Source organism: Onychomys torridus, chromosome X (assembly GCF_903995425.1).
Source record: "Onychomys torridus chromosome X, mOncTor1.1, whole genome shotgun sequence".
NCBI classification, from domain to species: Eukaryota; Metazoa; Chordata; class Mammalia; order Rodentia; family Cricetidae; genus Onychomys; species Onychomys torridus.
The window spans coordinates 63425083-63668875 of NC_050466.1; the positions used below are offsets into that span (position 1 = coordinate 63425083).

Genomic DNA, 243793 nt, shown 5'->3' on the forward strand with positions numbered 1-243793 from the left:
TTCCTCAATTGAATAAATAGAAACTCAATTCTTCTCATTTTCCAGCTCTGAATCTTGGTGTCCTAGTTGACGTTAATTGTTATGGTAAGCACAATGACCACAACCAACTTGGGGAGGAAAGGGCTTATTTCAGCTTCTAGTTATAAACCATCATGAGAGGAAGTTAGGGGGGGAACTCAAGGCAGAAAAGGGGGCAGAGACCATGGAGGATAGGAGGAGTGCTGTCTCCTGCTTGCTCCTCCTGCCTTGCTCATTTTGCTTTCTTATGCCCCCTAGAATATCATGCTGACAAATGACATGGCCCATACAGGCTGGGCCCTTCCACATCAATCAAGAAAATGTCCCACAGGCTTGCCTACAGGCCAGTCTAAAGGAGACATCTTCTCAGTTGAGGTTCCCTGTGTTCAGATTACTCTTGCCTATGTCAAGATGACACAAACTGACCAACACACTTGAGTATCATCCTTGATTCTTCAGTTCTCTTATATCTCACATCCATTGGATCAGTGTCTTTTGTTAGAATTAGTTTCAAAATATAACTGAAGTCTTGTGGGAGCCCACAGAGGTTTCCTACTGAGATTGGCCCAGCAGGACTGCATAAGAGGATGATTGGATCATGAGCCTGAGTAGCAGGTATTTGGAAGGGTCTACACTTGGTTGTATCTAGTAAGGGGAGGTCTTTTGCCCCTCCCCTTGGCATTGTTATAAAAAGCCCTTGTGAATAAAGTTCTGGGCCATTGGGTCCTCCCAAAGCTATCCTGTGTTTCTGTCTTTCTTCTCCTATCATTCTACCTAATATTTCTTATTCCTCTCTCCTTCTCATGGGAACCCTGTAAAAGATGGGAGCTGGTTCCCCACAAAGTATCATCACTATTAATGGGCCATCACAGTACCATCACTTCCCAATTATAACACCACAGTAGCTTTGGAAATAGGTTTTTCAGTTCTACCCTAGGTCAGCTTAACACAGAAGCCAGAAGAATCTAGTTTAAACAGAAGCTGATCATGTCCCTTCCCTGACTCATAGTGTTGCATTGACTCATTTTGCATTACTTTTTCTAGAGAGATGTAAAAAAGCATTTATTCACCCCAAATAGGATACAAATGATCTACCAAAGAAATTACCCCATTGAAGTCCATTTTGGTGAACCAATACATTTATTTGGTTTTCTTACAGAAGCATGGTTGACTCAAAACAGATGCATTGTGGAAAAAATATCTCATCCTAGTATAGGTGACAACCTCCTGAAAGTTGAATATGTACTCTAGGATAACTATGAATGAAATCTAACACAAAATCACAAACTTAACCTAAAACATTGACTTTTTTTTAATAACTCAACTTTGAATTTCTGAAGTGTATACCTTATAGATGACAATGTCATTTTGGAATGCCAAAAAGCTAGACATGCCTGTTAGCACTTCCTGAGTCTATATGCAGCTGGACAGGATCATATGTAACTGGGTGTTGGGGGAACAAAGGTCCTTGCACCCACAGATCACTAGGGAAACTGAGGATGTTAACCACACAGGGGTGTCTCCTCAAAGGAGGAAATACCTGTTTTCCACCCAGAAGGCTAGGAGTAGATATTGTTAATGACCTGGTGACCTTTTGCTATCTGTAAAGACAGACCTCACCCAAATCCTCCAGAATGTTTATCCCAGACTCTCCTTCCCTAGACCTTTATCTTTAGCTCCCACTCAATAGAACCCATCCTTAGTACATGTCACATGTACTTTATAGCCTGCTGACCTCTATGCTATCTCAGTCAGAGACCACACCAGATCCTAGGCCCTTAAGCTATAAAACCTATCTTCATGGTCACATGTACTTTGCAGGAATTTCTATGTAGTCATGCCTTAAGTTTTATTGTGCAACAGGAACTGGAATGATTATTGCCTGGAAATCTTTTTCCCAATTCTACTGTGTTTAAATATGCTGGCAATAAACTGCCTGACATCAGAAGTTTGATCCAAACTGCTAATCCAGGCTGAACCAAGTTTTCATTCTCATATCTTTGTGGTTCATTTCCCTACCTGCCATGATGCTTGCAGGGACCTCTGAAACTAGAGAGGGATAATTAATGGCTTGAGTGGCTATAATATTAGTTGAGGGTGTGATGATCTGCCCTATCTTCTCTAAGGGAATGTTAATAAGCTCAACTTTGTGAAGGTCCCCCCCTGTAGGTAATCTCAGCTGTTCATCCAAGATGATTAGGGCCATGTCAGGGCCAGAAGATGGAGTTCCATAACAGTCCCATTGTGGCTTGAATGTGAAATGTCTTCCATAGGCTCATGTGTTTGAACACTTGGTTCCTATTTGGTGGTGCTTTGGGAAAGGCTGTAGAACCTGGAGGGCATGGAGCTTCACTGGAGAAAGTGGGTCACTGAGGGTTGTAACAGGAATCTTAAAAGGTACTTGTTAATGAAACTCAAACCCGAAACCAGTTATTGGGGTGAATGCTGGAAGATCAGAGAAGCAGAACAAGCCACAGCTATCTCACCTTGCTAGTTCCTCAGGTGATCCTGTTTCCTCAGGCTGGAAGCTTCTGAGTCCTCCTCCACATGAATCTCAGCTGAACTGTGTTGCTCCAAAGCTTAACTAACTACATGCTTTTTCTCCTTAGTTCCTGGTCCTCACGCCTTATATACCTTTTTCTTTCTGCCCCCCACTCCCTGGAATTAAAGGCATGGGTCACTATGCTTAGCTGTTTCTAAAGTGGCCTTGAACTCAGAGATCCACCTGGATCTGCCTCCCAAGTGCTGGGATTAAAGGTGTGTACCACCACCGCCCAACTTCTGTTAGGGCTTACTCTTCCCATTTTCTAGCCACCATTTCTGGCTCTGTTCTAGTGGCTGTCTGTTCCCTGACCCCAGATATATTTATTTCGGGGAACACACAAAATTTCAGGGAACACAATACCCACCACAGAGGGTGGTCCTTGAGGCTTTATAGCCTGACCCCATTTCCTGTTCACTCTCTGCTTCCTGAGTATGAATACAATGTGACTATCCAGTCTCCTACTTCTGCCACTATGCCTACCCTGCTTGTTGCCATGTTTTCCCCACTGAATGGACTGAATGTCCCCTGGGTATTGAAAGCTAAAATAAGCCCTTTCTCCCTTAAGTTGCTTTTGTCAGGGTATTTTATCATAGCAACAGAAAAAGTAACTGTATCAGTCCCCTTCTCGCTTAAATGAAAAGCCAGTGTCCTCACAGAAATGCAACTCAGTGGCCAAATGCCTTCTGGGCCTTTACAACACCTTGAGTTCCACCCTAGCACCACTACTACCATAACAAAAGAAGACACTATCCTCACAATGTCACACAAAAGGCTATATACCATCTATTTCCTTGCCCTTGCCTTTTTCCCTGTACCACCTCTATGGCTCTGTCTCTTTCAAGTTTTCTCATCCTGTCCCAGGACGGTAGCTTCTTTGCTGGTACTTAAGTATGTCAGGCATCTGCCTACCTCAGAGCCCAGGCAGTTGCCATTCCTTCTGCTGTGAACATTCTGCCCCAAGCTTCTGCACTGGATTCCTATAGCTCCTTCACATCTTTTTTCAAACATTATCTTAGGAGAGCTCTTTTTTTACTTGCACATATACAACCCTCAATCTTAGTACTATTACTTTTCTTGGCTATAGAAAGGTCAAAGTCTCCCATCTAAAATAGATTTGGAATATTTATGGTATTAGGATACTAGCATATGACCATTAAAAGCCTATAATAAATGTGGCTTGAAGAATCTGGAGATGAGCAGTCAGGCCAGTGAGGTTCCTCTGCTTCATCATTCACAACTGGATTCCCATCTGCATATTGAAGCTGGGTCACCATCAGGCCTTTCTCAGAAAAGATAAAGAGGACACAGGAGAAATACAAGCAACATGTGAAATCCCAAACTAGGAGAAACATAATTCACTTACACTCACATTTCATTTATGAGGACTTAGTCATATTAGCAAACCTAAGCAAGGTTAGGGATGCTCTTGTAAACAAATCCAGCGCTGTAATACAGAAGCCCGAAGAGCTCCATACATTGCCTCTGGGAAGAGGATCACTTTTCCAGGAAGAGAGTGAATAGGGTGTAGCAGGAAGTCTTAAGGTTACATCCTACAGTGATTCAAAATGGCAGAAGTCAGTAGTTTTTTTCAACAATATAGGGATGTTGGTTGAAATCTTTATCTGCTTCTTGTCAATGGTCTTGTGTTACAGTCACAGCTCATTTTCATTAACTATGGGGGATTTTTGCTTTGCTAATGGTCAGTGGTCCCAGGAAGTCTCTGATGGTCTGAGACAATAAGTATCTATGTCTCACATTCCCTCCATATTCCTCTGGCAAACAGAAGCCTTCCTCCATTTCCTCCTTTCCCAAATAGAGCTTAATCACTGAACAGATTTCCTCCAAATGGTCAAAATGAGGTAAAGGTGCTTGCGCCAAAACCTAGCAACCTGAGTTCAATCCCTGGAACCATGTGTAGTGGTTTGAATGAGCAATGTTCCCTGTAGGCTCAGGCATTTGAACACTCAGTCCCCAGTTGGTGACATTATCTGGGGAGGTTATGGGGAGGCATAGCCTTCCTGGAGTAAATATGTTACTGGGAGAGAGTTTTTTCTTTAAAGAAATATTTATTTATTTATTTATTTATTTATTTATTTATTTATTTATTACATCACAGCATATATGACTACAGGCCAGAAGCAGGCATCAGATCTCATTACAGATGGTTGTGAGCCACCATGTGGTTGCTGGGAATTGAACTCAGGACCTCTGGAAGAGCAGTCAGTGCTCTTAACCTCTGAGCCATCTCTCCAGGCCCCTGGGAGAGAGTTTTGAGAGTTTATAGAATAACATACCTTCTAGTCCTCCCCACTCCACTTGGGGGAACTCTGCTTCCTGTCTGTGGTTGGAGATATGATCTCTCAGTTTCCTGCTTTTGCTGGCTGCTATATCTGCCCCTTGCTGCTATGCCTCACTGCCATGATGGACCTGTATCCCACTGAAACTATAAGCCAAAACAAACTCTCCTGGAAGTTGTTTTTGGTCATGGTGTTTTATCATACCAACATAGAAGTAGCCAATATACCGTGTAAAAGGTGTAAAAAAGAGAACTGACTCCACAAAAATTGTCCCCTTCCCTCCAAATGTGTTCTGTGACACATGCACCCTCCCCTCAATAGCCCCACAAATAATAATCAATAAAATTAAAAGAAAAATGGAAACATACAACAAGATTGTTTCCATCTACATCTAAAAGGTTATATTGTTCTTACATTATTGTATTTAGTTACCTGATACCTCTTATGTTTCATCTATTTTTCAGATTTTTGAAGAGACATATTTTGGTGTGAGGACTTTGTTTCATTTTTCCTCTTGATGTGTTAGAATTTCTGGAGACCCAGAGTGATAATCCCCAGTCTGGGAGAGCTAAAAGCAGAACCTATGAGAAAGTATTTTCTATTGGTTTCTTGTTTAACCATAAATTCATTAATATTATTCTTAACTGGAATATTAGCAACTTATATTGAACCCACATTATATTTTTTTTCCTTTTCATATTTAAGAAACACATTACTATTTTGAGTTTCCTTTTGCAAACTCTGGTTTAGATATTATGTGGCAAAAGCTGAATCTTATTTATCAATGGAATGTCAAAGTTCCCAACTTCCAAAAACACCTGAAGGTTGAGTCATGGAAAGGTGGGAGCAATAATCATAAAATTCCAGAATGGGTAAATCTATAGTATAGAGAGGCACAAAATACTCTTAACCCATAGCACTCTAAACACACCTAATTTTGCCTGATCTAAAAAGTCATGAGGGTTAGGCCTGGCCAGTATTTAAATAGGAAACACAAAGTCTTTGCTTAAAGCCTGGGCTGAGTGGAAATAGGATAACACTAAGAGTTTGTGCTAACTTTTGAAAGGATAAAAATGTCTTAAAATTGCAGAGATGATTATGCAACTGTGAATATACTAAAAACATTAGATTGTATATTTTAAGTGAGTAAATTATATATCAAAAACATTTTTAAAGCATGAACAATGGCTGGCTTAAAGCAAAGCTTGAAGTGTGTCACAGTTGCTTCAACCCCACTACTACTATAACACACATGCATATAAGCATATGTCTTTACTGTTTTCCTACTTACCAATTCATTCTCCAGTAGCCTCAAAGAGTCAAGACATCTGTAAATACATAAGGAAAACAGGAATGACACATGTTGCTTCCCTATGTAAGAAAAATCATTGATTTCCAGAGTCCCTGAACACATAGTTTAAAATACTTGAACAAGAATCTTAAAGCATATGTCCTGGTCCTCTGGCTCTTTCAGTCTTTCCACCCTTTCTTCTAAGATGTTCCCAGAATCTTCAATGTAGGGATTGTATTATAGATGTATCATTTGGGGTTGGACACCCCATAGCCAGATGTTCTCTTCATTTTGACCAGTTGTACATCTTTGCAATGGTCTCCATCTGTTGCAAAAAGAAGCTTCTTTGATAAGGGGTAAGAATTACACTTATCTGTGGGCATAGGATATATATTTAGAAATGAGTTATAAATTATACTGGTTTAGGAACCTGATAATAGTCTGTTCTCCTCTAGGGTCCATGGCCCACCAGCCATGGATATAGTTGGCTAGGTTTACAATACCAGACACGAATTCCCTCCCATTGAGTGGGCCTTAGGGCTTATCGACTGCTGTTGGTTACCTCCAAGATATAAGTGCCATAAGATGAAAAGCTACAGGCAGTTAATGGCTGCTAGAAGAGGGACAATTGGTCCTTCCCAGGGATGAGCCCCTAATTAGTTATCCAATACCAAGTGGTCAGAAATCATGTACCTATGGTAATACTAAATGGACTGAGGAGATGGTATTTATATATTTACTCATTTATATGTGTGTATGACAATAATTTTTTTGTTTTGTTTTGAGACAGGTTTTCTATGTAACCATAGAAACCATTCTGTTTGTCCTGAAACTCACTTTGTAGACCAGGATAACCTGGACCTCACAGAGATCTGCCTGCCTGTCTCCTTAGTGCTAAGATTAAGGATATGCACCACCATGCCTAGCTGACAATAATTTTTAAAAGGTCATAAATTTGAGAAGTATTTTGGAGGCATGGGAGAGGTTGGGGGGAGGAGATAAAGGGGAAAATATGTAGATACAGTAACATATGAAAATAAAAAATTAAATTCCAGGAGGTGCAACCTCCCAGCAGACTTCCTATTCCTATGGCTCTTGTAAACACTGCCCCAACTATGTTCCCCAAGCCTTAGGTGTGAATTCTGTTGTGGATATTATCAGTTAGGGCTGGGCATCACACTATCACTTCTTCTCTGCATCTTAACTTGTTTCAGCAATTGTGGTTTTCTGAACTAGTCTCTGTCTATTGCAAAGAAATGTTATACAGTGAAAAAGAGACCATAAATTTGAGAGCGAGCATGGGCGCTACAAGGGAGTCATTGGAGGGAAGGAAAGAAGGAAGAGATGATGTTATTATACTTCAACTTCAAAAAATGGAAAAAAAAAGAAAATTGCAAACCTAAAAGTAAATAAATTTAATCAAGTTATTTTTTTTAAATCACTGAAAATAAAAATCTGTTAATTCTAGTGGTAGAAACACCAGTGGTAGAAAATGCCTCACTTCATACACTCCATGTTTATGCCTCCACCTAAGGAAGTAATACTGTGTCATTTATCTTCAAGGGTAGCTTTTCAGCAACATGCTGGGAATATGTGGTTTTTGTGCGTTAAAAGAGAATTATATGAATGGGGAGTGAGTCTACAAAGACTCCCTGTACAAAATGAGGCAAGTCCAGGAACAAAGGGAATCCTTGCTATCTGCTCTAAATAAACTTAAAAGAAGGTCCCGTTGACATCTTAGGATCCCAATCCTATGGTGACCAAGGTTAGCTGGTATTTTCTAATGTGCTAGCATTTGCTAGGGTTGGGGTGGGGAATCATTGAGAGAAGACTGATATTGAAGATGGTACCTGTCTAGACTTGAGATTTTTTTTTTCTCTGTAGTTTGCCTCAGGGAGAGACTGAAAATCACAAACTACTAAAATATTCAAGGGTAACATAACTCTCAAAATGCCATTTCTGTGAACACTGAGTATTTTTGAATGAATTAGTTTAAAACAAATGATACTGGTATTACAGCTGTGTTATTTTTGAGAAGGGACTCTGGAATTACACCTTTTTTGAGATAGAGTCTTACTGTGTAGTCTTGGCTATCCTGGGACTCACTATATAGGTCAGGCTAGCCTCAAACTCACAGATATACACCTGCCTCTGCCTCTCAAGTGCTTAGATTAAAGGCATGAGCCACCATGCTGAGTGAGTTATATATTTTTCAGCACTATTTATTTATTTTGCCATTGGAGATTGAACCCCAAGCCTTGAACATGCTAATCACACATTCTACCACAGAACTCCACTCTTAGCCTATATATATTTGTTTAACATTTTAAATTTTTATTACATTTATTTATTGTGTGTGTATCTGAGAAAGGGTATTACACGGACATGGTATGGCACATATGTGGACATCAGAGAACAATTTCTGGGAATTGGTTTTCTCCCTCCAGCATGTAGGTCCTTGAGATCAAACTCAGATTGTCAGACTTGGTGGCAAGCACATTTACCCACTGAGCCATCACCAGCCCACTAGCCTATATATTTTGAAAAGATAAATAAGGCTATCTATTTGAGTTACAGTGAAATAATTACAGATGAAACAATATTATGGTTAGAATTTGCTTCAAAAAATTTAGACAAGGGGCTGGAGCAACATCTCAGTGGTTAAGAGTACTCACTGCTCTTGCAGAGGACCTAGGTTTGGTTCCCAGCACACACATGGAAGCTTACAGCCATCTGTAACTCCAGGTCCAGGGGACCTGAGACCTTCTTCTGGCATCCATGGGCACTGCATGCACACAGTGCATAGAAATACATGCAGGAAAAATACCCAAATATATAAAAGAATAAAATTTGTTTAAAAAAAATAGAGAAGGGGGAAGTAGGTAACTTTGGAGTATGAAACAAGATTGACCATGACTGGTTCCTTGTTGAATTAAGTGAAGGATCAAAGTGGCTTCATTAAACTCTTCTGTCTACTTCTGTAAGTGTTTTATATTTTCTACAAGAAAAAGCATAAACATTTTGAGAATGTATTTTTTTTAAACATTCAAAATGAAATTTGGGTCCCATGACCAAAGATACTAAACAGAGGATTAGCAAAAATACTTTGCCAAAAGATTATTCTGTAATACTAGTTTCCATTATAAAGAAGCTATGGCCAGCATGATTGGAAATGCCACTCTCTGACCAAGTTCAAGTACATGGAAGACACTCTTCCAGAGGTACCTATCTCTATCACCCACCTCAGAAGGGAAGGGGGAGAGAAAGAATGTGACCTAAATGTATCTTGTGGAAAAATAATTAAATAAAAAAGAGGAAAATTTTCAAAAATAAAAACGAAGGGAGGTGATCCAAGTAAGAAAGTGGCCCAGCTGTAGCTAATTGGGAGTAGCTGGCTGGCAGACAAGGCCGGAGCAGTGTGCTGGCAGACAAGGCCGGAGCAGTGTGCTGGCCCTCCTTCCTCCTGGACTAGACACACTGCCAATCCCAGGAGCTCCCCAGCTCAGACAAGAGGGGGTGCTTATGAAAAGAACAGAAAAACAGCTTTCTTAAATAAAAGCTGGAAATTATTCTGGGATTTTTAAAAGGGGGGATTAGAAGTAAAATTAAAGTCTTATGTACTTCAAGAACATAAAAGCCCTGTATTATAAAGCTTTTTATTCTTTAACTTGACAGTCAGGCAACTTGCTCCTTCTAGCCTGTGGTACTGATGTGCATGAAATGGACCAGAGACGTCTAGGTACTAGTTTTCTATACTTCCTACTCAGAGAAAGTTTAAGCTCATAAAATTGAAGGAAAATGAATATTTTCTCAAAAAAATCTGTGTAGTTTCAATTTTAATTTGCTTCCATAGTCACAGTGTCATATTTATAATTATAGTCCATGTGAGGAGCCAGCAAACTTTCCATTAAGGGCTGGTGAGTTTTTTAGGCTTAACAAGCTCAGCGTTTTCAGCTGCACCTGCCATTGTAGCTGTCAAACAATATATGAACAAATGGGCTTGCCTGTGTTCCAATAAAATTTTATTTATACAAACAGGCAACAGTCTAGACTTGCAGGCCATTGTTACTGACCTGTAATAATAAACTTTATCAATAAAGGAACTGTATTAGTTTCCTATCACTTTTGTAACAAACTGTCATACACATAGTGACTTAAAACAACACAAATAGGAAGTAATACACCATGACCACATTCTGATTAGACTTTGATTCCTCTAGGCAATTGGCGCTTGTCATTAGCAAGGACAAGAGTTCACCCTCAGCAAGAAAACACCACTCAAGTTTTTGTTTTTATTTATTATTTTTTTAAAGATCTCTCCCTTGGAGTGTTGCCATTCAAGATGTATGGTGCTAGGAATCAAACTCAAGAGCCTTGTGTGCCAAGTGACTTAGAGCCCTACCTCCACTCCCAGTTTTAAAAGCAGATGGGGAGTTCTCAGCGATTCAGTGAGTCTCGATATAAATCATGGTGGTACTGCATGGAAGGGACACAGATACACACGCTCTGGAGTCCAACAATCCCAATTCCTGTCCCAACACTCAGTGGGCTTGCAATTTGTTACTTTCTTTGCAGTATCACTTTCCTATATGAAACAGGTGTGATCACAGCTATGTGGTGTGTATTAAATGAGATAACAGTTATGCATAGGGTATGTAATAAGTGAGATAAAAATTGGGAAACAGAAAAGCCAACGTCGAGCCCACCCTCAATCTTGCTTCTGCAGAGCCATGGGATTCTACTAAAAAGTTAATCTCCCCCTTTGAGCACAACAGCCACAGAGTGAAAACATGTTACAGCCTAATTTCCCTGCACGACAAATTTTGGTTCTATCCTTGCCATAACTTCATAATTGGGTCCTAGCTGTGAAGTCAGAAGCAGTATTCAGATGGCCTTCAAATGGTATTATGTATAAGGACCTAGTTCATGAAAACCTTCTGGGAATGATAACACCTCAAAATATCTACTCTTAAATTACTCTGGCAGACCGTTCACTGGGGACACTGCTGAGGGCTGGCCAAGAACAGTACTTGTCATATGTTAAAAATAGATGTCAGAGAGCAAGTCAATAAATGCAGTGGCTTTTATAGTTTTAAGAGATGATATTAAATTGCTCTTGCCAGAGTATGGAGCAAATCTTGCTCAAATATAAAAGAAGAATTCTTTTTCCCATTTTTAAGAGTTAATCATCAGATGTTTTCAATAAACAAATTTTTAATTATCTACTACATCATACATGTCCCTCAGCCAGGATTCTTAAATATCTACTTGACCTCTCTTAATTATGTGTGTTTTATCATTTTTACAGAACTGTGAAGAAAAAGGCCACCAAAGAAAGCCTATTAGAAACTAGAGAGAGAAAGCTGAAATCTCGTTTTGCAACTCAACCAGACACACTCATTTGTAGCATTAAATAAAAACAAATAGTTCCTTCATAGAGAACTTCTAGAATCTCAAGAGAAATAATGACATATCACATCTGAGTCATTCTTCTCTGGTCTGCTTGAATATCCAATTCTGAACCTCTCCAAGCCGATGCAGATGCACACCTACTTTGTATTTATCCAAAAGAGCACCTAGGGTGAAAAGAACATTCTCGAATGCATACTCATTTCCACCTTCACATCTTTGTTTTCATGGCATTTCATATGGAAATGAATTATTTACTTCAAAGAAAATTATTCTGATGACTATTAACTTTCTCCTCCCTCATCCCTAGGGCTTCCCATGCTTTTCTTTTTTAATTCTCCACTTCAGAGAAAACCCTTAAACTGGAGTTGACTTATGAGCCACATGATCAACAGTAATTTCTTTCCCTTTATTCCTTCAGGTCCTTTCCACAATTGTGAATATTTCCTGTGCCCACCAGCCAAGATTCCTCAGCCAGTCTAACCAAAGGCAAGATGACCACGTTTCCTTTTCAGTAAGTGAAAGGTCTTTGAAGGCTGCTGCCAGAACTCCACTGAATGTAGAGATAGGCTGCTGGCTGGCTATATTTTGAGCAAGCTAATTCTGAAAGTGATAAAATTAGGAAAGTCACAGACTAGGTGTTGAGTATTTCTCTAGCTTATTTTGGTCTGCACAGTGGGTTTGATGATTTCCTTATCAAAACTGATTTTTAAAATATAGTCTCAAATGTATGCCCAAGAAGTGTATTTAATCTAAACAGAAATCCCACAGAAGGCCTGGGTAAATGGGAAAAAGGGGCATAAAAGAATTTCAATGCTGTGAATATTGAAGAACTTGGACCTTTTTCATATTTATCACAAGTGTTTTATGACAATGCCTGATTTGGCTTTCTTTCAGATTGTTTAGAAATATGGAACTTCAAAAATACCTCATGCTTTTAAATGATCATACCCATTGGAAGCAAGATACAAAATGAACCCTAGACACTTCTGGGTGGAAATGTGATAGCCTTTCTACTATCTGACAATAAGACCTTTGAAGATAAGCATCACATTTAATCCAGAAATCCTATTTCTTGGCCCATCAGCAACATATATGAAATGTATACTTTTGTACAAAGAGGGTCATCACAGCATTGTTTACAATATTTTTTAGAAGTTGAACAACCCTTCTAAAATAGAGCATTGGTGACATTATAATGCATCTGTATTATGGGATATATCTAGGCATTACAGTTTTTAAGGAAATTCATTAAACAGTATTTAACTAAAAAATAAATTGCATAAGCATGAGGTATCATTTCAGTACCTACATATCTTTATATGTAATGAGTATACAAAGGAGAAAATGATGCAGAGATGTATTCCCCAATATAACACATACAGTAATTGTGATTTTCTCTGGGAGGTCCCATACTTACTATCATCGCTACAATCAAGATGTACTGCTTTTGGATATCATAATACATGTTGGTGTTTTCATTTCAGAAATGGAATTCTGGAAAAAAATCTCTATACTCCTGGATGCGTGCAATTGGTAAACTGCAAAACGGGGCAATTTACCATGTGGATGCTGTGGCTATTGCTTCAGAGAAGCTCATCAAAGGTCTGTCTTGAACAATGGTGCTTCCTTCTTTTAGACAAACTTGAGTACCTGATGGAAAACAGGATATGTTTGCTCAGTTCCCTGAACATAGATTTAGATATCCTTTGTGTCCAAACCTGTCAAGAGGGCCATAGCTCAGTGGTAGAGTGAGTTCATTCCCAGTGTCACCAAAAAAGAAAAAAAAGAAGAAATAAATAAGTAAAACCTGCTAGGAACCCACTAACATTGATAAAATAAAAATAACTGGCAATGCAAAGTATTGAAAGACTGGCACACAACTGGAACTCTCACAGCTGCTGGTGGGTGCATGGGAAGCTGTTTGTGCATTTTAGGTAAAGTTCTACACACATCTGTGGCTAAGCATTTACTCAATTCAGTCAAGTTAAGTCTGGAAATATTAATAGTAAAGTCGATAAACAATTCACAAGTTTTAAATTGTAATTCTGAGCAGCATGACAAAAATTTCATGCCATTCCAATGGTTCTTAACCTGTGGCTCATGACCCCTTTGGGGGTCAAATGACCCTTTCACAGGGGTCACCTAAGACCATTGGAAAACACAGATATTTACATTACAATTCATAACAGTAGCAAAATTATAGTTATAAAGTAACAGTAAAATAGTTTTATGGTTCAGGGTCACCACAACCTGAGGAACTGTATTAAAGGGTCACAGCATTAGGAAGGTTGAGAACCACTGCATCACACACTGTCCTATCTATAATGTGAGTCATTCCTGTTTCCAGCATATAGATATATGCTAATGTATACTGTCTGACCCAGGCAGTGAGGAAACAAAAAGAAAAAGCACATTCATAGAACTTTTATTACTATTTGGTGTTGCATTCTATTTATTATTTTTTATTGTTAATCTTAAACATCTCTTATAGAAATTAGACTTTATCATAGGATCTTGGGATGTATTCCCAATGGCTAAGAAAGGACTACTAGATTGTTCTTAATTTTTTACCCTGTTGATTCAGAGCTATCATTCACTGCTATGGCTTCATGGTAGGGAGAGCAGACCTCCCTAACACCTTGACTTTGATATATATATAGGAAAGACAGCACATACCAATGCTATATTTAAATCATCCATGATTGCAAGCATCACTGGGAGTTTTAGAACAGTATCCTCTGCAGATAAGGGGACAGGGTGCTACTATATATCTCACTTAATTTTTAATTTTTAAATTATATTTATTAATCTATATGAAGTAGAGAGCATATGTACATGCCAAGGCATATGTGTGGAGGTCAGAGGACAACTTTGTGGAATGAGTTCTCTCTTTCCACTTTCACGTGCGTTCTGGGGATCAAACTCAGGTCATCAGGGTTGTGTTGCATACTGTTTTAGCCACTGAACCACCTCATCAGCCCCTATATCCCACTTCATAATGAGAAGTGAAGAACTACCCAAGAACATAGTTGAACCTTGAAAATGTGCTTTTTGCATCCATCAAGGGAAAGGTGGGAACTTAGGGCTGTATCCTGGTGTGTATCAGGCTCCTTAATATAAAAATTAGATTGCCACATGAAATATTAGCCTAACCTAGGAATCAAATGCAACTCTGCAAAATTCCTTATCAGACCCTTTCAAATGCAAGCATTTCTGGCATTTCAATGGCAGATGGAACCTCTAAGGAATTTCCATTTCTAGGTGGACTAAGAATTTTCCCAATAATTCACTTCTAAAATGATGGCAATGCCCACCTAGTTTAGTACCATAGTCAAGAAAGCATCTATTTTGCTTTTTGTAATGCTTGATGAATTTGGTGTTAACAAGATTATTCTTGCCAGTTGAAAGGCTTAAATTGGGATTGAAATCCTAAATTTATCTTTGACCATGATAAGCATTCCACCAACTTAAAAGAAAACAATAAATTATCCTTTGAGCCACAAAAAAAATCTTTTAATAGAATTTTATTTCAACAATATAAGCCCAGGAAAATTCCAGATGTTCATTTTATAGAGCCAAAATGAAGAATAGAACAAGAATAATCTATAAAACAGAAGCTGCTATTTGGAGGAGAAAAATGAAGTGTTCAGGAAAGGAAAAAATGGACTTAGGTTTTCTTAAGAGAGTGTAAAAGATAAAAGGCCTTTGGGGAGTAGAATCTATTATCTCTGTACTTGCTGATTAAGTGTGGCCCTTGGCACTTTATATAAAGAGATATCCAAAATTTCAAAGATTTACTTTCTACCATTATCCCATCATTTATACAATATATTTTGGAAAGAAAATTTAAAAATATTTTACTCTCAGTTGCCAGCACCTCTCCCTTACCCATGAAAGGAATGTGTAAACTTGAGGCCTATAATTTGAAGATTTTGTAATAATCTGACCCAAAGTTACCCAACCAAATCTTTTAGTCATCTATACTCAGCCTTTGATCCAACCAACCCTGTCTTAGTTGATAACTCCAAAGTAGCTTAATGATTCTCACTTCCCTATTTTTGTCCATATGTATGTGAATATGTATGTATATGTATAATGCTGTATGTACTCATGTGTTTGTGGAATCCAGAGGAGGGCATTGAGTGTCCTTCTCTATGGTTTTCCACTTTACTCCTTTTTGATACAGGGTCTCTCTATAACCCTGGGGCTTACATTTCTTGCCTAGGCTGGCAACCAGGAAGGCCCAGCAATCTCCCTGTCTCCACCCATCTCAGTGCTGGGGTTACAGGTATAGGGAGGACCATGCCCAGCTTATTACATTGATGCCACGATCTAAACTCCATTCCTCCTTCTTACATGGCAAGAACTCTTAACCACTGATCTCTCAGGCCCTGCCCCCTTCAAATGATGCTTATGCTGGTAGGGTACTAGCAGAGAAAGTATATGAATTAGATTAACTCTCATTCTCCTGTGGGTCATTTATTGGCCATGCAATCTGATCCCTAGCCACATGAGTTCAAGCAAGTCTCTCAGTCATCCTTAACATCAGTTTTCCTGTCTGTAAAGTGAGAATACTAGTACTTTCCTTTAGTTCAATGTATTAGTGCTCTATTTTGACTATGAAGTGAGATTGCCAGGTACATCAAATGTGATATGTGTCTATCATTTTACCCCTACTTCTTTCTGCTTTGAATCTCCCTAAGCCCTAGCCTTCATTTAGAGTTGCTCTCAAGTCCTACATCTTGAAACCATATCAACACCCATCTCCACCACTCAGTTGACCTTTGATATGACATTGTCCCATGATGCTATTTAACTTTTTACTAGAATCTTGTCTTCTCAGTGGCCTTGTAAGTTCCAGAAAGGGAGGAAGTACTTTTGAATGTGTTATGCATCAAATGCATTGCAGGATTATATTAGATTTTCATGCTGTATTTATTCATTAGGGAGACCCCAAATAGAACTCTGTGGCAAAACCAGCTGCATGTTTATATAGTTGCATAGGTCTCCATAAGAGTTCCAAGTTTGTCTTAATGCTTAGCTGTCACTGTCTTAGAATTCTTAGTAATTTGTGAACGATATTTATTTGCATTTTATTTTGTTCTGGACCCTGCAATCATGGAAGCAGTTCTGTCTGGAAGGCCTCTCTGATTCAAGGAGAGAATTTAAGGGTTTGGAGTATAGGATAACTGGGGTGGAGAGAAAAGAGGACTATAAAAAAAAACTACATAGAAAGAAGGCTCCAAATGTTTGCAGGATTTCCTTCCAATATTCACCTGTCTACTTTTAAGAACACACATATACACGATCTACCCAAGGCTAGAGAAAGAAACACTGAAAGAGAGACAGCAGAGTCATTACTAGAGTTGCTATATTAATATCAATGTTGACTTCAAAGTAAAGTCTAAGAGTAGAAATAAAGAGAGCCATGATAAAGAAATAATTCATCCAGTTGTCACAAAAGCCTAAACATTTATAGTTCTGATGACAGAGCTTTAAATGCATAAATTAAAAATGCATAAATCTGAGAGAAAACTAGCTAAGTTCACAATTTTGGTCTAGAACTTCAACATACTTTCCTCAATAGTTGAAAAGACTAATCAAAATAGCACCAGTAAAATATAAAATTGTCTAACATTGACAACTGACTTGACCTACTTGACATTTATGAAAGATTTCAACCTAACAACTACAGAATATGCATTATTTTAGAGTCACATGGAACATTTAGAAAGGCATTTCCTAGTCTGTCCTGTTTTAAAATAGTTTTATTATAATTCAGGTACAGCAAGGCCAAAGTATTAGGAGAATATTCCATTGAAAAGGTAGTTGGTTACTTCTATATTCTCAGGCGACATGGCATGCCACAGGGCAACACAGAGGAGTACCAGGCCTGATCAGGAAGCAGAAGGAGATGGAAAATGTAGATAAGAAGCCTTATTGAGTTTTTCTCTAGTGGAAAGGAATGGGCAAGGCAGGAAACTGCAGGCTGAGGACTAGCTAGCTAATTTGAATAATTTTCTTCAGACCTGGGACTTAGGAGCTGTCCCTAGTTGTTAGGCACCCAGTTCTGCATGATTATGACAGGTGGATGAAGTCACTGGAACAAAGGAGTTCAATAAAGGCGATAATTGGTGGTTTACATATGAAAGGCAATGGTTCCTGATAAGCTCTTTGTTGTCTCTAGGAACTAGCCAGTCCTGGGAGAAGCCATCCCTGTAAAATCTGAAAGATCCAAGATTTCAAAGCATCAACAATACAGAATTAAAATGCATAATTAATAAACTGCCACAGAATAAGTTTCAATAAAATTAGAGGGATTTCTTTCATCCAAAGTATATTTACTCAGCCAGGCCTGGTAATGTAATTCTGTAATCCTAGCACTTTGAAGATGGGGGAGGGTAGGAAGATCAAGAGTCAAGTTCATCTCAGCTACAATCAAACCTGAGGTCACCATGGGTTACATGAGCTCTTGTCTCAAATAAATAAAATATATTCTCTAATCAAAAGGAATTAAATTAGAAGTCAATAAAATATCTAGATAATCCCCAGCTTTGTAGAAGTTAAAAGACATGCTTCTATATAACTAATGACTAGGAAAGTAATTTTTAAAAGCATCAGAATGTATTTTAAATTGATGGAAAATGAAAACAAAGAACTTCAAACATGAAAGTTTGTGACATGTAGTTGAAGTGGTCCCTGGTGAGAAATGCATAGCATTGGCTACACACAGAAGAGAAGGGTCTGGGGATGTGGGCTCCTGGTACAGTGCTCTCCTAGCATGTGCAAGGCCCTGAATTCGATCCCCATGCACACACACATAGACAATGGTGTAGATCAGAGAACAACTTGTAAGAATCATTTTCTCCTTCCACTACATGGATCCCAGAAATTCAACTGAAATCATCAGGTTTTATGGCCAGCACCCTTATCATCTGAGCTGTTTTGGTATCCTTCATGTTATTGTTTTGAGAAGGGTGTTGCTGTGTAGCCCAGGCTGGCCTACAATTCAGTCTTCCCCAGAGCTGAGATTACAGGCATGTAACAGCATACTTAGCCCCATGTCTATTAAAGATATTAGCATTATAGTTAAAATCATTACCACATCAAAAACTTCAGATCCAGATGGCATAAATGGAGAATTAAACACAAATATTACAAACAGTAAAGATGAGAAAAGCATTTTCTAATTTATTTTGTGAGGCTAGCATTTCCTTGATGTCCAAATCACATAAAACAGGAAATACTAGATCAGTAGCTCTTATGAATATAGATAAAACCCTAAAACTGGCACAAATTGAACCCAATAACATATAAAAAGGATATAAAATATAAGTTAGTAGAATTTATTCTAGAAAAGCAATATTGGTCTAGAGGTTGAAAAGATCAAGACATTGTAATTATTCTTTATTAGGCTTCTCTAGAGAAATAGAACTGATAGAATGAATGGATAAAATGATAGAGTAAAAAAAATACGTATATATGAACGGGATTTATTACAGAGGATTACTGCCTGTGATTTGGCTAATCCAACAATGGCTGTCTCCTGACACAAAGTTCAAAAATCTAATCAGTTCCATAGCTCTATGTCTCAGCTGGTGTTCAGTATATATTAGAATCCCAAAGAAGTAGGTCTAATCCCAGTGAAGGAAGGAACTTGTCAGTGAGAGGGGGTAAAAGCAGACAAAAAGAAAAAAGAAAAAGAAAAGACTTCCATCATTCATGTCCAGAAGAATATTTATCTGAGACCTTCGGTTCATTTTCCAGAATCCCATGGTAGGGGCGTGACCAGGGGTGGTGGTTGAGAGATGGCTCAACAGTTAAGAGTACTTGCTGCTATTGCTAAGCACCCAGGTTTGATTCCCAGCACCACATGGTGGCTCACAAGCATCTGTAGCTCCAGTTCTAGGGGATCTGATTCCCTCCTTTTGCCTCCAAGGGCACCAGGCACACACATGGTACACAGACACACATGCAGGCAAAATGCTCAAACACACAAAATTAACTAAGTAAATATAAAATATTTAAGAAAGAAAAATATTTTGGACAAAATTCTGCATGTGTTAATGATAAAAAGTCTTAGCAACCTAGGAATGGAATGCAACCCACTAACCCTGTAAAGGGTAGCTATAAAAACCTATACTCTGATGAAATTCTCTACAGCTGAACACACTCTTTATAAGATTATGAACAAGGCTGGTGAGACGGCCCCACTAGTAAAGACACGTGCTGCCAAGCCTGAGAACTTGCATTCAATCCTCCAAATCTCCATGATGAAGGCAGAGAACAAACTCCCAGAAGTTGTCCTCTGAGCTCCACCTGCATCCCTTGGCACATAAGCCCGCCAAGCATGTGCATGTATACACAGACACACACAGACACACACAGACACACACAGACACACACAGACACACAGACACACACAGACACACACAGACACACACACACACACACACACACACACACACACACAAAATGTTTTAAGGGTTATAAATAAGGTAAAATGCTCCCCATTACCATTCATGTTCAACAATATACAAGATGTACTGACCAGCACATCAAAGCAAGGAAAAGGAAATCAAAAGTCTACATATTAGAAAATAAAACATCAGGTTTTCTTTGTTAACAGTAGTCTGTGTAAGTGATCCTGGGGGACCTACAGAAAATGTATGCTAGAAGTGAAAATTAAGTCACCATCTTATTTCTTTTTTTTTTTTTCAAGGTTTTTCCATGTAGTTTTGGTGCCTGTCCTGGAACTCACTCTGTAGACCAGGCTGGTCTCAAACTCAGAGATCCACCTGGCCCTGCTTCCCCAGTGCTGTGATTAAAGGCATGTGCCACTGCCTTCCGGTTCACCATCTTATTTCTGTATACTAGTAGCAAGCCAGCAAGAAGTTACAAGAGTCCATTTACAATACAACATAGCTAAGAGAAACGTACTGATAAATTTGACAAGAAATGGCAAGCTTTATAGAGTAAAAATTACAAACCAGTTCCAAGAAGAATAAAAGACTTGAGTAAAAAAACAAGATACATTGCAATTGTAGAACTGAAGACCAAAGGCTTGATATTGTTCTGAAGTCTCTTATTTCCAAATTCATGTTGAGACTTATGATAATCTAAATTTCAATCAAAAGCTTAGCCTAAGAAAGAACTGACCAACTGATTCAAAATTTACATGGAAATATGCCAGGCAGTGATGGCACATGTTTTTGATCCCAGCACTTAGGCACTCAGGAAGCAGAGGCAGGCAGATCTCTATGATTTTGAGTTCAGTCTGGTCTACAGAGTGAGATCCAGGGCTGTTAAACAGAGAAACCCTGTCTTGGAAAAAACAAAACAAAACAAAATGCTAGGCAATGGTGATGCATGCCTTTAATCCCAGCACTTGGGAGGCAGAAGCAGGTGAATCTCTGTGAGTTTGAGGCTAGCCTGGTCTACAGATCTCCTGAGTTTCAGGACAGCCAGGATATACGCACAGAAACCTCTACAGAGCAAGATCCAGGACAGGAACCAAAAATACAAAGAGAAACCCTGTCTCAAAAAAATAGATAGATAGATAGATAGATAGATAGATAGGTGATAGATTGATGAGAGAGAGAGATGACAAAGGACCATGAGGATGTGTTTCAGCTGTGCTAATAATTTTGTGAATATATATATACACACAAACACATGTGTATGTTGTAATAAATCAATAAATCTACTTTTGCAATATGTGCAAATGTATATCATTATATTCCAATTAAGCTAAAAGTTAGAGAGTAATTACATTAATTCATTACAAAAATAGATCAGATTATTGTTATTTAAATTGTTTGGAACTATAAATTTTTATATAAATTAATTTTTTTCATTGGTACTGAAATTTGATAAATATTGTGCACATATAATACTGATTTTTGAGATAATCATTCTAAATAAAATACTTAACAAATGTGCTTGACAGAATATTAAATAAATTAATACCACTCAACTAAGTATAATTCATTAGGGATTAAGGACCATTCAATATTAGTACACTTTGAATACTAATTGTATTAATAGATCTGGGGAAAGATGAAATAGTCCTTTCTGCACACACTGAAAAATTATTTGGCAGAAACTAACAGTTTTTCAGACTTAAAAAAGATTGTGTGGGGGGTAGGTATAGAAACAAGCATGTGCAAGTGTGCGTGCCTATGTGTGTATGCAGAGTCACGAGACTTTGAGTCTTCCTCTAAGGTCCTCCATACTAGCTTTTGAGACAGGATCTCTCACTGTACCTGAAGCTTGCTATTTCAGCTAGGCTGACTGGCCAGCCAGCTCCAGGATCTGCCTGTCTCTGCCTCCTAATGCTGTGATCAGTACATTCATAACTATCCCTGACTTTTATATGGGTGATGAGGATTTAAATGCAGGTCTTATTTATACAGAAAGTCTTTTACCCATAGAGTCGTCCCCTGAACCACCACTTTTGTAGAATAATATATACATAACAGGAAAATATAGATTATTTAAAGATAGATAGATAGATAGATAGATAGATCGATCAGAGGTATCTCTTAGGAAAATTAGTATGTTATTAAGTGGGAAAGCAATAGTACTCATCCCACCAAAGTCAAGATCATGACAAAGACAATCACTATTATTTCTCAGTGAGCACATCTGAGAAAGAGCAAGAAAATGAAAGTATAAAAACTGGGGAAAAAAGTAGGGTGTGGTAATGTACATCTGCAATCCTTGCATTCACGAGGCTGAGGCAGGAGCATCACATGCTCTGGGCCACCCAGATCTATATAGTGAGATCCTGTCTTTTAAAAAGTGAAAAGAAACAAGTAAACCATCAAATAATTAACTGAAAAATTACCTCAAATATTAACAGAATAGATAAAATCAAAAAGACAAAAATTTAATAAACAGTATTCCAAAGAGACAGAAATGAGGCGATAGAAATGGGCACAATTATAAGAACAATAAAAGTGCTCCACTAGGCAGGAATGAAATTATTAAGAAATAAACACAATACCTATGGAAAAAATTCTGAAGAGCAAATAAGGACATATAACATGTTCTTAGGAATAAATGGCACCAGAAATGTGCAAATTCTGCCTAAGTAAGTATATAGCTTTAACATAATCCCATTGAAATTAAATTTTCTGGGCTTTGTTAATTACCATTGTTTGTTCCCTACCTTTACATGCTGACATAGACTGTCCACGTTTTTTAATCAATTACTAACAGAGGAGTTTCCTTCACATTTTTTTTTCTCAAAAAGACAAGGGCAAACCTTCAAAAATGGGCAAAAGACATGAATAGGCTGTTCACGAGAGGAGGTATATCAAATAAAGATATGAAATAATGATCAGGTTCATTTGCTATTAGAGAAATGCAAATGAAAACCAATATGAAATACTACTATATACCCATAAAATTTGCAAAAACTACATCTGATTATATTATTTTCACAAAATCAGAGGATAAGGTAAACTCCTTTGATAAAGTTTATAAAGATATCATTTTCTCATAAAGTCAAAGTTGTATATTTCTCCAAGATTATAAACTTTTAAGAAACTTTACTATTCATATACCAGGACACACATAGAAGAGTCACAGCATTGTTCTTTTTAATTTATTTATTTATTTTACATCCTCACTGCAGTTTCCCCTTCCTCCTCCCCTTCAAGCCCCCCATCCCCCTTCTCTCTGCCCCCCCCCAGGCAATCCCGGTGTGAAGCATAGGTTCCCAAGAGTCAGCCAAAGCATTAGGGACAGCCCCTGCTCCCGTTATTAGGAGTCTCACAAATAGAGCAAGCTACACAACTGTCACATATGTGTAGAGGGCTTAGGTCAGTCCCATGCTGTTTCCCCGGTTGTTGATTCAGACTCTGTGAGTTCCAATGAGCCAAATTAGTTGTTTCTGTGTGTTTTCTTGTGATGCCCTTGACTCCTCTGGCTCCTACAATCCTTCCACCCCCTCTTCCACAGAATTTCCCAAGCTGTCTTGGCTGTAGGTCTCTGCATCTGTTTCTATCAGTTACTGGATGAAGGCTCTCTGTGATGGTTTGAAAGGAAATGTCCCCCAAAGGGAGTGGCACTATTAGGAGGTGTATTCTTGTTGGAGGAAGTGTGTCACTGTGAGGGCAGGCTTTGGGGTCTCTTTTCTTAAGCTTCACTCAGTGTGACAGTCAGTTGACTTCCTATTGCCTGTAAGATGTAGCGCTCTCAACTCCAGCACCACATCTGCCTGCATGCTGTTATGGTAACAACATTGATCTTGATAGACCCAAATTGAAAACAATCCAAATCTCTATCAACAATAAAATAATTTATCAAGGTCAAATAGTTTTACACTGAAATACTATATACCAATGGAAATGAATGAATTGGAGCTACACAGGACACAATGAACTGCACAAAATAAAGTTTGGATTTGCTACAAAATACCTTTGTTTGAAAGTGTCTAGTAAGTCTAGACATAGATAAAGCTCGCGCTCTCTCTCTCTCTCTCTCTCTCTCTCTCTCTCTCTGTGTGTGTGTGTGTGTGTGTGTGTGTGTGTGTGTGTGTGTGTTGCCAACATGCATGTCTATGCAGGACATGTATGCCTGATGCCCACAAAGGCCAGGAAAGGTGTCAGATATTCTGCTATCAGAGTTAGAGACAGTTGTGAGCCATTGTGTAGTTACTGGAAATCAAACACGGATCCTCTGAAAAAGCAGTCGTGATCTTAACTGCTGAGCCATCTCTTCAGCTCCCATGTACAAAACAAGGAAAACTAAATTGCCACATATACCATAAACTAGATAAAAGTGATAAAGTGTTTACAATTAAAATTATTACAGCTGGAGCTGGAGAGATGGCTCAGCAATCAAAGCTGATTATTGCTCTTACAAAGGACCCAGGTTTGATTTCCAGTGTCTACATGAGGCAGCTTACAACCGTCTGTCACTCCAGCTCCAAGAGATCCAACACCCTCTTCTGCACAAATGTGATGCACAAAAATTCATGCAGGCATACACATATACACATCAATAAAATAAACTAATCTTTTAAAAATGAAAACCTGGTTTTTTTTAGGGGAAAAGAAAGAGATATATAACAAGGGAACTTATATGCTGTGTTGTAGCTGAGGTGTTCCTGTGTCCCATCCTGCCAGCAGTCAGGACAAATATCTCCCACTCATGTCCCCCAAGTAAACACACAGAGACTTATATAGCTTATAAACTGTATGGCTGTGGCAGGCTTCTTGCTATCTGTTCTTATATCTTAAATCAACCCATTTCTATAAATCTATACCTTGCCACGTGGCTTGTGGCTTACTGGTATCTTACATCATGCTTCTCCTTGTGGTGGCTGGCAGTGTTTCCCTGTCTCAGCCTTCCTCCTCCCAGAATTCTCCTCCTTGTCCCGCCTACACTATTCTTCCTGCCTGGCTACTGGCCAATCAGTGTTTTATTTATCAATCAATCATAGCAACATATATTTACAGCATACAGGACATCCCACAGCACTGTGTTTTCCTTCTAAACTTAATGATGTCTCAGTAGGTGTTCACATAATACTTCCTGATTATATTTTCTGTAGGTTTTATATAAGTCATTCCACAGTTTTGAGGAAAAGGAAAAGCACTACTGCAATAGTAAGATGTACTCATCACATAAGAGAGACTCAGGGGAAAGGAAAAGGAAATGGCTCTTTAATATACAGCAGGATGGGCTGTCAAGATAGCTCAGTGGGTAAACACTCTTGTTGTACCAGTCAGATGCCCTGAGATTGAGCCTCAGAACCCATGTAAGACAGCTGGATGTGGTGGCCTGTATCTGTACTCCCAGAATTCCTCTGGCAAGATGAGAGACAGAACAGGAAAATTACCCACAAGCTTGTGGGCCAGGTGGCCTTAAGTACATAGCATGGCAGAAACAAGAAAGACCCTGCCTCAAAAAAAGAAAGTTGAAAAACAACTCCTAAAAATTGTTCTCTGATCTCTATAGGAGTACCTTGTTATATGTGCACCTGCACCCACCCACATGCACATATGCACACTGTAGCAAAACAGCATGGCAGAGAGATGACATGGGTAATGTGTCTAGCATAAGAAATAAGAACCATTCCTCTAGTACCTAGTCCAGAGGAATGGTAGATTGATCCTACCCATGTTCACAGGCTTCAGGGTCAGGTGATATAATAGGAAGTTAAAGAAAATGGATGTTGGCTAGCTGGTAACTATGACTCTGTGAGTTTCAGAACTGTTTATAACTGAGAAATATCAAAAGAACGTACAAGGAAATATAACTGACAACATGCTCAGGCCTTGGGGATCTCCTTCTCAGTGAAAACTGAGTCAAAACATGTAGTGGTCTCTGTGACCACCATGGCCAGCAGAGTAGTTTAGTTCACCATGACTCAGTAGCCAATGTTAGTTCAAACTTCAGGAGTCTGACCTCCAACTAATTTATTTTGGGCATATGTAAGCATAGCACAATTTAATGAAAAGTTTCCTGGTGATAAATAACTTAATTCCACATGTGCAACATGACTATATCAAAAGTCTTTGTAAAGTACGTGTAACATCTTCCATAAAGATGGGTTCTATAGATTTACTGAGAAAAACACAATCATGGTAAGGGTCTGTTGGAGATCCAGTGTGACCTCAGCCTCATGGTCACACTCAAAGGTCACCAGGCTGCTCCCATCCTTCTGGGTGGAAAACAGGTTATCCATCTCCCCCCTTGAAAAAGACATTCCTGTGTGTTTAACATTCTTGCTTCCTCTATCTGTGAGCACATGAACCTCCATGACTCCTACACAAACAAAAATTAAGAAAGAAATAAAGTACTTTATAATTGGATTAACATGAAAACACCACATACTATAATCTATGAAACACATGAAGGCAGGTCTAAGAGGGAAATTAACAGTACTAAGTAAGTGCCTTTATATAAAAAAAAAAAAAAAAACTGGAGAAATCTCAAATTAGTAATTTAGCAGCACACCTGAAAAGTCCAGAACAATGAGAAGAAATAATACCCAAAAAGAGTAGACAGAAAGAAATAATCAAACTTTGGGCTGAAATCAATGAAATAGAAACAAATAAAAATACAATAAAAGAATCAATGAAAGGAGTTGGTTCTTTAAGAAAAATCAACAGAATTGACAAATACTTAGTCAAATTAACTAAAAGACACAGAGAAAATCCAAATTAATAAAATTAGACATGAAAGGGGACATTAAAACAGACACTGAAGAAATACAGAGAATCATAAGGATATACTTTAAAACTCTGTAATCCACCAAACAGGGAAATCTAAAAGAAATACATAGATTTCTTCATAGATATAACCTATCAAAGTCAACCCAAGATCCAATAAGCAACCTAAATAGACCCATATAACCCCTAGTGAAATAAAGGAGTCAATAAAAAGTCTTCCAAACAAAAAAGTTCAGGATCAGATGGATTCAGCACAGAATTCTACCAGACCTTCAAAGAAGAGTTAACATTGATACTTCTCAAATTATTCTGCTAAATAGAAACTGAAGAAATATGTCCTAATTCTTTTTATGAAGGAACCTTAGCACCAAATCTATACAAAGACGCAACAATTAAAGAAAATTATAGATTATCCCTTATAAACATAGATGTAAGAATTCTCAATAAAAATACTTGCAAAGCAAATTCAAGAATACATTAAAAAGATGATCTACCATGATCAAGTTAGCTTCCTTCCAGAGAAGCAGAGATGGTTCAATATACATAAATCAATAAATGTAAACTACCACATAAACAAACTGAAAGACAAAAACCGCATGCTCATTTCATTAGTTGTAGAAAAGAATTTGGACACAATCTAACATCTTGTCATGATAAAAGTCCTGGAGAAACTGAAGACTCAAGAGACAAACCTCAATATAATAAAGGTGATTTGCAGCAAGCCAACAAAGAAACCAAAAATATATACTGGAGAAAAGACAGTGTCTTCAACAAGTGGTGCTGGTCAAACTGGATGGCTACATGTAGAAAAATGAAAATAGACCCATATTGATTAGCTTGCAAAAAACTCAACTCTAAATGGATCAAGAACCTCAATATAAAACTGGATACATTTAACCTGACACAAGAGAAAGTGGGGAATAGGCTTTAACTCATTGGCAGGAAAGGACTTTCTGAACAGAACACCTATAGCATAGCCACTAAGAACAATTAAAAATTGGACCTCATGAAACTGAGAAGTTTCTGCATGACAAAGGACACTGTCATTCAGGCAAAGTGGCAGCCAAGAACCTGAGACTAGCTAGATCATGGCCTTATGGGAAAACCTACTACTATTATTCTGTTAAAAAGAACATATCAATAAATCCTAATGACATACTGTTATGCCCATAGATCGGTGCCTCTCCCAGTTCTTATCAGAGAAGCTTCTTCTTACAGTAGATGTAAATAACACAGAGACCCACAATTGAACAATGTGTAAAGAGTGAGATACTTTAGAGCACTCAGACCTAAATGAGAAGACTTTATCAAATCTCTCCCCTCAAGACTCAGTGGTCTATATGGAAAAGAAGCAGAATGGTTTTAAGAGCCAGAGGTGATAGATGACTCTAAGAAAACAGTTTCATCCAGACACAACAGGAGTGGTGTACATATAAACTCACAGAGACTATGGCTGAAAATGCAAGACTTGTACAGTTTTGAACCAGACAGGGTCCTATCACTAAGAAAGGAAAGTGGACACACACCTCCATCCCTAACCCAGAAGCTATCTCCAGTTGATACTCACCAACAAAATGAAAATCCATTTTATTCAATGGAGTCTCACTGGGTATATCAACCACACATCAAGGCAGGTCCCATGCTCAGGAAGAGTTGGCTAACACACAACAAACTCAATGACATTTTGTGGACTTTTTTCATTTTATTTTTTATTTTGGCTTTTTTGACTTATTGGTCTTTCATTTATTTGTTTTGATTTTCATTTTTGTGGTTTTGGAGGAAGTTGTGTTTCTTTTTTCTTGGGGGTGTTAAGAGAGAGAAAGAAAATAATGTTGGGTGGGAAGGGAGGTGGGGAGGATCTGGAAAAAATTAGGGGAAGAGAAAAAAAGATCAATATATGATTTTTTTTCAAAAAATGTGTATACTATGGTAGTCTGAATGAAAATGGCCCACATAGACTCATAGGGAGTGGCATTATTGGAAGTGTGGCCTTGATGGAGGAAATGTGTCACTGGGCTTTGAGGTTTCAGAAGCTCAAGCCAGACTCAGTGTCATTCTCTCTTCCTGCTGTCTACTAATTCAGATGTAGAACTCTCCACTCCTTCTCTAGCACTATCTGCCTGCATGCCACCATGCTTCCTACCATGACTAAACTTCTGAAACTGTAAGCAAGCCTCAATAAAATATTTTCCTTATTAAGAGTTGCCATTGTCATGTCTCTTCACAGTAAAAGAAACCCTAAATAAGACATATACCTTGATATAACCTGACTATAATGATTTAACCAATAAGGATTTCTATTTCTCACATTAGGGGAATGGAGACGTTGGCAGCCAGCCCAACCTGCAAGCAGCATTTCGTGCTCCTTTTCCTTTCATCCCCAGCATTCTGTGAGCATGTTTCCACAGCCTGTGTTTGGTACCCAATGGACATACAATAGTTTCTTCACCAGAAGTCCATGTCAGAAAGTCAAGCACATTCCCAGAAATCCCTTGCTGACATCTGTTCGTATCTTCTGATCTTAGTTATAGGGGAATCTGTTCTGATATTTTTTAGCTAGGCATGTTATCTTCTAGAACAAAAATCTATGTTGCCAGGCATGGTGGTGCACACCTTTAATACCAGCACTTCAGAGGCAGAGGCAGTTGGATCTCTGTGAGTTCAAGGCCAGCCTAGTCTACAGAACAAGTTCCAAGACAACTAGGTCTATTACATGTAGAAACTCTGTCTTTAAAAAAAAATCTATTTCAATTTCATATATTATAGAACAATCTTTAGGCAGGCGTCTAACAGTGCTTGGCCTGTCACTCAGAGGTAGAGATAAGCCATGATCTATTTCCTATTGTGAGCTGAATGCATCAAGACTTTCCAGGTATGGGAAGCTAAAGAGGAAAATGAAGACAAGTAGAATATATTCATGTAGTAATTATTTTATCCAAAGTGCTAGCTGGTTTTAGACATAAAATTAGCTCCTGTATTCTTAGCATGCAGAATACATCCATGATCCTGGACTACATGTTATTCAGGATCCCAGGGAACTATATCACTCTACCTGGGTACTATTATTATTAATCACATTATCTCTCATACCAACCACTAATGTGGATAGCAAGACAGATGGATCGGCTGGTTCACTCCCCTGCAAGAATATTCCCATAATGATATAAAGTAAAGCTAATTGTCTCTGGAAAAAAACACAATTATCTCTGGAAAAAGAATCTTAGCAAGTGATAACCTTCATGGAGTCTGCCTTTGTCAGAGTGTCAAGGACCATAGGATGGATCTTTTGGTCCTACATATAAAGGCCACAGACTTTACCATGGTGAGATTAGATCAACGCAGTTCAGTGTTCTGGTTTTCTGAATGTTACCATACAAAAAAATGACTTTATATCTGACTTACAAACATTAGACCAAGATGGCAGACTGACTCTAAGTGCCAGTGTTTCCCTTCCAGACTCAAAGCTTTTGAAATAACAGGAAAGGTGTATACACACAGTTTCAAAACATGTTAGTGCTAGAAAGTAGTTAAGCAGTTCCTGTTAGGGAAAAGTGGAGACTGGATAAAATATGAAAGAACAGAGATTTTTAAAATGAATTTTTAAAGTTATAATGTGTATTATAGTGTATACATGGGTGTGCATATGTGTGTGAAGGTAAACCCAAGTATGGAGGCCAGAAGTCAATGTCAAGTGTCTTTTTCTATTGACCTCCACCTTATTTTTGAAGACAGGGTTTCTTGCTGAACCTGGAGCTAACCAGTTCAAATAATCAAGCTGACCAGTGAGCCTTAAGCATCCACCTGTTTCTACCACCCAGCACTGGGATTATAGATGTGCACTGCCACATCTTGCCATTATGTAGGTGCATGGGGATCTGAACTCAAGTATGCATACTTGTATAGCAAGTGCTTTACCCACTGAGCCATCTTCCCAGCCCTAGAAATGAATATTTTGATTGTTTACCTTTTTTGCCTAATGACTCCTAACTACTTGAAAGAAATTTTGGTAGAAGAAAAAACCTATCTTAATAATCCCTATGTTCTAAGCACAAAGCACTTTCCAACTTCATAGTTTTTTTCTTTTTAATCACAGAAAAGACTAGAAAGGGTTCAGTGGTTAGGAGCACTTGATACTCTTTCAGAGGACCCACGTTCAGTTCCTAGCATCCACATGAGGTGTTTCATAACCATCTATAACTTCAGTTCCAGGGGATCCAACACCCTCTTATGGCCTCCATGGGTACCTACACACATATGACATACACAGACATATGCACATAAATAAAAACAAAATAAAATTCAATAAACAAATACATAAATAAATCACAGAAAACAGTGCTTTAAAGAGGAAGATACATCATTTTGCACTTGGAAAAGGGCCTTGAGTAATTTGGAAAGGCCAAGGCAAATCTGAGCAATTTACAAGCCCAGAGGAAAGACAATGCTGCCTATGGAGTGCCAGCAAGTCACTCTCCTTCCTAGCAGTGAAGAAATGCCATCAGACTCCATAGGTCCAAACAAGGCTTAAGTTGTGACAAATGCCAAGACTCTACTAGAAGTTTTGACAGAACCACCTGACTCTCTTCATATAGTTTCCAACCCTTAGGCTTTCCAAGTCTCAGCTGGTAATACTAGAAACAGAATTTCTCTCATAGTTTCGAAGTTTATCTGCTAAAATCACCTCGTGACTTTTGTGCTAAATGAAAGGTTTGAATTTGACCCTATGAAGTGAATTAGTGTGTAATAAAATTATTTTAAATAATCTAGTATATTCATTACCTGCCCATAATATTTGGCACAATTACAATAAAACTCCATTAACGTGTAGGATTCTTTAGAGAAATCTGAAATGGTCAGGATTTAGAATTATCTGATTTCTTAATGAAGAACAAGTGAGCATTTAGTGGTTGAGAAACAATAGTTCCTTTGAATTACATATTCACTTAGTATTACTATATGGTAATTTTAGTGTATCTAATATTTTTATTTCCTTTCTGTTTTGTTTTTGAGATAGTCTTATATATCCCAGGCCAACCTTGAACTTGCTGTGTACTCAAGGACGATCACCCTGCCTCCTCCTCCCAAGTGCTAAGATTACAGGTGCACACAATCATGCCCAGTGTATGTGGTCCTGGAATGGAACCCAGAGCTTCAGACATGCTAGACAAGCCCTCTACCAACTGAGATAGATCCCTATCACTCATACCTAATATTTTATCACAATGGGAAACTTGCTAATCTTAAAACAGGAAATTTTAATTTTAATTCCAGTTCCACTTACAAACATAGTGACTTTAAATAAGCCACGGACTCCTTTGAACTTCAGTGTTGGGGAAGATTATTTTAAGGTGTGTTACTTTTGTTTATGATGCATTTGTTTAACTCTGTGAACCTGTGTTACTGTGCCTGTCTAAAACACCTGATGGGCTAATAAAGAGCTGAACACTTGGGAGGAAGAGACAAGTGGATCTCTGTGAGTCCAAGGCCAGCCTGGGCTACAGAGTGAGATCCAGGACGGGCACCAAAACTACACAGAGTCTCAAAAAATAAATAAAAAAAAATAAAATAAAGAACTTAAAAGCCAATAGCAAGGCAGGAAAAAGGATAGGTGGGGCTTGCAGGCAGAGAGTATATGTAGAAGGAGAAATCTGGGAGGAGGAAGAAGTAGCCAAAGAAAGAGGAGGACTTCAGGGGTTAGCCACCTAGCTATACAGCAAGCCAAGGAGTAAGAATAAGATTTACAGAAGTAAGATAACAGAAAAAAGCCCAGATGCTAAAGGTAGACAGGCTAATTTAAGGAAAGCTGGGAAGAAACAAGCCAAGCTAAGGCCAGGTGTAGATGTATCCTGCTTGTTAAATAAGAAACACAGAGCCAGTTGCAGAGTTAAAAACCACGAGGTCAGAGCAAGAGCGGAAAACCTTACCCTTCACTGCTTCTGCTGTTCCTCCTCTCCGCAAGAGAGCTACTTCTCTGCGTCCTGTCTATTTAAAGACTTTCTGTTCTCCTCCCTCATTGGTTGTAACCCAGCCACATGACCTCCTCGTCACTGCCTGTTTGTACAGACCTCCAGGTCTTCTATGGTTGGTATTGAGATTAAAGGCGTGTGTCTGCTATGCTGGCTATGTCCTTGAACACACAGAGATCCGCCTAGCTCTGCCTCCCAAGTGCTGGGATTAAGGGCGTGCCCCACTACTGCTCGGCTTCTGCTCTGGCTTGCTCTGACCTCAAGGCAACTTTATTGACATACAAATAAAATCACATTTCAATACAAGTAAAATATCACTATAGCCAGGCATTCATAATTAAGCAAAGCCTTGGTGTATTTATTTGGAAGCTGGATGGTGGGTGCCCCAAAGAGAATAAACAAGAACAACACTTCAGTTTCTTTGTGAATATTACATAAAGATTAGACTGAAATAGTCATGATGGTTTTCTTTTTGCTTCCTCCAAAATATTGTGGCTTCACTTTTGACCAGGGTTCTTTTTTTTCTTTAATTCAAGTGTGTGTGTGTGTGTGTGTGTGTGTGTGTGTGTGTGTGTGTGTGTCCTGCATTTTTGTCTATACATCATTTGTATAACTGGTGCCATAGAGGCCAGAAGGAGGGCATCAGATACTCAACTGAAGTTACAGACTGTAGTGAGTCACTATATGGGTGCTAGGGATTGAACCTGGGTCCTCTGGAAAAACAGCCAGTGTTCTTAACCTGTGAGCTAGCTGTCTAGCTCCACTCCAGTTTTTTTTAATCCCCATATCTCCTCCATCAATTTACTTCTCCTACTGTCCAGTGTTACCCCCAGAGGCATCTGCCCATGAAAGCAGGCACCAGTGTCTGTCCCAGGAACATAAATGGAAACCCACTGTCTTGTTTCCTCAGAACCAGTCTGCTTATGGAAGGCCCTGGTCTAAAGTGGAAAAATGATGCTAAGTTTGAGCTACTGTGGCCAGACCAGGACAGGGGACAGATCAAATTCTGCTCTTTCTTTTTCCTTGAATTATTTTATTTAAAACTATTTCCATGCAATAGATTATGCTATTTGTTCTCTTTTCCCAATTCCTCCCAGGTATACCATCCCAAAAATCATAGCTGAAAAAACTCTGTTTCTTATATGCTACCAGAGCCCTCTCCGCATGGTACCATACACATCTATCCTACACTCACCTAGGCACAATGCCACAAAGCCCACGTATACTACTCACAAGCTGTTTTGAAGCCAAAATCTCTCCACAGACAAAGTTACTCGGAGCATTTCTCCTGGCTAGAGCAGCTCAGCTGTAACTATTTAAACCCCCCAAATCCAGTATGCATTCATGCAAGTGTGTGTTTATGCTACAGGTGAAATGCTCTGGTTTCTTTGAGCATGTTTAACATGTTTTAACATGTTTCTTTTAACATTTAAGTGTGAAATGTCTCCAGCATATAGTCTAAACCTGTGTGTTTCATCTCCATCAAAACATTATCTCTTAGCTGTCAATATCTTGGCCCATGTATTGTCAATACCATAGCAGAAATCTTAAGTGTGAGAAAAATTGGGCAAGGAAATTCTGTATCATCTCCTTTGGTGTTCCACCTCCCCACCCCCCACCCTTGTGTCTAGACATTTCGGCAGGCTTCACAGTTACCACCCTTTTTTTCCACATTTCATTAATAATCGTACAAGTCAAACAATAGCTAATCTGGCAATTATGCGCAAGTTAAAACACTGGAACATGTTACTCTCATTGCCTGCCAAATCACACTGAAATTTGGATCAATGGAGGCAATGCAAGATTTAAAAAAAAAAAAAAAATTCACTTGTCCTCCCTTCCTTCCTGCATTTGGGGGGGGGGGATTTTAAAAGTGACCAGATTTGTTTCAAAAGCAAATTAACAACAGCATGAATCCTGCCTCCTTGTGTCACTGTTTTTCACAGTTAACTGAAATCCAGAGTTTCGGGGTGGGGGAGAAAAGTGGGGAGTGAGGCAGAGTGTACCCACACCCTAAGTTCATTGCATCAGGCTGGAAAAATGAGTACCACACCCCAGGCAGTTAGATTTCTGGGGTCACTTAATCATATGCTGTACACCTGTGCTCTTAGTACAGCACAGCTGCAAAGAAACCACAGCTCTTGCTCACCCCCTCCCCAGGAGGAGCCACTTCCAAATGTCCCAGATTAACCAAACAACCTGTTTGAAAAGTGAAGTAAAGCCAGAGCAAGAATGGATCCACAGTCTGCCACTCCAGACTCAGCTCCACAAACACAGCTCTTCTGTGCTTCTTCAACCTAGGCTCCAGCTACCCATGGCCCACAGAACCTCAGTTTCCCATGACTACAGGGTTTTATCCATGCCCTGAGCTATATCTACACGGGTTCCTTGCTATCTCCAAGAGTGCCTTCAGAATTCAGGGAATACCTAAAAATAGTCCTGGTTACCCAGACTATCTCATCCTGGGTTTCTTTGTTTCTTGTATTCTCAGGAGATGTTACTAAGAGGTGAGAGCATGAATACTCACAGGAAGCAGAACATCAGTCATCCCTGAATCACAGATTCCCGGGAAATCCGGAGAAGCTGCAGGTAGGAATTTGATGGAAGGACTATCCAAGACATATCCAATCGTGGAAAGTTCTGTAAGGGATCTGTGCTGGGTGAACATAAAGGCTAATTTAGTCCTGAAATACTTCAATTCCTTGTCAGCATACTTGATTGAGATTTGGATCTGGATTTGGAACAAGAATCTAACATCAAGCTAGTCTCCAATTATAGTAATCTATCTTCCTTGCATCAAAGAATATTATGGTTCATTGTAGGTTCCTTGAGAGAGTTGGTCTACGTCACATCTAGAAACAAGACTCAGCATCTGTAAAGAAATCCTGGGATGGTTTAGCATTGCCATTTTATGAGCCTAAATCTACCTTGAAAGTTTCCAAAATGATCTGCCTATCCATCCTCTATACAACATGTGCATAGAGAATGGTGTGGGGTCGGCCTTGAGTCTCTGAAGCAATTACCAACAGAGAAATCTACCTTAGTGCCTGTTTACACTCACTGAGAGCTGGCATAGACAATAAACTAGGTTTGTCTTGATTATCCACCACCCACATCTTGTTCTTTCTCTTTCTTTCTTCCAGCTGATGAGTGCACTTACAGATCACCTGGGTGGCCTGGCTAGGTGAAAGCTGGTGCTTCCCCACCACTATCACCTCTCAGGTGGGTTCTCCACTTCTGGTCTTAAACCTTCTATAATCCATTTTCTACTTTAAAGTACAAATCAGGCCATAGTCTTGCTTACAACCCTCCACTGGCTTTCCATTAACATTGGGTTGGAGCTGGGTGTGGTGGCACACTCCTTTAATCCCAGCACATGCAAGGCTGAGGCAGGTGTATCTCTCTGAGTTCCAGGACAGCCTGGTCTCCAGGAGACTCAGGGCTGTTACACAGAGAAATTCTGTCTCAAAAACAAACAGCACAGAAACACTGGGCTAGACTTTGTTTCTTTCTGTGCTATGCACATCACTTTAGATCCAGCCTATGCTTAATCTCTCTAGCTCCATTTCTTATTACTTCTCCGTTTACCTGCTGACACCATCTACAGAACTCTCTTCAGTGCTTGGACTGAATCATGCTAGCTTTCATACCTGCTACTCCTGTTCCTGGACGGTTCTTTCCCTCCTTTGCCCAAGCTACCTTTGCCATAGGACCACCCTATCCCTAATCCCTGGAGGGCAGGTTATATTCTTTTACAGCATCCCCAGTCCCACTTCTTGTTGCTGCTTGGTTGTCTACCATCCCCACTGGACAGAAAGCCCCACAGATATAGGAAATGTATCTGTTTCAACACTCCAGAAACCCGAACACCCTGCCTGGCATGTTTAGGGATTTTAGCTTAAAACATCTCATCTCTGTAGCCTGAAGTATCTTAAAAGATAACAATAATACCTAATATTTCCACTTTAGGGCCTACAAAAATTTCCAAGTTGAGACATTTCCTTGAGAGGTAATAATAAATCTTAGCATAGCCCTCAGTTTGTTCTCTCTGTGGCCATTACTGTCTACAATAGAGGAGGCCTCATGTCAGCAGCTAAGGATACATGATAAACCTTTGAGCTTGAAGGTGTCAGAGTCTAGACAGAAGCAACATCTCCGAAGTCTGTAGTAGAAATCTAAGCAGAAACAGAGAAGTAAGGTTATTGCAACAGTTATCAACCTATGGGTTGAATATCAGATATTTACATTATGGTTCATAACAGTAGCAAAATTATAGAGTTGAAGTAGCAAGGAAAATAATGTTACACCTGGGAGTCACTACAACATGAGGAACTGTATTAAAGAGCCGCAGCCTCAGGAAGATTGAGAACCACTGGGCTTTTGATGGTGCAGTGGGATGGCTCAGCAGGTAACAGCCTTTGCAGAGCAAGTCAGACAGCCTGAGTTCAGTAGCCAGAACTAGTAGTAGAAGGAAAGAACTAACTCCCCAAAGTTGTCCTGGACCTACACACACACACACACACACACACACACACACACACACACACACACACACACACAGTGACGTGTGTGCACCTAGACATGTGCACAATACTAAAATTTAAAAATTAAATGTCAGTGTGTATATTCATTATATGTGGTGTTGTTATATAATGACACAAGGATATTTTCATACAAACAAATAATATATGTTGAACATAGTCTTCCCCATGCCCCACTACCCTTCTTTTGCTCACTCCTCTCCTGTTAGTACCCCTTGTTCCCCATGTTTTTACTTCATTCTCATGTCATATGCATGCACTATTTTGTGCATCTATATAAAATCCAAGAAAAAAAATGAGAGAAAAGCGTGTAATTGTGTTTCTGAGACTGGCTTGCTTCACCTAATAGAACTATCTCCACTTACATTCATTTTCTCGCAAATGATAGAATTTCATTCTTTTTTTCTTTTTTTTTAATTATTATTATATTTGTGTTTCAATTTCAAACATCAGCCTTGGGTTCCCCTGTCCTCTCCCCCCCCCCCCCCCCCATCCTCTCATCCCCTTCCTTCCACTCCCACCTCCTCCAGGGCCAAGACTCCCCTGGAGATTCATCTAAACCTGGTGGATTCAGCAAAGGCAGGTCCAGTCCCCTCCTTTCAGGCTGAGCAAAGTGTCCCTGTGTAAGCCCAAGGTTCTTTATAGCTGAAAAATATATTCCATTTTGTATACATTTGGTATAAATAGTGGCTACCTTATTTTCAAATTCATAAGGAATCCTAGGAATAACCAAGAAGGATTTGCAAGGAATGTATTATCCATTATGGTAGCTATTAGTGTATATGTGTATCTTTAAATTAATGAAAATTAACTAATGCTGCTTCTGACTCTTTGACTATAAGAAGAAGAGAAAGTTCAAGGACTGACAGCACAAGAAGCAGAGTAAAGTGTTCAGTTTTGGCATAAGTTAGAAATGCTCAGAAAGGCACGTGGCTGGTGTTTTCTGCACAAAACAGTGTAGACACCCATTTTCAACATCTCAGAGAGGTCTGTCTAATAACACTAGGTTAGAAGTTCCACCTCAGCAAGAGGGACACAAGGTAGTATAATACATATACTTACTGTGTTCTCCTTGACCTTTACCTATACCCACATAGAAATGATACCAGGGGAATCTTAAGAAATGATATATTATTTCCCAATACCTATTCCCAGCCTATACAACTAGATTCTTGAAGATGGACGCTGCTTCTGACTCTTTGACTATAAGAAGAAGAGAAAGTTCAAGGACTGACAGCACATGAAGCAGAGTAAAGAGTTCAGTTTTGGCCTAAGTTAGAAGATTGCAAAAGAAACCCCAGGACAGATGTCTTTAAGCTATTTTTCCTTCACTCCAGTTGTATGTTAAGAATCACATATGGAGTTCTAACCATATGCAGATATTTGGATCTCCCCAAGGATGGTGCCTTAGCACTTACTGCATATTTTAAAATTCTATATGTGATTATGAAATTTGATCAAAGTTGATTTTATTGCCAGGCAGTGTTGGCACACACCTTTAGTCCCAGCATTCAGGATGCAGAGACAGTCAGATCTCTGAGTTTGAGGCCAGCCAGGACATCCAAGGATACACAGAGAAACCCTGTCTAGAAAACAAAAAGGTTGGTTTTATTGTTAGCTCTAAGTGTGTGTGTGTGTGTGTGTGTGTGTGTGTGTGTGTGTGTGTGTGTGTGAAAGAAAGAGAGACAGAGAGACAGAGAGAGACAGACTGACAGACAGAGACACAGAGTATATGCTTGAGAAAAAGGCAAAGATGGAATCTAGATCTAGAATTCCATTCAACATGTAAACTTTAGTTGAAGCAGAATGAATAAGTTCATTCACAGTGACTGAAGACTAACAAAAGATAACCAAGGACAAAATCTAAAATTGGAAAAAAGCAAACCAATAAAGGGTCCTGAGAAGCAAGGCTCAGAGAACTAAGGTGAAGTGTGCCTTTTCAATTCAAGCAATAGTAACTTAGCTCACACAAGCTTAAGCAATCAGGAAACTGTGTCACATAATGGGGAGTTTGGTAGCACAGGTTTCAGGCATGGTACATCAAGAGTCCAACTTCACTTTGCTGAAGCTTGTCTAGAATATTACTGGCTTTTTCCTTGGTCTAGAGCAGTGTTTCTCAACCTAAAGTTGTGACCCTTTAATGCAGTTCCTCATGCTGTGGTGACCCCCAACCATAAAATTATTTCATTGCTACTTCATAACTACAATTTTCTTACTGTTATGAGTTGTAATTTAAATATCTGATATGCAGGATATCTGATATGTGACCCCTGTTGGGGATGTGACTCACAGATTGAGAACCACTGATCTAGAGGAAAACTGGCCTTAGAGAATCTTACAGCGATCATTCATTGTCAAGAGGAATAGCACCATTGCTACTGATTTGGACTAATTATTCTTACCTTTGAGCGTTCAAGTGTTGATCATAATAACAATGACCAAAAAGTGAAGCAGAAGCCAGGGATGCTAGAGAAACTGAAAAAGAAGTGAACATGTATCCTTTGCACATAGTATAGCTGAACTATTTTTAATTAAACATGTTTGATGATTGCTCAATGATTGATTAGCCTTATCCAGTGAGCCATGGTATATACAGCTCAAAATTCTATCTGGCCATTCAATGGAAATAAATAAAGAAACAAGCTCATAGTAAAAAGGGAAGAGGAAAATAATATAGAAAGATGAACAGTGAGGAGAAACAAAACCAACATTTTTTAGGATGGTATTAACAGCACACCAAACATGTCACTACCCTACCCAGCAAAGAAAACAGTAAAACATTAATACAGATTATCCAGAGAACACACATGCCAAAGATCCAAAGTTAGGAGAAACTGTAACCTGTGACTTAATGGTAAATCTAAAGAACTCTGGTGTCTAGTGTTACTTGGTGTTACCAAGGTAGCCCCATAGCTTTGAAATTTTTGGCAAAGCAATCCTTGGCCAACAGAGAAGCCATCTCTCAGAGGCCTCACTTGACCATCACCCACAATGTTGATCAGTTCCTTGATGTTATTCTCAGAACCAATTTTCCAACAGATGCTAAGTTAATGAAAACACACTGAGGATTGTAAGAGAATTTCTTTTCCATCTGCTTACACCTGTACTTAATTGAGAATACCAGATCATAGCCTAAGCAATATATGACAGAGGCCAAGGGCTACTCCACCCATATTTTATAAAGTGCTCATGGTGCCAATTTTAACATTACAGCTGTAAATAACAAGACTCCAGAGTCCTAAAGAGTGATCTCACTCACCAACATACATATGAAGCTTAAAGAAGACCAATGTCTTATAATGAATGTGTCTGAGCTCACCAGCACTCAGATGGTCCAGCTGCATTTTCTTAGGGTTCCTCTGTACATTCTCCCCCTCCCTTCTCCATCTGGGAATTTCATAAACTGTTTCCCAGGGATTCAAATGTAAGTGCTAGATACTGGGAAGTTTGGTAAGAAGTAGGACAGTCACATCATCACTATAAATGTAGTCAGTTACTTCCCTCTTTGGGTTGGTGAGTGAAAAGTTTCCTAATGAAGTGCTATAGTTTAGATCGTAAGTATTCCCCAAAGGCCCCTATGTTGAAGACTGTCCACGAGCCTGTAGCACCGTGAGAGGTGGTAGAAGTTTTAGGAGATGTAGCCTAGGGGAAGAATTGAGGGTGCTGAGGATATACCACTGAAAGACACACTGGGACACTGACCCTTTCTTGGCTTTGTTGTTGTTGTTGTTTTGCTTCCTGGCTGCCATGAGGGGACCAGTTTTCCCTATAGTATAGTCCTTTCCTTCAAAGACAAAAGGTCTAAGTGGCAATGGACTGAAATCTTCAAAAATGTAAACCCAGATAAATAATTTATCCTGTGTAGCTTTGGAACCTGTCCTGGATCTTGTTCTGTAGATGAAGCTGGCCTTGAATTTACAGAGATCTGGCTGGCTCTGCCTCCTGAGTGCTGGGATTAAAGGCGTGCGCCACCACCACCCGGCAAAACTTGTTATTAAGATGTAATACACATACCACACAACTGGCCCATTTTAAGCATACATTTTTAGTTTTTTTAGTGTATTCACAGTTATTCATTCACCACTACAATTGATTTTAGAATATGTCCATCACCCCCAAAGAAATTCCATGTCTATTAACAGTCATTCCTCAATATTCCTATCTTAAGCAGCCATCTGTACTGTCCAGTATTATGTCAACTTGACACAAAGCTAGAGTCATCAGAGAGGAGGAAACCTCAATTGAGAAAATATCTCCATAACCAGGCTGTAGGAAAGCCTGTAGGACATTTTCTTAATTAGTGATTAATGGGACAGGGCCAAGCCCATTGTGGGTGGTGCCATCCCTAGGCTGTGGTCCTGGGTTCTATGAGAAAACAGGCTGAGCAAGCCATGGGGAGCAAGCCAATAAGCAGCACCCCTCTATGGCCTCTGCATCCAGGTTCCTGCCCTGTTTGAGTTCTCCAACTTGCTTCTGGTCATGGTGTTTCATCGCAACAATAGAAACCCAGATTGTTTCAGTTATTCGGAGTCCCTTGAATTTCCATGTGAACTTAAGGTTATCTATTTCTACAAACAAGCTGGCTGCTCTTTTGGTAGAGATTATAGAATCTGCAGCAATTTGAGAATCATTCCCATCTTAAAAATATTAATTCTTCTTGCCCATGAACATGGCATGGCTTTCTGTTTATTTAGGCCTTTTGAAATTTCTTTCAATACTATTTGGTAATTTTCAGGCCATATATGTTTTATACTTCTTATATTAAATTCATCCCTTATAAATATGTTATTATTTTCAATGTTATTATAAATGAAATTATTTATTTAACTTCATTATTTATTTTTCATTCCAGTGTAAAGGAATAAAATTGGCTTTTGTGCATTGATCTTGTACCATATAAACATGCTGTTCAAACATCTTAAAGTTATCACAACTTGGAACCTGAAGTGTTGGTTGTATTTCATCCAATTAATCATTCAGTGTTCCTCTTCGTATATGACCTAACTTTATTTGTTCATCTACTACTTATTTTAACAGTGTTATCAATGGAACATGTGACCTCAACCCAGCTAGGTAAGTGCTATACTACTAAACTACCTAACTAGCCAAATGAACTGGTGTATTTTAAGACTGTTTAGACTGCATATAAAATACAAGACCATCCTTTAGTTTAGTTAGAATATGGAAACATTGCTCTCTTTTCTTTGGGCTAGATATGGCTGTAGAGATGATTTAAAGCAGTCATTTGACCGTTTCCCCCACTTATGGTTGTTTTGTATTTTTCTGTCAAGATTCTTGATGGAAGCTCAACTTCTTACTAGTTTTGTACTTTTTCCAAGATTGGAGGAGTGTCCCTTAGATCCACAGCACTTATAAATCTCAGAAAATGTAAGGTTAACTATACTTTAAATCTTGTGTGCACATTGCAATTTTGCCAGTTGACCCAATAACGTTCTTTAAAGCATTTCCCTGTAACACATGATCTTCTAGATGCTCATGTTTGGCATTAAGTTGTCATGTTCTTTAATCCCTTTTAATATAGACCATTTCCTCCATATTTGTCCCATATGACATTGATATTTTAAAAGAATGCTTCCTGTTTCTTTTGAATCGAATGTTCCTTAGCTTCCACTTATATATTCCCAACCAGAATACTATATGTGTGTCCTTCTCTGGGTTCCATAAACATCTGACTCTCATTTAAGGTGATTCTGATCTCCTAGTTGAGACATTACCCAATTGCATTTAGTTTTTTTGGGTTTTTTGGTTGTTTTTTGTTTGTTTGTTTGTTTGTTTGTTTGAGCTGAGGATCGAGCCCAGGGCCTTGCGCTTGCTAGGCAAGCACTCTACCACTGAGCTAAATCCCCAACCCAAAATAAATTCTTTTGTTTTGTTTTGTTTTTTTTTTTCAGTTTTTTGAGACAGGGTTTCTCTGTGTAGCTTTGTGCCTTTCCTGGAACTCGCTTTGTAGACCAGGCTGGCCTTGAACTCACAGACATCCACCTGCCTCTGCCTCCTGAGTGCTGGGATTAAAGGCGTATGCCACCACTGCCCACATTTAGTTATTAATATTCTAAAATGTTTCATATTTATCTTTTTCTTTTGTTTTAACCACAGAACCTCAAGCTTTTGTTCTGTCATCATTAATTTGGTATGCACTTTTGGTCCTTTCCATTTCAATGACTTTATCCAACCAGTGTTATGCTGGCTCTCAGTTTGTTTTCTTGACTCTGATATGTCACCTTTTAGGCACATGTATTATTTCAGCAATCTTTTTTCTTGTCTTTTATTTAGTTTTTATTTTTAAAAATTTTCATATACATTTTAATCATCTTCCTTTCCCCCCAACTCTTCCCAGAATCCCCCCTCCCTACCCATTGAACTGCATATTCTTTCTCTCTTAAAAAAGAAAAAAAGCACACATTAAAAACTAAAAAAATAAAAGAAAACAAGCAGGGAGTCCATTTCATGTTGGACACTGTCCCTGTACATAAGGCCTGCTCTGGGGTGTGGTTGATATACCCAGTGACACTCCATTGAAGAAAACTGATATTCCCTCTCCCAGCAATTAGCTTCCTCTGCTATTTTAACTATATAATGTCAAGCTTTTTCTGCCATTTGATATCACCCTTCTTATTTTGTTGTTGTTGTTGTTGTTTATTTTGTACATTTTGTGGATAGATTCTTGATCCTCTTCTAAGGTACCAGCTTTCTCTTAGAGCTGTGATTTGTGGTGTGAATCAGGTGTTCTATTTACTTTCCTTTACCCTGATGATGTATTATGTCATAGGAGTAGAACTAGACTTGGAGTTGTGTGCCCCCTTTTTAGGGGCATGGACTCTCTTTACAAGTCTAGTATGTTTCACAGTAGGGAGTCTAGTTCTTGTACTTAAGGACATATTCTGCTGCAAAGGTATTAGAATCTAGACCACCAGTTTTGTATGAATCCATAAGTGACACATACTCAGAATTTTACTTATTTTATATCTGTAATGAAGTACTTGGAGGCATTTCAGTGGTGCTTCCTAAGGTGTTTTAATTTCTCATCAGTTCACTTCTCTCTCAATTTGGAGTTACTGACAAGAATTTTCCCTTTGTTGTCTAACTTTTTCTCACCCAATATGACTTCAGGTGATCATGAATGAAAGACAGGGGTGAAGAGTAAGATGTGAGCAGTAATGTGGTAGAAAATGGATACAACTGGCTCCCAAAATTATAAGTCCCTGCGGCTCAGATGGTGGTTGAGAATGTGTGTAGTTCTTGCAGGCGACACAGGTTCAATTCCCAGCACCCACATGGTGGCTCACAACTGTCCATAACTCCAGTTCTAGGGGATCCAGTGCCCTCTTCTGACCTCCACAGACACTACGGACCCATGTAGTGCACAGACACATGTAAATGAAACAGAATTATACACATAAAATAAAATAAATAAATCATTACATATTTGACATGTGTATATGTCACTAATGTATAAAGTATGCTACAAGTACTCCCACTACATTCAAGTTGCAGCTGCCAATGTGATGTGCTACTAAATGTGGAATTGGCACATCTCTCATCATGTAGTGTCATTATGTGCCATTTCCAAATGCTTATAGTGGGTGTAAAGAACTTCAAGAGTACAGATAACATCAAAATGATGTTAAAAATTCAAAAATAGTGTTTGAGAATTCACTACGTTTGTTTTAGATGTAACTTATTTCTAATAATTGCTCTGTCCATTAACTGGTCTGGAAAATCACTGACAATTGGACTATTGATTTCTTTTGTTTTGCTACTTTTTAAAGACAGACTTTCACCATATGAACTAGGCTGGCCTTGAATTAGCAGTAATTCTCTTGCCTCTGCCTTCTGAGTTCTGAAAATACAAGAGTGCATCAGCATGCCCTGCTTGAACTACTACTGTTCATACAAGCCAATGTAAGCCTGTTCCAGCACACCACTGAGCCTAGACTAAGAACCCAAATCATTCATTTCTTCCTGCAGCCACTACAATTTTTTTATTTTTTATTACACTTACTATTTGTGTGGAGTAGGGTATGTACAAACCTCAGTGCACATGTAGAGTTCAGAGTATGACTTAAAATAGTTCTATCCTTCTACCTAGTGGGTTCCAAGGGTCAAACTCAGGTCATCAGACTTAGGAACAAATGTATTTATCCACTGAGCCATCTCATCAATCCTCATTTTGTATTTTTTAGCAAAGGGTCATATGTCTTCTTTTCTATGATTTTCTATTGAAAATATTTAGTCATTCTTTTAAAATTCCCTTTTGTTTCTATTAATAGAAAATAAACTCTATATTTAACCTCACTTTTCCATTTTTTAACTAAATTATTTTAAGAATTTCACATATGAGTACACATTTTCATCCTTCCTTCCCTTACCTCCTCCCATGTCTCCCCAATTTCCTCCCAAATTATTGGCCTCTTTTTTAAAAATGTTATTGTTTTATACACACACACACACACACACACACACACACACACACACACACACACACAATCTGCTGAGCCCATTCAGCAGTGTTCATATGTACATGTGTTTAGGGCTGGCCCCTTAGGAGTGGATAACACATCAGGGGCTTCATCCCTGAAAAAGACTGCCTTTCTCTCCTCAAGCCATATATCCCTTCATCTAGAGCTGGAGCCTCGTGACATTTACCCCATCTGCACTGGCATGTCAACTGTTGTCATTATGCAAGCTTTGTTTATACTGCTACCATATTTTTGAGATTTTTGTGGGTACACCTCCCATGTCAGACAGAGAAGCCAATGTCACAGCAAACTTCTTGATCCTCTGGCTCTCACAGTCTTTTGGGTCGTCTTCCTCAAAGTTCCCTGAGCCTTAGGTGTAGGGGTTGTGCTGTAGATGTATCACTTGAGGCTGGGCACGACATGGTCAGTTGTTGACTGCTATTTGACCAGTTGTGGCTTTTGAGAATGATCTCTGTCTGCTTCTTTGGATAGGAGTGAGAGCTACGCTTATTTGTAGCTCTAGGGATAAGGATTAAGAACATGGTGAGAAATTCCACTGGTTTGGGAAAGTAGTAGTGTAATAGTAAGTTCTCCTCTCATTTCCCTGATCTAGCCAGCCATGAGTAATTAACTGGGCTTGCAGTACTAGGCATAAGTTCCCTCCTAAATGAGTGGGCCTAAGTCCAATTAGACATAGGTCAAATTTGTTGTCCCGAGGATAGAAAGCATGAAAGTGAAAAGGCACCATATGGGGTGAAGGATCTCTAGGGAAGACAGTAAGATAGACATCATTGCTATGAAGGGAGAATTGGAAGAACAAGGTGGGAGATTTTAACTGCAGAAGGGAGAGGGTAATACAGAGGGAGAAGAAGGGAAGAGATATTAAAATACAAAAGATAATTGGAAAAGCCATAGGAAAACTCATCATTTTATATTTACTTGAAATACAGATATAGGACCTAGAGAGAGAGCTCAGTGCTGAAGAGCACTTGCTGCTATTCCAGAGGATCTGGGTTTGGTTCCCAGCACCAACACGGCAGCTTACAACCATGTGTAACTCCATCCAGTTCCAGGGGATCTGACATGTTATTATGGCCTCCACTATCATGAGACACACATGTAGTGCACAGATATACATGCAAGCAAAATACCCATACACTTAAAATAAAATAATAAAGTTTTAAAAAAATATTTAAATTAAAAGCCATTTAATATATAAATCTCTGTATGTCTGTCTGTCTGTCTGTGTATATGCATGTGCAGTTTAAAAGAAATGACACTAGTCAGGGAGTGGTGGCACACGCACACACCTTTAATCCCAGCACTAGAGAAGCAGAGGTGAGGCAGGTGGATCTTTGAGTTTGAGGCCAGCCTGATCTACATGAGTTCTAGGATAGCCAGTACTATGTAGGGAGACCCTGTCTCAAAAAGGAGAGAGAGAAATGACATCACTTGGGGTCATAATGCTTCCTTTAAGATCCATAGCCGATCTAATAAAAGCCCATGATTAGCCTCCCTTTGAGTTGTTGGGCAGGGGAGTTCAAAAGACTCCCAAAACAATATAGCCTATTGCTGTTGACCTAGTTCCCTCCCAGAACTTGAAGGCTAAGTCTCTGTTGTTGAAGGTACCACACACTTACAATACATTCTTTCATTTCTGTCTCAAGATCTCACTCTTTTTCTCATAAAAGTTACTTTGGGTCTTAGAGTGTATGTGCATCTATCCAGGACAATAACACTGCGTTCCTCTAAGGACAACACTAACCCAAGTTGGAAAAATCAGAAGCTAAGCACTCTAGCTGAGGAAAGGGAGCACAGAACCAGCTGCAGATTTACATAAAGACTTCTGATGGGGGTAGTCAAGAGTAGTGATGGAGCTAAATCACCGTGAAGAAAAAAGGGATGTTCCACCACATGCCACAGAGCCAGCTTCTTGCAGATTATATTGAAAGAAGTTTAGGGAGGGCTTAGGAATAGAGTGCTTGCCTAAGATCAGGCCCTCAGTTTGATCTCCCGCACCAGTAAATAAATGCTTGAGGGCTAGAAAGAAGGCTCAGTTGGTAAAGTACTTGTCACACAAGCATAAGTAACTAAGTTCAGATTCCCAGCACCTACATAAAAGCCAGGCAGGTCAGCATGTGTCTGTATTTCCAGTGCTGAAGAGACAGAGGACAGATAGATCCATAGAGCTCCTTAGCCAGCCAGGCTGGTGGAATTAGAAAGTTCCAATTTCAGTGCAAGACTATTTCAAGAAATGTAATCAAGTGCAATTGAGAAAAATACCTAATGTGACCTCTCAACTCCATATACGTGTGCACACATAAACAAACAGGCCTATATGCGCGCACACACACACACACACACACACACACACACACATACACGCATACATGCAAAGAGCACAGAGATACACACATGCACGTGCACACACATGCACCACGCATGCATGAACGAATTAATTAATTAATTAATTAATTAATTAATGAAAACTTGGAAAGGTGAAGTTTGATGAAATTTACCTCAGCGTGCCCAACAGCTTGTGAGCTGCTCAGATTGCAGCATTTATTTAATACATATTGTAGCTGGAGATCTTCTCTCCAGGTGCCACCAAGCCCCCACGGTCCCACAATCCACGTATAAAATAATCACTCAGACGCTTATATTACTTATAAACTGTATGGCAGTGGCAGGCTTCTTGTTATCTACTTCTTCTATCTTAAATTAACCGATTTCTATTAATCTATAACTTGCCACGTGGCTTGCGTTTTACCTGTACCTTACAACATATCTATATGTATGGTTTTATGGGAAACATTCTATTTGGAAAGTTGTTTTTAAAAGATTACTTACTTACTAAATGATTCATGGCTGAACCAAATCATACATTCTAGTCAATATTTCCAATAATGTAATTGTTCAAAGCCCTGTCTGGACTTTAAAAGTCACCTGGGGAGCTTTTAAAACCTCCAATGCCAGGACCCCACTCCAAAAACTTCTGATGGAATCACCCGGGGTGGGGTTGGACCATTAGGAACTTTGAAAGACTCCCAGGTGATTCTAATTGGCAGCCAAGGTTGTGAATCCCTGTAATAATATAATAGTTGGACATTTGATGGATACTTTGGAGAACTGGCTAAAGTAATATATTAGCCCCTAAGATAGAGGGAATAGGAAAAGTCTGCAGAGTTCCGGAAGATGTTTGAAGAAAAACAAGATCATAATCATCACGTCACTAAGAAGGTCTTTTTGCTTGCTGAACCTCTGAATGTTTTTCAATTAACAAAAAAAAAAAAAACCTGTGTAATGACTTATGGAGCAGCAGAAGGTTATTAAATGTAATCATAGCTTGAAGCTGAGTACCGAAGCAGGGTATGTGGATGCCAGCACGTCCAGATACTCATGAGGAAGAGTAAGCCTTCTGTGATAGAATCCCTCGGGTGTGCTTCAGTTAACATCGCAGTTCAGATAGATTCTTTCTGAGCTGTTTCTCAGGAGAACAAATGAAAACATAAGTAGGATTGTGAGGAGGAGGTCTCAAAATATTTAAACAAATAAACTTTCCTCAAAGGCTCCATCACAGAAGAGCTCACAGACTCCTTAGAGGCTCTGATCAGCTAATCATTCAAGCAGAAGATCCCTTCTACTTTTTTTAATTAGATTTAATTATTAACCATTTAAAATAAGATAATCATATTAATCAAGACCCCTTGATTTGTAAACAAGTCCAATTAAAGTTAAGGGGAAAAGGAATTTATTTAGTCAAATTAATTGAAAAGTTTAGGGACACACACAGGGCAAGGCTGAATCTAGGAGACTTGGTTGGAGATGTAGGTTAGTGGAAGTGCTCTCATCTAGGAAGTGCTAAGGCCCTGAGTTCAGTACCCAGTATTATATACAAAAAGGGCCTTGTATTTTCCACCTGACTGTTTTCCCTGTAAGTAAACTCCATTTTTAGACCAATTATCTCCCCTGTGCTAGCAAGATGACTGAAAGGAGTATTAGCTTTTCACACAACTGTTCAGTTACCTTAGTCAATATATGCCATCTCCAGATCTCCAATAAAACTCATAGACTTGAGTTTTTTTGACCGAGATTGGCAGGGCCTTGGACAAGTGTTTATCCCCAAGCCACTGGAATGCAATACTCTTTATGGTCACACTTGTGTCACATGCCCAACCCTGGAAAAAGATTGATGTGAACTGTACCTCCATAACTGAGGCCAGTCAAGATGTCAGGCACCCCCCAAAAGAGGCAACCATCACAATATATGTGAGCAGATGGCAAGCAAAGAAAAACAGAGTTTCACTACAATTTAGAAAGAAATATTTCAAACTTCCCTGCGGTTCTTCTAACTGTAAGATGGCAATTCATAATATTTTAGGAAGTATTCTTCCAAACACCCTATTTCCCATTAGTATTGTGAATAACCATCTTCTGATGTTCAAACAGTAAATGCTGAAGGATATGTCCATTAGTAAAACTGGCACATTATGTTTTTTATTTGCCTAAACTAGAGCTATAATGTAGTTTGTATGAGAAATGGAAGTTTTTAAGAATAGAATAAGGATATAGCTTGTTGACAGAGCCCCCACTTAGCATGCATGAGGCCCTGGGTTCAAATTCCAGTGCTATGGAAAAAGAAAGGAAAGGAAGACAAAAGAGCTAATCAAAGAATAGAATAGGGGCTGGAGAGATTGCTCAGTGATTAAGAACACTGACTGCTCTTCCAGAGGGTGGAATTCCCAGCACCCACATGGTAGCTCTGAGGCCATCTGTAACTCCAGTGCCAGGGGATCTTACACCCTCTCCTGGTCTATGTGGGCACCAGGCAGGCATGCAGGCAAAATACCCACACCTGTAAAATAACAATTTTTAAAAATTGAATAGGGTTGGGGATTTAGCTCAGTGGTAGAGCACTCGCCTAGCAAGCGCAAGGCCCTGGGTTCGATCCTCAGCTCAAAAAAAGAAAAAAAATTGAATAGAAAAATATGACCAAATACACTGCTTTCTAAATACTCTTTAGCAGAAGTCAAGTTTTTCTTGACTATAATGCTGATGTCTTGAGAAGATTTTCAAACTTCCAACAGTGAATAAAGATAAAAATATATATAATCTCAGAAACACCATCAGCTTCCATAGTTCCGAGGTGAGCAGTTAGAAGCAAATTAGTGACCGATGTTGAAAGAGTTCATGGTTTGTATTTTGTTAGTCTCAGTTGTCATGACAACCCACAGGCTCTGCATAAAATGCCTGAAGCCAGCAGACATGTAATGGAATACATTCCTCTGAGTGAGTCAAAGCCTTGTTGAAAAGGAAGCAATCACACTGTTGTGGAAATAAATTATAAACTCCTATAAACGGCTCTGGATTGAAATAAGCAACTTTTTTGGAATCCACTTTCTCCCTCCTCCCACATATTTTTGGTGATAAGTAACTTGGCAATGCTTTGTTTCTAATGGGACTACCCACCACATCTCTAAGAAGAGCCGTGGTCATGCATGCCCTGCCTGCCCACCTCACAACGTTTGAGTGTGGATCCAATTGGAACGTGTGGGAAAGAACTGTGAAAAAGACAATGGGTTGCGCTAACATGACTAATGCTGTTCATTAAGTTTCCTTAACAAGCAGAAATGGAAGTTCCAGATCAAAGTTTTAACTTATTCCTGAGCCGTTAGAGATGACTTCCTATGACACACATGCTAATATTTTTGCTTCATCTAAACCCCACCACCACTGATGAAAGCGCAGCTGCTCCCCAGGAGTATCCTGGGTCCAAACCAGAAAGTTTATGCTAACAGAATATTGTGTGAGACAGACACCTGTTCAAATCTTAGCTCTACTGCTTCGGAGGTATGGGAACCTGATCATATTACTTGAGTCTGCATTTCAGCCCCTCATATATAAGGCTGGTAAAGGAAGTAATGTGTAGCTGAAGGTTTTCCTATGTCCTGCTCTGTGTGCAGCCTCTCAGACCCAAGTAAACACACACAGGCTTATATTAATTAAAATTGCTCAGTCATTAGCTCAAGCTTACTACTGATTAGCTCTTACACTTAAACTCAGCCCATTTCTGTTAATGTATATGTTACCACATGTTCCGTGGCTTTACCTGTTGCCTTTACATTCTGCTTCCTGGATAGTGGGCTGGTATCTCCTCCTCTGCCTTTCTCTTCCCAGAATCCTCTTTTATTTATGTCTGTTTAACCCACCTATACTTCCTGCCTGGCTGCTAGCCAATTGGCTTTTTATCAACCAATCAGAGCAACACATTCACAGCATACAGAACATAGCACAGCAGTAATGGTACCTACCTACCCCATAGAACTGTAAGGAGAATCTATGCAGAGAAGTACCTTGCAGCTTCTTGCTTATAGTTAAGATTTAAGTAACTTAATTACCATATTCTTTGGGGAGAACTAATGTTGGAATTATTTCTACCACAATTCATTCTTTTTCTCCTTTTGATTTCCTCTCTGGCTTTCAAATACCAATTTAATACTTCTGCTGTCTTGAGCCCCACCTTTTGTCACCATCACACTGGTTAGGATAAATCATTTATTGCATGATCCTCAGATAACATGATCCACAACAAAGGCTAATGAATTTTTAGTTCCATATTATCTAGCATTATTATTAGCATAGCTGGAAAATGATGAGGCCAGCTTACCTCCATATTCTTCTGGAGCCTCACTCACTTGGCAATGAGGAGGATCTTTAAGTGTCCATGGGAGAGCCCCTTTTGGAAAGCCAGATGGCTGCAGTCAGCCATGGTGACCATCCACTGCCCAGTACCTTCACCTGGCAGACAGCTAAACTTGGATCATCCACAAAAACCAAATTGCACAACTTTGGCAGCAAATTTTGTTCACTATTTATCCATCACTTGGACAACCTAGGTAGATTCCTGCAACTCGAGCCTATCTGGACTCTTCATTTTAGCACTGTCAGCCCAAGCAGACCAACTCAGGCTTCTGGGAATGTTCCTTTGGAGAGCAGCAGAAATGTCATCAGATTCTCTATTGCTCTTTCCAGCTCCTAGATTGGTGTGGCCCATGAACCAGTTCTCCTAATAGACTCAGAAAACCAGTATTTGAAGCTGCAAATTTACATAGGATCAGTTTTTCCAAGCAATGCAGTCTCCCCTTGGGATACTTAATTTGGAAATGTTGGCATTTCTTTCTACCTGGCCACATGTGTTTTCTCCATCTTCTCAGACATTGACCTTAAGTAGTTTTTCTATATCTGTCTTTCCAGAGATTCCATGTACTCTTTTCCAGCATCTTCATTAGTTTTAATACCAGGCTGATTTTGCTTTTCCATAAAGGGATTTCAGAGTCTAGCATTGTTCTGTGATTCCTCCTGAACCTACCTCTCCCACATAGAGTAAACTTAACAAAGGGGAGTTTTACAATCACATCTCGTGCCTTATGACGGACATGATAAGTAATACAATCTCTTGGCCTCCTCTTTCACCAGTAAACCTTAATGGTTGGGGGTAGGGTATAGTAGTCAATTCCCAGAACAAATTTTTTCCTTCTTACTCAAAGACACCTTGGGAACCTCATGTTCAAGCCAGAACTATTTTGGGTGGAAAAGAGACAGGACATTTGATACCTTTGTGTCTGGTAAAATTCTTCCCAAATAGCACCAGATCTCAAGGTTTCTTTGCAGTTGCTAATGGTTCAGATGCTAATTCCAACTACTCTTCTCTCACTCAAACTCTGAACTGAAGGCCACTTCCTTTTAGGCTGGCCATCCCTTTAGTTGAAGCCCTAGTCTGAAGATAAAATGCTTTTGATTAGAGAGGTATTAAAAAAAACAGAAGCCATGTGTCCAAAATTATTTTATTCCATCCGACCAAGTGGCCTGGTTTCTATTTTGGAAAACATCAATTATGCACTGCAATAAACTTGCCATTTTCAAAATGCAACAACCTCCAAGACAGTGATGTGTACTGAGTGATTTCCAGTGGTATCAAGGAACCAGAGATACCTAACATAATTGGAGTGTGGTTTTCAAATTGCAAAGTTATGGATGGTATTTCACACCAATTTCCTCACTAATGGAGTCATAATTGCATGCAGAGAAGGGTTCCTCAATTTCAGCACTACTTGCATTTGAGCCAGATAATTCTTTGTTTAGGGCTGAAAGAGGAGCTCTCCTATATATTATCTTAGCACCACCCCAATCCCTACACACTAAATGCCAATAGAAATTTCATTCCACTAGTAACAGCCAAGAATGTCTCTAGACATTGTCAAATGTCCCCAGAGGGACACAACCAACCCTAGTTGAGACTCACTTGTGTCTTTCCCTTGTTTGCTTTTCTAAACTATAAAAATCTTCGAGTCCAATGAAAACTAAGCACATTGAACCATGGACTGTACTATTTGGACATTAGTATCATAAAACCCTTCATTTTTCTTACTTGAGATTTTTAGAAAGACAATTAGGTTTCCAAATATAGTTGCAGTATATAAACACTGATACCTAGCAGCTCCTAGCTCTCTGTTCTCTGCCAAACTTTACAGAAGGTTTCCCAAAAGTTTATAGGGCCCCTCTTTGGCGTAGTTCATTGAGGGCCAGAATAAAACTACTCATTAGCAATATGACTAATCCACCAGCCTATTAGCTGAAATAGTCTGGGAGGGGAAAGGGAGTGTCGTGTTTCCTGTTCACTGCTTTTCCTCCTAAAGCATAATCTGCAGTAGTCTGGCTACATCCAGGTTGGTTTCACAAACTGGCAAACTTGGTCTTTGCTAGCTAGTACCTCAATGAAGTTCCTGTTTGTTTACTCAGATTTTCTATTTCCAACATTCCTTCTGCTTGTGTCTTCTTCATTTTCCTATTTCCCTCTTCAGGTCTTGGATTGTTTCCCTTGCTTTTTCATGATTTTCTTTCAGGGACTTATTGTTTTCTTCTGCTTTAATTGTCCTTTCCTCTAGTTTTTTATAGCGTTCTTCCCATTTTTTGTTTTTCTGTTCCCCAACTTTATTTTTGATTTCTTCTATATAAGGCTCTAGCCTCTTCATGTTGTTACTTATAAGGTTGTTTTCTTCTGCTTCTTCCATTCTGTGATGTTCAGGTCTAGCTGTTGGAGGAGGGCTAGGTTCTGGTGATGTATTGCTCTTTATTTTGTTGTATGTACTTCTGCTTTGACATCTGCCCATCTCCTAGTGGATTCGCTCTTGGTCTTATCAGTGCACTTGGTCCAGACCAAGCTGACAGATTTAGGGAGCCTCTCTGTGGTCCAGATGGAAGCTCTGGGCCGGATGTTAGCTCTGGTCCAGATGAGAGTGCTGGTCAGATGGGAGCTGGGGGCTGGTTTCTAAGTCTCCAGAAGTGACTGGGGTCTCTGGTCCAGATGGGAGTTCTGGGGCAGAGGGGTGCTGGGGGCTGGTCTCTGAGTCTCAGGAAGTGGCTGGAGTCTCTGGCAGATGGGTGTGGGGGCAGGGTGTGGAGATTGCAGGGTCTGCCTGCAGTCTTGGAAAAGGGGAGCCTTCCTGCCGGGCTCGCTGAATGGCCAAATGGCCGGACACTAGGGCCAAGCTGGGCAGGTCTTCCCGAGATGGCTGGTGCCCAGGGGTGGGACCTAGAGGCAGTTGCCTCTCTGACTATAACCCCAGGCACTCACCTCTGGTCCAGATGGGAGTTTCGGGGCAGGATGGAAGCTTTACTGTGTTATTTAATGTGGCTTTTAATATTTTATTGAGGACTTTTATATTTGTGTCTATCAGGAATATTGGCCTTTAATTTTCTATTCTCACAGCAGAGTACTTGTCTAGCATTGGTATTGATGTAACATTGGCCTCATAAAATAAGTTTGGAAGAGTTCCTTCCTCATCACTTTTTGAGAAGCCTGAACAGATTTGCATTAATTCTCCTTTAAATATTTGGTAGAATTTGCTAGTGAGGCCATCTGTTCTTGGGCTTTTCTTCTTTGGGGACTTCTTGACCATTATTAATTCAGTGTCCAATACTTGTTATTAGGCTATTCAGATTTTCCATTCCTTCATGATTCAGTCTAGATATGTTCCATGTTTCTAGGAATTTATCCATTCCTTTCAGGCCATCTCATGTGTTGGTACATAATCATATCAGTTGTGGTGTCTCTCTTTTACTTGGAATTTTAGCATCTTTTCTTTTTCCTTTTTTCTCTTAGTTAGTGAAGTTTAAAGTTTGTCATTTTATCTTTTCAAAAAAAAAAAAAAAACATTCCTAGGGCTGGAGGGATGTCTCAGTAGTTAAGAATATTAGCTGCTCTTGCAGAACCATAGACCAGTTCCAAGAACCCACACTAGGAAGCTCACAACCATCTGGAACTTCAATTCCAGGGAATCTGATGGCTTCTTCTGGCCTCTGTGGTTACTGCACTGATGTGTATAAACACACACACACACACACACACACACACACACACACACACACACACACAATTTTTAAAAAATTAAATCTTTTAAAAACACTCTTTATGGCCAGGCGGTGGTGGTACACGTCTTTAATCCCAGCACTCGGGAGGCAGAGCCAGGCAGATCTCTGTGAGTTCAAAGCCAGCCTGGCCTAAAGAGAGAGTTCCAGGACAGCCAGAGCTAAAGAGAAAGAGTCTATCTCAAAAACAAACAAAGATTTGTTTTGTGGTTCATGGCTCAGTATACCTTATCCATTCTAGAGAAGTTCCATGTGCTCATGAGAAAAATATGCATTCTGCTTCTATTGGGTGGTGTATTCTGTATGTCTATTAAGTCCTTGGTCTGTAGTGTTAATAAAGTCTACTTTTTCCTCCTTGATTTCTTGTTGGAGTGATTTATCCATTATTGAAAGTGAAGTACTGAAGTCACATACTATTATTGTATGACTATCAATTTTAATCTTTGTTTCTGTTAATATTTGTTTTTTAAAAGATTTATTTATTTATTAGGTATACAGCATGTATGACCAGAAGAGGGCACCAGACCTTATTAAGATGGTTGTGAGCCACCATGTGGTTGCTGGAATTGAACTCAGGACCTCTGGAAGAGCAGTCAGTGCTCTTAACCTCTGAGCCATCTCTCCAGCCCCATATATTTGTTTTTCGAGACAGGGTTTCTCTGTGTCGCTTTGCACCTTTCCTGGATCTCGCTCTGTAGCCCAGGCTGGCCTCAAACTCACAGAGATCCACCTGGCTCTGCCTCCCGATGCTTTGTATATTTTGATGATCCAAGGTTGGCTACATGTATATTTGTAAGTGTTATATCCTTTTTTGCACATTTACCCTTTTATCATTGTATAATAATCTTGATCTCTCGTGACATATCCACTTGAAATTTCCTTTTCCACTGGCACTGTCACCATTCCTGCTCTCCTTTGGCTGCATTTGCATTGGAAATTTCTCTGTCCCTTCTCTGTTAGCTTATGTGTGTCTTTAAAGTTAAAGAGTCTTTTATAGGCAGGCCATTATTGGGCCTTGCTTGGGGGTGTGGGTTTCAGGGTTTTTTGGATTTTTTTTTTCATTTGTTTATTTGAGGTGGTGTTTTTTGTTTGTTTTCATTATACCTCGAAGTCTTATGATGCTGTCCTTTTTTGGGGGGGTGGGGAGGTTTTGAGACAGGGTTTCTCTGTGTAGTTTTGGTGCCTGTCCTGGATCTCACTCTGTAGACCAGTCTGGCCTCAAACTCACAGAGATCCTCCTGCCTCTGCCTCCCGAGTGCTGGGATTAAAGGCATGTGTCACCACTGCCCAGCTAATATTTGAAGAGGCGATCATGCAGGGATGCTGGGATTCTGTCAGAGCTCTCCTGTATATGTGCCTGCTTTACTCTTTGGAGGTAAAAGGGCTATATGTCTCTGCTTTATTTCCTCTGAGACAGTACCCTGAAGTATTCAAGTTTAAGACTCCCACAGAATCAAGATCACTCTGTGTGTGTGTGTGTGTGTGTGTGTGTGTGTGTGTGTGTGTGTGTGTTTAGACAACCTTTGAGTATCATTTCTCATCTTCCCACCTTATTTGATATAGTCTCTTCAGTGATACATAAGCCAGACTAGTTAGCCCATTACCTTCTAGAGATTTTCCATCTCTGCCTCCCATCTCCCCATAGGGGCATGCTTGGATTCCTGCCTTTTACATGGGCTCTGGAGCTCTGACATCAGGTCATCAGGCTTGAGCAGCAAGTGCTTTTACCTAGTGAGCCATTTCCCCAGCCTTCATTGTGGTGTTTTCATACACATGTACCATCACACTTTGTTCTCATCCATTCTTCTCCTCCACTGCCTTCCCCCATACCTATTGACACCTTCTGGCTCTTCCCCTTCCTCCTCTAGATAGACACCACTCTGCTTTCATGTCATATTCGAAAACCCTCTTTTCCTCCTCCCATAAAACCTCTTCATTCCCTACCTACCTACTGACACACACACACGCACACACATGCACAGACACATGTATCATGTTAAAAGCTAGATTCTGCACATTGGAAAACCGTGGGTCCCTTAATAGCGTTTTGGAATCTTGGTTGCAAAAATCTGTAACTAGCCAGATGGTGGTGGTGCACGCCTTTAATCCCAGCACTCGTCAGGCAGAGCCAGGCGGATCTCTGTGAGTTTGAGGCCAGCCTGGTCTACAGTGTTAGTTCCAGGACAGCCAGGACTGTTTCACAGAGAAACCCTGTCTTGAAAAAGTTTGTAACTATATATTCTTGTAATTTTCATCTTAATAAAACCAGCACCATCTGAATAATCAAAAACAAAAACAAAAACCTGTGGGTCCCAGGGTGAAGTTCATGTCATCAAGCTTGGCAACAACTACCTTTACCCACTGAGCCAGCTTTCTAGCCCATCATTAGCATCTTCTTTAAATTAAATGACAGGTCCCAGTCCCACAGCCTGGGTGCCTCCCAAACAGTTCAAGCTATTCAGTTGTCTCACTTATCCAGAGGGCCTGATCCAGCTGGGGGCTCCACAGCCTTTGGTTCATAATTCATGTGCTTCCATTCGTTTGGCTATTTGTCCCTGTGCTTTTCCAATCTTGGTCTCAACAATTCATGCTCCTGTACTGAATCCACCAGGTTTAAATGAATTCCCAGGGGAGTCTTGGCCCTGGAGGAGGTGGGAATGGCGGGGTGGGGCTGGGGGAAGGGTGGGGGCAGGGACAGGAGGGGGGAGGACAGGGGAACCCATGGCTGATGTGTACAATTAAAACACAATATATAATAAATAACAAAAAAAAATTTTTAAAGACAAAAAAAATTAAATGAAAGTTCTCCATCTTGCACATGTTTCATGTTCCCTCATGACTAGATTGGGATCATGCATTCTCAGTGAATGCAGTACATGAGAGATGCATCCTTAGGGCATCATGTTTGGAGGTCCATAAATCTGTTTACTTCTCACTATAAACATTTGGTTTGATATCCCAGGCAAGGTGCTGTGCTGCTAGTTTTATGTCCACTTGATATAAGGTAGAGACAGTTTGGAAAAGGGCCCTCAATTGAGGAAATTCTCCCACTTGATTGGCTTGTGGACGAGCCTGTGGTGCATATTCTTGACTGATGTTTGACATCTGGGGGCCCACCTCGCTGGGGGCAATGCCACTCCTGGGCTAGTGGTCCTGGGTGCTGTAGGAAAGAAGGCTGACATATTTGAAACATACATACAAGTAACATTATATGTACTGAACAGATTATATTTAGGAATATATATGTATATGCATATATGTATATGTGTGTGTGCATGCAATAACAATGGAAGAAAAGGAGGCTATGGATTTGAAGGAGAATGGGGAGGGGAGGAGTGTATGGTAGGGTTTGGAGAGAGGAAAGGGAAGGGATAAATAGGGCAGTCATATTATAATCCCCAAAACAAATTTTTTTTTTAAAAAAGAGGAAACTTAATTGTGAATTGAAATAAATGAATCTGAAAAGGAGAGATGGGGGGAGAGAAAAAGAAGGAGGAGGAGGAGGAGGAGAAGGAGGAGGAGGAAGGAAGGAAGGAAGGAAGGAAGGAAGGAAAAGAAAGAGCAAAAGCTGAGCAAGCCATGGGAAGCAAGCCAGTAAGCAGCACCCCTCCATGTCCTCTGCCTTGTCTTGATTTCCCTCGATAAACTGTGAACCATGATATGTAAGCCAAATAATCCCTTTCCCTCACAAGGTGTTTTTGCTCATGGTGTTTTGTCACAGCAATAGGAACCCAAACTAAGGCAGGTATTATCATGTTTCTCCACTTTTAACAAATTAGCAGATTTTATGAAGACCATATACATATCTTGCTCCTGAAATGGTTCCAGATTAAAAAAGACCAAGAATCATAACAACTGAATGCAGTTCCTGACCTTACATCAAAATTTTGTACTAGAAGCAAAATATATTGCAAAGGACACAATTAGATCACCTGATCAAAATGGAACACAAGTGGTAGTTAGATAAAAATATATCAACATTAAATTTCCAGACATTGAAAACATGACTATTAAGTTGAAGTCTATCTTTTTTCTTAGGAAATGAACTTATCTGTTAGTACAATATATGTTTGATAAAGAATTCATTTTTACAAAAACAAAAAAGCTCTCAAAACCTGCTCTAGGACAGACCTAACAGATCTCACAGAGGACAATGGGGGCCCAGGTGCGTGGAACTCAGCCATTGTTTGCTGTGAAGAAGGGAGTGCTTCTTCCATCCTCTAGTACCTGCTCCCATTATTCCTGACCCTAACCCAAGCATCATCCACATGCTTGGTGGGAAGCAGCTGCTGCAGTCAATGTGAAAAAACATAGGATTCCAATGCAAAAAAGTCAATATCTATACAGCAAATTCTCCAAACATAAGAAGGCTATTCAGAAGATACCAGAGAGAGAGAGAGAGAGAGAGAGAGAGAGAGAGAGAGAGAGAGAGAGACTGTAACAATGCTTTTTATGGGATCACTCTAGCCTGTATCTCAGGAGTCTCTTGTTCTCTCCCACTTCTTCAGAAAAGCAGCTAGCAGAGGCTGGCAGTGGACCAGCAGGCATGACCTATTCATCGATCACTGCAACCTTCTGCAAAAATGTCAGTAGAACTCAGTGTGGTGTCATTACACACCAAGTACTGGTAATCTGAGGAAAGCTAGGGCTCACTTATGGGTGGAAGTCCAAATGGTGTGAGCACTGTGGAAAGGCTGTGTTTAGACATAGTCTATGATGAAGCAATTCCATTCCAGACTAATGGCAATGACTTTTTATGTATATCGGAATATATACATATATATGGAAGTATTAGTGGTATTATTGTTATTATTATTATTATTATTCATAATAACCCAAAGCTAGAAATGACACAATGTTTATCAATAGTAAAAATAATAAACACTGTGATATGTGCAAATAAAATACTATACAGCAATTAAGAAAATCATTGAACTAACCCTGTATACAAACAAGGATGATTCTAACCAACAATACTGAAAAAAAGAAGTTAGATACAAAATAAAAAATTTTAAAAAACATAGTGTATGATGCAATTGATGAGAACTTAAGGAACAGGGAGACAATACCATAACACCATACACCATAATGACAACTCCATAACAGTTGTCTTACAGTGAGTATGGAAGTTACTGACAAGAGCCATGACAGAGGCTTCTTAGGATGATGAGAACAGACGTTTGGGGTGATCTATTTGTACCCTAGTAAAATGTACCTGAAGATCAGAGAAACAAAGGAACAAGCCACTGAAATATCTCACCTCACCAACTCCATGAATTCTCTGACTGAATTCCTCTGAGTCCTCACCCAAAAGGCTCCAGCTGAAAAAGCCTCAGCTGAAAAGGCTTCTTGTTCCTGTCTCCTCATGCCTTATATACCTTTCTCCACCCAGCCATTAAAGGTGTGTGTGCTTCCCAAGTATCTGGCTCTGTTTCTCTCCTAGACTGAGTCAATCTCATGTAAAAAGGGGAAATGTGGTGATATGTTTTTGTACCCTAATAAAATTTACCTGAGGATCAGAGGACAGAACAAGCTACTAGATTAAACATAAAGGCTAGGCAGTGATGGCACACACCTTTAATCCTAGCACTTGGGACACAGAGATCTCTCTGGCTCTCTGTGACTTCAAAGCCACCCTGGACTACATGAGATTGATTCAGTCTAGGAGAGAAACAAAGCCAAGCAGTAGTGGCACACACTTTTAATCCCAACACTTGAGATCTTACCTTTCCTTGGGAAGCACACACACATCTAATCCCAGAAAGTGATGGCTGGGCAAAGAAAGGTATATAAGGTGTGAGGAGACAGGAACTAGACGGTTTTTCAGGCTGAGGAGCCCTAGAGGTAAGAGGTGGCTTGTTCCTTTGTCTCTATGATCTTTCAGCATTTACCTTACCAATAGCAGGTACTGAGGTTTTTTTTTTTTATATTAAAAGACCTTTTAACATTCATGTTATAGTCATTAAGATCTGAGCATTTTGCTCTAAGGAAATTATACCTCAACCAGGGGTCAGGCAATCACAGCTCCACAACATTTAAGAGATCTTTTCTGCTGGGAGGTTGTGGTGCATGCCTTCAATCCTAGCACTCAGGAGACAGAGGCAGGCAGATGTTTGTGAGTTCAAGGCCAGTCTGGTTTACAGAACAAGTTCCAGCACAGCCAGGGAGGGATACATAGAGAAACCTAGTGTCAAAAAAACAGGGAGTGGGGGGGGGGGGAATTTTTCAATTAAACAAAAATGTAACATGAATTGCTAAATGGTCTTATTAATAAAAACCCAGAGCCAGATATTGGGGTAAAAACCTTAGAGATCAAAGGAATAGGAAAAGCCACAGACAACCTCACCTCACAGACACCTCAGTCTCCAAAGAGACCTACTTCCTATATACCCACGCCTATATGCCTCTCTGTTCTGCAATCTCACTTCCTCTCTCCGCCCAGCTACATCACTTCCTGTCTGTCTGTACAGACCTCTCTGGTTAGTGCCTGGCTCTGTTCCCCAGTGTGGCCTTGAACTCACAGAGATCCAGAGGGATCTCTGCCTCCCAAATGCTAGAATTAAAGGCATGTGCTACCATTGACCGACTTCTATGTTTAATATAGTGGCTGACTTTTTCCTCTGATCCTCAGATAAACTTTATTAGAGTGCACAATATTGGGGGACACAATGCATTACCACACAAAAGAAAAAGTGTTATATTCTGGGGTAAATGGAGCCTCCTAACTTTCTAAAGGTGTTTTTGTTCATTTTACTATCATTTCCCTCAAGTTTAGCTATTGACACCATTTTTAGCCATTGTCTCACGCCTTCCTATCCCGTCAGAATTTGCAGTTAAGTCCCCAGAATCTAACTAGAAATACATGTGTGTCAAGTTCTGTCCTGGCTGCTTACATAGTGTTTTGCTGTTCAAAAGGAGGAAAGACCTCTTTTGATCCTTGCAACAGCCTCGTGGGCAAGCGTGTGCAGTTTATATTTGTTACCAAAAAGAGTCTGGAGCTCTTTGAGGATAAAATGTCATTTAAACTCAATACCTCAGGGGCAAGAAAGATTATAGGAACCAGAAGGGCCAAGGACACCATAGGGACTCACAAAGACTGAATCGACGAACAAGGAGCCTGTATGGGTCTGATCTAGGCTCTCTGCATATATGTTACAGTTGTGTGGCTTGGTGTTCTTGTGGGACTCCCAACAATGAGAATGGGGGCTGTCTCTGACACTTCTGCCTGCTTATGGGACTCTTGCCCTCCTTGAGCTGCCACATCCAGCTGTGACATGAGGGTTTGTGCCTAGTCTTATTGTATCACGTTAGGCCATGCTTGGTGGATATCCCTGGGAGGCCTGCTCTTTTTTTTGAAAGGGCAACAGAGGAGAAATGGATCTGGAGGAGAGGGGAAGTGAGTGGAGAGACTAGGAAGAATGGAAGGAGAGGAAACTGCAGTCAAGATGTAATGTATGAGAGAAGAATAAAAGTTATAAAAAAAATAAACTCAACACGTCTGACTTATAATAAGGGTATTCATGAGCACTGACTTCAATATTCAATATTCAATACAAGTAAATACAGCAAGTGATCTTGGATTACATACTGGAAAGGGAAAATGCTATGAAGGATATGATTGGGACAGTGGATAAAATTCGATTACAGATTATATGTAGAGAATAAGATCATATTTACCACTGTTGACTTTTTTATGGTGCTGAGAATAGAACCTAGGACATTGTGCATAGTAGGCAAGCACTCTACCACTATGCTATGTCCCAGCCCAACAACTATTCATTCTTGACCTTGATAATTATATTGCTGTTGCACAAGAGAGTGTCCTTTTTTTATAGCAAGTACTGAAGTATTCAATGTAAGGTCATTGTGTCTACAAGCTAGCCTAGAGTAGCTCATTGAAAACTTTATGTATACAGATAGAGAGGAAGAAAGCAAATGTGCAAATGTTAACAAAATGTGAATTCAAGGTTAATGGTGCACAAATAGTTGTTGGATTGGTCCTGTAACTTTCCCCATAAATATTTTTTTCTTTTAAGAAAATATTGGGGAGAGGGCTAGAGAAATGGCTTGCCAGCTAAAAGCACATATTGATTTTGCAGAGCACTGGAGTTTGATCAGGCAGCTCACAACTGCCTGTAACTCCAGCTCCAGGGGATCTGATGCCATCTTCTGGCCTCTGTGGGCACTGCACTCACATGAACAAACCACACAGTCACTCAAATATACATACAATTAAAACAAAACAGGTTTTGAAGTGTTTTACTAGCACATATATTATACACAATAACTGGTTTCGTTATGAGATCTGCATAGCATATACAATGTATTTTGATCATATTACCCCCATTATCCTCTCTTGTCACCTTTCTAGTCCACTCTTACTGGTTTCTTTCCTCTTCCCAAAGAGTTCTCCTCCGTTTTCATGTCTTTATTTTTGGTGACACTTTGAATTTAATGAAGGTTTCTTACAGGAACATTTATACAGGGTCAGGGGTTATTTACAGTAGCATATGCAGTTACCAGTGGCCACACGGCTGAAGAAAATGTCTCTCCATCCCCCAGCAACCATTAACTGCCTGGAGATCCCCAGAGAGGAGTAGAACCTCATTGGCCTTTCCTCCTTAGCAACATAAGCATTACATTTTTCTAAATAAGAAGTTTTAAAACTAATGAAAACACGACTTTTCAGACAAAATTATGCTGTGCTTATGTTGGGCTCAAAACCATAATTATCTCAGGCAGTGTGTAAGAAATGACAGAATTCTAATTCCTAGCAGATTTATTAGTCGTCTCATTTCATCAAAATACTGACAAAATATCTCTTATATTTTTCAGTTAGCAAGGTCTAGTGAATTTAATAGGAAGCCTTGCTCTTCCGGGGCCAGTTGGAGTTTTCATTATTTTCAAATACCAGTGTGATCCCTGATGCTTTACCAATGTCCTAGGAAGGTGGCAAGACCTTGGAGGACTTAGCCACATGGTGCACAAGGAACCTTGGATCCCAGAGACAAGGGCTCCATCTTTACCAGAACTCCATGATCCAAATAGGTCTTGAAAGCAATAGAACTGCTGACCTTGAGAGGAAGGTAGGACCCTATCCTATCCAGTGTGGAAACAAGGTCAATAGCCATTAAACAGCTCTAGGATGGAGAAGACTTCCCCCACCGTATCAACATTGGTATCCCACATGGAATTTAAGCTAAAGTAAATAAAACTTGTTTGAATGTTTGGATTGGATCATTCCTATCACACAAAGCAACACACATTGAAATACATGCTAAGTACCTGCTGTTGATTATCTCATCTTGTACTCACAATACCCCATGGCGTAGCAATAACAATCCCCACACCATTAAAGGGCCTCATAACTACCTATGTGACGTCACAATGTAAGTCACTGGTGGAGCCAGCATCTGAACCAAGCAACATGGCTACAGGATCAAAACTACTAGCCCATCTGCCATGTTTGTGGGTGGATACCTATGGTGGTATTTTATTTGTATGTTAATAAATAAAGTTGCCTGGGGGTCAGAGCTAATAGCAAGCCATAGCAGAAGTGGTGGTGGTGGTGGTGGTGGTGGTGGTGGTGGTGGTGGTACACGCCTTTAATCCCAGCACATAAAAGGCAGAGCCAGGTAGATCTCTGTGTGTTCAAGGATACATCCAGCATGGAGACACACGCCTTTAATCTCAATACCAACCATAAAAGACCTGGAGGTCTGTACAGACAGGCACTGACAAGGAGGTCATGTGGTTGGGTTTAAAACCAATGAGAAGTCAGAACAGAAAGTCAATAAAAAGGACAGACACACAGGAAGTAGGTCTCTTGCTGAGGAGAAGGACAGCAGTGGCAGTGAAAGGTAAGGGTTTTTAGCTCTTAGCTATTGCTCTGACTTCTTGGGCTTTTAACTCTGCATTTGGCTCTGTGTTTCTTATTTAATAAGACTGTTCATCTATAGATACCCACTTCACTTCAGGGCCATTTCTCCCATGGGAATTCTTACCTCTAGCTTCCAGTCTGTAGAAGATGGGTCTGTTAAAGCTGCTACCCTGTAGCATAATAGCAATGGAAAGAGCCTATCCAAGTTCAGCAGAGCCCAAGAAAATCACTCCTTCCATCCCTTTCAATCAGCAGCCAGACTTTCCATAGTTCAGATGACTAAAAGATGAGCTGATTGTGCCCAGGAGGGAGTGACTCTTCTGCCAAATGTCCTGGCTGGTGGTGGGCTCATCTCCTGCAAAGAGTGAGGTCCTTCCAAACGACTGGTATTCTCCATTCCCCCCATGGATGCATAACTGAGTCAGGTTAGTCTGCCAAATACAAACACTGTTCCATATCCAGCGCCTGAAAAGAGCTGGTCCTGCATTAACAGCAGTCTGTGAGGCATAATTAGTTACAGATTCCTCCTGGAGCTGCTTAAGCTCCTTGATGTTTCAGAGATGTGGCTAGCATGTAGCTCTCTTTGGCAGTGAGGGGCTAGAGAGGAGGTCCAGATGTCAGAAACCAAGGGCATCATTCTGATCCAGCTTGGCTTTCCCAAGGCATGGTAGGGCAGGCTCACATGCATGAATGGGGCTTTGGGGAGCACGTACCCTTTCAGCAGATCCAAACCACACAGATCACAGAAATCTAAGGGAAGTAATGTCTTCCTCATGAGCTGGCCAAATGTTAGCAATAGTCTCCATTTGGCTCAGTGGTACCTGGAGTGGGAAAAAGATGTAAGAATCCTTTTCTCTTAGAAAAGGGAGCAATATAGTCAACAAAAGAACAGAAGACAAGCCTTTGGGCATGTCTGTGGTGGGGTTTCTAGATTAGGTTAATTGAGGTGTTAAGACTCATAATAAATATGAGTGGCATCATTCCATGGAGTGGGGCCTTGGACTAAATAAAGGGAATGCAGACTGATCACCAGTGTTCATCTCTCTCTGCTTTCTCTCTATGGACTTGATATGATCAGCTGCTTTATGCTCATTCTGCCATGACTTCCCTACCGTGAGGAACTGTATTCCCCCCAACTGTAAACCAAAACCCCTTCCTCTTAAGTTGGCTCTTGTCAAGTATTTTGTTGCAGCAATAAGTAACTAATATATCTAAATAGCATTTCATCTGTGTCCAGACAAGTATCATAGACTTTGGTTCTGATACTGTACTGTTTCCAACTATATTTACTATTGTTATCAAATCCCAAAATTAATATGAATATAGCTACCTTTGGTTTGGACTTTTCCTCTGGCTTTAAGAAGGAACTATCTGATATTTCCTTTTCAACCAAGTCAATATTCACCTAAATCATCATCTTTAAAAAATAATTCATACAATTTAAATTATACACCATTCCAAGTACCAGGGTGAAATTTCTCATTGTTTGCTCCATGCTGCCCAAAATGTGAACCATCTCTCTGCACAATGTATCCACAGTGTATATATTACCCACCCACTAGTCACTTGGTACCATCTCTGTTGTCAGACCAACTTTTTCAGTCAGCATCTCTGGGCTTGTGTTTTAATAACCTTTTCTAACATAACAGACCCAAGTGCAAAAATAGTGATGCTGACAATCCAAATATGCAAACAAGTTGCAAAGTGTTTCTTCGAGTGTAAAAGCATGGGAAGATATATGATGAAATGGAGAACACATTCACATAACTGCTATTGCAGTATAATATGACTGCTCTCTTTTACTGAATCTCACTGATTGTTTTTAGAAAAATTGCTTACAAAGTAACAGGATTCTATATGAAGTTTTTATCCATGCTTCATTATAAGCAATTCTTCCTCTCCCTCATCTCCCTGCCCCTCTTTGCCAGTTGTATCCTTTCATTTCCATTATTTCCCCCTTTGTTCTATTGTCTTCCCTGCCCCTCCCTTAAAACCTCCTTTTTCCAGTCATATGGCCTCCTTTCTAGTTTCTTGGTCTTTATCCATATTTACTCCTCCCTGGACTTCCTACTTGACAGAGTCTAGGATCCACATATGAAAGCAAATATACAGTATTTGGGTTTTGGAGCCTGGGTTACCTCTCTTAACACAATGTTTTCCATTTCTATTCCTTTTCCCATAAATTTCATGGTTTCATTATTCTTCCTGGCTAAATAAAATTCTCTTGTATGTATGTATCACGTTTTCATCATTCATTTGTCCATTGATGGACATCTAGACTGATTGCATTTCTTTGCTGGCAACATGTCTCAGCAGATGGATGCACTTGCTATGTGAGCCTTATGTCCTAAGTTTGATTCCCCAGAACCTGCAGAAATGTGGAAGAAGAGAACCAACTCTGTAGAGATGTCCTCTGGATTCCACAAGTGTGCTGTAGCTCTTGTACCCCCACACATATATGGTCACATGTAGGACATTGTATTAAAGTCTCCATTATTATTGTGTCTGAACCTATGTGGCCTTTTATACCTTTTAGTGTTGATTTTATTAAGTCGGGGTGTTGCAAAATTTATTGCATGATATTTTGCAATAGGTCTTCTTGATAACTTCCTCTATCAATATGCAGTAGCCCTCTTTATCTCATCTGATTAGCTTTAGTCTGAAATCTACTTTATCAGCTATGAGAAGTGCTATGCCAGCTTGCTTGCAGCCTCCATTTGCTTGGTAGTTTTTTGTTTTGTTGTTGTTGTTGTTGTTGTTGTTGTTGTTGTTGTTGCTGTTGTTTCTCAGAGCTGAGGACCAAACCCAGGGCCTTGTGCTTGCTAGGCAAGTGCTCTACCACTGAGCTAAATCCCCAACCCCTGCTTGGTAGTTTGATTTCCAACATTTAAGTCTTGGTTTTAGATGTCTTCCTAGCTATGTGTGTTTCTTAGAGACAGAAGAGATGCAGGTCATTTTGTAAAAATCCAGTCCGTGTCTTTTAACTCATAAATTAAGGCTGTTTGCCTTCAAGGTTATAGTTGAGAAGTGTTTGCTATTGTGCACTATATTTCAATTGGTTAATTGTTATTTCTTTTCCTCCTTACCTAATAGTGCTGGATTTTTGCTTGTTTGCCGTGTTGAGCATGATTGATTCCTTCTCATTCTCCTCTTCATCCATTGCCCTCACAGACTGTATTATGCCCTGCATTCTCATGTGAGAAACTGTCTTTCTTATTCTTCCATGTGTAGGATGCTTTTAAGAATTTTCTGTAGTACTGGCATAGTTATCATGAATTACCTTAGCATTTTTTTGTCTTGAAAATTTTATAGTTATCCATCTATTCTAACATTTTTGTTGTGTATAACAATTTTTGGTTGACAATTATGTACTCTCAAGGTTTGGAGTATATCATTCCATGCTTTCTTAACTTTTAGGGTTGCTGATGACAGATTTGCTATTATTCTGATGTTTCTGTCTCTGCATGTGATTCAACATTTTTCTATTTACAACTTTTAGTATTTTTTCTTAGATTTATATTTTTGAGATCTTGACTATTACATATGTCTTTGTTAGGGTTTCTATTGCTGTGAAGAGACACCACAACCATGGCAACTCTTATAAAGGAAAACATTTCACTGGGGTGGCTCTCTTACAGTTCCAACGTTTAACCCACTATCATCATGGCAGGAAGCAAAGAAGCATGCAGGTGGACATGGTGCTGGAGAAGGAGCTGAGAGTTTACATCTTGATATGGAAGTGACAGGAAGTGAACTGTCTCACTGGGCCTGGCTTGAGCATATATGAGACCTCAAAGCCAACCTCCACAGTGACACACTCCCTCCAACAAAGCCACACCTCCTAATAGTGCCCTCCCCCTTTGAGGGCTATTTTCTTTCAAACCATCACAATACAACAATACACACACACACACACACACACACACACACACACACACACACACACACACACAAATGGTCCAGTATATCTACAAAGAATTTTCAGATCTTCAAATGAGAGAAAACATGCAATATTTGTCTTCCTCATTAGACATTTCATTTAGAATGATAATCTTCAATTATATGTTTTCAAAAAACATAATTTTATTTTTTATAGCTGAATAAAACTTCATTGCATATAGAATACCATGTTTCCTTTCTGTTGATAGACACCTGGACTCATGCTAAAACTTGCCTATTGTGAAGAGCAGTGCAATCAATATATATATGTGCATTTCCTTGTGTATGTTGTCACTAAGTCCTTTGAGAATATACCTAGAAGTAGTATGGCTGTGTTATATGGTAAACTTTTTTTATTTATAAGGAAATGCCATAGTTTGAGAGTCTGACCAGCAGTGTAGAAATATTTTCCTATATCCTCGCCAGCATTTGTTCCTATCTTCTTAATGATAGCCATTCTGACTAGCATGAGATAGACTCTTTGTTTGTTTGTTTGTTTTTCGAGACGGTTTCTCTGTGTAGCTTTGCGCCTTTCCTGGCACTCACTTTGGAGACCAGGCTGGCCTCAAACTCACAGAGATCCGCCTGCCTCTGCCTCCCAAGTGCTGGGATTAAAGGCGTGCGCCACCACCGCCCGGCATGAGATAGACTCTTAAACTACACTCTGTGTACACGAGTGTGAGTGTGTGTGTGTGTGTGTGTGTGTGTGTATGTACATGTTCATATTATGTGTAGTCAAGCTTGGCACACTCATGTGTGTATACTAAAGTCAGAGGTCCATGTGATATCATGTCATCAGGTATCCTTCCTTGCTTGCTCTCCATTTATTTTTTTAGATAAAGTCTCTTTCTCCCTCTCTTTCTCTCTCTTTCCCTCTCTCTCTCTCTCTTTCTCTCTCTCTCTCTCTCTTTCTCTCTCTCTCTCTCCCTCTCTTCTTTCATTCATTTTTTTTTTAGATAAGTTCATGCTATGTAGTCCTAACTGGCCTGGAACTTGGTATATAGACGAAGCTGGCCTCAAAAAATACTCATGTTTTTTTCAGGCAGGATTTCTCTGTGTAACAGTTCTGGCTGTCCTGGAACTCACTCTGTAGACCAGGCTAGCCTCAAACTCAGAAATCCATCTGCCTCTTCCTCCCAAATGCTGGGATTAAAGGTACACACCACCACGTCTAGCTGAGTTAAGGTCTCTCACTGAACTTGGAGATTATCAATTCAGTAAGACTCGCTGGTCATCATGCTCCAGGGATCCTCCTGTCTCCTCCTCTCCATCACAAGCATTCGAGACCGTGCTTCTACATTTGGCTTTTTACATGGGATGCAAATTCCTCATGGTTGTGCAAAAAGCACCTTATCAACTGAACCATCTCCTCAAACCCTAAAACTCCATTCTCAAGATTGCATGTACTCCACTATATTTAAATCATCTCTCCCACAAAGATGTCATCACTTTAACAGAATTGGAGGGCAGGTTCTAGGAATAGAACCCAGGGCCTCATGCATATTAAAGACTTGTTCATGGAGCTACATCACTACCGTGGAAATCTTAGAGAAAATTTCAGAGGCTTGGAATATAGCTCAGCTGACAGAGTGTTTGCCAGACATAAACAAAGCCCTGGGGCCAATCCCCAGCACCACATAAATTTGGCAAGGTGATGCACACCTGTAGTCCCACCACTCAGGAAGTAGGGGCAGGAGGATCAGATTCAAGACTATCTCACCCGCCAGTCCTACAGCTGCTCAAACCCAACCAAGTAAACACACAGAGACTAATTACTTATAAACTGTGTGGCCGTGGCTTGCTAACTGTTCTTATATCTTAAATTAACCCATTTCTATTAATCTATAAGTTGCCACATGGCTTGTGCCTTACTGGTATCTTTACATGTTGCTTGTCATGGCGGTGGCTGGCAGCATCTCCCTGACTCAGCCTTCTACTTCCCAGAATTCTCCTCTCTCCATGTCCCGCCTATACTTCCTCCCTGACCAGTGCCAATCAGTGTTTTATTTATTAACCAATCAGAGCAACACATTTAACATACAGAACATCCCACAGCATGTGTGTGTTGCTGAGAATGAAACCTAGGGCACCGTGCAAACTAGGCAAACACTTACCACTGAAATGCACTTGTAACCCTGAATTAGGGTGCTTCAGAGAAATGGAATGCACAGGATGAGTCTTTGTATACAGAGTTTATTTGAAGATTTCTTGGCAGCCATCCTATGTACAATTGCAATCTCACCAGTCCTTTGCCCAGAAGAACTGCTAGGTGATTCTTCTGATCCTGTAACCCAGAAAGTATGATGTTGACTTAGTAGTGCTTATTCATTGTGATATAAAATCAAGGTATCTTACATTACATGAGGAGGGGAGTAAAATAAAGACAATGTATGCACAAACTCTTTTGAATAAACTTCTTTGAGACCTTTGTCCCTTCTGTCTTGACATGCTACTGTCTCACACACAGAGCACCATCAAGAATCCACCGCCATGGGTCCCTTCAGGGCAGCCACACCATCAGGAATCAAATTTGGAGTGCAGCTTCCATGATAACTTAAGAAGTTTTAGTGTTTATGCTTCCCAAAGCTAGACCAGCCAGCCAGAGACAAGGCCAACAACAATGCCCATTCCTGTGACTACAGTCTTCTGGGTGGGAGCTCATCAAGTTTTCTTGGAACATAGCCATGTCAACTACTGACATAGAGCCCACCACATAGGCTCCACAGTGGTAGTGTTGCATAGTTGTGACAAAGAGGCTGTATGTCCCCAAAGCCCAGACTATAGACTACCCTAAACTTTACAAGAAAATGTCCTGACCACTACTCTAAATTTTTTCATCTAAATTTTAAGTAGAAAATTCATTCATGTTTGTGTAATTTATTTATTTGTTTGGGTTTTGATATTTATATTTATTTTTAGTTTATGTGTATAGATATTTCACCTGCCTCTATTATTGTTGCACAAGTTGTATGCAGTACTCACCAAGGCCAGAAGAAGGCAGCAGATCTTCCAGAACTGGGGTTAAAGCTGTAAGCTGCCATGTAGGTGATGGGAACTGAACCCAGGTCTTCTATAGGAGCAACAATTGCCCTTAACCTCTGAGCCATCTGTCCTGCCCCTGTTTGCTTGTTTTTCAGGCAGGATTCTAGCCCAAATGGCTTCCAAATCCCTATGTAGTCAAGAAAGTCCTTGAGCAGACAGTTCCTGCTGCTTCCACCTCCCAAGTCTGGCACATTTGTATAATTTATAGTATGTATGTATGTATGTATGTATGTATGTATGTATATATGTATGTATGTATGTGTTTTTTTGTTTATTGAGAGCATGTGTGCCAATGGCAAGCATGTGGAGGTCAGAGGACAATTTGCAGGAGTCGGTTCTCTCCTTATACTATGTGGGTCCCAGGAATCAAACGCAGGGCCCATGCTTGGTAGCAAAGGCCCTTACCCAATGAGCCATCTTACTGGACCTCATATTTGAGTAAATTTTTAAATTTAAATTTAAATACTTAAATATGTATAATAAAACAGTAGATATTCAAAATGAGGGAAGGAAAAGAGAAAGGCATGAAAGGAAGGATGTACTGTATTATATCTGAGCAATGTTTATATTTGTATAACAGAATAGTTTTGTTATTTTGTGCTTTTTATATATCAATCTAATACATACACATATTTTAATGAAAAATTTTTTTCTTAATATGTATTTGGATCATGTTTTCCCATCTCTCAACTTCTCCCAGATCCTTTCCACTTCCCTATCCACCCAACTCCATGTTTTTTTTGTTCTCTCTCTCTTTAGAAAACAATCAGACAAATAAAATAAACCATAATTTTTTAAAAAACACACAATGTCAAGTATGGTGATCTACACCTGTAATCTCAGCATTCTGGAGGCACAGGTAGGTGGATCTCTGAGTTCAAGGCCAACCTGGTCTACAGAGTGAGTTCTAGGACAACCAGGACTTTACAGAGAAAACCTACCTGAAAATAACCAAAAAGGAAAAAAAAAAAAACCACGAGAAACACACACACAAACAAAACCCATAAAAATACAAAATCAGAGACCAAAATAAACAAACAAAAGACAAGTAAGACAAAAATGCCTAAACAAAGCAATGTGAGACAAAATGTCTACAAAAATACCAGTGAGGTTGATTTGTGTTAGCCATCTAACAGCTGGGCAAGGGCCTGCCCTTAAGTATGGTTAATATATTCAGTGAGACTCCACTGGAGAAAACTAAACTTCCTTTGCCATTGGATATCAATTGCAGATAGCATCTTGGTTGGGGGCAGGAGCCTGTGTCTATTTCCCCATCTCAGTGCTGGGATCCCATCTGCCTTGAACCTGTGTAGGCCCCATGTGTGCTGCCAAGGTCTCTGTGAGTTCATATGTGCATCAGTCCTGTTGTGTCTGGATGATGCTGTTTCCTGGAAGTCATCCATCACCTCTGCCATATATATATATATACACACACACACACACACACAATTATTGATTCTTTGGGAATTTCACATCATGTACTCCAATCCCACTTACCTCCCAGTCCCTCCATATTCACCCCTCACCTCTGCAGCCTTCCCCCAAGGAACCACCCCCCAAATTAATTAAGAACAAAACAAAAACCCCCACCTCACTCCTCCATCTTTCCAGCACCTCTTCATTCATCCTGTGCCATTGGGAGCAGAGATGTGTCACACAGTGTACCCTTTTGTCAAGTCAGCCCCACCTGAAAATGTTCTCTGCAATGAGTCATTGGTCTGATTCAAAGCCTCTGACACATTATCATTACTGGACCTTCTGGACTCATGGAGATCCTGCGGCTATCATTCTCTGCCTCTTACACTCCCCTCCAGCTTATAATCTTTCTGCCCCTCTCTTCTTCATTGAACCCTGAGCCCTGAGAGGAGGGGTTTAGTGAAGACATCCTATTTAGGGCTGAGTGCTCCAAAATCTCTCACTGTCCACACATCGTTCAGGGTGGGTCTCTTATTTCCCATCTACCACAAGAGGAAGCTTCTCTGATGATGGCTAAGCATGGTCTGTGAGTACAGCAGAATGTCCTTAGGAGTCAGTTTATCGCTACATTCCTTTAGCAGAGCAGTAGTGTTGGTTTTCCCCAGGCCCAAGGCCTATTCAATTTTGCATTCTTAGTCACCTGAGTAGTATCAGGTCTGGTACACACACACACACACACACACACACACACACACACACACACACACAGTCATCTGGGTCTGTTTTGGTGAGGAGGTTGTCCTACAGAAACTTGAACCACAATTTATCTTTTTTTAAATATTTATTCTTTATGTGCATTGGTGTTTTGGCCGCTTGTACATCTGTCTGAGGGTGTGTGTCAGATCGCTTGGAACTGGAGTTACAGACAGTTGTAAGCTGTCATGTGTGTGCTGAAAACTGAACCCGGGTCCTCTTGATGAGACCAAGTGTGTTCAGAGTGGTATGGCCATAGACTAATCAGGGTCCTCTGGAAGAGCAGTCAGTGATCTTAACCACTGAACCATCTCTCCAGCCCCCAGCTACAATTTATCTTAAGCCACACTCTCCTAGACCTCCTTTCCCCCAGCCTCTACTTCCTGGGAACCTCTCCCCTCTGCTTTATTAGCCAGTCTCCTTCCACCCAGCGGAGTGAAACTCACAACGAATTGCCTCCAAGCCACATTCCCTTGCAGCACACCCTCTGTGATGTCACCAGAATAGCCTTGCTAAGAGGGAAGTCCCAACAATGTTATCTCTAGCTTTAAAAAACCACCACCAACTGGTTCTGCAGTGTTAGTCCAAATTCCACAGTGCCGGAAACAAACACCACAGCTCTCTAAAGGGAATAAGAGTTTATTCTGATTGTGGTCCAAGAATACAGATTTAGGTTACCCCAATCCCATGTTCCAAGGTGAAAGCAGTTTCATGAAGTTTTTGTAGTTTTACAGAACAAAGAAAGCCAGAAGTCAAGGCAAGTTTAAAATACATTGGAAGGAGCTTTCTTTGTAGGCCTGATGTTACCTGATGAAATTTTAGCTCTTGTGTTGGTGGAAGCTTGTGCTCTATGTTAATGGCTTCTAAGAGGTTTTTATTTATTATCACGAGGTATCACTTCAGATAAAAGAGTGGGGCATGGTACAGCTGTTCCAGAAGGCCAAAACCACCCAAGATAAAGTAATTAGCCTCTGAACCAACAAAATTCCAGCCTGTCCATGATACTGAAATGCCAACGGGTCCATTAGTCTCTCCAGACACAGACTCCTTCCTGGAGTTTAGTGTTCACAGCCAGACACAGCTTCTCTTTGGGAATTTTAGTTCACAATAGACTCAGGATGTGCGCTCCCACCCCACCCCATTCTCCCCTCCCCACCCTGCCCTGGCTGCATGTTTTCCCAGGCTCTTCTCTTGTGTGTCTCTCCTATGCCACCCCTGCTCCTTCTCAAGTCCCCTAGTCTGAAGCTACAGAGAGCTGTTATTCTTTGAACCCTTCCTGCTCTGTGAGCTTTCGTGTGACTTTGCACGTGCTGGCCCTTCTTTCCCCTCCCCCTTCCCAGTGAATGCCTGTGGCTCCTTAGGTACCTTGCCTTAATTGTCACTTCCTCAGGGAACCTTCTCCCAGCTCTTCTGGCAGAACAGGCTCCCCCTGCCGGGTTCTTCATCCCTTTGGATAATTACTTATTGATGCTTAACTCTTCTGAACTGTGAGAGACTGTCCAAGGTTGTGAGCGGCTGTCAGAGACTATGCCTGTATCATGGTCACTGTTCTCTCTCCAGGGTACAGCTTATTATAAGTGATCAGTAAATGTTGTTGGGCAAATAGAATAATTTCTTGAACCTCAATCAGATCAAGAGCACATAACCGGGAGCTGGAAAGATGACCCAGCAGTTAAAAGTGCATAATACTCTTGCAAAGGAATGGAATTGAGTTCCCAGAACCCATGACAGGCAGCTCATAACTACCTGAAACTCCGGTCCTAAGGGATCTGACGCCCTTTTCTGGCATCCCCAGGCACTGCATACACATGCAATTACCCATGCACAGACACACACATACTCACACAATTTAAAATAATAATAATAAAATCTGTAAGGGCACATAACGTTAAGTGTGTCCACAGAGAAGAGGCAATGAGGGACCAGCAGAGGGCCCACTCATAACCAACTAACTCTAACCTTAACCCTGTGAGGATAGGTACAATGTTTATCTTTAATTGCCAACTAGACACAACCTAAAATCACTTGGGAAGAGAGTCTCATTGAGAGACTGTCTACATTGGGCCAGCCTGTAGACATCTCTATAGGTGATTGTCTTAAGTTAATTGATGTAGGAAGACCCAGCCCACCTGGGTAGCACCATTCTAAGGCAGGGGGTCTGAACTGTGAAAGAGTGGAGAAACTGAGTTCAGTCTGAGTAAAGCCAGTGGGCATGTCTGAATTCATGTCTCTCTTCTCTTGTCTGTGGATGTGATATGACTAGCTATCTGAAGTTCCTGCCATGACTGATCTACAACAATGGGCTAAAACCTCGCATTGCAAATTAAAATAATGCCATTACCCTCCCAGTTACCTTTTTCCAGGGTATTTTCTCACAGCAACAGAAATGAAATTAGGACAACAGGTCATGGGAGGAAAACATTAGGATTTCTTACAGTAACACTGTGGTTTGAGTGAGATAGGCTCCTGTAGGCTCATATATTTGAATGCTTGGTCCCCAGTTAGTGGAACTGTTTGGAAAGGATTAGGGGATGCGGCCTTATTAGAGTAGGTGTAGTCTTGTTTGGAGGAAGTGTGTCATTGGATGTGGGCTTTAAAGTATCAAAAACCCAAGTCAGGCCCAGTGTCTCTCTCTACCTGCAACTTGAGGGTCAGATGTGAGCTGTCAGCTACTTCTCCAGCACCATGCCTACCTGCCTGTCACCAAGCTCCCCACTGTGATGATAATGGACTAACCATCTGAAACTAACTATAAGCAAGTTCCAGACTAAATGCTTTATGTTATAGGAGTTCCCTTTTTACAGCAATAGAACACTGACTAAAACAAACATACACTGTTATTTTTGTAATGCATTGTGTGATATAATGACTCATCAAATACTGCTGTTCTTGGGAATTGTCAAAATGAATAAATAAGAAAGAAGGGCTGAGGGAAAAAACACCTCATCGTCCCTAGAGAAGTCGTTCCCCATTCCTCCTACTTAATATCCTTGAAAAGTAAAAAGCTCTAACCTAAAGATCATCATCAAGGTCTCACAAGAAAGGACCATTGACATTTTATAACAGACATTTCTTGAAAGATGAACAGTGTCCTTTGGTCGCCCTCCTGGCATTTGGAAAGCTTGAGTGAGTGATTCTCATTCTCTGCGGCTCTGACACAGAGGGCACAAATGGGTTCTAGTAGAATGAGAGATGGGAGCTACGTCCTGCTATGCACCTTGATAGCGTTTGGTTTAAAGTTCAAGGATATAAAGGGGGTGGAGAAAACATGGCCTTGATGAAAGGAAAAGGCTAACCACGCTCGAGTCCTTACATGGCATCATTTCAAAGAGTTGTGCTGAAGGCCTCTGAAGTAAACCAGTGCTGAGCAGTAAACATTCACAGAACTGCATCAGTCAGGGTTCTCTCCGGAAACAGGTGGGACACACAAGCTGGGCAGGTAGAAGCATGTGGACTCAGGAATTGGTAAAGTACTGTGCAAATGTTTCCATATTTCCCACGATAATGGACTCACCCTCTGAAACCGTAATCAAGCTCCCATCTAAATGCTTTCTTTTCTAAACTGCCTTGGTCATGCATGGTATCTCCTCACAGCAATAGAGCAGGGCCTAAGACAAGGACTCGCTATTATTTTGGTAATTCTCTCTCCTCTGGAAAACTTCGCTTGAATTGTGATATCATCACATACTGCTGTTTTGGGGAATGGGAGACAGCTGGGATGGAATGACAGTTACACTGACCTGCTCAAAGTCTGTCCCTTGCTGTTGTGGAGCCCCAGTTAAACCCACAGGTACAGCATACAGCTCAGGCAGGGGGTAGCCTTTGTCCTGTATGCTGCCTAGCAACCTGGACCTCAGTCCACTTTCCTCCCTCAATAGTGATGATGACAACCAAAAACGTCTCCAGACATTTTGACATGTTTAATGGGGACAGAATCACTCAAATGCTGTGGATATCGCTCTGTGTAAATAAAGTTCTGATTGGCCAGTGGCCAGGCAGGAAGTATAGGCGGGACAAGAGAGAAGAAAATTCTGGGAAGTAGAAGGCTGGAGGGAGACACCATGAGAAGCAACATGTAAAGACACTGGTAAGCCACAAGCCATGTAGCAAAGTATAGATAAGCAGAAATGGGTTAATTTAAGATAGAAGAAGCAGATAACAAGAAGCCTGCCTCGGCCATACAGTTTGTAAACAATGTAAGTTTCTGTGTGCTTTCTTGGTTGGGTCTGAGCAACTGTGGGACTGGCGGGTAAGAGAGATTTGTCCTGACTGGGCCAGGCAGGAAAATCTAACTACACTCAAAGTTGAGAACCACAGATCTAAGAGAAACTAATAATGAAAGTGTAACATGTGACGCTCCACAACTCCTATTCCAAATGGTTATTCTAATTGTAAAGAAGTTTGCCTAGATGTATAGATTTGGGGTATGGCTAATTTGGGTGTGCAATTTTCTTTCCTTTTTTCTTTTTGTATTTTCAAGGGCATTTTTATAATAAATTTTTATTTTATTTTATTTTATTTGGTTTGTTTTTAGAGGCAGGGTTTCTCTGTGTAGTTTTGTGCCTTTCCTGGAACTCACTTTGGAGACCAGGCTGGCCTCGAACTCACAGAGATCCACCTGGCTCTGCCTCCCAAGTGCTGGGATTAAAGGCGTGCGCCACCACTACCTGGCTATTTTAATTTTTTAATTATAAAATATACCATTGAAGAGCCAGGAAGAGAATTAACATCATTCTACTATTTGGATAATCTTGTTCTTCAATTCAAAGAGGCCAATGTTATGTGAACCTCTAACCTAAAGTAATTTAAAAAAAAATATGTATGCCAAGCCCACGGAACAGCAAACCAAAAAAAAAAAAAAAAAAATCTGGGCAGTGGTGGTGCACACCTTTAGTCCCAGCACTCGGGAGGCAGAGGCAGGCAGATCTCTGTGAGTTTGAGGCCAGCCTGGTCTACAGAGTGAGTTCCAGGACAGGTGCAAAGCTACACAGAGAAACCCTGTCTCAAAAAAACAAGAGAGAGAGAGAGACTTCAAGACTCTTATGAGCAGATTTCCTCTGTGCAGTGGCTCCTAAGGAGGCTAGATTTTCAAAACTGAAGTAAGTCACCACTGCTTGGTGGGTACCCATCTCTCCTGTGTTCTCAAAGAATATTAGATGAGTGGAATGCCCAAAATGCTCTGTGTCGGAATCTTCCTAAGTGCCACAATTTGCAGTGATTAATTATGCTTTTTTGTCCAGAGAGTATACAGATGCTTAAGATCCCCCAAGTGGGGATGGGGACTTAGCTCAATGGTAGAGTGCTTGCCTAGCAAGCACAAGGCCCTGGGTTCGATCCTCAGCTTTAAAAAAAAAAAAAAAAGAAAACTAAGTGTTTTGTAATGAGTGATTAGTACTTGTTGAGTATCTCCTTTGTGCCTGACATCATTTTAAGCCACCATGGTCAAGATGTTAACACTCACAGGGTTCCACTCACTCTAGTGATAAACACTGAAACACACATAATTCAGTAGGAAAAGGAGTCTGCTGTCAAGCTGGACAACCTGAGTTCCATCCCCTGGATCTACGTGGCGGAAGGAGAGAACCCAATCCCACAAGTTGTACCATGATCTCCATAGTATGCCTAGCATATGCACACCCACCCACAAATACATGAACGAACATGCATAGACACAATAAATAAATATAGTGTTTTCAAAAGAAGCTCAAAATCACCTGGTTTTCATTTGTGTTTGCTAGTTCATATCTTGTTCTAATATTAATTTTATCTTCAGTAGCCCCTTGTAGTTTAATATTACACATACATCCTTATTTAGTAAATATTTACTGAATACGTGCTATGTATCAGCTTCCATAGTAGAGGCTGGAAAGACAGAAAAATAATTTTTTTTCTTTCCAAGAGGATTTGCTGGCAGTGGCCAAACTGTAGAGGCAAGTCACTAAAATGTAAATAAAATACATTATAATCAAGATGTACTGAAAACACTGAGCACTAAATTTTAGTTTACATTTTATTAAGTAAAGAAAGCATGTATTCATCACTTATATGTGAGTTGAGATCGGTAATATTGTCTTTACAGATTTTAGGGTGGTAATGCCAAACTTTTCCTATTGCTAATGTTCGGTTGCCACCTGGTGGGAAGATTGTGTAAACTCCTCACCGCCTTTATTATTTCTCTTGTTGGAATTCCATTTGAGGGATTATTAATACTATTGTAGGTGTAGTTTCACCCATATTTCTTATGTTAGACTACAGCCTTACAGAATTTGTTGGTGTTATAGGACAGTCATCCTTTTTCACATGTCAAGACGCCTCCTGAGGAATTTGTCATAACAAAGCAGGTCTTTTCAGTATTAAACAGGCCCAACACAGATTGCATGTAATTGCACATACATGTTTCATTCATACTACCGTTGCAATGCCCCCAATAGTGGAGTTTGTCTTCAATTGCACACTGGAGAAGATTTGCCCCTATTTTTCTGAGTACAGTGCCAGCTAGCCATCTGCTCACAAATCAGATTCAGTTTTAAAGTGCTAGCTCAGTGGAATTCATCTGGGTGGGATTACCATGTCATCACAGAACAGACTTTTTTTTCCTCCTATCAGTATACACATTGTAAGTTGAACATGTGATAGATAGAAAATGCACTTAAGAGCATTGGGGAATATGATTCAGTAGGAAAGAATGTTTACTGTGTAAACATGAGGACCTAAGTTCAAATCTCAGCACTCATGTAAAACTCTGGGTGTGGCTATGCACATTCCTGCAACTCCAGCTATGTGGGGGAGCAGAGACAGGAGGATCTCTGGGGCTTGCTGCCTGCCTACCTAGCCCCCAGTTTCAGTGAGAGACCCTGTCTGGAGGGAATTAGATGGAGAGGAATAAGGAATAAAACAGGACATACAGCATCCTCTTCTGGTCTCTGAGTGAACACAAGGCATACCCCCAACACCACACACACACACACACACACACACACACACACACACACACACACACACACACGAAAATACAGTTAGTAACCTAACTACTGACCAACCTAGCTAAGCCACACACTAAAAAGTACTGGCTGCTTTCTTTTGTGAGCTCATGGCTAGGCTAGAAACTTTGGCTGCTAATCAACTGGAAACAGAGGAGGGGGTTCCGATTGGGGATTTCTTTCTCTCTAGTGTAGCCTGGCGGGATTATCTAGCAGTTGCAGAACAAATGCTTCTCTCCTACAGTATTGGTGAGAGTGCCACTTAGGTGAATTGCTGAAGATTCTAAAGTACATGTCTGGTCCTCAGGCTTGTACCCAAGCTACCTGGAGAACTTTGGAAAACAAAGACATGGCCCCCTTGCTTGCTGGCCTCTGGGGAGGGAAGCTGGGAATTTTCATTTTAACTTGTATCCCCATTTGTGATGATGCCGTCTATTGGTGGGGGGTCTGTACTTTGAGAACAACTGGCAATCCATTTCCTAAATTTTAGCTTCCCACATTGCCAGGTTTCCCCTGTATAATTCAATCATTGTTCCAGTTGGGAAGAGCTGTGGAGATTTGAAACTTTTGCTTTCTGGGGTCATTCCAAAGCCCTCACGGTGCCTGTTGATCAACTGTTAGCAGTGGGGTTTTGGTTTGTTTGTTTTATGGATTCTTGTTGACATTGCTTCATGGTATGGGATCTTATCTGTTTGTGGATCTCCATATCCTAGAGTAGGTACCCCCCTTAAAATCAGTTGTCCTTCAACAGTGACAGATTTGTTGGAATATGGAGTAGATGGGAGCTTTTTGTCTCCTTCCTTCTTTGAAACTTCTCTACACCATACAGTAAAAGAAATCATAGGCAAGATTCTGTCAAAATCGTTCACTTAAGCAGCTACAAACTGTGCCATACATCCTGTTCCCATGAGCTTGGTAATACCTTCTTCTGTCCTTGTGGGTGCCTGCCTAGCCAGAAGTGCTGACCCAAGGCCCACTCAGTCATGTGACAGTCTTCCATAAGGACAGAAATAAGGTCATAGCTCTAAAGGTACTTGGCCTTGGGCTCCTGGATTGCTCCATTCTGTTCATGCAGGGGCAAAGATCCCTCAGAATTCTTCTTGCCCAACTCATCTCCAGAACACCACTTACCCACTAAAACTTATTCCTAGCACTTCTTAGATGAATCAGTAAGTTCCTCTGGTACAAGATTATTTTTGTTTCAATTTTTGAGACAGTGTGTCATCAAGTGTGGTGGTACACATTTTTAATTCCAGCACTCAAGAGGCAGAAGCAGGTGGATATCTGTGAGTTTGAAGCCAGCCTGGTCTACAGAGCTGGGGGATACAGGGTGTCTTATGTATGGCAGGCTGGCCTAAGATTTGCTATGCAGCTGAGGATGACCTGAATCTTCTACCTCCTGACTGGTGGGATTATAGGCATCCACCACTATACCTGTTTTTTGCATATGGCATTGGGACTTGAGTTAAGGGCTCTGTGCATGATCAGTAAGCACTCTACCAACTGAACTACACTTCCAGACCTCTGGTAAAAATTTAAATAGGGTATTCATAGGCTTTCTAATATATGGACTACTTATTAGGATTCTTCACCCATCATTGGCACAGCCCTTCAGTGCGGCTCCCTGATTAGGGCACATCACAAGGTAAATGGGTGTGGAAGAGTCCAGTTAATTAGTAGACATGTTGACGACACTCTGTTGACTGAATTCTGTTCATTGCAGCTGGTATAAACCCAAGGAGCATGAAATTATTGTTCATGCATTTGTTAACTCACTATTAAAAGTCTTACATATGGAGTTTTAGGCTAAGTCTCAAGAACTGTAAGTTCCACCCTTACCAACTTACTTTAGGCAACTTATGTGATAGCCTTGGACTCTTGGAGTTTAATTTATTCATGAACAAAAAGCCTAAACTGGCCATTGCTGAAACTAGCCCCAGCTCCTAATGTGTCACAGAGATACTATGTTCCAGGCAGGCTGAGCTGGATAGTGAGCCCTGTCTCAATGAAAAAAAAAAAATCAATTAGCAAAATAAGAAAAAAGTAAATGCAAAGGTCCTACAGGTGGCGCTAACATACCAAGGTGGAATACCAACTTGCTCCAAGAGAAGCATGGGTACAAAGTCCATCTCAGAGCATGTTAGGACTGCCTGGCTGGCAGTTAGCAGTAATAAAAGAGAGAACAGGGTGAGATGCAATCTACCCCTCTTTGCGTTTTCCAAGCATGAATAGATATGTAGGTCTGGCATTTTTACTGTAGCCCCAACCAAAGCCAGCCTATCCCAGGAATAACCAAGATACAGTTTAGGGAATCATAGCTGGGGGGACAGGAAGGGGTGGGGGACTTGAGTAGAATCTGAAGGACAACAGATGGGACAGATGACCAACGGCAACTCAAGCAGTCTCTTAGTCACTGCTCTATTGCTGTGATGAAACGCCATGACCAAGGCAACTTATAAAATAAAGCATTTAATTGGGGGTCGTCTTATAGTTTCAGAGGATTAGTCCATGACCATCATGGCAGGAATCTTGGAGGCATACAGGCAGGTAGGCAAGTAGGCAAGGAGGGAGGCATGATGCCAAGAAGTAGCTGAGAGCTCATATATGATCTACATGTTGCAGGCAAAGAGAGAGCAAGACTGGGCCTGGTGTTGGCTTTTGAAACCTCAAAGCCCAGCCCCAGTGACATACCTCCTTTAACAAGGCCACACCTATGAATCCTTCCTAAACAGTTCTGCTAACTGGGGACCAAACATTCGAATATGAGCCTATAGGAGCCATTCTCAGTCAAACCTCCACAAGCAATTTCATACTATGGAGCTATGAAAACTTGTGGGTGGAAGGAATAGCAGAGATTAGTTGAGGTTAGGGGTATGGCTCAGGGTAAAAACACCTGTCTAGCATGCACAAGGCTTTGGATCCATCCCCAGAGCTGTCAAAAAATGTCAAATTGGGGGGCCAACAAAGCAAACCAAGAACCCCTAACTTAGTAAGGTGTGCCAGCTGCAGGTTGCAGCTCCCTGGAAGAAACTCCTACTATACCTCGTGTTACCCCTGACACTACTCCCCTTTGTTTTTAGAGACATAGTCCAGGCTAGCCTGGAAAACATTGTGTAAAACAGGCTGGCTGGAAATTCACAGTGATCTTTAGGCCTTTGATTATCAAGTGGTGAGATTTTTACAAGTGTTAGGCACCAGGCCTGGTTCCCATGGCTCCTTGGAAGCATAACTAGAAGACATCTGCTTACATTCATTTTGGGGGAGGGTGATGAGACAGGGTTTCTCTGTGTAGCCCTGGCTGTCTTGGAACTCACTCTATAGACCAGGCTAGCCTTGAACTCACAGGGATCCACCAGCCTCCGCCTCCCAAGTGTTGAGATTAAAGGCATGCACTGCCACCACCTGGCTAACCTCTTTATAAATTTCTAAAATGAAAGCCATAGCCAGGCAGTGGTGGCGCACGCCTTTAATCCCAGCACTGGAGGCAGAGCCAGGCGGATCTCTGTGAGTTCGAGGCCAGCCTGGGCTACCAAGCAAGATCCAGGAAAGGCGCAAGGCTACACAGAGAAACACCAAAAAAAAAAAAAAAAAGCCATAGATAATATAACCTATGTGTACACATCAGGCATAGACTTTTCAATGGCTGTAATATTAAGAAGTAAAAGGGAGAAAAGCCAGGCTATGGTAGCACACACCTTTAATCCCAGCACTCTGGAGGCAGAGGCAGGTGGATCTCTGAGTTTGAGGTCAGTCTGGATTGCAGAGTGAGGTACCGGATAGCTAAGGCTACATAGAGAAACCCTGTCTTGAAAGCAAACAAACACAAAAGAAGTGAAAGCCATTTGTTATAGATAAATGTGTGGGCTTGGACAGTGACTATAAATAGAATCAATGTGGCTGTAACAGCTGTGAATGTAGGCTGACCTGGGATGTTAGCTTGGTGACTCAAATATCACTGGCCTTGCTGTTGGTTATAGGATTTTTCTGCAGTGGTAGATAATGCCAGGAAAATCCCAGAACAAAGCACATTATTGACATAATTGTCTCTCCATTCGCTTAGCAAGCACTTTTGTATTCCTAGCGAATCCCCAGACTCCTCACACAGGTTTTTCACCCCTATGAATGTCCAAAGGAAAATATTTTCTAGTTGTGTGAGAAGTGTGAATGGTGATGGAGTGAAGACTCAGTAGGTGAAGTGCTTTTTGCGATGCAAACATGAGGACCAGAGCTCTGATCCACAGCTCCCATGTAAAAGTCTAACATGGCTGCATATGCTTATGATACTAGTGCTGGGGGTGGGGAGGGTGGGGACAGGAAGACTCCTAGAGTCAATCAGTGAGCTCCAGGTGGAGAGCAATTGAGGAAGATACTCCCACGGGGTTGGGGATTTAGCTCAGTGGTAGAGCACTTGCCTAGCAAGCACAAGGCCCTGGGTTCGGTCCTGATACTCCCACATCAACCTTTGGCCTACATAGGCACACATGTGGGTGAAAATGAGTGTGCACACATGAACATGTACATAATGCACAGATACACACACACACACACACACACACACACACACACACACACACACACACACGGGGCAGGGGTGGGGATGGCTTTCACTGTCCAATCTGGCTGGTCCTAGCCAATGAAGCCAAATGTTATGCCAGCCAGCCTCCCCTCTCCATCAACAGATGTGGCTTTGGGGACTGTGCTGCTTCCACAGGAACAGAGGTAATCCTTAAAGCTGTCACATATCCAACTAATTCATTCCCAAGGCACATCTGAAAGGCAGAGGTTCTCACCAAAAGCACCAAGAACACCAAAGATCTGCATATTTATATACAGTAACAAAATTCTAGTATAGAGCATGTTAAGGACCAAGCATGAGACTTGACAAACATTAACCCATGCAAGCTTCATGAAAGTTCTAGGAGATGAATATTGTCTAAAGACGAGGCCATGGAAGCCCAGAAAGGTTAAGTAACTTGCCCAAGGTCATGGTGCTACTAAGTGGTTGGGCCAGGATTGGAGACCAGGTGGACTAGCTCCAGAGTCCAGCTACTAGGCTGCCTCTCCTCGGGCCTGTTGCTAGGTTTCCAAAGATTAGTTCTGCTTGGGAATAAGCCCAGGAAATTGTTGAGAAAGTAACTTCAGGCCAGACTAATCAGCCATGATTTGCATGATAGGAAAACAAGACCAGATTGAAAAGGGCATGCAAAATTATGTAATCCATGTGTGATGGGAGTAGCCCTTAGTTTCTTGACCTTAGATGTCCTAAACTCCAGAGCTGTGAGAAACAGATGCCTCTTGTTTCCAAGTTCCCCAGCATGGACTGGGTCCACTAGCCCGTTGCCCTCCATAACACATCTTAAATGACATGTATATAATTGTATATATAACTCATATACTTAATAAGTGCCACCCACTCCCCTTACCTGCCAGATCACAAGTTCCCCAGGGGCACAGAGACACTGTCCATTAGCCACTGTCTCATGTTCCTGATTATAAGGAGGGATTCAACGTATATAGTTCAGTGAATGAAAGTGTCTTAGTTGGTGTTTCTGTTGCTGTGATAAGCATCATGACCAAAAGCAACTTGAGGAGGAAATGGTTGATTTCATATCACAGTTTATAGTCCATCATACGGAAAGGAAAGTCAGGGCAGGAACTCAAGGCAAGAACTAAAGTGAACACCATAGAGGAGCATTTCTTACTGGCTTGCTCACCCTGCCTTCTTATAGCACCCCAGGACTACCTGCCCAGGAGTAGCAATGCCCATAGTGGAATGGACCCTTCCACATCAATCATCATTCAAGAAAATGCTCCATAGGCTAGCTAACAGGCTAACCTGGAGGGGGCATTTTCTCTATTGAGAGTCCCTCTTCCAGAATGATTCAGGCTTGTGTCAAGTTGACAGGAAAATAGCTAGCACAGAAGGGATGTCAGGCATAAGCACGTCCTTTAGCAGCTTCAGCATGCTTTATGGAGCAAGTGCCCAAGCTAGAGAGTATGAAAATCTTTTCTTTTTCTTTTTTGGTTTTTCAAGACATGGTTTCTCTGTGTAGCTTTGCGCCTTTCCTGGAACTCACTTGGTAGCCCAGGGTGGCCTCGAACTCACAGAGATCCGCCTGCCTCTGCCTCCCGAGTGCTGGGATTAAAGGTGGGCGCCACCACCGCCTGGTGAGACTATGAAAATCTTAAAGTTAACTAGAGGTAATAGCTTAATCAGGAGTGTCTGATTGTGCACTGCTGTTTTTGTAACTGGCTGCTACATACCTCTCACTGCCTGTAACAACGACAAATACTGGCCCATCTTGTTGCTTCCGTTTGAAGCCTACAAACCACCCCAGAACTTCCACCACCTATTACCGGAATATTTAAAGCTCTTTCCAGACATCTTATCACCACCACAAAATTTTCAGTATGGGGGAGCTTGAGTATGGCTTAATGATAGATCACTTGTCAAACATGCAGCATACATGAGGCCCAGAATTCTATATTCCAGCACCAGAAGAAAAATACAAAGCACAAAACCCACCACTGTAGTATGTATCTATAAAAGAGAAGGGCTCTTTTGAAAATCTCTTTAAAAGCACTCTTGCATGGCTAAAAGTCTTTAATATATTCCAACATCCAGTTTGCCCAATGGAGCTGATAAATTATCTTGCACTCCTTTTGTTTGAGGTATATAAGCAAGAGAGACACATCTGTTGTATGTGGTTAATAAGTCCCTTTTCTTTTCTTTTCTTTCTTTCTTATTTTTTTTTTTTTTGAGACAGGCTTTTTCTGTGTAGCCTTGGCTGTCCTAGAACTAGCTTTGTAGACCAGGCTGACCTTGAACTCACAGAGATCTGCCTGCCTCTGCCTCCTGATTGCTGGGATTAAAGGTGTGCCCCACCGCCACCCAGCAATAAATCCCTTTTTAACAGTGACCGCTCACTGTTTGTTTTAATATTGTCCATTGCTTAGTCAAATACTAGGTCATTTGTCCTTAGCATTTCTTGCATCATTTTTATTCAAAAGGTATTCTTTATTCTTTTTATTTTATTTTTTATTTTCAATTAAAATGTAATTATATCACTTCCCTTTTCATCTCCTCCCCACAACCCCTCTCATAGCCCCCACTCCTCAAATTCATGACTTCTTTTTCTTTATTATATTTATATATACACATATGAATAAATACACAAATACAATTTGCTGAGTCCTTTTAGTGGTGGGCAAATATATATGTTTCTGAGGCTGACCACTTGGGAATGGATAATGAATTAGGGTGCTCATTAGTCCCTGGGGAAGATTAATTCTCCCTCTGTCAGCAGTTACCAGTTGCCTGTAGCTCTTCATCTAAGGGTGGGGTCCCAAACCTAGGTGGGTTGTTAACTGGGGTTAGCATCATGTAGGTCTTGTTTAGGTGGCCATATTGTTGAGACTTCATAGGTGGAGCTTTCCTGTCCTATCTAGAAGACACACACAACAGACTTCCTGGGCTTCTGGCTTTTAGAATCTTTCCACCCCCTCTTCAAAAATGTTCCCAGATCCTTAAGTGTAGGGATGGTGTTATAGATGTATCAATTGGGACTGGGCTCCAGATAGTCAGTTCTCTGCATTTTGATCAGTGATGCCTTTCTGTTATGGACTCTATCTGCTGCAAAAAGAATCTTCTTTGATGAGGGGTAAGAGCCACATGTATTTCCTGTACTTTTTTTTTTTTTTTTTTTTAGCCAGGAAGATTGCTGCATCCTCCAGCTGGTAGAAGCATCGAGGCTACTTCATCTCCTGTTAGGACATGCCATGGGTTGAGTTCCCATTTCTCAATATGACCCCATGTTCCAAAGTCTCTCTACAATGGGATCTATGGTCTCTTTAGGGGTTATGAGACAGGGCATTAAAACACTATAATTTTTTATGGTAATGGAAACAAACTATTTCTCATCAATCATTTATTTGCCTTTTGTCAAGTGTGTATACAAAGGCAGAAGAAAAGGCGTGGTGTGTCCCCCCCCCCCCCCCCCCCCCCCCCCCGAGACAGGGTTTCTCTGTGTACCTTTGGAGCCTGTCCTGGATCTTGCTCTGTAGACCAGGCTGGCCTCGAACTCACAGAGATCCGCCTGCCTCTGCCTCCCAAGTGCTGGGATTAAAGGCGTGCGCGCCCTGCCCCCGGCCGCCACCCGGCTAAGCCGTGATTCTTTTACTTTACCAGTTGCCAGAAGAATTATTGATCAGATCTTTGCTTCTAGGACTTTTTGAGGATATAGTTAAGACCACTCAACTTTGACTTCTTGGTGTTTGTGTTTGTGACTCTTCCTTTATGCCAAAAATCATGGTTCCTAAGAACATTTTTTTGAGACAGGATCTCATGTTGTCTACCTGTTGTTATTAGCTGAAGATGACCTTGAACGTCTCACCTTCCTGTCTCCAAGATCCAAGTGCTGAGATTACAGGCTTGTACCATTGTGACAGTTTTGTGCATTCTTGGGAATTGAACCCAGGGCTTCTTGTATGCTAGGCAATAACTCTACTACCAATTAGCTATATTCCAAGCCCCAATGACATTAACATAATTATATCCACTTTGTGTATGCACACACATGCAAGAATACATTTGAGTGTCTGCCTGTATTTAGCTTCAGATAATAACTGATGGGGTTGGGGTGGCCTTGGATTTAATCACCAGCACCAATAATAAAATCTAATGGGATCCCACCCCTAGACAAAGAACCACTGACACCTAACGACTTCTGAGAAGAGAAAATTAGCCTTTCCTAGAGATGAGTTCTCTAACTGGTTATCCAATACAAAGTGGTCATCTCTGAAATCATATAGAAGCCACACTAAATGGACTTATCGGATTGTATTTAAATTTTTTGCATATGTGTAACAATAATAATAATAATAATAATAATAATAATAATAATAATAATAATAATAAAGAGACCATCAATTAGAGGGCAGAGGCATGAGAAGAACTGGAGGGAGAACAGGGAAGGTGGAGACAAGTGATCTAATTATATTTTAACTTATAATTTTTCACTAAAAATATAATTATTGAAGCCAGACTGTTCTACATAGAGTTCCAGGATAGCCAGGGCTACATAGTAAGACCCTGTCTCAATAACAGCAATAACAACAATAATTAATGGTAAGTGATAATAGTATATATATATATTTATTATGTATTTACTATTATATATTATGCAAATATAAAATAGTGTATATATTTTCCCACTGAGGAGGAGGTATAGCCACTTTCCCTGGTATTGAGTAACTCGTGGTCTGTCTCTGTGGGTTATGCCAGCAACTTAAAAAATGACAATATTGGTTTGTTGCATTTTATTGCCATTTTATTTTATTGTGTGCTATGGTTATGTAAAACCTTCATATAGCAGTTCTGCTATCATAAAGACCTCTAGACATAATCCCTCTACCAGCATTGGTGCCAGCACATTAAAGACAGTTCTGAATGCTGACTTTTCTAGTTGGATTGTTCTGTTTTCTGGTGGGGCTAGGTGGGGAGAGAACCAAGAGCACATTCAGGACTGTGGAGCACAGAACAAGTCCTGAGTGAGTGTTGGTTGTTGACAGGAATGCAGCCCTGTTCAGGATCCCATGCCTTTGGACCTGTGGGTGTGGCAAAGCCTTCCCCAGATGAGGCTCAGCAGGATGGCAAAGTGTTTCTCTGGCAGAAGTGCAAGTGTTGCCAGATATATACGGAAACTGTCAACCACAGCTTCCTCGTTCTGAATGATTGTAGCCCAAGACTGCTCCCCTAAGAGACCTCCTATGAGATGACTTAAACCTGTCTCCTTGCTCATCTGGTTCCATAAGCCCTATTCCTTATTCATCTGTGTGCCATATCCCCACTGCTTTGATTCAGATGTATCAAATAAACATACCGAGGCTGCAGGTTGCTGTCACAGCTGCTGACCTCCATCAAGATGAGAAAACCTACCAGATCTCAGCTTTTCTGTATGTCTTCCCCCGCCCCATTTCCCTCATCACCCCAGTTAGGTCAATTCCCAGAGCTGTGCAAGGCACGGCAAAGATCTTGCATTGCCTAAAATTCAGCTTGATTAAGAACTTTAAGGAAATTTGCAAAGAAAAAGTCAAAATCAGAAACATCCAGGATCTCTAAATGGCCATAGAAACCCACCATAAACTGGAGAGTGCTGGGAGATGGATTAGAAAGCAAAGTCCCTTGTTTCCAATTTCATCCAAGATAAAGGAGCCCTCCTTTCTCAAGACTTTCTCTTCCTTGGGTTCCTGCCTTGGGCACTTCTTTCTTCCTCTCCCTGACCTCCCTTATATAGGCCAGGTCCTTTTGTGAATGTTTTAGCACATATAGTATTACTGTAGCCCATAGTTAACCACAATGACAATCTGTTCCCACTTGCTACAGTGTCAGAAAGCACCTCCCACTTTCAGTTTCTGCGCATGTGTGCACGTGCCTGTGTAAGTGTATGTACATTAAAGGACAAATAACCAGAATCAGTGCTCTCCTTCCACATGTACCTGGGGATTGAATTTATGTCTTCAGACTTGCTGGCAAGTGTCTTTACCCATTGAGCCATCTCCATTTTTGCAAAGAAAAGAGTAACAAACATACTACTGTTATTAAAACACTAGTTCCCTTGTTTCTCCATGGTAGTTTCTCTAAGGCATTAACCTTGGTAATGATAAATTTCTTAAAAAAAAAAAAAAGATTTACTTTATTTGTTACGTATACAGTGTTCTGTCTGCTTGTATGCTTGCAGTCCAGAAGAGGGCATCAGGTCTCTTTATAGAGGGTTGTGATCCACCATGTGGTGCTGGGAATTGAACTCAGGACCTCTGGAAGAGCAGTCAATGTTCTTAACCTCTGAACCATCTCTCTAGCACCCAGATAAATTTCTTGTTGGAAGATATTTTGTGATAATACAAAGGTCTTGTTCCTCATTTTTTCAGCCATTAGTTTTAGCATCTATTGATAATTCTTACCTGCAATGGTGACTATGTCTTTGCCATGTGAGGATTCACACCCTCTCAGTCTGTGTATATTTGTGTGTGTACACACATGTGGAGGTCAGAGGTCGATGTTGTGTCTTCCTCAATTACTCTTCATTTTTTTGAGGCAGGGTCTCTTACTTATCCCAGAGATTACCAATCAGCTAGACTGACTGACCAGCAAATGCCAGGGAGCCTCCTGTCTCTGCTTCTCCAGCTCCTGGATTCTCAGCTCCATTATTTTCAGCATTTCTTTTACAATAAGGAATTGGAATTCCATTGTAAGGAAATCTTGCTCCCTTCTCTTACTCAGTTATGTATTTGTGAAGGATTTGTGGCTATTTCTTTCCCGTGGGTTATAATGTACCACTGTCAGCACATATCTCATCCTTTATCCTCTGTAGATGACAGAACAGGACAGAGCAGATGGCCAAGATGTCAGTTCAAAGAAGAGGGGAGAAATCAGCCAAAGCATGAGGGACCTTGTAAGAACTTCAGGCACTTCCTCCTTCTATGCTGCATTGACCAGGGGGATCATAAATTCAAATATTACAGTACCTTTTATCCTGGGTTCCTGAGGGACCTCATGAAAATTGTACCTGGCATTTGAGTGGAAAAGTCAACCTCTCTTTCTCTGATCCAATGATAATTTGAAGTTAAATTGTCAGTCAGCATAAAGTCCTACACTGTGGCTAATACAGTCCAAACTTTGAGAAATCATCTGCACATTTCCCTTGTTCTCTTAAAGTCGTGTGTCCTAATCTTTCTAGTGTTGGGGTAACAATGACAAACAGGAGATACGGGAATCTGCCTTTTCCCAAGCATAACAGACAGAAAAACTGCTTGTCTAAAACTGAGTCCCCCAGGAAAAGAAGCAAGCTAACAGAAAGTCAAAGAACAAACAAGTGCTTATACTTCTATGGTCAATTATTAATATTTGCTTTCATTTATTTATTTTTATTTTTGAGACAGTCTCGTTAAGTAGCCCAAACTTGCCTTGAACTAAGTAGCCAGCCTGACCTCCAATTGTAGGTATCATCTTACTTCAGCCTCGCTAGAGAAGGAATGACAGGCATGTGCCACCACACCCAGCAACATCCAACATTTAACTGTTAAATCTGTTTTTGTTATTCTCACCCAAGTCAACAAAGGCAACATTTTGCAAGGCTGTGTGATCTTTCAAAAGACAAATTAGTGGCAGAACCGTTTCTAGAAACCAGATGGTCAGTATTTCAGGCTATGACACCACGGCTTTTCTGTGTACTGGGACAAGGCTGTAAAGCTGCACCACCAGCCCGACTGGGCAAACAACAGGACCCGCTTTCGCCCCTTTTTCGCTGGCTTGTGATGCACAGTGCAAGAGAAAGGCCAGGCCTCCCTGAACCCCCACTTTCCTACGCAGGCGCCCTGGGGCTCCCTCCTCCTCACCCGCTAGCCGCGTGGTGACGGAAGGCGCCCACGCCCCACCCCTTTTTTGGTTAATTCTTTTAAATGGGCGGCCCCAGGTTCCTTAGATGGGCGGAGCCTTCGCTGGCAGCCATTCTAATTGGCCTGCAGACTGGCGCGGCGCGTGACGTCGTTCTATCCGTCACTGCGTTTAGGGCGTGGTCTCGGCTCAGGGCGCCTCAAGGAGACTTGGGGACGCCCGAACACTCCTTTTGAGTGCCCGGGTGCCGCGGCCACCGCGTGGGTCTGCTGCACTCCATGAGGAAGATGCTCGCCGCTGTGTCCCGCGTGTTGGCAGGCGCTGCACAGAAGCCGGTGAGGACACCTGATCCGGGGAGGCTGGGGTGGGGCTCAAGCCGGCCCGAGGCGGGGCGGGAGGAGGGCGGGCCGGACCCTCGGAGCGCGGCTAGGTGCCAGGGGCGACTACGGGCCCCTTGAACGGTGCACGTCGCCAAGGCCCGGGGAGGGGCGGCTTGAGAAAGGCCCCGCTCTGCTGCGCCTCCCCCAATCCCCGCTGGCAGAGCTTCTCGCCAGTTCCCCAGCAGCGCCCCAGAACCGCCGGTTGCTTAAGGGACACCGGGAGGCGGAGCTTGGGTTTTCTCCAGCCCACGGACTCCGCTGACTTGTACTCTCCTTGTAATAGCTCTTGGCCAAGAAGCCACGTAAAATGAAATAGAGTCCGTAGTCCCGGGAGTCGGAGTTTCCGTGCACACCCCTACTAAATCATTTATTAGTCTTGAGTCCTTACCAAGTACCAACAAGAAGCAAAGAGTTTTGGTTTTTGTTTTTTTTTTTAAATCGTCAGTTTCCATGTCTCTATAATGGAGATACTAAGAACGCTAACTCATGGGATTATCTTTGAGTCGGGGAGTTGGCACGTGTGCCAACCTTTTCTGCCTGGCACCTGGCATGTGCGGGTGCCCAGCTGGGTGAGTGTTTGTGGATCACCAGTGCTTGGTTCTAAGTAGGGTTCAGACGGGGTCAAGCTCACGGAAAACAAATTTCCTCCACTCCCTGATCATCCGAGCTTGTTTTTGGCAGTCAATTTTAGAGCAATCGGGCATAACCCAGAGGAAGCCGCCTTTACCCTTAAACACACAGAGGCTTAGAGTTCAAAGTAGCGAAGGAAAACAGCAATGGTTTTCGGAGGGTAGGGATTAGAGGTTAAGACTTAACTTATGGCCCCGGCTTTAAAAGGTGTCTAACACCTAAGTTTTTAGCATTTTGACCTCTAGCCACACAGAAGTTGCATCTTCTTGGTATAACTGCCACCAGGCTTTGACTTGTAATTCTGGTTCTATTGATTTCTTCAGGATTTGATGCAATTTTGCTTAGTTTGGGGAGGTTGTGGAAAGGTTGAAAGTGTACTTCTCTAGGAATTCCATTAAGTAATGGAAAAACACCGTTTGATTGAGTAAATGCTGTATTCATGTTTGAATCGGTAATAAAGCATACTTCTTAATGTGTCTTTCATATGTGTATGACATTTATTGAGTTCTTATATATGCCCTGAATTCGGCCAGAACCTTCACAGGTGTTAAAATGGATTATTAATTTTTAATTGGTGTAAGAACAAGTTTCCTGTGTGTGTGTGTGTGTGTGTGTGTGTGTAGAAATAATTAGTTGAAGGGAAATTTGTTTATAGCTTGGACTCTGGACATGAAATAAAGTTGAAAACTAAAAGAAGCTTTGTTCACCATAGCTCTTACTAAATCAAAGTTTCAAGAAATTGAATTAGAATCTGAAATCAGTAGAAAAAAATCCTACCTTCCATTTTTAAGACACGTGCTCCTATTTTGGAGTATAGAGGGCAATAGGAGCCTGAGAAAACCCTTAAATCATTGTTAGAAGCCTGTAATCCCAGCCCTCGGGAGCCAGAGGCAGGAGGATCTCTGTGAGTTCGAGGCCAGCCTGGTCTACAGAGCCAGTTCCAGGACAGCCTCCAAAAGCTACAGAGAAACCCTGTCTTGAAAAACAAAAAACAAAATCATTGTTAGAAGCTAGACACTAACCTTAGGTGTATTGCTTTGTCTGAAAGTCAAGTTTACCATTTCCTTTATTAACCTTACAGGAGGAAAAAATTGAATTCTAGAGTTGAATTCACCATAGAAAGAACCTAGTTAGTTTCTCACTTGGTGGTGGTATGGTGTAAACTCTCCAGTAGCTAGCTTTTTATTTTTTTTATTTTTATTTTATTTTTTTTTGAGACAAGGTCTTTTACGATGTACCCCAGGCTGGTCTGAAACTCAGATCTGCTTACCTTCTCTACCTCCTGACTGCTTGCATTAAAATCTTATGTCACCACATCCGGCATGCTGGGGGGGGGGGAACGACTAGCTTGACCTGTCTGTGTCTCTGTGTCTTTCTGTAAGGGACTCTGGCTGGCCTCCAAACACAGAGATCTGCCTGCCTTTGCCTTCTGCATGCTAGGACCCACCACCATTCCTGGCTGTCTGTTTTCTTTGTGACTAAACTTGTTACATGCTAATTAGCAACCATTCCTGAAGCCTTTCAGAATGTTGAACAAAGTTTCACCTTCAATCTCAGAGTAGACCACTAAACTCTAATGTATCTTTTTTTATGGTTTTCAATTCTAAGTAATTGCAGATTTCTTTTTTATTTTAGCCTATGTAACACAAAATGGCTCAGTTTCATATTATACATGTGAGAAGACTTTAAGCCTTGCAAAAAGATCCTTCCTTACAAAGAGTAAGCAGTGGCTAGTTAAACTTGTGTAACTAGAGCTGCAGTGGCCAAAGGATACTCAGGGGAGGGAAGGATTAGGTATTTGCTTTTTGATAGCTGAGATACTATGCCTAAAGTTAATCCCCTATCCTCTGAGGCCTCTGCCTGCTTTGTACCTTTTCAGCCTTTTAAAATTATTTCTGCCCTTATAATTAGGAAAGTGTTGGTTTTTCTTTTCTTGAATAAGTTGTTGAAGGTCTCTGAGGAGTTTCATGAGGGGCTGGAGTGTGCACACACATAGCATATGCAAAGTCCTGCGTTCAGTCTCCAGCACCCCATACCCCCACCCCCGCACCCCAAGAAAACCCAACAGGAATCCCATTTAAAGAATTCTTTTTGGTGGGTTTTTTTTTTTTTTTTTGTATTTCTTCTCCACAGGATTTCTTTGTGTAGCCTGGCCGTCCTAGAACTCAGAGAGAGCCGCCCACCTCTGCTTCCCTAGTTCTGGGATTAAATGCTAGTTCTGGGATTAAATGCGTGTGTCACCATGCCTGACTCTATAAGCTTGATCTTTGAGAAAGAACTTATCTTTGTTTCCAATGCCTGGCTGTTTTGTGAATTAAAAAAATTAAAAAGGAAAGGACATGACTGCTCCTAGGTGTGGTGGAGGAGTTTATTGTAGACATGTGGGAGAGCATAGGCAGAGGCAGGGACGTCTGGGGGAATCCAGAGTGGACATGACCAGACTGAGCAGCGCCATGTGCGGAGAGGGAGAGGAGGGAGAGGGAGAGGAGGGAGGAGAGGGAGAGGAGGAAGGAAAGGGAGAGAGGGGAACCAGGTGCAGCAGCCAGGAGGCAAAGGTACGAAAAGGGTGAGTAATCACAATGTCTGGATTAGGTAGGGAAGAGCCTCTGGGGGAAGGGCAGCTCAGCCCCTGGGCAGGGGAGTTCTGGGTAGAGGGTGGGGACTGAGAGGGTGCTGGGAGAACCTCAGCAGTTGGGGGGGGGGTGTTGAAATGTAAGCTTAGTCTCTGCCTTAGATTGTTCCCCAAACTAGTTTCTGTAGTTGTATCTAGAGACTTATTTTGCAATAGAATAGCTCTCTCTGCCTCTACAGAATAATAATAATTTTAACTGCCAGAAAAACTTGTTTGCTGCTTGGCTGGTCTCAGGTTTAGTTTTTTCTCCGTTTTTCTTCATTTTAAGATAGCTTTGTTTACACATTTTCTCCACCTCTGATTTAACTGAAGCATTCCTTACTGGTACTTAGATTTGCAGTTACCATATTGTACCCCTCCCCACCTTGTGTCCATGGCTTTGCAAATTTCCCTGGTTTCAGTTGCCTGTTGTCAGATGTGCTCTGAATATACTCCCAGAAAAGTCTCAGAAAGGAATAACTGATGAGTTTTAATCTGTGTGCTATTCTGACTGTATTCAATCTTACACTGTCCAGATGAGGATGAACATCATCCCTTTGGCCAGGTGTCCACTCTGTCTACTCCACCACCCAGTTGTTCCTCACCAGGAGTCGTATTGATAATCATCAGATCAGCCACCTTGGTGTCACAGTCCTTGCACATGGAATTAAGTGTTAGCAGTGGTCTGAGGCCTCTACTGAGGGTCTAAGACTGTATCCCGTGCATAGATAATAGAGGCTACTGCATGCTTGTAATTCCAGCATTGGGAGGTGGAGGCAATGGAAAAGAGCAAGAGAGATAAGTAGATCTTAACTCTCCCTGTTGGCTGGCTCATACACTTGGAGGTATAGCTCTCATGCTGACTTTAACTCCACCAAGGTCAAGTCCAGTGCTGCAAAGTATATTGGGTTACATATTAAACATGCCTTTTTTTTTTTATGGGATCTGATGAATATGCTTCATGCCTCCAGGAAAAGAAATGATGCTAGTTTACAAAGTATGTGGAAATGTGGCAGAACGTGGCTAGAATAGAACAATTGTGTTTTTGTGGAGTAGCACATAGAATGTTTTTGTTGTACTCGGATTTGTTCAGTTGTAAAGGTAGAAAGGAATCAGTAACTCTAGCCACTCAAACCAGTAAGGGGAATACTGTTTTAAAAGAACATTCTTCGGTTATGGGGCTTCAAGAGGAGCCTTCTCAAGATTTAGACTGCTCCTGTTATAGAATGGCTGGCCCAAGTCCATTGCTTTTAACAAGCATTAACATGACTTTTACTAAGGTATTTATCTCATACTTTGAATAGTTTTTTTTTTCCTTCATGGGTATATGTCAGAAAAGTAGCTTGCCTTAAATAGGGATTGACAGTTTTATTTGAGGTATTTTCAAAGAAACCTTGAACAGCCCACACACAGTCTAGTTTCTTCAGTTTGACTGTTAATTGTTGGTCTCGCTGCTATGAAAACAGTGCAAAGTGGATGGTTTGGCACTTGGCCACCTTCCTTTTTGCCTTCAGATAGTGATACAGCTGCATTTAAAATCCATGGGTTAAGCACGGATTCATGCTAGTAATGACTCTGGACAGCAAAAAACCAAAGTCATGACTTTATTTGCATGTTTTTTTTTTCTAGGTAAGCAGAGTGCTAGTAGCTTCCCGTAATTTTGCAAATGATGCTACATTTGAGATTAAGGTAAGAGGTGTTTTACTTTGTTTCTAGTTTCTTCACAGGTACAGTCTGATAGAGTTTTACCTTCAAGGGGTATTTTAATACTGGTGCTTTACAGGTGGGGGGGTCACTTTCTTTAGAATATTCTAGAATCAAGGGTTCAGAGAAGTTTAGCAAGAATAACTTGCTGGTAGTTTAAGGGAGACAGGCTTTAAGAATCTTCTCAGGTTGGGGATTTAGCTCAGTGGTAGAGCTAGCAAGCATAAGGCCCTGGGTTCGATCCTCAGCTCAAAAAATAAATCTTCTCTTCACTTTGTGACATGGCATCTACATATATATTGTGTTGACCCGATAGCTATCCTGGCACATGGTCCTTCTTGAGACAAAGGTTGGCTATACCTGTGCTATGGGGTGGGATTCAGTGAAACCGTTGAGGACCACAAATTTAAGGAATCAGAAGCATTTTTTTTTTCAAGACTGGGTTTCTCTGTGTAGCTTTGCACCTTTCCTGGAACTCACTTGGTAGCCCAGGCTGGCCTCAAACTCACAGAGATCTGCCTGCCTCTGCCTCCCGAGTGCTGGGATTAAAGGCGTGCGCCACCACCGCCTGGCCCAGAAGCATTTTTTTTTAAAGATTTATTTATTTATTATGTATACAGCATGTATGACTGCAGGCCAGAAGAGGGCACCAGATCTCATTATAGATGGTTGTGAGCCACCATGTGGTTGCTGGGAATTGAACTCAGGACCTCTGGAAGAGCAGCCAGTGCTCTTAACCTCTGAGCCATCTCTCCAGCCCCCAGAAGCATTTTGAAGCAGCACTGTTTTTGTTTTGTTTTAAGAGGCAGAGTTTCTTGGTGTCTGGGTTAGTCTCAAACTCTGTCTAGCAAAGGATAACCTTGAACTCTTGCTCCCCCTACCCTCAAGTGATGGGATCAAGGCACTTTATCACGCGTTATTCTTGAAGCACTGCAGAGGCATGCGTTTCTTTGCTGTTGTTCAAGTTGTGTTTTATTGGTGTGGAGTTGGATCTTAGAATGGGTCGGCAGTATTTGTGGCGTAGTAACCAGAGGATGACCACCTTCCCATTTCAGAAATGTGACCTTCATCGGCTAGAAGAGGGACCTCCAGTCACCACAGTGCTCACCAGAGAGGATGGGCTCAAATACTACAGGATGATGCAGACTGTGCGGCGGATGGAGCTAAAAGCAGATCAGCTGTATAAACAGAAGATTATTCGTGGTTTCTGTCACTTGTGTGATGGTCAGGTAAGTGGCAGGTTTGTTGAAGCCATGCATATTATTAGGAATCTGAAATAGGTTTCTTTCTTTATGCCTTCTTTCCCCTGCCATCTTTTTTACTTCCCCTTAAACCTAGACTTTTCAAATTTAAAAACCACCATTTAGTGACTTGTTTTGTTGTGTGGGTATGTATGTGCCACCCTGTGTATATGTGTGGTGGGGGTAAGAGGATAGCCTGCAGGATTTGGTTCTTCCCTTCTACCGTATGGGTTCCGGGGATTGAACCCATTCACTTGAGTTCTCTCTGTGTGTCTGCCCTCCCTCTGTCCAAGCGGGCTTGAAGCTCCTGCAGTGCTTCAATGACAATGCTGCTTCATCCCCCAGAATGCTGGGCTTGTAGGCATGAGCCACCACACTTAGCTTTAAATATGGTTTCTGTTTATTGGTTTCCACCCTGCTTCTTGGGGCAGAAGGATTTGAAGTAGGGATTTCAGAATAAAAACCAGAATGTTAGGACCCATAAGAACTCATTCACGCCTAGTATTTCTGAATCTTCTATCTGTTCTTAGACTTTGCAGTTTTAAATTGGACTCATCTATACTGTGTGCATTTTTGTGTTGTTTTACAGGTAGGTGTATGTATTAATTACTTCCTTTTGTGATAAAACAGCCAGCAGAAGCATAAGGAAGTATTTATTTTAGCTCACAGCCTGAAGGTGCAGTCCACCCTGGTGAGGGAAGTCATGGTAGAAGGAGCTGAGGTAGCTGGTCACATTGACTCTGTGGTCAGAAAGCAGAGATGGGAAAGTTGCTGCTCCCCTTGCTTTCTCCTTTTTTATTCAGTCTGGAATCCTAGGCCATGGGGATAGTGCCATCTTCAAGCAGGGTGAATCTTCCCACTCCTGCCCCAGAAACTTATTCATAGACATGCCTAGAGGTCTCCTAGGTCACAATGGGTTACAGACACTGGGTCCAAATTCAGAAGCCTACAGGAGCTAGCTAGGTGGTAATGAATTCTCCCTAGGTGCCTGCCCTGAGGAGATTTCTCCCAGGGTCCAGAACAGAAGCTACAAGTAGCCAGGATTCTAATCTGAGGGATATTCAAGGAATCTAAGCTCACTGAGTTCTTTAGTCGATCCACTTCATTCTTCTAAGTTAACTCTATCCACACAGCTTCTTTTCTGTTCTCATACTCAGCTCCTCTCAGTCCCTCCTGCTCTTCTCTCTTATCTGCCTAGTTCTCTCCGTCTTCATCCTCGTCTTGGTTCTTCTAAATCCATTCCTCCAGTGCTGTGGGGGGAACCAGTATATATATACAAGCAGCAATTCTTTGGCAAAGCAATGTGAGGCTTGAAGTTTCAGGGTCACAGGGAGAAGTGATAAGGATCCACACATAAATCAGTAATTGTCAGCTTCCAATTACAACCCAAAAGGGGGATGAGTTTGCACAAGAAACAAAGCTTGGCACCTATCCTCTGCCTGGCCTTGTCAGAAATCTCCTTTGGTCAGTGGGAAATAATTACCTTAACTCAGTAACTAGCAAGTGGCTAAAACATCATCCCAGAAATGTGAGCAGTAAATCTTTTAAATCAGGGTCTTGTGTAAATAACCCGAGATGAAGGTAAAGTGTTGAGGATTTACTTGTTAGTGGTTATTCTCTTATCTGTAAGTGAGATGAGTTAATTCTTATCTATGTGCAGCTTGTCCTTGGATAAAAAGGTATCTTTGTTGAATACTTTTGTCGGGACAATGGCCCTGGTCAGATGAAGAATAAACACAGCTGGGGAAATTTATCCAATTACCCCAAATATATAAGGAGAGTTGTGCCCAATTTATGATCAGTCACAGTTATAAGTCCTTGAAGGAAAAGCCGAATGGGGGAAACTCCAACAGCACACAAGAAATTCATTACAGGATACAGCTAATACATTCAAAAGCCAACATCACCAAGACTCCTTAAGTCTTGGTTTTCCTCTGGAAAAGTCCATAACTTTTCCCAGGTAATAGCTTTGCCAATATCAGCAGAATTCCTATTTCATAGTTCTGTGGCTGGCAGCAAGGTAGAATAAATGAGTGAAGTAAGCTATGTATAACAGAATATGTACAATGGTAAGGTGGGTCAGTGGAGAGTTGGGATGGTTCTGCCCCACCCAGAGATGCCATGACTTGGTTCCAGTCAGTGACTTGCATGTTGAAACACAGAACTGCAGCTTGTTTTTCATGCATTCTATCAATTTTTTAATGTTGACATATGACTGGTAGATTATATTTTAAAATTCTGTCCAGGCTAAAGGAAACAGCACATTTGTGGATTGGTTATGGCTTCTGGTTTGGACCTTACCCTCTACTTTGTTTTTTGATGAAAAATAGTCATTTTTTTGAGTTACTAATGACAAGTTTACTGATCCATGGGTTTTGTTTGTTTTTGGTCTGTTTTGGTTTTTTGAGACAGGGTTTCTTATATATCTCTGGTTGTCCTGGAACTCACTCTGGAGACCAGGCTGGCCTCAATCTTAGAGATCTACCTGCTTCTGCCCGCCCTGCCGCGCCCCCCCCCCTCAGTTCCGGGATTAAAGGTGTGTGCCACCACTGCCCAGCTTGATCTGTAGCTTTTTAGAATGTTGAATCTAACAGAAACTTTTTATTCAAAAATAATGACATTGCTTCATGGTTCTTCTTTTCCTACAGGAAGCCTGCTGTGTGGGCCTGGAGGCTGGCATAAACCCCACTGACCATCTCATCACAGCCTATCGAGCACATGGCTTCACCTTCACTCGGGGCCTGTCTGTCCGAGCAATTCTTGCAGAGCTAACAGGTTTGCTGTGGATACACATGGAGGGATAGTGGAGGAAGTTTTCAAATGTCTCCCATTAAGTTGCTAAGCATTAAGAGTCAGTAGTGTAAAAACAAAAACAAAAAACCTTAGAGGTTTTTTTATTTTATTTTATTTTTATTTTTTCCGAGACAGGGTTTCTCCGTGTAGTTTTGGTGCCTGTCCTGGATCTTGCTCTGTAGACCAGGCTGGCCTCGAACTCACAGAGATCTGCCTGGCTCTGCCTCCTGAGTGCTGGGATTAAAGGCATACGCCACCGCCACCCGGTTTAGGAGTTTTGAAATATAAGCCTTCTGGTGTGAATCTAGTACCTTTATTGTGCCTTTGAGTAAATCATTTATGAGGTCGTCAGGCCCTCAGGTGAAACTGGAAAAGCATAGCCCTGTACAGTGGGAATCAGGGTCGCTCTCACTAAACCATGAGAAATCTAACAGAGAAAGTAAAGTGGGTTGTAGTACTTTGTGAATCTGTTCAGTATTCCTCTTTTCTGCTACCTTTTTGAACCTTATATTTAGTGTGCCAGTGTAGTCAGGTGTGTGTACTCCCTCTAAACCCAGTGTCAAAATACTGTGCCAACATCTGGAGGTAACTAAGCGATTACTCTAACCCTCTTATCACAGACAGGGAGACAAGGAGGAGTGTTTTCCTGAGGGACAGGTGCTTAGACAATTGTGTGGTGGTGACCGCTTTGTGTATTTGGTTTTTCATGCATGGGTGTGTGTGTGTGCTGCCATTTGTAGGAAGAAGAGGAGGGTGTGCTAAAGGGAAAGGCGGATCGATGCACATGTACGCCAAGAACTTCTACGGAGGCAACGGCATCGTCGGGGCTCAGGTAGTTGAGGAAGAGTGCCTGTTTGCTCCTGGCCTCTATCTTCAGGACCTTCTTCACCCCAGAGAACTTCTCTGAAGGAGTTCAGTAATTTGGGAGCTTGGTTTGTCTTTACTTCCCGCTTCTTAGCTTACCATTTGAGTAATTAGTAAGTAGATGTGGGTAGTGATTGAAAGCTGGTTGTTTTTGTTGTGTTTTATGAGTAAGAGCATAGAGCAGTGGAGCTCTCCCTTCACCTTTCTTTCTGTATTTCAGTCAAACTAATGGCTCATCACCTCACTTCACTCTGACCTTCTCATGGGCAGAGCTAGCACTGGGGCCCAATTACAAGAGGGGCTTGTTAAATTGACAGTCTAATAAAACATCAGAAGCCTTACTTTCATCAATAGCAAGTCCTCATTCTCATCAATTAATGAGAAGGGGACCATAACAGCATGTACCAATATCCACTACAGTAGGTTTTTATTATGCATACTGTTTATCTAGGTTTCATTTTTTTTACCTTGGTGGGTGGAGAAATTTGAAACAATATAGGATTTACTCATGTTTTGTTGCAAATAACAGGGTAGGTGGATAGTGACGGGTTGGTAATGAAGACTCGAAGCACTGGCTTAGCTTCCCAGATTCTCTCCAGGAATTGGAATTGAAATGCATTTTCACTCTGATTAATTTCTACAGTTCCTTTCTTGGTTGTTCTTTATGTCAGGTGCCCCTAGGAGCAGGGATTGCTCTGGCCTGCAAATATAATGGAAAAGATGAGGTCTGTTTGACTTTATATGGTGATGGTGCTGCTAATCAGGTAAGTGCATCTCTTAATTTCTAAAACAATTACTTTTATTTCCAAATTGTGACTGATCATATTTGGATTTATAAAGAAATGACATATTGTTTATTAACTGAAATAGCACTCATGTGCTATCTCATGGGAGATTTACCTTTTGACATGGGTTACCAGAGCCTTCTAGGGGTACATTTCTGTGAGGAAGTGCCTCTGCTTTATATTAGTGCTTTGCAAATATGCTCTGTGGTGGAGGGTTTTTTTGTTTGTTTGTTTTTCTTTTTGTTTTTCAAGATAGGGTTTCTCTGTATAGCTTTACGCCTTTCCTGGAACTCATTTTGTAGACCAGGCTGGCCTCAAACTCACAGAGATCTGCTTGCCTCTGCCTCCTGAATAGGAAGATTTTTTTAAAAAAAAATTATTTAAAAAATCTATTTATTTCTAGTTTTGCCTGCATGTATGTTTGTGTACTACAGATGTGCCTGGTGCCAATGGAGGTCAGAAGGTCCCCTGGAACTGGGGCTAAGGATGATTGTGAGCTGCCATGTGGGTGCTGGGAACTGAACTTAGGTCCTCTACAAGAGCAGCATGTCCGCTTAACAGCTGAGCTGTTGTAGGTCCAGCCTCACTTGTTAAATGTGTAGCCCACTACAAACCAATAGTGTGATACAGAGACTCTTACTTTCTTGGACTCCGGGGCAATGTCAGATTCTCATCATGTCTGAACCTTGGCTCTTGGTTTCTTTGCTCATCCTGTCTTGGTCTCAGTAATCAGCAGTCTCTGGAAGGCACTTAGTGAGACCCTGTCATAGATGCTGAATGTCAAATGCTGCTGGTTCACTCTGATTATCTGGTCAAGTGAGTGTAACAGATTAATAGCAGAGTATAAAACTAATTGGTAGCTGAGTGCTTTTCCATGTTCCTCTTGGCAGTGTGTTCTATATTAGTAGACCCCCCCGTGTATACTAGTCATACAATACCCACCACATTTCCCTACCATAGCCACACACGCTCCTTTCCCTCCCCACCAGAAACATAAAGATGAAGCTGTTTGGCCTCTGTGCAAGCTTTTTGTGTTAGGAATGCTGAGAAAGTCTAGAGAAATAAGCAAATTAAACCACTCGAACATTTCATATAATACTTTCAGGGTCAAATATTTGAAGCTTACAATATGGCAGCATTGTGGAAATTACCTTGTATTTTCATCTGTGAAAATAACCGCTATGGCATGGGGACATCTGTTGAGAGAGCAGCGGCCAGCACAGATTACTACAAAAGAGGAGATTTTATTCCTGGACTGAGGGTAAGGTTCCTTATTGTAGAGACAGAACCATACCCTGTCAGCTAGATGCTCTACAGTTTCATCACATTATGCCTGAATAGGTCATTAAAAGTTGAATGGGGGAGGAGGGCAGGAGGTGTGGCTCAGTGGCCGAACACTTACTTGCCTACCATGTGGGAGGGCCTAGATTCCATTTGTCAGCACCACAATAAAAGAGGGGTTGGGGATTTAGCTCAGTGGTAGAGCATTTGCCTAGCAAGAGCAAGGCCCTGGGTTCAGTCCTCAGCTCCGGGGGAAAAAAAAGTGAAATGTATTTGGACAGTTTTACTCATGTTTTGTTGCAAATAACAGGGTAGGTGGATAGTGACAGGTTGGTAATGAAGACTCGAAGCACTGATTTAGCTTCCCAGATTCTCTCCAGGAATTGAAATGCATTTTCACTCTGATTAATTTCTGCCCTCCCACCATTATTAACAGGTAGATGGAATGGATATCTTGTGTGTTCGAGAGGCAACCAAGTTTGCAGCTGCCTATTGTAGGTCTGGTAAGGTAAGATGAGATTGTTTTTTCATAGGCTTTTAGGTTAGAGGTTTATAATGACATTTACTTCAAAGGTAAAGCCTTTTGGAGATATCCTGGGCTAATGACTAAATGAGCCCTCTATGACAAGCAGAATCCAATGAGGTATAGCATGACCTTGGCTCATCTGGTAAATATTCCCCATTTCTCTATTCTTGTGTTTCCTTGGTATTTTGCCTGTCTTCACTTTGACATCAATTTGACAAGCTGTTTTGTCTTTTGGCTTGTTTAATTATGTGTTCCCATCCCTCTATTAATCATAATAGCTAAGTTTAACTAGTTGTTCTAAGCCCAGAAAACATGCCTCTGCAGTTGATTTTGGTAAAATTGAGAAGGATGAAACATGATATAAGTAGGTATTAAGAATCAGTCTGGGTGGTGGTGGCACACGCCTTTAATCCCAGCACTGGAGGTGGCAGAGGCAGGGGATCTCTGTGAGTTCAAGGCCAGCCTGGACTATAGACTGAGTTCCAGGACAGCCAGAGCTGATACCCAGAGAAACTCTGTCTTGAAAAACAAAACAAACAAAAAACCACCTCAACCAGTAAACTCTTGACAACTCAGCTGAATATGTAGAAGACGGATAAGAATGTATTGGAGCCAGGCAGTGGTGGCACATGCCTTTAATCCCAGTACTTGGGAGGCAGAGCCAGGCAGATCTCTGAGTTCGAGGCCAGTCTGGTCTACAGAGTGAGATCCAGGACAGGCACCAAAACTACACAGAGAAACCCTGTGTATTGGATGTTGTGGGGATCTCCATTTGAGGCAACAGTTCTTGGCACACATACCCATAGTCTTAACAGTTTATGGGTCTGTTTTAGGGGCCCATCCTGATGGAACTACAGACTTACCGTTACCATGGACATAGTATGAGTGACCCTGGAGTCAGGTAAAATCATGGGGTATCTGAGTGTGGTTCCCATGGTGGGTGGGCAGGCTTTGGGATACTTAAATAAAATGGTAGAGTACATTATTATTGGCTGTTACAAGCAGATACAATTGTTTCATCATCATCAAGGTGGTTGTTTTGAGTCTTAGTCTAAAAGCAGCCTGAAGATCCCTACAATGTATGTATCCTTATGTGTTAGCATGAGCAGTAATTTTAAAAAGAGCATTATGTAATTAAATTGCAGTGTAGAACTACCAATGTAAGGCAGGTCTGATAAGAGATTTTGGGGGTCATTTAGTTTATGTGGGCATTACCCAAAATTCAGGCGTGGCATATTCTACCTGAAGAGGACTAGATTTGAAAATCTCACTGGTAGGGAACAAAGCTAACTGCTACATGGAGAGTTTAAGATGTCCCTTTTCCACTCAGCTCTAGCATGTAATTATGAATTAGCAGGCTTGAACAGTTAAAAGTAGCGAGTTTAGTCAATGTTCAGCCCTTGTAGAATGGACTAAGGCAGTGGTTCTCAACTTGCTGGTCGCAACAACCCTTTCATCAGAGGGGTTACATACCAGATAGTTAATTATGAAGTAGTAATGAAAATAATGTTATGGTTGGGGTCACCACAACATGAGGAACTGTACTAACGGGTCGCAACATTAGGAAGGTTGAGAAGCACTGGACTAAGGGAAACAGAACAAATTATGTGGGAAATGGGTTTTGTTGTAGAGTAACTGTCCCATCATATAGAAGAACCCTTAAGTTTTTTCAAGTACAGTATAGGAAATGGTAATCAGAAACCTGGTGTGTTTAGTGATTTGCTGCTTTGGGGTCTTAGTAAGAAAGGCGAGGTATATATTTCCTGCTTGGTCTGATGCCTCAAAGCCTATAATTATCACCAATACCAGCTCTCCCTTGCCCCATCCATGCAACAACTTGAGGCTAAAGGGGTAGAACCTGTGACCCTTTCTTCCAGATCAAAGAAGCAAATAAAAACTTGGGGCTTCACTGGTATTCTGATAAGGGCCAAGTTACAGTGAATAATTTTCTATAAAAGATGCCTAATAGCCTGCCACCTCTACTATCCCCACAAGCAGTATTAGCTTGCTCCTCCCTTGCAAAACTATACTCCTATACTTCACTAAGCTGCCGGTTCACAGGGCCTGTATCTGCATCTCTCTTCTCTCTAGTTACCGCACTCGAGAAGAAATCCAGGAAGTAAGAAGTAAGAGCGACCCTATTATGCTTCTTAAGGATAGGATGGTGAACAGCAATCTTGCGAGTGTTGAAGAATTAAAGGTACAGTTGCTCTTGGAGGTTTAAGTCTGCTATTAAAGGTAGGTTCTCTGACCAGTTTCCCACACCTCACAAAGTGTCACTCCCAGGTGGCCAGAGAGCTGAGTTTTTCCAAACTCAGAAAACATTCTGATGAGGGGCTATTGTTGAATCTGAAGCCTCACAGGGCTATTGTTTTTTTGGTCTTGCTGCTGAGAAGAGTGCAGGGCAAGGGATATGATATGGCTCAGTTGGTAAAAATGCTTGCTGTATAAATAAATACTGGGGATCTGAGTCTGGATCCCAACACCCACATAAAATGGGCACAGTGGTGCATGTGCACAACCCTGGCTCTGGATAGAGTTGGAGACAGATTCTTCCAGTGTGCTGCCCAACTGAGCTCTGTGCTCAGTAGTAGGTGACAATCTGATATCAACCTCTGGCCTCCACATAGAATTAAAGAGTTGAAAGGTAGGTCACTGCCTCAAACTAAGCACATTTGTACAAAAACTATTTCCCCCTTTGTTTCTAAAAATATTCTTTGCATTGTAATCCATACACTGTCTTTAAGTGTTGAAGAGTTACATATAATAGTAACAGGTTCTCAGACATTAAAATCTCTTGCATTGTAATCTGGTATTTAGGAGATTGATGTGGAAGTGAGGAAAGAAATTGAGGATGCTGCCCAGTTTGCTACAGCTGATCCAGAGCCACCCTTGGAGGAACTAGGCTATCACATCTACAGCAGTGATCCTCCCTTTGAAGTGCGGGGTGCCAACCAGTGGATCAAGTTTAAGTCAGTCAGTTAATGGGAGACTGTGAAATGGATGGCTGCTCATCATCCACTGTAAGAACTCTGTGCTTTCAACTTTAAGGAAATGAAATACCCAGACAAAAAGTCTTGAAAACATGTAAATTAAGGAAGAATAATTTGCATGCAGTTTATATGTTGTTGTGTGCAGTGTATCCATGTGAATAAGAGTGTATTGGATTTGTATAGGATTTGAAATTGCCATTTTCTGTGATGTGAGGCATGCTGGGATTAATGCAATGCACAGGTAGAGAGTAGCAGCCACCCTGCATTGTGGAGGCTGACATCTGTTGGCAAAGGCTCTATATAATCATGTATTTTAAAATAAAGCTACTTCAAAGGTAAAATAATTTAATTTTCTCCATTTAGACATTTAACAAACATGAGCTTGTACTCCCATTGCAAGGCATACTTTTTTTCCTTTCACATTTAAGTATTATACTTTATCTTTCCAGCAGTTGCTATAAGGTATGCTGACTTTTTAAATGACATATAATCCTAAGAATTTAATATACTAGATCATGGTTGACATTACATACAATTACAAGGATGGTCTAAAATTATACGTGCTTGGATTAAATGAACAAGGGTCCTTCTGTGTAACGCAGGATTTGTATGTACACGAACAGAAGCTTTGACCCTAAGTAGGCAGGATATTTGCTTATTCGTTCAGCTTGGTTCAGTGTGAGGACTCCTGCGTTTGTCTTCTGTGCTGGGAGACTGCATGCCAGAGCCTACAGAGGACACCACCGCTGCAAAACAGGAGTTTCCATAAGAAAAGCAAACTTAAAAACAGCAACCTCACAAGCAGGAGAAGCAAGCATTTGATCTACAGGATTACATAATCTCTAACTTATTCAAGTGTGTTGTCTTTGTCTGGACCTGGTGCCATAGGAGTGTTGGTGGCTCCGTGTAGAGGTGTGGGCATTTTAAGCAAGAATGAAAAGATAATTCCATTAAGATCGGAGGAAGCTACCAGCAGTGCTTTGTTTAAAAATATTCACTAAGACCTATTATTCAGACCCTTTAGAAGCTCTTACCGTAGTCTGAGGCACCTTAGGTCTTCCTTAGTAATGTTGTTGAGAATATCAGAAAGTGTATAATCCTCTTCAACAATCTGAAACCGTGATTCAGTGTATGAGAGAAGCAGCTTTCCAACAGTATCATAGGAGTACTCTGATTTAGAAAGTTACCTTTTCGATTGTAGTTGCATCTGCTCCTTGTAGTTGCAGCCAGTCTATCAGTTCTCTGTCTGTCCCCAGTTCATCCGGGGGTGCCGGGTTCTCCGTACCACCTAGAATGATTCCAGTTCTGTTTTATTGTATAGTAATGTATAACCATAAACTGTTTCAAGAGTAACAAAGTGGATGTATTGACATATCCAAATAGAATGTAAATGTGATGGGAAAAGGAAATGAATTAAACTTTTTGATTCAACTACTTTTGTAATTCTTGGGTTCCCTTTTCAGAGAGTTATCTCTGTCTAGAGTAAGTTTGGAATTGGAGATATTGCCAGCCTCATTTATAATGCTTGTTCTCATCTTGAAAGTGTCTTAGCTTAGGCTGGATATTCCTGATTACACAGAAACTCAAAGGAAGAAGCCTGTGTTAGGATAGGATTTGGCAGCAGAGCTTATGTCCATTTCTTTATCCCAAGAGCTGCTTTTATGCTTCTAATTTAGGTATCTTTTTTTTGATAAATCGTGGGATGACTACCACAGTTGAGATACTTTTTTGTTACCATCCTTTCTTAATTGTTTGTGCTCTCCCCTACCCATTGTGATTTCTGTCCAGTTTTGCCTGTTCTAGAATACTGACAAGAATCAGTATACTATATGGTAACCTCAACCATTTCTTCAAGGTATAAATCAGATTTTTTAGTAGTTGGCCCTCTTTGACACCTATGTCAGAGCAAAGGAAAACGACTCACCATTGGATTTGTATTGTAACTGAAGGTGATGTAATTCTTGAGTTTTCTGTTCCAGAGTTAGCCGCAGAAGACTCTGGTACTCTCTTTCTTTTTGAACTAGGTGTTCCCAAAGTCTGTTTAAAAAAAACACCCCCCCCCCATCATTCATCAGGCATTGGAAAAACAAAGAAAAGGGCACAGTCCAAACTGTGGGTCCCCAAAGAGAAGCAAGTGGGGTGTTACTAAAGATTTTTCTCCAATGGGTTTCAGCCTGTACAGAACTGTTTTTCTTCTTGACACCAAAGATCCAATACTGAAAGTGTGGGTATATTTTTGCAATGAAGTCAGTGATTGTGCTCTCTTGAAATTCATGTTAAAATGGTAGTAAGAGGCCTTGGGAAATGAGGGCCTTGTCACCATTTGAGGACATGGGAGTGTACAGCTATCTATGCACCCTCAGTAGACATTGAATCTGCTACTACCTTGGTCCTTGAAGTCTGCAGAACTGTGAGAAAAAATTTTGACTTATTAGAACAGCCTCCTGTGGACTAAGATAAGACGGTTTTGTTTCAAAGTGTATCAGGAACCAAAAGTGAATTTCCTGTTGATCATTATAACGAACTTGGCCAGAAGGACCATCTGATTATTAAAACCAAGTTGGATAAAGTAGCTGAGTCTAGGATGGGCAGCCTTCTTTCTGTACTCATTAGTAGCCAAAGCAAGAGTACTATTTTGGCAAGAACAGCCAGGGACCAAGGATGGACAGTACAAACTAACACCTAGGACTGTCCATAGTGCACTGAAACCTTAAAACAAACAATTCTTAGGAAGTAAACATTCTTTTTCCAGGCACAGTTTCTTTAAGCAATTTACTCTGTCTCAGGGGTGGGGCCCTCCTCATCTTGTGACATGGTCTCTCTGAAACATGAAAGGCAAGTCTGGGTACAGTTAAGCCCCAGGCTTCTGGATTTCCCCCATGCTAGCTCATTAACAGGGATGGAACAGGGTTGAAAGTCAGAATCATGGCTGGCCTTTTTTGTTTGCTCATGAATCTAATAAATAAGATTAGTTTATCTAAACCACATGGCATGCCCTTTTAATTAGTTTATCTGTACTGGTGAACAAAGAGGACTGTAGGACTAAGCTTTAAATTACTGGAGTTCATTATTGATGTTGCCTGAGAGAGCATTGCCATAATATATATAAATGGATGAAAACAGTTTTGGGGTCATTTGGTAGCAAAATGTAGTGGGAGAGGTGAATAATTCTACCCCAGCAAGACCGCAAGGGTAAAATACTCAACAAGTAAAAAAATCCTTTCTCACCTCTGCCCTGCCTGCCTTCGAGAAGCTCCTCTTTGAGCACATTAAGTAGCTTGAGCCTCTGTGTGGTTAACAGGAATGATTCCTATTTTTGTTTATGCCACACCATGAGGATAGGCATGCTGTGTATTTATTAACTAGTCATGTTAAAACTGAGTTGGATGATTACAAATCTTTCTGCAAAGACATTTTAAAGAAATGTTCAGTTTTATTGCCAACATTTTTATACTTGTCATCATTTTAAGACTGGAGATTTTGCCATCATGATCATTTAAATTCAGGACTTAAAAATATCTACATATACATCTTTTCATCCAAAAACATGTGCCCACTACCTAATCTCCCCATTCAGACAGCATTGCCACAGGTAACAATGTGGCCTTTGGAACAAATACTGCTAGTTTACTACAGCTGGATGATGTTTTTCAAAAGCTTATTGATTGTTCAGAGCAAAGGGGAATTACGTTATTCTCTTACAAGGTTGGAAAGGCAATCTACTAATGCCTGCCTAGGGATTCTAACAAGTGACCCAGAAGGCTTAAGGACAAGGCTACAGGATATGCCACTGTCTACAAATTGCTCTGCTGCCCCCACTGCTTCTGTGGGGGCAGGCTACAGCTGTCCAGTGCTGGGTCACATGGCATTCCAGAGGCTCCATCATGAAGACAAAACTCAGATGGTGTTGCTGCTTTTGGTATGGAAGATTTGTGTGTGACCTGTGACGAGGCACTACTGATTCCTGACATTGAAAGAAAGGAAGCCTTTGTCTACTTCCTCTGCTGATGCTGTAAATGTACCCTTGCCCCCAGCTCACTGACAGACAGTGAATATACATCCCCACTCCCCTGACCTGGATAAAGTTCTCAACAGTGACCAGAAGATCTTGTACAGGGTATGCGAGATCCTGACCTGTTGGTCTCTTGCCTGAGCTTGCTCAGTTGGAGACTTGGGTCCTGCTGGTGGGGCTGGCCCTCCTGAATAGCCACTGAGCCAGGTCTGGTACCTCTGGGTGTCACATGTACTTCTTGGCCAAGCAGGTCTACTACCCCTTCAGTCTCAGAGGCAGGCTCAAAATGGGCTTGGAGCTCTGCGAAAAACAGACCAAGGTACAGAATAGCATTCAACAAGGCAATTCAGAGCACTGCTTGCTGTATGAGGGACTACTGACTAAAGAGATGATTTGATTCGACTCTGCAGTGTAAATAGTCTTTCTCAGTTTACACAAGAAGAAATGGACAATGAAAGCTCTAAAGACCAGTTAGCCATGAATGTCTACAAACAGGCCCATGCGTGCTCTGCTTCGTGCCTAGTCTAAGGAGCATTTGGGAGAGCAGGCAGAAGTGACTAGCAAGGGCCCAGGGTGAAGAGGAAGGGAGAGTAGCAACAGTTCTAAAGCTTGCCTTCCTCAGCCAAAGTACCACAGGAGAAGCAACCTGAGAATTAAGCCTGTGCTAACATTTCAAAAAGGAAGCCTCTTAAGATTGGGCTGGGGGCACACAGCTCAGAGGTACAGCATGTACTTCAGAACACATAAGACCCTGAGTTTGTTCCCCAGAATTTACATGCATGGATATGTATATACATAAAGCAATATCTATAGCCATTGAAGGATGGTTCTAAGAAGAAACAGCCATGCAATTATCAACTATCTGATAAGCATGGGTGAGTATGCACACCAAGAAGGCTGTATGAGCACTGGAAGATCCCTGCCTTCAAACACTAACTCTCTGTTCTCCCTGTTAAGATCAAAAGTATAATCTGTACACAGTCACCTTCGCTATGCCCAGGAGGTAGGTAAACAGGGCACCATGAGATGTTATCAGGGACTTTTAGTCCCAGAAAGATCTATGACAGCATTTACTTAACTGCGGGGAAGTATAAAGCCAAAATGAAAACAGAAAAAACAATAGCTGTTGGATGCTGAGAATATTACTGGTCTTTTGGGCAGCCTGTATCTGACCTTGAATAGTACAAGAGGGCACTTACCTGGGATGAGAATGGTAACTGCAGCCTGCACAGCTCTGCGAATGATGTTGTCCATTGCAAACATCCAGTGAGGCCTAATTAAGTGGTTTCTCAAAATTCTGTTGACCTAAAAAATACCACAAAGTCCATATGTCTATTCTGTTGAACTTTTAAGAAACACTTACTAATTTAATTTGTTTCTATTCCCTCTGAAATGAAATGTTGCTGTGCTGCCTTGGATTTTGTCTGGTTCCTTTTTCTGAATGAATCTTCCTCTAGGTAGACCCGAAGTCACAATGGGTTCTAAATGATGAATCATCACAATGGGATCAGTGCCGCTGGGCCTCTTGGCTGTTTATTCAAAGAGTGTTTATTGAGCATCTATGACATGACAGACTATTGGGAGCATGTGACAAGATAAACCAGACCCAGCTTTGGTATTAGAGGAACATACATCTGGGTGGGCAGAAAAGCATACCTACTGAAATGCCTCTCCCCATATCCTATACATGTGCTCTGTGGTCAAATGCAATTGGCCCACTTCACAAAATGACATTTACTATGTGCTTACAAAGAGCTGCTGAGATTTGGGATTCAGGTTGTGAACAAATGAGAAGGAATGGGTGCTACCGAAGAAGAAGGTGAATTCACTGGCTTAGCTATCATGTTAAGGGTCTGATGGAGCACTCACAGCATCCTGGAATCCAAACAGGATCAGGTGAATCTGGTTGATGGATGAGCTGTCAAAGTCCAGGTCCACTTTTAGTTTTGATATTGTGGCCGCCATCACCCTGTGCTCTGGGGAGCGGATGAAGTCCCTGAGGATTCCAATTATCTGTTTGATGTGGCCAACTGAGAGGAGCAACTCTTCTGAACTCTGGCAACCACATACATACATACACAAAATCATTTTCATTTGAGTGAGTCAGAGGAGGTAGAAATTTCCAAATGCATCATGGGAAAGTAGACTCCATTTGCTAATGGAATTGTGGGAGCTCCTGAGTAAGGGTCTCTTCCTCAATCCCCTCCATAGCCTTTCTCTCAGTCTTGGGGGGATCCTCTCTGACAGGTGGGTAGACATAAAGCCTCAGCACTACTAAGGTAGCTGGGAATGGTTCTGTCTTCCTGTGTGAGCACTCTACGGGGTCCTCAATGGGTCTTAGAAGGTACAGTTCACAGCAGGCAATGGCCTCTCTTAAAAGTAACCTCCCATCCATAATAGGAGAGACATCACTTTGTTACTACTGCGACCCAGTTAGAACTTTTTTTTCTTCCATAGCCATTCTCCATACAGTGGCTATTCTCTTAACTTCTGAGTGTAGTCCTAGGATTGGTGGTTCTCACCCTTCCTAATGCTGTGACGCTTTAATATAGTTCCTCATGTTGTGGTGACCCCCAACCATAAAATGATTTAGTTGCTTCTTCATAACTGTATTTTTACTACTGTTACGAATTCGAATGTAAATGTCCGATATGCAGGATATCTGATATGTGACCGTGAAGGGGTCATGACCCACAGGTTGAGAAGCATTGCTCTAGAGGCTGGTTAGAGGCCTAGGAAGCTCTAAGCCTTCTGGTGGAAAACAAGTCTTCGGCTGCCATCCGGCTTGTTTTCCACCAGAGGGCAGCACCACGCAACCAATGCCAGGAAGCACTGCAGTAGGCCGGAAATCTACCTTTCAGGGGAGCTTTTCTTTGTGTTTTCCTTTGTTAGGAAAAGGAAGGGTTGTCGGGAAGTAAGTCCAGTGATCATTACAACTCTGTGACTGGCCAGAGTACAGGACACCCTCGTGTCCTTGTTAGCAGATGCCCTCCTTCATGTACCTGGACCACGCACTCCTGCAAGTTGGAAGCCACTTGGTTCTGTTCCTCCCAAAGGATTCTGTACAGGATGGCTCTGCGCTCACTGTCTTTGCGTAGAAGAAAAAGGCCAGGGTCCCTCTCCTCTGGGGATAAGGCTGTGCTTCGGTCTTCTAAGGCCGAGCTTTCATCAGGGACACTGTGGACAAACGCATTCAACAATGTAGCATGTTGTGCCCTGGGGGGAGACTCCAGAAGAGGAACTTGTGGGTAAGATGTAAGGTTATCTCCCTCTCTCCCCCTTGATTCCCTCCATGGTATCCTTGGGGGAGGGAAACAAGGAGATACAGGGCCAAAAGGGAGGGTCAAGGAAGTGGAAGAGAATAGGTGGAGAACGCGGAGGCAGAGAAGGGGAGGATAAGAGCAGATAAGAAAGGAGAAGTGTGGAGGGGGGAGGGGAAGGGAGGAAGGGTAGGGACAACCGAGAAGAGAAGGGACACCCAGGCAAAACCCCATTCTGTGACCTAGCAGATGTTCTGCTACGAACCAGCACCCTGCAGAGGGACAAGGGACACTGACAGTACCTGAGAAGGTGGCTGAGCTGATGCTTGGGCACCTGGGCCTTCTCAAAGAATGCCTCAGGCTGGGCATCCGAGTCTGGGGAGATGGAGCCATGCTCACTGCTGCTGCTGCCCAGAAGCTCACCTGATGAGGGCAGGGCCAGGGTACCAGCGCCACTTCGGACACCCTCTGTGGAGAAACGGCCAGAGAGTGTCCAGGTGTCCAGGTGAGGGCTTGCTAGTCATGGACTGCTCTAATCTGCTGGAACAATCTCCAGGGGAAGGGTCCTAGTGAAAACGGAGGTTTGGGGTGGACCTCATCTGGAATCCAGCTCTCAGTAGCCAGTTGGTGAGCCACGCTGCCATAGCCTCTGACCCATCCACCCAGTGAACAGAGGACAAACTGTTTTCCTTTTAGAGGTCAACCTTAGTTCACGGACAGAACTTACTACATGAGAAAGTGTCATGTAGGCTTTTCCGGAGTGCAGGACAGCAACCACAGGCAGATTTCCCCAATGTGCCCTTTTATCAAGTCACTATCAACAAAGGGCGAAAAAACGAAGCAGCACAGGGCTCTACATGTGGGAAAGGTACAAAACCCCAGGCAGGGACCTCCTGCCTTCCTCCTCTTCACATTCCTCAAAGAAGTACTTTAAGTACAGGAGGGGCATCATAGGGATCCATGAGGTACCCTGTGCCTGTCAGAAAATAGATGGACATTGGCTGGGTTTGCACACTCTTCAAACTTCTGGGACCACTACTGCCGTTCTTCCCATCAGTGGGCCTCACATGGGAAGCTTGGTATTGCAGAGACCCAATTTCTTTCTCTGATCATGAGAGTAGCTCAAGCCCAGGTGTTTTCCAGCTGTCCAGGTAGGCCTTACCGGAAGGCTTGAAAGCAATTCGGTTCTTCTTGCCCTTGTTCACCTGCCGTAAGAACCCTTCTTGGAGTAGGTCAGCAGCAGTGGCCCGTTTGTGAGGGTCAGGCTCAAAACAGGATAAGATGAAGGCTCTGGCTTCAGCTGAAAGGGCTTCTGGAATTTCAGGGTGGATCTTAAACATCCCTACCTGCATTAAGGGACAGTTAACAATGTCAGCCTTGGGTAAATTCAGGTGCATGTGCTTTGAATAGAAGCTGCCATTTCATGAGGATAAAAGCTTGATGACACTTACGTGGAGGCCCTTCGCTACATGCTGTTTCTGCTCCTCCCATCTACACATGGAATCTGCTTCCCCTTCCCTGAAATCTTGGCTAGTTTCTCACAAATTTTACCAAGAAACTGTTGGAAAAGCAGTATTGTGAGGCTTTTAGGACACAGGCTTTGAATGGCCTGGTAGCCCTTGCTCTTGGAGTCTGGAGACCACCATAGTGTGAGAAGGGAGCTAGGAAAGAGTGCCTCAGCCACCATCCCTGCTGTACTCTCAGATGATCCTGCCCCAGCAAGGCCACCAGTTGGAAGCACCCATGAGGAAAGCCAGGGAAGAACACCAAAGGACCAATAGTCAACTCAGAACTGTGAGTGCTTTAAGCCTCTAGAGCAGAGGTTCTCAACCTGTGGGTCGTGACTCCTTTGGCAAACATCTCCAGAAATATTTACATTACAATTCATAACAGAAAAATTAGTTATGAAGTAGCAACAAAATCATTTTATGGTTGGTGGGGGGGGGTCCACCACAACACGAGGAACTGTATTAAAAGGATTGAGAAGCACTGCTCTAAAGGATGGTGGTTTCTGGATAGGAAAGCCTCCAGCTGGGAAAAAATCAAAGGTTTCAGAGATTGATACTATCTTTCCAGATAAAGACTGGAACCCCCTTCCCATCCCTTTTTCTCTATTTTACTCCACAGCCCAGAGTCTTAGCCTCCAGCTCTAAGCCACAAGCAAGCACAGCCCGAGTGAGGATGCCACCTTACTGATAAGATGGTCCCCCGCCCTAGTGGGCTAAGGTAGTGGCTGAGGGAGGGGTAAATGCTTTCTTGTTAGGACTTGCAAGACCCAGGTAGCTTCAGTTCCTCTTCTGCCAGATAATCCACTGCCTTGTTAAAGGAGGCCCCATGTGAACCACAGTGGAGCAAGAATCAGTCCCCAGATGTCACATCTCACCACGGCCTAGGAATCTTCTGTGAAAACTCCTACATAACCTCTTCCTACACAAGCGTTCTCATTAGAGGCTGCCCTCTCACCTTTTAGGAGCTGTCATCATAACCCTCATCACCTTCCTGTGCCTTTCCCAACTCCACTGTGCAACTCAGAGGTAGAAGCCACTCTGGCTTTCATATCAGAGTACTCACTGCCCACTTCTTGGCTGTCCTGGGGCTGGTTTTGACTCCCTTGCTCCACTTTGTGAGCTCTGAAACTGCAGAGCCTTCTGAATTTGTCTCCACAAAGCCCTTGACCAAGTGACATGTCCCATTCTCAGGACACCACTCCTAATAGCTTGAATGGCTTGAGAGTTACGAGAATATTAGATGCCAGATAGAATCTAATTGCCAGGAATTACTTGTAGCACCCCTCACCTGAGCAAATGGGGAAGAGATGTTGGCAGTGCCCACCAGCACCAGAATATACAAAGACTAAAAATCAGGACCTGATCTAAAGCCGGAAGAGGTAGTTTGTCTCTGGCTCTTAGAATGAAAATGGCAAAGTGGGTAGCACCTGGCATCTTGCAAGTGCATGGCTGGGCTTTTAGGGGTAAGAAAGGGTTTCTTGTGTCCCAGGCTGGCATCAAACTTAGTATGTAGCTGAGGATGGCCTTGAACTCCTGATTATTGTGCCTCTATGTCCCAAGTGCTCCCAAGAGTGTGCTACCATGTCCGGCCTAAGTACATCACTAAGAGTGCTTTGATTATGTTTTTGTTGGCAATAAAAACTGACTTCATGTACAACCCCCCAAGAGCCAATGCATTTCCAAAGAGTTTGTACAGCTTATTAGTTAAGCAAAAGCAGGAGACAGGAAGAGGACCAGGAAAGTTACTTTTGCCCTATGGATGAATTCAGTTCATGGCTGTCAGCTGTGCTTCCTGAGCATCACAAGAGTTCAACAGACCAGAAAGTAGACAGCATTATCTGCTTAACACCAGCTGCTCTAGATTCCAAGATCTGTGATGGAAGCCACAGGTATTGTCTTCAATGGCCCAAGATGGATCAATTATAGTTACTGATGTGCTGAGGGGAAGTTGTTTCTGTTTTGCAGCCCTTACATTCGGGGTTCTATTGGGATTGAAAGGTCAGAAGACTCTTGACTTTTTATCTTGGCCTTGGAACTGTCTGGGCTGCTGATGTGAAGCAGAAAAGCTGTGAGAACCTTCTGCTAAGGCTCAACTTCAGTGACAGAATCCTGAGCTTCACATCTGGGGAGTTCTGCTCCAACATCCACCCAAACCATCTAAATGAACAAATACATTTTACCTTGAACATGGCTGCTTGTGGCTCACCAAGCTCATGGAATGGAGGCCTGCTGGTTGCCATCTCAATGATGGTGCAGCCCAAGGACCAGATATCAGCTGGAGCACCATACCCTCGAGGTCCTTGATCAATAATCTCAGGTGCCATGTACTGCAGAGTCCCTATGTGAAAAACAAATGAACAAAGACTTGGGGGCACCTTATTGTTTAAAAGTGGAAAATATGTAAGTATATGGATTTAACTGCTTCAGCAATGGCAGATGGGGACTTCTCTTGTGAGGAAACCATTTGGTTGCACCATTTTTTGATCAGTGACATGCAATATTCTTTCCTTTAACATGATTCATATTGAAAGAGGATTATTTAGCCCCCCCCAAAGGATAACTGAACCCAACTCAGTATTCACGTTTTGTGTGGTTTTAAGTGTGGGGGGGGTTGTTGTTGTTTTGAGACAGGTTTTCTTAGTGTAGCTCTGGATGTTCTGGAACTCTCAGAGATCTACCTGCCTCTGCCTCCCAAGTGCTGGGATTAAATGTGTGCACCACCACCAGCTGGCTTCAATATGCAAATTTTAATCCATGCCAGAGAAAGAAAACTGGAATGGGAGAGAAGTTGGCACAATGGTGGTGGTGGGAACAGTGATAGTAAAAGGTAGTGTTACAGAGATGGATCAGCCACTTAAAGGCTAGGTTCACAACAAAAATGCAGTGCTATAATAGAGGTACCTACAAAGAGGCACATGTGGATGAATAAATGCTTGTGGTTAGGCTTTGACTGAATCAGGGAAATTATCAATGTGTTGATTTTGTTCTCTGACAAGCAAATGCCAAGACGAAGTAGATGTTAAGAGAGTTGTTGGGGAGAAGGGGTATGAAGGGTAAAAAGGGAGAGGGCAAGGTGCCAACCTGCAATGCAAGTTAATCCCCAGAAATGGGGAGGGGGATGGGCAAGACTCAGGTAGGAGGCATCTCAAAAGCCACTGCTGTGAACCACTAGGAAGCTCCTGGCCAAAATTTGTATACTGGATGAGTTTTACCTTTGTCCGATCAGTCATTAGTAGGGAACAGCCTGTGTAAAGCACAACCAACATGCCACCAGAGGATAATAGCTGATGCTGTCAGTGAAGTAAGTTTCTGTTCTAAAGATCAAAGAGGTGGACAAAAGTCTAGGAGGACATCAACGCCAAGGTAAAAGCTCAAGTATAGAGTCCAGGGTACAGCAACCAAGTGATGGTTGAGCTGGGGCAAGGTGACAAAGGTGGCAAAGGAGCAACCCTTCTGAAGGTTGACTTTGTCCTATGGGTCAGGAGCCACCAGAAGTTGCTAAAGTGGAGCTGGTGACTAGCTATGGCAACAGGAATGTGAATGAACTAATGAAGGGAAAGATGTGGTTTGAGGAGGAGGTTGGAGAGGCCAACAAGAGCTTAGGGAGTAAAATCTTTAGTTTTTCCTTAAATCTGGAATGAGAAAAGAAAGTGGAAATGTGGACTGACAAAGAGGTTTAGATGGCCTTAGCCAAGGCCTGACATCCAGAGCAAAGAAAAAGGTCTGTCTCAAAACAGTACCAAAGGTGATTTCCCAAGTTTTTGAATCAGTGAAGGTACTACATTCTTTTCTTGAAAGGCCAATGTCTTACTCTGTAGCTCAGGCTAGTCTGGATTTCACTATGTAGCCCAGGTTAATATCGAACTCTCCTTGATTTATTTTCCTGCCTCAACCTCCAGAGTACTGGGTTCTCAGGCACAAACCATTATGCTGGCATTATCATTCATCTGGTGTCTCACTATATACCCTGGACTAGCCTGGAAATCACTATATAGTCCAAGCTGATGTCAAACTCATGGTGGCCTTCCTTCAACTTTCCAAGCCTCTACAAGTGTGAACCACCATGCTCAGCTTCCTATGTACATTTTAAAGACTCTACCCTAAAGACAGCTTGTGACCAATAGAATGTTCTGCAATGATGGGCATGTAGTCTGTACAGTCTGACATGGGAGCCATCAGCTACATATGACTATTATGTTGTTGAAACATGGTTAGTGAACCCAAAAAGAAATGAATTTTAAATGATCTTGTTAGTTTCAACCACTTTGAAGTTTTATATTAGTTTTGGTGAAGACAAACAGATTGGTGGGGTACAAATAAATGCTTTCACTTCCAGAACTGAAATGAAGGGGGAACTATTTGGTCAGTTGCAAAGTTAGGCAAGATGAAGGTGCATCTCATGTGTACTTGCACTGTGAGGAAATGCCAGTGCCTCAGGAAGGAAACTTCTGGTGTTACAATATCCCCTAGAGGCTGTTGTTGCTTGTTGTTGCTGTGACTAACACAAGAAGTGGTGCTGGCGGGGGTTGCTCCTGCTGATCTGTAATTAAGTGCAGACAGATTTAACACTAATGGTTTATTAGCACTCATCTTACTCTGCCCCGCCATTGCTCATTGCCTGCAGATCCCTGGTAGCTTCCACAACCAAAAGGCACTAGAGCAACTCTGGAAGGATAGAGGGGCCTTCCTCTTCCCCCATATGTTTGGTGTTCCTGGAAGCACGCTTTCATGTGGACCCTCAGTTGGCTCTAATATCCAGGGTTTTTTTTTTTTTTTTTTGGTCACTCTACACTCCCAGACCCAGTTTTTTTGCCCCTCAGGAGTATTTACCCCAGCCTAGGCATATTCCCTCCTCGAAGTTCTGATCCTACCTCACCATCTGTGCACTCCCACCCTTATGCAGCCTCCTGATGTCTCAGTCCCCTTTCTGCCTTTCCAGTTTCAGTACTCAGAAAATGCTCTGTGAAAACAACTGGGGTGATGGATATTTTCCTGCCTGGACCATAGTAACATACTTAAATGGTAGGGGTGTGTGTGTGTGTGTGTGTGTGTGTGTGTGTGTGTGTTTGATTCATTGTACATAGTTACTGGTTTCATAAAGATATATTTATATAATTATTTCATATATTTTAACCATATTTCCACTCCTCTTCTCCCTCCTTTCCATATTTCCATTCAATCCCCCAGACAGTCTGTCTTCTACTTTTGTGTCATATTTAGATGTGATTTATGAATCTATATAGGATAAGGATCCACAAATGTAAGAAAACATACACTTCTCAATCTGACTTATTTTGCTTATATGGTGATCTCTAGTTGCATATATATTTCCTGCAAAGATATAATTTTATTCTTTATGTACAAATGTGTTCTTAAAAGAGGAAACCATACATACAAGTGACATTATAAAATAGAACAGGTTATATTTAGGAATTTATATGTATACATATGTACATATATGCATGTAGCAACAATTAATGAAAAAAGAAATCATGGATTTGAAATAAAACAAGAGGGTTATATGGGGGAATTTAGAGGGAAGTAAAGGAAGAAAGAATGATGTTATTATCTTCTCAAAAATAAAATAATTTGTAAAAAGAACATGAAAATTTACACTATGCAGAACTCAAAAATAGTACTAAATCAGTGGTGGCTAACTGACCTTGATCAAGTAACTGTCTAACTTAGTATAATTTTTTCATAATTAAAACCATAATTAATCTCAAGTTAAATGTAGATTTTTCTCTGTATGAGACCATAGTGACTATCAACTGATGTAGTAGGAATCAGTAAAGACGTCCATATTATTTATTCCTGTGTAATAAATTATTCCCAAATTTAGTAGCTTAAAACACTGTATTGGTACACACGGTCTAGCTCAGTAGTAGCATGTTTGCCTAGCATTCACAAGGCTCTGGGCTCCATCCTTAACATAACCAAAAAAGCCATTATAATCTCACACAACATCTAAGGGTAGGGACCTAGCAGCAGTCAGCTGAGCAGGCAGAGGGTCTCTTAGGAGGCTGCAATCTAGATGTGGATTGGGCTGCATGATTTAAACATTAGACAAAAGTGGCTAGGTCCACTTTGAAGATCCCTCTTTCAGACTGGGATGAGAAGGAAGCTTCTTAACTGCAGTTTTTCATGACATAGAATCTTCCAGACGACTGCTCAAGACATGGTTTCTATCAGTGAGAATAATCCGAGAGAAGGAAGTGGACATTTTGCTGCCACCATCACTTCTATCTTTTTCCATTCACTGGAAGTGAGTCATTTTATCCAGTCCACACTTAACTATACCACAGACTGGTTCCCACATCTGACTTTGGGGCAGGATTTGATGGCCTATAAATAATTTCCATGTAGTACTATGCATCTGACTTTCATAATTCTGTAAGATTGGGCAAAGGAGGTGACATCTACTGTTATTACACATTTTACACAGGAGGAAACTGAAGTTCAGAGAAACTAGTCATTGAAGCTGGAACCCAGGTCTTTTGTCCCTGAGTTCAGAACTTGATATCACTGAATTATAAAACAAATCAAGAAGTACTGCTGAAGAAAAAGATGCCTGAAGAAGAATGGTTCCCACAGGGCTTCAAAGACACACTATTACCTCTTTCCCACATTCCTGGAAGATGAAGAGCAATAGTGGAAACCTGGGCACTCCATTTGATTCACTGCTGTATTCACAGGGTAAGCATCTGCTCACATGGAACAGCCAACAGAGAGATGCGGAACCACACAAGTACTTCAGATAAAGGAACATCCCCAGTGGTGTGTGTGTGCAAGGCATATGTCAATTCTACCAAAGGCTGGAGTCTGGAGAAAACCCGTGAAGATGGCACTGTGGCGCACTTGAACCATTCACAAATCTTGTCTTGCCCTGCACCTGGCTCTCTTTGGGGCCCCACAGCCTCACTAGCTTCCCTCCAAGAGGCACTCTATCCTACTTGTCTCAGTCCTTAGACACCTGCCCCAGGTGGTGGTATCGAATTCACAACATAATGTCCGAAAGACTCACAGGTGCTGACTCAGCCCTCTTGGGATATACTCCATTGGAAACTTCTGGGTAGTTTCCAAAGCAGGATTTCCACATCTTCAGAAAAGAAAACATGCCATAAGGCGATTGTTTGACAAAGGATCCAAGCTATGATCTAGATACTAGAGCAAGGCATGAGACAGGAACCACAGGAGCAAATTTTCTAAGGGAGCTTTAAACTCCTCAGTACACAGGTTTGGAGCCCTTACTCAGGGTCTTCTCATCCAAATCAAAGGGCTCAAAGAATGTCAAGAAGAAAAAATAGATGTGGTGTGGGTATTGAAAGGAGCTTCTATTGAGAATGGTGCTAGATTGGCTACCTAGTGTCAAATAAGAGTGAGAGTGGGGGATCCCCAGAAGGGTGTGGCTCATGGCAACTCAAGCAGTTAAATGGGCATGCCAGATAAGTGCACTTGAAAGGAGATCACACATGTTAGCATTTCCCATAGACCCCTTGAGATGTTGTTAGTGACCCAAATTTCAAATGTTTATATTAAAAATGTAGTGAAAAGAGAAGTATAGTGCAACCTCCCATGGTAGTGGAGACTGTGCTAATCACGCTAAGTGACGGCCTTGTGGGAAGCACTTCTTCCCAACCCAAAACTTTATAGCCAATAAGAGCTTGATATTACATATTCCTCTCAGATAACCTGCATGGAGTATAAGCTGCTGAGGAAGGAAATGTAACAGCAGTAAATAGGGGTCCTGTAAAGTCTGGGGATACTATCTATCACACCCTTGCAACAGTGAGTTGAAGGTAACACTAACCTCAGATTCAAGAAGTGGGACCAGTTATAGTCATGTTGGACTTTGATGTTTCCATACTTTGGTCTATCATGGACTATCTATCTGGGGAGAACAGAAATGTCTGTTGTCTCTTTTCAGGGAAAGCTTGTCCCACAACACAATTTTACTCAATACTCTGATACACACACACACACACACACACACACACACACACACACACAGTAATTTATATGTCTAAGGTCACACAGGTAGCAAGTGGTTGAGCTAGAAACTGGGACTGCTCATTCTTGATTGGAGGATATTTATAGATATAGACCAAAGTTCCTGTCGTGGTTCTAATCTTAAATATGTAAGAGGGATATAAATATACATCCACACAAAGGTTCCTGTGTGAGTGATCACAGAATAACCTATATCATTCATAATTTGGGAAACTATTCAGATGGAAAGGAATGAAGACCTGGTACATGCCATAATGTAGATGAGCCTTGAAAACACATCAGTAAATGAGGAAGGGTAAACATTTTTGGAATGCGTATTGCCACATATCATATGCAGGAATATCCCAAACATGCAAATCTGCACACATACCAAGTCAATACAATGATTGTCCAGGATTGAAACCAGGACTGACTGCAAAGAGGCACGGGGATATTTCAAGGGCAATCGAAATGTTCAAAAATGGAATTGGGGCAATGGCTGTGGATGTAGTAAATTTGCCAGACACCATTGAATCATGCAATTCAAATGGGGGTTCTAGTGATTTTATCTCCATGAAGCGTTAAATCTACCACAAGGACAAAAAGGCTCTGTGTATGGTTCAGTAATAGAGCACTAGCATGGCATGTACAAGGTCCTGGTTCCAGCCCTAACATTGTTCAAAATTGAGTTTTGTTACTGTAATTAGTTTATCATACCCAAAGAAAAAGCCCTTCATAGAAAGATAGGAAGAAAGGGGCTCAGAGCATGCAACTGCCTGAGATTATTGTTTCTCCTAACAAGGTTCAGACAATCTCAGAGCATCTATGAAGAAAAGTTCCACCATTATCCACCTTAGCCAGAGTTCTATACCAGCCAGCTGAGACTTCTTTACAGAAATCTTCTGTTTTACAAAGAGTAATTACATGCAGGAGAATTTCCTCACCAAAATGAGATCCCTTCTTTATTATCCCATAAACACACCTGCATTATTTTGCAGTACAAAATTCACGCCTCCTAAGCCAATTACTTGGGAAATGTGATATGCAAAAATAAATTATACATGTGTTTTCCATGTGATTTTTTTCCTCCTCAGGGATGCTAATTATGAAATAAATTGTTGGGGCTCTATGATTTTGAAATAATTCCTTTTCATCAGAGCCCCTTTTGCTATATATAGCCAAACTAATTGGTGGCTTCCAAAAAGGAAGATATGAGTTATTTTCAATTAGAGTTGTAAAATGATAAGACAAAAGGGGGACCAGTCTTATATACATATTCATATATAAATAGGGGTATATTTATATTTATATCAGAAACTATAAGTGAAGATTCAACATATTATTTATGTGGGAAATGCTAATGGGGTCCTGCTGTTGTCTTGTCCCTCTGTGTAGCTTTGCGCCTTTCCTGGATCTCGCTCTGTAGACCAGGCTGGCCTCGAACTCACAAAGATCTGCCTGGCTCTGCCTTCCAAGTGCTGGAACTAAAGGCACGTGCCACCACCGCCTGGCAAGACATATGTATCACTTCTGGCCTTCTAACTAAAAAGCCATTTTTGATAAGATTAATAATCCCTTTGATAGGAGACATGTCTCCACTTTGGGTGCCCAGGAACTCATATACAACAGTTCTTTTATTGAAGAAAAGTCCTTTAAAACTAGGACATTATCTACCACAAATAAGGCAAAATTTGTCCATTTTACAACTCTGGCAATTTCAAAGACAGAATAATCAATTACCTGCCAACTATACCTTATTCCAGAACTATAAGGTTATGAGAGCTGCTTCATAGTTCTATCAGGCATGCTCTTTGTGATTGTCATGTTCCTCCTTAGGAGAACACAACCTTATTAAAAATGAACACTTCTTTCCAAGGATCAACATTTTAGCTATAGTTGCTTTTAAGCAGGAATTCAAAAAAGCCACAGGTAGCTTGTGAGAGGCCTTATACCTACTGGTCTGGTAAATGGAAAACCAGCTGGTAATTTATATCACCTTTGAATTCAGTCCCTGTCAACATTCAGAGTGTTTTATCACCAACAGGTAGACAAGAAAATGCAGTTCTTCAAATTCACATAAAATACTCTGTTTCCTCAGGAAAATTAGCCTACCTTGGAATCATAATCATATCAAAAATTCAAAGTGTTAGAATTCACTATAGTAAAGAGCTATTTTTATGATAGGCCAATAAAATGTCCTAATAAGTTACACAAAATTATGTTAGTATGCTACCAACTCTGAAGACATACTTCTATTTTACTGACTGAGAACCCTTAGGAAATCTCAGCAGAGTTCTCTGTCTACCCAACTTGTGAAAGGCCAAGAAGAAAGTAGGACAATGTTAGTATATAGATAGCTTTCCCAAGTATATCACTATAACAGAGTTAAAGCATTTTAAAGTCAAAGACAATACTTCATCTGCATTAAGAATAAAAATGCATGGATCTTGAAGCAATCATCCCAAGTAAGGTGTGTTTTCTCTTATATCTGGATGTTAGGCTTTAAGTTTAAGTTTTAGATATGTTTCAATCTGAAAAACCACAGAGGTTAGGTCCCTGAGTAAGGGACCAGGAGGGAAGAAAGGATCTTACAAAGAAGGGAAAATAGAGTATAGTGTTATAAAGAGATAAAGGGAAACTAAAAAAGGAAGATTAAATGAAAGGGTGAATGGGAAGAGAGTAAGGGAGGGAATATGGAGATGGACAATTAATACTAAAAGCAATTTGAAAAGCCATGGAAACTTGCTATTGTAGAAGCTTTCTAAAATATATTCATATAGGAAAGGAAGTTAAGAAAGTCAATATATAGTGGGCGAGGTAATTCACCAACTGGACATTTTATGGTACCAAGTAAATCCTCTACTGCTAGGAATGGGTTACATCTTGTTGAGGCATTGGCCAAAGGGGTCCCATAGAACCCTCAAACACCACTGGTATCATCAAGATTATTGGTTACTCTCTATAACCTGACAGAATGCCCTATTGCTGAAGACACAACTTATAGCATCAAACATGGAGATATCAATTTGGTGCCAACTAGAAGTTTTTTTAAATTAATTTATTTAATGTACATTGGTGTGGCTGTGTGAAGGTGTTGGATCACCTGTAACTGGAATTACAGACAGTTGTGAGCTGCCACGTGGTGCTGAGAATTGAACCTGGGTCCTCTGGAAGAGCAGCTAGTGCTCTTCACCACTGAGCTATCTCTCTAGCCATGCAACTAGAAGTTTTACCCCTACTGATTGGCATTCTTGATGCTGGAAAGTACTTGGCCCAGTAGCAGAGGAGAAAAGCAAACATCATTATTACCCAGCTATAAATCCTGTCATCTATGACAGTGACCTGCCCTGCAAGATAAACTGGTATAATAGTGGCAAAAATGTTATGGGAGTAACCAATATCTTTTTCAATTGGATTTAAGACTCATTCCATGAAATGGAACCCATACTTGACACTGTCAAGAACATAAGAAAATAGATGGGTCATGGGCCTAGGTGAAAACCTACTATTATTTTGCTAAAGGAACACAGTAATAAAATGACTAATGTGGTGATATTTTATTTGTGCTGAAATGTGGTGATATTTTATTTGTATGTTAATAAATTTTGCTTGGAGATCAGAGGAAATAGCAAGCCATTAACACAAAAGTCAGGCAGTGGTAGCATACACCCTTAATCTGATCACTTGGCAGGCAGGGTCTATGTGTGTTCAAGGTCACACTGGAACAGAGCCAAGCATGGTGACACATGCCTTTAATCCAGTACCAACTATAGAGACCTGGAGGTTTATATAGATGGACAGTGACAAGGAAGTGAGGTAGCTGGACTAAGAGCCAATGAGAAGGCATAATAGCAAGGCAATAAAGGTGCAGGCAGACAGGAAGTAACTCACTTTTGGGGAGCTACAGTGCTGGTGAGGTAAGGTGGTTGGTAGCTCTCACTATTTCCATGATTTCTAAGGCTTTCACTCCTATATTTGGCTTCATGTTCTTTATTTAATGAGACCACTTAGAAATTCGTCTACATTTGGCACCCAACATGGGGCAGGAATTCATAAGAAAGCCACTTGGCTATGGCCTAGTGGGCCCCAGCTCAGTCAGAGCACGTGGCCAGAGCTGCACTCGGCTGTAGCTGCAAGTGGCTGGAATGCTTGTGAGGATACAGAGCCCCTGGCTCAGGCCCAGTATGGCTCAGGCCAGAGCATGTGGTTGGACTTTCTTTAGCTTTTAGCTTTTTTTCCTTCTCCTGGTAAGCAGTAGACACTTTATCTATCTATCTATCTATCTATCTATCTATCTATCTATCTATCTTACTGGATTCTCTATAGACTCCCAATGACATATTGCTATGTCTGTAGGTCAGTGTTTCAATCAACCCTCATCAGAGAAGATTACTCTTGTAATAGGTAGGAATTAACACAAAGACCCACAAATGGACAATGTGCAGAAAGTGAGAGACTTTGGAGCACTCAGCCCTAAATGGGATGACTTTATCAAATCCCTCCCTTCAAGGTTCAGGGATATATGCAGAAGAGGAGGCAGAAAGATTATAAGAGCCAGAAGTGGTAGGTGACTCCAAGAATATCTTCCAAACACAACAGGATTAATACATATATGAACTCACAGAGACTATGACAATATACCTAAGACCTGCATAGGTTCTAGACAAACAAAAGTCTCAACACTGAGAAGTAGACACAAAGTCCCACCCCTAACCAAGAAGATATTTGTAATTGATACCTGTTGGGAAAGGGAAACTCTTAGATTGTCATTTGGTATATCAATCACAGTCTAGGGCAGGCAGGGCCCATGCCCAGGAGTAACTGGCCAACATGAAACAGACTCCATGTTTTTTACACACTTTGTGTTTTGTTTTAGTTATTTTGTTTGTTTGTTTTTGTTTTTCGATACAGGGTTTATCTGTATCTTTGGAGCCTGTCCTGGACTAGCTCTGTAGCCCAGGCTGGCCTCAAACTCACAGAGATCCACCTGCCTCTGCCTCCCGAGTGCTGGGATTACAGGCATGTGCCACCACCACCCGGCTTGTTTTAGTATTTTTTTAATCTTACTGTTTTTTCAAGATTGTTTTGATTTTCATTTTGTAACACACACAGAGGGGAGAGAGAGGGAGAGAGAGAGAGGGAGGGAGGGAAGGAGAGAGAGAGAGAGAGAGAGAATAAGCAAGTGCATGAGTTGGGTGGGTAGGAAGGATGGATCTTGGAGGAATTGGGGAAAGGGAATTGTATGATAAAACTATATTTTTCTATGGAAAAATCTTAAGTAAATTTAGAAAAATCAAAATGACACTCTGTGTTGAAAAGGTGACCAAGAGGTAGTTTGCAGATGACCACAGATTCAAAAGAAAGCTTAGATCCAAAATGGTACCACACAGCCAGCTCTGCTCTGCTCTGCTTACCCGCAAAGGTCTCGGTGCATGGGTTAATTCTTGCAAGGCGTTTAGATGTTCCAAAATCAGAGATTTTTACCACTCCACTATAGGTGTTCACCAGAACATTATCACCCTTTGGAAAAAGAACAGCGTTGAGTGTATAAAGGCAGATTTAAGCAAATCAGCACCCTATAGTGTGGGATCTTGATTAATGCTCTCTACAAAGACTGGGTCTGACATAGGATAGGGTGGGGGCTATCCTGCTAAGCTGTCTCCCTCTGTGAGTAGACTATTCCACCATACTATAGTGAAGGCTTAGAAAAAAACGCCATTTTGATGGCTTAGAGAAGCCCATACCTTTATGTCCCTGTGAACTATCTGGTTTTCATGGAGATACTTCAGGCCTTCCAGGATCTGTTTGGTATAAAACTTGATAGTGGGTTCCTTCATTGGTCCCCATTTGGATCGCAAGAGAGCAGAAAGGCTTCCTAGAAAGCGACATAGCAAAACCAAACCGAACCAAACAAACAAAAGGAACCAAACCAAAAAATAAATAAATAAATAAAACAAAAACCAACAGGATGATAAAGATTCCTTTGTAAGGGGTCAGGGAAGTAAACTAAAGTGATATTTTTAACCTTACACTAGTATTCAAATACTGATGATTGCTTTTCAGTTAAAATGTTATGAGATTTTTTTTATTATTTCAATGCACACTCATTTACCCAGATCTTGCTCATTGCCAGATATCTTTTCCAGAAGCTGTTACATGTATCATCTCATTTAATCTACCCCATGATTAGCTGAGATAGGGCTATTTAATATCCCAATGATGTTTACTTCAAGTATTGTAGTATATATATATTATTACTCCAACTTTTACAGTTTATTTACTTAAGCAGAAAACCGAATCTTAATGGATAGAACCATTCAAACTACCAGTTATAGATCCAAAAATTACTTCTAATACTCTATTGCCTACATATAGGGATTTCATACATAAAGCACTAGTATTTGGTTTTATCCATTTGCTATTTTGTAATCTCTCTTTAAAAGTAACTATGCCCAATGTGATATGAAAGTGTGTATTAGGATACTGGGTATTAAAGGGGGTGGGCATAGGGAGATGGAGGAAAGGTAGAGATGGTAGGAAGGTTTATCAAAACTAAGGATGCATTAAAAAAAGCCATACAAGAAACCCATTATTTTGCAAACTAATTAAAAATATAAAAACATCTGAAGGGAGGTATCCTGCATGGGTGGGTATTGCTGCTCCCGGAATCCACAAATCTTTCCAAATTAATTTTTTTATGTTTATGTGCATGCATGAGCTTACAGTTGCCAGAAGAGGGTTTCAGATCCCTTGAAACTGAAGTTATAGACAGTTGTGAGCCACTACGTGGGTGCTGGGAGCAGCAAGTACTCTTAAACACTAAGCATCTCTCCAGCCCAAGCCATAGGTTTTTAAATGAAAATTCCAGTGCAAAGCATGGAATATCTCCCTATTGCTTGCTTACCAGTAAGGCCCAAGAGGTTTTCAAGACAAAATAGGCTATTGCCATTGGTCTTGGTTGCCCACCAGAACTAGTTACTAAGACTACTGCTGAAGACACAACATACTTTGTTTATAAGACATAGAGAAATCAAGCTGGAACTGACCATGGAAGTACCTCTCTGCTGGCTACTTTTCATAGGTCTATGAAGTGTTATGCAGGCTGGTAGAGATAAAAGATCATCAATGGTATACACAGTGGTTAAACCCTACATACTCCAATACTGACCAGGCTAGCAATAGTGGCATAATGGTTACAGGGGGGTGGGCAACCAATCATTTTCTGTTGTATTTTAGTTCTATTCCCTAAGAGGGAATAAATGCCTGGTACTGTAAATCTGACCCAAAGCCTATGGGTAGATCATAGGCCCTAGAGGAGAATCTATTACTGTTACTTAGTTAATAAGACATGTCAAATCGCCGTGTGTGTGTGTGTGTGTGTGTGTGTGTGTGTGTGTGTGTGATTCAAAGACTAGTGCTACTCTCAAACCTTGGTCAGAGAAGTCTTGGTAGTAGGCAGTGGTTAATGCAGGCTCATAACTGACCAAAGTACTGAGAATAAATGATTGTTGAGTACTGAGTCATAAATCTATTACTCTTCTCCAAGAATCAGAGAACATTACAGAAGAGGAAATGGAAAGAATCAAAGAGCTAGAAAATGAGGAGGAATGCTAAGAAACAATGTCATTTGGATATGACATGTCCATTACAATTATAAACACACAGCAACTTAAGTTACTTCGCATATGAGCTGCATAAGACTAGGCCATTCAATATTCTATCATGGATAGGGAAGGCTAGTAAGGCTATTAGCAGTTAATAGTTGTGGAAGTTATGTTCTTTAGCGGTCTAGACACTGATATGTTACCCATGCTCCAGTTGAAAACAAACCCTAAACATGCTCATATGGGCAACCCTAATTAAATTCAGTGGGTCACAAAAAAGGAATGAAAGAGACTAGTTGGGAAGAAGAAAGTGTCAGCAGGAATGGAAAAGAGACAACAGAGGATAATGTAGTATAAATAAGATAATGCATTAAATGCATGTATAAAATTATTAAAAAAAATGTCCCAGTGTCCCTTTTACATCATTTTCCAAATCACCTCTAGACTCCTAGACTGAGAAGAACAGAGCTCAAGGCCAGAGATTTTGTTCCAATATATAGCACTCAGTAGATAGTGAGTATTTTAGGCTGAATAAACAAGTCTGAAATAAACTGTTTATGTGACCTTTGCTGTTTTCCAATCTCCAAAAGGTCTGTCATTTGTTAAGTGGTGAAACAATCAATGATATCCAGATTGTATTCTCATAAGCAAATTCCAGAATGCGAAATAAAAAAAGAGTAACTACTTACCTCCAGGCACCTGTTCCATAAATATCTTAATGTAGCCATTCTCCGAAATAGAGCCCAGGTACTGGACAATGTTGCGATGCTTGAGATATTTGTGCAGGGCTATTTCTTCATGCAGAGGCTGAGAGTACCTATTGCAGAAAAAAAAAGTCTGTATCACCTGCCAAATCCCAGGGCTCTAGGCCCTAGTAGTTCTTTAACAGTATCCACCCTGCTGCTAACCATCCCTTCTGGGACCTCTTCCTCAGTTTCCATGAGAATATTCAACTCCCTACCTGTAAAACATAGGATACAGGCTGAGTATCCCTAATCCAAAAAAGCTATATGATCCAAATCATTTCAAGTATCAACATGACACCACTGGAAAATGCCACACTCGACATTGTCAAAATACAGACACAATGAAGTATTATCTAAAATTACCTTCAGGCTACATGTATAAGGAACACAAAGGAATTTTGTGTTTAGATTTGGGTCCCATACTCTATACATACATTATATATACCCAAACACTCCAAAATCTGGAGAAAAAAAACTTATCTGAAACACTTCTTCCTTCTTGTTATAGGAATTTCAGATAAGAAATATTCCATCTGTAACAACACAGCCATGTAGGGATTCCAGGGGACCAAAGTACCTCAAGTCTCTCAGACATTGAAAGAGGGCCTGTTATATGTTAAACACTCAACTAATGGCTATTATTTCTACCATCACTATTGCTTGGGCACAGATTCTCCAACAAAATTTCACCTCTTCCAACAAGTCCCTTCTTCCTCCTATGGAAGTTGGTGGTCTGGAAAATTCTGTCCTAAACTGACTTACTCTACAAACTCAACCCAGAATTAATGAGTTGCCCAGCTCCAGTCTCTGGACTTTCAAGCTCTTTATGAAACTCTACCACGTTTCTTTATAGACTCCACATAAAGACCATATTGTCTAAGGTGGTACACAAGGACTTTCCAAATCAGGTCAGATGATACCTTTAACATTTTTGCCTCATGAGTCCTTCACTAGCCCATACCTTACATTCAAGCTTTGCAGAAACTGCTTTCTCAGTGTATGCTTCTTAACAGCTTTGTTTTTCCTTCATAGGCCCCATTTTCTCCAAATATATGTGTTACTTATTCCTCAATAAAACCGGCTTGAAGATGATTTGTACTCTCAACCTTGCCACAGCTCATGCAGGAAAAGTCAGCCCCTCTCTCTTTTCTAAAAACACGTTGTGTACCCTTCTGTTACAGCACTTCTCTTTTTAACTCATGGACACAGTGTCTGCATTCTCCACCAAATCACGCTAGGATCAGAACCCTGGTCACCTTTTACTCCCTATCACCAACCCAGATTCATGAATGGAAAACATGTCTAGTCACCCTAAATTCAGCCTAAAAACTTTACAAGTTGAACAAAATGGGTCTCTTAGGCCCTTTCCAGCTCAAATATCCCAGGAACTTCTATGGGCAAGGAAAAGTTGGAACATCACTACCAATGGAGATACATGCTAGTAATATCCCCAAATCTACACGACTCCAACAGCTTATCTATCACATGAATAAGGGAGAATATTGGATGAGGGACCCAAGAGACTGGAATGCTCATCTTGTTTCTGTTATTCCCTTTTGGGAGTCCTTTAATCTCCTTCAAGCTTGGTTTCCATATTGGTAATCTGAAGAGATCAGATTAGTTTGTTTCAGGACTTCATTATAATTCATATACTATACTATACTATGGCACTGAAAACAAACAAATTAGTGAATGAATGGATGGTCATACAGTTGCTAGAAATTCAGTGGAACACAGACAGTGATCACCTAGATGGAGAGATGATGCACATATCTATTAGCACCCAGAGCTAGAGGCAACACTGCCAATTATGATGGATGTGTCTGTGGCCCATGATTATTTCTGTTGGGGTCATGATTACATGTGTAACTTCTCTAAAGAATCACTCAACATGCTTAGATTTAGATGAGGTTTAAATTTAAAATAAAATGAACTAAGAACATGGAGTTGGGTGGGTAGGGAAGCAGGGAGGAACTGGGAGGAGTTGGGAGAGGGGAAAGAATATGATTAAAATCTACTGTATGAAAAATTTAAAAAAATGTAATAATAAAATTGCTAAGTTGTAGTACTGATGGTAGGAAAACAACCCCAAATCTATGCGTAAGGTTGAAGACCACAGTTATTAACAAAATTTCTACTGTGAAACTCTGATTTTTAACTGCATTTAAGTTCTGTAATGACATTTCCAGACAAATCATAGCCATTTTCAATTGTTACAGTGTAAATTTAAAAGCACTCAGTCAAGGCTGGAGATGTAGCTCAGTGGTAGAGTGCTTGCCTAGCATGCTCGAGGACCTGGGTTCTATCCCCAGCACTGAAAAACAAAGAGAAAAAAAAAAGTTTCTCAGTCACATTTTAAAATATTTTCAAATAGCTGCATAAAATGTAAAATTTCAGACATAGTTGTGGGTAGAAATAGTTCTCTTTTGAAATATGACATTCTTTAATCCATAAACTTCTAAGTAGTTTGATTTTTCTCAATGTATTTCTTATATAAGAGAATAAAAGCAGATCACCCTTATAATAAGAGCATTATAAGTTCTGACAACATAAGGTAGCCACACCATTCTGTTGACACAGATTAAATCCTTACACCATCAGTGGTAGGCTTGTTGAGATAGAAATCATAGAATACTAAAGGTGGTCCCAACTTGCCTGATATCTCTCTCTGGGATTTCCTTGATGGCTATTCGTACTTGATTACTGAGATCTCGGCCGGCATACACAATCCCATAGGAGCCTTTCCCCAAGACAACTCTCTCCCCATTTGAATCATGGTCATACTCATACTAAACAAGGTAGAACAACAGGACAAAAAAAAGGCAAAACACAACTTATTGAAGAGAAGCCCAAAATTTATCTAATAAGTTTTCAAAACTATAAAGCATTATTTGAGTGCCAAGCAAAATATGATTCTTAGGCTATACATTTTTCATTTAACAATTATTCTCATTTGTTCATGTATTTATAGAATTACTTAATGAAATGTAATTTCAGGAAAGTAAAAAAAAAAAAATAAGACTCACCTGTAAATTACCTGGCTTACCTTTTGGAGATTTTTCACCATTTTAATGCTGCAATTTAAAACTTTCTAAGCATGTTAAGTACCAGAAATCAGTATCTTCCTGCATGATCGCTTATCAACTTGTCAGGAAACAAAACTCTTTCAATAGCCCGGGAAAGAATTAAAAGTCAGTAAAAGTTAACATCTTAATATCATATACACATGTTGGGATGACCCCTTTCAGTCATATAGTTCTAGCACATGTTGCAAATACATTTTACAATTAGGATTGCTAGTCTGTTTCACCTGCCCTATCATCAAAACCTGTTGTGGCCCTGCTGGATGTGGTAGCACATGCCTATAATTCCAGCACTCAGGAGGCTAAGACAAGTTCATGAGAGCTCAGGGTTATCCTGGACTACAGAGAAAAAGCTGTCTTAAAAAGCAAAAACAAGGCCAGTGAGATGGCTCAGTGGGTATTGGTATTTATTGTGCAAGCCTGGTGACTGGCGTTCAACCCATCAAACCCATAGAAAGAAGGAAGGAGAGAATCAACTCCAGAGTTATCCTTTGACCTCCACACATAGCATGCACATACACAGTAAATTGAAAATGACAACATGCAGCTGCATTCAAATTTATTCTTGGTAATGATTAAAACAAAGGTGACAATGTCTAAGCAACTCTCATGTAGAACAGAGAGAAAGCAATGACTATTTCTGGGGTTTGGCATGTCCCTACTGTTTCTACTAACCCCGAAGCAATTTATACAACAAATAATGTCTATGTTCCTTCCTATAGCCCTCCTAAGATGCTCATGACAATGAATACACAATGAAGATGACTAAAGGGTCTCCAATGTCAGACTTATTTTACAGTTCTCTCTTTCCTACTCACTGCATTTTTGCAATACACTTTGATTGTAAGCCAAGAACTCTTGTATCTGACCCAATTACTAAAATGAACCCTTCTGATACTTTGTGAAGAAAATCTTAAGGAAATAATTTCAGTATAACTTCAAAAATATAATAAAATATCAAGAAACTGTAATTACTGGGAGAACTTGAATTAGTGACAAATCTGAATGACTGCAAGATCAAAACACAAATAAGTGATGTAGTCAGTGTAGACAACTGTGCTGTCCAAATGAGTTTATGATAGTGTCACTTTCCTTAAAGGGATTTCAACTTTTATATATTTAATATAACATGTGCAAGTGGATATAACTAAAGTCTATTTAGGCAGAAATCTGTTTTCAACTTGTCAGCTATTTCTCCTGGAGTCTCATAAGTACTATTAACTTAGAAAAAGAAAACTTTAATGTAACCCATGGCTATTTTTCTTAAATATTCTGACAGGATCCCACAATCATTAGATTCTTCTACAAAGACACTTTAAACTTAATTTCTGAGACCTATGGACAATGATATCTGGTTGGTTCAAAGGTATCTTTAAATTCAATAGAGGATTCACAGAAAATTGGGACTTTTTCTTCAAGCACCAAAGGTATATTAAAGGATGTTTTCCTAGTTCTGGATTTTCTGTGACTTACCTCTAAGGTGTCTGCATCAGCCTCTCCCTCCAACTCCACTGTACTGCCCACTCCATTGTTTAGCATCTCTTTAACCAAAGTGCAAAATCTAGAACAGCAAATGCCACAGAATACCACCTATCAGGATCACTCTTTCCACTTATGTTTAACTTAACCTTATTGTATTATATTGTACCTAAACATAAAATAAAATTCTACAAGTTGTAGAACAATCATTCTACTCTTGATTTGACATGGTACTTTAGTGATTCCCTAATCTAGTTCAAAATATATGTGATGCCTAAGTCTTCTATATGAAGTATCTCTATCAACTAGTTGGTTAGCTGACTCCAAAGTACCAATCTTAAATGCAGCACATATGTAAAACAGAAGAACAGTTTCTTTTCTAGTAAACTGAAGGCTTTTTTGTAGGTTCTATCCATAGCCTAGAGTTAACTACATTTTGTTTATAGGTACCACATTTCTTTATCCATTTATCAGCTGATGGACACTTAAACTGTTTCCATTTTTTGGCCATTAGGTGCTGAGATAAACTTAGGAGTACAGATGTTTCTTTGACAGACTGATTTCAGGTCAGAATAGAGTGATAATTACCAAAGTCAGAGGACAGCAGAGGACAGGGAGGGATAGAAAAAAGATTATCAGGGGCTGTCAAGATGGCTCAGTGGCTAAGATCACTGGCTGCTCCTCCAGGGGTCCTGGTTTCAATTCCCAGCACCCACATGGCAGCTCACAACTGACTGGAATTCCAGTTCATACAGACATACAAGCAAGTAAAACACAGATGCACATAAAATAAGAATGGGCTATATCCAGTTAGGTTACATATGCAGATCAAGCTCTATAAATTTAGAGGGCCAACTCATTTTCTAAGAGTACCAAGACTATTTGATGGAGAAAAGAACATTCTTTTCAACAAATGGTATTGGGACAATCAAATGCCTCACACAAAAGTTCAGATATATTCCTATCTTATAGTATATTAAAATTAATTAAAGGGATGGTGACATATTCAGTGGGGGAGAGTCACTTGCTGCCAGCCCTGAAGACATAAGTTTAATCCCTGGGATCCATATGGTGGAAGAAGAAGCCTATTGTAGCAAACTGTCCTCTCACCTTCACGAGGCCCCTCCCCCAACAGTAAGTAAATAAGTCAAAGGAATTAAATGAACCAGACATCTAAATATGACTGCTAAGCCTATTAAGTTTATACAAGAAAAAATAAGAATCATACAGTGACTCAAATTAGGCAAAGAATTTTTTATTTACATTTAGTTTTGATTTATGTGTGTTTGTGTGCCTGCTAATCAGTACATATACCATGTGTGTGCAATGATCATGGAGGCTAGAAGAGGGCAATGAATCCCCAAGATCTGGAGTTACAGGTGACTGTGAGTTGCTTGTTGTGGGTTCTCTGCAAGTACTCTTAACTGATGAGCCATCTCCAGCCCCTAAAACTTTTAAGTATAAATAAAAATGCAAATGACAAGAAAAAAGGATACACCTAATAATTAAAAATATTTGTGCTACCAAACCAAACTAGTGGGAACTCATGAACTTTAGACTAATAGCTGTGCAGCCTCCACAGGACTGGACTAAGCCCTCTGCATAGGTGAGACAGTTGTGTAGCTTTGTTTGCCTAAGGGGCTCCTGGCAGTAGGATCAGGACCCCTTCCTGGTGCATGAGCTGGCTTTTTGGAGCCCACTACCTATGGTGGGACACCTTGCACAGCCTTGATAGAAGGGCTTGGACCTGCCTCTATTGAATATACCAGGCTCTGTGGACTCCCCATGGTATACCTTGCCTTGTTGGAAGAGGGAATGGGGGAGTAGATTGGGGGAGAGGTAGAAGGGGTGGGAGGAGGGAAGAGCGGGGGGATCTGCGATTGGTATGTAAAATGAATAAAAAATTCTTTAACAAAAATATTTGTGTTAGCCGGGCTGTAGTGGCACATGCCTTAATCCCAGCACTCAGGAGGTAGAGCCAGGCAGATCTCTGTGAGTTCAAGGTTAGCATGGGCTACCAAGTAAGCTCCAGGAAAAAGCGCAAAGCTACACAGGGAATCCCTGTCTCGAAAAAAAAAAAAATGTTTGTGTTAAAAGTGATACTATCAGTGACATGAAAGACAACCAAAGAATGGAAGAAAGTCTTAACAAAGTGCATCTGGGTATGTATGGAGAATATATAAGTAACTCATAATAAAAAGGAAATAGCCCAACTAAAATTAGACAAACATCACTTTCACTAGCTGATCCAAGTTAACATCACCAGGAATAACACAAAACAATTAAGTGTGATGGCTTGAAAGAAAATGACCCCCAAAGGGAGTGCACTATTAGAAGATGTAGCCTTATTGGAGTAGGAGTGATCTTGTTGGAGGAAGTGTGTCACTGTGGAGGCCTGCTTTGAGGTATCATATGTACTCAAGCCACGCCCAATGAGACAGACCATTTCCTATTGCCTGCAAGATATAGAACTCTCAGCTACCTCTCCAGTACCATGTCTGCCTTCACACTGTCATGTTCCACCACAATGATAATGGACTGAACCTCTGAAACTGTAAGCCTCAATTAAATGTTTTTCTTTCTAAGAGTTGCTGTGGTCATGGTGTCTCTTCACAGCAATAGAAACCCGAAGACACTGAGTATCCTCTAATATGAGGCACTAAGTAATACACAGTATCTTTTTTTGTGCTATTCCTACTCCAAATACATAATACACATATAATTATGAAGAAACAGCAAACAAAACCTAGATTAAAGCACTACACAACATCTAATGCCTGTGCTCTTTGAAAGTATTAAATCTTCAAGATGAAAGAAGATTATAATACAGAGATGGAAACTAAATGAAGCACATGATTATAGATTGGACTGCAAACCAAAGATAAAATACCTTGTTTTGCTATAAAAAGCATTAGGAGGAAAATAAATAAAATTTTGTACTAGATTATAATCCCATGGCCATCTTAATTCCTAATTATGTAACTACAGTAAGTATGTAAGTGAAGATTCCTTGTTTTTAGGAAATATACTGGAATATTTAGAGGCAGTGCAGCATTATTTCTATGGCTTACTCTTCATTATTTTTAGAGAAAATAAGCATATGTATATAGAACAAGGTAATATGACTATAGCAAAAGGGTAGCATTGAGGAATTCTAGGTAAAGCATATTTGGAAATTCTTACTACTTTATTGAGACTTTCCTACAGCCTTCTACAGTTTTCTAAATAAAAGGTACATTGTTTTCAGTTGGGCAAAGGAGTTGAACACATATTTCTTTAAAGAGGATACAAAAGTGTCCAATCCACACATGAAAAGATGCTTAGAATCATTTGTCATTAGGGAAATGCAATCCAAATACACAATGCAATTCAAACGAACATCAATCATAATAGCTAGGACTAAAAAAGAACAAACAATGAAGGGACAGGGAGGTGAAGAAATTGGAACCTTCACATATTGCTAATGGGAATGTAAAGTGGGAGAAAAGTTACCTTAAAATTTTTGATGCCAAAAATCTACAAGATTGTGAACTCACAAGACTTGCAAATGGATGTACACAGAAGCAAAATTTACAATAACTCAAAAGACAGAAGTATTCCACATGACCAGCAACTGGTAAGCATACAAATAAAACGCACCATTAGATATACAAGGGAGTACTGCTACTCAGCCCCTCAAGGCATCAAAGTATTGATACTGGTATGCCATGGAAAACTCGATGCTACTGAGTTGCTATGAGGCATGAAAGGACACATATTATGCCACAACATGAACACAAATGTCCAAAATTGACAAATTCATAGAAAGTAGGTTGGTATTGTATAGGACTGAAGTTATAGAGGGTGAAGATAGGAGAAAATGGTAAGTGAATATTAACTGCTACTGGGTTTCCTTTAGGAATAATGAAAACATTATCAAATTACATTGTGATGGTTGTAAAAGCCTGGAACTTCATTAAAATCATTAGCTTATATACTTTGAATGGTTATAATGTATGTGGATTCTATCTCAATGCTGTAAAAACAATTGTCTATGAATTAAAATTTCAAGAAAGATAGTATAGTTAATAAACATTTTATAATAAAAATCCTTTAAGATCATCTGTCATAAATTTGTTGCACATACCTAAATTAGCTATAACTCACCTATTACACTGTTCTTCAGTGGAAAAGTAGATTTGAAAGTCATCAGAATTATCATGGACATAAAGAAAACAGCACCGTTCATCAAATTTGGATAGGCTGTAAAATTTCAAAACATAAGAATGCTTATACAAAGCTGGCTGTGGTGGCACACGCTTTTAATCCCAGCACTGGGGAGCAGAGACAGGTGGATTCTTGAGTTTGAGGCCATCCTGGTCTATAGAGCAAGTTCCAGGACAGCCAGTGCTACAGAGAGAGACCACGTCTCAAAAAAAAAAAAAAAAAAAAAAAACAAACAAAAACAGCAACAAAGAGAATGCCTATACACACACATTATGATGCTTATTTTAATTTTAAAAATCTACCTTAGATTTCCTTTCATTTTCTAAGTTCCTGGTTTTATTAATCATTACTTTAATTTTATTTTTAAATTGTGCATATGTGTATTGCCTGTCTGTGCAGGTTCTGCAGAGACCAGAAAAGGCTGTGGGATCCTTCAGAGCTGGAGTTACAGAGCTGGTGGTTGTGATCTATCCAACATGGGTGCTGGAACCTGAATTAAGGTCCTCTACAAGAGCAGTGAGTGCTCTTGACCACTGAGCCATCTCTCTAGGCCCAATGATTCATCAATCTTTTAGAAAATACACCCACAATTTGCCTTTACTTACTCTATGAAGTTTAAAATTAGAGACATTTATATTGCAAATGTATTTATGAATTGACTTTAACATGTATCGAGATTCCTCTATATTCAGAGCAAAGAATACATGGGCAACAGAAAAGGTTAGAAAATATTATGTCTTCTAGGAGTTTATAATGTGACAGAAACAGAAAGGTAAGGGTATTTATGAAATAATTATAGTTTCAAAGGAATCTTTACACTTGGAAAGTATCAGGACACAGTAGTCATCGTCATGCAACATAAACTTGAGAAAGACTTTTAAATGTGTTCTAGTCTATTTCCACCTAATGTCTGGACCTGACTTACAGGGCTTCAAACAAGCAATATTCAGTTTGCTTAAACACAGCCAGTAAATGAAAGTCATCATACTCTATCTACTTATAGATTTTGCTGTTAGAAAGTTCATTCACATTGGCTCAATGTGAAATGACCCTCATTCTGCCAGGTGGCACTACTGAGGAATCAGGCCAGGTTACCATCCATACAATTAGCTCTTTAGACAAATGAAGCCACAAATCTGGCCCCTTGTTTGCCATTTCTTTTGATCCAGAACCTGTGTTTTGTCTCTGTTTTGACGAGGTATTGCTGAATTGGCAGCTAGAGGTATCTCCCTGAAGATATATAAAACAGAAAGCCATGACTACAACTTTTTGTACAACATTGTTTCACATAAGACAGTCTTGAAAATGTATTTTGCACTATTTTGTGGTTTCTAGGCAATATTATCCAAGAACACCATTATTTCATTTAATCACTGATGTGTTCAGGACAGGATCATGCTGGGTGTGAAGGTAATTAGTCTAAGCTCCTGATTTGATTAAAACAGAAAAAACAGAAACCTACAGAGGCCAAGTGACTTTACAATGTCACATATCAAAGAGAGAACTCATGTCTACTTCACAACAATTCCCACTTTTGGACATCCTGGCATGTTGATTAGGGCAGCTGAGGTATGTTAGTCTGGCTCAGGGTGAGCCATGAAAGCTTGCCATTCCTAATCTAAAAGCAAGTTGCATACTTCTTGCAATATATCATCTGTGTCCCTGTTAATAGTACCCTTGCCTCCAGAGCTCTGTCCAGGAGGCCCTACTCAAGTACTAGATGCAAATAAATTCTAACTTCAGCCCTTAGGGTATGATGGTAGTGAGCACTTGAACATTTGGCTCTAAAAAGATATGCTTTGTTCAGTCAAGAGACAGAACTTCTCTTTAAAGTTTGATAGCCAATCATTTCTTCTACTGGATGAGAAAAGTTACCATATTACCAGTCAAGAGGCCCTTACTAGCATCACACTATGACCTTCATATAGGGCAACAATAAAGAAAATAGTTTGTTAGTTCTGTTAAAAATAAAAATAGCCGGGCGGTGGAGGCACATGCCTTTAATCCCAGCACTCGGGAGGCAGAGACAGGCAGATCTCTGTGAGTTTGAGGCCAGCTTGGTCTACAGAGCAAGATCCAGGAAAGGCGCAAATCTACACAGAGAAACCCTGTCTCGAAAAACCAAATAAAATAAAATAAAATAAAAATAAAGACATTACATCTTACAAAGATATGGAAACATCAAAGTACATTAAACACCAACATTATTTGTATTTAAACAGATAGCAGTTACATTTTCTCTCGGGTTCTTACCTTATTCCCTTAATAGAAGAGGGTGTAAAATTCCACTCATGGATTTGTTTCTGCAAGTATCAAAGACAAGTCAATAGCTTAATTTTTCTCAATAAATTATCATTTTTGGATTCACCCTATAGTCAGTTATTTTTTCTAGTTTGTTTTCAACAGTGTTTAAGGGTTAGAGCCATCCATATACTTTGCATAACTTGGATCACATAACATATTCTGAGATAGGAAAATTTCTGTATCTGATCTAGTGTAGAGTAAACAATATAAATTTGAAATACATAGCTTGAGATAGATACACTGCCCCCATAAAACCACACATTGAGTAGTCTTTCATCTTCTGGCAATACAGTAAGCAAACTCTGAAATAGCCTTAAGACAGCCCATCTCAGTTGAGTGGCTTATAAAAATATTTGGAGAAGTAAGACTGACAAAACTCATTTATCTTCATTTCGCTTTCTCCCTGGACACAGAGCTAACCCAAATTTCAGTCTCTCTTGTAGTTAGATGAGGCCATATAAAAGAGTCCTTACCATTGGGGTATGAGAAGCCCATACAAACCTCTATGAAAGCTGAACAGAGGGGCACAAGCCTATAATCCCAGTACTAAGGAGGCAAAAGATTGCCACAAATTCAAGACTGGCCTGGTCTACATTGTAAATTGCAGGCCACCCAGGCTACAGGGTGAGAGCCTATATCCAAAAAGTAAATGAAAAGTAATTTCCCCAATAACAAGCATATTTCATTCTTATAAAAAACAACAGGGTACCCCCCAAACCCCTACAGCAATCTTCTATCTTCTTTTTATCCAGCTATTCCAAGATGGTATGAGGTCTTCTATTAACCTGGATATGGCATGAGGCATACAAAAAATTATATCATGTTAAAATATTAAAATTGGGAGCTGTTTTAACAGCATGGTAAGAAAACTAATGGGTTTCACGATATACCAAGATTCAACTTTCAAAACAACTGTCCCTTCCTCCACCACCATTCCTTGCTCTTAAAAGTTGCATGAAGTTAAGCCTTAGAAGGAACGTCTAAAACACAGTTTCAGAAAAGCCAAAGACTGCACTACCAACATATAATTGTAGAAAATAATTTTAAATAGGAAAATTCACTTGGGTTTCCTAAGGTTGTTGGAAATTGGTCTTTGGGATTAAATATACCACAGAAATAATCAAACTCCACAACTCAGCCTGAACTCCAAGGCAGTTGGTTGTTAATATTTCCCAGCACACTACTGCCTAATACTTCCAATGAGTTTGAATTCTTAATAAACCAGGAATTTAATCTCATTTTGCAGTGACATTACATGAAGTTGTATGCATGCATATGAGTATTCTCTTCCCATCATCCATCCATACGCCACCAGGAAAAATACAACTGTGGAAAAAGTGGCATCTCACTCTAGGCAACTCATTCTTGTTTTTCACAATCTGCAGATTTTCAAAATTGTAATGAACGCACATAAAATTTCTATCTCTCTGACATTTCCTCTGACAAGTGTAAGAACTTAACAAAACATTGTCAAGGAACACTTTCTTTGTGAGAATAGTTCTTTTCCATTTCTTACTAAGAAAAAGTTAAGATATTTACAATTAGTGAGATACATGCACCAAAGGAAATTTCACTTAAGAGCCAGCAACCATCCCAGTATTCAAATGAAGGTGGCCACATTGGTAGAATTCCATAACATCAAAACCATTTTGCTTTAATAGCATTAGTTTTTTCTACAACCATCTGTCAAAATATGATGTATTTCACATTTCTATCAATGAACTTGCGAGACTAGAGATGTGAACTTTGAAGTTCCTACCACACTGATATTAACATCCACGGTACAAAGAAAGTAAGGAGATTTAGTGATTGGAACAGGAACTTCTTTCTATCTTGAAGACATGGAAATGGCTCTCAGAAGTCTGCCTAAAGGGAACTGGGGCAGGCTTTACTGATGTTCTACTCCTTGATTTATGCTGACTTCTGAAGTCCGTTCACCTTCTAAATTTACCACATCATACATTTATGATTTGAACATGTTTTCATGTATATATAATACAGATAGACTTTCCCCAGTCTGTAATATTGGGGTCCAGAAATGTTTCAGATTCTGCAATATATTCAGAGACTTTAATAGTTGAGCATTTTTGTTCTAAATATCTGAATTCTGAAATGCTCCAAAATCTAAAGCTCTGTGACTAGCAGCAGTTGAAAAACTTCAGATTTTGGACTACTGCAGATTATGGGGTGCCACCTGTACTTCAATGACAAGATTTTAGAAGAACAAAGAGGAGGCAAATTAAATAAAATGTGTATTCTTTTCAAATGAGGAATATATAACATATGTGCTTATATATATATAATTGCTCTCTTTTGCCTTCACGTTATTTAATATACACAGTACAGGAAAAATACAAGCACATCATGGCAGCTCATCCTCATTAATGATTGTTTTTTTTTGAACTGTATTTTCAACAAGAAGATTACTCCAGAGTTAAACATTAGACAAGATTACTGGCCTTCACTTGAGATTTGACTATATTTGCTAAGGCATTTCTAATTTGAACTTGAGCCTCTGTTTACTTTACAATGCTGTTTTATTTGTGAAGATAATGTGTATTTTTACCTGACATCATAATCATTCTCATTTTTGCTAACAGGGAGAAAAATAATCTTCCTTTGCTCAGCTAATGGTAGAAGTCTCCCCATACTCCATGGAAACACATGCACAGCAAATAAACCTATCTAATATGTTTGTCACAGGTACTGTGCTTCATTAATGCAGAATTTATTAAAGAAAAAACCCAATGAAATACTTTACACAAACAGATGAAGATACTTCTATTACCAGAAACCTGAAGTCCCAGCTCAGCATTCTGTAATCTTTATAACGGGCAATTATAATTGTTAGTATGAATATAAGCTTGCATAAGTTTGATAGTAGCTATCAAAGTTATAAACATACTTGAGTCAACAGTATCTTACTAGGTATCAATGAGAATGGTGAAATAAAGTAGGTTAATTTAGACCAAGAAACACAACATACAATATGAAAACATTTTAAAAATCAGATAGCTGGGTGTGTGTTTTGTAAAAAACTGCCCATGATGTATAGAAAGCTTTAAAAACAAATTTCAAAAGTAAAAAATATGTTAGGCCAATGTAAAAGCACTTGCTGCACAAACCTGGTGACCTAAATTTGATCCTCAAATCTCCAAGTGGGAGAGAACCACATCTTGAAAGTTCTTTTGACCATCAAATGCAAGTTATGACATATGCACATATGTGTATACACACACAAAAATAAATAAACTTTTAAAATTTAAATATATGTTTTATGGTTACACTATAATGTCAAATGTCTGTGTGTGTAAAATAGGGAATAGCTGGGTGGTGGCACATGCCTTTAATCCCAGTACTTGGGAGACAAAGGCAGGCGGATCTCTGTGAGTTCAAGGCAAGCCTGGGCTACAGAGTGAGTTCCAGGAAAGGTGCAAAGCTACACAGAGAAACCCTGTCTTGAAAAAAAAAGTAAAATAGGGAATATATGTGTGTATATTATGCATATATAAGTGAATTTGGGGCAAGGATACAGGGATATCCACCAAATCACTGGGGATGGAGATGGAAATTGGGATAAGGTTTGAGAAATATGAAGGAATTTTATATATTCTATATCTACTTCCTTAAAGTCTATTTTGTTTTTGTTTTAGGAGACAGGGTTTCTCTGAGTAACAGCCCTGACTGTTATAGAACTAGTTCTGTAGACCAGGCTGGCCTCAAACTCACAGAGATCTGCCTGCTTCTGCTTCCTGAGTGCTGGGATTAAAGAAGTGTGCCGTCACCATCACCTGGCTCTTACAATCTAACTTTTGAAAAAAAAAACAAAATTGTGCTTATTTTATATTTATTACACACACACACACACACACACACACACACACACACACACACACCCTCAATGCCCACATACAGAAAATAGATTTTTTTTCATCTGTGATTATAGTTTCACACATAGTCTCATAGTTTACAAGTTAAGCATGGGTGCCTATTCTTTCTAACACTACCACATATACTGTCCTATTTGAAGATCAAATTACTCATTCAATCATATGGAAGCAAGGGCTATTTGTGATTTTTTTACCCTTACCATTTCTGTGGGTGAGACATGCCATAAAGAAACAGTTCTTTCCTCAGCTTCATTGTTGATAGAGACATAAGAAGGCTGGTAGACTTTGGTTGGCTCTATTACCAGAACCTAAAATAAGAGCAGAGTTTTACAAAACACAGCAGTCTACAACAGGTGACTCTGCCAGTGAGGAAGTGGAAGAATTTGTACTCAACAAATACAAATGAGCAACTATGCCAAGCATGACTCTAGGAGCCAGGCCTATAGCATGGCACATAATCCTCATGAATCCCTGGCTGTATGAGGGCTGTTTCAATGAGTGCACCGAGAACAAAGAACCACAAGGCTATCCAATGCAATGGAACACAACACTTCCAAAAGAGTATGTCGGAAGTGGGGAGTTGGGCCTCATCTTACAGGGAGGACAAGAAAGGCCTGCTTGAGAAGGTGACAGAAAAAGAAGGAAGTGACTGTTTTTGAGAGAAATAAGGAAGTAGACAGACAGGGCAGCCAGCAAGTACCAAGTATGTACATATGCAGGTAAATGAAAAGCGAGTGGTGTTTCAAAGTAACACTAGTTAATTGGTTAAGAATATGTGAGGGCAACTAGGAAGAAAGAGAAGGGAGAGAAAGAGCACATAGAAGTAGGTGGAGGGAGAGGACGAGAAAGCAAATCTCCCAAACAGAGTAACAACACATTCAGTATGATAAACTTAAGTAGAGCTTACACACACACACTTACACAAGCTTACAGCTTACACAAGTGTCGGCTTTTTTACTGATTCGGACCTATCCAATTTGAAACATTTTACAATTAAAACAACATCTCAAAATGTATTACCCAGAAACAAAATAATTATAATCACTTCCAATAACTGCATTTTTTGAGTAGTTAATGAAATTCTTTTTAAAATCACCCATATTCACAAAGTATCATGGCATAAATTTCATATTTATGAAATACAATTATTGAAATTCAATTTCTAGAATACTTAGATATCTTACTTATAAAAATTTATGAGATGCCCATAAAACTGAAACAAAACTAACTGAAAAGCTAAAAGCAATTCCGCTTTTTCAACAAGGTTTTAAATATTAATTAGTAGCACTGGAGGCAAATCAAAGTTTTGGAAAAGACAGCTTGAAATTCCATGTACAGCATGTTTTAGAACAAAATCTCTTCATTTCTGTCTTACTGTTTTTGAACCAAATAATTACTCACTCTCTCTCTGTCTCTCTCTCTCTCAGTCTGTGTGTGTGTGTGTGTGTGTGTGTGTGTGTGTGTGTGTGTGTGTGTGTGTGAGAGAGAGAGAGAGAGAGAGTCTGTGTGTCTCTGTGTGTGTAAGGGTACTGTTCTAATTACTGGGGGACATGTAGCAGACTTACACCTTATTGTCAGTAGCATTACCCCTTACATTTGGTTCTAACAACCAAAAACATTTCCAAATTCTGCCAAATGTCCTTGAGTGAAACAAAATTACATTCAGTTGAGAGCCACTATTTGAGAGACATGGGCAACTTTTCCCTGAGACTAACTTATCATTTGCTGATTCCACAGAGGACTATTATCCAAATATTATAACTTGTAGTTTTCTTCCTTTTTATAGTTTTTAATAATTATATAGCATGAATCCCTAGTCTCTCTGGTCTATCTTAAAAGATTGGGACTAGTGGTATTGCTCAGTGGTAGAATATTTGCCTAGAATGTGCCAGTTCTTAGGTTTGATCCCAGCAAAGGAACTAATACCTCCCCCCCCACCCCATTTAGCATATCTTACTGGAAATCTGAGTCCATTAGTAACTTCATTTGTTGCTTCAAAAATTATATCTAGCCAGAAGTTAAGCTGTTCCTGCCTGGGTGAATGTTCTGTTATGGGTTTCTTGAAGCGTTGAATTAACAGCAAGTTCTGAACTAATGACCGCAGGTACCTGGGGGTAAAAAAAATCACAAACCTCATAAATTAGATTCCTAAAGAAACTGAAATCAATTCTAATCGCTTTCAAAGAAGCTTCCCAAAACAAAGCCTTATGTACTTCAATTTGCATTTGTCACGAGCTCTTCATAAAGTCACTGAGCAACCACATAACTAATCATAAGAAATAAAAACAACAGGCAAAATCAGTCCAACAATTCTTTTTGGTTTTTCAACACAGGGTTTCTCTGTGTAGTTTTGGTGCCTGTCCTGGATCTCACGCTGTAGACCAGGCTGGCCTCAAACTCACAGAGATCTACCTGCCTCTGCTTCCTGAGTGCTGGGATTAAAGGCGTGTGCAACCACTGCCTGGCTATAAGACAGCTTTTTCTAACACCTCAATTTTAGTACACACTATCCAACATTTCTTGGCCTATTGGCTAAGACTAAGCATCAGTATGACATCTAATTGTAGTGGAAAGCACAAGATAACTGTTTTAGAAAACAAAAGCAATTAGTTCAACAGAAAAAAGCAATTACAAAGTATGTCAAATACCTTTTTTTTTTTTTAAAAAAAATTAGGTAACCTATCTGTTTTAAGGTATTTTTAGAAATAGTATACCAAAACCTTGATTAAGTATGCTCTACTAACAATATCTTACAAATCCATAGTATAGTATCACAATCAAATTCTGCCATTGATACAAAGTGGAGCTCATGCCTATCACTATGATCCACCACCTCATGTTGCTGTCCTATAAGTAACAACTACTTCCTTCCTGTCCCTGTCCTCTCCCTCAATTCCAGCAACTGCTTATCTAAAACTTGTCTTTTACTTAAAAAAATAATAATCTGGCCAGGTAGATTTTCTTGATTCTGCCTAAACTTTGCTGTCTTCAAGCAAACTGAATATTTGGAAATACAGTTGTCAGGCAATGGTGGTTACAACCTCTCTGGTACTAAATAGAGATGGTTAATATGAAAGCATCATTGTATTATTTGGTTCTCTGAGGATAAAGTATGGAGTAATCTAGAAAAGTAGACCAGTTAAGACTCTGGCTGACTTGTTTGGGCACTTACCAGGCCTTAACCATCCAAAATTGACACATTCCACATATAGGTCTGGCCCTTGTCTAGATACTAACACTGCTCTAAGCTCTGGAATATCCTGTCTGCTAAGGATGTGTTTTCCAGGGGCCTTTGGCCATGCTAGACAGTCTGCATTAACAATATGACTCATGGTGGAAGCCTTTGTCCATGCACCATATCAGTTTGACCTCTGGAGAAGCTGAAGACTGATATTAAGAGCAGCCACATGAACACTTTGTGCTGACATAATTCACCTTAATTTAAAAAAGCTGCTCATCAAGGCTTACTGAACTTTCCTGGCTGGCAACATTTCATACCTGCTGTCACATACTGATGATGGGAGAATTATGCACCATGCATACTATTCCACTGAGAAATGGGAATAGGAAGAGTGTACATAATCTCCTGTAGACACATGATCCAAGAATTTTGCCATCAATGATTTAATTTGTATTATTTTGTTGTAACAAGCTGTTAACAGTGAGTATAATAACATTTGTGAGTTTTATAAGTCCTTCAAGTAAATCCTAGTCATCAGACTGGTATAGTCAAAAGATTTCCTGTGTCCTGAGACTGGCTTTTGACAGTAGGTACAACATTATCAGTCAATTCAGGTACTGATGTAAAGGTACTAGATCCAACCCTGGGGCTTCCTCTCTCTGGACTCTACTTTATCTGGTCCAGTCACAGCAATGTACTTTAAGATTAGGATGTGGTACACAGAAGCCATTCTAAGAGTGTTAGATACCCAATGTGAATGTACTCTTTCAGTCTAAGAGAACTTCTAAAATGTTGATATGGTCTGAAACCAAATGTTAGCTTGTTCAGATTGGGGAGAATAGGGACAAAGTGGGTATGATTAAAGGAATTCCTACTTCTAGAATCCAACTGGTCCACTAAACTGAAAAGTAAGAACTAGCAGGTGAACATGTGCCATTTGGAGTAAATTAAAAAACAAAAACAAAAACATGGAAATGTAAGGTGAGCCCTAGTCAGAGAATCCAAAATCTGAAATGTTCCAAAACTCCCAAATTTTGAGTGTTATAGCTGTAGTTCTGTGTTTATTACAGCATGATTCACAATAGCAGAATCATGCAATCAGCCTAGGTGTCTATCAACAGGGAAAATGATATAAACAATTCAGTGTTATTTGGCTATGAAGAATGAAATTATAATATTTGATGGAAAATGGATGGAACTAAAGACCATCAGGTTAAACAAAATAATTCAGGCCATTGAGAAAAAATATTTGGAAATACAGTTTTAATTTTAAAAAAGACTTGAAAGTTGAGGGGGTACTATTTTGGAAAAGGAAAGAGACCAGAGAGAAGGAGGGGAGATGGGAGAAGGTAAAGGGGGTGAGTACAATCAATAATTACATGATCATTCCTACAGAAGAATTTAACAATGAAGCCCATCATTTTGCATAGCTAACATACACAATTTTAACATTTGGTTTTTGAAACAGTTCGGATTTGAGTTAGGGATGCTCAACTAATAAAGAATATAGGAATATTTTTTTGAAAGAAAAACAACCCAAACACCCAAATCTCAAATGCTTAAGAGTTCTAAGTATTTCAGATAAGGAATATTCCACCTGAAATAGAGCTGTATTTTAGAAAACTCAGATAACATGGATAAGAGAAAACATAAAATTAAAAGCTTTATCAAGTCATCTCTCTAAGATAAGTCCTGTTAATATCTAAGATAACATTCCTCTCTATCATTTACTCATTATACAAGTATCTACTGAGCATTTATTATGAGACTATAGCCATCAATAAGGTAACCACAATTCTAATGGAGCTTCAGATATCTATGGGGAAGTCTGATAATGTCCATGTTTTTTTCTGTGAGTAGCATACCAAGCACACATTTTTAATTAAAATGAGAGCCTATAGAAAAGTGGTTTTGAAAATGTGGTCCCCAGATTATCAGTAGTAGCAGTTTATAATTTGAAAATGCAAATTCTCAGGCTCTACTGTAGATCTACTTAATGAGACACTAGAGTTTGGGCATCACAATTTAAGCTTTCATCAACACCAATTATTCCAATGAACAGTAAAGATTGGGAACTATTAATGCAGGAAACTATAACCTGAATCTGGCCTTTCTCATTCTCTGATAAACCCTGAACATACTCCCTGTATTTTTAGTAGTCTTCTCTGCACAGTTAAAGGGTTGATTCAGGGGTTAATCTACAGCTGTTGCTGTGTTACCATTTTATTAACCAGTCTTTATTACTAGTCTTTTAATTCCAGTTTTCATTGGAGACAAACATCATTCCCCCACCCAGTGGTTTTAAATACTCATTATGGTGCCATAGGAAGGAGCTGGGATGAGAGTTTGTTCCATGTATGCTGAGAGACAAAAAAGTTAGGGGAGGCAACCTGTGTGACAAGGCCACTGGGGTATCCCATCCCTACCACAGAACAAGAAAGTAGAATAAGAGATCCTTTCTGGAGGGTCTCAGGGTCATGTAGGAGTCAGTCCTTCCTTGGAGGTAAGATCATCTGGGAGGGAACTGACAAGCAGCTCCCACAATGGCAGTGGCAGGCGATATCTTCCTCAGTGGTATTGCTGGTAGCTGGGATAACCTAGGGACAGAGGTCCTTTTAAAGGATTGGGGTGCTATAGAAATGGGGGTACACTGTGGAATATCCAGGCAGTATAGTAACTGAGGAGGATGCCAACACCCTTGATGAAGGCCAACAAAATACCCTACACCACCATAGAGCCCACCATGGCCAGCAGACTAAGTGTTGCCAACTCAAGAGTATCATTTTCTTGATGTTCTTTCTCAGTTTTACTATATGCTTTAGCACAAACACATACACATACTAATATCAAACAGCATTTTTCTCTTGAAGACACAAACTAAAAGAAGTCAAGAAGACTGACAGTCTAGTGCTGTGGGATAATGCCCTTGTACACTGGATTAATAAAATGCTGACTGGCCAGTAGCCAGGCAGTGAGTATAGGCAGGGCAAGAAGTCAAAGAGAATTCTGGGAAGAGGAAGTGTTAGGATTCTGCCACTACTCCAGCTGCAAGACCACACATGTGCAGTTCAGTAGCTAAACAAGGGGTCTTGCGTCTTATGTCATCAGTGTGTGCTTGTGATTACATGCACGTGGTGTGGTCATGCAATCAGCGCATTCATGACATAGCTCTGTAAGCCCACCTGCACTTGTTCACAGGAATCCTTAAAAAGCTGGACGCATACTCCTCCTCCTCCCTCTCTGTTCTCTCTTTCCCGACCATCTCTCTCTCTCTGCTCTCTGCAGGTGCTTCTTCCCCAGGCCTGGTTCTTTTGTCCCTCCACTCAAAAAAGCTCTGATACTGGGTTTTGTCATGGCTCGTGCCTCCTGATCTTTCTGCACAGTAACTAGCACCTCTTATCAGTTTTAAAAACAGCAACAGGAAGTGCTGAGTCAGGAGTCACCAGCCAGACACAGAGGAAGCAAGACAAGGCAGAACTGAAAAAAGGTACCAAACCATGTGGCTAAACATAGATAAGAATTATGTGTTAATTTAAGTGTAAGAGAGCTAGTCATTAATAAGCCTGAGCTAATGGCCGAGCAGTTGTAATTAATATAAGCCTCTGTGTGTTTACTTGGGGGACATGAGTGGGAGAGATTTGTCCTGACTGCCGGCCGGCTGAGACACAGGAAAACTTCCAGCTACAAGTCTAGTCTTAGGAACAGAGCATGCAAGGATACATTCTAAGTGTGCATATACCTGTCTCTTCCACCCTGCACATAAAAGCAATGAGCCCTCAAAGCTGTTGTTTGTCTTAGCTTCTTTAGTAAAGAAGCATTAAAGAAGGCAAAACAGCAGTTGTTGCTCTGCTGTATTTAACATTTTCTCCTTGAATGAGACATTTCACAACAGGTTCAGATATGGAGACATGAGATTACTAGGCACAGATGGGACTTACCAGACTGGGGGTTTCAGTTTGAACAACCTCTCTGCTGCCTGGACAGCTTTCCCAATATCGCTTGCCAACATGCTGACGGTGAAGAACTGACCTACATCCCAGTAATTGTTCATTTTCTCCAGGCTCCCTTTTCTTCCCAATAAACTGTTCAGCCGGACACCTTAAGAATTTGAATTTTGATGTCATGAAAAAAAAAAAACTTTCTAGTTCTGCCATATTATATAAGACTTTAGGAAAAGGACAAGTAGGCATTTTATTTGGCTGCTGTCTCAGGTATCCTCCTGGAAAAGCAACTCTAGTTATTTGAACCAACACACACACACACACACACACACACACACACACGCACGCACGCACGCACATGCACACGCACACACACGTCTTGCTATGTAGGCCTGGCTCTCTGGAAGTCACTATGTAGAATAGGCGATCCTTAAGGAGATCCACCTGCCTGTGCTTCCTGAGTCCTGGGGCTAAAGATGTATGTCACTATACCTAGCAAGTTGAACATAACTTTTTAATGCTCAGCTTATATAACTAAATCTGAAACATCTGCAATAATAACAGCTTTACCTATTTTCCTTAGTTCCATCGAAGTTTCAAACTGTTGTCCAGCAACTATCAGCAAAACTGCAAGGTTAATTCCCGAATAAAGAGATGACTGGAGTTCAAACCCTTTGCGATACCTACAATTATAGAACCACCAAATTCTTATTACATCATCTTACTGATTTAGAATGAAACAGGTAGATAATAATACAAACTACCTTTTCATGAAGATATTCATTGCTCTAATGTTTGATAGTTCCTCCCTTAACCCTGATGAACAGATACACACATCAGTGTTTTGAAAATGTAATAGCAACATGGTAGCTTACACTAAGAAGTCTTTAGTTTTCCTCCTAAGATAGTTTGACTATAAAAGCCTGTATTGACTACATAAATAAGTAAATCATATGGAAACATACATAAGAAATTTAAAATCCATTATAGTCCTCCAAATGACCATAGTTTGATATCTAAGTCTCATTTTAAGTTAAACTCTCAGTGTACATTGAGTATTTTTATTTATAGAAATGGCATCGATCATGGGTTATTTGTCTACATGCCATTTGCTTGCTTGCTTACATTATCACAACACTGAATCACTTCTTCATGTATGAGGACACTGCCTGAATCTCAAATCCTAAATGGCTACCAATGCAAATGTGCAGGGGAGGCAAGAGGTAGGGAATTACCATATTAGGATAGGGAATGAGATAAAAACTAGGTGTGCCATTTTATAGGAAAAAGTTTACAGTTTCATTTTAACTTTCCTCTTTATTCTTTACTAGACATAAAACGTTTTTCTATTAGCAAGTATGACTATTATGATAAGGAAAAATGATTGTTTTCAATGGAGTAGTAACACAAACACAGTCAACTACCAAGAATTTGCAAACCAGGAGTGTTTTTCTTTTCATTTATATGACAAGAAAATTTAGTGACACACTAGTTTTTAAAGTGAGAGGCTATCATTTAGTCAGTTACAATGTGGTTTTATGAGCTTTGGAGAATAATACAAGTACCACCGCACAGACCAGAAGACACCAAGGAAATCATTGCTACTCTACCCAACAGAAGTCCAACCTTTCTCTCACTCTTCAATGGTCTAAGACTTAAAATTTCTTCCCATGAAATTTTTCTGTCACAATGAAAAGTTATACCAAAGATAAGCATAGTGGAGGTTCATACCTCCATTCTCAACACTTGCAAGGCTGAGGCAAGAGATTTGCAATGAACTCAATATCAATGTTACCTTAAAGTAGAATAGGTGGGCAAAGAGAGGGTGATGTGGGATCACAGTCTAAGAGAGAAGTTGAGCTGGATATCTCTAAGGGTCCTAAGGTATGAGAGTGCCTGGGAATCCCAGAAAAATTTGTGTGCATAGAAATAAGGTGGCATATTTCTCTACACTTTTGTTTTTGTTAGGCCACATGACTTCTTTTAACAAAATGTGGTAGAAGTGAGTTCAAGTGAGTTCCTGAACATTAGCCCCAACAGGCCTTGTAGCTCCCACCTTCCCTTTCAACATCAGCTGCCAAATATGCATGAAGCCATCTTAGGTTTTCTAGTTCTGCCTAACCCTCAGGCTAATAGCAACTTTAGGAGTGAGGCCCAGGAGAGGAAATGCCCCCAAAGCCCACAGAATCACAAGCCTCCCAAAAAAAACTAGCTACTAACTAACATTCAGGGATTTTATATAGCAACGACACTCCCTAAAATATATTCATTGCCTAGAAGTGAGAATACTCTTGTTAGAAATGAATGTCAGTCTTGGATGGAAACTCTCTAATGATGTCCCTTCCCATTGAGTTTCATTTCATTGCTCTTCTTTTGCCTGTTTCTCACCATCACTAAGTGTATCCAGCATGCTTCTGCCCCAGCATCTGCCCTGGCTCTCCTCTTAACATGAAACACTTTCTTCATAGTTATCTGCGAAGCTGCACTACCTTCATCTCTGTACTGGCCTTCACTATTCTATTTCAAAACACAACCTAGGGGCTGCAACTATAGTTCAGTAACAGAGCACTTGTGTAGTATGCATAAGATCCTGGGTTTGATTCCTAGCACCCCCAAAATAAATAAAAAATTTAGACCTCTCGCTCAACCTTCTTTTTACCCCCCCTCCCTGCTTAACTCCCGCTCTAAGTCTTTGCCATCAACTGATAGCCTATAGATTTTTTTTTTTTGCTTGCTGACTTCCCTTACTAGCAAGGCAACGTCCCCAAAGATAAGGATTCATGTCTGCTGTGTCTGCATCTCCAATGTAGAAAAGTATCTACTACAAAGTAAGCCTTGAATAAACATCTGTTGAATAAAGACATGCAGACATGAACAGCTCACTGGGAAGATGATGCCCAATGGTGGTGGACACAATTCTGGAAAGGGCAATTGGCAGGAGTATGTGAAGCCTCATTCCTTTCTCATGAATGAGTAAATGAATAGGATAAGCATAAATAGCAGGAACCTCTGTTTATCACGTCTTTCTCTCAGAACCAGGAATCTGAACATTCCTAGACCACATACACTGCAATCATTTTCTCTGTCAGTTGACAAGCATTTATGTACTAGGGAAAAGACCTGGCTACTCAGCCTACAAGATTCTGCTCTATGCAGCACTGTGTGTGTTATTTACCACTCAATGGCACTGTCTCTGCTTGCATCCTCTTCACAGCCTGAATCCAGGAAGATGTCCTTATAGATCCTCCCACACAGGCAAAGCATGTCAGGAGCTGGGTGATCACAGCTTTGCAGAACTTGGAGCATGACCTGAAGAGCCTTCTCACGGTCACCTGTGCTGTTTCTCCTGAAAAATATGTTATGAGATCATAAACATCTAATTTAAGATGTTTATGTATATATGCATTTTTTCTATTCAAAGGAAAAATACTCTTCCCTTTTCAAATGTAGCAACTAGATAAGAACTGTGCCAGAAAAATCTCATTAAAAAGTATAGTCAATTACTTTCTTGAGTTTATTCTTTTTTTTTCTCTTTTTTTCTTCTTTTTTTTTTTTGAGCTCTGTGTAGCTTTGCGCCTTTCCTGGAACTCACTTTGTAGACCAGGCTGACCTCTAACTCACAGAGATCCGCCTGCCTCTGCCTCCCGAGTGCTGGGATTAAAGGCATGTGCCACCACCACCCAGCCCTTGATTTTATTCTTAATATATCAGAAGGAGAAAATAGAGGAGAAAACTGTATTAAAAAGAGACTTAAGAGTCGTGTTAATCAAATGCAATATATAAACTATGTCTAGATTCATAATCAGACAAATCCACTGTAAAAAAAATGTAAGTAAGGGACTGGAGAGATGTCTCAGTGGTTAAGAGCACTTACTGCTCTTGCAGAGGATCCAGATTTTGTTCTCAGCACCTATGTCAGTTAGCTCACAACTGCCTATTACCCCAGTTCAGGGGATTTAACTCCCTCTTCTGGCCTGCACATGTACCATGGTGCACACACATACAAGCAGGCAAAACACTTATAAACATAAAATAAAAATAAATCTTTTAAAAATGTAAATCTGTGAAAATATGAACACTGAATGTTAAGGAATTGTTATTAATTTTAGCTATGATACCATATCTATAGTTATTTCATAAAAGCACCCTTAACCTTGAAACATTTATGGGTGAAGTGGAATGTTTCGATTCTTAATAAAATCTGGTCTTTGAGTAGAAGAAAGTGAGGGTTAAGGTAAAATAAATAAAATTGCTTTTGCAAAGATAACTATTCAAGTGAATAAAAGGTACATGGAGATTAATTATAATGACAGTTAGTTTTATATATCAACTTGACTTTGCTAATGGATGCCCAGAGACTTGGTAAAAATAACACTTCTGGGTGTGTGGGTGAGACTGGCATTTGAGTCAATAGACTAAAGACTCCCCGTCACCAGCGCTAGCTAGCCCAAGTAGACCAAAAAGGCTAATCTCTTCTACCTTCCTCCTTCCCTCCCCTTGAGCTGAGAAATCATCTTCTCTAGACCTTCAACACTGAAGTTCCTGGTTCTAGGTTTTTAGACGTCAGGGATCACATACAGTGGCACTCCTAATTCTCAGGCCTTTGGACACATTGAATTGTACCAATGGCTTTCCTGGGTCTCTGGCTTGCAGGCAGCCTATGATGGGGCTTCTTAGGCCCCATAACCACATGAGATCACTTTTAATAATAAATACTTTTGTATTTCTATTCCTCCATCTTTTTCAGATGTGATCTCAAGTTGTAGGCCTGGCTGTTCCCAGAACCCACTGTGTAGACCAGGCTGGTCACTCAAACTCACAATAATTCTGCCTTTGCCTCTCTAGTTCTTATATAAACATGTGCCACTATACCAGGCTCTTCTTAGATTTCTGTATTTTCTATTGGTCTGTGTCTATGAAGATCCTTGCCCACAATCACAATAGTCTCCAATTTTTAATATTTTTGAAATTTTACATAAAAATTAAAAGGTAGGCAAGCATTCTGACTTTAACAATTCCACTTATAGAATTTATAATATACAATTTTCCCAACAAGTTTTGAAAAGTACTTTTGTTTTGGCATTGCTTATAATAGCGAACAATTGGAGATGGTTGCAAATGTCTGTTAACAGAATGGAAAGATAAATGTTTAACAACCAAGGTATGCAATACTATGCAACCCCCAGAAAGGAACAAATACATAATAATGTAGAACAACAGCAATAATGTTGTACAGAAAAATGCCAATTAAAAGCATGATCTTGTTCTTTGAAATAAACACTACTAACACATATGTCCATGCATATAGACAGAAGCCTGGAAGGATACACATTAAACTCTTTAGAAAACTTCCTCGAGGATTTGTATAAAATGGAAGTTTTATGCTTTGTTAATAACTAGTCTAGTGAATATTTTAAGTATTTTGTTGGGACATGCCACTCAGCCCAAGCTGGACTGAAACTTAGTATGTAGCCCAGGCTGGCCTCAACCTCATGGCAATCCTCCTGCCTCAGCCTCCCAAATTCTGAGAATACATGTGCCAGCTACTACACCCAGCTTTATTTTAGTAAATAAAGAATTCTTCTTAATTTATTGGCACTTTTATAGCAGGCTTTTGGTTTTTTTCCTAAAGACACACCTCAAAAACTTACTTCATCATCTAAGACAGAATAGTACCTAAATAGCCTTTCTTAACTGGGGATCCACAATAAAATTCAACTCTAGAGAACACTATTGTATCATTTGTATGACTTATTTTCTAAGGTCTCCCAAATATGGTACATGACTAGCCCCATTGCACACTCAGGAAAGAAATTTATTCATGTCATTCAGTGGATACCATAGGGCATTAGGGTTTAATTCTCTTGCTGGAACATAACCAAGATTGAGAAGGGCTAATCTGGACACTTGGCATCCTTCTGTTTTTCCACTCTCTCTTTTCTACCTTTTACTTTGGTCTTGTCTTAATGCATTTGCGTTCCCACTCTCTTTGTCATACAGTATCTAATTTAACCAGCCTGAAAACCAGATTGCTTTTTGCATAGCCTACTATGATATTCTTTAATTATTAGAGTTAACAGATACCAAACCAACTCAAATTTACTAAAGCATTTAGATAACTCCTAATGTCTATGGTAAGAATAAAAAAATATTAAAACTTTAATGAGGTGCAAAAATTCTACACCTGTTATTAGCCAACTTTTGAGGGATGAAATATTTAGGATTTTTGCAAAGAATGTACTTAACTCACCTAAATGCTTAATTGTTGCTGAGAATTCGGGTTGGGCTACTTTTTTTCTGGACTAGTTATACTAAAATTTCCTTTTGAGATTTTTTTCAATTATTATTAACTTGAACTTACCCTTGTTAAAACAAAATGCCTTTGAATATACACAAAACAAAAATCAAGCACCTGAAAAATGAAAAGCCAAGAGATTTTCAGCTTGAAATTCACTTTAAGATAGGTGCTAAACAGCTAATCCCTTTCTTTACTGAGATCTGCTTATCATTACCAGATCCAAGTATCCAGAAACAAGGCCTATAGATAAAACTCCTGTGTTTAATCAGTCAGCAACATCATTCTGACACTAAGGATAATGATGAGAAAGTAATGATGATAGTGGGTCTTAACCTTATTAGACATACCTAGGAGTCTTTAAAAGCCCAGGGATCTAGTGTGCACCCCAGATCAATTAAATGTGACTCTCTGGAAATGAGACATCCATGCCTTTTATCCTGCATTTTTTTTTCGAGACAGGGTTTCTCTGTAGCTTTGGAGCCTGTCCTGGACTAGCTCTGTAGACCAGGCTGGCCTCGAACTCACAGAGATCCACCTGCCTCTGCCTCCTGAGTGCTGGGATGACAGACGTGCGCCACCACCACCCGGCCTTATCCTGCACATTCTTCCTTAGCATGTCTGCATTATTTGATCTACACATGCATTTGAGCTGTGTGGCTCCTTCTTGATTCATTTGATTAACTGGTTTATCTTCTTACTAGAGCTTGATAACTACTTATATCGATCATCTTTTAACAATGGAGTAGCTCCAAACACAAACGTTTGGCCCTTCTCCTTTGTAGCAAATACATTAGGTCTCCTCACGATACAATCCAATTATAACCTGAGTTTTCAAACCATCTATATTCTGACAATCATCAACTCTCTATTTCTGGCTCAGATTTTCCCTCAAATTCTAGATTGATATCTCCATCTGAGCACATCCTTTGCAGGTCTAATCCCTCAAATTCAATACAACTAAAATCATTTGATCATACTATCAAATGTCCTTTTTGCTGCCTTCTGCATCTTGTTTAATGATTAGTCCATTATTCTTGTTATTTAGGCAAAAAATAACATTAGTCATGATTTATGTCCCCTAATACTGTTTATTCACCCAGATGCCACTGGTTTTTATTTCAAACCATATCTGAAGAGTCCACTCCTCATGAATTCCACAGTTAGCACCATGGGCCAAACCACTGTCATCCCCCAACCTTTTCCCTTACTTCTCTACAATGTATTCTTTTAAACATAACTTCATTTTGTTGGCTGTTTTTCTTTTTCTTTTTTAAATGTGCAGTGGAGTTGGGTCCCCTGGAACTTAAAGCCACTATGTAGGTGCTGAGAATTGAACCTGGGTCCTCTGGAAGAGCAGTCAGTGCTCTTAACCATGGAGCCATCACTCTAGCCCCTTACAATGTATTCTTAACACAAAAGTCATTGATCCTCAAACAATTTTATATCAGGTAACAGCTCTAAATCTAACCTCTCCTGGAGTACACATCTCCACAGATGACTGTGGTGGTGTATACCTGCAATCTCAGCACTCTAGAGGCTAAGGCAGAAGGAGTATTATAAATTGAGGTCTGGGCTACACAGTGAGACTTTCATACAACAACAACTCTTCAGGGATGCTTAGCTTAGGAAAAGTGTCATTTTCTAAAAATAGTCTTCAACATTTTCCAAGACCTTGTAGCTAGTTATTTCTCCAATCTCATCTCTTAACATCTATACTCCTCATTGACTATTTATTCTGCTCCAGCTGTGCAAGCCTTGTTCAATGTGCTGGTCTCTACCTATAGCTTCCCTCCCCATGTATTTAAATGACACAACCCCTGATTACTTTCTGACTTTTACTCCATATTACTTTCTAATGAGTGAGGTCTTCTCTGATGAGACCACCATCTTCTGTAGAACATTGTTTGTTTTGCAGGTACTGAAAACATAACAAAAGACTTTTAGGACATAAAAGCATGTGAACAGTCCTTCCTGAAAGTTATGATGAAGTTAATTCCAGAACTACGACAATTTCCACACTTGCTTGTCTGGTCTAAGTAGATGACTGAAAGAAAGAGCCTTTGATTGCTGTGGGATGTCTTTCTGTACACTGTGAATGTGTTGCTCTCCTTGGTTGACAAATAAAGCTGTTTTGGCCAATAGCCAGGCAGAATAAGGTTAGGTAGTACAATCAAACTGGAGATGAAGAAGGGCAGAGTTGGAGCAGATGCCAGTAGCCGCTGAGGAAGCAAAATATATAGAAAATGAGGTAACAAGCCATGAACCACGTGGTGATGCATAGATTAATAGAAATGGGTTAATTTATATGTAAGAGCTAGTTAGTAATAAGCTTGAGCTAATAGGCCAAACATTTTGTAATTAATATTAAGCCTTTGAGTGATTATTTAGAAGTGGCTGCAGGAAGGGGTGGGACAGAGAAACCTCTGTTTACATTTGATAGTAAAGACAAGGAGTAAGTCAGCTTTTTTTTTCTTGTAAAACAGTATTAAGGTGATAGCAGAGAATCCAATTTAGAATCATCCCTAAGCAAAAGAAAATCACTCACTCTACCAATTCTGTTACTCTAGCTCTACCCCCTGAATTTAGTCTAGAAAGCCACAAATGAAAGAGAAGCTCAGAAACCAAAAGCTATCTCATGCATTAATCACAGCATTTGGATTCCAGGCCCTGCAAGAACTGAATCCAAACATGTCAGAAATGGCAGTTCTCGGCTCTTCTTGCATAAATATTGACAAGACAGAAAAGGTAGCAGAGGGACAGGAGGTTGGGGGTTGGGCTAATCACAGGTGAAGTGAATCAAATTAAAAAGGCAACCCACTGTCAACACAGTTATTCTCTAGAACTATTTGCTAATCACCAGGCCTAGGCAAGGCTTCCAATATTCACAGTAACAAACAAAATAAAGCCATACTTCTGACTCAGGTCTTTTAGATATGTGTGGAGTACAGTACAATTCTAAGAAGTACAGAGAAGCAAAAAAATGCGACCCAATTATTGAGATACAACATAAGCAACTAGACTGACCCAGAGATGACTTTACTCTTTTACAAAGTAAAAGAACTAGGGAGAGGTGTGAGTACCTGTGTGCATGATCTAAGCATTTGGGAGGCTAAGGGAAGAGGAACTCCATGGGGTCCAGGCTAGCCTGAGCAACACTATGAGAGACTCTGCCACAAAAAATCTACCCCACACTTGGGAGGCAGAAGCAGGCAGATTTCTGTGAGTTTAAGACCAGCCTGGTCTACAAAGTGATTTCCAGGACAGCCAGAACTGTTATACAGAGAAACCCTGTCTTGAAAAAAACAAAAATCTACTCCGAAGAAGAATCTGAAATCAATTATTAACAATATATTGCTTCTATAAATATTGTGTGTGGTAGGGGTGGAGAAAGGGAGGAAAAGAGGGAAGAGGGGAGTAAGGAATAAGGTAGAGAGAGGAGAGAAATGAAAACTCTAGAACCCAAGTATAAGAACCATGGGAAAACAATTAAAAATCATTGAATGGCCATATACAAATTCTGACACTACCAAAAAGAAGAGGAGATGAGGAACTAGACCAATCAAAAATACACAGATAGGGGCTGGATGGCGGGCAAAGTGGCTAAGAAGGGGGCAAAAAAGATAACTTTGGGGGATGAAATCATTGTAGGCTATAGCACTGGTAATCTGATGAGTATATTTTGTTGGCCACACTCATCAAATTATATCCTTACAATTTTACATTTTATTGTCTATAAAATACGACATGATGAACTTGTGTTAAGAGCAATCAGAAGACAATTGGTATATCTGAAAGTGTTTTCACTGATGGGTCTGTTTTCTTTCAGATAGTCTCCCAGTCTTCGCTATTCTGCCTTGTTCAGGGAGCTAAGTCTTCAGGCTTCTGATGACCATCTATCTGGATGTAGCCTTTGAAAGGCTGTCTAGGCAGGTAATTGGAGGATGGGGAGGAGGAAAAGACCAGGCAACTTTGTCTATTCTTTCTTGGTTTGGGGTAGCTCTAGCCATAGCTGGTTCTCTTCCATAGACAGCTCCCAGGAGGCTGCCTCAGGATCACTACTCCAGGTTACTCCTGTATCCGGTAATATCACCACTATCCTAGATGTCTCCAGGAAAATAGTGGCAGCAGCTTCCTACAGCTGCTAATTTCTAGACTGACTCCTGGTTTTCTGATTCCCCCCTCAACTCTTTCATTGCCTGTGTAACCAATTTCCTGTGTTCAGTTTCCTCTATTTTAAATACAGAGGGTAGTTTCTGTTTCCTGACTGGGCTCTGACAGATATACACCTGCCACAGGAAAGCAGGTGCCCTCCACTGACCAGATGCCTCATATTCACAGAAGAGAAGAGAACACCTAGAACCAACCTGTGTTCTCATATGAACAATGCCCATAGCCAAAGAAACACAAACCAAAATTGTTATTTCCTACTCTACAAGTGGGTCCAAGTTATATCACATGGCAGCAACACTCCTGTTGTGGTCCCATCATGCCAAGTTCTCCCAGCCTTCAGGGGGATTACAAAGAAATACATGATGGCTCTTCAGTGACTAGAAGACTGTGCAACAGAACTGGACATTTTGCAGAATGTCTCTTCCACTTGCACAAAGGCAGCAGGATCTGAAGCAGATTCCTGCCTTGATCCTGTCCTGTGACACATTACCAGAAATCTTCACAATGGGTCTAGTTATGTTTTCACTTCTTATTTACAAGTTGTTGCAGGCTCAATTTCCTTCCTTCCTAATCACCCAGACTCTATTTCCCAGTTTCCCTTGCAGTTAGGTGGGGTTTAATTTGAGTGAATGAGCATATGAAGGAAGGAGTAGCAATCCCTCACCAGGCACATAGAAGCCTCCATACAATGATTGAAGAATAGAAACAACCCCAATACCCACCAACGGATGAAATGGTAATTAAAATGTGGTCTATGGAATGCTTGGCAACAAAGTAAGTACTGACATATTCTACAACATAAACAAATGTTTAAAATATTATGCCACGTGACAAGAGCCACACACAAACCAACACATATTTTATCATTCTATTCATTTGGAGTGACCAGGGCAGGCAAAGCCATAGACAGGGAGGAATTGGTTAGCTAGTGCAGTGAGGGAATTGGAAGTAACTACTAATGGGTTGCCAGAATAGATAATGATTCGGGAGGAAACCTGGAGGAAACAAGAAAGGGAACTGACTGGTAATGGATAGGTTTATTCAGGGGGAATGCTGCAAATGCTCTAAAATTAACTGTGGTTATATGTCTAGTTTTATTATAACTTGATATGCTGTTTGGTTGATATCCCTGGGAAGCCTTTTTCTGAAGGGAAAGGAGGAGGGAGGGGCTGGGAGGAGAGGAAGGAGGGAAAACTGCAGTCAGAATATATGTGAGAGAAGAATAGATAAAAAAGAAAAATTAACTGTGGTTGTGATTGTACAACTCTGTGACTATGCTAAAATTTACTGATTTGGCTACCTAAAATTGGTGAATTGCATGTATGTATGAATTACCTTAACAGAGAAGAAACGAAATACATAGCTCTCCCCCTTCCAATTCACTATGGTCTTCAGTTTTTATCACCTGACCAACAGGAGCTCCAACAATCTATGAAAGGACAGAGCTTTGAATGGATAGAAAATAGATTGTCAAGGAATGATATAAAGAAGGGACTGTCTAATCAGGATACATCTACATTGGAATGTTGCATGAGGGAAGAGAAATTTTCATCATTGTAAGGCACTGACTTTGTGGGCTGTTTCTTACAGCACGTACCTTACCCTGGCGAATACATAAGTCAACGATGCTAAGGAGGCAGATGTTTCCATGGTCAGGAGGATAACCTCTCCTGAGTCTCTATCAGATTGCCCCTTGGAAAATACCTGAAGTGCTTGACTAGGAAGACTTCCATCACCACTGACCCTGATCTAACCTATGTAAGCCTCCACTCTTCCACATCCTTTGGGTCCTAATTCAATGGATACTGTATGTGGAGGTTTGGATGAAAAATGTCCCCCATAGGCTCTGAATATCTGATCCCCTTTTGGTGCTACTATTTAGGGAGTTTATGGAGCCTCCAGGAGGTGAAGTCTTGCTGTTATGAAGTATGTCATCACTAGGGTCAGGTTTTGAGAGTTTATAGTCTCATCCCATTTGAAGTTCACTCTCTCTACCTCCTTCACGTGGATGGAAATGGGATCTTTTAGCTTCCTGCTGCCATACCTGCCACTTACTTCCATGCTTCCCCCACCATTATGGACTCTCCCTCTCCTGTAAGTCAAAATAAACTAACTATTTTTTTACAAGTCATTTTTGGTTATGGTATTTTATCACAGCCACAAAAGTAAGTAATATACTATGGATGATGTTATCACCAGTAATTATGTTTTTGTATTTTTCCATATATACTGAATATAAAATTCATACTGAATATGAAATATTTTATGCATACACTCACATGTAACTGAAGACACGAAAAGATTTGCTTTTTATTGCCAAACCCTGAAAGTAATTATAGCATCCATACATTAATTACATATGGATCTCTTCCAACTCTGTACTGTAATCAATCATTTAGCCATTAGTTAATTTACTCTATTCAACAAATATTTGTTGAACATTTGCATAGGAGTCACACAGTGATCTTAGGCATTAGGCATACAATGGCCTAGTATTTACCATGACATAGTCCCCCACTCCTCAGAGTCTAGTGGGAGAGAGGATAGGTATTAGACAAATAAATATGGAGATGTATTCCTTTCAGATTTAGTACCAGCCTCTCTCAGAAAGGGATGCTTGAACTAGATTCTAAAAGATGGTCCCAGTCAGTCAAATAAGTGATGACACAAAAACCATTCCCAGTAGAGGAATAGCACATGCGAGCATCCACAGGTATCAACAACAGCCTGCTGCTCCTCACACTGAAGTCCAGGCTAAAGAGAAGTGAACTAGAGAAGGAAGCAAACTATGACTAGCACTCTTCTGAAAAGTTTCCCAAAAGCTCAGCCTAACCAAGAGACACCTATCCAGAGGAACTCAGAAGCTTTTGATCAAACTTCACACTTTTTTCCATACAGCTTTTCAAAGTTTAGCTCAAAGATGTGTTTGCCTAAATACCCAAGGAGCAGCTTGTTCTGTGTAGGCATGAACCACCCATTTGCCCTTCCTCACATCCTCACAAATACAAGAAAGTTGACACATGGGCACAACTTCCATGTTCTCAAATTCATTTTTTGTGCATTCTGGCTATCCAGTTAATAATCCCATAAGAGGTGGACTTCTAGGAACTTAATTTCTTTTCATCTGATTTGCTAGGCAACTTTTTTTATTTTTCAAGACAGGGTTTCTCTGTGTAGTTTTGGTGCCTGTCCTGGATCTCGCTCTGTAGACCAGGCTGGCCTCAAACTCACAGAGATCCGCCTGGCTCTGCCTCCCGAGTGCTGGGATTAAAGGCGTGCGCCACCACCACCCGGCTTAGGCAACTCTTCTGAAAAGCACAAAATGGTATTGTTACCAAAGTACTATATGGTTGGTATCCATTGTACTGAGTGCTACATGAGACCTAATTTAATTCTTTGGTAAGAATGGGTGACATATAACTTTTAAAATTTTAAGTTTTGGGGCTGGAGAAATAGCTCAGTGGTTAAAAGCACTTGCTGTTTTTCCAGAGGATCTGGGTTTGATTCTTAGCACACACATGTTGGCTCACAACTACCTATAAATCCAGTTCCAGGGGATCCAATGCCATCTTCTGGCCTACATAGGCATCAGGCATACACATAGTACACATACTCCATGCAGGCAAAACACCCATACACATAACATTAATTTTAAAAAGTTCATTAAAATATAAAATTTAACAGTTTCATATATGTGTGAGCCTGCATAATACAATTAATTGATTATATTCATTCCCATGCCACTCTATCATCATCCTTCTTTCCCTCTAAATTCTTAGTATTCAGCTGACATTTTGCTAAATACAATGTCTAATTACTTTCAAATATTTCTGTTTAACATATATTGATTGTTAATTCTTTCAATCTTGATCAGACAAGCTTATTTCAGAGGATAGTGGTTAATTCCGAGAATTACAACTGTCCAAAGTGTTTGAGAATAAGTGTGATAACTCAGCCATAGATGGAATGGATCTACCAATCCTCCACCAATGCTAAGGAAACATCTCGGAAGAGGGAATGGGAACAATTTAAGAGCTAAAGATGGGAAGTTATTTAAAATAGAGGATATAAATTTGGGAGGGAGGTATATTTAGGGGCAGCCTGAAGGCAGTTTCAGGGAGGAGTAGGGGATGGATATGACCAAGATATATTTTATACATGTATGAAGTTCCAAAGAATAAAAAAATTCAAAAAAATTTCATTCTAGAAGGTCCTTTGATGATTAGCAATGTTTCATTTGGATCCATGACAGAGCTAACAATCTCCATCTGTTCATAAAGGAGGGGTCATGGGGCAGTTTTTTCATAGTGATTCTCCCAAGCTGCTCTCAGAAGAAGCTCCATGTATGTGTGCATAATCCAGAGATGTACCACTAAAAGCTTTCTGGGTACTCATTTATCAGACACTCAAACAAAACATGTTTTTGAGGTGGGGCTTTGCTATGTTGCTCAGGCAGTCTCAAGCTCCTAGGCTCAAAAGATCCGCTTGCCTCAGCTTTTTAGTAGCTGGGGCAACAGGTGTGTGACAATTCACTCAGGTTAAAACCACTTTTGAATAGAGAAATATTACATCCTAGCAAATAAAAAATCTTCACTTGAGAGAGAATTGGGGCAGATGGGAAGAATTGGAAGGGGAAAAGTGAGGTGGAGGTGTGGAAATGATGTAAATACAATACTCATGTAAGAAATTCTCAAAAATAAAAAAAATATATTAAAGGAGAATACAGACACGTAATAGTTTTTAGTTTTCATGTTATAGCTGTTAAAATTTATCTTAGAAATGTAAGATACCAGCTATCATCTTAACATTTAATAATTTAGCCATTATTATATACAGAACAAGCTAACCTAGATACTGAATGTGACAGTTCATTGGTACTATATCTCTTGTAATTCCCAGCATGCAAATCTATCAGTTATTTGACTAACATTAATCTATCATTTTACATGTATCACAGCCTTAATAATGTTTGACATTTCCATACTAAGAATATTCTTGAAAACTAAATTCATAGCAATTTAGTCTGACAAGGATTTACGATATACATTACCCAGAGGCATCCTAAACAATCAAGTTTTTTATGTCACACTAAGTATTACAAAAATAATTGTTTAAGAAAAAAAGTATTCAATAGAGTATAACATCAACATCTCTCATAATAGTTCTCATTCATATAAACATTTCAGATGTATCTGGTTTCTTCTGCAAAGCAGAATAAGTCACTAAGAGAAACTAAAATGAAACAACTCCCATAATTCTGGGCAAAATATAATATAAGAAGGACTTAATAGGAAAAACACTGATGAAAAGAGGAGACATTAAAGATGTAAAGTCAACTCCAATAACAGTACAGGCAGCAGACACTCAGATCCCTGCCCTTATCCTACCAGCACTCATCTCCACACAGACTTGGTAGAGCCTACTACTCCCTGCCACTGCTAACTCCCAGAATAGTCTGCAACAAATGATGGGTGGGGGTTGGTGGGTAAGTTGCCAGCTTCCTCTGCCTTAGGTAAGATAACAATGAAGTTCATCCTAATTACAATAGAGCCCTAGTTTTCTGCTTCTTCACACATCTTCTGTGCCTATAGCATTTCTTTTCCTGTCACACAATCTCATTCTTCTGAAGCATCATATGATTACCTCCCAAATAAATTATGTGCACCCCATTTTTTTCAGAGGCTGTTTCTAGGAGAGAGTGTAGACTGTGACTTTATAGTACATAGAAAGTTTTTATTCTCTCCTACTCCCTTATCCTCTATCAACAGGGTTTCATATATTCTAGTCTGCCTTCGAGTTTACTATATGGCCAAGGAAGACCTTGAACTTCTGAGCATCTTGCTTCTACATCCCAGGTGCTGGGATTACGCTGTTCATCACCATACCTGGTTTACATGGTACTGGGGGAATCAAATCCAAGAGTATTGTGCACAAGAGTATTGTTGGCAGGATAAAGGGTCCTTTAAAGGCAAGGTCTCAAAAAAGCTATGATTATTTAATAAAATTTGCTGCTTCATGTTACAAACTCATGGAAATTTTAAAAATAAAGCAATATTTAAGACCATCTGATCCAACTCTTTTTGTTGTTGCTGTTTTAAAGAGGACTAATGGGTTCAGAAAAGGTTGGTGACCTGCTTAAAGATAAAACTATACAGATAGTGGCTAATATGGGTGCCCTGCTTAATTATCAGAAACACTCTAGTATCTACAGAACAAAATCCAAATTCCTCATAAGTATGTAGTCCTCAATCTCTAGTACCAACCTTCCTCAGCAGCCACTTATTTCTATCATAAATGAGTCCTTTCATTCAGGTTTAACTAAACTGATCATTATAGTTGGAACCTTCCTTTCATCTGGTCAATACCAATTACTGAAATATTTGGGGTAGTGCCAGGTGATCTTGCAATTGTGCACTGAGTAAACCAAAAGGCTTGTATGCAACATATAACTCATTCTCCTTTTACATTTTTATTACACTTATTGTGTATTCATGCAGGTATGTGCATACATGTATGTAAATATGCCACAGCATCCATGTGGAGGTCAATTTGTAGGAATTAATTTCCTTTTTCTACCACATGGGTCCTGGGGATTGAATTCCGGTGGCAAGGTTTGGCAATAAGTACCTTTACCTGCTGAGCCATTTTATTGTCACTCTTCTCTAATTCCTGAGAAGTCACATGACTTGCTTACAGGTGCCTGGGTAGACATCAACAAAGTGGAGGTAGAATATAGTCACCTAACTTCCAAATAAAATCATTCTCTACCACACAAGTATGTCTTTTTTTGACAGCTCCCACAACACATATTGCTTTAGAGACAGCTGTGATAAACTAGAAATGCTTTATTCACACATACCCAAGCACTGGAGTCTTCTGTAAAGAACTACCTGAAACTATGATACTCTCAATATTTAGCCTTAATATTGAACTCAGAAAGGAGATGCACAGGATTGATTTGATGGTTCTTGTGTCCCTTCAGAAATGTGTTCTGGTAAATCTGCAAACCTGCTTCCCTGATTCTTTCATGTCCTATTTCAAGAGCAATATCAAAAGAAATGAATGCATGTGAAATTTCTTAATATACACACTGAGACATAAGAAAAGCTGAATCTATAGGAAAATCTCAATAGAGGCTTTTTTTTTTTTAATGTGCATGTAATCGTTGGGCAGAAGATGAGAACGTGACTTCCCCAAGTATAAATGCAGACTTACAATTTGCCCTTCCAGGGTTGGGGATTTAGCTCAGTGGTAGAGTGCTTGCCTAGCAAGCGCAAGGCCCTGGGTTCGATCCTCAGCTTCAAAAAAACCAAAAAAAAAAAAAAAACAAAAAACTATTTGCCCTTCCAGATTCAATATAGGAACTTGGACTTAAATATCTATAGAGAATGTCTACACGCTGCCCATTTAATGCCAAGTAGAGGACTTGCTAGCAACCTACAGATTAGACTTCCTCAAGGAATGCCCCCCATAAATTTGAATGCTTAGTCACCAGGGAGTTGCACTATTTAAGAAGGATTATAAGGATTAGGAGGTATGACCTTGTTAAAATAGGTATGGCCTTGTTGAAGGAAGGGCATCACTGGGAGTGGCCTTTGAGGTTTCAAATGCCCATGCCAAGCCAGCCAGCCAGCCTCTCTCTCTCTCTCTCTCTCTCTCTCTCTCTCTCTCTCTCTCTCTCTCTCTCTGCCTATGGTTCAGGATGTAGCTTTCAGCTACTGCTCCAGCACCTGCCTGCATGCAGCCATGCTTTCCACCATGATGATAATGGACTAAACCTTTGAAACTGTAAGTAACCTCCCAATTAAATACTTTCTCTTATAATAGCTGCCTTGGTCATAGTGTCTCTTCACAGCAATAGATAATGACTAAGACAAATGGTTAATGATTAATGGTTTATTTTATATGTTAAAATGTATCACAAATAATGTCTTAGCATCAGGGAAATGCAAGTCAAAATGACTCTGAGATACCCTCTTACACCTGTCAGAATGGCTAAGATCAAAAACACTGAAGAAAACTCATGTTGGAGAGGATGTGGAGAAAGGGAAACACTCCTACACTGTTGGTGGGAATACAAACTTGTACAGCCACTTTGGAAATCAGTATGATGGTTTCTCAGAAAGTTGGGAATCAATCTAACTAATGACCCAGCTATACCACTCTTGGGCATATATATACCCAAGGAATGCTCAATCATACCACAAGGACACATGCTCAACTATGTTCATAGTAGCATTATTTGTAATAGCCATAACCTGGAAACATCTTAGATGTCCCTCAACTGAAGAATGGATAAAGAAAATATAGTACATATACACAATGTAGTACTACTCAGCAGAGAACAATGACATCATGAAATGTGCAGGCAAATGGATGGAATTAGAAAATATCATCCTGAGTGAGGTAACCCAGACTCAGAAGGACAAATATAGTATGTACTCACTCATAAGTGGATACTAGATGTAAAGCAAAGGATAACCAGACTGCAACTCACAGCTCCAGGGAGGCTAGCTTGTAAGGAGGACCCTAGGAAGGACGCATGGATCACCCAGCAAAGGAGAAATAGATGAGATCTACATGAGCAAACTGAGATCCAGGGGGGCTAATGGAGGACAAGGGATGGGGGGATGAGAACATAGGGGAATGGGAGGCTCGAGCTGGGACATGAACAGAGTAGGAGAGCAAGGAAAGAGATACCATGATAAATGAAGACATCGTGGGATTAGGGAGAAACAGAGTGCTAGGGAAGTTCCCAGGAATCCACAAGGATGACCCACCATAGACTACTGGCAATAATTGAGAGGATGCCCGAACTGGCCTACTCTGGTGATCAGATGGCTGAATACCCTAACTATCATCATAGAGGCCTCATCCAGTGACTGATGGAAGCAGATACAGAGATCCATGGCCAGGTGCCAGGCTGAGCTCCAGGAGTCCGATTGATGAGAGAGAGGGGGGATTTTATGAGCAAGGGACATCAAGACCATGATGGGAAAAAGTACAGAGATAACTAGCCAAACTAGTGGAAACACATGAACTGTAGACCAATAGAAGAGGAGCCCCCATTTTACTGGACTAGGCCTTCTGGATAGGCGAGACAGTTGCTTAGCTTGAACTGTTTAGGGAGCCTCCAGGCAGTGGGATTAGGACCTGTCCCTACTGCATGGGCTGGCTTTTTTGAGCCTAGTGCCTATGGTAAGACACTTTGCGCAGCCTTGGTGCAGGGAAGAGGGGCCTAGACCTGCCTCAACTGAATTTACCAGGCTTTGCAGAACTTGCCTTGGAGGAGGTGGGAATGGGAGATTGGGTTGGGGGGAAGTGGGGAGCAGGAGGAGGGAGGACAGGGGAATCTGTGGTTGGTATGTAAAATGAATAGAAAATCTCTTAATAAATAAATAAATTAAAGAATGACAAAAACAAAACAAAATAAAACAAAAAAAACCCCAAAAAGCAAATAATGTCTTGGCTCTTAAATGATATCTGAATCTGGTAGCTGCCAATACTTACTACCATGAAACTTAAAGCACGAGGGAGGTGATTGACTAGTAATGCTGTATCACTGGAATTTTCTGGATATTGAGGTTCAAAGATGAAAGATTTGTTAAATCAAAGGTAAATATCACATTTTCTTTCTTATGTAGAGTCTAAGATTTAGTAATATGTATTTGTAACATGAAAGCAGAAGGGAGTATCAGGAGAAGAAAGAACAGCAGGGGGAAGGACAAGAAAAAACAGTGGAGAGATAAGCAAAATAGAATGTTATATTATAATCTAAAAAACAAACTTGAAAATACTGTAATTAAACCTATTACTCTGTGTGCTAATTTTTAAATGCTATTAAAAAAATTGTAAAAAGTTAAAGTAACCTAAAATTAATTTTAAAAAGGCACAAGAAGAAAGATGTGTTAACACAAAGTCTCTTATATGTGATTCTAATGTTATAAGTTTAAAAAAAAATACCTTAAGCCACCAGAGAAGTTAAGAAGGCATTTTTCTCCAAAATCTACAAGATAAAAAAAATAAACACAAAAACCATATTCTAAATCTTATTAGAAAGACTGGTATTAATCTAAATCTTGCTAGAAAGACTGGTGTTAAGTAGTAAAGACAACTACTCTTTAAAACTCCTTTACTGGCCTCTGGGACAGCTGGTCCCCAGGAACCCCCACCCAACTCTGCCCCAGTTGCTGGCCAGCAGGGAAAACTCCCAAGACCAGGCTTCCCCACCAAAACCCCCCATCAGACCCTGCAATCTACAAGACCCATGCCCTACCTCAATACCCATCTGCCTGTGACCCCAGTAACTTCCTGAGACAAGGAATCTGCCAACTCCAGTCTGCCAGCTCTTGTTGGACCAAGAGTGGCTTCCTGAGACACAGATTTTGCCATCTCTTAATGGGCCAAAAGAGGCTTCCTGAGATACAGAATCTACCAGCTCTGACTGGAACAAGAGCCCTGATAAGACCAAGAGTGACTGCCTGAGTCATAGAATCGGCTATCTTGGATTGGGCTAAGAGCAGCTCCCTGAGATACAGAATCTGCCAGCTCCAATTAGGCCAAGAGCTAAGGCTGGACCCAGAAGGGCCCCCTGAGACACAGACACAACAAACACAGAGTGGACCAATGGCAGCTCGCTCAGAGGAAGAGATGGGCAGACGTCAGTGCAAAAATACATACAACATAAAGAGCAGTATGGCATCACCAGAACCTAGCCCTCCTCCAACATCAAGGACCTGAACATCAAAATGTAGAAGAAGCAGAAGAAAGTGAACTTAAAAATATGAAAAAATGAAAAATTTCCTTAAAGAAATTGACGAAAAGACAAAAAAATAGAAGAAATCAATAAAGAAATTGAGGAAAAGACAAACAAAAAATTGGAAGAAATCAATAAATCCCTTAAAGAAAGCCAAGACAACCATGAAAAAGCAATTAAACATGTGAAGGAAACAGTTCAAGATCTGAAAATTGAAATAGAAACAATGAAGAAGACACAAACAGATCACATACTAGGTCACAAAGCAAATCTCAACAGATACAAAAAAAAATTGGAATAACCTCCTGTATTCTATCAGACTACCATAGCTTAAAGTTAGATTTCAACAACAGCAAAAATTACAGAAAGCCTACAATCTCATGGAAACTGAATAATGTTCAACTAAAACATCTATGGGTCAAGGAAGATATAAAGAAATTAAAGACTTCCTGGAGTTCAATGAAAATGAATGTACTACATACCCAAACTTATGGGACACCATGAAAGCAGTGCTAAGAGGAAAATTCATAGCACTAAATGTCCACATTTAGTTGGAGAAATCTCACATTAGTGACTTAACAGTACACCTGAAAGTTCTAAAACAAGAAGAAGCAAAGTCATCCACTCATATGTGGATACTAGATATAAAGCAAAGGGTAATCAGGCAACAACCCACAACTCCAGAGAAGCTAACTAACAGGGAAGACCCAAAGAGGGACGTATGAATCGCCCTGGGAAGGGGAAATAGATGAGATCTCCATGAGTAAACTGGGGAGGAGGGGTGGGCAATGGAGGTTAGGGGATAGGGGGATGAGAACATAAGGGAATGGGATGGTTGAACTGGAACAGGGATGGAGGGGAAAAGCAATGAGATACCATGATAGAGAGATATCCTGGGGATAGAGAGAAACCTGGTGCTAGGGTAGTTGCCAAGAATTCCCAAGAATGACCCCAGCCTGGACTACTAGCAACAGTGGAGAGGGTGCCTGAACTGAACTGCCTTGTTCCAGAGATCAGACCAGTGAATACTCTGTCATCACAGAACTTTTCTCCAATGACTGATGGAAGCAGATGCAGAGATCCATAGCCAATCACTAGACAGAGCTCAAGGAGTCCAGTCAAAGAGAGAAAAGAGGGATTCTATGAGCAAGTGCATCAGGATCATGATGGGGAAACCTGCAGGGATGACCAAACCAAACTAGAGGGAACTCATGAAAGTTAGATCAATGGTGGTGGAGCCTGCATGGGACTGAACTAGGCCCTTTTCATGGTAAGACAGTTATGTAGCTTGATCTGCTTGGGAGGTTCCCTGGCAGCAGGATCAGAATCCATCTCTGGTGCATGAGCAGGCTTTGTGGAGCCCATTACCTATGATGGGACACCTTGTGTAGCCTTGAGGCAGGGGGAAGGGCTTAGACTTGCCTCTACTGGATGTGCCTTCCCATGGGAGACCTTTCTTTCTCGTAGGTGGGAGTGGGGGGTTGGTTGGGAGGGGAAGGCTGGGGGGGATTTGGGAGGAGGGAAGAAAGGGATCTTTGATTGGTGTGTAAAATGAATGAAAAAAATTTTCTTAATAAAAAATAGAAAAAAACTCCTTTACTGATTTTATTTAATTATTTTAGAGCTGTACTTTGACAGAAAAATGGCAATAACATTGTTTTAGGTTCATCATTAAATATGACATAACACTGCTGGTTGGAATTTGCCTTTGATAAATAGAAGTGCAATTAACATTTATCCAATATATTCTATCTGCTAAATACTATGCTAAAATTTATGCTTATGATATTCTTATTTAATTTTTAGAGGCTTCCATTAATACCCACCATCCTTATTCATATAAGTTCAGTCTATGGCTTTGTGGATTGTGATTTTGAAATATTTCTCAAATCATTCCAAAGTTACATGTTCTCTGGGCAAGCAACAGTTGTTTAAGATTGATTGGTATCTTTTATTTTATTTTATTTACAAATAGTTCTTGTCTAACTTTGAACAACCCTTAATTCCTACATGCTAATCCACTAAATCATGTGGCACTTACCGTGTTGATACTACAGTAATTTTGTATGCTCTCAATTTGACCTAAGAAGTATAAATGTGGGATAAATGAAGGCAGGACTGAACTTGAATGAACTGCTTTCCAGATGCTATGGCCGTACAGGATACCTGCTTATGGCTATTTCATTTAATGCTCGCTACAGGCATCATCAATCCAGTTTACAGATGAGCAAACTGAATTTACCTTGTCAATGTATTGCAATTCAAATGTCAAAGTAGGTGCTCTTTGCACATCCTGAAAAGCCTCCCTATAGAGGCAGTGTACTCAACCAGCAAAGTTCTTGTTTCCCATGGGCCATTTGTCAATATCTGGAGGCAGTAAGTTCTTGGTACCTAGTAGGTAAAGACTATGGATAGCTCCAATTACAGAGATTTTTGTTTTGTTTTGTTTGTTTTGTTTTTTTTCAAGACAAGGTTTCTCTGTGTAGCTTTGTGCCTTTCCTGGAACTTGGTTTGGAGACCAGGCTGGCCTCGAACTCACAGAGATCCACCTGCCTCTCCCTCCCAAGTGGGATTAAAGGCATGCACCACCACTGCCTGGCCAGAGAATTATTGAACCCAAATGTCAATCACACCAAGGCTGAAACACATATTGTAATTAACTATGAAATCACCAAATATATTACTACTCCTTTTTTCTTCCAATACTGACATTTAAATTAACCTTGTCCTATTCAAAATAGTCATCTTCCATGAAAGCAGAGGAAGGACTACTGTGGGAAGATGACAAAAGCAAAGTATGAAAATTCTATAATCCACTACTTTGTATGCTAATTAAAAAGTTATCTTAGAGAGCATATGCTTGTTCCAACAATATTCTGTGCTAACAACACAGCTATAAACTTCTCCTTATGAATTTCCTCCAAAGCTGAAGGTAAGTATCTTCTTTGGTGGCAATCTCTACATTTTGTCAATTGTTTTGATACGTGGAAGTGATCAGATGTTAACACTGAAGTCTGGTAAACTGAAAGATCAAACTACACAGTGATATTAATAGCCATAGATAAGCACCTGCTTCATGCCATTACTATTCCAAGTAATTTAGGTTGAGTATCCCTAATCTAAAATCCAAAAATTTTAAGAGTATCATATTTGGACATACAGATTTCTAAAAAATTAATTTTTATATGTATGGATGTTTTGCTTTAATTTGTCTGTGCACCATGTGCTACAGTGTCCAAAGATGAAAGAAAAGGGCATCAGATCCTCTGGGACTAGAGTTACAGACTGTTCTGAGTCATGTGGGTGCTAGGAATCACACCAAGGTTCTCTGGAAAAACAGCTCAGTCACAGCTTTTGACTGCTGGGTCATCTCTTCAGCCCCCCCCCCACATTTCATATTTTTGATGAGAGTATTCAACTATTGAGGTCTGTAACTATTCTAAAATCTTGGGGGATACCCTAAAAACAAGAAAAATACTCTAGTCTCAAATATTTCAAGTAAGAGATATCTTCTAAATTAAGCTTTTAAAACTGTATGTATGTATGTATGTATTATCTATCTCTCTATCTATCTATCTATCTTTGAGATAGGGTCTCATATAGCTCAAGCTGACCTATTAACTATGTAGCCAACGAATCTTAACTTGACAAGGAAAAAATGCTTTGTCACTGATCATAAGACTTAAGCATAGGTACTGTAATTCAAACTGAGATTTGTCTGTCTGTAAAACACACTAAAATTATATTAATTTTCTGTGTTTCTTCTAAGTTGGCTTTTAGATAATTCCAGAGGCAAAATAAAAACAATACTTCCTCTCTGGTAAACTAATATTCTGAACGAAGGCAACACTGTCAAATGCAGATTATTGCAGTACAATTACTTTGAAGAAAATGAGTTTGCTTTTCTGTGTAAATTCAAATGTGTGTGGGTATGTAATGCACACAATGATTTTTTAAAAATCGCCTTCTACCTTCATTCATTCCTCATTAGCTCACTTCTCTTTAACATACACACTTCTGTTGATATATAAATAAGTCAGTAAATAAAGAACAAGCAGGAGGCAACCAAAAAGGAAATAAAACAGGATAATATGGTAGGATCAAGGTGGCCAGTGGGAAGCAATGTGAGCACACAGAAATGGAAAATAGTTTGTAAAAACCACATGTATTACCAGAAAGGCTGTTGTTCAGAAGGAAACAAAGTAATTTATTTTCTCAGGAAACTAACACAGCTGGATTTTTGTTCATAGCAGCAGGAGTCACAATAGCCAAGAGGTAAAGTTAACCTAAAATCCATCAAAGGAAAAAAATCCATCAAAGGATGAATGGATAGACAATATGTGGTCTATCCATATAATGAAATCTTACTCAGGCTTTTAAATAGAAGGGAGTTTTGGTATATAGCACAATGGGTATGGAACTTGATTACACGAAGTCAAATGAGGCAGAAACAGAAGATGACACTTATATAGCATGCTAAAGGTAGTCCAATTCATAGAAAAACTGGTAATTACTTGATGCTCAGGAGGAGGAAAGTAGAGTTGAAAAATAAATACACAAATGCAGGCTTGGGAGAGGAAAAAGTTCTAGAGATCTGCTTTACAACAGTAGAATGTATTTAATACTACTGAGCCACAAGCTTAAAATTCCTTAAGAGTAAATTTTAGATTACATGCTTTTATGACAATAAGAAACATTTGTTTCTTAACAAAAGTATCTATTATGAAAACAGTGTCAACATTCAGCTACCATCTAATTCTCTCAATATATTTGCCAACCCAAGAAATATAAAGAGATTGCCCAGCAATTTTAAGTGGAATCCAATGGCTTGTTTTGATAGTCCTGCAGGCGCAAAAATATAAATTAAAGCATTTTGAGATTAGTGTAATTAATGATGCCATGATATTATTACATTAGCTTTAAAAACTAGTATTACATATAATGTTATACTAAAAAATATAGTTATGGGTCCACATCAAATTGACCAGCTATTAAATTTTGGAACTTTACTTTTTTATTTATTCTCTATAAAATAAAAAGATGGAATTATATAATTCTAAGTTGGCAGTGATTATGGTTCTCATCATTTGTAGGAAAGCAATAACAAGTATCTTTGCTTTTAGGTACCTGAAGACAACATATAACAGTTGGAAGATATCGTTTTTCTACTTATGACAGACATGTAATACAGAATGGCTATTTATATAACCATAGACAGGAGATGGTTACACTGAATAGTGAATATCAACAGAAGAGAGAAAAGAAGGCCGATGGATACTCCAGAGATGTCAAGCCCACATAACTCTCCAAGACAAAGTGTCCTTTCACTTAACCAATCACCTGGCTGAGGAGCCCAGAAGCTGAGATGGCTTCTACAGGTTCTGAGTAAGATTGGTGGCCCTCTGATGTATGCCAGATTAAGTTAATTTAATCAATTATCCCATCCCTCCATTTCCAGGAATAGTAACCAAAGTGGAAAGAGCTGGCCTGAATGTGGACCCAGCTAGAAAAGAGGGAAAGAGAGTCACCATGTGCAAGCTCCACTTTTTCCCCAAACAAGCAGGTCTACTGCTGCTTCCTCAATTGCCTGTGGTCATTAGACCCCAAGTTCTTCAGCCTTTCAATGTAGACTCACATCAGCAACACTATAAGAGCTTCCATACCTGTAGCCTTGGACTGGGAATGAATTATTAGTTTCTCTTATTCTGCTGAGACTTCCAGTTTCTTGGACTGAGAAACTACCAGGTTCTTGGACTTTCCATTATAGTACAGATGACCACTGTTAGACTATGTAGCTTTCAAATGTATAAGTCAATGTGTTAAATTATCCTTTATAATTATATACAATTTACAATGTACTTAAACACATATATACATACATACACACATACATAACCTATTGGCACTTCTCCTATGGAAAACATTGACAAATACAGATTTATGGTGCCAAAGAGTAGGGAGGAACTATAGGTTTACTGGATGATGTGGTTCAGAAGCCATTGGAATTAGTTTCCTTAGGAATTTGAAAACATCTGGAGATATAAGCTAGAAAGTTGTAAGCAAAGTTTGATTTGGTTACAATCAGAATTACAAAATCACAGAAGGGTGATTCTAGAGCTCCGAAGACCATAAGGCTAATAAACTTCAGACAGTAAAGATTGTGCTTATGCAAGTGCATCAGGATCATGATGGGGAAACCTGTAGGGATGACCAAACCAATCAAGAGGGAACTCATGAAAGTTGGATCAATAATGGCTGTGTATCCTACATGGGACTGGACTAGGCCCTTTGCATGGCAAGGCAGTTGTGTAGCTTGATCTGCTTGGGAGGTCCCCTGGCAGCAGGATCAGAATCCATCTCTGGTGCATGAGCAGGCTTTGTGGAGCCCATTACCTATGATGGGACATCTTGTGCAGCCTTGAGGCAGGAGGAAGGGCTTGGACTTGCCTCTACTGAATGTGCCTCCACATGGGAGGCCTTGCCTTCTTGTGGGAGGGAATGGGGGGGGGGGGAAGGATGAGGGAAGAAGGGGATCTTTGGTGTGTAAAATGAAAAAATTCTTTTTATTATATTTGTGTTTTAATTTTACATATCAGCCATGGGTTCCCCTGTCCTCCCCACTCCCGCCCCTACCCACACATTCCCCCCATCCCCTCCCCTCCATTCCCATCTCCTCCAGGGCCAACACTCCCCTGGGGATTCATTTAAACCTGGTGGATTCAGTACAGGCAGGTCCAGTCCCCTCCTTCCAGGCTGAGCAAAGTGTCCCTGTGTAAGCCCAAGGTTTCAAACAGCCAGCTCATGCACTAAGGACAGATCCTGGTCCCACAGCCTGGGTGCCTCCCAAGCAGATCAAGCTATTCAATTGTCTCACTTATCCAGAGGGCCTGATCCAGCTGGGGGCTCCACAGCCTTTGGTTCATAATTCATGTGCTTCCATTCATTTGGCTATTTGTCCCTGTGCTTTTTCCAATCTTGGGCTCAACAATTCACACTTTTACAGTCCCTCCTCTTTCTCGACAATTGGACTCCTGGAGCTCCACCTGGGGCCTGGCTGAGGATCTCTGCATCCACTTCCATCAGTTATTGGATGAGAGTTCCAGCACGACTGTTAGGGTGTTTGGCCATCTGATCACCAGACTAGGTCAGATCAGGCTTTCTCTTGACCATTGCCAGCAGTCTACAGAGGATGTATCATTGTGGATTTCTGGGGACCTCTCTAGCACTCTGCCTATTCCTGTTCTCATGTGGTCTTCATTTATCATGGTCTGTTATTCCTTGTTCTCCCTTTCTGTTCTTGACCCAGCTGGGATCTCCTGCTCCCCTAAGCTTTCTTTCCCTCAAATCTTGCCTTTCATTTCTCCCACTGTCATCCAGGTTGTTCATGTAGATCTCATCCATTTCTCTGTCATTGGGTGATCCCTGTGTCTTTCCTAGGGTCCCATTTTCTAGGTAGCCTCCCTGGAGTTGTGTAGCAGTCTAGTCATTTTTGTTTTACATCTAGTATCCTCCTATGAGTGAGTACATACCGTGTTTGTCCTTCTGAGTCTAGGTTACCTCACTCAGGATGATTTTTTTCTAGATCCATCCATTTGCCTGCAAACCTCATGATGTCATTGTTTTTCTCTGCTGAGTAGTACTCCATTGTGCATATGTACCATATTTTCTTTATCCATTCTTCAGTTGAAGGGCATCTAGGTTGTTTCCAGGTTCTGGCTATTACAAACAATGCTGATATGAACATAGCTGAGCAAATGCCCTTGTGGTATGATTGAGCATTCCTTGGGTATATGCCCAAGAGTGCTACAGCTGGGTCTTGGGGAGATGGATTCCCAGTTTTCTAAGGAAGCACCATATTGATTTCCAAAGTGGCTGTACAAGCTTGCATTCCCACCAGCAGTGGAGGAGAGTTCCCGTTGCTCCACATCCTCTCCAGCATAAGCTGTCTTCTGTGTTTTTGATCTTAGCCATTCTGACAGGTGTAAGGTGGTATCTCAGAGTCTTTTTGATTTGCATTTCCTGGATAATTAGGGATGTTGAGGGAGTGGCGGATGGGTTGGGAGGGGAGGCTGGGGTGGAAAGGATGAGGGAAGAAGGGGTTCTTTGATTGGTGTGTAAAATGAATGAAAAAAATACTTAATAAAAAATGTGAAAAAAAGATTGTGCTTATGATATTTCAGATGGGAACAAGAACTCTATTGGAAACTAGAGTAGAGGATATTCATGTTATAGTATCATGAAAAAGAACCTGTCTACAGTGTCTTGGAATTTTATAGTAGGATCAATTTAAAGTTGATAGATTGGGCTGGAGACATGGCTCAGTGGTTAAGAGTATCTGCTGTTCTTCCTTTACCAGCACCCACATGGTGGCTCACAACCTCTGTGACTCCAATTCCAGAGTATCTGTGCTGCTTCTGGCCTCCACATGTTCTAGGCATGCAAGTGGTACACAGACATACATGTAGGGAAAACACTCATATACAAAAAATAGAATTGATTTTAAAAAGGTAGTAAACTACTAAATTTGGCAGAGGAAAGTTCAAGGGAAGCAGTCATTTGGATTGTGGCATCTATCTTATTGCCTGCTTTTAGCCAAGTTTACAATGAGAAATTAGAAGCAGAAAGATTTGGATATTTGCAACTTGAGCACAAAAGCAGCATCTAATGTTGGGGTCATGGTAAACATGGCTGCTGAAGAAATCCGGGCCTTTAAAAGAAGCCAACTATTTTGCATCATGACAATAGGAAAGATACCTTGAATATCTTTAGGAATGACTAAGACCTGGTCATTGCAGGCTCAAGGGTATAAAGATTAACTAACTTGAAAGATTTTGCTTTGAAAAAAAGAGCTCCAGGGCTCTCTGCTGGCATAAGGCCATTTGGAAAGTGTTTCTTCATGTTCACTCATCCAAGCACTTATAGGTCACTGAAGCTATAGTCCAAGGGGGCACAGATACTGCTTAAACTGGCAACAGACCTGGATGTTGCCCATAAGATACTATTTTTACAAGGATACAGAAAACAAGAGTTATGAGGTCATGGGGCTTTATCCAGAATTCAAAAGACAGCTTGGGGTGGGGGATAGGCAATGTGTGGCAGGATCAAGATCCCTGCAAGCAACACCTAAAGGGTAATGTGTAAAGCTGTGCTGATACAACTTCTATGAATACCAGAAAATTGAACATCTAAAGAAAGCTGCAGGGGATGAGCAGGGCCAGCCCAAAAGGCCATATAGGTTGCAAACAGCAAGGCCATAGCAACAGGCCAACCCTAACCCACCTAGAGCTCACATAATGGCACCACATGTCATGGATGCTAGACATGGATCTACAGGATTTAAGGTTTGTCCTACTGGGTTCTAGTCTTTCTCTTGTTCCATTCCTCTTTTCTTTGGCCCCATTTCTCCTTTGGGGACTGGAATTTTTTTCTGTGCCTTTGAATGTGAAATGTAAACAGCATACTTTCTACATTTTACAGAAGGTTCACAACTAATAGGTTACCTTTAGTCTTCAAAGAGATTTGGGGCTGGGACTTTTTAACACTGCCAGAACTGTTAAGATTATAGGGACTCTTGGAAATAAATTGAATGCATTTTGGATTATGAGACAGACATGAGCTTTTAGGGGGCACAGGTAGAATGTTATAGTTTAGATATGAAATATCCCCAAATGGGGCCATATATTAGGGGCTTAGTTGCCAGCTGATGAATCTTTGGGAATTGACTTTATCTTGAGTGCTCTGATCTAGTCAATCTGTTTATAGATTCATAATATGAGATTATCATTAGGAGGGAGTGAAAACTTGGAGATGGAGTAAGTGAGTCACTGGAGGCATGCTCTGGAAAGATGTTTCTTGTCTCCCTCTTTCCCTTTTCCTGTCAGCCAAGAAGTGAGTTTCCCTGCTCTTTTATGTGATCCCCACCATATACTGCCTCACCATAGACCCAGAAGTGATGGAGCTGAGACTATGGTCTAAAACTTCTGAAGCCGAGAGCTAAACAATATATTTTCTTCTTTAAGTTGTTTCTCTCAGTTAACATAATGGTGATAGAAAACACTGTCTAGCATAGTCATCTTTCAGCCCACTGGCTAGATCCTTGGTTAGAATATTATGCATGCAATAGTGTACACAGTAAAGTCTTGTCTATAAAAGCAATAGCAAATACAAAATTGCTCATAAAGGATTCTACACCATGAGAAGCCAGCAGTTTAACTGCTCAGTGGAAACTTCAAGTAGCTTTGAACGGGCTTCTGAATGCAGTGAAGTGGAAGATATCAGGAAATGCTGACTGGCTCAAGCTAGCTTTCCCACTGACAGGGAGCCCTTGCCATCTGAGGGTCAAACATCATTCATGTCTGCCAACCTTTAGTAACTAATTTATGGTCATGTTTTGGTTCACTTCATAAAGTTAAAGGTCAACTGAAATGAAGGAATACTCCTTCCCCCCTACCACCACTATTTTCCCTTATACATATAAGTTAGCACTGCTAACTTCCTTAAAACTGTATACAAAGCCATATCCTACAACTACGTTGACAGCTGGACAAGTTAAAATAGAAACATGAACTTCAAGACTACGAATACAGCTGAAGCAATTGTAAACTCTTACTGTGTGAAAAATAAGGTTCTTAGTACCAAGGACCCTTGCTGGGGCTCACCAGAGTCAGTATCTGACAGGAGATTTGAGACCAGAAAGCAAAAGGGAGGTTGTATTTTGTATGCAATACCAACTATTCTCCCTCCAGATTGAAAATACATTTGTCTCTGAATCATATCACACTGTCAAATCCACTTTTAGATGTAAATTTTCCACTTCAAACCCTGTTTTATTCTTTCAGTCCTTTGAGAGGACAGTAATCATTATTTTATCCACTATTTGACAATGTGTACACTCTATTCTGTCTAGTTAAAAAAATAGCAACAAGCAACTTACAAGGCTCCTGGTTCTTATTTAACAAACTATTTTTATAGTACTTATAGTGCACCAGGAATTTCCTCAAGAATTTCACAAGTGATGACATACTTAATTCTTTTAAGTCAACAATCAATCACATGGAGGCAAGTGTTACTAAAATTGGAGCTCACTACACTGAGGGAACAGAATTATTAGACTTTGTTTTCTCAGGTTTAATGAAGGCTGGCCTCCATTCCTAAGATGCTCCCCCTGCTTTGGAGTGTTGAATTTAAAAGCCACTGGGGTTTGGGGTGAAGAACATGAAGGAGAATACACATTTTCAGAGAGATTATGATGCCTCCTCCCCTTGATGAATCAAAATTCCATCATTAATTACTTGCTGGTATCTACTATACACACAGAATATATGCCCAACATAAATGTATGTATAAGTCTATATAAAAACATGCACAAGAAATGATTACAAAGGCATTTATTTTAGCATTCCAAACCTGGAGCATCCTAAATGCCCATCATCAGTAAAATGCGTAAATCATGGAGTATCTATACGATGGAATATTCTACATCAACAAAAAAATAACTAGTGATACACACAACAGCATATATGAATACCATCAACATGCTGTTGAAATCCTGAAGCCAAACACAGAAGTATGTTGTAGGATTCTATTTATGTGAAGTTTAAGAACAAGGAAAACTAATATTATGGACATAGCAGTTGCAACATTGGTTACCTATGGAGAGGTAGAGGTTGTAGACAAAGCTGAACAAGAAACTTCTAGGGTGATAGTTTTTTTATTTTGGTAAGGGTACTGTTTAGATGGGTATATTCATTCCTCAAATTCATCAAATTATATATTTAAAATTTATACGATTTACTGCTTGTAATATTTTATCTTGATTTAAGAGACATGACTTTACATGGGTTACAAGATTCTGGTAAAACATGGGCTCCTGTTTTGTTGTTATCTTAAAGATGCTGCCAGTGGTCTATCAGCAATTTGAAGCTTAAGACAGCTGCTGAAAAGTACAGCCTCTGAAACTGGGAAACCAGATGATCTGAGTAATTCTCAGCTCATTTGGAACATTTACTTTATGTATTCCTTATCTGAAGATGTCATTCATTGGAAGACTTATGAGGCCATGCTACAGGCCCCTAGCTATCAAACCAAGTTGCATACATTTCCAGAATACTCTTCTGTATTGACCTGACATAATTATGTAAGTAACAGCTTACTTACTGGAGGCAGAAAAGAATGTATGTCAGTGTGATTCTTAAAACATTTACTTTTTTCTATATATTATCAATGCAAGAAGAGAGATATTAGATTTAAGACATTTAGACACCTGCTATTTTGAGAGGTTGAATCTGAAACTATTCATCCTGCAAATTCACAGTAGTCATGTTTGTATGGCCACTTAGCTAGAAACTACATGTCTTAGTTAGGGTTTCCATTGCTGCAATGAAACACCATGATCAAAAAGCAGGTTGGCGAGGAAAGGATTTATTGGGCTTACACTTCCTCATTGCTGTTCATCACTGAAGGAAATCAGGACAGGAACTCAAACAGGGCAGGATCCTGGATGCAGGACCTGATGCAGAGGCTATGGAGGGATGCTGCTTACTTCCATGGCTTGCTCAGCCTGCTTTCTTATAGAACCCAGGACCACCAGCTCAGGAATGGTATCACCCACCATAGGCTGTGCCCTTCCCCATCAATCACTCATTAAGAAAATGCCTTACAGCTGATCTCATGGAAGGATTTTCTTAATTCAGTCTCCCCCATCTCAGATGATTCTAGCTTCTATCAAAGTGACATACAAAACCATCCAGTACACTACATTTTCCAACTTCACTTACAGCAATATGGAGTCAACAAAGTTAACATCAACAGAATATAAAAAAGAAGTAGCAACTCACTTGTACTGACTAATTTTATGTCAACTTGACACGAGCTAGAGTTATCTGAGAAGACAGAACCTCAACTGAGAAAATGCCTCCAGAAGGTCAGTCTGTAAGCAGGACCACAGGGCATTTCTTAATTAGTGATCGATTGAGGAGGGCCAAGCCCATTATGGGTGATGTCCTTTCTGGATTGGTGGTCCTGTGTTTTATAAGAAATCAGGTTGAGCAAGCCATGAGGAGCAAGCCAGTAAGCAGCACTCCTCCATAGCCTCTGCATCAGCTCCTGCCTCCAGGTTCTTGCCCTGTTTGAGTTCCTGTCCTGACTTCTGTCAATGATAACAGTAAGCCAAATCAACCCTTTCCTCCCAAAGTTGTTTTTAGTCATGGTGTTTCAGTACAGTAATAGCAACCCTAACTAAGATACCACTTTAAAGAGAATCCCTCATTTACTTTTCTCCTTTGGTAGCATGCACAGCACCTTTCTGCACTAGGAAAGCTATCCTTCAAGGATGGGGCTTCCGGATGAATAACAGTTTAACTTCATGTTCTATGAATCAAGTATGTGGTATCATCAGAACAGGGTCTTGCCATCAAGATCTGTAGGGTAACCAATAGCACTGGCAATCACCTGTAATGTTGGGGGGTCTATGGAACCTTACTGGCCAACAACTCCAAAAGAAGCAAACCATTCCTAGCAAGGCACTTTTTATTTGTTAGCCTATGGTGTCTAGTAGAGTGACTCCATTTCAACTCCTTCTTTATTGAGTATGCATACATGCACACATATATGTATATGTACACACAAATATATACATGTATATATGTATCTATGTACACACACACACACACACACACACACACACACACACACACACACCTGATCCAGAAAGACATCCCCAGTGGTGCAATAGTGTCATGAATATCATGGCAGTAACAACCACTTTATGACTGGATTTAAGCACTAGTCCAGAAGATGAAACTCATACTGGGGACTATTATCAGGCCCAAAACCTGTAGCCCTAGAGTGTAATCTACTACTATGCTACTAGATGAATATAATATTAAACAGATTCCTAGCGACATAACCACAGATTACTGTATCTCTCAACCATCATCAGAAAAAATTCTCTTTGTAGTAGATGGTGATTAACAAACACCCACAACTTATCAAGGTACAAAGAATAAGAGACTGTGGAATACTTAGCCCTAAATGGAACATAGACACTGAACCATCCTCCTCCAGAGGTTCCAGAATCACTGCAGAAGAGGGGACAGAAAGAGTGTATGAGCCAGAAGTCATGAGTGACTGCAGGGAAGAGTGTTTTCTAGACATATTAGTGCAATTCCACATACGAACTCACAATGGTTGTGACAACATACACAAGACCTGTGCCAGTGCAAGTCAGACAAAAGCTCAGCATGAAGAGGTGAGATGGGCACGAAGTCTCACCCCACTCAAGGAGCTATTAGCAACTGTTAATGGAAGGAGAGGGGGAGTTAGTTGTCTTTAAAAGTGTAGCCACCATTCGTTTGGCTATTTGTCCCTGTGCTTTTCCTATCTTGGATTCAACAATTCACACTCTTACAGTCCCTCCTTTTTCTCGACAGTTGGACTCCTGGAGCTCCACCTGGGGCCTGGCCGAGGATCTCTGCATCCACTTCCATCAGTTATTGGATGAGAGTTCCAGCATGACAGTTAGGGTGTTTGGCCATCTGATCACCAGACTAGGTCAGTTCAGGCTTTCAAACACAAATATCCATATGGAAAAAAAAATAAAATAATTTTTTTTTTAAATTTCAAGTAAAAAAAAAAAAGTGTAGCGCCCAGTAGGTTGACTGCACAACCAAGAACATACAGGCATCACAAATTGGACTTGACAGGTTTAAAAAAGTGGGGATACAAATTTGAGTGGGGAGGTAAGAGGGGTGTATCTTGGGGTAATTGGGAAAGGGGGATAAATATAATCAAAATACAATGTACAAAATCTTGAAAGAATAAGGGAGAGGGAGGAAATCACTCGCCTCACACTTCCATCTGGTCTCTAACCCTGTGCCATCAGTTGCAGTGTAAGAGTGGCAGTGAACTAGCTTCAACTATGCAGATGATGCCAATATGCTAGGGCAGTGGTTCTCAACCTTTCTAATGCTGTGACCTAATATAGTTAGTTCCTCATGTCATGCTGACTCCCAATGTTATTTCTGTTGCTACTTCATAATTTTGCTGTTATGAATCATAATGTAAATATCTGATATGCAGGATAGCTGACAAACAACCCCTATGAAAGTCATTCAACCCCTCAAAGGGTTGCGACCAACAGGTTGAAAACCACTGGTCTAGGGGATTAACTAGAGCAATGCTACTGTGCTAACAGCCTGGTTCACTCAAATCTATCCTGTTATCAAGAGAAAAATTTAAAACTTATTTAAATCATTGGATTTTCAGGCTCTTTGCTACATCATTTTAGCTAATTTACCTACTATTTAAGCTTTTGAGGCTTGGAGTCTCTAAGCAATACTTTCTAAGTTACACACACACATGCATGCATGCAACCACATGCACACACACGTGCACATACACACAGGAAAAAAAAACAACACTATCTATACTGGCTAGTTTTTAGTCAACTTGATACAAGCTAGTCATCAAAGAGGAAGGATCCTCAATTGAGAAAATGCCTCCAGAAGATCAGGCTGTAGGCAAGCCTGTAGGGCATCTTTTTCACATTAATTGGTATTTATTCAACCTCCATATGCTAAACCATGCTCTAGGTACTAGGGTGAGGCATTGTGAGACAAATACTGAATGTACATTAAATTTACAACATATAATTATAAGAGATTAAATTAGAATATATCTTATATAGCAGATATACAACACACACACATGGATATAGGGAACAAGATTACATATGGATAAAGTGGGTTGCTAGCTATTCAAACTTATATAGAAAAAGAAAATCAGAATGTTTTCTTAAAATTCTCAAAGACTTCTAAAAATCTGATGGCAGTGTAACAGGGGTGACAGATTTTGGCATAGGAGAACTGATGATAAGGTCTTTCATTAAAACCAAATCAGCTGGCATCTTCTTGTAGGAATTCACAAACCCTAGACCGTCAGCTGTGAAGCCTGTATAGGACTGAACTAGGCCATCTGCATATGAGAGACAGTTGTGTAGCTTGGTCTGTTTGAGGGGTCCCTGGCAGTGGGACCAAGATCTGTTCCTGGTGCATGAGCTGGCTTTTTGGAGCCCATTCCCTATGGTGGGACACTTTGCTCAGCCTTGATGCAGTGGTGAGGGGCTTTGATCTGTCTCAACTGAATGTACCAGGCTTTGCTGACTCCCCATGGGAGGTCTTACCCTTTTGGAGAAGTGGATGGCAAATAAGGGGACATGGGGGAGTGGGGGGGGGGGGAATGTGGTTGGTATGTAAAAATGAATAAATTTTTTTTAAAAATCTGATACCATGAGGAATTTGAGAAGGAACTTTTACCACTGACCACATATCTCATCTTTCTCTTCATTGTACGGTATTGAACCCAGGGCATTTTCCTAATGAGTTATTTATGGGAGTGAGCCAGCCCATTGTGGATGGTGCCATCCCTGGGCTGGTAGTCCTAGGTTCTATAAGAAAGCAGGCTGAGTAAGCCACGAGGAGCTAGTTAAGCAGTACCCCTCCATGACTTCTACATCAGTTTCTGTCTCCAGGTTCCTGCCCTATTTGAGTTCTTGCCCTGACTTCCTTCCATGATTAACAGTGACATGGAAGTATAAGTCCTTTCCTCCTCAACCTGCTTTTTGGTCATGGTGTTTCATTGCAGCAATAGAAACTCTAATTAAGGCACCATCTTTATCTACTGTGCAACATCAATCTTACTGCTTCAGCTACTCCTCCATAGTATAAAAGATACAATCAATAACTTTCTCTCTCTCTCTCTCTCTCTCTCTCTCTCTCTCTCTCTCTCTCTCTCTCTCTCTCTCTCTTTGAGACATGGTTTCTTTGTGTATCCCTGGCTGACCTGGAACAAGCTCTGTAGACCAGGCTGGCCTTGAACTTAGAGAGATTCACCTACCTCTGCCTAGAATTAAAGTGTGCCTGTGACTAGAGTGCTGGGATTAAAGGCATGTACCACCACCACCATGCAATACCTTTTTCATGTATATAATCCCATCCTCTATGCTTAACCTTATATCCTGTACTTGCCTTCACTTGCATCTTGTGTTCTGGTTGCACTGGCTATTACTTGGATGCTCCTTATGCAAAAAGATTTCTATGCTCACACTCCAGTCAAATGAAATGGTCTTTCACTCTCCTCCATACCCTACCATCTCCCATCCATGATCTAATTCTTTAAAACTTATACCAGAAAATACAAAGAAGCTTTTCTACCCCTAAACAGAACAACTCTCTCCTTCTGCTATACTTCCATATCACTTTGGACAAACCCTTCATTAAACTGCATATCTCCCCAAGTTATTAGAATTTCTTTGTTTTTTGAAACTGACTCTCACTATATAGCCCTGACTGGCCTGGATTTGTTATGTATAACAGGTTGGCCTGAACTCAGATATCTGCCTGCCTCTGCCTCCTAAGTGTACGGAATAAAAATGTGTACCACCCCACCTGGCCCTATTAGGATTTTTTTTACATGTCTGATCTCATAGAATATATGTTCCAAAGGCAAAGTACCTTGTGTATTTTCATACCTTTGGCAGTTAGCGTATGACTTGGATCATATCTGATGAATACTGAAAAGACAACAGAAGACTATAACAGGTCACATGTTCACAAACACCACACATAATCATTCTTACCTATTCAGTGCAAATGCATAGTGGAATTTAATGTTGTGCTGATCAGCCAAATCACATGTAGGCAGCATCTTCAATGTTTCTACCAGCTTGACCATTGCATCATAGTCCTGTTGGCAAAAATGTCTCAGAGTGTGAGAAAGAGGAAACAGTTCCTCATAGATTTTTCTCAATAGTTATAAACATAAGACAGACTCCAAATTTAAAGATAAATCTTTCCTTGCAGATAGTAGTTAGTGAAATTAATTTTAGCCTTGACAAATATGGAGAAAACTATCAAAAAAGAAGATAAATGAGACAGAAGAGGAATTCCTGTTACCAGACGGCACAAAAGGATCAATAAAAAATTTGTTAAATCAAAAAACAAAAGGACAAGTGAGCCTAGCAACAAGAAAAAAAGATGTTATGTGTTGAGTGTGGGAAGGTTAATACCAGCAGAACTGTGTTAAAATGAGTTGGATAAATACACACAAGAAAACTTAGTCACTTTCCAATACAAATGGAGAAAACACCTAACTGCTTCCTACTTTGCCTAAATCAATCAAATTAGTCTAAGAATTTCTCAGCTGCAGCACTATTGATATTCTAGACTTACATCTCTGCTCCGGTATGCTGTCCATGTATTGTTGGATGGATAGCTGCATCCCTACTAGAAGCCACTAGTACCCCTGCCTTACACAGTCAGTTTTGACAGTTAGAATGTCTCTCCAGACAATGCCAAATACCAACAAGCTGAGAGCTACTGTTCCAAATGCTGTATACATTACCCCAGGGGTTAAATTGCTACCATGTGTGTCTCTACTGGGTTCCATTTTAGCAGTGCCACCAACAATTACCCATTTAGCCAGGCTTAGAATTACTGGTATTGGCCAACTCACTGCTAGCCAGTCAACAGAGATCTTCCCACAGAATATGACACTTGGCTTTAGACTTTGATGTTACTGCCTCAGAAAAGAGAAGACAATATATTCCAGAAAACTTCCAGCCCTTCTTTGGGCTTAAGAGTTCTACAAATGAAAAATTAAGAACTGAAGGCATTCAGGAGGGGAAGGGTAGAAGCAAGCCAGCAACTCAAAGAAACATTTTAGGTGTGGTGGCACACACCTATAATCACTGCATTGGGGAAGCAAAAGCAGGAGCAATGGGAGTTCAAAGTTATCTTCAGCTACACGGCAAGTTCAAGACTCCATAGAGACATAAGACCCTGTCTCCAAATAACAGCAACAACAAAACCAAAATCAAAAAGAAATACTTCAAAAAAAAGTCAATCACATTTTCTTGTTGCATAATACCACGTTATTAAAAGCAGGTAGCTGTATCTGTTCGTCACTCAGGCCATGGGTTCCTTAGTAGCCGACTCTGCTCTTGGTCCAGACCATAAATGAGTGTCTCTCTCCATCATTCAGATTACAGAATTGTGATCAACAACCTCTAGTGCAGCTTTGTAGTATTCTACAAGTGAAGCATATTATCCTTTGTGCTTCCGGAAGGAAGAGATGCAAGATACCCTTAAAACTATTTCAATATTGAAGAGAAATACTCAGTTTCCTCCCAGGGTTCCGCACCTTGTAACCTGGGTCTCAAAAACTTTCCAGCAACTTCTGATGCCTCTATTAGAATAAGCATCTGCTCCCCTAGTTCCTTAACATAGGCCAGCCACTCCTCCTCTCACTGAGGGGTGGTGGTAAAGAGAGAAAGACGTGACAAAGGCACAAAGGAAAAGCTGAAGAGATGAAAACAAGGGTAATGGAGCTAGTCAGCCTCTGGATCTTGATTTTACCATGCTCTGTGACTCTGAGCAGGTTACTTCATCTCTCTGTGCCTCAAATTTCTTCATTTGTAAAATAAAAATAAGAGCAAACCTAAACCTCTAACCATGGGGTTAAGAGGACTAATCAATCGGGATTTACAAAAGGCTTGGAGCATTACCTAGAATAAAATATATGTAAAATGTTAAATTCTTATTTTAAGCACAACAGGGGCTCTTGTTGGAGTGCTTACTCCAGCTCTAATATAACAAAACTACCTCTAAATAATCTACAGTAGCCCATCACCAGGTCACATACCTATTTAGATAGAGCAGCTTCTTCAGCACACTCTTGATGTAAGAAAGCACACTTTGTATGAGAAATTCCCTATGACAAAGAAAAGTCAAGCATATGCTAGCCTCACCTAAGTACACTTCATACCTGGATATCACGGTAGGACAGGAGTAAGTTAATGATAATGTCCGATGTCAGAACCTCAATATTATCCATGCGGAATTTGATCCGAGTCAACTCTTTTGCCAGTTCATCACCCTGGTATTTCTCTCTGGCTTTCCGGATGTCATTTAACAAGGTTTCTTTGTAATAAGCACTGAAGAAGAAAACAAACCCCCCTGATTATATTACATGCAACCAAGACTCTCTTGAGTGCTCAAATGAGCATGGTTCTCAATAACATATGGGGACCTTGGCCATCCCTGAGTTTTCCTAAGCCAGTAAACATGATAATATCTACTTTTTTTGCATACTGCAGCAATAAACTAGTAGGTGCTAATAAAATTCAGCTTATTACAATCTGAAAAATTATCTTCAAAGCTTAACTTTCTGATAGTCTAGATAAATTAAATTCAACTTCCCAAGAATTATAGATATGTACACACACATGTGTACACACACACACACACACACACACACACACACACACACACACACACACGGCATAAAGCAAGTTTACATGATTATTTAATTTTCCCCCACTATCAACAAATTATCAAAAGCCAAACAATACTCCAAAAGACATAAAACCTAGACAAATTCATTTTAAAAAACATTTCCATCTACTAAGTGTTCCCAGTTAGTAGTCCTGAAGCTGTTTCCAGGTGAAGGAGAACGGAACCAACAAGTGTGTCCAAGAGCAATCCAACAAGGGGTACACAACAAGACCACAGCAGGGAGATTACAGACGACTGGACCCTCCACCCTTAGCTTTCCTTGCAAAAATATTTCCCAATATAAAATAAAAATTTTCTCTCTTGTGAGCAAAAGGAGAGTATGTAAAAACCATTTAAAACAGTATAAATTTACCCTGAAACGTCATCATAGCCTCTCATACAGCCAATATTAGTTGTGGTACTTCATTTAAAACTTGAAAAACATCCTCTTCTAGTGGTACAGAACCCAACTTACAATGAGGACCATAGACTGATTAAGTATCTTGTCCATTTTCCAAGTAATTTTAAATAGACTCTGGGTATTACCAAGTGGTAATGCTATCAACCCATTGAAATTATATAATTGTAAAGAATAAATTTAAGATTCTCACTTAGTAAAGAGTAAATCAACACTAGAGAAAGAAAAGGAACACAGATAAAATAAGAATAAATAGTACTTAGCTTGAATAATTATAAAGTGATGGCACATAAATGTGGATACAGTACATAGCCTGGCCCAATGCTCCTAATAAGACCTCAATTAACACTTAAAGGATAGACTGATAGCCTACAGAAATGGTTCTGATATAAAAATACCAGTGAACTTCTTCCATTCTTTATTTCCTTATTTGTCAACTTCCATTACACTAATGATGAGCAAATTAGTAGATTCTGCCAGTGTTTAAAACTGTTAACTGAATGAGTCATTAAGTTGGGTGCCATCCATTGCCCATTCAGCAAGTTATAAAGTCATCAAAGCTATTAAGGTGTTATTAGTTTGGCCTGACAAGTAAAAAGTTATACCTTAGTCTTGTTTTCAAGTGTAACTGAAAAATCACTTTGAACAGTAACTTTTATGCAAATGAAATTATGCCTCGCATGTTGGGGATATCAGATATGTAGTGAGTATTAGCCATTTCTGCATCTGGTAATGAGGAAGGATGTTGCTAATCACTGTAGACTTGGAAATGATTTCTAAGTGCTTTCTAGCTTAAGATTCAAGATAGAGATAATAAACCTGCCAGAGTTGGATGGCAGGTAAGTTTTTAGCCCAAGTGCCATGTTATAGAGATTTTCAAACATAAGCACCATTAACCCTCACATTAACAATTAACAGACACCAGTCATAGGACAGAGTTTTTTGAGCCTTTGGAAATTAAAACAAATCCCCCAAAAGCTTATTTTCCTCCTAATACATAGATTTATTGAATGAGGAAACAAATTTCAATCTATTTCTTACAAAGACATCTTATCCCTCTGTCAGATTCAAGCTATATACCTTTTTGTTAGACCTAAAAATATGCTATTAGGAGAGGTTTCTCTCTAAACTTCACTAAAATTTTTCCTTTGAAGTAAGACGATAGCTATCATGGTGTCAGAGAAAGCCTTACTTGTTTTCTGTTGCTGCCATATGGGTTTCTAGACTTCTTTCCCACTAAACTGTGCATCCCAAGAAAAGGCAATAGGACAGAAAAGGTGAGAAGGCTGTTAGCAAGTGTGACTTTCATGCCAGTACTTTAACAGTAACCCTCCATGGTTCAGGGTACCATGGTCTGGGCCAAAGTATGACATGAGGTCCTTGACATTTCATTACAAGTCAGTTCTGCCAGTCCTTTGGATTTTCATTTGTTTTGGAAGAACAAATCCTTCTTATGACACAACTTACAGGAATAAATCCTTTAAATTGGCTGTGAGCAAAACAACAGGGATCCTCTACTTAAGAATCATTTCCTGCCCTTAACTTTTCAACTAACAACACTGAAGGTACAGTTTATTGAGCACTAAGGTTCAAAGAGGGGAAGTGACTTTTCCAAGGCTACCCAGCCGAGAATCACCTAAGCCAGAATTCATACTCAAACCTGTCTGCCTCTGAGTGGACACCATACCCCATGACGTAAATCTACAGATAACATGTCACAGGACATCCTGAGGTCAGGTTGGCTGAAGCTTGACTCAATGCATGCTTATGACAAGAACTTAAGGTCAGAATGACCTTGCTCTGGCAGTTTGAGAACCTGAATAACTGAGAGTATAAAATTATGTTCAGAAACTATCTAAAAACACAGAATCTTAGAGTTGAAAGAGATCATTAAAAACAGTCACAGAGTTAACTTCCCTGTTTTATAAAGGAGAAAGAGCATAGAGAAGAAGAGTTACATATCAGTGTCATATAGGGAACCATGGCTAGCCCCAGGCCCAGTTATGACCATGCTCTCTTCTCTTCTGGCTTCATCTCAGGAACTCAGCTTAGTGAGACACTAAGGGGGTAATGATGGATTCCAAGATGATTAAGTGGGTGGCCAGTGATCCCTATTCTCTGGACATCCTGGTCACTTCAAAGTATACCACCTCCCTGACAGTGAAAGGGAAATGTCTGCAAGACTACCAGGATTTTTAGTGGCTGATGGAAATTACCATGAGGTCACACGGATATCCTTAAGGAGGCTAGTGAACCTGTCCACCAGGGGCATACACAGTGGGCCCAGGATGGTGTCCCAGTTGGGCTGCATATACTCTGAGGCTCGCCTTTGGGCATCACTCTCGCAGCAAAAATAATCAGCACACGGTGTCACAGTGTAAGGGATGAAATAATAATTTCCACTAGACGCCTGGAAAAAAGAAACAAAAAGTATTTCAGAAAGCAAGTGATACAGAAGCACATCTGTGGCCCTGAACAGGCAGACCTGATAGGACAGTGAAGGAGAAGATGCAAAATATGAACAACACTTTGTGTGATTATCATTTCAAACCTATTAGGCTCAAAACAGAAAACACCTCAATTTCAAAATCACTACCATCTGTGTATGCCTCTGAATTTCACTGGCAAAATGTTGAAGAGTTTTAAGTTTTAGAAACTATGTAAGTTCATTACCTATCCTCCAAACCACAAAGAACTTGGACCCCTTGATTACCAAGGATTATAAAGTGGCATATTAGTTTATAGTGTAAATAAAAATCTACATTATTTGATGATTTAATACAGGTGCTATTAACTTTTGTGAATAAAAATGGTTTTGCAAGAAGCACACAATAATAAATATTACTACTTTCAAATATTTTATGAAAAAAATCTGTTGAAAATTTTCACAACAGTAAGCAACACTCATGTAAAGCAACATATTTTGTTCTATAGAATAATTACAGTTGACTAAATCCTGATCCTTTGAAAAGCATAAACATTACCTCTAAAGGACATAAACTCTGTATTCAATTTTTAGCACATTGAAGGCTAAAAATACATTCTTTATATGATATTCTTATATTCAACCTTCTCTATAAGTATAAATATACATAAATATATAAGCATGCAAATAAACTTGTCATACATATATAATTAAATAGGATGGAGACCAGTAGCCTGACGCCAGAAAACAGTTTTTTGAAAATACTGGAGGTTGTGCCAGAAAGAGCTTATTGAATTGTTGGACAAAGGGCTCCCATGGACCACCCCAAACATCATAGGAGATTATCAAGGATATTGGTTGATTTCTACATCCTGATAGTAAGGCCATGCTGCTGAAGACAACAATTATGTCGTCAAACATGGAGAAGTCAAGCTGATAACCAACTAGAAACTTCTTACTTTCTGACAAGCATTTATGCTGCTGGAAGTTACTCTGCATGGTAGCAGAGGAGTAAAGTGTCACCAAGCTATAAACAATTGCAACCTACAATGTGACCAGCCTGCAAGATATACTGGTGCAATGGTGTCATAAATATTATTGGAGTAACTAACCACTTTTGGATTTAAGTCTCACTCCCTGATAGGGAACCCACACCTGACCCTGCTAAAGTGGCCAAGGACTTGAGATTAGATTGGTCATGGGCCTAGGGAAAAACCTACTAATGTTATCCTGCTAAAGAAACATAGCAATAAAATGACTCCTCATGACATACTGCAATGCCCATAGATAAATGTATCACCCAATCCTCATCAGATAAGATACTTTTTATAGCAGATGGGGACTATCACAGAGACCCACAACTGGACAATGTATAGAACGTGAGACTTTGGAGTACCCAGTCCTAAATGGATGTCTCTATCAAACTCCTCCCCTTAAGGCTTAGGGATACAGAAGAGGAGGCAGAAAGATTACAAGTGCCAGAGGTGGTAGATGACTCCAAGAAACAGTGACTTCCAGATACAACAGAACTGATACAGATAAGAACGTACAGAAACTGTGGCATCATGCATAGGACCCACAGAGGTTCAAGACAGACAGGGTACCCAAACATTGAGAAGGTTCTGGACACAAAGTAATACTCCTAACCAACTAGCTAATTTTCTTTAATAGTGCATCACTGGGTATATTAACCACACTCCATGGCAGGCCAATGCCCAGGAGTAATTGGCCACAACAAAATGAACTCCATGTGCTGTTTTGTGGTTTTCTTGCTTCATTTTGTTTTGGCCTTTTTTAAATATGTAATTTATTTTTATTTTGTGTTCATTGGTATTTTGCCTGCATGTATGTCTGTGTAAGGGTGTCAGAAGCCCTGGAACTGGAGTTACACACAGTTGTGAACTGTCATGTGAGTGCTGAGAATTGAACCTGGGTCTTCCACAAGAGCAGCCAGTACCTTCAGCTGCTGAGCATCTCTCCAGCCCCTCTTCTTTTGACATTTTGTCTTACTGATTTTTTTTTCAGAAAGAGAGAAAGAAAGAAGATGAAGTTGAGTGAGGAGGAAGGAGGGGAGATCTGGGAGGAGAAACATGATTTTTAAATATATATATATTTATACACACACACCTATGTAGCACAAATCTTAAGGAGGTTTATTAATAAGATCAAACTCAGAGCCAGGTATTGGGGTAAATGCTGGGAGATCAGAGAGACAGAACAAGCCACAGCTACCTCACCTTGCCAATTCCTCAGCTGGTCTTGCTTCCTCAGACTAGAAGCTTCTGAGTCCTCATCCACATGAATCTCAGCAGAACTGTGCTGCTCCAAAGCCTGAATGCTTAACCAGCCAAAATGCTTCTAGTTTCTGGTCTTCAAACCTTATATATCTTTCTACTTTCTATCATCACTCCCTGGGATTAAAGGCTGGATTTCTGGGATTAAAGGCGTGTGTCACCATGCCTGGCTGTTTCTAATGTGGCCTTGAACTCAGAGATCCAGAGGTATTTCTGTCTCTGGAATGCTAGGATTAAAGGCATGTGCTACCACTGCTTATCCTCATGTTTAATATTGTGGCCGTCCTGTTCTCTGACCCTAGGTAAGTTTATTAGCGTGCATAATATTTCAGGGAACACAATACCACCACACACCTATGTGACATTAAGCAGGGGAGAAAAGAAAATGCTGGAGGTTTAGTTGAGTGCAAATCCAACAGGAACTAAAACTAAGTAGGACTGCTCAATAAGCTAATGCTATTCCAGGTTCTGTTAGAAATGTCTAGAAAGGAAACAGTCTCAGTGCTTTCTAGGTTAGTCTGATTACATTTAGACCATTGTCCCAGCTGCAAATCAGACTGACTGTCATCAAGGTGAACATAATTAATTTGAGACTAAATTTCATGGGGCCCATTCTGGTCTCAGACCTACTGTGTAGCTCAAAATGACCTTGAACTCCTGATCCTCATTTTCCTGCTTCCACTTCCCAACTCCTGAGATTACAGGCATGTTCCATAGGCCCTTCATGTACTCAATCTTTTGTTTAAACTCTCAGAAAAAAACTAGCTTAAAAATTTAGACCTTCATTGCCAACAGCCCATAAATTAGGTTTGGTGGTCTATGCCTGTAATCTTAGCATTTTGGAGTTAGAGGCAGGGGGATCAGAAGTTCAGGGTCATCCCCAGGTCTACAGGAAGTTTAAGGCTAACCCTAAGACACATGGATACCCAGTCTCTGAAAAAAATTAAAAATTAAATTCCCATATCTCAACTTGAATTCTGAAAGAATGTATATGGCATGAGGAACCATTCATCTGACTTTTTCCAATTTTTAAACTAAAATAATAGAGATATCCAGGAAGTTGGACATAGTGAAGATAAAACATCAGAAAGTACTTTTGTGGGGTTGGGGAGATGGTTCATTCATTACAGTGCCTGCTGCTCAAGCATGAGAACCTCAACTGGGATCCACAACACCCAAAGCCAGACCTGGGGCTTGTCTATAATCTCAGTCCTTAGCGGCACTGATAGGCAGATCCCTAAAGCTGACTGGACAGCTAGCCTAGGTAAATAGATAGGCTCCAGGTTCAATGAGAAGCTGTCTCAAAAATGAGAAGAGTAATTGAGGGAAAACAACTGACACCAACATCTGGTATTCATCTGCACGGACATACGCATATACACTACATAAACATACATATATCACACAAAATAACTTTCAAAGTATACTATGTCCCAGTAAATTAAAACTAAATGTATTAATTATAGAGAAAATTGTCACAATATCATGATCTAAGATCAAGCAGAAAATGTGGGAAATTTTAGAGGTTAGAAGTTTTCCTTCTGAATAAAATCTGCTTGATGGAAGTATAGGTCATATTCTTTTTTCTACTTTAATTTAAAATATACTTGCTCTGAAATTCTCTTTCTGCACCTTCTTGGGCCCTGTCATGTCACATTTTGAATCTTAAAATAGTCTGTTTAAAAACAATTACTAATACTATCTCACTAAAACACATTTTAAACTAGGTGAGCTTTATCTTGGGGACTAGATGATCAGTATTTTAGGCTTTGCAGAACTCCAAGTATCTGTCCAACTACTGCACTCAGCTATGGGAATGTGGAAGCTGACAGGGGACCATCCACAAACAGGAGCAGGAGCCATGAGCCAGTACAATTTTATGTATAGACACAAATTCAAATTTCATATTTGTGCATGCCATGAATTAATTATTTACAAATATTTAAAATGTGTTTTTTAACCACCCTTTGGTCTGGAGAGATGGATCAGTTATTAGGAGCACTGAGACTGTTCTTGAAGAGGATCCAGGCTCAGTTCCCAGCACCCATGGCAGTTCATAACCGTCTGTAACTCCAGTTCCAGGAGATCCAACACCTTCTTCTGGCCTCCGTGGGCATCAGACATGCCACATACATACAGGCAAATATTCTTACACATGGAATAAAATAAAATATTTTTAAGAATCCTTAGCTCAGAGGCCATACAAAAACAAGTAACAGGTCTAGCTTGTCTCAGACTAAGTCTTCAGATGCTCCATTACCTATGAAAATAATTACTGTGCTATGAAACAGCAGCTGGAAACCATCCCTGAGGGGTGGCACTGAACCCCTCAAAACTAAAGTGCCAATATTATAAACAGAAGAGGCAAAAGTTCGTGTGTGTGCATAATGACTGCAGAAGGGTGGCTCATAACAACTTCACTACCATCAGGAATTGCCTGCCCCCGAGGAATGAAAGACCCTTCCCTCTCTTGAATACGTTGAAGTTCTCAGAGATTAAATTGCTAAGCAAACTAAAGTTTCGGTGTGTCAAAGACAGTTTTTCCTCATCCATGCCAGAAAATCCATGTTGCTAAAGAAAATTAAATTAAAGCCATTTGCATAGTCAAAGTTGCAATGTTTTTTAACTGAAACTGGTGGGTATGGTAAAGGCCTTCCAATTTCAGGCTGAAGGAGAAAAACTCCAAGTGTATTTGTGAGGTAATATGTTTGAAGAATTATAGTGTATTTGAGGGTATTTGTGTCAAACTAGAGGTGCTCAAGCACCTTAGAGCCTACCTCCAGAAAAATTACCATAACTGATTAAATTCCTGGTTTAAAACCACTTAAAGTTTCTGTACAAAGTTGTAAGGACATGTAACAAATGGAAAAACACCGTTCAAGGAGCCTCACTAAATAGTGATAAGAAAAGCAAAATTCTGGAGCATCTAAGCCATAATCTGTTCAAGTGATAGAAATTTTACTCATAGTGTAGCCAAGAAGAAGAGATTCTCTTCAGTGTTGAGTCTAGGATGACACCATGTCCTGGTGTTGTAGGTGCTCTATTCCTATCAAGTATGATCAAAAGGAACAGGGCTCCCCTTTTTCCTTCAAGCACCTTCCCACCTTTCTTAGGGCAGAAGCTCTATCCTAGGCAAAACAACAACAAACAGACAAATACTATTTTCTGATTGCTTTTATCCCTGCTTATTCAGAAGGTGAAGATTCCATACCAGGAGATACAAACTACCACCTTACCCCGTGCGTCACTCATCGAACAGTATTAGCCCCCCAAAAGTAACTACCTCCATTGCCTGCTCCAGAACATCAGTATAGTATAGTGTCTGAGCAAGAAGTGGCTTTAAGGACAGCTTCTCAATAAGGAGCTGACTTTATGTGTAATGCAACATGTGAAATTTCAAGTCTATGGACACTGTTAAAAAAGACAGAAATTGGTGGCAATCAGCTAAGAGGAGCCTTGCAGCGCTCCAACAGCAATAAATGAGAGGTAGATCTGTAGCAGGAATCTTAAAAAGGTTCTTATTAATAAAAACAAACCTGGAGCCAGGTATTGGGGTGAATGCTGGAAGATCAGAGAGACAGAACAAGCCACAGCTTCCTCACCTCACCAGTTCCTCAGCTAATCCTGTTTCCTTAGACTGGAAACCTCTGAGTCCTCATCCAAATAAATCTCAGCTGAACTGCTACTCAAAAGCCTAAAAGCTTAACCAACCTAGTTCTTGATTTTCACGCCTTATATACCTTTCTGCTTTCTGCCCTCACTTCCTGGGATTAAAGGCTCACTTTCTGGGATTAAAGGCGTGTGTCACCATACCTGGCTGTTTCCATTGTGGCCCTGAACTCAAAGAGATCCAGACAGATTTCTGTCTCTGGAATGCTAGGATTAAATGTGTGAGTGACACCATTTTCTAGCCTCTGTATCTATTGGCTGTTCTGTTCTATGACCCCAGATAAGTTTATTAGCATGCACAATATTTTGGGGGACACAATACCACCACATAGATCAACTTTAAGTTTTTCAGAGAGCAAGTTAGAACAGACTTCAAGAGTTGGACTTGTGACTGAGGGCAGAGGAAGATAGTGGTAAATGCATGATAAATAATTCCAGATTGATGTTTAAATTTTCAAAGAACAGAAGAAACCTGTGGGCCTAGATTGTTCCAAATACTAGAGTTTCCAAACAGTAACAATGACAATGATCAAGTTTTAAATGGCCTTTTGGCAGCGAAGGTGCTGTCCCCAGAAGATGGAAAAGCCAACTATCGTGAGAGTTGCCCAGGACTTTTGCCAATTAGTAGCAGCAGCTGAGGAGACCTGCAGATTTGGATGTAGATCTGCTAGACAGCGTACTTAGTTCACATGGTTTCCCTGATCCTGATTTAGTGCTGAACTTTATTCCTGTGAACAGCATATTAGGCTTTCTTCCCTGGCAAGTCAGATTGACTGAGATCGTATCTTTGCCTTCTTATCTAAACATCAGTTATGAGGACTTTCTCTCTGCCCTTGATCAGTGTACAGCTTGTGAACAGCGCCTGGGAAAGTAATGGTCCCTGGTTGTATAATTTGATTTCAGGATTTTGGACAAAAGGACCCAAGTGATTCTGATGTTTACAAAGTACCTATAAAACCCTGTACATGCCTAGTTTAAATACCTCATAGTTTATCAACAAACATAAAGAAGTGACTTACTAGAGAGTGAATGTGTGTGTGTGTGTGTGTGTGTGTGTGTGTGTGTGTGTGTGCGCGCACGCGCATGCACATGTGTATGAAAATAAATGTATAAATGGGGGCACTTTGAAGAATGGAGAACATAGACCAGTTCAAACAAGTAGTGGCAATGTCTTAGGATCTAAGATTTTAGAAGTAAAGGCTTCAGCTCCTGCTACTTCTCTTTCTGTGGGAGTAGAAGGAGTGAGTAGAGCTGTTTTAGTTGTTTGTGGTAGGTAGAGATAGTTTTTGTTCAGTCTTTCTTAGTGACCAAACTTCATTTTTTAAGAATAATATAATGACTTACTGAGTGCAAGTATTCTCATTTTGAGACAGAGTCCGAGACTCTGGATTGGTGACATGTTGAAAGTTTGCTCACCTGCAGAGCAAAGGTAACCTCCTCAGTTTTCTGTCCATTTCATTTATTCATTATAGCAAACAGTGTGACTTGAGAGAAATGGTCTGGTATCTGGTGTGCATTGTTAAGATCATTTCAGAAATAAATCTTACAATATTGAAGTACAGAATATAAAAATTTAAATATTGAATTAGGCAGTCAAAAGCCAAAAAAGTAAATTAATGGTCATCTTAAAGATGGAATATGTCCTTAGGGACAGCTTTTATTTCCTTATTTGTGTGATGATTAGTAAGCTGTATAGTACCCAAAGCATTTAAGAAATGTATCCTTTAGCTTTTTATCTAAAATAAACATTTGAGAGAAGTTACCAAGGCACCCCTTTCCCTCAGTAGTAACCTGCTCCTCTCTCCAGTGCACCTGGGGTTTTCTCTGCCCAGTAAATCTCAATGACAACCTTGCATAATGATTAAGTAGGATGGAGGCCAAAGTCTGCGAGCATAATTTAACTTGATCTATGTTCTCTTGTATTCTAGAGAACAACACTGGTTCTGACAGAACTGAATTCGTCATAGATGTTTTTCCCACACTGCTAATCTTTGGGTGGAAGCCATTCTTTATGTTTGATGGACAGTTTTCAGAAAACTTTATCAACAAGTATACAAGAGTCATGTACATTTAGAATAGTGCCATTTTAATACTAAACCTCAGAAATCTGAAAAACAGCAAAGGAAATGTGTTTGAAAATATGGTGTGGAATTGCCTGTCGGACTCTGAAGAATACATGTTTTAGCTTTGGATTATAAGCCACATTTATGATTTTAAAATATATTTGAAATAAATTTATTAAAATAAAAAAGAATTGGACTTGAAGACCACTAGTATAAAAAGTGCCCACATGTGATTATTTCAGACTGAAACATGTTATGCTTCAAGGAATCATCAAAACACAAACAAGGGCCAGTGAGACTTCCACACAGTTGCTCTCATACTTTCACAAAGGACCATGACACAGTTACTCCACACATATCATATTCATTCTCTCTCTCTCTCTCTCTCTCTCTCTCTCTCTCTCAAGCAAGCAAGCAAGCAAGCAAGCAAGCAAGCAAGCAAGCAAGCAAGCAAAAAAGTACAGATCCTACATGTAAAGATGTAAAGCTTCGGGAACATCAAGGAAAGGGAGTAATGATTGTAAGAGCAAGAATGTCAGGAAGTGTGCTGTGAAACATTCTCTCCTAGGAATGGCTGCATAAAAAATGACTGGAACAATAGCATTATCAATGGACATGTTAATGTGGAAGGGGAAACTTTGCTGGAGTCCCACCCTTAGATAAAGAACTACAGGCAAATATGGACAAATAGGAGAATTAGCTTCTCCCAGGATGAGCTCCCTTATTGGTAGTCTAATGCAAAGTGGTCGGCATTGAAATGAGATATACACAAACAGAAAGAGACTCAGCAGGTTGTATTCTTATATATTTGTCCATATACATATATAGAGAACAAATATAATCAAAGTAAAAGAAGCTATCAATTTGATAGTGGGGGGCATTGGAGGGGTTTGAGGGATAACAGTTTGCTAGAGGAGGGAAGTAATGTAATTCTATTTCAACTAAAAACATAAAAATATTCTAGACTAACTAAGGAGACTAACAACTGGATGCAACATCCACACAGCCAGATTCATCAGAAACATGACAGAGACAGCAAAGGACAAGATAGTTCAAGAGCTCAGCTGCAACAGTCATTCATGAGAGATTAAAATAAGTGCCCCGGCCCAAGGCTACACCCTTCAAGGAGCCACATTAAGAGTGGCACAATGCAGAGACAAAGACTTCACCATAGTCCAACGAAGCCACAAAACTAATATGCAAGTTACAAAACAGCAGGTTCAGAGGTGTGTGTGGTGGGGATCAATAGACACTATTGCAACAATAAACTACCTTAAAATGTCCATTTTTTTTTAGCAAAACACAAAAAATACACAAAGAAATAGGACAGGGTAACTCATAATACAGGGAAAAGAAAAGGCAGCATTATCTGCCTTTGAAAGGACCTAAATATTGAACCTAGAAGACAATGACTTTTAAACAACTAAGGGAAACCATGAAAAGGTAGGAAGCAGGAAGCAGAGAGGAGAAAATGGGAGCAGGAGGATTGACAAAGACAAATCACGTCTAAAATACCATAATGAAACATATTTTGTATGTTAATTAAAAATAAACAACCAAGGCCAGCCAGATGGTGCAGTTGGTAAAGCTGCCTCCTCAAAGCACTGACTACCTGAGTTCAATCCTGGGACCTTCAGGGTGGAAGGAGAGAACCCACTCTTGCAAGCTGTCCTCTGACCTCACCATGGGTGCTACAACATGCACACTCATACATACAAAACAAACAAATAAATGTTAAAAAGTATAAACCAGAATTAAGCAAAGCCAAAAAGGGAAGGCATGATAATAATGTCTCAAATAGATAGTATCTATAAACAGAAGTTATTGTAAAACAATAAAAAGAACCAAATGAGAATTTTGAAGTGGGAAAATTCAATCACCAAAATGAAATCTTCACTGGAGGAGGTCCAGGTAAGCAGACCTCAAGACAGAGTGATATCTCCATTAATGCAACCTGAAGAACAGAGTAAAAGGGATGAAGAACTATGTACAGAGTGTTAATCAAATGTGAGATAACATTAAATGAACCAGCATATACAACATATAATAGAGTCCCCAAGGGATAAAGAAACAGAAAAAATTTCAAAGAAATGATTGTTGAAAATTCCCTAAATTTGATGAATAACATTAACTCTACATAACTAAGAAACTCAATGAATTTCAAGCAGTCTGAAGACAGAGGTCTAAACTCAGATACACTATACCCTGAATCTTGAAAGATCAGGTTGGAGAGATGACTCAGTGAATCAGAGCCCTTGCTATTCGAACATGAGATCTGAGTTTAGACCCAGCACCCACATAAAAAGTCAGGCATGGCTGTTAGGGGCAGAGACAGGAAGATCACTGGTTGCTAGCCCAGCTCCAGGCTTAGTGATAGAGCCAGTTCCAAAGACATAAGGCAGGGAGTAATAAGGCAGGACACCTTGCATCCTCCTGTAGTTAGAGTTTTCCTGCCTGGCCCACAGTCAGGACAAATCTCTCTTACCCGCCAGTCCCACAGTCGCTCAGACCCAACCAAGAAAGTACACAGAAACTTATATTGCTTATAAACTGTATGGCCGTGGCAGGCTGCTTGTTATCTACCTTTTCTATCTTAAATTAACCCATTTCTGTTAGTCTATACTTTGCCACACGGCGTGTGGCTTACCAGTGTCTTTACATGTTGCTTCTCATGGCGGCGGCTGGCGGTGTCTCTCCCCAGCCTTCTACATCCCAGAATTCTCTACTCTCTTGTCCCGCCTATACTTCCTGCCTGGCCACTGGCCCATCAGAACTTTATTTATACAGAGCGATATCCACAGCATCCTCCTCTAGCCTCCATATGCACTTACACCTGCACACATTTTTGCATATATACATACAAATCCTTACAAAGACAAGAGATAAAATCTTGAAAGCAACAAGAAAAAATGACATGGACAAAGGAATTCCAGTAAGATAATATCTGACTTTTTATGAGAAACAATGAAGGTGTTGGGATGACATTCAATGTGCTAAGAAGGGCTAGAAAATGCATTTATAGGTATTGGCACACACCCATAACCCTAGCACTTAAGAGGCAGAAGCAAGAGGACTGTACATTCAAGGATATTCTGGGATACCTAACAAGTTCAAGGCTAGGTTGAGCTCCTTGGCTCTACCAAGTCTCAAAGAACCAAAGATTAAGGAAATTGCTCTGTGGTAGTCTGTTTGCCTACCATGTGATTTTTAGCACTGTAAAAATAAAATGTTGTGTGATTGATTAATTTCTTCTCTTAACTGATTTAAAAATCAAATGCAGAAATATAATGTATTTGACAACAAGGTCTAAATACATACAGGTGGGACTAAAGTTGTACTGGAATAAAGACAGGCACCAAATGGTAACCTGAATGCACAGCTAAATGGAAAGAATCAAAAACGTCACAGAAAAATGAATACAATTCCTCCCTACCATAAACATATATACATACACATCTACATTTTCTTATCAATTTCATTTAAAGGACATAATTAAGCCAGCTATGGTGGTTCACTTCCATAATCCCAGCACCTAGGAGGCTGAAGCAAGAAGACTGCTGTGAATTGGGGTCACATTAGCAAATTTCAGGTTAGTCTGAGCAATGGTGTGAGACACTACAGCAAAACAAAAGACATCAAAAATATAAATATCACAATTAAATAATTCCAGGCCTCTGTAACATGGAGGCAGATTAAAGGCACAAGAACAGAATCTATTTCTCTAGACTTCTGAAACAAACATTTCTGCTGAAATCTTGCTTGCCTTATTCCTTTAGCAAACCTATTTTCAAAAATAGCATAGGACTAAACTTTGCTCTAGTCCTGCTGAAATCCTAATAAGGTGTGAAAACAGCATTTTGACAAGCTGGATGTGTGCTATGACAGGTTCTTGCTCAGAAGGCAGAGCCAATAGCAACAGCGACCGATGAAGGCTTCCCTGCAGCTAGGAGAGGAGCTGAGTTGGGAACAAATGTTTAGCTACTGTTAGAGAAAAATAAGAGGAAAGAGAGGAAATGCATGAACTCCAAAATCAGCTCGGTGAGTTTAATAAACAGGACTGAAGAGAAAGCAGGAATCTTAACACTTGGGAAGGTAAAAATACTTCCTTTGAGAAAATCTTTCAGAAACCATCTCAAAGTTTAAGAAATTTGTCAGAAAGAAATTGGGAGTAATGACTACATTTTTAAAAGTAATTCATGAAATCCAAATGAAAGTAGCCTTTTGAGTGTACTGCTTCACTTCTTACAATGAAGAAGAGTGGGCCCCACACATCTTCAAAAGATAGAACACATTCAGGCTCTTGTGGGTAGACAGATGAAATTAAAGAGAAAAACAATGATTAGCATAGTTTATGTTCAATAGTGAACCAGAATCAGTTATTTCAAACTTACAGTTATAAATGAAATAATCTCAAGAATCCAGCTCAATTAAAATAAATTTAACAAAAACAGCTTAGTTTACTCCATGAAGAGGTACCACAACTAGTATTCTGTCCACATTGATATGTAAATCTTATCCTAGATACTCTAAATATTCCTAAAAGGATGATTATGGTAGAGTGAGTGAGGTCAGGAGGCCAACAAACAACCACTGGTCTTTGACACTGATGGCTTAGGTCTGTCCTCTTAAGATTCTAGTTCCTAGACTAGGGAATGAATTTTTCAAATTTTTTTCCATAAGTAAATATCAAACTGTGAACAGTGTCCTATACTACCACTAGGTTAAATAATAGGTTTTCAGAAGCACTCATTACAAAAGTATTAAATGTCATAACTTTTAATGCCCACCTAATACATTATCTTATTGTGTTACTTTGTTTTATTTGAAGATTTTAAAGTATTACTTCAAGATGAACATATTTCCATATTACATCTTTGTACTGTGGTCTTTTCCTAAAGATAGATGCTGAGGGGCAAAATTTATAAAAGAAACTTAAGGTTTGTATTTGTTTGTTTTGTGTTGTGTGTGTAGCCAAGGTACCAATAAAAATTTATCTCTGTATCAGCAGGGGAGGAAGATGTGCCAATTTCATCACCCTCTCGGATGAAGCAGGCCATGTTTTATTTTTCATTTTTGTAAATTTAGGTGAACAATAAACACATTAATATTGAAAAAAGCAGTCTCATTTCAACTCAAAAACAGCAATCTGAAAAATTTAAAGGGCCAAGGATTGAGTAGCAGCTCTGATCCAATCTAGATGGATGATCCTGGAAAGTGAACTTACATATTTGAAATTTAGTTTGCTTTTCTTTAAAATGGGGACAACAATAGCATCAACTTCAACAGGTGGTAGCTTAAATATGGGCATGTTTGTGACATGATTTGCACACAGTGGGCATCCAAAAAGCAATAGCTAAGCAGAGTAGCTCTAAAGCAGACTAGGACTTTTTTTTTTTTTTTACTGGAGCTGAGGACCAAACCCAGGGCCTTGTGCTTGCTAGGCAAGTGCTCTACCACTGAGCTAAATCCCCAACCCCAAGACTAGGACTTTCGCACCAAGGGGTCTATTAATTCTTGAAGTTTTTGAACCTAAATGAGACAAATTTAATCTTTGTCATCATGTGCCTTCAAGTGAAATGTAACACATCATTAGGAATGTTGGTAAAATTGCTCTAATAGTATTAGCAAGACCAAAAGACTTTTTCTTATCAGTGCCTATAGACACCTCAAAATAACTTTTAATACTCATCATTACTACAAAATTATGATTGTTCTAGACCTGCTGTTTAATCTTATTTAATACATTTGTAAAATAGCATGGAGGTTATTATGTATACCGTTTTAAATTACCTTGACTACAATTCAATATAATTTTCTTTATAAACCTTTGTGTTTAAGCATATAAAACATATTCTCAAAATCCAAAGGTCACAGATTTCTCCTGCAGCCTAAAAGAGGAGAGTATATTATTGCCTGTAGGCTAAGAACTACCACTCATGATTATTTCCAAATGCATCACAGAGAATGTCTTAGCTATAGACATGGGATTCAGAGATTTCAATGATTGTAGGGTACAGCTCATTCTGAAGCAGTTGCCTAAGTTCTTCAGGACAGCCTCAGAAAGCTGAGCATTCTGGAGCTTCTACTCAGTTATCCTTTGTTTAAAGTTTCATTTCTCTTGCTGTGATAAAATACTCTGAGACAAAAGCAATTTAAAGGAGAAGGGTTTTTTTTTTTCAATTTACAATTTCAGGTTACAGTCCACCATTGCAGGGAAGTCAAGGCAGGAACTTGAAGCAGCTAGTCATAGCCACAGTAAAGAGCAGAGAGGAATATATATGTACAGGCTTTGTACTTAGCTCCCTTAAAATACAGGACCTTACCCATGAAATGGGGGTGCCACCCACATTCAGGGTGGACCTTCCCATCTCAATTAGCCAAACTAAGAAAACCTCTTGGGCTGGAGAGATGGCTCAGAGGTTAAGAGCACAGGCTGTTCTTCCAGAGGTCCTGAGTTCAATTCCCAGCAACCACATGGTGGCTCACAACCATCTGTAATGAGATCTGGGTGCCCTCTTCTGGCCTGCAGGCACACATGCAGGACACTGTATATATAATAAATAAATCTTTAAAAAAAGAAAAAAGAAAACCTCTCACAAGATTGTCCATAAGCTAACTCAAGCCAGAGAACTGTTCACTAAGACTCTTCCCTGGTTGATTCTTAGGTTGTATCAAATGCAGAATTAAATATAGTGTGTGTGTGTGTGTGTGTGTGTGTGTGTGTGTGTGGTGTGTAACGGGGCTTCACTGTGCCATAGCATGTGTGTCAATAAGGAGACAACATGCTAGAGTTGGTTTTCTCCTTCTACCATGCAGGTTCTAGGGATTGAACTCAGGTCATCAAGCTTGACAGCAAATGCCTTTACTTGCTGAGACGTCTTGCTGGCCCAAGTTCACAATTAGAGCTAGCTATCACGTGCACTTTCAATCATGACTATTAACTAAGGACAGCTAGGATTGCTCCTCAGCTGTTTCTGCTACAAATACTTTAGTCAACATGGCTGATAATCCAATTCTAGGATGAAAACACAAACCAAGGGCCCCCATTATACCAGCACCTACTTTTATTTATTGCTAGAAGCAGGTAGCAAAATCAACTGTCAGCAACACCGGGCTTATAAATGAATTCTTTGGAGCAACTAAAGTATGTACAAGTTAACTTTAAAATGAATAACTTTTACACTTGACTTTCCAGAAAAAAAATTATACTGACACAAATATTTATTCAGGTCAGAAGAGGAAAAAACTTATTAAGGGCAGACAGTGATTTAGGAAATCCAAAATAAACTGAGTTCTGAATACTTACAGATGAATGCTAGCAGAATATGAGACTTCAGAATCTCATATCTTATAATTCAAGTGTTTCATAAGTCCTTAGTGAAAATTAAAATGGAAAGTCCAGAAGACTTAGAAAAGTTAGCAAACTAATGAACATATTGGAATACTTTAAAAAATTATTTAATGTGACCATATATAACAAGGTCAACTTATTGAGGAAGAAAGTCCAAGTTGATAGCAATCCAAAAATAATAATTACAATGTTTGTTCAAGCTTCATAAATATTTTTCTAAAAATACCCATTTAGAAAACTTTGAAGTCAACACAAATGTTTATCTAGGAAAATATAATCTGGTTTTGTTTTTTTCAAGATCAATTCAAAGAACATTCTATAATGTTACTCTTCTTGTATGTATATGGTCAAAAGAGGAACAAATGCACATAAATGCATATAAATATTTCAATAGGATAAGTGTGCCACTTCAAGAGGAATGAAAATATCTTATATTTCAGAGCTGGCACAAAGCTCAGAAGCCACCCAATTAATTGTTTTTAATACATGAGGAAACCTAAACCCAGAAAAGTTAACTAAGCGACTGACTCCCAAATGACTACAGAGCTAAACAAATCTCAGGCCTTTTCTCTCCTTTACAAGGATTCTGGAAACTGATACTTTAGCATAATTCTGAAAATCTCTAAATAAATCTAAATAAGATGCCTTAAACAAATAGGAGGGTACTGTAAATTTTATGCTCTGAATTATACCTTAAAGAAATTGTATTGCTGTCTTGTATTACAAAGACTTCTTCAGTTATTAGGCACAATTTAATAACAATCATGTGGTTCTGACATTGGTCTTGTGATAGTTAAGAGGTAAAGAGACAAGTTTTATGGTTTGTACATCCCAAGTACTCTTACCTATAAGAAAAAAATAAGATCACAGTAATGAGAAAAAGAGACAAAAAGACTCTAACAGAGATTTGAGGTGAGGCAGAAATGACAGAAGACAGAAATCAAATATGCAAAGGGCAGAGTTTGTATGAGATTGATAGTCTATGCATGTCCTAGCAAGCCTACTACTCAACTGTATCTCTTCTTACACAAGTCAGGCTCCAAACCCAGGGAATGGTGCCCCTCCACATTTAGACTGAGTTGTCCCACACTAATTAAGACAATTATGAAACACACATCCCCACAGGCCAACTTGCTCAAGATGATCACTGAGATTAGGATCACGCTTCCCAGATGATTCTAGATTGTCATGTTAACAATTAAAACTGACCCTCAGTATGTAAAAAGTAAATTATTGGTTCTCCATCTACTGTGGGCTGTGGCTTTGCTTGAAATTGAGTCTTTGCTAAAACTGGTAAAAAAAAAAAAAATTATTTGAACTCAGAAAACACAAAGGACATGGAAGAGAAAAGAGCAATTTAATTGTTCTTTTACCAGAGTCCATCAAACCCCTTATATTAAGCATGCTAGTGTCATTTTGTAAAATCTAAAATCTCCTGGGAGATGGGCCTCTGGGGAATTATCTTGATTGCACTGAGGTAAGACGACCTGCCCACTGTGGGTGACAACAGTTTTTGGATGGGCCCCTGGAGTGCATAAATGAGGAAAGGGAGCTGAATGGAAGCATTAATTTCTCTCTCCCTCTCTCTCCCTCCCTCCCCCCTCCTTCCCTCTCTCCCCCTCTTCCCCCTCCCTCTCTCCCTCCCCCCCTCTCTCTCCCTCTCTCCCTCCCTCCCTTACTTCTCCCCTCTCCTCCTTCCTGTGAATGTGATATGACCAGCTGCTTTCCTACAATGATACAAAACTGTACTCTCAAACTGTGAGCCTAAATAGACCCTTTCTCCCTGAAGTTGTTTTTGTTAGAGTATTTTATTACAGCAACAGAAAAAGAAACTAAGATATCGCATTTGATAATTTTGGCTCTGAAGCCATGGCAAACTTTAAAAGTAAGGGGGAAGAGGAAAAGACTAGGAAAAATTCTGTTATCCTTGAACTTAGGTTTAACTATGCCCATATGTTGGAGAAGCTGTCCAGAATTTAAAACAATGCTCCCAATATTACCAGCATCTGTTTCTCAAAGAATTTTCAATTCATTGGGATTATAAAGATAACCACTTGAACAGGAACAAGGAGTTTCTCTAAAATCTTACTTTCCAGAAAAAAATAATCACCTAGTGCAAAGGTCAAGAACCAGATTAGTTTTTAATAAAATAGTACTTTTTAATAATGTGATTCTAGCTTGGAAATTTAACTCTTATGTACAAAACAACTGAACTCTGGCATTAGGTCATGACAAGTGAAAATGAGGTCTAGCATTCTTTCAACAATTTCTTTTATAAACATAAAATGGAACATACCACCCAATAATTCTCCTGATATATAGCGATAATGTAGGTCTCCATCTCTCTTCTCTGTTAAATTTATGTAGTTTTCAGGTAATGAAACTTCAATTCAATTAAAAAAATTATTTCTGTCTTAGCAGCTCTTGAGGTACATATGACTTCCATACTTATATTGTTTCTCCAATGAAATGTTTATAATGCAGTGCATACCCAGGTGCATTATTCAAAGCCCCATCAGTTGGGAGCTCTTCAGCTGACCAGCTCTGCTGTCAGACCCTTCTGGAACTTTATCAGTGGCAAAATGTACCTCACCCAAGGTTATACTCCTTGCATGGGTATATGAATACAAGAGTGTGAAAACCTGGGCATCTCATGATAACCCAAGACAGCACAGAAAAGCCCAAGCTCAGACTTCCCAGGGAACGTGACCACAGCTATCACTATCAATGGGCCAGCCTCATAGTTCCACTCATCTCTGCTCAATCTGTCTTCATTCCCTCCCCTTGCCCAGTGTGGACCCCAAGGGCACTTCTTAATAAGCCACTTGGACCCTAAATCAAGTCTCAGACTCTGCTTCCAGCGATTCATAAAAATCAACCCATTAAAAGGAATATTAGAACAAAAGAAGTTGCAGAACACCTTTAGATTATGCACACTACTGACAAAGTACAGGGAAGTTCCAAGGTTGACTAGACTAAACAGCCTCAGGGCTGGCTATATTTTCAATCTTTTTTCTTCCATAAAGATGCAATCTTGATCTACCATAATATAAACATGCTATAGATAAAAAATACAGCAAAAGTGAGAAGTTATACCTGAATTATGAACTAAATGTGGTATTAAAATATTTTTGTGAAAAGTGCTTTTTATAATCAGTTCAGAAAAATAAATAGTTCCATCTATAAGAACAATCAAAATAGTAAAGTTTAATTGAATTTAAATCAAGGAGGTGAAAAATGCATATTCTGAAAACTATGAAACACTTGCTGGCAGAAATGAGACAACCAAAATAAACAGAAAGATAGCCCATGTTCATGGATTAGAAAATTTAGTAGGGTTAAGAGATTATGTTTGTTAATTTTGTTACTTTTTATATTGTAGTTGCAAAACACCTCACAAAAGCAATTTAATGAAGGTTTTATTTTTGACTCATGGTTTGAGGATATGCTGTCATGGTGGAGAATGCATGAATATTGAGTGGAGCTCCAGCTATGGTAATTTCCAGCACTGGAAAAGGGAGGAGCAGAAGGATCAAGAGTTCAAGGTCATCCCTTGCTACATAGCAAGTTTAAGGTCAGCTCTGGCTACATGAAACCCTGTGTCAAATCAATTAACAAAAAAAAAATCTATAAAGCCTCTGATGAGGCACTTGGTTACAGAATATATGAAGATCTTTAACAACTCATAGTAAGTATACAACCCAATTAAAAAAGGGAAAATGACTAGAAAAGAAATTTTACCAGTTGGGCGGTGGTGGCGCACACCTTTAATCCCAGCACTCAGGAGGCAGAGCAGAGGCAGGCAGATCTCTGTGAGTTCAAGGCCAACTTGGTCTACAAAGTGAGTTCCAGGATAGGCACTAAAGCTACACAGATAAACCCTGGCTAAATAAAAAAGAAACTAGAAAAATAATTTTTACCATTAAAAACTGTAGGGCCTGGAGAGATGGCTCAGCAGTTAATAGCACTGACTGCTCTTCCAAAGGACCCAGGCTCAATTCCAGGTACCCACATGGCAGCTTACAACTGTCTGTAACTCCAAGATCTGACACCTTCACACAGACATACATGCAGGCAAAACACTAATCCACATAAAATAAAAATAAATAAGTTAAAAAAACTAAATAGCTAATATTAATACGAAAATCAAGATGTCAATATCACTAGTTAGTATAGAAATGTAAATTAAAATCACAGAACTATCACATCATATTCACTAAAATAGCTATAATGAAAAGACACACACACAAGACAGGCACCAGGAATTGGTGGGACTATGAGGAAACTGGACCTCTCAATTCATGTAGAAATGTAAAACAGTACAGCCTGTTTAGAATCATTGTGATAAGTTATAGCTCACATATATATTAAATATATATAATATTACACACATACACCACAACTCAGAAATTTCACTCCTGGTATCTATCCAAGAGGACGAACACATGTCTACATAAAGACCTGTACTTGAATGTTCATGGTGGCATTGTGTATTATTGAGGAATATGGAGAATAAATGTGGAATATCTACACAGCAGAATGCCATTCATCAACAAAAAGATAAAACTATGACTGTACATTATGTCATGGATGATTTATTTATGTATTTATTTATTTATTTATTTTGGTTTTTCAAGACAGGGTTTCTCTGTAGCTTTGGAGCCTGTCCTGGACTAGCTCTGTAGACCAGGCTGGTCTCGAACTCACAGAGATCTACCTGCCTCTGCCTCCCGAGTGCTGGGATTACAGGCGTGCATCACCACCGCCCAGCATCATGAATTTTTAAATCATCATGCTAAGTGAAAGGCACAAAAGAATGTACTATGTATGACCCATTTATATGAAAAGACGAATCTATAAAAATTGCAGAGATTAGCAGTTTCTTGAGGCTGAGAGTGAGAAAATAGGGATTGTCTGCAAGTAGACAGCTTGGGGATTGATGTAAATATTCCAAAACTGGATTGTTGCAATGGCTTAACAACTCTGTAATTTAACAAAAATCACTAAGATAGACAGTGGGCTTAATTAAAACAGGTAGAATTTATGGTGTGTCCATTATATCTAAGTAAAACATAAAAAATCCTGGGACATGAGAATATGAACATTATCTGAAAAGGGGGTTTGCAAAGGAGCCCAGAAGAGCTGGAGATGTTCCAGTCTGAAACCTAGGGATGGGTTTATAATTCTTCAAATCCCTATAAAGCATTGTTCCTGAAAAGGAAGACAAGTATGCCTATCTCTCTTTCATATCAACTTGAAGTCAATGAACTTTCAGGAAAAATTCTAGAACCAACAAGCCACTCCCTGAAGTCCTCAAAACAGCTTGATTTTCACTTGTATATACAAATTATTTTAAACATATGACAGCATGTTTGCATGCTCAGAGTATGGCATTTAGTCTATACCCAACTCACAAGCTTTACACTTCACTATCTATGACTATGGTGGTTGTGGTGGTAGTGTGTGTGGGGGGGAGATGCCTGTGTGTTTAATCTTTCCAAAGTGATCACAAACCAACATTTCTATCAGTTCCTCTCTTGTAACCTCTGATATCATATGATTGCAGGACTCAATCCACAGACAAGGTATAGTTAAGCAAACTCTTCTTAAAATTCAACTAATTTACTTTGACATTCTGTATTAATGTTTAATCACCCACCATTAACTGCCAACTGCCCATTCTGCTGATGCAAACCATTTTTGTTTGCCTTATTTACATCCCATCTGCAATGGAAAAATTAATTCTCTTTTATTGCCCGAAAGAAGATAATATTGAAGGATGAGCATGAATGTAAGCACTCCCCAGTTTAATTCCCTTTAGTTTTTCCTAGTTGATGCTATTTTATTTCCTCTAAGTTATCTCCAGTCATTCTCTAATTCTTCTGAATGCTGTGGTACTGTATACCTTCACAAGCATTTGAATACTAGGCACTGAATTTTACTGGAATGCCGATTGTAGCAGAGGTGGCTGTTGCCAAATCCTCTAGAGTAAGTTATTCCCAAACAAACCACACTGGAAGAAAGGGCTAAATTATACTTAGAATTACTACAAACGTTAATCGAATTCCTGGGTGATTAGGAGGGTATGCCAGAAAGACATACATATTCCTACTTCTGTTTAGAAGAGAAACTCCAAGCTACTCTATCTTATTCTCTAAAAATACCTGTGTATAAATCTATGTTCCAATGGTAATCACCTTGTTTCTAAAATGTCGTCCCTGGGTGGGGAAGGAAGGTTGACCTCATGTGGGAAATTCCGTTTGCGTCCTGAATCCCTCAGCTGCTCCAGTGGGACCTTCTGAAGGAGCAGTCACATAAAGCTCCTACTCTCCTAAAGAGGCTACCCTGCTATGAACCTCATTTCCTGGGCTCTTTCCACCATGTCCCTGGAGGAATTCCAAGTGGAATAGAAAAAGTGGCAAGAAAGACTTTCCTTCTAGAAGGGCTGGTGGGAAAGAAGCTGTGCTCTAAGGGCTTATTCCTGAGTCTAAGTTATAGTTTCTTAAAACACAATACCATATATCAGAAGGTGGGTGGGAAGCAGCTTGGGGCACATTCAACAGGTAGGGCTAGAGATGACTCAGTAGTTAAGAGCAGTGGTTGCTTTTCAGAGGACCTGGGTTTGATTCCCAGCACCTACATGGCAGCTCACAGTCCTCTGTAATTCCAGTTCCTAGAGATCTGATGCTCTCTTCTGGACTCCATGGACAATGTATGCACATGGTGCACAAATAGACATGCAGATAAAACAACCATACACGTAAAATCAATTATTTGGTTTTCTTTGTTTGGTTTTTTGAGACAGGGTTTCTCTGTGTAGCTCTGGCTGTCCTGGAACTTGCTCTGTAGACCAGGCTGGCCTTGAACGCAGAGATTTGCCTTCCTTTCCTGCCCAAGTGCTGGGATTAAAGGCATGCATCACCACTGCCTGGCTGAAATATATATATGGTAATTTGGTACATTTTCTGAGGAGGCAAGCTGTTGAAAAGTTTTTTAGGGTGACAGTTTCATAAGCTTGCTCAAAGCAACATGGTGATGAAATTATGCAAGCACAGGAACTTGTTTGATGCAAAGCCGGAAACTTCAGTACTTGGGGAAGAAACAGGTAGAAACAGAAGGAAATGGAATTCCACCCCATTTCTTTTTTACTATATCAGAGAATGTTAGGCATGGCCCCCATATGAACTGGGACACAAGTTCATATTTCTCCATTACCAGGAAAACTTTGGTAGGCAAGTTTGGAATGTTGGCCTCCAGCAAAACAAAACACAGTCTTTTGGTTGACTGCAGGAAGAATGACCCAACTCAGAAAGAAACACCCGGATTGTACTAAGTTCAAAGCCCTACTGAGTAATGAACACATACTTGCCTGACCTGACCTTTTGCCCCACTCTTTGAATGGCTGAGTGGCTCCTGAACTACCAACTGAGTTGTAGGACAAGTAATTTCTAGTTGGTTTTTTATAATCAAAATCAACAGGTATGATTAAAAAGAAGTCACCTGTGTAGGCTAGTAAGCTAGTTCAGCCAGTAAATGTACTTGCCACTAAGCTTGATGCTCACATGGTGGAAAGAGAGCACTGACTCCAACATACACTCCATGGTGCATGTCCCTATCACCCTGTCATACGTATGCAAAATAAATAAGAATATTTTAAAAAATCTCCTTACAACCTGAAAGATCATCAGTCGAGCATTTTACTAATTTATATAAATATGGCTAAAAAAATCTTAAAATACTTACTATGTTTTTCTGAGTAACCATATCCTGAAAAGAAAAAGAAAATATGAATATAAATTTTAAAGTCAATTCTTACAAGCCAGTAGTATCCCCATATTAATGGATTAATCATTTGGTTTACCTTCTGAAAGTTTCAAATAGAATGAAACTCAACCTGCAACATTCAGATGCGAAGGAAAACTGATCATAATTGGTTAGTTCTGCAAATATCGGGAGGGGATAATTATAAAATGTTCTTATATGTATTTATTCATATACAGTTTAAGAGCTCACTTTGAGGTGCTTGGTGCCCTGGTTCCTTGCCAGAGAAGACAGTAAGTAAAGCACTGGGCTATGCTGCACTTTGAACATTTTCTTGAATGGACTAGTAAGAAGGCTTCAGGCCATGTATACTCAGCCTTCTCACAGAAGAGTGTTGTTCAAAGTAGTCCTGACCCCACACTAGAGCTGGCTGGGCATGTTCAAAGTATAATGACAACAGTATTTGTTAACTTAGCATGATGACTAGGCAGCCCTTGATTGTAACATTTTTACACTGAAACCTGACACTTGTTTAAAAAGAATACACAACTAAATGCCTTCCATATAAAACAAGTATTAAAAATTGTGACATTTCTGTTTTCAGGTAACACTTCAGTTCCCTGCTTTTGGTGTACAAATGGCTAGTCATTTCCATTTTAGGAAATAGTTGTACTGTTAAAAAATTTGCAACCTCCACAACTGTAAAAAAAAAAAAACAAAACTTATCTAGGTCACAGAGTTTTATTTGCTAAGACACAGTTGAGGAAAGATGTACACAATTAAGAAAATATATTCTAACTTCATATTTTTCAAAATACAAACAATCAAAATTTTCATATTTATAATTTCTAAACACAATTTATTTAGTGAATAGAAGTCCACATATACAGATCTATAATAACTTAGATTGGTTTAAAGTCTCTGGAAACTTCCACAATATAAATTATGCTGACAAAAGTTTCTTTTCTTAGTCATATGAATAATTTCTGCACAATAGAGTCCTGAGCTCTATTTACATAGTACATATTTAGGTAAAGGGTGTGTAAAATTTACTATATACAGGTTATACATCTGAAACAGGTAGCATTTCTTGCAGGAAAGATTCTCTAATCACTGTAGAAACCAGAAAAATCTGGTTTAATATTAAATCTCAAGAAATACAAACATTCAACTTTGGTATCAAATTGTATTGCTATATATGCTCATGATTTTTAGTGCTGAGGGAGCTGAACACTTAGGAATAATGTCTGTGAAGTCCAACTCTCTTAACCACTGGTTCTCATCCCTGGTTGGATATGTGGGAAGTTTAAAAGAAAAAAATTTCTGGGCCCCACCCTCAGAGACTGTGATATAACTGATCTGGGTGTGACCAGGGCCTTGGGGCATTTACTTTGGGTGATTTTAAAGGGCCAGTCAAGGTTGAGAGGTGCTGCTGTAAACAAACTAATATATTACTCTTAAAATGATTTCACATAGACCAGGATATCCCAGCTACTGCTAAGATATTCAACACTATTAATAAAAGATAAAGTTCAGAATAATTCTGAATAGAAATTTACATTTTATTAATATAAACATTTTAAAAGTATTATACCATCCAAGAAAGCTAGGATGAAGCTTTCAAAAACCACATTTTTGAAATTCTCAATAATTACTGAGTTGTGCAGGAACATACAGGTTTCCACAGTTTAGCTTTGCTTTCAGATTAGAGGAAAATAAATGAAATACTGATTATGTTTATGCTAATTTTTTGCTCATTTTGGTAACCATTAGGTATCTTCATATGGTTACATATGCAAGTTGAGAACTAATTTTTATAATGTGTAGATTTGGTTCAAGCAGCCCATGAAGGCACTCATAGCCGTGTGTTTACATCAGTGGAAACTAACATATTTTGCTTCTACTTCCTTAAGACTGAATGCCTGCAAAAGTTTAATATAGCAAGGATGCTCACACAGCCACCAAGGAGTCTTCTGTGGAAGCTAGAAGGTGTGGTGTGAAAGAGAAAACTCTATAAGCAATTCTTTAGTACATTTTTGAACCTCCAGTGCTAGAGGTTATACTTCAACTGGACATAAATTAAGTATCCAAAGGAAGGTAAACAATGCTCCTTACCTTCAATGACAGAGCAGTGTCGGCATCAGTATCATAGTACAGAATTACGTTATTAGCCATGTCAAAACTCTCTCGGACTCCAAGATGGTAGAAAAGAGAAGGCTGTCTGGAGATATCACTCATGTCCACGATGGCAACATCTGGGATGAACAAGGAGACAAGAGTTGTGAGGGGGCTGAGGTGATCTGTGTACTTAATTCTTCTACTTGTATTTCTACAATCATCTTTTTACATAAGGTAGAAGTGGGGAATGATTTAATTAGGATGACCTCCATAAATTGTAAAAGAAAAATATAATTTTTTTTTTTGAGACAGGGTTTCCCTGTGTAGCTTTGCGCCTTTTTCCTGGAACTCACTTGGTAGCCCAGGCTGGCCTCGAACTCACAGAGATCCGTCTGGCTCTGCCTCCCAAGTGCTGGGATTAAAGGCATTCACCACGACCGCCCGGCTAAAAGTTTTTAAGAAACAATGAAGATATATGCATGAGTATACGTGTGTGTAAATAGGTGCATGTACACACATTATATATACATACACACAGACACAGACACACACAGACACACACAGACACACACACACAGACACACACACACAGACACACACACACACACACACACACACACACACACACACACAGACACACACACACACACACACACATTTTTGAGACAGGGTCTCACTATGTAGCCCTGAATGGCCTGGAACTCACAGAGGTAAGCTTGCTTCTGTCTGTCAAGTGCTGGGATTAAAGGTATGTGACACTATACCTGTCTTGTTTTCCTTGCTTAAGTCCTGAGAATATGTTCTCACTTAGAACTTGCCATCACATTTGCTTTCAGTGGTGGTTCTTCTTATGAAATAGATACACAAAACCCCATGTTGCAGAACATTTGTACACTGTGTGAAGATGTGTTGCTGTGATTGATATAATAAAAAGCTGAATGACCAATAGCTGAGCTGGAGAGTATAAGTGGGACTTCTGGCAGAAAGAGAGGAAGTCAGAGGGATGAATCTAGGTGCATGGGAGTCACCAATGGGACACAGAACAAGTCAGACATACAGGATAGAGGACAGGAACTGATGTGACAGAATGTAGATTCAAAGAAAAAGGTTAATTAAGTTATAAGAGCTAGTTAGAAAAAAGCCTAAGCTAAGGCCAAGCTTTCATAATTAATGACAAGTCCCTGGGTCATTATTTTCGGGCTGGCAGTTCAAGAAAGTCCAACAAGAAAGCTTGCTAAAACATGTACCTATTAATGAAAGATAATGCAGTAAAACCCATGTGCTCAGCATTCAAGCACAAGTCAGACCCCCATATATTCCTCCAGTCCACCAGAGAAAACTACCTGCTTTTGTATGTGTACACTATAAGCTAAATGTCTACATGCCCACAAAATTCATGTATTGAAATCGAACCCCTAATTTGACAGCATTTGGAGATAGTGCCTTTGGCAGGTGATGATGTCATCAGGGTTGAATACGTATGAATGAAATTAGTGTCCTCTTTATGAGGCTCCAGAGAGTTAAGTTGTTCTTTCTACCCCATGAGGATACCTGGACAAATGCTGACTATCATCAGACATGGAATTTGCTGGTACCCAGCCTCCAGAATGGAGAGAGAAATCTGATATTTGTGTGCTACCTAGGCTCTGATATTTGGTTCCAGCAGCCTGAATAGACTATAATACAATATATTGTTTTGTTTTGTATATCTTTATATCGATTAATACTATCATAGTTGACACATTTTTTGACTTTCTAGTGTTTGATGTGATTCAACCAATTTGTCTCAGTCTAGTTCTTACACTTTAACTTCTGTATAAAATTCCATTGCATGATGATTAAATCACAATTTCTTTACCCAGTCTGCAAATGGAGATTTTCATCAGTTTTTCTATTTCCTATTTCAAGGTGTTGCAATTAGCATTCCTCTATCATGGCTACTGGTTCACCTTGGGCATAAAAATGCTCCCTGAAGTTATGTCCTGTAGTAGAGATCTATTCATAGTAGAGGAGCAACTGGTTGCATCAACTGCCAGCATATTTAAAAGTGCCTCCTAGTACTGGTTGCCTTTTCAGAGCCTGTGATTTTCAAAGCAGGGGTGGGGTGGTGGGGGTGGTGATGCAAAAGCTCCATGTCTGGTGGGAGCTTCCTCGTCATATGAGTAGAAATACAGAAAAATGTGTTCAAACCTATGCTTGCAATGCTGTGTCTCACAAAAAGTCCACGAAAGTCCTGATGAAACATAACTAGAGCTCAAGGCAGGAGAAAACAAGGTAGAAAGTAAAGTCATATCAGCTCCAAGCACCACTGGTTCTACACTGAGACACTGAGAGACCCAAGGTCAAGTGTCCCTAAGCCCTGAGTGGGCCTTTGATTCTCTGAAAAGTTTACTACCACCTGCATGCCAGGCATATACTCAGCATGAAGAATACAGGTGTGAACAGGGCATAATCCTTTTCCTCAAAAAGCTCTTATAGTACAGGGACTGAGGAGATAGCTCATCTGGTAAAGTGCTTGTTGTGACAACATGAGGACCGGAGATTGAACCCTAGAACTCACATAAAATGTTAGGCATGGTAGTGCATGCCTAGATAGAGACAAGTTGATACCTGGTTCAACTGGCCAGCAAGCCTAGCCTAATCAGTAAACTCAAGGTCCTAGTGAAGACTCTGTCTCAAGAAACAAGGTCCATAGTTCCTGTGGAATGTCACCCAAGGTTGACCTCTGTCTTCCACGTTCACATACATGACATGCACAGGCACTTCCCCCCACAAATACACACACACACACACACACACACACACACACACACACACACACACAGAGAGAGAGAGAGAGAGAGAGAGAGAGAGAGAGAGAGAGAGAGAGAGAGAGAGAGAAAGAAACACTAGGCAGGTGACCGAAAGAAAGAGTTTCTGTGCTAAAAACTAATAAGTTGGGGGAAGCCCAGTGATAGATAGATGTACCCCTTAGTAAGGTCCTCAGCCATACTTGGGCAGGGGTCAGTTAACAGAAGCCTGGAGTAAGAAGTAATGTTATCTGCTACCTGGGAATTTGTAAGATTTATGAAACTAAACTGGAGTGTTAATGGAGGGTAAAATGGGAGGGAAGAGTGTTTTTTTAAGAAGAAAAGAAAGTGCAAAGGGCTAGAGGCAGGACTGGATGCAATGTTAATATGGGAGCCAGAACACCTTTGGAGATGAATCTGGAAGGGTTACTAGGTAACAGGTGGCAAAGGCATCCCATGGGGACTGGATTCTACCTTGATGAAATGAGGAGCCTCTGGTAAGGTTTTTGAAAACCTTTTTATTATGGACACATGCAGGGTGTAAGGAAATTCCAATGATCCTCATCTCACAAATTATAACCAGCTTCCTTTTATCTCTATTACCACCCACCCCATCCCCTTCTATATTCTTTTGAGCAAATACTAGATGCCATATTATTTTCTTCCTAAAGATTTCAGGATGTATGGCTGAAGGATGAGAACTTGAAGAAAAAAATAATACTATTAATGTCTCTTATGACGAATTTAAAATTATTTATTTTAAAATAGTCATAAGAGGTTTTAATGCAGGAGTCTGTCGTATTAAAATTTACCTGTTAAGAGTTTATCGCTAATAAAAGGGCAAACGTCTATGCTGAGAAAATACTTTACAACTCAGTTGGGTCACTTTATCTCAAATGGATAGATAATTCTGTTCCCTGCAGACATATGCACAGAGTAAAAAATAACAGCAGAGTATATTAGATATTCTGCCTACCTGATTTTCCCCTGGACTCTATTACTTATCAAAATTAAATTTCAGTGTTTCATAGTGAGCTATTGTAAGTGGCAACAATGATGCTAATTCCAAGGCCACGATGACTACTAACATTAATTAGAGAATAGGAAGTAAAGGGGAAAAAAGGAAAAGAGTGTGGTGGGAAGAGGCAGAGTATAGAGCTGAAAGATAGTCCTTAAGTTACACAGTTCATTTCTATAGGCAATCTTGAACTTGATGGAGTGGACTTTTGCTAAGCGAGTTAAGTTTTCATTTGGTAACACAAATTCTTTCCTTTCTGTCCCCTTTCAATATTCTGCACTGGTATCTGGATACTGGCCTCACCACCTCCAGAAAGGTGGCCTTCTGTGTCTTTATCCAGGTCTTGGACAGAGACTCTCCAGTACCAATTAAAACTATATAGGTGACTACCACTATTCAAGAAGGAATTCAGATGTAGGAGACAGTGGCTGGAGGATTGCAAATTCTAGGTCAGCCTGAGCTACACAGTAAAACGGTCTCAATAATCACCCCCTCTCCAAATTCTAAGCAATTCCATGTTCAATAATAAAAGCATTTCAAATTTGAAAAAAAGAAATTGAAACAGGGTCTCACTATGTACACCAAACTAGCCTTGAACTCACAGAGATATGCCTGCCTCTACCTGCCAAGTGCTGGGATTACAGGCGTGCACCACCACTGCCCGGCTGCAATTTTTTTAAGAGTCCACTGTGGTGGTATTGTATTCCCTGAAATATTGTGCATGCTAATAAACTTATCTGGGGTCAGAGACAGAATAGCCACAATATTAAACATGAGGATAGGCAGTGGTAGCACACAACTTTAATCCCAGCACTGAGAGGCAGAGCCAGGCGGATCTCTGTGAGTTCAAGGCCACATTGGAAACAACCAGGCATGGTGACTCACACCTTTAATCCCAGAAAGAGAGCCTTTAATCCCAGAGAGTGATGGCTGAAAGCAGAAAGATATATAAGGCGTGAAAACCAGGAACCAGAGCTAGTTAAGCATTTGGCTGGTTAAGCTTTTAGACTTTCGAATAGCACAATTAAGCTGAGATTCATTGTGGATGAGGACTCAGAGGCTTCCAGTCTGAGGAAACAGGATCAGCTGAGGAGTTGGTGAGGTAAGGTAGCTGTGGCTTGTTCTGCTTCTCTGATCTTCCCGCATTCACTCCAATACCTGGCCTCAGGTTTGATTTTATTAATAAGTACCTTTAAGATTCATGCTACAGTCCACCAATTCAAGTAATCTCAGCACTGAAGAGTCAAGAGACAGGAGGATTGCTGTGAGTTCCGGATCAGCCTAGGTTTCAATGTGAGACTGCATTTCAAAACAAAAATGAACAAACAACAAAACCACAAACAACTAAGAAGAGGAGAAAAATGGAGAGAGAAAAAGAGACAATCCCTTCAGAGCATTACTTATCACAACATTCATATGCTTTGCCACATGGAAAATCCCTCTAGACATCTCAGCTGAGTGTCAGCAGCCCTGCAGAAGACAGGTAGGGAAAGGGCTGGCTTCACTTTGCAGGTGGGGGAAATGAAGCACAAAGCTATTAACAGAGTTCCCAAGGTCACTTAACTAGGGCACAACAAAGACATCTCAAACCCACCTTTTCTGGCCCTTACTCTTAGGCTGGCCAGTGCCTAGGTGAGGCTACTTTCCTGACTCACTTTCTAAAACTGAGCTACCTGGGATCAGGACAATTTATGAACCAGACTAAATCTTAGGTAAACAGATCACAGATTAAAAAGGAAGAGAGAAACAGTTTTCATTACCAAATGCATTCTGTGCACTTAGCAACCATTACCTTCCAGTTCCTTCCAGTTAGTTCCTAGTGATGCAGGCAAGCCATGGGGGGTGGGAGTGGGGGGGACTATATAGCATATCCCATCTTCCCTAGTCATGAGGCAGGCATGCATGCACACACTCCTACGTAGTGCAGTTTAACTCTCTTTAGAAAGTGATTTCCCATCAGAGAATGCAAAAAGCCAAGGCTCCTGTTCAAAGCTAAACTAAGAGGATATTGTCTGAATTCATGACTGAAGAAGTAAGTACCCCTCTGCGTTTTATTGATTATAATTATTCCTAAATGTGTTAATGTGAAGGAAGATGAAATATATAGGATTTTAATTCATTAAAACCCTTTAAATTCTTAAAACTTTTGATAAAGCTTGCTGAAGATCAAGGCAGCCAAAGTTCCAGCATGGACGGGGGAGGGGCTCTACCTGTCCTTTGCCCACTAATTAAGACACTTCTGGTGATTGATGGCTGCTTGGGAAGGAAGAGTTAATTTTCTTTAGGAATGTGGCCCCTGAGAGGCTACCCATGCTCTAGTAGATGGCCCTACCCCCATGCACATACAGGCAAGTACTAAACAGACCCAGTGGGGTGTTTTTAAAACAAAAGAAGCATATAAGGTGAGAAGAGAAAAGCAGTTGGGGATAGCAGAGGAATTGCAGGGAGGAAATAAGGGATGGATTTGATCCAAGCACATTATATGCTTGGGTAACATCGTCAGTTTAAAAAGACCATTTGATCGGTCTTAAACATAATTTTGCTTTAGTTTTTAAGAGACAGGGTCTCATGTAGCACAGGCTAGTCCTGAACTTGCTATGTAGCAACAAATGATGTTGAACTCCCTACCCCCTTTCTCCACTCCCATAGATAATAAGATTATAGGAGTAAGTACATCACCATGCCTGACCTTTAAACATTTTTGTTAACTATTTTATAGGTAACAAACAAAACCCTACTTTTTAGTATGGTTTAAAAGTACTGAATTTACGCATCATGGCATTAGTTAATGATATGATAGCAAATGATTTACCACAAAGTCATTGTGTGCTCATGCTGGCTCATGCCAGTCTTTCAATACATTCCAGGTTGTCTGTAAGCCTATCTTCTTCCCAGTAGAAAACCAAAATAAAAAACCATTGTAAATAAGAGGGCTTTCCCCCTCTAAACAAAGAGCTAGAGTTCAGAATAAGTTTCCTGTCACAGACATTTAAAAATCTAATTGGACATATGGTAATGCTGGTCCCCTTAAAACTGCCTTAAAAATAAAAAGCTCACCTTTACTGAACAGAAGCCATGTCTACTGACTTCTACTATTATAAGATATTTCTTTATCATTGTTCTTCATTTCCAACAAACTTCAGGTCAGACCAGTACTAAGAATGCTGTGAAGTGTCATTTAAACTATTTTTCCAATATTGTAAGAAGCAGAAAGTGCTAACCCACCAATTCAGTGTCGAGAGGTCAGCACATCTTTACTGAGTGCTATCATCAGATGGGTTAACCTGCTTGGGGCTATTCAGATTTAATTAGGAGGAAGAAAGGTGAAGAGTAGGGACACATCAAGAAACACCCATCTTTTGCCTCCCAGTATTTATTTTTAAGACCAAAATAAATCATATATAAGCGAACTATGTGTGCCCACCAAGGTGAACAGACTCATAGTGTCTAATTTCCTTTTACTCACAGTGAAATATTTATAAAGCACAGCATGGCATGACTTAAGGCATTTTGTCTTTTGCACATGCATGTGCTTTTCCAATTAACAATGCAGAACAACAATGTGCCAAATTATACTTGAAGCTAGTCTGAAGTTCAAGTAGTGCCCATACCATCATTATTACCCATGCTATCACATTTCCACAGTCCCTACTCTGGCTTCCCTTACACATACTGCTTCAATGTTTTCCTCTTCATCACATGGTAGTGTCTTTTTAGATTTCTGCTGTTTTAGTAAGAGGACATTTGGGGGGCCTTATTTCTTAGAAGGGTTTTCTAAGCACAATCTCTTCATTCAAGAAGTATGTTGCATCATTTTTGAAATACATGATATTTTAAAGCAGAGCTGGGTTTGATGTGCTATTGCCAAATGCCACCAACCATGAAAAGGTACAGGAAGCTTTTCTTTTACAATGACAAACTCATAGGAAACAGGTCCTAGATTGATGTTTTTCTCTATTTGTCTCACTGAAGTGTCAGTCAATGGGAAAGGACTCGAAGAGTTTACATCTACCTCCTCAACAATCATGCTGTGATCTTCTACTTAAGAAAATCAATTGTTCCTTCAAGATCACTAAACATCAGGACTTTTACATGACTGCTGATTTTGCCTATTCTGTGCTTTATGTTTCCTCACTGGCATCTGTCTCCACATCCTTTAAAGGCAACTGAATTCATTTGGTGCTGGTGACTCACTGCTGGATATGAAACTATCATTCTTTGTCCTTACCTCTTCTAGATTCATTGTATTTTCTCATATCTGATTTCCACTGTACAATGAATGTACAGTGCTTATTATTTGTATTGGCCATACATCTATAAGTCATAGGCTTTACAAAGACTTAGCTGTATCTTAGTAACAAGCAGCATTCTAGATAGAGAATTCTCATTCTCAGGAGACAGAACACATTTTTTAAAAAACCCATCTAACATGGTTTGAAATTTGGATCTTACAAAATCTAAAGAAAATCCAACAGCTATTCTAAACTTAAAAATGGTAATTGCTCCCAGTTCATATAATGAATATTTGGAAGCCATGGTTTTATATATGATTTGACTGTATCCCTAAAGGTTCATGTGTTGGAATATTTTATATCCAGTGTGGTGGTATAAAGATAGTAGGCCCTGTAAGTGCTGGGTCCTAATATAAAGTGGCTAGGTTGCTGGGGACACTGGCCTTAGAAAGGATTAATGTAACTCTCACTAGATGCCAGGTGGTTTTACAAGAGTTAGTTGTTATGTGAGGGCTAACAGAAATAGCCGGAAGTTAGACAATGGTAATGCTTACAACTGTGAATATACTAAAACCGATTGAACTTTATACTTGAAATAAGTGTGTTATATCTCAATAAAGTTGTCTAAAAACCTAGAATATTCATAATGGCAACACTATTCATGATTATCTCAGAACCAACGCAAATGCTTCTTTATAACAGAAAATAACCTGTGGCATCTTCTTGTACTGAAATACTATAGCAGTGGTTCTCAACCTGTGGGTCGAAACCCTTTGGGGTCCAAATGGCCCTTTCACAGGGGTCACCTAAGACCATCAGAAAACACATATTTACACTACAATTAATAACAGTAGCAAAATTACAATTGTGAGGTAGCAACAAAAATAATTTTATGGTGGAGGGTCAGTACAACATGAGGAAATGTATTAAAGGGACATAGTATTAGGAAGGATGAGAACCACTGTACTACAGAGAAATCGCAAGGAATAAGCTATGGCCACACTGATGTCATACAAGTAGCCTACAAATGAAGAGTAAACACAAGGAGCCAGACATGTAAAAGTACAAACTAAAATTATACTTATAAAAAGGGCAAAATCAGGCAAACTTATCTACCTTTTCTATATATGTTGTCTCTCAATTAAGAAGGAACAGAAAGAGCACCCTCAAAGCTGAATTGGGTATCTTTTTCTTAAGCACAGAACAGACAATGGAGTGCAGGTGCAACCTTTAATCATCAAAACTCAGGAATCTTTCCATAAAAACTGCAGGAGACCATACTTCATGACAATTGTTTAGGAGATTCAGATCCGAACCTCGATTGCACCAAGCAATACACTATACCCCAAAGCAGTGGCAGGAGTTGGCGAGGAATGGTACAGAGTTAACTGGTAGGACACAGTTGCTCAATTGAAGGCACTGAAATTTATTTGGAGGCATTTATTTTAACAAGACTCAGATACATTCAGCCAACAGATAATAGAGTAGACGTTCAAATTCTGATGCAGAAGCCCAGGCATTCAAAGGGTCAGTGGGCCACTGTGATAGGATGGATGCATGTTGATCTGTTTGGGCAGACTTTTCTTCACAAGGCAGACAGGCCCTTAGCTTAAAGAACCTGGACTTGTGAGTCTTTGAAGGATGAGAAGAAAGGAAACACAAGAGTTCTGTTGCCAGCCTCCTAATGTTAGATTCATCTTAGGCCAAAAAGTTTTTAAGCCAGGGTGTCATGCTCAGAATGTCAATTTCATTTGAGATAACTCTGAGATGTAAAAGTGCAAGCTGCAAGCTTTCAGAAGAATACATGGACCACTATCTGCACAACGAAAACCTGAAAGGTGTTTTAGGCATGCAGGCATAAAAAGACATCAAAAGATATTCTAAATCAGACTGCATCATCAAAAGCACCAACAAATGGATGAATCAGCAAGCCATAACATGGGAGACGCTCAGGGCTCAAAGCACTTAAACACAAAATATATAAAAAGAGCTGACATTCAACAAGGGAACAACCATTAGATAGGTAAATGACTTCAGTGGATACCTCACAGAGAAAAGTGTCCATGTTACAAACATCACCTAGAAAAGTGTACGGTGTCATTAATTATTAGGTAAGGCATACTAAATCATCAACGAGAAACTGCTACGTTCCTCACTAAAAAAGCCAATTTTTTGTTTGTTTGTTTGTTTTTCGAGGCAGGGTTTCTCTGTGTAGCTTTGCGCCTTTCCTGAAACTCACTTGGTAGCCCAGGCTGGCCTCGAACTCACAGAGATCCGCCTGGCTCTGCCAAGTGCTGGGATTAAAGGTATATACCACCACCACCACCCGGCTCAAATTTTAAAAGAGCAACACTTCAAAGTATTGGTATGGATATGAAATTGTCATGCATTTTTTCTGAGATATAAAATAGTATAACCACTTTAGATAAAAAGTTATAAATCCCTTAACTAGCTGAAAATAATGCTAATTTTTGAACTTAGCCATTTCACTCCTAGGTATTTCAAGAAGAATGTAAAAACACTAGTCTACAAAAGACACAGATGTTTCTAGCAGCTTTCTTTGTAATAGCCTCAAACTGAAAGCAACCCAAATGTTCATTAACAGGAGAATGGTCTGAATATATTTGCTTGTGTGTGTTTATGCCTGCCCTTGTGCATATGGGAGCACATGCAGTGATCAGAGGTTGATGTATCTTCCTTAACTGTTCTAATTTTTGAGACAGGGTCTTTCACTGAACTTGGAGTTTGAGCTCATTAATTGGCTAGACTTGCTGCCACCACACCTGGCAACTGTAGCATATTTTTTTTGTGGGGGTGAGGGTGATGGGGGCAGGTTTCCAGACAGGGTTTCAAGACTGTGCAGCTTTGGTGCCTTTCCTGGTACTCACTCTATAGTTCAGGCTGGCCTCGAACTCACAGAGATCCACCTGCCTCTGCCCCTGAGTGCTGGGATTAAAGGCTTGCGCCACCACTGCCTGGCCACTGTAGCATATTCTTATGATGGAATAGTACTTAGCATTAAAAAAGAAAAAATTGCCATGTAATAATATGGGTGAATCTCTGAAACATCATGCTGAGTGAATGAAGCCACAAAAGATACATGAATCTATTTATAGAAAACTCCAAGAAATGTAGCTCAGCTCTACAGTGCTGGAAAATCAGCCATTTCTTGGCATCTAGAATGGAGTGAAGGGAAAGGGAAGTGGGAGGAGACATGGGTGGAAAGACACAATCTTCTATATGGTGACAGAGTTTGAGTTACACTTTTTGTCTTGCACATGTAGCATATATAGTAACAGTTTGGGTAGGGAATGGGTTAGGACAAGATAACAGAATGAGGGGTGGGGATTATAGCTCAGTGGTATAACAGTTGCCTTGCAGGTATAAGGCCCTAGGTTCAATCCTTGGTATCAAAGGAAAGTCAGGATGTTAATAATTACTGAAGCTTGGTTCTGTACATGCTTGAAATTTTCCATGATAAAAATAATTTAAGAATGAGAAAGGGCATCAGCTATCAAAAGCACCTTCTCTTTTCCTCTCCTGAGTCCAATTCTGACTGCCCTATAGGCTACCCTCTCAGATTGCCCTCAAAGCCAGAATGAAATCTACTTCCAAGTCCTGCAACTCCCTCCCCCACCAACCACAAAATCAAGCCCCACCACCCACCAGGCATTTATGCCAAGCCTTGTCACACCCAATAGCTCAAACCCTGCCCAAAGTACCAGGAAACATGATTTTTTCCAGCATACCCTGTATAAGTTTAGCTAGCCCTACTCCAACTGTACTATTTAACTGGGATTTGAATAGCACCTATCTCAAAGCCTGATACACAGAGGGCTTTAAATGTTTATGGCATATATACCAAAACTGGAAGTTGACTACTGGGAATCAAAAATAATACATATTCCCTGGTAACAAATACTATATAGCCAGTAAAGCAATGGACCAGCTCACAAATCTCTCTATTTAGAATGCACTCAAGGTGAGCAGCCATGGTTCAGTTAAAATCTGCAGCTGCAATGTTTCTTTCCACATGGCTAAGGGTTGAGGAGCATCCAGGCTTAATGCTGAGTGAGTAACAGTAACAGCAACATAGAAAGGAGGTAGCTCAGGAAAGGACCACCAAAGGCCTGGTCCATCAGAAACAGCTGATGTCTGGGCAGGGACTCATGAAGTAGGGATCCTGGAGTGAATAAAAATATGGTGGCACATCAGGCCACTCTTTCCAACAGGGGCAGAGTGAGCCAGGCAGTTTCAGGGTAACAAGCTCACCTTTAATCTTCTGCTATGTTGTTTTTTTTAAAAAAATCATAGTTAAATAGTCGTGAATAATCAAAAAGATAATTAGTATTGCTAGCATTCAATTTCCATTCTATTGCCAAGGTTTCCAACTTAGTGTATCCAGCATTACATTCTTTTGTTTTCCAATATTCTGCCTTATGTATGCTAGGCAGGTGCTGTGCCACTAAGGCACATTTCCAGCCCCAGTGTGAGTTCTTTTAGATTTTTCCATTGGCCTGTAGCTTTCCTGTAGCTCCTCCAATCAACCTTTTACTGATGATACAAAAATCTAACATACACGCACACACCCCACATGGGGCGACATAAAACAGTATAAGAACACAATCAAACCCACCGTTGAGTTGCTATGAGAACAGAAGACAGGAAGTGTCTAATGTCACACCTCTATGGTTCCCCCACAAGACACTTGGGGCAGTTCAATAGTTGCCCTCCCTCACTACTCTTGTTCTAGAACGGCATTGTTAAAGAGACCTTCACATGAGGAAAACATTCTATAACTTTGCCATCCCACGAAAAGCAGATCGCCACCCATACTCGGCACTTGAAATGGGGCTCTTCTGACTCTACAGATCATATTTTACTACAATTAAACCAATTTAAATGTTAATGGCTACATGTGGCCAGAGGCTAGTCAACTGAACATCATGGTTTTAGAGGTGTTTACAAAACATTTGGTGGAAAATGCCAAAAAGCTTGTGAGAGTGGTGATCAGGAAGCCAAGAGAAGGCAGGGACGTGGAAATCATCTGTTTAATAAGAACTCCACTTACTGCAGGGGCATTGACAGAAATTAGTTATTCACAACAAGGGCAAGGATAATCAAAGGAGATTCATAGTGTAGGCAAAAGTCAATAGTGTGAACCGAGAATAAGCAAAGGTGATGCTCTGGCTGCTCAGGTTTCATGTCTGAGCTGTCATGGCCAGTCTGTTCAAAGGAGCCTGGAGACCCAGTGAAAATGTGCCACACAGGCATGTAAACATACCCACTAGGCCAAGAAAAGCAGACACTGCACACAAATGTTTCAACTTGCTATCAGCAGGCAGGAGAGGAGAGTTGTGCACAATGGCCCAAAGAACATTTTGCCTTTTTTTTAATTATTTTCTTTCTTTCTTTTTTATTATTAAGAAATTTTTTATTCACTTTACATACCAACCACAGATCCCCCCTTTTCTCTCTTCCCACCCCTCACCCCAGCTTTCAAAGAGTATGGTCAAACTCCATTTGGGAGCAGAGTGAATAAAAGTCGAGAAAATGAAGTAGTTCTAGGTGAAGTGGGCTCCTGAACAACTTCTCTGAAAAGATGTGGTGCTCAAGAGTATACTCAGCATGGTCAGAAATGTCAAAAGAGTGTGCTCAATGGGTCCAGCTGCCACTTGTTTGAACAAGCCTGATGCCCCACCTCTTTCCAGATGGGAGAGGGTTTGGCCATTTGCTGTGAAAAAAAAAAAAAAGAAAGAAAGAAAGAAAGAAAAGCTATATCCGGGCTGCCTCCAGTAAACAAGGAGTCGAACTGATTGGCGTTTAGGGAGTAGTGGGTGCGAGGGTGGCTCAATGGTAGAACCTGCCAACCATGCAAAAGTGCTGAGTTTTACATACACAACTAAGACACTTATCCTGCTATAACACCACGCCGTGAACACTGTTTGAAAACAACTCCCAAAGTCTCTGCTCAAAGACTCAGGTTTAAGGTAGACACTGTTACTCCATTTGACCAGTGGAGAAACTAAGGCACAAACATCCCCCAGCAATTACTGTCACACACACGAGGCTTATGAATGCCATCCAGGTTCCACAAATTTGTCCCAAAGGTTAAGGAAGGAAAACAAAACAGGCAGGTAAGAATTCATTCTACACAGGAAGAAACTGTTGTCAACTCAAAGCGGTGACTCAAAAGCTGGATGGTTATGTCACACTCACTACAGTGAGTCTGGAACAGTGTCTTAGTCTAGCACGAGATTACATTTTGAGATTAAAAAGCCATATAGTGGTAGGTTACACCCCGCTATAGGTCTGTGAGTGTTTAAAAGAGCATTAAGAAGAGTCACCACACACATGCATGTCAGGCAGTAATTGCCACTTCCTGGTTTTGGAATGGAATCACGTGGAAGAATTAAACACTCCCAAGGCCACACAGTGGATGTCACTGGTCTGAGATGGACAAGGAGATTTTGTTTTGCTTGATTCAGACAAGGTCTCACTTTGTAGCCTAGACTAGCCCCAAACTCCTTACGTAGCAGAGTCTGGCCTTGAACTTGGAATCCTCCTGTCTCTGTCTCCTGGGATTAGAAGGGTGAACCATCTTACCTAAATTAACGAGTTTTAACAACAGCTCTCCCAGATGATTCTAATAAGTAGCTTGCATTGGGGACATGCCAGGAGAAAACAAACTGGGCAACAGGTCCAAGATCATCTTAGTTCAGTGGTCCTCAGTCTTCCTAATGCTGCAGCCCTTTAATACAGTTCCTCATGGTGTGGTGACCCCCCAACCATAAACTATTTTCATTACTACTTCATAACTGTAATTTTGCTACTGTTATGAGTTGGAATGTGAACACCTGTTATGTGACCCAAAGGGGTCCTGACCCGCAAGTTGAGAACCACTGTCTTAGGCGCTAGTGTGGATTGTTGGCTATTATAAAAAACAAACAAACAAGATGAAATGGGTCTAAGTGCCTGTGGTCTCTCTCTCTCAAAGGGCTCCTTACTTGTTCGACCCTGTCCAGGAGGCAGAGATTTGTCCTCAGCGTCCACGGTGGGAGGATGGAAGTGGGGGACTGCAGGAGAGGGCCAGGGAAGAGTGGAGGGGTGGCAGGGCTTGCGAGGAGAGGACGAGGACAGTTGGAGGGAGGTGGGAATCAAGGGGGTTACTCGCCCTCACCTGCGTCGTAGAAGGCATCGAGCACGGCTGTCTCCCCGAAGTCGAGCTCCCCGAAGGGTACGGAGGTGAGGTGGGCGCCCTCGGCTTCGCAAGCTCGAAGCAGGCACTTGAGAGCCCCGGCCTCGGGGCCACCGGCCGCCGCCCCCTGGGAACTCTCGCTGCGCACGTATACAGCCCGCAGAGCCCGACGCGGCCCGCGCCCGCCCTCAGCCTCGCAGCCCGGGGCGTCCACGCCCTCGGGCCCCGCCAGCTCCGCCGCGCCCTCGGGCCCCGGCGGCAGGCTGCCCTGGGGCAAGTCCCCTGCCTCCTCCAGCACTTCAGCTGGGGCCGGCCCGCCACCGCCGCTGCCCTCCATGTGACTGGCCCGCGGGGCTGCTGGCTTCGAAGCTGAAGCGCTGTCTGTCCCCCGCGGCACCTGCCGCCGAGGAGACGGACGGCAGCTAGAGGGACCCGGAGCGTGCCGAGAGCCCGAGGCGGCGGGCAGGTGACGACAGAGCCGAGCTCAGGGCCGGCTTGCCCCGAGCGCCCTTTGAAAGCCCGCGAGAAAGAGGCGGGGGCTCGGACGTCAGGACCGATAGAGGGGGCGGCTGCCAGAGCCACGGGGCAGGAACGGGAAGGGCGCCCCCTGCTGGCTCCCCCGCGCAGCGCCCCCAGCTCGGACGCTGGCTGAGCCAGGGATTGCTGGGGTTAGGTTGATTGGGTTTCTTGAGTACCCTCTCATACTTCCCCCCCTAACTACTATTAGAAGGTGCTTTCCTTTTTTTGGGGGGGTAGGGGAAGTCGGGGATTTAGCTCAATGGTAGAGCACTTGCCTTGCAAGCGCAAGGCCCGGGGTTCGATCCTCAGCTAAAAAAAAAGATGCTTTCCTAGCTTTCTCCATTCTTTCTTTCCTTTCATCCTTTTTTCCCCCTTTTTTCCCCTCCAAACAAGTTGAAGCTTTCATCCACAGTAGACATCCAAGGCACTAATTGAATATCGATACTCAATTCCCAACTGAATACAGATGTAGCTTTAACTCCACACCGGAATAAGCAGTGCTTCATTTAGCACTCTTCATTGCAAAGTACATAGCCTTCCTGAGCCCGTCTTGCAGCCCTATTTGTCTTGACTTTTGTAGTGACCTTGACAAGGTGTAGGGAAGATGCCAGCAACAAATCTTGTTTGCCTGGAAAATAGTCTCCCGTAGACATGCACTGCCTGCCTGACCTCTGAAATACTAAGGCTCCAAAAGAGGTCTCTACTATATCTTCGTCATTTCGCCATTTTAATCTCCAGTATTAAATTATATTTAAACAATGGAATGCGCTACAAGTTGTCACGGGGAGAGCAGGCTGGCATTT

General features: G+C 40.2%; 2 protein-coding genes across 2 annotated transcripts; one reads left to right on the forward strand and one right to left on the reverse strand.

Moving 5' to 3' along the window:
• Positions 1-94741: 94741 nt before the first annotated feature.
• Positions 94742-111812, forward strand: Pdha1 (pyruvate dehydrogenase E1 subunit alpha 1). The gene is made up of 11 exons (XM_036174724.1): positions 94742-94905; positions 99821-99880; positions 100951-101124; positions 103785-103911; positions 104670-104761; positions 105465-105557; positions 106684-106839; positions 107296-107367; positions 108219-108286; positions 109477-109585; positions 110206-111812. Exons 1-11 carry the CDS (start codon positions 94849-94851, stop codon positions 110368-110370), a joined length of 1173 nt encoding a protein of 390 aa, XP_036030617.1. The 5' UTR covers positions 94742-94848; the 3' UTR covers positions 110371-111812.
• Positions 110210-242808, reverse strand: Map3k15 (mitogen-activated protein kinase kinase kinase 15). The gene is made up of 29 exons (XM_036175586.1): positions 242454-242808; positions 227232-227371; positions 225099-225122; positions 201770-201963; positions 198627-198795; positions 196441-196547; positions 160757-160927; positions 158152-158264; positions 157579-157738; positions 152417-152567; positions 150660-150767; positions 146519-146568; positions 144206-144301; positions 140054-140141; positions 138153-138286; positions 135441-135568; positions 132892-133022; positions 132562-132667; positions 121339-121496; positions 118813-118996; positions 117953-118118; positions 117393-117567; positions 116260-116445; positions 115590-115695; positions 114513-114690; positions 112303-112415; positions 111566-111666; positions 111413-111489; positions 110210-111124 (listed from the first exon to the last, which is right to left on the reverse strand). Exons 1-29 carry the CDS (start codon positions 242806-242808, stop codon positions 111052-111054), a joined length of 3942 nt encoding a protein of 1313 aa, XP_036031479.1. The 3' UTR covers positions 110210-111051.
• Positions 242809-243793: the final 985 nt, after the last annotated feature.

Coding starts and splice junctions, on each gene's coding strand:
- Pdha1 (XM_036174724.1), top strand. CDS start 94,849: ATGAGGAAGATGCTCGCCGCTGTGTCCCGCGTGTTGGCAGGCGCTGCA. Junction 107,368..108,218: donor CCTATTGTAGGTCTGGTAAG/GTAAGATGAGAT, acceptor GGTCTGTTTTAG/GGGCCCATCCTGATGGAACT. Junction 109,586..110,205: donor CGAGTGTTGAAGAATTAAAG/GTACAGTTGCTC, acceptor TCTGGTATTTAG/GAGATTGATGTGGAAGTGAG.
- Map3k15 (XM_036175586.1), bottom strand. CDS start 242,808: ATGGAGGGCAGCGGCGGTGGCGGGCCGGCCCCAGCTGAAGTGCTGGAG. Junction 160,928..196,440: donor TATGCATTTGCACTGAATAG/GTAAGAATGATT, acceptor CATATTTTTCAG/GAGAAACAGCACAGGTGACC. Junction 111,667..112,302: donor GTTACAATACAAATCCAATG/GTGAGTCGTTTT, acceptor GAATCATTCTAG/GTGGTACGGAGAACCCGGCA.